Source organism: Sciurus carolinensis, chromosome 3 (assembly GCF_902686445.1).
Source record: "Sciurus carolinensis chromosome 3, mSciCar1.2, whole genome shotgun sequence".
NCBI lineage: Eukaryota > Metazoa > Chordata > Mammalia > Rodentia > Sciuridae > Sciurus > Sciurus carolinensis.
Genome location: NC_062215.1, coordinates 169,655,070 through 169,935,220, shown reverse-complemented (window position 1 = coordinate 169,935,220; position 280,151 = coordinate 169,655,070). Strand labels below are relative to the sequence as shown.

Here is a 280,151-nt window from a genome sequence, read left to right as displayed (position 1 = left end):
GTTGTTTGTTGTTTTTTAGCTTTTACACTATAATTGTATTTGTAAGATATTCTATAGGAAACAAAGAAACATACCTTGTGTGCATATTTACATGAGATCTTTACCAAGTTGGCCATCAAGTAAATATGCCTAGGATAAACTGCAGCATACCATGAACTTGGAATGCACTGAGTCCTAACAGATACTAAACTTTAGAGCCTCTAGGAATATAGAGACTGTAATCTAAATATAGCTAAGGATGAACTTGAGGTGAATGGAAATATATTTCCTACTACTACAGAGTTCTACAAATTGTTAATTAGTTCCTAAAATTATCTTTTGAAGTTCCACATTAAATAACCCAGATTTATTACTTTTCTTAAAAATAGGTAGATTCGGCAACACAATCCTGCACCATCTTATGAGTAGAGTGACAGGTACCCTCTTCAAAAGGAGTATGGGATTTCTCCAGACACCACCTTCCCTCATTTACTTTTCCTTTCAACCCCAAAGTGTAGCTGAATTTGAATCACCAGCCCTGTCCTAAAGCCCTCAAGATACAGAGAAGGAAATGCATCCTGGGAAAATAAAGCATATTCGTCCTGTGGCCCAATATGGCCGTATAAGAGCACCCGAAGCTCAGCAGCACACAAGCAGCATTTGTGCCGTTCACGTGTCTGGAGCTCAGCTGGGCTCCTCTGGGGCGGCTGGGCTGTATTCTGCCTCACTCACTCTCCTGGCACCAGCAGATCAGCTAGGCAGCTTCTTCTCATGGCAGTGACAGAAATGGAAAAGGGCGAGGGGAACCCACAGCCTCCTTGGTGTCTAGGTTCATCCCTGGACACCATTCCAATGGCCTTTTTCAAGCAAGTAAGGGAAGTTGCATGACTGCACTGCATTCAGGGAGAAATGGTGCTGTCCTTGAGTGGGGACAGATTTCAAAGTCACAGCATGGAAAGGGTGGGGGTGAGGTAAATGACACACCAGAGACCCCATCTCCCACTGAAGAGGCAAGCAGGTACCCCTTGTGCAGCCTCCATGGAGCCAGCTTTACCCACTCACCCTTTGTCTCTGCCCAGAGCCGTCTGATTTGGAGCTGAGTCTAATTTCATCACGCAGCACTCCTGTGCCCAACACAGCAGCGCCGGGCCCCGGGGACAGTCCCCTTCCCATTCGGTGCCCTTCATCATCTGCTTGATGATAAAGTCCTATTATCTTACCTGTGAGAAACAGCAACTGCTCAAAGCCTTTTCTAATAAAATTCCAGGTTTTGAAAAAGCTACATATAGATTGATGGTGATAATGATAGATAGATACATAAATAGATTTCTTTTTTCTATTTATTTATTTTTGGTGCTGGGGATTGAACCCAGGGCCTTGCTGGTGCTAGATCGCTGAGCTACACCCCAAGTCCTGAGAGAGCTCTGTGAAAGCTTGAACGGCAATACAGAACTGGACTGCAAATCACTCTGGGGTGAGTTTTAAGTTCTCAAAACAATCTGGTCCTTAATAATTCTCAGTCTAATTGCATCATATATAATAATATGGAGATATTTTTCCATTAGGGAACAATATTGTTCCTGTATTAGGGAAGCAAGAGCATTCTACAAATTAGGCAGCATTATTTACTTTAGGTTGCAGAAAATCTCAGCAGGCTTCCCTTTACTTTCAGAATTATGTTTTTCCTTGCTCTCTGCTCCTAAGATTTGATGCTTTTAAGAAACACTCATAAGCTAATAAGCCATTGAATCTCTAATGAATGGACAAAGGAGAAGCAAACCTTAACAAATTAATTTTAACATGCTAATTTGGAATATCATCTATATTAATATATGACCATTGGGATTCACTAATTCCTTACAGCAGAAGCTCCAGTCAAACACGTAGAAGCTCATGCAATTCTGTGGTAGTCCCACTTACCCAGCTTGCAATGCCCAGAACTGACCCTTGTAGTTTAGCTTTCCAGAAGGACTATGGTCATCCAGACATAATCTATCTTCCACAGCAGCAAAAAAAAGAAACACAAAGGTGGACATAAGAAACCACACACTGCAACATTTCAAAAGGTCCAAATCTCCCCAAACCACCCTAGTCTTGCGGTATCCTTCTTCCTCATTGACATGCAAGCATAGTGTGCACACACATACGCGCGCGCGCGCACACACACACACACACACACACACACACAGAGCATGAGGTTCAAATACTTTCAATTTTTGAACTATTGAACTATGATCCCTTCTCAGGTTTTCTTGTGGGGAAAAATGCTCTGGAAGAGAAAAGATAAATGGAAATTTCTGTGTCTTTCTTCCACTCCTTCTAAGTCTAGACTATGTTATTTTTCTTTTCCTAAAACTTTAGCAAGAACATGTGTTGACAGCTTTGCTAGTTCAAGTCTTTTCACGGTAGCCAGGTAGTTGGGTTAGACTATGACACCTCCTTGGCCAAACTGCTCATCTGTGGGTGCAGCGAGTACTTCCTGATGGTCCTGACCCTTCCATGAGGACGGTGAAGTGAACGGGATATACAGAGTTCATCTCATAACGGGATATCAAAGAATGTCATAAATAGCATTTCCCTCATGAATGTCAACATATCCAGCAGGGCTGAGAAACAGCATGCACAGGGAAAACGTTTTGTTATATACTCTCATGGATTTAATGTAACTTAAACCAGGCAACCGAAAGTTTGGATTTTCCGTTTGTAGATAGACAGGATATAGGAGAGAACCAGAAGTTAAAAGAAATGAAGACATTATTTTTTCCAGGTTTAAAATTTATTGGGAAAAAAAGTATAAAACAAATTGGTCCCTGTTTTTTTTCTTTAAAAAAAATTTTATACATGTATATAGGGTAATAATGTCTGTCTCATTCTACCATCCTGCCCATCCCACCCCACCCCTTCCAAGTTCCTTCATTCTTCCCTACCCAACCCCCCCACACACAGGATGGATCAGCATAACTTATCAGAGAAAACATTCATCTTTTAGTTTTTTGGGATTGGCTTATATCACTTAGCAAGATTTTCTCTAGTTCCATCCATTTACCTGCAGATGCCATCTTTCCTTTCTTCTTTAAGACTGAGTAATATTCCATTATGTATATGTACCACATTTTCTTTATCCATTCATCTATTGAAGGGCATCTAGGTTGGTTCCACAGTTAGCTATTGTGAATTAAAGTGCTATAAACATTGATGTGGTTGTGTCACTGTAGTATGCTGATTTTAAGTCCTTTGGGTATGTACTAAGGAGTGGTATAGCTAGGTCAAACGGTGATTCCATTCCAAGTTTTCTGAGGAATCTCCATATTGCTTTTCAAAGTGGATGCACCAATCTGCAGTTCCACAAACAATGTACGAGTGTACCTTTCCCCCAAATCTTCACCAACACTAATTATTGCTTGTATTCTTGATAATTGCCATTCTGACTAGAGTGTGATGAAATCTTAGAGTAGTTTTGATTTGCATTTCTCTAATTGTAAGAGATGTGAATACTTTTTCTTAAGTTTGTTGATTGATTGTATTTCTTCTTCTGTGAAGTGTCTGTTCAGTTCCTTAGTCCATTTACTGAAAACATTATTTCAAGGTCACACACTTATGGAGTGGCAGAACTTCTGCCATGGCTTGTAGTCGAGTAGGGCATGGAAAGACCTTGGACCACCACAAGGCCACTGAGTCCTGGATTAAATACTACAGTCACAAACTTTTTAAAGTCTTCCTCCAAGTGCCTGTAAATTCATGTGAGGAATAAAATCAAAGTGACCTTCCTCACGAAATGGTTGATTCTGCCATAGCACACATAATCTGCCTTGTTTCTCTGACATGGTCTCTGAACATCATTTTAAAATATTTGGGAAAGCAGTAAAACTTCTAGGCGATATTTTTCTACAAGAACTCTTAAGGGCAAATTGGTGCTAAGTGGCACAGAATCAAAGAGCTGGATAAGTGCATGCTTTGGATGTGAGGTGTTCCTGCAAAACACATGTGTTCACCCACGAATAGTCACAGGTGAAACTGTTCAATTCTGAGAGTGGTCACCTAATCAGTCCATCCTACTCTGAATGGATAGACTGGCTGGTGACTACAGGCAGGTAGGGCCTGACCAGAAGAGGTGGGTCACTGGACCTGTGACATGAGATGGATCATCTAGCCTGTAGCCTGGGACCCTCTCTCCCTTTGCTTCTTGAGCTGCCATCATCTGAGTGGTGTCCCTGTGACATGCCTACCATGTCCCTTCTACCATGATGTTGGTTAGCACATGGGCCCAGAGCAATGAAGGCGGCTGACCACAGACTAGACTCTGAAACTGTGAACCAAAATGAATGTTTCCCTCTCCAAGTTGTCCTTGTGATTTTGGTCACAGCAACAAAGAGTCAACTAACACCACAAATTTTCAGTGTCTTGGTTTTGGATAATTCCAGAGTGATTCCAAATATATGATGTCTAACTTCCTCATATATCTGTGAGAGAGACGGGGAGAGGTTGAGAAGGCGTGAGAGCAACAGGCAGGCCCAGAAAGGCTTCCACACGGTGCACGTGGCGCCTCAGATTAAGAGTTCTGCAGCTGTGAGGCTACCCAGGGATGCTGGTGACTAGGGTCGCTGGAGACCAAGCTCTCTGGGACATGGTTGCAGTAAAACTTTCACCACTGTCTCTTCTACCTTTCCTCTTCCATTAAGGATTTAAAAAGTAGTTTTGCAATGAGTGAATAATTAATACAAAATTCTCTGAATTTGAGAGATTTTGAAATTAAAGAGCTTTGTCCTAAGTTTTGATCTAATTGGAAGCCTACTGTAAAATCTAAGCATATCCTCTCTATATCTAACAATGACTTGAATTGCTTATAAACTTCTTTATACTATATGAAAACAGTAGCTAGACTTATTAGTAAGTAAGAGACATACCATCATATATAAGTGTATGTACATATAATTATGCAGTCCCTTTGTCTTAATTATGGGTTAGCTCAGTGATTGCTTCTAATAAAGATGAGGATGTCGTCTCCAAACAAAACATAGTGCTCTGTTCAGATGAGAGTTCCCCAAAGGTCCTTACACAAAAACTTGGTGCCCAGAGTGGTACTATTAGGAGATACTGTAAACTTTTAGTTGGTGGGGTTAGGGAGAGACTCTAAGGTTCTTGGAGACATTTCCTAGAATGGGATAGTCGGACCCTAGACTGTCCTCTCTCTGTGTGTGTTTGTTTCCTGACTTGACTCACGAGCACTCATTTTCATAATACTCTCTCCATGATGAGCATACCTCACCAGGGGCCCAAACCTATAGGGCTACCCCATCTTGAAACTGAAGTTCCAGAATAATGAACAAACATCAATCTTTCTTTACTTCATAAGTAGCCTCCATCAGATATTTAGTCACTGTGTTTCAAAGCTGAGTACCACAGCTACAATCTTGACCAAAAAACAAACAAAAAAACAAACAAAAAAAAATTTCTCTGTTTTTCTTTGATGAAATAAGCTGTAGGTATTTTGGAGAGGGCCAGGTGGCAAGGAACTGAGAACAGTTTCCAACCAATAGCCATCAAGGAATTGAGGGCCTTAGTCCAACAGCCTGAAAGGAACGAATCCTACCAACAGCCATAGTTTGAAAGCAGATCTGATAACCACAGGCAAGTTTTCGAATGAGACCCCAGTCTTTGATGACATCTTGTTCGTAGCACTGTGATAGATCCTGAGTCTGGGGTACCCAGCCAAGCTAGGATTGGATTCCTGTCTTACAATAGGAATAATACATGTTGCTATTTTAATACAGTACCTGGGGTATAATTTGTTACAAAGCAATAAATAACTAATACACCTACTCTTAAACACAAGGGACATATCAACTTCCTCTTGTCATTAAATAGTTTTCATTCTTTAATACTCCTGAAAATAAAAACAAAATTAGCGAAATAGAATAATGGGTTAAAAAAAAATGTAGAGATACACGTATAATGCAGAAATTTTTAAAAGCCTTAAGATGGATACAGGCAATGACAGTGAATTGCTGCTAAACTTTGTTGTTAATTCAGTATTTGAACACTCAGACACAAGTTGAATGTTAGGGAAAATTGCCCTTTACTTATTAGTGAATCTATAATGTAAATATTTCCTGCAAAAACTGAATTTCAAAACTAAAACTATCTCTGACATTCTTGGAAAACTAAAAAAAAAAAAAATCTTCCTCAAGTCCATTATAACAATCTAGAATTTCTATCTCTCCTTAAAATTAAAATAAAGTTGGTTCTATAGCTTGGTTATTTTGAACTGTGCTGCTGTAAACATTGATGTGGCTGCAACACTGTAATATGCTCATTGTAAATCTTTTGCATACATATCAAAGAGTGGGATAGCCAGCATATGGTGGTTCTATTCCTATTTTTGTGAGGAATCTTCCTACTGCTTTCCAGAGTGGATGCACTAATTTGCATTCCCATCAACAACATATGAGTATACATTCCCTCACATCCTCACCACCATTTATTATTATTTATATCTTTGATAATTGCCATTTTGACTGGAGTGAAATGAATCACAATGTAGATTTGATTTGCTAGAGATGTTGAACATTTTTTCATATATTTGTTGATCATGTGTATTTCTGCTTTTTTAAAAATATTTTTTCAGTTGGCATTGGACCTTTATTTTTATTTATTTATATGCAGTGCTGAGAATTGAGCCCAGAGTCTCGCACGTGCTAGGCAAGCGCTCTGCCACTGAACCACAACCCCAACCCTGTATTTCCTCCTTTTGACAATTGTCTGTTTAGTTCTTTTGCACATTTATTGATTGGGTTTTTGGTTGGGAGGGGGGTTGGTGTTAAGTTTTTTGAGTTATTTGTACATTCTGAATATTAATGTCCTACCTGAGGAGCAGGTGGCAAAGATCTTCTCCCATTCTGTAGGTTCTCTCCTCACACTCCTAATTGTTTCCTTTGCCATGCAGAAGCTTTTTAATTTGATGCCATTCCAAATATTGATACTTCATTTTCTTTCTTGTGCTTAGGAGACTTGTTAAGAAAATCAAATCCTATACCAATATACTGGATTATTGGGCCTACATTTTCTTCTAGAAGAATTCTGATCTAATTCCTAGGTCTTTGAACCACTTTGAGTTTGCAAACCCACCTAGGTGCCTTTCAACAGATGAATGGATAAGGAAAATGTGGCATTTATGCACAACAGAGTATTACTCAGTCATAAAGAAGAATGGAATTATGGCATTTACCAGTAAATGGAAGGAACTGGACACTCTCATGCTAAGTGAAATAAGCCAGTCCCCAAAAGTCAGAGGTTGAATGTTTTTCTCATATGCAAATCTAATCCAAATAAAAAAGGGGTATCATCGAAACAGAGGAGATATAAGTAGAGTAGATTAAGAAGGGTGAGCAGGAAGAAAGAGGGATAGAAAAAGTGAAGAACAGTAGAATGAATCTGAACTTTTGTATGTACATATGCAAATGAATATACCACAGTGAATACCAACATCAAGTATATCCACAAAACACTAATTTAAAAAAATGTTTAAATCTACAAATAAATTGCAGAAAGATCAGTAGAGTAGAGGCAGGGGAACAGGGCAGGAAGGACAGAGGGAGCAAGTGCTGTGGACTGAATTAGAACAAATTATATTCCATGCTTTTGTAATCATGTCAAACTTTATCATGTGTATCACATAATATACATGTATTTTAATGTATATTATATATATGTAACTAAAAAGAATCAACAAAAACCAAAATAAAATAAGGACATATATTTTTAAAAATCTCTATGGTTAATGACCTACATAAATCAGATAGACAAACCTACAAATAAGCATTTCGAAAATTCTTACCCGGTGATTCAGTACGTGTTTCCAGGGCCAGCTTTCTGGTAGCTCGTGAAGGACAAATGTATGCATCAATCTCAATATTGTTTTCAGTGTCCTCATGGTAGCTTACATTTGTCCATAAAAGGAAAGAGATATGTGGAAGATGAACTATGGAAAGCAAAGTTCAGAGGCAGAAAGAGATTAGCTCCTTCATAATATCTCGGAGTCACTAATTTAAATTGAATCTGGAACATGTTCCCTATACAGACCTTCTTCTACTTTCCAAAACAAAAGAAAAATCATCTGCATTATTTTTGCAATTTTGAATTGGGATTTGTGTGTCCTAAACCAAATGCATCTCGATTGATACACCTCTTTCAGGAGAAAATAATTGAAGTTCTATTCAGTTTTTAGGAAGCAATTGAAAGGTATTGTTATGGTTTGGATGTGAGGTGGCCCCCAAAAGTTCACATGCGAGACAATGCAAGGTTTAGAGGAGAAATGATTGGGTTATGAGAGCCTTAACCCATCAGTGAATTAACCACCTGGGGGATTGAGTAGTAATTGAAGGCAGGTAGTGTGTGGCTGGAGGAGGTGGGGCATTGGGTCTGTGACTTTGGAGTATATATTTGTATTTGGCAAGTGGAGATCTCTCTCTCTCTCTCTCCCCCCCTGTCTCTCTCTCTTTCTCTCTCTCTCTCTCTCTCTCTCTCTTTCTCTCTGCTTTCTGATCATCATGTGAGCTGCTTCCCTCCATCATACTCTTCCACCATGATGTCCTGCCTCACCTTGAGCCCCAAGAAATGGAACCAGCTTTCTATGGACTGAGACCTCTGAAACTGTGAGCCCCTAAATAAACTTTTCCTCCCCTACAATTGTTCTCTGTCAGGCCTTTCAGTCACCACAGTGAAAAAGCTGACTAAACAGAAATCCTGTCTCAAATCACATTTTGAAAGATCTGAGTGTGCAGCTAGCCTCAGTGACTGAGTGCTTGCCCAGCATGCTTGAGTGTGGCGGGCAAGACCCGGGGCCCAGGGTTACGCCACATGCATCTAAGATGGCGACTGGCAGAGAGCCAAAGGGCGTGCTGAATGCGCCTTGAGAAAAACAGGAAGCGTTTCCCATTGGCTGTATGATAATTAGCTCAGCTGCCTAGCGCGTGGACAGATGTATCTTACATGTGCGCTTGAGCTCGTGATCGCTTGACCTTGAATAGGATTGGATGGACATATCTGGTTCCAATTGCTTATGCATGAGACTGCTTATATATTGAGGGTGTGATCCGAAAAAAGCGGAAGCTGCTTCATGAACTTCTGAAGAGTACGTGTCGTTTGTCCTGCTGGTCGGCGGCAAGCAGCAAGTGGTGGCCTGTACGGGGAATCGGTGAGCGCTCAGGTAAGTAATAAAGAAGAAAACTTTCACTAGCACCGTCAACTAGCAGGCTTCCCTATTTGAGGAAACGGTTGCCTTAAAGTTTTAACGGAAGATTCCCCTAGAGAGGGAATGTAACGGAAGATTCCCCTGGTGAGGGAATGTAATGAAAGGCTGTTCCAAGAGACAGCAAAGGACGTCCTGTAGTAAACAAATATGTGTAAGGTGCTATTTGTGTTACCTTTTCTTGTTTAGTTTCTGTTTGTTGTTGTTGTGGTGATATGGACATTAGTTCGTTTCTGTCTGACTTCCAAAAGACCAAAATTTCAAGAACGGTTAAGAGAAGGGGAAAAGATATTAGAAACTGTATAAGAAGAACAATCAAGTCGAGCTTCTGAAAGAGAAAGTAGGTGTTCAGACTCAGAACAGGGATGTGACTCTGAAGAACAGAGCTATCTAAGACAGAGCTAGAAAAGAAATTCTCTCAGTGGCATTTAACTCTTACCGCGCCACAGCCTCCAGCGTATAATCCAGGTCACCACTCTTTTCCAAGTTGTAGGGGTGCATGTGCCGGCTGCACAGGGGCGGCCCCCAGACAGTGGGCTGATGTAGAATCTCGATCAGTGTTCCCAATATTCCCGGTATTTGAAGATCAAAACAATCAGAGATATCAGCAAATATTAGATATAAAATTAGTAAAACAGTTAAAAGAGGCAGTTATGTACTATGGAGTACACATTGCATTTACCATTTCTTTATTAGAGAATGTTGCAAGTCAAAATCTTACTCCGACTGATTGGGGTAATTTAGCAAAGGCAAGTTTATCTGGGGGACAATATCTCATGTGGAAGGTGGCTAACCAGGAGTTATGTTCTGATACTGCCCGACGTAATACAGTTGCGGGCAATCCTCAATGGAATCTAAACATGCTGACAGGCCAAGGACCATATGAAGGGCAAGGTAATCAGATTAATTTCCACCCCAGTGTGTATCAACAAATTAACCTCAACTTTTAATCTATCATTATATGGATGATATTTTGCTAAGGAAAAACCTGTCTTAGAGCAATGTTATAATTCCTTACTAAAGTCACTGGAAAGATGGGGCTTACATATTGCCATTGATAAAGTACAAATGACAGACACCAAAAACTTCCTGGGATCTATCATAAATGCAACTATGGTTAAACCCATAAAAATTACTGTTCAGGTGGACAAACTTAGAACTTTAAATGATTTTCAAAAACTTTTGGGTGATATTAATTGGATTAGACCTTACCTTCATTTACCCACCTCAAGTTTGGGCCCCCTGTTTGATATTCTTAAAGGTGATTCTGACCCCCTTTCTAAGTGGGTGCTTACCCCTAAGGCTCGAACAGCTCTCAAGCTTGTTGAAGCAGCTATGGAAAAGGCTCATCTTGATCATATTGACCTAGCTAAGCCTTTATCATTCATTGTCTTGGCCACAAATAAATTACCCACAGGAGTGTTTTGGCAAAAGGGTCCTATTCTATGGGTTCACATGAATTATGCCCCTAACAAGGTCTTATCTTGGTTTACTGAACCTGTGGCAGAATTAATCCTTAGGGCGTTAAAAGTATCCCTTTCCACCTTTGGATCACATCCCTCAACAATCACTACTCCATATACTACTGATCAGATACAATATCTTATTAATAATTCAAATTCATGGGCTATAGTCTTTACTAGTACTTCTGCTGTGTTTGACAATCATTTGCCATCTGATTCTCTTCTCCAATTTTGGAGTCAACATCCTATAATTTTCCCTAAAGTCACCCAAAAAGAACCTATTATAAAGCTACCCTTATATTTACTGATGGATCAAAAAATGGTACGGGTGCTATTACTATAGATAATGTTACAGAAACATTGCTGTTTAATACTCTATCTGCACAACAAACAGAACTATTAGTAGCTATAGAAGTATTCAAAACCCACCATGAGTCTTTTAACCTATTCTCTGATAGCAAATATGTTGTTAATGCTGTTCAAAATTTAGAATTAACTGGTCTGATTTCCCTCACCTCCACTATTACTAAATATTTACAATGTTTACAAAAACTTATCTGGGACAGAAAAGATCCTTTTTTTATTGGGCATGTTCAGGCTCATACTGGACTTCCAGGTCCTCTAAGTTTACACAATGATTTAACAGACATGGCCACCAGAGACCCACATATCTTTGATGCACTTGAAAATGCAAAAAATTTTCATTCAAAGTTTCATGTAAATGCTTCCACTCTACGTACACACTATAAAATTACTAAGGCAACAGCTCGGGACATAGTCAAGTCTTGTGCTAAATGTGCTACACTTATTCCTAACCCCTCCTTAGGAGTAAATCCCAAAGGGCTTCAGCCCAATCATATTTGGAAAATGGATGTAACTCATTATTCAGAATTTGGAATTCAACATGTCACAGGAATTCCCTATAATCCTACTGGACAAAGCATTGTTGAGCGTGCCCATTTAACGCTCAAAAACACGCTTTATAAACAAAAAGGGGGAATAGGGGCATCATACAGATCCCCAAAAGACAAATTATCTGTTGCCTTGTTCATCTTAAATTTTTAAAATTTCGATTCTGAGGGCCAATCGACTGCTGACCATCATTCAGAGTCTAATAAAAAACAACTACCTCAAGTGCTCTGGAAGGACATTCTTTTTTTTCTTTTTTTTGTGGTGCTGGGGATCGAACCCAGGGCCTTGTGCTTGCAAGGTGAGCACTCTACCAACTGAGCTATATCCCCAGCCCTGGAAGGACATTCTATCAGGACAATGGAAAGGCCCGGATCCGGTATTAATCTGGACCCGAGGGTCTGTTTGTTTTCCCACAGGACGCACAATTGCCAATTTGGGTGCGGGAGAGATTGGTCAAGGCCTCAAGAGACCCAAAAACAGGAAGAAGATGAGGAGGCTTCTCCCGCTGATGGTGTTGGCAATTTCTCACCAAGTTAATGGAGGAGACTCGCGTGGACTATGGGGGATAGTAAAGACGTGGCCCTATCCTGTACCCCTTACCAACTCTTCTGTTCTACATCTTCCTATTTTTACAACAATTGGCCACATTTCTCCAGTCTGCTGTCCAATGGGGAAAAGAATGGTTTGGGTTTTGTCCGTGGGAGGTCGATTGTGTGTTGTATCTGTTCGGTGCATACAGTGTTTATACAAAACGCGTACACATCGGCGCAGAGAAACAGCCATTATTCGCCAAGCTCTCGTTGCAATTGATGCTGGCTCATCCCCCCAAGTCTGGTTAAATATGTTGGACTGGTAGTCAAAGACGGGTAAGATTCGTGGGGAGCTCATACTGACCTAAGACAGGAAATGAGGGCTAGAGCCTCATTGTCCGATGACGGGTAAGGATGTGGCTCTGTCCTGGACAACCTAAGACAGGCACGGTCTCTTTTATAAACAGACAGGGAGAGATGTGGCGGGCGAGACCCGGGGCCCAGGGTTACACCACATGCATCCAAGAAGGCAACTGGCAGAGAGCCAAAGGGCGTGCTGAATGCACCTTGAGAAAAACAGGAAGCGTTTACCTTTGGCTGTATGATAATTAGCTCAGCCGCCTGGCGCGTGGACAGATGTATCTCACAGGTGTGCTTGAGCTCGTGATCGCTTGACCTTGAATAGGATTGGATGGACATATCTGGTTCCAATTGCTTATGCATGAGACTGCTTATATATTGAGGGTGTGATTCAAATAAAGCGGAAGCTGCTTCATGAACTTCTGAAGAGTGCGTGTCATTTGTCCCGCTGGTCGGCGGCAAGCGGCACTTGAGGCCCTGGATTTAATCCCCAGCATCACAAATAAAGTAAGCAAGTAAATAAATATATAAAACCTAAACATTGGGACTACTCACAAAGCTACAAGCATATGGAAGTAGACATACATTATAACAGACTGAAAAATACCACTCCTCTCCCAAAAATTTTTATACACCTATATTCTAATCCCTGGATCCTGAGAATGCTACCTTACATGGCTAAAAAAAAAAAAAAAAAATTACAGATATGACTAAATTAGAGATTTTGAGATGGAAATAATTCTGGGTCATCTGGGAAGGTCTTAATTGCCATCAAAAGTCTTATAAAAGAGAGGCAGCTAGAGATTTCAGACAGATGTGGAAGAGGAAAAAGTAATGAGGAGATGGAGCAGGAGGAGATTTGAACTTGCAACCGTGCTGGCCCATATGCTGGGATAAGGGGCATGAAGAGAGCAAACAAGAACTATAGTTCCAGAGCTGGGAAAGACAGGAGAGGGCAGCCAGCCCCTCAGTTTAACCGAGTGACAGGGACTGCACACGTCAGACTTCCAAAACTGAAAGAGAATGAATGTTTGCTGGTTTTATCTAGAACTAGAAGCCACATTGTGTCTCAGGTTCAACAGCCACAGGAAGCTAATGTACATATGAAAACAAGTTTCCAAATGAGTGCTGTTTGGAAGGCGTGATTTCACCACACCTGGGGACTCACACAACACGCTACTCTTCAGAATGGCATCAAGTGACACTCCTTCTATCCAGAGTGGTTACCCATCCCAAGGTTGGACCAAGACACTAATAATTCCTTCCGAGCAAATGTTGGACTTGTTGCTAAATTAAAATATCAGTGGAAAAAAAATAAACCACAGAGTAGAAGCAATCAAATGTTGGTATATATTATTCCAAATTCTTGGAAATATTTCCATATGTGATAGGAATATCTGCCTCACAGTAGTGGATCAGAACTGATGATCTCTCCAAAGTCATCTTTCTGTATATTCATCCCTGATTGTTTTGTTTGTGGCAATGAGATACGTCAATTTTATAGTGCTTTTTATTTTTATTTTTGCATTGTTAACTGTCTAAACCATGCCCTAAGTTGCTCTTTTAGTTTTCAAAGTCCATGTTACAGCTATAATTCTTAAATGATTGAATTCTGAAAGTCAGGAGTATGTCCTTCCACCTCTCTATTTTTTCAATTGAACTATAACTTCATTTATTTATCTCAAAGATAATACCAAATTCTAATTTCTGACCTCCAAAACATAGAACAAAATAAACGGGCCACCCCCAATTTCATAGGAGACCGGTCAAGTCCCTGCTGTGACATCCTCTGTTAACAATAATTCACTCTAATGACATGCACCATGATTGTAACTAAAAATCAATCCTGTAATTCTTTTTATGATGTATTTCTCCCTTAACTAGAGTAGACCCCAGGAGAGAAAGGTAGATGTATGTACCAACATTGTCTGGCTCATAATAAGAATCTGTCGAATGACTGGATACAATAAATATGTTGTTGCTTCTGTTTATTGAGCTCACTAAACTGTATGCCCATTATTTTTGTACTAATTTTTTCATAAGATAAGAAATCTGTATGGCATATGTCTCCCTTAAGAATATTCCAGTTTTAATACATTAACTCAAACATTTTATTGCCATTCCTTAATTATTGCAAAAAGGATGAACTCAGAAATATTGGGACTACATATTAAGCACGTTATCATTAAAACATTATATGATGTAGTATTACAGTTTGGATATGAGGTGTTCCCCCAAAATCTCCTGTGTTGTTAATGCAGGAATGTTCAGAAGTGAATATGATTAGATTATAAAAGCTATAATCTCATCGGTGGATAAATCCATTTGGTAATTTAATAATCTATAATTAATAATTTGCAAGGACTAACTAGGTGGTAACCATAGGCAGGTGGGATGTGGCCGAAGGAGGTGGGTCTCTTGGGGCGTGCCCCTTGGGAATTGTATCTTACCTCCCTGGATCCTCCCTCACCCTGCTTCCTGGCTGCCATGAAGTAAATAGTTTTCTTAGGTCCTGCCCTTTGGCTATTATGTTCTGCCTCACTTCAGACCCAGAGCAATGGAGTTGGCCCATCGCAGACTGAACCTTTGAAATCATGAGGTAAAATAAACTGTTTCTCCTCTAAATTGTTCTGCTAAAGTATTTTGCTCACAGCAATGAAAATCTGACTAACATATCTAGAGATTACAGCATGATTATCCAGCACTGGGAGTATTAGATATATAAATTCAAGATAGCAGTGTTTCTCTCAAATGACTTATGACTTTATTAAACAATAAAACATGAGAATGATGACTTTTTCTTCATATATTTTAATGGAAGAAATTATTTTATCTGGCTTTAAGATACATAAAGTAAACATGCAAATTAAAATATCTTCAGATTGTTAGAGTGAAAATCTGACCATAAAAGAACATATTCCATCAATCACTTTACCATATGTGTACATAGGATGAAAAATGATACATGTTGGAGAAAATCCAAATAAAAATTACATCATCCCATCCCTGGAGACTGAAATTATGGAAGGTAATAGAAAATTTATTGTAAAGTTAACAACGTGAAGAGTGCTTCAGTTGGCCAGCTCAAGGGGCACTACCTGTTCCCACACAAAAACAGAATTTTGTTTACTGCTCAAGAAAGGTATTATAGAAGAAGATGGCTTTGGGTGATTTGAATGATGATTGGAAGTGAGACCAGCAGAGAATTCTAAGTCAGGGAAATGACTTTGAACCAGGATGCAGAAGTAGGAGATCCAGCATACTGAAGTTAATGAAGAGGCCTACCAGATGACACATCTTGGTGAGAATGTGCAGCATGAGCTAATGAGATAATAACTTCTATCCTCTTCCAGATGCTGAAAGCTATTTTTCCTCTTCCTACCCCAGGGAATATGTAAATTCTTTTAACCTTTCAGGACAAAGTTCCACTCATGTTACCAAGGGATGAGGCTGGAATTATTCTACAACTAGGACAGGAAATGGAACTTTACTCACACCTTCAAAAGCAAAATTCCACAAGGGAAATGATGCTTAATGAGCTTTTAATTTTTTTCCATTGAGTCTATAAATCAGTTATAATCAATGTGGAGATAAGTAACAACTTTGCAAAGTTGATTTTTTTCTAATCAATTAATATTGCATAGCTTTCCAAATATGTAGATCTCATTAAAAAATTATTTTTTCCTTTGATGACTTATAAAGCTCTTATCATATTTATCCATGGATACTCAAGTTTTCTTATGCTCTTTTAAATGGTATCTTTAAAGTTTTATCTTTGTTTCTGTGACATATATATTAATTTATGTATTTATTTATATTCATACCTATACATAAAACTGACTTTCATATAGCTTGTGTACCCAGAAAACTTGACAATCTCTCTTTTTAATTTAACAATTTGGTAATTTAGCAAGTAGTATACTGTTTTGAATCTTCCACCTACCCAGTCAAATTATCTGTCAACAATAACAATTTCTATTCTTCCAGATTCTTACAGAATCATTTCATTTTACTTAGTGTGGTTATTTGCCTTAATATGCCACATAGATTGTTCAACAAAATAGAATGAAACCAGGACTAGTGGTTGTGGTAAGTTGTTTTACTTACTTAAATATAGTTTCCTCTTTTTAGATTAGAGTACTTACACTTTTCTCTTAGTTTGCAAAGAGCTTTTGTGTCTGAATTTTATCAAATGCTTTTCCTGTATGGCTAAAGAGATTATGTAATTTTCTTCATTTATTCTGTGGCAAATGTATGTTTTCATTTTCAACTACTATAGCAACTTTGTTTTCCTACCATAAATTCAGCCTGGACTCAAGTTCTTCTGTATTTGTTAATATTTTGTTAGAATTTTTCACCTATGTTCCTAAGTGAAATTGAACTATGATTTTTGTTCTCCCATACCATCATTTTTGGGTGTAGTATGAAAGTTTTGTCAGCCTTATAAAATGAGTTAGAGTACATAGCTTCTTTTTCAATTCTTTGGAAAATCTAGGACAGTTTTATAATTATTTCCTTTTTGAATATTAGATTGAACTGCCCAGAAGAGTCAGTTGAACCTGGAATGTTTTTTCAATAATTTATTTAATCAAGCTACTATATAATTTTAAGACAAATATACTCAGTTTTAATAAGCTTAATTTTTCCAGGAATTTTTCCATATCTTCTAAATTTTCCAAATTTTGTCACAAGTTTTCTTACTAAATTATTGATTTCTGCTGGGTCATTATCAATTTTTCATTAGCTATATCTGCTAATAATCTACTATGACTTATTACCCTAATATTGATAGTGTTTCTTCTCTTCTTCCAACTTGATCATTTTCTCCAGAGATTTGCCAAACAGCTATTAACCTTTGGACAATTTAGGAGACCCTTTATAAATCTGAAAACACATGGGAACTTTAAATTTATGTTTCCCCCATGGATTTGTATCTTTTCTGTATGATGAAAGTGAATTCACAAGGAAAACTACCAAATTCTGTGAAATAAATCAGACAACTACATAAATGGAGTGTTGGTCCATGTTCATGGATCAGAAGATTCAATATTGTCAAGAGGTCACCTCTTCCCATTTAATCTGTAGTTTCCACTCAATCCTAACCAAAGCCCCAACAATTTGTTTGCTGGATTCTGGCAAACTATTTCTAAAGTGGAGATGCAAAAGCAAAAATTCAGAGTCCTAATAGCTAATATGGTAGAAAGGAGAAGAACAACTTCAGGGGACTGATATTACTCAACTTTAAGATTTATTGTAAAAATACAGTAATCAAGATCATATTGGATTGCTGAACGAGTATACCACACATCCAGAAATCAGATTCCCTGCTATTTACTGAATGTAGTGTTAGAGATAAGGTGAGAGCATGTTTAGAATCATCAGAAACTGTCAAACCACCTTCCACTGTTATATACCAATTGAGTTTACACAAAATCCTGCACCAAAATGTTTATTGCAGATCTACTTTTATTTCTCAAACTTGGAATCAATCAAGATGTCCTTGATGAATGTAGGTGAATGCATAAATAAACTGTGATTCATCCAAACAATGGAATAATATTTGGTGCTAAAAAGAAATAAACTATCAAGCCATGGAAAGACACAGGGGAAACTTAAATGTATTTCATTAAGTGAAATAAACCAATCAGAAAAAGTCTCCAATTAAATAACATTTTAGAAAAGGAACAACTTCAGAGATAATAAAAAGATCAGCTGCTACTGACAACAGAGCATAGAGAATTTTATAACAAGGAAACTATTTTTTATGATACTCCAATGGTGGATGGATCTCTTTATACACACCTTTGTCAAAACCCAAGAAGCGTACAACACAAAGTGAAACCAGAAATGAACTATGGACTTACCAACTCATTACCTATAGCAAATGTGCCATTCTGGTGTGGGATGTCAAGAGTGGGGGGTGGGGCTGTGTGGACTGGAAGATTAGAAGAATTCTCTACAGTACCTGCTCAGTTTTGCTGTGAACTTAATATTGTCCTAAAATTGTTAAGTATATTTTAAAAATAATGTGTATTCTGCAATGATCTTTACATGTATGGATCTTTCCTTATTGTGGGCAAATATTCTTTATTCTTACCTTCTGTCTATAGTTAATAAAATCACCACAAGCACATACTTCATATCACTACCTCAGTTATTCTTACCATCAATTATATATCCCACCATGACTGGAAACAGAGGTCCACCATGACGCTTTTTGTAAGTCTGTGCTATTCCCCATATCTTTCAAAGAAACCCACTCCTCCCATCTATCACTTTCAATACTTCTTTAAGGGTGGCTTTCCTGCAACTGGTTCCCTGAAGGCCTGACAGAACTGTGACTCCTTGTATGTGTTTATGGATTACCACAATACTCTTACATTACTTATCTCCTTGAGGATAGAAATTTTCTATTCCAGGACCTACAGTGATTACTCCAAATACTATATATCAAAAAAGTTTGCCACATAAATGAATAAAAATTGTGTGAAATTATAATGGGAAAATGGAGACATTTGGCCAGACTGCTTCTACCTAAATTCTTTCTCCTCTACAAGTTGACTTCTGGTTTTTTTCTTCTTATGGCTTTTGCCACTTGCACTTCTCTTGCTTAGATAGAGGCCAACCTGTTTCTAACTTGGATAACCATCTTGGTCCTGCTTTTCTAGATTCATGCCCGTCCTTTTGTGTTAATTATGGTACATACGTGCCACTCCTCCCACCAGGACATGAAGTCTTGGTCTGGGCTGGCCTCATAACTTACTTTGACCAATGGAATGCAGTGCATTAATTCCAGGACAAAACCTAAATGGCATGGCAATGTCCTTCTCCACCCTCTTGTAAAGCAACTGCCATCTAGCTGGTTTATAGATTTAAACTAGTGAGTGATGGAAAGTCATATGGAGAGCAGGGTCACAGGAACTGTACTGGGGCACCTCAGCATATGGGTGAGTCTCCTAGATGCTCTATCCACAACAGAACTCCTACTTGAACCACCACATGAAGGATCCCAGGCAACCATGTGAGGAAGAAGAAGTTCCCAGCTGATCCCAACCAAAGTCAGGATCAGAGTTAATACTAACAAATCATTTTTATCTTAGCCTACAGAGTTCCAGAGTGGTTTGTTCCATCGCAATACCAATCTGAAATATGATATAGCTATTTGAAGTCAAAAGGAATTTAGTTTTATAAAACCATTGGAATATCAAGATGAATTCCCACTTTGGGAGTCCCTACTAGACTGCTGAGTCTAAAGATGACATCTCAAAACTGTGATTCAGGTGTCAGGGAGGTCCTGCAGCTGCTATCACGGTCACTGCTGCAGCTGCCCTGTGAAACTCCAAGCTGGGGGCTGCGCCCTAGATCTCAAGCCTGGCCTCCACCACTGCCCCAAGAAACCCACGTTCCTTCCTACCTGACTTTCCAGAAGCCCCACACTTGCAAGCCAGCCAGCACAGCAGGTGCCTTCCAAAATGCTCTGCTATGAGAATGCTTCTAACTGCAAACGTCCAGAATTCAAATTCCAGGGAGCTTGAGATGGGGAGGTTTTGCCTTTGCAACCTCAGGCTAGAAGGGGAATGGAATAGCTAATGAGGGAAGTCTAGCATCCACCACCTCTACCAATAGATTCCACATTTATTCATCATGGCCCACAGTCATGGAATGTGGAGTAATGCCATCTTGGCTCCATGCGTATCAGATGTGTGACCTTGTTCAAACTACTTAACCAGTGTGAACATCGGTTTCCTCATTCATAAAAATAGATATACTTATATTGAATTTGGAGAGTTTTTCAAGAATTTGGGGCACATTTCAAAAGTTTCTGGTAAAATATCTGGTACATTGTTAGTACTCAACTATGAAGAAGTTCTAATAATGGAGGAAAGCACAGTAAATTAAAACCCACAATACGCAGAGGGTAATATCTGATCAGATAAGAGGGACCCATATCACACTAGGAAAGAATAATGCATCCTAAAGAAGATAGTTTCTTCTGTCCAATGCCCACGTCAGCAAATACCTTTTGTTTCTCTCACGTTGGGGCTACTTGTTTTAGGGCGCAAAGGAACGGCTTCGGAAGGGAGTCTTTCCCCCGCCGAGAACCGGGAACCTTGCCCGCGCATGCGCAACCAGCCGGTGCGCCGCGGCCCGCGGACAGTTCTCCATACACAGACTGTGTTTGACTTGGAATCTTCACTTTTTTACTCCATTTGACTGATTTAACAGGGTTCAAGAGCAGCATTCATAAATTTCCAGAGGAATGTTGAAATACAGAACTATAGGAGGTTTCAAGATGGCGGACTAGGGGGGCGGCTGCATTTCATGTTGCTCTAGGACTCAGGATTCAAAAGAGGAGATAGTGAGAGACTTGGGACCAACTCAAAGCCGCCGGGTGAGTCTCTCCTGTTGGGGAGGTGTTTCAGATGGGGCGGTAGCCCCGGAACGCAGGGAATTTGTGAAGTGGAGTTGCTCAGCGAGACGCCCCTCTCCCCCTGCTGGAGCGGTGAACACACAACTGGGATCATCATAGAGGAGGTGGCTCAGCACAGCGCTTGGACTCGGAGCAACCACTGGGGCTCCGGGCGGCTGCCAGAGGAGGAGCTGCGTGGCGAGCTGTTTGAACTCAGAAAGACCGCTCCTGAACACCAGTGGCCTGCCTGGAGAAGGAGCGCGGCGGGTCACTTGGTCTAGGAGTGACTGCATCAGAGCCACAGGCAGTTGCCAGAGGAGGAGCTGCATGGCGAGCTGTTTGAAATCAGAACAACTGCTCCTGAACACCGGGGGGTTGCCCAGAGGAAGAGGAGAAGTGCGGCGGGTCGCTTGGTCTAGGAATGACTGCATCAGAGCCACAGGCGGTTGCCAGAGGAGGAGGCGAGTGGTGAGTTGATTGAACTAAAAGCAACCGCTCCTGAACACCGGTGGCCTGCCTGGAGGAGGAGCGTGGTGGATCACTTGGTCTCGGAATCACCGCTCCTGAACACCCGGGGGGCTACCCCGAGGAGGAGGAGGAGGAACAGGGCGAGTCACTTGGACGTGGAGTGACTGCCTAGGGCTATCGGCGGTTGGCGGGAGCAGGAGACGCGAAGTGAATTGCTTGGACTCCTAGTGACTGCGTCAGAAACCCGGCCGCTGTCCGGAGGAGGAGGTCTGTGGCGGGTCTCTGGGTATCGGAGCTATTGTACGGGGCTCCAGGTGGCGGCTCAGAGGAGGGTCCGCATAGCCAGGCGATTAGGTGCAGAGCAGGGTCCCAGGAGCTAGGTGGCTTCTTGCTGGAAGAGCCGCACAGAGACACGCCTAGGGGCGGAGTGAAGTTTCCAGGACTGCGGGCAGATTCTCTGGGAGAGGCAGCCTAAGGAGACTCGCCTGTGAAGGGTGAGGCTCCCAGGCCCAGGAGGTAGGTCCAGGCCCCTGGGAACGTTGCAGAGGAAGACAGCCCAGCCCAGGCGGTAGTTGTAGATTGAGGGGAACCTCTAGGAGGGGAACTGATCAGCAAGACGTCCCCACCGAGTGAGTCTTCCCTGCCGGGTGAGGTTTTCCCACAGGGACGGTAAAACCAGAGACACAGGCACAAACAGGACTTGCCTCAGCCCGCAGCCTAGTTCCCCTTTGGATGACCATTGGTCAACAAGTGGAGGTACCTCTGCCCACTAGCAGGGAATATACGCCACCTGAGGGTCACCACCCCTAGAGAGGCAGCTTCTTCGTGGAGCTCCGCATTATCAACTTCCTCCAAGACTGCAGGCTACTGAAGGATAAGAGGGGATATACTAGCAATCTTCAGGGACATTATAAGTCGATAGAGGAAATCTGCAATATCTTAATGACCCACTGATTCCTGAACATTATGAGAAAACAAGGGAAGAAAATGCCCCAAACAAATCTAGATGTTACATCAATAAAATCCAACGACAGCATGGCAGAAGAAATGACAGAAAGGGAGTTCAGAATGTACATAATTAAAATGATTAGGGAAGCAAACGATGAGATGAAAGAGCAAATGCAGGCATTGAATGATGAGATGAAAGAGCAAATGCAGGCATTGAATGATAGCACCAATCGACAGTTAAAAGAGCAAATACAGGAAGCAAAAGATCATTTCAATAAAGAGTTAGAGATATTGAAAAAAAACCAAACAAATCCTTGAAATGAAGGAAACAAAAACCAAATTAAGAACTCCATAGAAAGCATAACCAATAGGATAGAACACCTGGAAGACAGAACTTCAGACATTGAAGACAAAATATATAATCTCGAAAGCAAAGTTGAAAAAACAGAGAAGATGGTAAGAAATCATGAACAGAATCTGCAAGAACTATGGGATATCATGAAAAGGCCAAATTTGAGAATTATTGGGATTGAGGAAGGCTTAGAGAAACAAACCAAAGGAATGAATAATCTATTCAATGAAATAATATCAGAAAATTTCCCAAATCTGAAGAATGAAATGGAAAATCAAGTCCAAGAGGCTTATAGGACACCAAATACACAAAATTACAACAGACCCACACCAAGGCACATTATAATGAAAATACCTAACATACAAAATAAAATCAGAATTTTAAAGGCTGTGAGAGAAAAGAACCAAATTACATTCAGGGGGAAACCAATACGGATATCAGCAGATTTTTCAATCCAGACCCTAAAAGCTAGAAGGGCCTGGAACAACATTTTTCAAGCTCTGAAAGAAAATGGATGCCAACCAAGAATCTTATACCCAGCAAAACTTACCTTCAAATTTGACGATGAAATAAAATCATTCCATGATAAACAAAAGCTAAAAGAATTTACAAAAAGAAAGCCAGCATTACAGAACATTCTCAGCAAAATATTCCATGAAGAAGAGATAAAAAACAAAGAAGCATATCAGCAAAGGGAGGAATTACCCTAAAGGAACTGTCAAATAAAGGAGGAACCAAGATGTGTCAAAAAATAAATAAATAAATAAATAAAATTTTAAATATGAACCAAATGACTGGGAATACAAATCATATCTCAATAATAACCCTGAATGTTAATGGCCTGAATTCATCAATCAAAAGACAAAGACTGGCAGATTGAATTAAAAAGAAAGATCCAACAATATGTTGCCTGCAAGAGACTCACCTCATAGAAAGAGATACCCATAAACTAAAGGTGAAAGGATGGGGAAAAACATACCATGCACATGGACTCAGCAAAAAAGCTGGAGTATCCATCCTCATTTCAGATAATGTGGACTTCAAGCCAATGTTAGTCAGAAGGGATAAAGAAGGACATTTTATACTGCTTAAGGGAAGCATAAATCAGCAAGATATAACAATCATAAACATCTATGCCCCAAACAGTGGCTCATCCATGTATGTTAAACAAATCCTTCTCAATTTTAGAAACCAAATAGACCATAACAATAATACCAGGTGATTTTAACACGCCTCTCTCACCACTGGACAGATCTTTCAAACAAAAATTGAACAAAGAAACCATAGATCTCAATAACACAATCAATAATTTAGACTTAACAGACATTTATAGAATATACCATCCAACCAAGAGCAAATACACTTTCTTCTCAGCAGCACATGGATCCTTCTCTAAAATAGACTATATATTATGCCACAAAGCTAATGTCAGCAAATACAAGAAGATAGAGACACTACCTTGTATTCTATCAGATCATAATGGATTGAAGTTAGAAATAAATGAAAGAGTAAAAAACAGAAACTACTCCAACACCTGGAGATTAAACAATATGCTATTATATGATGAATGGATAACAGAAGATATTAGGAAGGAAATTAAAAAATTCTTAGAGGTAAATGAGAACAAAGAAACATCATATCAAAATCTCTGGGACACTATGAAAGCAGTACTTAGAGGAAGATTTATTTCATGGAGCACATTTAATAAAAGAAGTAAAACTCAAAAAATTAACGACCTAACACTACAGCTCAAAGCCCTAGAAAAGGAAGAACAGACCAACACCAAAAGTAGTAGAAGACAGGAAATAGTTAAACTCAGAGCTGAAATCAACGAAATTGAAACAAAAGAAACAATACAAAAAATTGACAAAATAAATAGTTGGTTCTTCGAAAAAATAAACAAAATTGATAAACCTTTAGCCACACTAACAAAGAGAAGACGAGAGAAAACCCAAATCACTAAAATTCGGAATGAACAAGGAAATATCACAACAGACACGACTGAAATACAAAACATAATTAGAAGCTATTTTGAAAATCTATACTCCAACAAAATAGAAAATTTTGAAGACATCAACAGGTTTCTAGAGACATGTGAATTGCCTAAACTGAACGAGGAGGACATACACAATTTAAATAGACCAATTTCAAGTAATGAAATAGAAGAAGTCATCAAAAGCCTACCAACAAAGAAAAGTCCAGGACCAGATGGATTCTCAGCCAAGATCTACAAAACCTTTAAGGAAGAGCTCATTCCAATACTTCTCAAAGTATTCCATGAAATAGAAGAGGAGGGAACTCTCCCAAACTCATTCTATGAAGCCAATATTACCCTGATACCTAAACCAGACAGAGACACATCGAGGAAAGAAAATTTCAGACCAATATCCTTAATGAACATCGACGCAAAAATTCTCAACAAAATTTTAGCAAATCGCATACAAAAACATATTAAAAAGATAGTGCAGCATGATCAAGTGGGTTTCATCCCAGGGATGCAAGGTTGGTTCAACATCAGGAAATCAATAAATGTCATTCACCATATCAATAGACTTAAAGTCAAGAATCACATGATTATTTGGATAGATGCAGAAAAAGCATTTGATAAAATACAGCACCCCTTCATGCTCAAAACACTAGAAAACATAGGGAGAGTGGGAACATTCCTTAACATTGTAAAGGCCATCTGTGCTAAGCCCATGGCTAATATCATTCTAAATGGTGAAAAACTGAAAGCATTCCCTCTAAAACTGGAACAAGGCAGGGATGCCCTCTTTCACCACTTCTATTCAATATCATCCTTGAAACTCTAGCCAGAGCAATTAGACAGACCAAAGAAATTAAAGGGATACGAATAGGAAAAGAAGAACTCAAACTATCCCTATTTGCTGATGATATGATTGTATACTTAGAGGAACCAGGAAATTCCACCAGAAAACTTTTAGATCTCATAAGTGAATTCAGTAAAGTAGCGGGACATAAGATCAATGCACATAAATCTAAGGCATTTTTATACATAAGTGATGAATCTTCAGAAAGAGAAATCAGGAAAACTACCCCATTCACAATAGCTTCGAAAAAAATAAAATACTTGGGAATCAATCTCACAAAAGAGGTGAAAGACCTCTACAATGAGAACTACAGAACACTAAAGAAAGAAATTCAAGAAAACCTTAGAAGATGGAAAGATCTCCCATGTCTTGGATAGGAAGAATTAATATTGTCAGAATGGCCATACTACCAAAAGTGCTCTACAGATTCAATGCAATTCCAATTAAAATCCCAATGATGTACCTTACAGAAATAGAGCAAGCAATTATGAAATTCATCTGGAAGAATAAAAAACCCAGAATAGCTAAAGCAATCCTTGGCAGAAAGAGTGAAGCAGGGGGTATCGCAATACCAGATCTTCAACTCTACTACAAAGCAATAGTAACAAAAACAGCATGGTATTGGTACCAAAATAGAAAGGTGGATCAATGGTACAGAATAGAGGACATGGACACAAACCCAAATAAATACAATTTTCTCATACTAGACAAACGGGCCAAAAATATGCAATGGAGAAAAGATAGCCTCTTCAACAAATGGTGCTGGGAGAATTGGAAATCCATATGCAACAGAATGAAACTAAACCCATATCTCTCACCATGCACAAAACTAAACTCAAAATGGATTAAGGATCTCGGAATCAGACCAGAGACCTTGCATCTTATAGAAGAAAAAGTAGGTCCAGAGCTTCAACATGTCGGCTTAGGACCAGACTTTCTCAACAGGACTCCCATAGCACAAGGAATAAAAGCAAGAATTAATAACTGGGATAGATTCAAACAAAAAAGCTTTCTCTCAGCAAAGGAAACTATCAGCAATGCGAAGAAAGAGCCTACAGAGTGGGAGAAAATCTTTGCCAATCATACTTCAGATAGAGCGCTAATCTCCAGAATCTATAAAGAACTCAAAAAACTCTACACCAAGAATGCAAATAATCCAGTTGACAAATGGGCTAAGGAAATGAATAGACACTTCACAGAAGAAGATATACAAGCAATCAACAAACATATGGAAAAATGTTCAACATCTCTAGTAATAAGAGAAATGCAAATCAAAACCACCCTAAGATTCCATCTCACCCCAATTAGAATGGTGAGTATCAAGAATACAAGCAACAACAGGTGTTGGCGAGGATGTGGGGAGAAAGGTACACTCTTACATTGCTGGTGGGGCTGCAAATTAGTGCAGCCACTCTGGAAAGCAGTGTGGAGACTCCTCAGAAAACTTGGAATGGAACCACCGTTTGACCCAGCTATCCCACTCCTTGGCCTATACCCAAAGGACTTAAAATCAGCATATTACAGAGATACAGCCACATCAATGTTCATAGCTGCTCAGTTCACAATAGCCAGATTGTGGAACCAACCTAGATGTCCTTCAATTGATGAATGGATAAAGAAAATGTGGTATATATATATACAATGGAATATTACTCAGCCATAAAGAATGATAAAATTATGGCATTTGCAGGCAAATGGATGAAACTGGAGAATATCATGCTAAGTGAGATAAGCCAATCTCAAAAAACCAATGGACGAATGATATCGCTAATAAGTGGATGATGACACATAATGGGGGGTGGGAGGGGTTAGTGTTAGGGTTAGAGTTAGGGTTAGGGAGGGGGGCAATAATGGAGGAAGGAAGGACTGTATAGAGGGAAAAGAGGGGTGGGAGGGGTGGGGGGGAAGGGGAAAAAAAGTAACAGAATGAATCAAACAACATTACCCTATGTAAATTTATGATTACACAAATGGTATGCCTTTATGCCATGTGCAAACAGAGAAACAACATGTATCTATCCCATTTGTTTACAAAAAAAAAAAATTTAATTAAAAAAAAAAAGAAGAAGATGGTTTCTGCTCTGAATCTAGAAATATGCAAAGGCCAAAAATTAAGGAAAAGGGAATTCCAAATACTGATGTCTCTCCCTGGTCCCATCTGTGAATCTATAGGTAGGATCCTGATTCCTGTGGCTCTGTAGTAAATTTCTAGAACACTATCACTAGTGTTTCTGGATTGGTGATAAATTGGGATAATCACAGGATTTGAGTAACTGGGTAGTATTCCTACTTTTGCCTTGAAGCAGTCTTATTGCTACCTAGTGGATCTGAGGTGCAGTTCTGAGCTTCTAGGTTTTCATTTGTTTTATACACAAAACACCAACAGTTAACTCAAAGTAAAGCAAAACAAGAATAAATAGCTTAAATGATTTCCATGCTACTTCCAGCTTTGACAGTCTCTGAAATGCCTCAGCATCTATACATTAGACACTCCAAATGTGAATCCAACCAGAAAATTCACAAAAAGAAAATTAATTAAAACCTATTAAGTAGAATCACCTACTAACCACAAGTAAATTCATCAAAGTGGTGAACATTGGTTGAATAAATGTTGAAGCAAATGAAAGCAGAAAAGGGTAATAAAATCCTGCTGCTTTATGGAATATTTTACTGAGCTTCGCAAATCATACTCATGTGCTTTTAAGTTTCTCCAATGCAAGCATTTCTTTAGCAGAAGATGGGCTGTGTGGCAGCGTGGCAGCAAGGCCTCTTGTTACTGTCAGCTGGAACTTTAGGCACACAATAACACTAACAGTCCTCCCTGAAAAACTACAAAGAGTACTCTGATTTTATCAGAATTTTTTAAACTAGTTGCATAATAACTCTCCTATTTCATTTAAGATTTCTATAAAAATAGCTATTTTACTTCTTTTTTTTTCCCCCCCTTAGCAAATAAACAAACAAGGGAAAAGGGGACAATATCCTTGATTAGCTCAGAACAGAGCACACTTTAAAGCCTACACATGAGAAGCTATTAGAAAATAAAGCAATTAAAAACCCTAATCTAGTTGTATTAATAAATTCTAATGATCATGTGGGGAAGAACAAAACCCACTAGCTTTTATCTGAATAGACATCCTCAAGACCAATCAATCTGCCAATTCTGCTCAGGGCTTCAGAGGAACATGCTGTTTCTGCCGCTTTTCCTCCTCTGGGTGATACTGTGGTGTTTCTATTTCACTTCTCTTTACCACAGCAAGAGCAGAAGCAGACCGAATAGATGCACAGGAAATGGGTTAGTGCGAAGAGGAGTGCACACCAAAACCACATGCCTGAGAACAAGGTGGTAACAACTGACATAGACCTTTTTTTTTTTTAAAGAAAAATTTCCTGGAAATTAAATCATCTATTTATGTCAATTAGACCTACCATAAATGTCTTCTGTGACTGTCTTCCACTACCTAATTAGGTTATGGAATTAATGCTTTGCATAACTTTTATTAAACTTTAGAAGCATTATGCTTCTTCTGAAGCTCCTATTAGAAAAAAATGCATCTCCTCTCTCTTTTGGAAAATAATCACTTGATATTTGTAAAATATATATTTAGTGTAACATCCTATTAACTCTATGAAGAAAACTGCAAATAATGTTATGACTTCTCAACAGTCAGGAACTTGAAATATTAGAGACAACAAATTTTATATGTATGTATATCCTATATATATATATATATGATGCATCTAAATGATATGAATTGGACCTCAAAATCAATAAGAGAAAGACTGTTAACACAATTTAAAATGGGCAAAAAAAAAATATTTGAATGGGTTTATCTAGATTTCTTTCATTCCTTTCTTAGTTTCTCTTTCAGGAATTTTCCTGTTTTGTTTTTTTTTTTTTTTTTTAACATCTATTGGTAAAAGAGCTTTGTAATCTTTGTATATTAGAGATATTGGTCTTGGTCTTTTTTTATTCTTATTACAAATATTTGCCAAATTATATCACTTGCCTTTAGACTTTTTTTTTTTTTTTTTTGAACCCAGGGCCTTGTGCTTGAGAGGCGAGCACTCTACCAACTGAGCTATATCCCCAGTCCCACCTTTAGACTTTTTTATTATATTTTTTACCATAATGAAGATTTAAGTTTTATGCATGTAAAAATTACTATTTTTTCTTCTGTACCATCTAAGGCATCCTTCTTGCTTAAGACAACATCTGCACATTAACACCACGTGTGCATATGCACACACACACACACACACACACTCAAGAACTCTAATAAACCCAAAACCAGTTTCTTAAGACTAATTAGTGGATAATCCCCCTTGAAAGCCCAATTGAGAAACAAAGGAAGGAAGTAAAATAACTCCAGATTAAGAATGAGAAAAGCAATTCAACCACTGATTAAGGGAAGATTTTAAGAGCCTTTAGATAAAAAGGAACAAATTAAATGTCAATAAGAGGAAATAGAATGTGGGACTCCTGGCTCCGTCTCTCTAACAAGTCAATGTCATGATGGAGAAGGGGAGGGAACCGTTTTACATGAGATAGGACGACCAAGTCGACTCACTGTCTATGAGGAAACTGTTCACTGATCAGGTCAGTTATAAAGGAAGGCATTGGCTGTGGTATATTCACATACGTTCATAGGAAAGTCGGGTCAGATTCATTCCACTGTCTTTCCTTTTCCCATTCCTCTGCCCTGCCCTTCATTGCCCCTGCCTTTCATTGCCCTTTGTCTGATCTTTCTATTTTTTTTTAATCCCCCCTTATTTTGGGATTAGCTTCTGCATATAAAAGAAAACATTCAACAGTGAGTCTCACCATCACCTATATCCACAAGACACGAATTTAAAGAAAACTATAAGTAAATAGCAGAAAGAATGTTGAAATAGAGGGAAGAAGGAGGGGAGGAAAAGGGAAAGTACAGGGAACTGAATTAGAACATATTATATTCCCTGCTTTTATGATTATGTCAATGTGAATCCTAATATTAAGTATAACTAAAAAGAACCAATAAAATATTCAGAACAAAAAGAGAGAAGGCATTTTGGGGACAATGAGAAATTTGAATGTGGACTAGGTAATAAAAGATTAAAGAATTGTTGAGTTTATTTTTTTAAGTGATATTACATTTATGTGGGAGAAGGGAGAATGTTCTTTTGGAGATAAATTCCAAACTATTTAGAGATGAAAGGTTATGACACAATTTAAGTATTTCAAATTATGGGTATACATTGTATTCTTTTTTGTATTCTTTTAACACTTTGTAGGCATGTTTAAAATCTTTGTAATAAAACTAAAAAGAATGTATGATAGAAGGAACACATATAATTTAATGCTACATGAAATTCTAAGGCAAATGTTTCTGAAATCTAGAAAAAAATGGGGGATATTATTAGTAAAATATGAATTATTAAGAAATAAAATAAGTAGAAACCTTGCATAGACCAATTACCATAGAAGAGATTTGAAACTGATTATAGATCTCCCATTTAAAATGTGCCACAACCAGATGGCTCAACAGCTGGATTCTATCCAACCTTTAGAGAATAAATAATCTCCGTGTTATTTAAATTGTCATAGGCCATGGAAAGAGGCAGAAGGCTCTCCAATCCAATTTAGTAAGCTAGAAAAATATCCCCAGCAAAATGTAGTAAAGCTAATTCCTAAAAAAGAAAAGAACCATCTCACCCATGTGTAGAGATGCAAACTTCTTGGTGAAATATTAGAATGTGGATTCACTTTCAGGTTGCTGTCTTTAGAAATTAAAATAATCATATTACCATTTTGTTACATATCGAGGTGTCTCTCTGAGAATGATGGATGTCTGGAGTAACCCACATACTGCTGAAGAGGAGGAGAAAATCAAAATGCCAAGGAAAGAAATGCACAAGGTTGACTTATGCATGGGAGAAATTGAAATATCATATATTTACTAGTTTTGCCTTCTTCAGATTGAGCCCCAGTTTGCCTTTCTGCATAATTTTCACAGATGCAGAAAAAGAGATCCCAGGACATTATTTCCCTAAGACCAGACATTGAATTAAAGCCAAAATTGGACAGAAAAGAGGAGATTGGTTTCCAGTTAAAAATCTTCTTTCCTGTCAGCCATTTACCTCCCTTTGAGCTTCGCCCCCAAGGATTCTGGTGGATCAGTGGCGATAAAATGCTGTACTGGTAGTATCTGGGCAAAATCCCACAGCCTGGCAGAGTTTCACATGCAAATTGTATTACTTTAAGTGTAATTTTCTTCCAAGGTCTGTCTTCTAACACAGTAACAGATACATATCATATTTGATCCATTTGTCCATAAACAACCTGGAAGCACTCAGCTTTGTCAAATGGTTTCAGCTCTGGTAAGAACTAAAGGATCCTCATTCATACACTCCCCTTTGCACCATATTTTTCTTGTCACTCTTTAACATTCCTTTGGCAAGGTGAAAAAAAAATGTACCTTATGAAATGGTATTCAGCCAAATTAAAAGAAAACCCTAAATGTAAATCCCATTGTTTGCATTTTTATTAAAAAACAAAGAAGAGTGTGTGTCAAAGTACTTTTCTTATATTTTTGTTTACCATCAGATAGTTTAATTTCTTGTTGCTGAATAAGACAAGTTTTAAACTTTAAATAAACTTTTAATAACAAAATAAAATTTACTCACCCCAATTGCAGTAACACGCTATCTGAGTAAGTCACTTCCTTCTGCGGAGCTCTTTTCTTCTTGTAAAAACAGAATACATATACTTTTCTCTCAATAGGGAGTCATAAAGGAAGGCTCACTATATCAGAAAATCATTGGACTTTGGACATTTGTATTCCTATCTCAATGCCTACCTTTTTTTTTTTTACTAATTAACAAATGTCCCTCCTTCTAATGTGCATGCTATTATATTCTCTCTCAGCTTTCTCTTACATACATGGGGGCAATATTTCATGTCCATCTCCTTTTAGGATGGGTGAGTTGTGAGTCGTGTGAAATAGTGTGCTGGGTGAGTTACACAACACTGAAGCAACTTACAGCAGTTGAGCCTTGAGGCACGCTGATGCAGAGGTGGACTGGTCTTGGTGTCACTTAGGAAAGGTTGCTCAATGCCACAGAATTACTGTAAAGAGAGTTCATCCTACTTCCTACTGTCTCTGAGTATCAAGACTTGAACTCACAATCAGGACTGAAACCTGAATTTCACACCATTATGCCTCTAGGTCTTTTGGAAAATAGAGAACAATTTTCATTTCTATACTTCTTGCTGCAATGAAAAAAATTCGTGAAACATTCCCTGGACAATGTCCTATGGAAGGATGATGAGCAAGGACTATTGAAAATTTTGTTCTTCTAGTCTAATGGACCTTTAGACTGTAAGGGCTTTCTGTGTCTTAAGAAAGCCATTTATGCTTTCGTATAAGGAGGAATTGTATCTGAGGTGGAAGGAAGGAAGGAAGGAAGGAAGGAAGGAAGGAAGGAAGGAAGGAAGGAAGGAAGGAAGGAAGGGTGGGTGGGTGGTAATATGATCTGGACCTGAAATGTCCCAAAGAACAGGTACTAAAGGCAACATTAGGAGACCAGGCCAAGTGGGAGAAGGGGCAGTCACTGGGATCCTTGAAGGGGATACTGGGACTCTGACCCCTGCTCTTGCTCTCTTTACTTCCCAAGCACCAGGAGCTGAGCATTTTGCTCTGCCCTGTGTCCTGCCATGGTGTACTCCCTCACCTCAGGCCCCAAGTTATGGGGCCAAATGACCATGGACTGAAACCTCTGAACCCATGAGCCAAAATAAATTTTTCCTCCTTATAAATGAACGATCTCAGGTATTTTGAGACTAACATGAAAAGGGGAAGAGAAAAAGAAGGCGAGTGGGTCCAGAGAAAGAAAACTAGAACACTCCATGTTATGGAGACATTTTCAGTCTTCTAAGAGAGCCATAATAATATAACACAGGATCTGGGAGACGCCATCTCTGAAGTCTTACCCCAGCTCCCCACTGCTCATCCCCACTTAATGCTTGGTAAGTAACTTACTTTATCTGAAATTAAGCTTTCTGGAGACAGGGACTATTTGCTTAGCTCTGTGTCCTCTGGAACAGGGATAATGGCCCACAGTTGATATTCCATAAGTGTCTGTTGAATAGAGTTATTTCTTTCCATCTGAATGTCTTGACCCAGCTCAAAGGAAGAAGAGAATTAGGACATGACAAAATTTGATTGTAGTCTATGCCTTTTGTATACCAAAGAAGACCAAATAATAATACAAGCATGATTTGAGGTCACTGATCAAAATTTGGTACAACTGATTTCAACAATGTCTGTTCTGTGAATCTGGAGAGTTTCCTTAAAGGTCCACTAGAATTTTAGATAAACCTACAACATAGGATAAGGAGGCTGAATGACCTCATTTTACAATATATTAAAATTCAAGTGAAATTATGTATGTAAAACTTTATCTCAAGCTACAACACACTAACCCAAAACCTAACCCTAACCCTATGAAGTCTATGTGCTGGGCACTTTTTAAGAAATTTACACTGATTTGCATAACACACTGAGCAACCTAGCCACATAGTTAACTATTATTTCTCCAATCTTCAGATAAGGAAACGGAGGCTTACAGAAGTTTGTTAACTTGCTTGAGGTAGAAGTAAATTTGGGATACAGAAACAGTTGGACTACAGAAAATGCAATTTGAATCACTACTCTACAATTTTCCTAGTCCTCAAATTCATGTTTTATAAACTGGATGTTCTTTGGGAATTGGCAACCGGAATGATTGTATTTCTACATGGTACCTCTTAAAATGAAAATGTCCTGGTGTAGAAAGCAGAATGAAACACAGTGAGATGATTCTGAATAGTTCGAGGTGGGTTGAAGTCCAAGCAGAAATGTTAGCCAAGCAAGCTCATATCATTTTCACAGATTTGCTTTTATAAAGCATCTTAGCCAAGTCTCTTCATAAAATTGAGAGATGGGAATCACCAAAGAGAGTGTCAAATTAGCAGATCTAAAGTCCTGGATGCATCAGAGAATGTGCATGCATTAACTGTGCAGGGTGTGTGTGCATGTGTGTGACTGGGATCCTCAGTTCTCTCCCCATAGCATCCAGGAGGCTTCCCTGAAACCTACATAACTGTAGGGCTGAGGAGAGCCCTAGGAATTCCCTGGGGGCAAGACATTGTGGCCCCTATGCAACATCTGCCAAAGTCCACCTTCCTTTTCAAGGTGATCCATGGACTTAACATCATACAGGGTGTGGAGGGAGCAAATAGGCTTTCATCAAATCCTCTCACAGCAGGTTCTTGGTCACCTGAAACTGGAGGAAGTGAATTGGCAGTCACAGAGAAAGTACAAGTGATTTTCTGGTACTTGACGTGGTTGAGGAATGGGTCCTGTGGTTACTCAGTGTTTGGATCTTTGAGTTGCTCTGCCCTAGACTCACACTATGATGCAGTTTTGAATACTAGTCTTCCCTTCCAGTGCTCCTTTGTCTCCTCCATTCTGTCTTCCTGCCTCAGATGTGCTCAGCTCCGATCGCAGAAGTCCATGTGAGCCCTATAGGAGTCACCCTTAAACCCATATTTACTGAGTGCCTACTATGTGCCAGCATTCTGAAATCAGAGATGAAAATTAGGTACCCTTTCCTGAAATGCTAAGGTTTAATGTGTTATCTCAAGAGAAATATGCACATAAAGGCCTCACACAGGAGCACCTGTTAGAGGGTGTGGTTCAAGGAAATTGTTCCCACAGAGATCTCCTCAAGTCATCATAGAGGCAACCACCTACTTGCTGACCCTCAAAGGTGAGCTTCCTGTACTGAGAACCAATGGGAAGGTACATATACAAAGCAGAATCCAGTATTTGTTATATAGGGTGTCTTGGAACCAGATGATCTTGCAGATACTTCCAAAACCTTCCAGAATTCCTGCCAAGCATGATTTCTACAATATGCTGAAATGAAGCCAAACCAGGATTTCTACTAATTGAATCCTAGGCAACAGGGAGCTGACCCAATGCATTTAGCAGTCGTTTTAGAACTCTATAACCCAAATGTGAACTTGGGTTAAAACTGCACGTTACCGACTTTAGAAAAAAATGGCAGGGTCACAAAGCCATAAAAAGATGTTTAAAAACTCAGAATACTTGGATAAGCTATCCTAGATCCCCCAAGACTACTCTCCCAGGGGTTAGCATCGCTCTTCTACCCACCCACATTGAGTTGGAAAACCACCCTGCATGTGACTCAGGCTGAGAAATCTTAGAAGACTTTAATCAGATAGCTAGAGACAAAGAGCAGGCCAGATGGATGTTTGGTAAGAGTAGGAAAAGAAAAACAGCACAAATATGAAGTCCACTCTCCAAACCTGACCCACCCTGTCCAGTAACCCCACAACTCAGCTTTGTCTTCTCTCTCTAATACCAATCTCTTACTGCACATTACCTGATATGCTGCAGTTTAGATAGCATTAGTATGTGACACTGTCTTGTTCATTTCTTGTATTCGTTTATTCATACATGGGGGCACTTGCTGTCTCCCTCCACTCTCAAACACCTTATCAGTCCCAAACAGCCCTAAGGAGAGACTGGTAAGTTACCAACCTTATCTTCAGTTTCTAGAACAGTGTAAAGCTGGTATACAGTAAGCGCTTAATGAATACTGGTTGGGGACTAGAATGAATGCGGAAGCGTATCCACAATCTTATTCCTTCAGTAGGGACTTTGGGCAAAAGAGACTTTAAAAAGCTGGCTTAGGAGAAGATACCCATATCCTGTCCACCAGACCCTTAATAAGCTCTGATCCCTTTTCAGGGGTAGGAGACCTGAGCTCTGGCCCGCCTGTTCTCCTGCCTGAAAACAGGGGTCTAATCAGCAAATGCAAACTCAGCCAGAGCTCCAACGTCCAAGCACCCTCCAAATGGGGGTGGTAGAGGTGGGCAGTCCCCCCCGGAGCCCGGCAGCAGCCGCCGGGCGCCCTCCCCCGCCGCCTGCGGTCCCCGGAGTGGCAGCCCCGGCAGGCCAGCTGAGGCCGGTGGGCGGCGCGGGCTGGAGCCGCCCCGCGCGCGTCCTGCTCCAGATGCGCCGCTGCCGGGCCGGGGCAGCCCGCCGAGTCGGCTGTGCGCGCCCAGCCCAGAGGAGCGCAGAGTTTGGAAAGTCGTCTGGAAGCTTCAGCGGAGGGAAAGGGGTGGGAAGAGAGGGGGTGCATGAGAGAAAAACCCGCCTCTCGTGAGTTGAGCGAGGAAGCGGGGGAAAAGCTCCGAGTTCCGCTTCCTGAACGGCGGGTGGGTAGCGAAGGCTGGCGCGGGCGAGACCAGAGGGACCCGCGCTCCGGGACCGCGGCGCGATCGGCGCGGCCGGCGATGGCCAGTGAGCGGACCCGCAGGTTCACCCGGAGCCTGCTGAGACCTGGGCAGGCGGCGGAGCTCCGGCACAGCGCTGCGTCCGCCGCCGCGGTGGCCGTTAGCAGCCGGCAGCAGCAGCGGGTGAGTGCGGCGCGTGCTCCGCGCCTTCTCGCGCGCTCGGGGCTGTCAGGGGGCTCCAGCCGGCCTCGGCGAGAGCTCGGCGCGCCCCTGCCCTGCAGCTCGCCGGTCGTCGCCCCCGCACTCCTCCCCCGCCACCTCTGCGGGCGCCCCTGGCGCCACCTCCGCGAGGCAGTGCCGCCGATGCAAGAGGACCCGGGGCGCTCTGGGGGACGCGGGGCACTGAGAGGAGCAGCTGCGTGGGCAGCAGAAATGCAGCGTGGGAGAGGAAGCGCCCAGGTTTTGAGGAGGCGGGAAGGCATCCACTTGAGCTTTAGGCGATGGGGTGCCAAGGACCCTGACTCGTGGGGGGTGGGGATCTACAGGACTAAACCCCTGAGCCCACGGGTTTGCGCGTCCCTCTGGCCCCTGTCGACTAGTGAGCACAGTGGGAAGGTCGTGCATGGTCTGGGCTCCTGGCCCCGCTGGAACTAGAACCTTCTCCCGAACCTTTACACTAGCGTGGAAATGAATGTACTTGGCTCAGCGCTCCTGCCACAGGGTAAAACCCCACAAAACTCTTTATACTGCTCCAGAAAGGGCAGGGGGATAGGCTGGGGAGACGTGGATCATGAAGTGTCCAAGTGGCTTCTGGTATTTTCCTGGGAGGTTTCGCGGGGTTCTCCCTCAGCGGTGCGTTACGGGTTACTTCCTTATTGAAATGCCTTCTGAGTACCGGGTGATTTCCGCGGGAAGTTCTTGGGGCAGCAGCCAGTGTCTGGTGCCCAAATCCTATACGTACAGCTCCAGATGTTCATAAATTCCAGTAGGTGTCACAATCTGGAATAGAAGTGGCAAAGGGGGAGGGGCTGGAGAGTCGACTCTGGTGGGAAAGGGAAGTAGGAAAAGCCTCACATCAAGACCCCGGCTCTGCGGCAGAGCTCGCAGCTTGACTTTGCTGGACCGGAATCCTCGTTGTGGGTTTCATTTTCCTTTTTGCCAGTAAATATCATTAGGAATTAAACGGCGCTTTTTAAGAGTGTCAAAGACAGTGTTGCTCTTGCCAGTCACCAATGAGGAGGGAGCCAAAGGCTGGCCAGAGCCAATTCCCACAGTGAGGACTATTCTCTAAAGCCAGAGGTCGGAAAGTTGAACAGAACGGAAGCAAATTGGCTGGCAGAGGAAGAGGCATCAGATGCCCAAGAAGGTGGGGGTGATTGGGGTGTGAAATGAGCTGGTGGCCGGGTTGCCGCCTTTTTCACCACTGGCTGCACCCTACAGCTACCTCAGATGACTGGACTGTTAGCCAGCCCCTTGTCAGGGACAGCCTGTGGTTCTGATATCAGTGTGCACATTTTCAGGGCAGGAAGGACAAACTGTCAAAAAGAACATTTGGTGGGGAAAAAAAAGGTAAAGATGTTAAGAAATCTTAAGACATGAGTAGAAAACAGTCGTTGCTTTTAAACCATCACTTGGGATGGCGATTTTGTCATTCTCTGCCATTTGCTTTACAATAACTTGATTTTTCAGTTGATTCCTTTTACAGATTTTCAGTTACGATCTGATAGAGAAATGTGGCCATAATAGCATTCAATCCAAATAAACAGCACACATTTATTTTTAATTTGTGCTTTATTTCTACGCGTGTTCTCGAATTTTTGTAGCACTGGAATTTCTATAACGAAAGTGTATCCCTTTACGCACACATACTCACAAACCCTTTCTCCAAAATTGTGTCAGATTTGAAATCCTAGCAGTACTTTGTCACAGTGAATAAGCTCAGTGTCTTAAAGAGCAGTGGGGGAGGGGGATTCACTGGCAAAGGTGCTTCCCTGCCTCCCTTGCTTCACTTCAGCACCTTGGCCAACACTCCCGAAGGCGCTCTCGCCAAGACTTTTCAAGGGATCTTACACATCTAGGCAAGCAGTGTTGGCAGCGATTTTGGCAGCGGGACATGCGCTTTGCATTTCTGCCTATCAGTTAGATCTTGAAGGGAAGCAGGAAGGTGAGGAGTTCTCTTGAGTCAGCCCCCCGCCTTGGGGGAATGCTGAGGGGCAGAGTGCCTGTTTGGGACCTACCACCTTGACTCTGGACTATGTAGTAGAGAGTAATCCTGGCTTTCAATGATCCAGCCCCTTTAGGTTCTTAATATCTGTTCTTCAGGTCCTCAAATCCGGGTTGTCCAGGGAGAAAAAGAATAGAAGAAGGGCATTAGATGGTGGGTGGCTCACTTCTGCACAGGCTGCGAGAATTGCGTGTGTGCATAAACTGTCCTCTAGTAAAGATATTTGAAGGGCATTGAAAAGGCCTGCTGAGAAAATTGATCTTGCTACTGCGTATGTGTAAAGCCACATTTTAGGAACCCAGCTCCTCTGGAGTTTTAGAGATCGTTGTAGGGGTAGAACTCTGTCAGATCCAATAAGGAGATGAGGAGATTGTCAGATTAACAAGGTTGTTTTTGAACTCTGCAAATAGTGTTTGTGTGTGTGTGTGTGTGTGTGTGTGTGTGTCTTATTATTGATTGATTGATCTCTATTCACACATACACACATAGATCAAGAGACCTTCAAGATGTGCTTGGAACGTAGTGCTAAATGAAGTCAGGGAGCAGGGGACCCACCTTGAGGGCGGTAGTTGAGGGAGGGAGAGGTATACACCAAAGCAAACTTGATTTCAGTTTTGAACCAAGTCAATGGAGTAGGCTTAAGTGTCTGCAGACTCTCGATCAGGACCCTCCTTATTTTGTACCCCTCTCAAGAACAGTTATGAATAAAAGCCATACATTTTGAAAAGAGAAATGTATGCTTCTTTCAGTTATCCCCCGTTTTTTGTAGAAAGTAAATGAACAACAACTCTCGCAAAGACCAATTCATAGGATCAAGTCAAGTTTAAAGCATTTTTTGAAATCCCATTGCTGATTGTCTTACAAAACAAGCTTCCCTAATGTAAAACCTCAGCTCTAAAATGAATTGAAAATGTTTCTCCCTTGTCAGAACTTGAGTGTTTTGTTATTTTTGGTTGAATATGCATGCCATGTTAGCCTCATAATGGTAAATGCCACTAATTAGAAATTCTGTCTTGATAAGAAACTTTCTTTCTAAAAAAATAGTGTGTACTTTAGCCTGAGTTGATTTATTTATGTAGCTCTCTGTCTCTCTCTGTCTCTCTCTCTCTCTCTCTCTCTCTCTCTCTTTCTCTTCGGTACTGGGGATTGGTTGAACCCAGGACACTAGCATTGGACACGACCAGTCCTTTTGATTTTATTTTTGAGACAGGATCCCACTAAGTTCCCAGGTCAGCCTTGAACTTGTGATCCGCCTGCCTCAGCCTCCCAAATAACTGGAATTACAGACATTGTATCACCACTGCTCGCTTTTATTAACCATTTCTAAAAGAGGAAGCATCCTGCCAGAAGTGATTGGAGTTAACCGATATGTTTTCTTCCTGCCCACCACTCAGAAAGGGTAAGGGGTAAAGAGAGGAGTATATTTTATTTCAGCAATTACAAAAATTCCATTTCCTTGCTTTGATGCCTCCAGCTCTTCTACCCCCTTATGTCCCTTTGACTAAGAAACAGAGCCTTTGACCTCCCAAAGAGCTTTGATTGAGAAGAAATGAATATGTAAACATGTTAACATGAGCATGAGGAATTCCTAGAAGGAAGAAATTCCTCCCCTCTGAACTCCCTGACATTTAAATAGTTGAGAGTAGGAGGGGTTTTTAGAAAATGAGTGAGTGGGGGACTGGAATTTCCCAAAAATCATGTCAGAAGTAAGTGAGAAGCTGGGGAAAGTAATACTGAATGAAAGAAAAGCACTTGTTTTACTGTAGATGTTCAGAATTGAAAGCAATATGCAAAGTTAAGGCCTGTTTGGCATTCACTGCAGTCTCTTTTCTTTCCGTTGACAAGGTTTTTTGTGATAAGGGTGTTTATGCTTTAGCAGAAATCCAACACTTGTATTGTCATGTGAGAAAATTCCCTGTCTTTTTTGCTTGGTAAAGACATCAAAACAAACTTAGTTTACAAAATCAAGTGTGAATGGTATTGGTTGTATCTGCTAATGTTTTTGACTTCTCAAGGACATTGAAGAAATAACTTTGAAAATAAACAGTAATAACATTGGTTCTAGAAGTTTCCATGATGGAACAAGAAAAATTAAAGAATGAGTCCACATGTGTGGTTTGGGTTCTCTTTCCCTCCTCAACCACTTTCTTGAAGGCCTAGTATAGAAAAAGAAGAGTGATAAATATATTATGGTAAAATGTGCATTGAGAACCTATAAAATGCCTCACACAATGTTGTGTTTTATTTACTTTTCAGATAAAGTTGTTGTTGCAAGTTATACAGGAAGTCATTGAGACACACAGGGTTAAATATGTTGCTCAAAGGTCAGGTAACTGACATGGGACCTTTATGCATCCTGAATAGTAGCCCTGCAGGGTTACTATTCCAGCAAACCTCCCTCAGCTTTGCAATTTACTAGCTGCTTCATGGCATCTCCAAATTGGAGGACACAGAATTGGCATTGGTTGATTTTGCCCTTTGGTCTACCTAAGATGTCGCTGTACCCAAGGAACAGGAAATTGTTCTTCCCACTAGTGTTTCAGAGTAACTGCCAACATCCATTCAGTGTTCCTGAGGTTAGTAGCAACCATGCAGTTTTTCCAAGTACTGCCCCGGGCTACTGGAAGCTCAGTTGCTAAATCCTTAGCAATGTGAATGCACTGAGTCATCTTGTCTTGTCTGTCTGGCAAAGCCTCAAGCAAACTGTGACAGGGAATAGGGTTAATCCAGCTTCTAAGATCACTTGCTTCTCCATTCTCAGTTTGTCACTCCTACTCCATCACGTGCCTCAGATTTCCAAATGCATCCTGTATCCTGGAGCACATATTTCCGTTCATCTAGGTTGTGTTGGGAGTTTTTTCATATTTCACATTCTATCTTATTTAAAGGAAGGATTCGAAGTGGTTCACAAAGGTGCATGTAAGACGAGCGACAAAACATAGTAAGCAAGGAGGCCAAAAGCAATAGTAGCAAAAAAAAAAAAAATCAGTTTTAGGAAATTTGGATGTAGTCAGGTCTAGGTCAATGAAATAGAATCAGTAAATAAAATGCACAACCATTAAGTCCCATTGCCTTGATAAAGGTGCTTCTTGTGCCCAAGTAAAAAGGAAAAGACTTCAAGACTTAAGATATCCATAAAGAAAGAGAATAATTTGCTTTTAATATAGTCAACGTTAATTTCTGTGACTGGTCGAGACACAAGACAGGTTATTTTCCCTGTGATTTTTCATAACAGGAAGTGTGATGCAGTGACAGACTCTCACCATGCAGGGTGAAGTCCAAGAACCAGGAGTGTTGGCATCTCTTGGGAACTAGTTAGAAATGCAGAGTCCCAGGGCCCACACCAGACGTAGCAGTTGTATATTGTGACATGATCCTCTGGTTACTCATAAATACAATAAATTTTGAGAAACACATTAAGCTACATCTTTGGCCACATGTTTGCACTATATGATCTGTTAAAGACATATCTTTTCATTGAATGAAGGTCAAATGCTATGTGGTTCATTATGGAACTCTGAATATTTTGCTTAAGGCAAAATATGAAGTTTAGACCACCTAAGAATGAAAGTGGGATGTGGTTAATTTCTCAATGACTTTAGGGAAACCTCTTGCTTATTCCTCTTATATTTTCTTCTCCACCTAGCACCTTAATTATAGAGTGAGATTAATTTAAGCATCTATGTTAAGAAAAATATTTCATCCCAAACATTAAATAGTTGTGTTCTAAATCAGCAAAAGTTCCCACCCTGGGTTGTAGGGTGAAAGTTCACACTAAAGCCATGTTGCAGAGTGAGGAGAGTGTTATTCCCCTTACTACTTGATTTAAAACTACCATCCCAGACCATGTGTTATATGGACTCAATGTTTGTGTCCTCCCCAAATTCATCTGTTGAAGCTTTAACCCTCAATGTGATGGTACTTGAAGATGAGGCCTTTGGAAGATAATTAGGGTAAATTAGATCTTGGGAGTGGGACTTTTGTAAGAAGAGTGATTTTCAAAGAAGTGGGGTAGAGATTGCCCTCTCTCAGCTATACAAGAATGCAGTGAGAAGATGCCATCTGTAAGCCAGGAAGACAGCTTTCCCAGGGACCCCTTGACCTGAGATTTCCAGCCTCCAGAACTATGAGAAATAAATGTTATTTGAACCACTTATATTGTGTTGGTTGCCTAAACCGACTGACACATCATGCAGTAATGATGATTCCTTGTTGCTTTGTAAGATCTGTATTGCTACCTTATTGACCCTTGGGATTTGATAATAACCGGGCATATCAGAAAAACTCATTGTTGGAATTGGAAAATCATGAAGACATTTTTCTATTTCATAGTCATTGAGTCCCAGAAGAAAATTATTTCTCTTGTTCACACTTGAATACCAGAAAGATGGGATTCCATGGAGTTAAATTTATGTTTTCCTCATAAGCTGTAATGTGGTCCATGATCTGGGTGACTGGCGGTTCTTCACCACCATCTTGGATACTCTTTTCTTGACTATCCAAGTTACAGTTGCAAAATACACTCCAACCAATTTGACCACATGGGATTCTAGTGAATGGGAGTTGGTATAGGAAAAGGCAGAGCCTGAGTCTGGAGACTAGAATTCCAAACCCAGTTCTGGGATCCTGATGAAATTACCTCTTTTTGGAGACTCAGATAGGGAAACCCCAGTCTGTGAAATTGGGGGAATCACATGACTGGGTCCTTGTATTTGCCTTTTTGTTTCTGTTTTTGTTTTTGTTTTTCCCCAGAGTTCTCACAGCCCATCTTCCTCACCCCTCAAGTTATTAAATGCCACTCCTCAGGAAGGTCATCCAGGATCAACAGGTGGAAATACCCCCTGCCCATCAGCTCCTGCCTCAGTCCCCTCTGTCCCTTTACTCTGCTTTGTTTCTTCATAGCTCTCACAGCTACCTAAAGCAATCTTTCTGAACTTGTCTGTTTTGCTACATTTATGTTCCGTTTACCATAGGAGAACAGTTTTCTTGAGGGGAAGCCTCTTTCTCATTGCGAATGGGGTTGCTAAGGAAAGTCAGGAGAGTGGGCTGGATGACATGTTCTTTGATTCATCCTTTCCACAGTCTATGGTACAGCTTAGTAAAGCTGGACACACTGTCACCCAGAACATGGGTGACATGTTCTGGGCATGCCCTGTGTGCCAAGTATTTTACTGGTGCAATCTCTTTTAATCCTTACCACAACTCTATGGCAATGGGTTTTCATTCCTAGTTTATAGATGAGGAAAGAAACTTAGAGACCAGGAACCTGCCCCAGATCAAACAACTAGTCAATATCCAGGGCCCCAGGCAGGCAGTCCAACTCCACTTCGGGTTCCTCCTGATCTCTGTTTAGCAGCCTTCCAGTCCTACCTGGCAGCAAGGGGCTCAATAAACATGCAGTCAAACATTTCTGTGCAAGAGCAGTGAGCGAAGGAAACTCAGAGTACCAGCCATAGAAAGAGTTTCTAAGAGATTCTTCACAAGAGAGGAGCTGTGCTACTTTTGCTCTGCTTAACAATTTTTCATTCACGATATTCTGGCAATGAAGGGTATTGGGAGTGACAGCCACTTGGGACACGATGTGAGTGCTCAGTCATTTCCCAAGGACATGACCGGTGTGGAGTGGGTTAAGCTTTGTAAAAAAAGCTCCTTCAACTCTGAAAGGGGCATCATTTGATTCTTCTCCTGCAGAAATGCATTTTGGGCAAGATTAGCCTGAAGTGGTTGGGTTGCAATATCACATCAGTTTCATTGTCTCTTGTGTCTTGATTTGAATGTTCACATTCGCAAATAAGAGAATTTTTTTTTCATTGAAGTGAGATTTGTATGCTTTTTATGATTCACTGCAGCATCAGTGGGCTGGAAATAAATGCTTGGGTTTACTGGACTCGACACGGTGACCTATATTCAATGGTATAGAAATAATAAAAGTTAATCAACTTGACTGAGTTAGTGGCAATAGAGAAAAACATTCGCCTTGGAAAACATTAGTATTTTGCAACAGGATTGTGGAAATGTCTGCCTCTGAGGTTAGAAGAATTAATGGACCCCATCCATCAAAAGTACCTTTAATTTGTACTACTCAAATGTGAAAATACTCAATTTTTCTAATTCGGTTTTAGCATACCTCTCTCCTGACACAGAATTTAGGAAATCAGACTGCTTTTTAATATAAATCAAAAACCAAAATGGCAGAGTTTAACAAAGGATCTGAAAGGGAGTCTGTTTGTAAAGGTTAAACCATTTATGATTAGCACAATGAGCTTTTCTTCATATAATGATTTTAGTAATTACAAATTTAAATGACTAATTAAGGCTGTCAAAATGACCAATGACTTTTTGGCCTTTCAAATCACACATTCTATAAAAAGAACACAGGCATGAACATTTGACTTGGCAAACAAGCAAATAAAAATTTTAACAAAACTTACTGTTCAATGAAATTCGATAATTAAATTATTCTGGAACACCCATTGTTTACTTGATAAGCTCTTCAAAATCCTTTTGTCATAGCTCTTTAGAATGTGAAAAAGGAAATTGAATGCAGCTGAGAAACCTTCAAAAATTGAAAGTGATGTTGGAGCTCAGTCACTTTTTTGAAGAAGAAAATGCAAATATGGAGAACTAATACTTAAAGGTACTTACTTTCATGCTGTTTAAAGTATTAGCTTATTTAAACATCAGCCATTTTTCAAAAGAAAATTTAATTTTCAAGTGAGAAAATGCATTTAAGTTTGCTCTACAACATATCTACATGGACAACTAGAAATTTGTCCTGTGTGTGAGAAACTGCTAGTAATAAAATTTATTGGCATACCAACATGCAGAGATAAGATTCATTCATTCAGGACCCTTCCCAGAGTCAATAGGGAATGTTCACTCATTAACTTCAATTTTTGAAGTTAAAAGCTATTATGTGGCTGACTTTCCAATCAATTTGGAAAATGTATCTTTTTATCACTAGAAAGCAGTGGTTTCCAGGCAGTATAACCTTGACCAAGTCTTTAACCTCCTTTGGGTTGGTTTGTTGCTAAAACAACATCTTTAGACTCCAGACTTTGATAGATGCTTTTGAGTCCTAAAATTTCAAGGGATTTCTTACTCTTTGGAGAGGGTATCAAAGAGGACTAAAATGGAACTTTTTTCTACTTGTATAGCACCATTACTGATTCTGATTCTGATGTCAGCAACTGGAAGAATTTGGTTTAAATGACCGCTAACAAATTTCTGTGTCAGTAATGAAATACAAAAGTGGTTACTTTCAGTTGTAAGGAAGGCAATGTCTGTTTGCACATCTCCAGGAAGGAGCCAGGGGAAGGGACCTGGCAGACAAGTAACCAGTAGTGGCAAGTTTGGGCCAGTCAGGTTCTTCCAACCTTGGGAAGCCAGAGACAAGCACACAGCCCCCTTCCCTCTTCCTCATCCTGAAGAGAAGGGTGAGATCCATCTCTTTTCAGAGAGCATCCTTTCCAGCCCCCACGCACAGGATCTTTGTCGTTCCAGTTCTCTGGCTTAAGGACTGTGCCAAGCTCCTCTGGGCACCACATGGCTGGAATAGAGGCAAGCAGAGGGAGAGTGTGAACTCCAATCCTCCTAGCCATTGAAAGAGCACCGAAGCACCAAGAACTTTCTTTTGGCAGCTGTCTCTGACTTTTTTAAATTAATTAATTAATTTATTTATTTATTTATTTATCTTTGCCTCTCTTACCTCCTTCTCCCTTTCTCACCTGAGAAAGGTAACATGATCTGACCCAGACCAGATATGATTTCATATTTGGAAAGAGAGCAGTTTCTTCCTTTAGCCTGGTGCTCAGAGAGTCCTCCTAGCAACCTGGTACCTAACAAAATACAGGATATTTTATTCCACAGTTAGCAATCAACCTTAAATCCACAAAGTGTCATGGTGATTGGCTTAAATGCATTCCTAGTTTAAACCTGTTCCTGAGCTTTTATCCTGTTAGGATAAAAGAGCATATAAATGGGAGGCTAGTGTGCCAGAGATAGCTTTTTGTAATCTCACTGGTTGTCAGTCTGATCTCTGGTAATCTGTTGAAATGACATTTGTCTGTCCACTATTTAATAAGATTTGTCTGTGTTACCTTTCCTGGACCAGGAGGATTCAATGTGGTTTTCCCCTCAAGTTTCCAAAACTCTGAGTCTTCCAGGCCAGAATTGTGGTTATGGTCTTCATATTCCCAGGAAAGCAAAATTCTGGTACAAAATAGGTGCTAACTAAACACTTCTCAAATGGAAGAAAGAAAGTACATATTAGGCATGTAAAAGGAAATCTAAGTGACTGGTTTGCAATAAAGAAATTCTTAGGTATGTTCCAGAGGAAATATCTTAGTGTCCAAGTACAAGTGTATTGCATCTCCTCAAAACTGGCAAGTGGAACTGAAGTAAATTGAAGAAAATTCAAGATTCTTGCAAAAGGTTAGAAAATAAAATGTTGATCATGTACATCAGCATGCCTTTGTACTTGTGAATATGTAAGGCTGGGCTAAGCAGGAGTGGTTTCCCCAACACCAGCTCCTTCCCTGATAGACAGCACACAGCCCACACTGCTGGATGCTGTATCAGTCTTTCCCATGGATGCTGTCAGCAGACACGAGGCTGAGGCTACATAAAACTGATCAGGGTACAGAAAATGATTGATGAAAACGCAGGAAGCGTGGGCCAAAGAGTTTTGAGAGCAGTTTATTCCTGCTTCCATGATGGAGAAAAAAGTTTAATAAATCACCAGATCTGTGTGATTTTATCAGTGAATGTCAATGCTATTTTAGTCTTTGAAAACTTGCCTTTCATCCTCAAGGTTAGAGAGTTTTCCTAACACTGGTTTAGAGTGTTGTAATGACTGTGCTCTATTTTTTAAGTTCTGCTTTCATGGAACAATCTCTTTTTATGTCTATACTTTGCCAAACTTTTCTAGTTTTATTAAGTTAATAACTCAAGATACAGAAAATAATGAAGGAAAAACTCGTAATCACCCACAATCTCACCTCTCACTGCTAAAAAGCTTTTAGTGTGTTTAGCAGAAGAATCTGTCTTATCATCCTGTGACATACAATTGAACTAATATTGACTACTTTATTTTTTTTAGTATGTGTTTTAGTGATTTAAGCTAAATTTTTTTGTTGGTAATTTTTGCACTGGAATTTTTGTGTAACAACGTGGCATGAAATTTATGCTGGGAATAAGGAAAGAGAAATTATGTGACTTTTCTTGATATCCCACAGTCAGTTAGACCTAAAGAAGAACTTAATGTAAAATAGGTAAGAGAACTATGTCACAGGGTGGCTTAAGTAGATGGGGTAGTGTCACAGCAAGGCCATTGAGTACCTCAAGCCCAGTGCCTGTTCTCCTTCAGCCAGTGCAGCATCTGCAACAGTAAGTATAATTTTGGGTCACAACATGGAAGTCTGAAATCCTACTGATATTTCTATGGGCTCTCCAGAGCACTGAATTTAAGGGAGCTTAACCGGTGAACATCTACCTAACTTGGCATCCGTGCCTGGTTCACTTCTTGACCATCTGAGGTCACTGTTACCTGTTGTTTGCTGAGACTCTGTACAAGTGTCTCCAAACAGATGACCTACATTTGACAGCCAGTTGACTATGTCAGCCTCCAATTCATGAGTGCAAGGAGGTCCCAGATGTGCCCTTTGCCTGAGCCACTCCTGGAGACTGACCTTGCTCTTTAGTGATGTGACCTCTGATGATGTAAATGACTGCACATAAACTCTCAGTTCCCTAAGAAGTGATCAGAACTTGATTGAGTCTGGGCTGCTCTGATTTTCTATGCATGTGAACACTGTTGTAGGATTTAATTGCACCGCAACAAATTACTACGGATTTAGTGTTTAAACAACACTGATGTGATAAGCCTGGGATAGGTCTCATCATGTTAAAATTAAGGTGTCATTAAGACCGTGTCCTTTTCTGGAGACTCTAGAGGAAAATCTGTTTTGTGCTCATCAGAGTTGTCTCAAAATTCAGATGGTGGAGACCTCAGGGTGGAGATCCCCATGTTCTTGCTGGATGCCAACTGAGGTCCATTGTCAGTCGCTAGAGGCTACCAAACTCCTCAGCTGTGGCTCCTGTGCTCCATCTTCAAAGTCAGCAATGATGGTCAGGGTTTTTGCCTGTTCGCTCTCTGATCCTTTCTTCTGCCTTCCCTTCACATCACCAAGGACTCATGTGATTGAATTAAGCCCCTGGATAATCTAGGATAAATTTCCCATGTTCAGGTTCTTAATCACATTTGCCAACTTCCCTTTTCCAGGGAAATGGGCATATTCACATGTTCTGGAGATGTGGCGTGGACATCTTTGTGGGACCTACTGCAAAAATTCTAGAAAAATGTTAGAAAATAAAATATCAGTCATGTGTATCAGCATCCTTTCTACTTGTGAATACATAAGACTGGGCCAAGCAGGTATGGTTTCTCCAATGCCAGCTCCTTCCCTAGTGGATGCTGGGCAGCACTAATAATTTTGAAAAATTATTCAAAGGAGCAAATCGTCACTAAGCATTGCCTTCTGATCCTAAGACAAAGTGGAGGAAAGAGTCTTTGTAGGAGAAGACCTGAGTTCAGTTCCTAAACTTGACGTTTTACTTGTTTCTCTCTAAATCAGTGAATCCAGTTTTTCTCCTTATAAAATCAGTAGACACAGATATTCTCGAAAGGATCAAATTATAATTAGGTCAAAAGTTTTTAAAAGTACGTTTGTGTTCACTGTTACTGTTGTCATCTGGCCAGGGAGGGGATGGCTCAACTGCCTCTGTATCCATGTGCCTAGGAATGAGCATCCTGGAATAAGCCCCCTTAACTCAGTCGATGATGGGCTATCATCAAAGATGACTGTAGTGGAACCTGATCCAGGTATTCAGGGGAACATGAGCCCATGAGGTCTCTATAGAGCCTCCTCTCTGACCAGCTCTCCTCATTTTGTTTATATAAGAGCTTTGGTCTGTGGTTGAGTTCAGACTCACAAGACCCTGAACTTCCTTCATATCCATCCAGGGATAACACATTTTCTTGCCTCATAAATCTTTCTTTTCTTTTTTCTTGAGTTTTATATCTCAGTTGATCCAATAAATCTCAATTTGAAACTATACTTAATTCTTTCTGCTCTCTGCTACCACTCATGGGATCATATTCCAAGAATTGGGCATGACCCCCTCCTAAATGTTTCAAACATTTCCCTGACTTTAGTGATCTAGGTAAGTGGCTCAAGATTTCTTCCCTGGATGGTCTTCCCTGGTTGGCTCCTTTCCAGCCTTCTAACTCGCCTCCTTGTCTCTGGTCTCCCCACACGGTGATCCCACATTCACCTACGTTGTCTAATGCACACACCGGCCTATCACCAAGCAGGCCTGCCGGAACACTGTTGATGCTCTTGGTTACCACCTCCATATTTATGATTCTTTTAAACCTTCTAACCATTTCATGACATTTTTGAAAGGAAAATGCATTGCAATATTTTAATATGGCATTATCTTTCTTCTCCTTACTTGGATGCTTTAAATATTACCTAGCTTTGGAAACAAGAGCCCAGGCATTCAGATTCAATGCGGTTGAAAAAAATGAAACAGGTTCTGAGACTTCTTAAAAGGACCCATTTTAATTACTGCCTTTCAATGAAATGCTATAACTCTGAGGGGAAAAATGTGTTTTAGGACTGTGATTTCTTTGGTTTTAGAAGCACGCAACCTATCATTTCTAATTGGAATTTTTAGCTCTTGAACATTTCTACCATTTCTAAATATTTTTTTTTCTAGTTGTGGTGAGTCATATTAAGTTGCACATTAATTTTTTTATGAATTATCTAGTTTACTGGGGAAAATAGACATATTAAATTGCCCTATTGCTAGTATTGAAAATCTTCGATCTAATACTCCTTAGTTCCAACATTCCCTTGCTGCCCGTTACAGGCCCAGGCCCACCTCTTGAGCACCTGCGTGCCACATGCGCCTTTAAACCATCACCCTCTCGGTTCCCCCTTCTCCTACCCAGAACGCTCCTCCCACCTGAATACATCCTCCTCCCATGCTGTCCCCCATCATCTCCAGGAATCCTAGACCAGAGCCCAGGTAGCTTGGATTACATTGGCTCCCTCCTTCCTATGACAAATATCCTTTGAAGTATGAAATACACCATATATGAGCATAGGGAACATGTATTTGACTGTAAGGAATGAACCTGAGTCTTTTGATCATGAAACACACAGGACTAACACCTTCGAGAACTTCATCCAGACCCGCTTCCTCTTTCCTGTGCAGAACTGCTCATCAAATGTGCTCAGCTTCCCCTCCTCTTCTTTTCCTTTTCCTTTTTTATTTTGAAAGATGTCCACATTTACAGCACCATTGGAGAAATAGTACAAAGACTGTCAAACCCTTCTGCCGGCATCATCAAATGTTAGCATTTTGCTACTCTTAGAATCAGTTCTTCTTTCTTTGTCTTTCTCCTCTCTCTCTCTCTCTGTCTCTGTCTCTCCATACACATATCCAAACACAGACAATATTGTTTTTATGACACACTTGAAAATAAATTGTGTACATGATGCCCTTTTACCTCTTAATGCTTCAGATACGGTAATGATGTCTGTCTCATTCCACTATTTTTCATACCCCCCCTTATTTCCCTCTACTAATCTAAAGTTTCTCCATTCTTCCCTCACCCCCCACCATCCACTCCCCCTTATATATCATCATCCACTCATCAGGGAAAACATTTGGTCTTTGGTTTTTTGGGATTGACTTATTTCACTTAGCATAATATTCTCCAATTCCATCCATTTATCTGCAAATGCCATAATATTCTTCTTCTTTATGGCTGAATAATATTCCATTGTATATATATACCACAGTTCTTTTATCCATTCATCTGTTGAAGGGCATCTAGTTTGGTCATTTTTTAAAGTAATTTTTTATACAACTATAATATAATAATCAACATGAAGAAATTAACCTTAGTATAATAATATTATAAAGTCCATAGACATTAAAATTTTGCCAACTGACCCACTAATTTTTTCTCCTGGCCTCTTTACCTTTTTTTTTTTTTTCCATGTGTGACTATTTCTCAGCTTTATTTGACCTTAGAATTTCAAAACCACAATCCTTATGAGATGGCCCTCTATTGCTTTTAGATTGAAGTGTCCCCCCAGGTAAGATTCAGGTAGTAAAACTGATTTTCTCAAGAAAGTCACAGAAGTTATGTGCACCACCATTAGTGCACCATGTCAGGAGGAACGTGTAGGTTGACACCATTACTGGTCACTAGGCACGGGGTATCTGCAGGTTTCTTGTCTGTGAAGTTTGTAGGTTCCCTCTGGTAACTCATGAACCCCTTGTGAGGGAGCCTTCCAAGCGCCCCTGCTTCCCTTCATTCTTTGCCATTAGTTTCAGCATCCAGTGGTGATAGTCTCCTGAGTCAGGTAACCATGTGGGTGGACACTTGTGTCTTTCCGATTAGTTTTCAGTTTCTGCTTTTATAAACAATGTTTCTATGAATATCCTTTTCAAAATCTCCTAGTAAACAAGCACACAGACGTCTCTAGGGCACACGCTTCTTCAACTTTAAAAATACTCCCAGATTTTTTACTTTTGGTCTTGGTTTCTCAAAACTACTAAGCCACTTTTCACTCTGATGATTAGTGTCAAAGTCTTTCATTTCTGCCAGTTCCTGGACAGTAAACTTCTCCGTCTTCCTCATTTTTACCAATTTGGTGACTCTAGGATGGCATCCTGTCAGTTTTCATTTGTATTTTTCCCTGTTAATCATGAAGTGGAGCATCTTTTGTATGTTGTTGGCTATTCTATTTTCTTTCACCGCTGACTATTAAGCCTCGGGAGAGAGCTTGACACTCATATGGCAAGTGTGTCAAAAATAAATGATCAGATGATTAATAGAAGTTGGGTTTTAGGAGGAAATTTGTTAAATTTATTCAAATTGCCTTTTGAAGTTTTGTTAGCATGTTTGCAAAACCATGTTTGTAATTAGGAACGGTATCTTTCCATCATCAAGTTTGTGGGCTTTATTTTTCAGTACTTAAGGGTCCAAAATAAAATTTTTTTATAATGAGATTCATAGCAATAAATGCAAGCAGGTGTCTCCATTTGAGAAAATCCTGAGTATTCCAATTTTTGCCCAAGTTGAGAGACAAAGGGGTTATTTAGACTATACAGTTTCCTGGCCCCAAGCATTTCTTGTGGAAATGTTGCCTTATTTAAATCAAAACTGAATTACACACTATATTCCATTGAAGTTGTGTACGGCAACCATCCAGAAAGACAGACTGTCATTGCAGTCTCAGGATTTTTTCTAGGGACAAATTCTAGTAGTAGTACTTAGTTTTTTATAGTAGTAATTTTTTCATTCTTTTTGACATTAAGATTAAATTAATAGTTTAATTCTACGCTTTTACGAAAATACAAGGTCATGGGAGTGAGTTAAACAGAAGACTCATCTTCCTATCACAGGGTTGCTATGGAAAAGGATCCTGACTTGAAGTTGGTTTGGGTCCTGGGTAGCAAAGCTAAACCTCCCCAGGAGAGGTGAAAGGGCACCAGCAAGGCAGAACAGACAGCTCATATGTGATCCAGTAAGCCAAGTGGAGTAACTGGCTCAAGATCGCACCTTTTACATTGAAGATCAATGACTGAAACTCTGAACTGTCTTAGCCTCCGTGTTGTGAGAAGCTGTGCATGCTGGGTGCATGCGGAGACACTCATGTGTGTGTGCCTGGACATTAGAACATTATGAAATTTAGGGCATAATGGGGAAAATTCATAATGGTAGAAGCAAAGTATAATGTTATTAAGTATAAAATTCAACGTGGTTTGTTTTCTTTTCTCACTCACTAAATGGAAAACCAGCAGGGCTAGGAGGATGTAACTCAGTAGTACAGCACTTGGCCTAGCATGTGGGAAACACTGAGTTTGATCCCAGCACTGCAATATATTAATAAATGAAAAGTGATTTCTCCAAAAGTCTGTAATATGTAACTTATTGAAGTGAAAATATTTAAGACTTCGTAGAATCGCTCAAATTATTTAATGTGTGGGTCCCATTTTTGTGTTTCGTGGTAAACTGCAAACGGACTCATTGCTGTGAGCTTTGTTACAGAAACATAACCGTCTATCTGTGGGGGTACTGGGAATACTGAGGAACACTGACATTCAAATTTGTAGGTCTTACAGAAGAACTGGGAGAGAAATAAAACCAGCAAACAGCAACAGCTACAACAGCAAAAACCCCATGACTCTTTCTTCTATCTTCTGTCTCAAACCGAGTTAGGAAATAAAACTTCAAATTCATAAAAGCGAAAACCCCTAATATGTGTGATGGTTATGGGAACACAGTACAAGTACTTCATGGACAGTGCTCCCCACAACCAAATAAAGCCCTGGCCCCTGAACAGTGTGGGGGGTCTTTGTGGACAAATCCTTTCCTGAATTTCTTTTTCCCAGATTTCTCCCTCTTCCTTAATGACACATTTTATTAGATAAAAAAAAAAATAGGTTTAAATAAACAGGAAGGACAACTGTTTAGGAGGAAACAGTCATAGACAGAAATCCTGTAATGGGTAGCCCCATAGTTTGGGTGAGGAAGCTGAAGTACCTGCTTGGCTCTTGAAAAAGAGAGATTTGCAAACTGATTACTTTGCTACTATTAAGCCAAGTGCCTGTTACCTGCCAGGTTCTCTGACACAGGTTCACCTGGACACAGGATGCATTGGTTTTTCTTTGCTTTGTAATCAAACAGATGATTAGAATGTTGCTGGGATGTGGATTCAACTTATCACATCATTTCCAAGAACACATGGTTTGATAAGGGACTTACTGTTGAACCAGACAATGACTGTCCCTGTCCCATTGGTGACTCTGCCTGAGGCAAAGCTCTCCAACTCCCCCTGCCTTCAGCAAACTCCCTCAATCATCTCCCAGATCTCCTCCGAAGTGCAGTTCCTGAAACCGAATGCTGACTTTTTATATCCTTGCAGATGTTCCGAAAACGAATGGACATAAACAATATCTGTCACGCATGCATTCCATCACATTTAAAGAGTCACTTTTGCACAAGTGCAAGTGGTCTATGTGCTTGCAGGAAATTCAAGATTCTTGGGAATATAAACCAAATCCATTTTCCTTACTAAGATTAAGTATTCTAACATATGCCCATAATTAGATTTCTAAAGGTGAAGATTGTTCTAAAGGGTGCCAAGTATTGTTTCATTTATTTCATGTTGAGATGCTTGCAATATAGTTTTAGAAAATTGCATCATCTCATGATTGCCATTAAGTTGACAAATCGTCCCTTAGAATCTTAAAATAGCTACCTCTCCTCAGAGAACAGAAATACCCCACAATACATCAACAGCAATCAGTATAGTTTTTGTTCTCCTGAGGAGTATAAGAAAGTGTGATGTTTCTTAGGGAGCAATCATTTAAAAATTGTAGGGAAATTTGCTTTTTGAATATTTTAAGTTTCTAGGTTGAGTTGTTTGGCAGTAGGTTCTTTGCTGCACGTTTAGCTCATTGTTTCTCTACCGCTTCACCAATGTGTTCACCATATTTCATCTTGGTCTTTGCTGTGACTCATCTGTTCTGCTCTGTAGACTGTATTGTCAACAGATGAATATTAATGTGTACATCATTCTCATCGAAATGTTAAGGACATACAGTAAAAATTGTTATGATTCCTCTTTTAAAAATGCTATAGACTTTAATATCTATTTCAAGAAGAAATGATCCACTTATGAATCATTAATGTGAATATTCTAGAATGAGATAGGAACATAGCATTAAGCTGGGGGCAGTTCTCAAATCGTGAAATGTCATAGAGGCAAGAGCTCGGTGTTGATGAGCAGGTATGTGTTGGGTCTGCATCTCTGACTCTGAGCTGGATCCGTAAGGAAAGAATGCTCATGAACAACATCTGGACCACAAATATGTTTGTAATTGACACCCGTGTATTAAGGGATTCAGCTTTGTCAATTGGTCACATAGCTTTTCGGAAGGCATGGGAACTTGCCTCGCTTATTCTCAGACTTTGGCTGCTGCTCTTTTGCTTAATAATCATGAAATTATTAGGCCATGCTTTGTAGGATGAGGACTGGACATTAAAAACTTTCAATCGTTTTCATCACTGTTGTATGCTAACCTGATACCAAAGCTACCAAAGCCAGAGCTAAGGGCAATATTTGCAAAGAAATTTCCATTGATGAGGGAGAAACTGTTCTGCTTTGGAATGGAAGATTTGGTGTTCAAGGCCAGGAGAAGTAGTGTTTAACAGAGAAATAGTAGGCATTGAACAGCTGGAACCTAATGGAAGACAAAAGGAAGCAAATGCCAAGACTATAAAAAATGGGTATAAAGAAGAGAAGCAGGCAAGGAGCATAGGACCGTGAAGTGGGATTGGTTTGTGAATTTGTACCTTAGCCAAGGAAAAAAAAAAAAATCAACCACACTCACTTGAGCTTTGAAGTTGCTATACCCAAATTTATAGTTGTCTTCTTTTAGTTAACCATGAGAGTGTTACAGATCTTGGGAATCCAGACCCTGTATTAGCCGGGCAGCATGGTGTTTCTCTTTATCTGTTCAGGAAACAATCACATCATGTGGTCGGAGTGACAGCTTTGACTCACTCAAAATCCCACACATACTAGTGGGAGTCCTGAAGGTCTAGAACCTGATGACCAAATGTGAGCAGATTGATCTCTACTGCAGCCTAACCGTGGGACTGTTTTCCCTCTTACTTAATTGCCAAAGCGTTCTAAGCAAGTGAAAGAGAAAGGCTTAGAAAACCTACGTCCATTCAAAAAGATGGTTGCTGTGGCCTTAGAGCTGTGTAGACATTAATACAACATCTTGGAATCTTGGAAAGGCCTAGAATTTTCCCACTTCCAACAGTAACTTGGTGCCTTTCTATGAAACTCACTGCTTGCTCTCTCCTAGAGAGAGTGGGATGTTATGTGCTCATCAAGTCAGCACCTTCATTCAGTCCTGCAAGGAATGGCAGCTCACTCCACACCAACCCTGGGTAAGTGGTTCCCCCTTCCAGCTGTTAAGAAACAGGGATGAACCACTTACCCATGATATTCAGAGCAGAATAGAGGAGACTAATGCTTTATTGAGAATAACCATTATAAAAATGTTTCTTAATACACTGTATTTTTCCTTTAAAACCTGTGAATAGTGCATTTGAAAGCAGGTTGTCATGTGGGTATAGTGGTCCTGAAAGCTTACTTCTTGTTATTGAAAAATCCAGTCAAACAGGAGTTATGGGATACCTTGGGGCCAGCCTGCCATGACTGAATTCATGCTATTCCAACAGAGTAACTGATATGGAGGGACAAGGAATGGGCACTGGGAACCAGACGGTGGCCTCTCTGTTCTCTCTCGGCAGGGATAACGAAGAACAGATGCAATTATAAATAGAATTATAGCCCAAACCAGGATTACTTGGATAACTCAGTCAACACAAGGTTTTGTGTGATTGAATTTTCTAGATGATTTCATCAGTGATTAACCTAACTTCATTAGTGAAGGGCTAAAAGGGGAGCCAGCTTAAACAGAAAGGCCTGTCCAACATTTCCTTTTTGCTTATTTTCATTTTTCCCTTAATAGTAGGCATATCTCCAGTTATTGGCTTTTTTGGCTAGACAGTTCTATCCGCTGTCAGAGCAGAAAAGATTAATCAAAAGAAAATGGACAAGCTGGAGAGGTATTCATGCTGAATAATTAAATTATCTGAGATGTTTACCCAAATGGCATACCAGGTCAATTGATCAATCAGTCTCTCATCACTTCTGCTTTCATTTCTCTCCATAGAACAGGCAGTTCTTTCCATGGATTGTGGGATTTCTTCCTGTAGCTAAGCTGTCTTCAAACATAAGCGTCAGAGGATGCATTTCCTCCTAAACCAATCTTGTGACTTATGGGCAGTGCACAACATTTGAAAGTGCATTTAGAGGACCCTGAGGAAGACTGAATGTCCCCCTACACCCTTGCCATTTTCAGAAAAAAAAAAAGAAAGAAATTATTGAATACTATACTGACTAAGGAATCCTTTCAGAAGTTTCTCTTGCTTTAATTTTAGGCAGTCTTATTTGAACTTGAGCTTGGAAAACTTAAGGTAAAAGGATTTGCTATTTGGGAAAGAATGTGCATTTAGATAATATCATGCCCTAGTTTTGAACAAGATATCTGTCTTCTTACTGATATAAAAACATCACATATTCCTGTTTTGGTTATAAGCTTTTAAGCAAAAAAAAATTATAATACATTATTAAAAGTGACTGTTTTGAGCATAAAATATAAGTTTTGTATATGATGTAAAAGTCTGGATTAAAAACAGAAGATTTTGATATTTACCAACTATTTAATTATTCACTTTTAGTTGCATATTTGATATAGAAGAGGTCATAGTAAGACATTTAAAAAGTAAATTATAATGCTAGTGACAAACCTGTTGACCAGACCTCTTAAAGCCAACTGACTCTAGATGAAGCAGCCATAGCTGATCAAAACACCCACGAAATAATGCAGAAATAATTTGCCAAGAATTTTAGCACATGTTATCTCATTGAAGTCTTGGAAAGACTCTGTGATCGGAAAAACTGAATCGTAGAGTCTTGGAGTGAAATTTCTAGTTCTTACTTGAGCTGACTTTTTTTTTTTTTTTTTCACTAGTGAAATCCCATTTCATTCAGTTGCTATTTTGAGTCTCCTCCACCTTTCCCGTACCTACCAAATGTAAAATCTTTGGAAGAAAACACAGTTGCTGTGATCAGGATAAGCGTCTTCTCAGAGTTGAAGGAATGAAATAGAAACACAAAGTAATGAGGAGGCTTGAAAACAAGAAATGGTTCACCTACCCATTCAGAGACTGACTGGGTGCACACTGGAACAGGGCTTCTTCAGTGCTTTGGAAAAGGCCTGGAAAAAGCTGCCACTCTTGACCCATTCCTTAAGCCCCATTCCTGAAATCCAGCCTCTCTGCCCAGGCTACTGCTGGCCTGGCTCTGCCAGCCCTGGGGCCACAGGGTTGGTAGACAGTGGGATGGAGCATGTTCTGCCTCAAGATTAGCCCACAGATTGTTTGAAATGAGATAAGCCAGGCGTAGAAGACAAATACCACGTGTTCTCTCTCATATATGGCAGTGAAGAAAAAGTTGATCTTAAAGTGTAAGAGAGTAGAAGAGGCTAGGAACAGCACGGGGGGGGGATGGAGTGAGCTTTGGTAATGGGGACACTCAGGAGGAATGAGTTCTGGTGATGTGCAGCACAGTCAGGTGTCTCTAGGTTAGAATAAACTACTGTACATGTTAAGAACTAGTGAGAGGGGCTCCAGGGAGCCAAACATTAAGAAAGAAAAGGAGATGGAAATGCCAATCACCCTGTATTATCATTCTATACTATACACGTGTATTGGATTATCACACTGTGCCCCATAAATATGTGCATTATTACATGCTTATTAAAACAAAAAAAAATTTTTTTAAAGATTAGTTTCCTGACTGAAGTTCAAGAACATATGAGGAAAAGGAATGTTATGGAAAAGTTCCAAAATAAATCAATATTCAAAAGTTGAATTTCATCTTGATTATGTGGAAATAGGAAGGCAATCTGGGAAAGAGTTTCTTGAAAGCAGAGTAAAACCCTGGCATCGCAGAAGATGTTGATGTGATCCCATAAAAATTCAGACAGACAAACTACAATGTTATATTATTCTAAGAATAATGAACCATGTTTGGGCTGTTTCCCTGGGTCTATGGGGACAATACAATGAAAAATGTTTTATGGGATTTTTTTTTTTCATTTATTGGCTCTATTAGAAAGTTTTTTCAAAGACCACTATTACAAAATTTGTAACATGTATTAAATTCAGCAAATCACAAATGATCATAAAATGGTCACTTCCAAACTGCACCCCCACGCTCTCTGCCCACATCCTTTATTTGTCTGTAAGGAGTACAGACAGATGATTGGAGGTCAGTCACAGATTACGTGGAAGCCATATGCAGAGTTTGGGGCTCCTCATGTTGGAGTGTATGTTAGAATCTTGAAGAGGTAAAGGAAAAAATAGTGTCTGTGAAAGAAAAGTCATGGTTAATAGACATTTCAAAATAAAATCTTAGAAACCAATCAAATGCATCAATAATTAACCACAATAAATTTCAGCTGGCTAATCTTATCAGTTACAAAACAGTATACCCAGTGTATACTAATACAGACAACTTAGTGTATTATAACATCTTTTTACTTTTAAAATACTCCTATATTTGTAAGAAAATTTCTTCCTCTTAAATTGGATTTTTTCAGCAACTAAGCTCTTTCACAACACAGAAACATCTAAAATATTCCTATAAAAAAGTTTCATTATCTCCAAAAGATACATAAGAAGATGTCTTAGGCTTCCATGATGTCTAGTACCCTTGTAAGTAGATGATATTATCAAAATTCCCAGGGTCAAAATGTCAGTTTAAAAATCCACATTCAATTTGGGGATTTCTGATCTAGCCAAAGGTATTTTCTTTCCAGTGAACTTCGAGGACATATTTCTTTGTCTTTTGTTTTTCTTTAATAACATTTATATTTGGACTTCTGGTCAATTTTGATTATTAAAATTGTGACTGTTGTTCAAGTGGTAGTGTACTAAAATACACAGAAAAGAGAAAGAAGAAAAATATGGAAGACCCTTAAAAACACTTGAATGCTCTCCATTTTTTGAGCTACTTACCTGTTTTTCATCACTTACTATCTCACCTTTCTCTCCCTCTTGCACACACACAGCCTGCAACTGAGCTGGATTTTCTATCTCTGTTTTATTACACAGCCAGTGATTTGGGGGAGCTGATGTGTGAATTGATCAGAACTAAAGGAAATTGTAAATACCAGGTGGGTAGGATGCTACCATTCGCACCTGCTGTTTAGTAACACCAAGATGCAGACAGACTAAGTTGCCCCAAATCACAGAGAGAAACCCAGAGGGTCTCTTATCTGGATCATTTGAGAATCCAGCTTGATGGATGAACATATCCCGAGTTTCCCCTTCTCCTTGACTGCAATGATTTGATTTGATCATTCTGATATCATATCAGAATCATGAACTTTTCTCCTCATGACCTTACCTGTTAAAAAAATGCAGGATAATGGTGGGGTTTAATTCAATCTGGGGAGCCATTTATGAGAAGTCATACTTCAGATTACTTGGAACCTCAGCATGCCCTTCCTAGCCGCATGTTTAAATACTCAAGCACCAACGAATGTGCCTTGGAGTATTGAGGCACATTTGTATTTAGGGATTTTGAGGATGCTTGTTTTCCATCTGGTAAGTCATTATTTTCCTTTAGGGTATAGGGTACTGGAAACTCTTAGATTTGCAATAATAAAACTGAATAAATAAATAAAGGTGGTTTGATTTTAATAAAGAAACAACCCACATAGTCTTCTTGATATGTGAGTTAACTCCAAGTATTGATTCGGACTGAATTATCATTTAACTCTGCTGCAGATAGTCAGGAAAACTTCAGAAAGTTTTGAAATACAAGCAAGGCTTATGTGTGACCTGGAGCAACTAACACAGACTTTGCAAGGTTCAATCTTTTCTCTGTACAAATGGGGATGATAATCACACCTCATTTATAGAGTTTTTCTGGTGATGTTTTAAAAACAAGTAATGTTTAGCATTTTATCTGTTATATAGTGTTCATCATTGTTAAACATTAGTAGTAGTATTAGAGTTATAAGCATAAAATGAGATAATCCTTCATAAACTATAAGTATTCTGTCAACTCTCAGCAGATGTAAATATCTCCTTCTGCCTCTGATACAAAAGCCAACTTCTGTTGACATTATAATTTTTTTGAAGACTGAGTATAAAACTGAAAAAAAAACAGATGTTATTATACACATAGATTAAAGGATTGGGAATTGTCTTACTCATTCTTTCTTATTTTGAAAATAAAGAGGAGGCAGATGGAATTTCATATGAAATTATTAGTGAAATAAAATGAATTTTGAAGCATCTTTTGAATGATTTATGTATTCTCCCTAATTGTCCTGCATGCCTGCACATTTTTTTCCAAATCTCCTTATTTAACAAAGAAATAACTCAGGATATTTTGAGCCTTTGATTTGTGGAAAGGGATCATATCTGATTACACTCCATTGCAGTCTGGTCCAGAGCAAAAGTTAAGAAACCCGGGCAGAAAGCCTGCAGCCCCTGGCTCTCAGTGTAACCCCCGGCCTCTGAGTCTGGGCCTCTCCTTTCCAGTTGCTGATGTTCTTCAAATTCTAAATGAAAGCGGCCTCCTTCTGAGAAATCTAGAGCCGTGCTATGCATGACAGTGAATTGTTACTGATAGCAATATCATGCAAAGCCATTTTTGAGGCCTACCCCCCACTGAATGGATTTAAGAGGCAGTTTGTTTTCCCTCTCAGTTCACCTGAGCTAGTTTCCATTCAGTGCATATCTGCACTGACCTTACCCTACTGAATATTCTCAGTGGGCAGGTCCAAAAGAGCAGCTCAGGTCCTGTGCTGAACTGGAGATGGAACCCAGGGTCTCAAGCATGCTTGGCAAGCACGCTACCACTGAGCCACACGCCCAACCCAACTCTGCCATATTACTCTGCTCACTCTGTAGCTGAGAGCAGCTAGACCTTTCTGCCAGAACATTTAGGTGCCTGTGGCAATTTGCATATATCATGACCTGTCTGCCGATTGCCAAATATGCACACAAACCCTTTTATATCTTTTGGCACACACATTTTTCTTTTATTTCACTGTACCAAGCTCTGGACTTGACTAGTTGAGTTTTTTGCTAAAGTCCAGAGTCTTCTCTTTAATGCTTTAAAATATGAGCGAAACGAATGCATTTCCATTTTAAAGGTCTTACCTGCAATGAAATTTTCAACACAAACATTTGAGAAGGCCACACATGACCTAGAGTCATAAACACAGCCTACAGGTTTGGTGGGCGGCTTCCATCTCAGTATTTAACACCTTTAAAGAATCGTTATTTGATTTTTGTTTGTTCTTTTAGCTAACTTGATTTTCCAGCCTCTTTTTTCTCTGGCTTAAAGGGAGTCACTTTAAGAAGCTGGCACTTCTAGTGTGAATACCTCTAGCAGGTTGCTTTGTGTGATGGACATGAGCTTCTATTTCATTTTTCTTCCCAGGAGCAAGAAAAGAAAATATGACTCAAATATTTTCCACTTCCATGTAAAGCCATAAGATTTTTCTGGCAGCTACTACAGCATTACTTTTTTTTTTCTTTTTCATTTTGTAATAATCACCAGTGGCGTGAAACTGTCTTTGAACTGATCATTTGGCAAGACACCCTTGCTGTGAAGGAACTTTGACTATGTGCCTCTGCTATGATAGATACCATATCAATATTTTCCATCACTACTTTTGCTTTGTCAGAAAATGCACGCCCCGCTGTGTGAATCAGAGGATGTTGTACTCAGCCTTGCTTCTAAAACTCGAGATCATTCACCCTTTTCCCTTCCATGTAGTTGACTCATCAGTCCCATTTTTTGTGCTTGCTTGATTTGGAGGAGCGAGGGGGGTGGAATCAGTTGTGCTTGCTGTGCTGGGTGACTTCTTAGCTGGTCCCTTTAACAGGCTAAATGCTTCTTTGGAAAAAGTTTTGCAGGATCTAGTGCTGTGGAGGTTCTGTTTCTGATTCTGCATTAGTTAAAGTCTATCTTTAAAAGCACTTCTGTTTTCTTTTTAGTTGTTATTTCTCAAGTTGTAATCAGTATTCCCAACTCTAATTCATTTTTTAAAAAATGTTAATCCCAAATGGTATGAAGTGTCTGATTTGATCAAAAGATGAAGGGCTGGAGCTTCTGAAACTGGTCTTCCTTTTGCTATCCTGGAGCCCCTTCCTTTCTTCAGTTTCCTTTCTTTGAAAGAAACTGATGTCAGGAATGCATACCAGTGCCAGTAGCTTTATCTGAGTGTTTTCTAGGTGCATCTTATCTCTAGTTAGACAATATAAGGTTCTGTCCCCTGGCTTGGTAGACTGATGGCATCAACCTCCCCAGCCTTCACGCTTCCCTGTATCCAGGCAGGTGCCTTTGCATGCTGAGTTTGGGCTTGGTGTGATGCCTCTACTTCCTCTCTTGCTCTTTTGCTATTTTTGTGAGAAAATGCCTGGGCTCATGCTGGAGAATGAGACTTAGGGGGAAGAGCTGAGTCTGCCTGGCTCATCTAGCCAAGGCACTGGAGACTCTCAGTGCTGCCTGGCTGACCTACAGATGCATAAGGGAATCTCCATCCAGTGCCACAACTGCCTGGCCAGCAATTAAGCTCCTTGCCAATTTAAAAAAAAAAAAAAAGTTTCCTTTTTCTTAAGCCACTGAGTGTTTAAAGTGATTTGTTACTCAGCAACAACTAACTGATACAGCTGTTAGAGGAATCTCGTGACTTAGCCAAACAGGAGGGCAATTCAGAGCTTTCTCGGTGTCTATTAAATCATTTTCACATAGCTGGAAGGAGCTAAGCATGTCTCTAAGTGTGGCTTGACCTAAGCATAGTATTGGGTCAGAATGAAAATTTTTAGCAGTTTTTTAAATGACTGGTATAAATTTGTTGCCTGTCGGAAAGTTTAAAACAAACAAACAAAAAGCCTTAGGGCTTGTTTTCTCATTCCATTCATCTATATTTATTCTCTCAAATGTTCTGTTAACCTCACCAAGAGTCACCCAGGGGAATTAAGATTTTCAGGGAGACAGTAGGGAAGATTAAACTGACCTTTCACATGAAGGATAATTGCAAAAGTAGTCTCCTATTTGATTGAAGCAAATTAGTAGATAGAATGGGCATTTTGTACTCTTGTGGTTTAAAATCTCAAAGAGGAAATCCCTGAGCATTTTTTCTCTTAGAAATTCAATAGTGAGTCTTGTAGTAGTCAGACAGCTTCCCTAATTTTGATCTTATAGAGCTTAATATCAGATACTTTTAAATATTTTGATTCAGAGATTGGTGTTTTACTTTAGGCATATTGAATACTATATCTAAAAATCTGAAACTCTGTTTTGGTTGAAAACTTCCTATGGATACAAAGTTTTCACAACTTTGTCATCCTTGACCCCTCATTATGAGTTGACCTGGTTTTCACGCTTTTTTCCCTAGAGGGCGCCATATCCTCACTTCATGATGGTCTTTCCAGTGCTGGGCGGCGAAAGGGGTTACAGTGCATGAGGGAAATATTTTGATAAACTCATCAGTAGTGGAGCCTTCCTTAGAGCATGATAAATGCATAACTTAATGTAAATACTTTAAGATTTAAGGCAAACGAGACGATGAGGTCTAGTGGTTATGGTTAGCTGTTCAGTTCATTTCAAGTCCTTGGTCTCACCAATTCAAAGCAGCCTGTGGATCAGAAGGCGCAGGCAGGGAGAACTGGGAGCACCAGAAGAGATTCAGTGGACTGGTGCTCTCGGTAGAGCATGTCAACCATGTGCCCCATCTGACTTCATTTTTTCTGATTTGTAAAGTTAGAGAGCCAGTCTTGACTCTTGTCACACCTCCACTAGCTCAGGGACTTGTCCTCTTTGGGACGTAACAGCGGTGCTGCAGTCTGGAGATGGAGTGATACTAGTACTCCCAATGGCTCATTCAAAGGAAACTCGGGTAGTCCCCAGTGAAATTTTGGGCAGCCCACAGAAGATGTCTTAAATTTTGAGAAAAAAAGAATCCAATTGACTTTTGAAAAGCATAGAAATTAATAAATATGTTTTGCTGAATCATCTTAAAACATGAATATTGTCACAAAGTCAACATAATTGTTGGCATAAGACATCCTCTGAGTAAAACGTGTCAACCACCCAAGATCCAGCAACATAGCAAGGAGTCTCCACTCAAATGTGTGTTGAGTGAATGCCAAATGAATAATTCCATTTGGGGTGTGACTTTTATTTCTAGAATATTCTTTATTATATTGAGTCAGAATTGATCCCCATTAACTTCCAGCAATTCAAGTCTACTCCTTTAGAGGATATTGAACACATTGTATTTGCTACGAATAAAAGTTTCTTTACTTTTATTTTTCCCACCCCACTACAAAAATAGTAGTAGAGTCTCTCAGAGAACAAGATGCATATTGCTATGCACGTTCATAATTAGGTGTAATTCTTTTTTTTTTTTTTTTCTTTTGGTACTAGGGGTTGAACTCAGGGGTACTCCTTTTCGACTGAGCCACATCTTCAGCCCTTTTTATTTTTTAGACAGGGTCTTGCTAAGTTGCAAGGTTGGCCTTGAACTTGTGATGCTCCTGACTCAGCATCCTGAGTCGCTGGGATCCAGGCATGCACCACCACATCAGGCAAAGCGTAATTCTTTTCACATACAATTTGTAAGTGTTTGAAACAATTGTTATGCCTTAATCAGTCTTTTCAAAGCTAATCATCCTTCTTCAGAACTTCCTTATGCGTGTGTTTTAATGTCATTATTTCCCTCACAACAGGTCTTTAGTTTTCTCTTTGCTTCCTACTCTGTCACCAGGAACTCAACACAGTATTCAAAATTTCATCAGTGACAAGATAGAAGACTCACCCTCTCCTTTATTCTAAACACTGTTTTTGTGCTAATACGACATAACATTGGATTCCTCACCACATACTGGTTTCTATTGATACTGAAGTCTTTTTCACATATGCTCTGTTAAATCACACCTTTCCTTTACGCCTTGTGATTTGGTTTTACTTGGAGTGCATCTTCTTAGACATGGCTTGCCTGAGGGGACAGTCTGGGTTCTCGTTGGGCCAACCTTCTAATTCGGCATCTAGCTTCATGTTATCTACAACCATACTGGCCCCACGGCTTGGTCACACGACTCATTCATACAAATGCTTAGCAGATCAGAGAGCCACACTGCTCACTGCTAGAAGCCACCCTCCAAGAGGGGTCACAGAAACCACTTGGAGGTCTGATCATATGCCTTCATGAAATTCAGAAAATCTTTCTATCTCAGAACAAGGAAAAAGAAGACAAGATGACTGTGGCCGGATTTGGTCTCAGATATCTCCTCTGGTATCTTTTCCTTTCCCATAGTGGACAAACCTCCTATTCATCTTCACTCTGCTGGAGATGAACATTAAGCAAGCAAAAAAGATTACAGAACCTACTCACACTCCTTTTATAAATTCCGGAACGTGTGCATTCCCAAGTCTCCTAGCCCATCCCACACATCCTCAGAGCCTCAGGTTGTTCTCTCAAAACACTGTAATTCCCTGGGCTCAACCAGGGCTACCAGTGCTCTGAAAACTGGGGCCTTACAAGCCTCACTTTGCCCTTTTCTAGAACTGATCGTAAACATGAAGAAGATGGGAGAAACAGTACTGGCAACCTCTTCTACTTGGAGCACAGTATCACTCTTTTTGATTCTTAGAGGTTTTGGGGTTCTTTTGTAGAAGCTGAACAACTCTGGTGGAAGGTAATAAAAACTCTATCTCATGAAAAAAAAGGTGTTTTTTTTTTTTTTTTCCTAAAAAGAACACGAGATCTGCTTTCACAATTCACTTCCAAATCGACTGTAATATATCTAATGACCTCTTTTCTAAAATTAGTTTCATGAAGGGCTTGATTGATTTCAGACTCTTTATACATTTAATTTAATGTTCATTCTCCATTGTATTATTGCCCAGCATGAGTAAAAACGATCATACTTCTGATTAGGGAAATAAAACAAGGCCTTTTGGGGCCAAGTGCAGATCTACCTTATCCCTGGGCTGGGAAACCAGGCCACACATGAACTGAATTGCTGATGGGCAGAATCTAATGACTCTTTTAATGCAAAAATTGATTCTGGAGGCAGGAAGCTACTGGGAGAGGCTGCTCTGAACCTGCATCAGCACATGCTCAGCACTCTTGATTCTGTCTTAGAACAGGTGCTCTCCTGACTGCCACGCCAACACGTGGCTTTATGCTCAGAGCACAGGTTTCGGGGGTCAGAAAGAGATCTGTTCAAACAGGAGACCCCATGTACTAATGCTAACTGTGCAGCCCTGGCAAATTACTTAACCTCTCTGAACTAAAGCTCTCTCCTTAAAATAAGAATACCGACGTTTCCTAAGGCTCCTGCACCAAATGGTCACAACTAGGTAGCTTACAACAATTGGAATTTCCTCTCCCACAGGAAATGTACTCATTCAGCCTGGAATCTGAAATCAAGTCCGTAGGCCTGACTCTCTCTGAAGGTTCTAGGGACAGATTCTCCCTTGCTTCTTCCAGCAGCATTTCTTGGTTAGTAGTGGCATGGCTGGACTCTGCCACCATCCTCATGTGACATCTCTTCTTCCTCTTCATTCTGTGTTTCCCCTCTTTGTCACTGGATAAGCCAAGATGACCTCATCTTGAGATCCTTAACTCATCTCCAAAGACCTCTTTTTTCAAATTAAGTCATATTCATGTATTCCAGAGATTGAGATGTGGGTCTGTCTTTTGGGAGGCCATTATTCAACCCAGGGACAATTGTTTATATCACAGACTAAACGAGAAAATGCTAAGTGTATAAGACATTCTCAAGCAATGTTAGTCATCTCATTGGCTGATGGTTAAATATCTTTTCGGTTTTGTCATTTTACTGTTTATGTGTGGTAGACCTAACTGCAAATGAACATTGAGCTCTGTTATGATTGGAGCTGATGGGCATATAACTCCAATCACTTTGAACATTTTAAGCCGAGAAAAGATGCCTCTCTCCCAAAGCAGTTTGGGAGTCATTGACCTTATTTTATCAGTGTAAATAAACATAGGTTCTAGAACTTTAAGAAGACAATATGCTTTTTTAGTTTTAGCAGACAGGAAGGCCATTAGAGATCAAGGATGTTAATGAAGTACCAACCGTGTCGTTCTGGAACATTTAGAACAAAGACCTTCATTTAAAACTACAGTAAGTGTATTTCTGTGTTTAGATTTGTGTGTTTTGAACAAAAAGTTTCATTTGTTTAAACATGATGTCAGTAACCTCAAGAATGAGCTCTATATTAGGATTCTGGATCTCTTCTCTGGTCCTCATTGAGTCTGCCACACTGCTAGGGATGACTCTGCTCCTAAGATTCAACCTGTTGTTGGAAGATGAGACAAGCCCCCCACATACACACCATCAGGGAGCTGGGCCTGTCCTTGGAGATGTTTACCCCAAAGGTTGACTCAAAAATGAAACCTTTCTAAACTCCTTCCCATTCTCAAAGGGGGATGAAATTTGTCCTTCTGACCACTTTTCTGGGTCATTTGTCCATACTTGTCCAGATCAGGACCAAACTGATAGGGTCAGACCTATTCTGCAGTAGATTTGAAGCATCCGAGGACATCCCAGGCCCTCCTTGGAGCTGTGGGCAACCAGAGGCCACCTACTGGTGTCCTTCCTTCTGCATAAGTGACCGTGAGTGTCCACCTGAGTGTGACCAACTCCTTGAATCTTAGTATGGCTGTTGTCACGCTGCGGTGAGCAGAAATTCTGTACTTTCATCAGATAAAGAGAGCTGAACATTTGGACAAATCCCAGCTACCAAGGTCCATAAGGGACCCCAAGAAGCAGAAGCAGTTTCCTTCTTCTCACTCGCTGAGAAACTTTTGTGTTGTTACTGGTCTGTGGCCGCTTCTATTGAACATACCATGTAGGAATGGAAACATGAAGAAGCGCCACTTTGATTAAATGATTTCGAGGATGGCAGCTTGTTCATTCCTATGGGGCTAAATGGAAAAATAGGAACTGTTTGCACTCAGTGTCTCCTCACAGTGGACACCAGGGGGCACGGCTTATGTAAACAAGTGTCAGCATCTGGTCAAGAAGGTCAGATGCCTTCTTGGGTCAAACAGCCTTCAAAGTAGGAAGCACTGTTCCTCACTTCTCTCAAATGCCATTTTATTATCCTTCATGACATAGCTCAGATATCTTAGCCTGTAAGAGGCTGTACCTAAGCCCAATGGCTGAATTATTCACCCTTTTGTATCTGCTTTGGTCTGAATGTTTGCATCCCCTCAAAATTCCTGTGGTTGAAATCCTAGGCCTAGGGGCTGGTATCAGGAAGTGAGGCTTGGGGGGACATGATTAGGTCATGAGCACAGAGTCCTCGTGAGGGGAATTCGTGTGCTTACAAAGTAGGCCCACAGGAACTCATTATCCCCTCTGCCACCGGTCTCCACAAGGCACTGTCTGTGAACCCAAAAGCAGGACCCTCCCCAGACACCAAACCTTTCTGACCTTGGAGTTCCCGCCTCTAGAAACATGAGAAATAACTTATTTTATGGTTTGTAAGTCACCCATTTTGTGGTGTTTGCTACAGCAGCCCACATGAACTAAGATACTGTCCTTCCAGGGTACCTTGAGGAAAACTCTCATCAGGACTCTGTTGTAGACCACTGTGTCCCTTTTTCCACTCATGACTCACTGAGTCCCTCACAACTACTCCTGACTCCTTTACGCTTCTTGGTAGATAGGGATGTCCTGAAATACTGGATCACGTCTGTTACTCCTACTATCATTAGCCAACCAATAACTTCAAGACGAGAGCCCATGGCCCCTAACCGTCCTCAACATGAAATAGCACTAAACCTCCTCAGGATGTTAACTCTGCAGTGCACACGCTATTAGTGAACTTAACAACAACTTCTAGTAATTGGTTTTCTTTCTAGCAATAGCTTGAGCACCTGGAACTTTCTCTAAGGGAAAGATATGCAAGGCACTGTGGAATGTTCCGAACTTCTGTTGACCTTTAGCAGGATTGATGTCTTGCTTTCCAGGAGCTGTGGACCCAAAACACTCAAAACAATAGTTATATCTTCCCTTATTAAAAGACTCACCACTAGATCTTCCTGACATAGAAAACACAATTCCACAAAAGACTCTCATAAACAAAATACATATATCTAGACACTAGGGACATCTCAGAGGGCATGATTATTTCTTGTGCTAGAGGTGAACGAATGAGCCATTCAAAAGCAAGCAGTGAGACTGGAGTTGATTTTCCATGGTGTGTAAAGCCAGGGTGTGTGTATGAGAGAGACAGAAGAGTGGTTCCAATGTTGTTTTACAGATGATGGGACCCAACCAGCATGACTTTGGAAGGCTTGGCGTGAATCTATTCCTTGGAGCCAGCTGTATTTTTACATAAAAGTTATATGAATTTGAAAGTCACATTTTTTTTTTTGCCCTGTAGTGCACTGTAGTCTTCAAACTAAAGGTCACTTGCCAATCCAACAGTGCTTTGTGTTATCAAGCAGGATGCAATTTGAAGAACCCTCAGAGGGATCCTGTTGCCTTACACGTAATAAAACTTTCAACCCATAGCTGAGCTTTGCCAAGCACTTGGCATGCAATAAAATAAGTTTTAATATTTACTGTTGTGGACTGTCAGGTTGCAACTCTCTAGTTGGGGACTTGGGAAAAGTTGCTTCTTTGGGCTTAATTTTTCTTATCTGAAGTTACAGGTATTCCAACAGTCAACGCTCAGTTTAGACTAAAGAGTACCCGCACGCCACCACCACCACCCTTATGGTGTTTATAGATACTGATGTCCCAAGAGAGCATAGTATTTTATTTGCTCTTTAAAGGTCTCTATCTCTGCTCATGGATCTCTATTTAACCCCTCGGGTAGTGCCTGACACAGACCAATATTTAGCAAATAGTAGTCATCAAATGGAGAAAGAAAGGATGAGCACTAGAGAGGGAGGAAGGACACCTGGCACACTGGCATCTTATTAAGCAGAACTTTTCTCCCTGGAATGACAGGGATGAACCTACCCTAAGAGAGGTACTCAAAAGAAGTTCAATACTGTGAGTGGGGGTTTCAAGAGCAAGTCCTTTATCAGAGAAAAGAGTTCATCTAAGAACTATAGTTGTCCTTTTAACACATACAAAGAAAGCTCAAAGGAGGGACGGGCAGGGTCCCCTCTGTTGGAGGACTTGAGTGTCTGCAGTGGACCCCCAGGGTTGAGAGAGAACAGGAGAGGAGAAGGGAAAAAGTAGGATCTTAAGATGAACCTTGCAAGAGAGCGCTGGGGCCGTGGAAATTGCCAGGTTGGAAGAGGCTTTATTTTTGTTTATTTATACATGGGAGAAGGTTTGGTGCTGCTGGAGGGAGTGGTCAAGGGGAGAGCGGTGTCTGCTGGAGCGAGGCCCTGGCAAGATGAGAGCCCAGGGCTGGGGCAACCGGGAGATCTTCCCTTACATCTGACACCGAGGAGTGCGTGGGGGGATGTATGTCAATATTTTGAAAGTGCAGCAATCATACAAATAACACCCAGGTGTTGAGCCAAGAAAACCCAGATGCCTCTGAGACAGTTCGGTCATGCTCCTTTGCTACTTGTTCATTCATTTTTCCTTCAGCTGCAACGCTGACTCACAGACAAGCGGCAGCAGAGGCACACTTCGCAGGAAATACACACAAACCCCTTGTAGTTGGCATAATTCTAAGTGGAAATTGGAAGTAGATTTCCATTTCTCTAGCTCCTGGAACCCCAGGCTGCTTGAGATTGAAGGCGATGAGTCCTATCACAGGGTGGTGGCCTCAGGAGTTGGAACATGGGAGCATGTTTGACAGTCACTAGATCATCAGCGGGTGCAGAGCTTCACAGCTTTTGGAACCTGCATTGGGAAAAATGCAGACAAGAGGCGGCTGGGACGGGACATCTTTGTGTGACAGCTTGTGTTCCTAGCTCCATGCCCACGCACCACATCCTGCTTGCCCTCCCTTTGGTTCTTCACTCCAGTGTGGCTACCAGCCTCCCCTCTGGGCGTCTGCTTCAGATCTAGCATTCTCTGTGGCTTTGGAGCCCATGGCGGGTCTGGCAGTGGCTGTCTTGTTGGATTCTGCTCAGGTCCTCCTCAGCTTGTTAGTAGCTCTGGACCTCAAGTCTTGTGCTCGCCATTCCTCAGATTTCCCAGCTACGGCATCCAACACTGGCATTTGCATACGGACCCAACACAGACTGCTCTAATCGTCCCCTCCTGCCACCATGGATCAACTAGCACAGGTGAGCTGTGCTCCTTGCCTTAGGTGATGGCCATGAAGAGGAAGGCAGCCAGAATCACAGTGGCAGCTAAGGGAAAAAGGCACAGCTTTGAAAAGCAGCAGGACAGTTGGTAGGCAGAACTGGTTGAAGAAACAAGGCCCAGAGGCAACGTGGACGTGGACAGAGAGCAGAGTATCTGGATGGAAATACAGAAATGGGCATTTGAGGAATAGGGTGAACTTCGAAGCTAGAGCTGAGGCTCTGGGGTTGCCAGGTGGAGGGCAACCAAGTTCTCAGGAGTCCACATGAACCTGTCCTTTCCTTCCCCTACTCTTGATATGAAACCAGCATGGCTAGAAGGGCTTCAGATCCAGTTCCTGGTCCTCATTCCAGCATCTGTCCAAACTGCAGACCCTCCTCTGCTTCTTCCTGCTCATCCCATCTGTGCTGGGAATCTGCCTTATTGTCTCCTCTGATGTCTGGTGACTATGTCCCCTCTTGCCCTGAAACACAGTCTCCCTGCAAGCCACCAAACCTTGTAGGGAGACAAATTCAAAAGCTGATCAGGGCTTCTTTTCACTTGGAGATTGGACCCCTTGACAGTTAAGCCCTGGTGTTGCTAATATTTGACACTATCATGCCAACATCTGGCTAAGTTATTTCACGAGTACCTTATTTGATTTTCACAGTCATTATAGGGGTTAGACATTTCGAAGGTGACCATGTGTCCCATTTTATTTACGAATAACCCTATTTATGCCTTAGCATAAGTTTTAATGGAATCTTCTCTCACTTTCAAAGGGTTCTGGTTTGAATGGCCCATTATAGGGTCACCTGTCACTATATCTACTTTCCTTGCTTTACAGAAGGGTCCTTTCATTAGCCCCTCCATCAACAGCTCCGCAGGACCTTGTGGTTCACCCAAGGGAGTTAACTAGGCTGACTGTTCTGGACACTTCCTGATTAGAGGAAGAAGCAGACAGAATAAAGTTGACGATTGTTCCATCTCCAAGTTGAAGAAATAGGTTTGGTGGAACCTCCTGCCACTACCTCATAGCTAAAATCTTCTCCAGCTCTTTTTTTTTTTCTTTCTTTTTTTTTTTTTTTTTTTTTGGTACTAGGGATTGAAACCAGGGGCACAACCACGGAGCCACATCCCCAGCCCTTTCTTATATCTTATCTAGAGACAGGGTCTCACTGAGTTGCTTAGGGCCTTGCTAAACTGCTAAGGCTGGCTTTGGACTCTCCATCCTCCTGCATCGGCCTCCACAGCCTCTGGGATGACAGGCATCCGCCACTGTGCCCAGCTCTTCCCCAGCTCTTAGCACACTTGATACTCTGTCCTCTGTGCTCATGCAGCTTGTTATTCACTGCAGCCTTTTAAAAATTGTCAGGAAGTAGGACAGCAGGGATGGAGAGGGGTTGGGGACAGGATGCTGTTGGACAGGAGGGTACCTTCTAATATTCTATGCATAGTAGAAAAAAATAGAGTTGCCAATAATTGATTGTAGATTTTAAAATAGCCAGCAGAGAGGATTTTGAATGTTCATATACAAGGAAGTGATACATGTCTGAGTGATACATGTCAATTACCCTAATCATACACATTCTATTCACCTATTGAAATGTCCCACTGCACTCCGTAACATAGAGGAGGAAAAGATTGGTGCTCACAGTTTCAAAGGTCTCAGTTCTTAGATGGCCAACTCCATAGCTCTGGGTCTAAGGTGAGGCAGAACATCATGGCAAAAGGGTGTGGAGGAGGAAAGCAGCTCAGAACATGGCCACCAGGAAGCACAGCGAGAGTTCCCTTCACCAGTGACCAAACATAAACCCCAAAGGCATGTCCTGAATGACCCACTTCCTCCAGCCACACCCTGCCTGCCTACAGTTACCACCCAGTTAATCCATATCCAGGGATTAATCTACTGATTAGGTACACCCATCCTATAATCATTTCACCTCTGAATGTTTTTGTATCATCTCACACATGAGCTTTAGGGGGACACCTCATATCTAAACCATAGCAATTACTATATGTCAACTTAAAATAAAAATGCAAAGAAGGCAAAATTACATCAGGAGCATTCTATCCTCACAGTAGAATTGTAGTTCGTATTTTTAAAAATGTTCTAACAAACACAAGACACAGTACATAATGCATTGGCATTATGCCCTCCCTCCACACTCTGTGGTAGTGTGTATACGTAGGGAAACGTGGTCATACAGGCAGCTCCTCCTATCTTCTGCTCTACTCTGAAGTCTGCACGTCTGTCTGAATCTCCAGGTTAGATAGAGCTAAGGGAACCTAGATCTAGAAGGAACCTGAGACCATCGGTTCTGACCTTCAGTTTTATGGGCAAACCTCAATCCAGAGAAAGAGGTGACAGAGCCCTGCCGTCAGAGCCCCAGCCTGTCCACTGCTGTTCCCACCACATGGAGCCTCGCAGCTGTCCTCTTGCAGAACTTCTCGTCAGCAGCAGAAACCGAAAGCAAGAGGAACCAACCTTCAAGAATTCACATCCTGCAGCTTAGCTTTTAAAGAGAAGCTGAACATGATGTTATCGAGTTAATTTTTTGAGTATCACCCTGTTCCTCCTGCTCCTGTTGGAGGCAAAACTTGATGTGTCTTCATTCCATTTCAAAAGCCCAGAGCTGGGTGCTTTGTAGCAACCCTCCAAGGATCCGGTGGGCTGTCCCCTGGGTCCTGCCAGAGCACAAGGAGCTGAGCTATGCCAGATTGACATCCTCCTTTTCCTCTCTTCAGTTGATTTGGAGAGAACAGTTGTAAATGACTTTAAAGACTGCCATTTTTGTGTTTGGAAAGCAACTCGTAATTATAGTAAACTAGATTTGAGTTGGAATGTTTAGGAGGTGGGTGGTTAGTTCCTGCCACGATTCAAAGTAGAAAAAACCAAACATGAGAAATAAAGCAGAACAAGGACTGAAAGTACAGTCAGTGGTGTGTTTATCTGTATCATCTGAGAACATTTTTCACATGATGTTATAACTTTTGAAAATAACATCATTTATCCAATTTAATCCCTAAACTTTTAAAAATTAAAAGCAGTCACTGGTAGAAACTTATCTAACCGGTTTCACAGATCTTGCTGTCCCTAAACTAGGGTCACCAGGCATCATGTGTCAGGCTGCGAGTGCTCATTATTGTATAGAGCTGGTGACACTGTCACTCACAATGACCTTCACCTCGTTTACGGCTCCCAACACAGATGAGTCCCAGATACTGGGGGTATTGATTTCTTCTCTCTCTTTTGTTGGACTGTCATTGGTGCCTTCCTTTTGTGGGTGGGTACCTTAAGTGAACTGGGGACGAGGAGCCCCTAACACTCCCTACCACCCACCACCCTGACCTTGCCATCCATTGTCGAGTTTGCCTTTTTTTATTGATTTACTGTTTACATGACCACATTGGCTTTGAGTCTTGACCTGAAGGACTGTTATTTGCTCTCTTTGGCATTTACTTAAAATAATGGTGATATTCATAAAAAGTAGTGGCATTAGTAATAGCTAGTGAAAGAGTGAGAGCATCTACTCTTTATGCCAATGCTTTATACTAAGTGTCTTTGTTACTGCTCTGCAAAGGAGTTTATGCTACTCTCATTGGACCGCTGAGGAAAACAGACTCAGAGAATTAAAGTGATGAAACAGAGCTAGGGTTCAAACTCAGACCTCTAGTTCCAGAGCCCAGGTGCACTGCTCTGAATCACTTCCTGGGTACCAAGCTGGAATAAGGTACCCTCAGCCCCACCCCCAGAAGCAGTCCCAGCTTCTTTCCAAAGGCGTAATGGCATACCTGCCTGCAGCCGGGACTTCTCCAGTTCTCAGGGACTGCTTCCTGTTCCCCCAGACCGGGCAGGTGAGAATCACATTGCTTCTCACCAAAAGCTGCTGCACATTTAGCTGGCAAGCTCTTCAGAACCTGTGCAAGGAGATGATACAAACAATGAGGGTCTGAGCACCTCTTCCCCATCGCTCCCACCCGCTTCATGGAACGAATCATGTGCCATGTCTTTCTGGCTCTGCAGAAGTTGTTTCTGTTCTTTCCCAGACTTGGCTGTGATCAGAATAGTTGAGGTTGCAAAATGAGAGACCTGGAGATAAGTGAGGAATTGCTATGTTATTTCACATTTCTTTACCCATGGGAAAGGACGGCAGAGGGGTTATGGAACTCATGTCACATTGCCATGAGAGCTGACTTCAAAGCTCAGGGAGCCGCATCCAACACCCCCAGCCCCCCACCCCCCAGGGAGCTGGATAGGGAAGACGCAGGAAATCAGAAATACCACTTATGGAGGAAGTGGGGAGAAGCCAAGCCCTGCCTGAAAATCCTGAGTTCTCTTTTCCAGTGTGGCTACCCCACTGAGCACTTACCCTGCTTCTGGAACTGTACTGAGCCCGTTGGGTGGGCATTAGGTCTCCGCGAGCACTCATTCATTTGACAGATGTGAAAACTGAGGCTGAAACTTTTTGCCCAGAGTTACAAGGTCAATAAGGGCTCAAGAGGGATTTGACTTTGGGCATCTGCTCCCTGATTTTCTTGCCTGTGCTGCCCTATGCAAACTTCTATTACAAATAAGATTTATGATGAGCTGAGGAGAGCTCAGTCAAACAGACACCTGAGAAATGTAAGACATGATATTAATGGAACATTTAAATTATCCATGCACTCTGCAGGAAGCGCAATTAGAGAGCAATGAAGAGTAATTTTCTGATGCCTCTAAATGTACCAACAAAAGAATAATCTACCTTGGTGCTGCACCAGGGCCAGAGGTAGGAAAGCGAAGATAAAGGAGGGCTTGGTGACACGCAGCCGCACTTTTAAAACAAAAGAACAGTGAGCTCGTTTCTAATGTAATTTATGGTACAGCTCAGTAAATGTCAGCATGGGGGAAAGACACCTGTAAAGAGGAGGCCCTTGCAATTAAGTGAAAATGGATAGAGAGAAACTGAAGGAAAAGAGCTGCAGATCACAGATACGGGAAAAGAGGTCAAGGATCATCACAACCCCCAGTTCTTGAGTAGGAGTGGCTACTGGAGAGGCGAAGAGGCGAGATGCCAGGGGGTACTGGGAGTTCGTCGCTTGGCTGGGCTGTTTTCCACTTTTCAGTTAAGAAGGCCCTGAAGGACTTCCTCCCAGCCATCCCATCCAGTTTCTGTCCGAGGGGACATACCCATCCGGAAATGGACAAGGGAGAATATGCTCACTAATCCCCGCCCTGGAAAATGGCCAAATTCTGTGACCTGGTTTTACTTGACTTGGGACTAAATCCCCATTTGTCTTTAATCTCTGGGGTTTCTCCTCCTTTGGGCCACTCTTTGGGGGAACAATTGCTGTATCTCTGAGAAATTTACAGAGAAGCCCCACGTGGTTGAGAGGATGATGGTGGTGATGTTAGTGTGGACGACAGTCTGACCTTAATGACCCACCAGTCAATTCATGCATCCCACAAATCTTTAGTGAGCTCCCCATAAATCCTGTGCTATAGCTTAAGTAGGCAGATGGAGGTTTCTGACCCTCTGCCTGGGTCTCCAGGCATTTCCCCAGCACAGGAATCAGCAGGGAATGCCGCACCTGGTGCAGAAGGCAGGCTCAGCAGAGGTCCTGCAGCCGCGGAGCACCCACCAGGGCGATGGTCACTCCCAGACCCTCACATTGTCCCTGGAAGGCAAGCAGCTGGTTCCACCGAAGCAGTGACACGTCCAAGCTGTCATCATCCCACTCTCCAGGGCTTTTTTCCTGGGGGCACTTTGGCATTAACCAACATCTTATATCACACAGGATCAACAAGGAATCACCAAGGGAGCCGATCAGGTTTCTGTATTCCACACATGTGCTTCGACAGCCAATTGGAATACTTGGGTTCTTTCTGCCACTGAATGTCTTTGCACAGTAAACATTTTGCACTTTTCCAAAAACTCTCTCATTGGATTCATTCCATTTAAAGATACTTTAAATCCCCATCAAAATGCAACATTTGATCACCCCCAAGTGATCTAAGATTGCCAGCTGCCTTCAAAAATTGTCACCCAAGGAAACACCACAGATTTTCCTGTGAGGGACGGATCAGTGTTCAGTGGGTGTTTTCCAGGCTTGCCTCTGAACCTTGCTGTATACCAGAGATTTTTCTGGTATAAATCTATCACCGGAAAATAGAAGGCTTGTTTGATACAAATTTGACATGAATGTTATAAGCCCAAATTCTGGAGCCAGACTGGCTAACTTCAAATTCTGACTCTGCTACTTACTGTAGCTGTGATTCTAGGAGGAAGCCCTTCACAACTCTGTGCCTCAGTTTCTCCAGCTGTAACATGGGGTGATCATAGATAGCACTGCCTCACAGAAGGAGGTGTAAGCTAATCACCGTGTTAGTATTAACCAGAACTATGCCCAGCACTCAGAAGTACTATGCACAGGCTTGCTTTTTTAATATTCTCATCATTGTTATTATTATATGTGGAGGACCCACTACCAAGTAGGCAGGCACAAGATACCTGATGAACAAAGTTGGCACAATCTTGGGTCTTTAAAAATCAGATCAATTAGAATGTTACAGCTTGGGGGTTGGAAAGAAAACCCCTGGGGACTGAGTTGAGAACTATGCAGCAAGGCCTGTCAGAGAAGCTGCTCCAGGGCAGTGTCATGTTCAAACTAAGCCCATGGCTAAGAGTGAGGAGACCAAGCATCTGTTATTCCCATTCGCACAGGAAAGATGGCATTTGTTTATTAATTGATTGTTCTGGGCCTTTTCAGTTGTTCTCCTTCTACCAACACTCTGCAAGTATAAAGGATTTATTCCCATTTTACATTAGGTGCTGTTGAGGCTCAGAGAGGTTGAGGGCCTTGCTCAAGAACACACAGCTTACCTATGTCAGAGCCTTTACTGCAAAATGGTTGTGGTCCTAGCATACTCTAACTCAGAGGCCCATTGTGAGCTCTTCCACTGTGCTCTGCTGGCTGTTTTTTCCACTCTGTTGCCCTTAGGACAAGGAGCTAGTTGGACTTGAACCTTGTTGCTCATTAAATGTTGATGGGATATATCTGACTTTCTCTGTAAATTAGCCAAAATATAGGGAGGGGTCTCCTTAGCTGACTTGGGAACAGAGAGAGATGGCCATTTGCAGCTCCTCCCTGACTTGGTCAGACTGGCAGCTGAGGCATGAGCTCCAGGGATGACCAGCATGCCTGCTGCAGACTCAGTTTCAGGATGTGGAAGCCAGACTGGCAGGCAGGCCTGATCCAGGCCCGACCCCACTGACCAAGGTTGAAGTCATCGGGGTTTCTTGCTGCGGTGCTCCTGCACTGGTCTCTGAAGGCACTGCCCACTGTGGCTAGCAGCTGTCAGGTGCTCCAGTGTCCTGTCTGTGCCATGGAGGGGGCAGGAGGAAGTTCTCTGAGAGCTTTCACACATCCAGCACCTGCTTGGTCACGCTGGCCGCGAGGAGGTGGCGCCCTGCGCTCTCTCCCTGCTGCCCGTGGGAGCTGTACCTGACTCCTTGATTTTTGATGTTTGGTTATCGATCACTGTGATCATCTTCACTTTTCATCTTTCAGAAACACCCAGGAATTCTCATCCACTGAAGGGACCCGCAGTACTTTATTCTGCTCTGTGGTCGTTTCATTTGGTCTTGGGGAGGAGGAAGGTAAACAGATGTGCTCCATCTGCTGCCTTCAACTAGAAGCCGGGGCCTCCAGAGGCTGCATGTGGGGAGGGAAGTCCGAAGGCAGGGGAGGCAGCTTCAGGAGGAGGCACTTCCCATGAGGCTCCCAGCCTCTGTGCTTGGGAAGAGGGAGGAAAGTGGGGTGAATACACCCCAAGGCTCCTGGAAAGCTTTCTTAAGAAGTGGAGGTTCGAGGTTTGCTCACTTGAGACTCCCTGGTTGGAATACGGTTTCCCAGGCAAGGTCTTTGTATCAGTTTGTTATAATAAAACACTACATTCTGGGTGGCTTAAGCAACAGGAATTAATTTTCTCAGGATTCTGGAGGCTGGAAGTTCAAGATCAATGTGCCTTTGGGGTTGGCTACTGGTGAGGATTGTGTGCAGCTGCATTCTCCCTGTCTCCTGTGGTCTCTTCATTGTGTGCATGTGGAGACAGAGAGAGAGAGACCTGGTGCTTCCTCATCTTCTAAGAACAATAACAATAGAGGATTAGGAACAATAACAATAGAGGATATGACCTCATTTGACCTCATATTAGTGCTTTAAAGATCTCATCTCCAAATATGATCATGTTGGGGACCAGGACTTCCAGCACACACAGATCAATCCATACAATCTTCCACTCTCAAAATCTCAGCCTCTCCACAAATTTCTCTTTATAAGTAAGTTCTAACTGTGACCCTACTAAAGTCTTGAAATACTAATCAGCGACTCGCAGTGTGTGAAGCAATGAAGTACCCGATATAGGGTTATGCAAAAAGTGTTTCAGTCTGGTCTTGATGGGCTTTGCTTCTCAAAAAAGATGTTATACTTGCAGGACATGGTAATGGTGCACACTGTAATCCCAGTGACTCTGGAGGCTGAGGCAGGAGAATTGCCATTTGAGGCCAGCCTCAGCAACTTAGCAAGACCCTTGGCAACTTAGTGAGACCCTGTCTCAAAATAAAATATAAAAAAGGCCTGGGGATGTGACTCAGTGGTAAAGGACCCCTGGGTTCAAACTTCAGTACAGAAAAAAAAGTCCGTAAACTCATCTTGCTTCTTTCAAGACATACTTTCCTTATCAGCACGAGGTTTACGTGTCCTTGACACCCTATAGAATGTGACAGAGGACTTCCTGCCAGAGGTTAGTGGAGACTCAGAGGTGCCAGGTTTTTGGAGAGGGAAGAACAAGGGCTTTGCCTCCGTTTGCCCAGCCACAGTCCAATTCAAGATGTTCGGGATAGAACTAGATATATTGCAAGATAGATTCAATAGGTAGATGGAGATATACAGCTCTTACATAATTTAACAAAGCTGGGAAGGTCCAACACTTTCAATGGGCATTATTTATTGAAATTAAACACGTGTTCCTGGCCCATTGTGAAAAGACCTTTGGATGCACTGCCCCAGTGGTGGAAAGATCTGCATTTAGAGTTAAGTAATTCGTGGGCCAAAAAATAATAGGCAGCTGCTCTAAAAGCTACATTCATCAGTCAGGATTTGTTGACAAGAGATAAACAGCCTACATCTGGGTGTGTAGAGCCCAGAGACAGGAGCAAGAGCCCTCCTTCCTGGTATTCAGCACTGTTTTGGAGATTTAAAAAATTTCGGTCTTTTCATTCTTTCTCCTTTTTTCTTCCCTTTCTCCTCCCTTTATTATCTGAAATTCCACACTTTTCTCTTCCTCACCAATGTCCCTTTTTAATAGCTTCTCCCCACCCCCAGCCTTCCTTCATTCCCTGTGTACACCAAGGATCCTCTGTGTCTACACAACATGGCCATTTCTATTCCCAACATGAAAGGTTTTCACTGCATGCATGGATTTAAGAGTTCATGAGTGTTGACTGAACTTACGTATATGAAATAACACATAATAATCCGTATTTAGTAGCCCAGAATAAAATCTATTACCCAACACTTCTCTGGAAAATTTTACATTCATCCTTGTTAATCATAATATTTTCTCATCTAGAACGGGGGGTTAAAAATCTTGTCTCTAGCATTTTTCATTGAACCAGTGTCTGAGTGAATCATGAAATAAGACCCATTTAGGGAAAGGAGGCAAATGAGAGTGAAGGAGGGTTTCACAAAGTGACCGATTGGTAAGGCCAAATTAATTTGGAGGCCAAATTAATGATTCATTCATTAATAAATCTGACAAAACCAGCAGATTCCTGCCGAAGAGTTTGTGCCAAATCTTCTAAAATCTCTTATACATCAACACACACGCACTAAATATGAGGGAAAGTCTCTGGTTGGATTTCTATCTTCTCCCCACACTAGTCCTCCCCCAGCTTAATTTACCTCGTAAACCTTAGCCTTAGAACCCAGTCCCTTCCTTGGACCTTTGCAAAATGTGGGAGAACACATCCGACTCTGATTTCCTGCTTTCCACCCTTTTTGTGTCTTGTCTGTTGGGTCACGGGTGTGCATGGAATTCCAGAACACTCATCCTTGAACACTCCCTTCCCTTGATAATACAGGCTACCAGAGAGGGAGAAGGAGGGAGAAAGCGAGTATTGAGTCTCTAGGCAGCCTGTGAATAATAGGGGTGATTTCCTCAGAGAGAAAGAGGGGATCGATGAAGACAGGCCTCTAATAGCTAGAAAGCATCTCATTTGTTTCCCTAAAGACTTTGACATCTGCCAAAACATCTGACTCCAAAAGCCACCCCGGAGAGCTGGCGGGATTTAGAGAGAGGTGGTAGCTGGGAGGGAGTCATGGGCTGCAGACCATGTCTTCCCTGACAGGCCGTGGTGTGTTTCTGCCTCCCTCTCCAGTTTGCAACTGGAGTGGGTAGCCTGTCTGAGCCTTTCCTGTCACCCCTTGCTCATCCAAGCCCTGCGGTCAGGAGCAGGTGATCAGAACCAGGTGATCAGAGGGGATTGGAGAGTGATCTGTCATCAGGCATGGGAGTGGGTGGACAGGCTGGGCACTGACCTACATCCAGAGAGTCTGGAGGACGATTCTATTTGAAATGGTACCTGCATAAACATGGAATTCTGTTCTTTACTTTGTCTCTGGTGGACACACTTGCATACAGATATTCAACACACATTAGCTGGACAGGCTAAATTGTAGCCTCTCTTCAGTAAATGCTCCAGTTGTTTGGAGTAAAAATGGTTTAGATTAGCACCCGGGCACTCTGACAAAGGTCCTGAGGAAGTTAGGGACTTGCCAGCACCATTAGCATTTTTTTCTTCTTTTTCCAACAGCACTAAAATATGTTTGCTCAAACAGAAAGAGATGAAAAACTCCTGAGCATCCAGTACTTCTTAAAAGGGGAGAGGGAGAGAAACACGTTTTACTTCTTCCGCAAACACACCAATTAAAAGGATGCTGTGTTGTGACAGATTACTGAGCAATTAATGCCTAATTGATCATTCTCTGTGAAAGCAACTTTACTAGGGCTGGGTGGCCATACCTTACGGCAAAACAAACCTTGGCCAAAGTTCCTGCACCACCTCAACACCCAGGAGCACAAAACCAAAGAAAACCTGTTTTTTTTTTTTTTTTTCTTTTTTTTTAAATCTCTAAGAGTTACACGGAAAGAACCATTTCGGCAGAAAAGATTCCAGCATTGCAAATCCTACTGGGGATTTCATACTTTCCTCATTTGTAAGCAAAATCCATTTTCCTTGAGATATTTTTAGTGTGAGTATCCTCTGCTGTCCTATTCTCTTTCAGTATACCATTAGATCTTGAGGCCATTCCAGACGGGTCACGTGATTTCTGAGCATCTCTCTTTGGTTCCCTGATAAGTCACTAGTCTTGCAAAAGTCAGGGAATACTAGACTCTGAACTATCAGAGACCTCAAAGTCCTTCCCGAGGCTCGAATTCTTATTGACAGGATGTTAAAATGCTTTACAGCTGCTTTTTCTAAGGGGCTAGCTTGGCGCACACTCCGAGTGACCTCAGGAATAGAGATATTTTCAGCCCTGCACGCCGCCTATGTAAATATGAAAATGTATTAGGCTGCAGAACTGCATGGGTGGGAACAGAACAACTGTGCTATTGAAAGGAAATCACAGAGTGAGAGTGGTGTCTCCCGCGTGGGTTCAGTTAACTTGCGCGTACTCTTTATAAATCATCTTGATTCAGAGTACTCTGCATTTCAGATGAGCCGATTTCATCTCTGGAACTTATGAACTATGAAAAGTAAAACTCCAATCACTTAATGAGGTGTCCAGCAAAATTTCCTCCAGGAAGTGTTTGCATTTAAAAAAACAATCCTTTCTGTTCTTTATATGATGCTTATCTGCCTTGGGGCAGAGGGGAGGGATGTCAGCATGGAGTGGAATTTTCAGTTGTTTCATTTGAAGGGGTGATTTATTATTTGTGTGTCTGGGTGGGAAAGATACAGTCATGCAAACCCCTGAGACAGGAATCGAAGAGGATCATTGTAAGGAACAGAAAACATGCTCTCAAAATGAGTTGAGACATACACTCTGGGCGACGAGCTCTGATATTCTTGAGTGTGTTCAGTTTCCGTGGATCAGATCTTTCCCATCTCTGCATCCAAGCTATTTGGCCGTGATCAGATGATCAGAGCTGGAGGAAGTGATTGGAGGGTGAGCTGGCTGCAGCTGAAGTGGAGGCTGTTTTCAGGGACAAGGAGCCACTGTTTTTCAAACATAGCATCAACATAGAAGTTATTCTGTAGGCTCCAGGATGCAGCGATGGGCTGCACAGCCAGCATTGTTCTGCTTCAAGCTTTTCGCTCTGTGGTCCAGAGGAGCTGTCCACACATTTGTAGACGACGCCAGGAGGAAACATCCCACGAAACTGTGCCTCTGGAAAGTGACGATGAAATGAGTAGACCCAGAACCCTCATCATAATGGTATGGTATCCCCGGCAAAGCAGGCTCCCTTGATTGAACTGTTATTATGGACACATTGCAATTTAGGATTTTTTTTTTTTTTTTTTTTTTTTTTTTTTTTTTTGGTGGTGTTCAGCTTTAGACCAAGACAAGCATAGCCTAGAGTTTGCTACTTTGTCATACAGTTTGGGGAAAATTCTCCCACAAAACTATATCTCCCATTCAGAAAGCTGATTTCTTTCTCTTAAATCTGTCATAAAAAATGTGAAGTTTGTAACTCTATAAGAAATTCTTTTCTGCCTAACATTGTGTATGTTGTTAACTTTTCTGCAGGAAAAGAAAATTATGAGTTTGAGTTTGGTTTCATTAAGTGAATTGTATTTTTAGAATTTGTACTTTGAAAGAAGAGCCCAGAATAGATTTTTACTATCTCCTAACCAATCAACTTTTGTAGCTAGATGCAGGTAGTTTGATCTCTAACTTCAAGATAGCGTGGGCTTTTATTTCTGTTTCTACGATGGAAATGCCTTTCCAGAATGCTTAACTGAGGCATAAAATCAGAATGAAGTCTTGAGGGCTTTGTGGAATGCATGGTGTTTTAATTAGAAAGCTGTTTCTTGCCACTTGTCAAATTACATTTTTGCCTGTGCTTTAATTGTAGCAGACAGTGTTGCTCCTCTTTGTGCGTCTCTGGGTCAGCAGGACTGGAGTACAGGACAGAGTCCTTCCTTCCTTTAGGTGTAGGGAGAGATCTGCTTAGTCACTGAAATCTCACTAGGACACAGGTGTTGTGCTTAAGTTTCCAAAATTGGGAAAGTGTTGAAGTCCAGGTGGCTGCAGCAGTCAACTTTTCTCTCCTAGATTTCAATGTTCAGACATCAAGGATGTAGTAAATAATGAATGAAAAATACCTGTTACAGTAACAGTGTTTAAATGACACTCATTTTGCTTGGGCTATGCCACTGTTACCAAACTGTAACATTTTATATCCACTCTGTCAGCAAATCAATATTGATTTTTCAAAAGCTATGTTGCTTTTGAATTTGGGGCTATGATTATCTCTGAGCAGAAACACTAAGTAGAAATGATGCCATATTCATAACTCCTGTGAGTTTTCATAAGTTAAATTTTGAAAAGATGTAAGATAATTCCAAGGTCAAAGAGAACTTGTCTGACCAAGTATAACTTGTTAGTAATATTCACATTCTTTAGCTATGTGGACTGTTTATGTATATCATTCATTATAGCAATTATTTTTTTTTCTAATTTTACTAGTTAGGCCATGGAATTTTACAGCTAGAAGTATGCAAAAGATGTAATTCAAAATAACCAAGAATTTTTCAAATTTATCTAATAATGCCTTTTTTCAAAATAGTTTTTCAAAGATCCTTTTGATTTATACAGTTCACTGACATTAACTAGATAGATGAAGAATTTGGTATAGATAATGAACATGTACTGTATATTTCAAAAAAGGTAGAAGAGAGGATTTTTAACATCCCCACTACAAAGAGATGATTAGTGTTTGAGAGAAATATGCCTACCTTGATGTGAACATTATGCAACATGTACAAATATCGAAACCTCACAGGGGAGCACATAAATGTGTACGATTTCTATGTTAGAAAGTTTAAATTTGTTTAAAAGAATGTGCAGAAGTTCTTCTCTGAGATTTCTGAAAGAAAGCAGGCATTCAGAAAGGTCGAATACCTTATTGCTATCCCATACGCAGTGCCAGCACCTATGTCACACTTGGATCAATGATTCCAAAAGCCAGTCTACTGGCCACTCTGTTCATGTCTTAAAGGAAATGAGGTTAAAACTGATAAACTGACATTTATAAGAAAATCTTGGACACTCAAAGTAAAATGGGCTCATCAGAGTCACTGTGCACCTTGAGCATTACCTCTGGGCGGCTAATCGTCTTCTCCTTCTGACTTTCAGCTTCCAACTTTGATCCTTTTGTTCTGGATGGGTTTGGTTTTGGTTTCTCACCTTCCCATTTCTCATGAGTCACCACGTTCTGTATATTGATTTTTCTGTAAGGTCACAGACTCTGGAGCCAGGGCATCTAGTTTGGAATCCCAGCTTCGTCACACATCTCCTGTGTGACCTTGAGCCTGCTGTTTTCACACCTCTGGGCCTCTTTTCCTTACTGTACAATGGGGAGCGTAGTCCCAACAAGCCCGAGCTGTTGTGTGGGTGTAATAAATATGTGCTGAGTGCTTAGAACAGTGCTTAGCCAGGCTTGTAAGATGTCCTGTGCAGTGGCGAGCCACATCCCAACTGAAGGAGTGACATATGAGGAAAGATCAAGGAGGTGAGAGAGCAAACCATGTCACTTCCAGCAGGGAAAATGTCTTAGCAGAAGGCCAGCCCAGGTGAAAGAGCCGAAGAGGGGCAGAAGCCTGGGCTGGCTGAGCAGTGAGCAGGCCTCTGGCTAAGTGACCAAGGAGAGGTGAGGGAGGTGATGGAAGGCCCCACCAGCTGTCAAAGAGATGTGGGCTTTTCCCAAGAGTGGGAGAGGAAGCCACTGGAGGGACCAGGCACAGAAGGTAGAGCATGGAGCCAGCATGTCAGGGTTTGAGTCCTACTCTGCCACTCCTGAGCTGTGTGCTTTTGACAAATGACTTGTCCCTCTGGACCTTCATTTCTTCATTGATAAGACATAGCAAGTGACAGAACCTTCCAGGTAAAGTTATTGTAGAAATTCAGTGAGTTAATACTTGCAAAGAGCTTAGAAGAGTGGCTAGTGAATAATATGCCACATTAACTATGTGCTCAAGAGTTTGTAGGGCCTCGAGCAGCAGAGTCCCAGGAACTGTGACTATGAAAGGTCAAAAGTTGAAGCAGGAGACTATGGGTAAGGAAGCTATTGCAACGCTCCTAGCAAAAGACATTGAAGGCTCTCCTTAGGGTTGTGAGAAGTGGTTGGATTCTGGATATATTCAGTGGAAGAACCAATAGGTTTGCTTGAGAGTTGAGTATAGTGTGACAATAAGGAAGGAGTCAGGGTTGACGGTGCTGATTTGTCCTGAATGTCCAGAGGACCAATCTTTCCTTCAGGTATGGAAGAGCACAGGAAAGGGAGCTTTGGAGAGAATCTAAGTTCATTGCAAGAATGTTGAGTTTGAAATGTCTGTTAGGTCTATACATGGAGATGCCAAGGAGGAAGTTGCATATGAGTCTGGAGTTTCAAGCAACTGCGTAAGGAAGAGTAAAACCTGGCACAGTGTAAATGCCAACAAATGATTGATGAATGAATAAATGATCTCGCTCTTCTAACCTCCTGTAATAGTTAGTGCGTAAATATTTTTGACAGTGGATCGTGTGTTGTCTAACATATCTTCAGCTGTGCAACTGAACTTTTAATGTTTATGTATTTTACTATTCGTATATTTTTTATCATCTCAGAGTAGATGGAAAATAGGCTTTTTACCCCAGAGGTGGGACCCCAGAGGTGGGCAGCACAGTGCCTTTCACAGATGGATGTTGAATTGATAGACCTATTGATTATCTGGCTTTTAAAGCATGAAAAGCCCAGTTGATAAATCTACTCTTTTTTTTTAATATGCAATATTTATTTCCAGAGAGAGAGGCTTCAGAAATTAAAGCTCATAGATATAAGCCTTGGCAGAGGAGCAATAGTACATTTTAGGGACCTTGTCCTTGTGTCAAGGGGATGGAGGCATGGTCAAATCACGTTTCATACCAGGGAAGGCTCTGTAGCTACTAAAATAATAATTATGATAATAACCTGCACTGCTATAGGTTTTCAATCTGCCAATTTTGATTCCCAAAGTCTCATGTAAATTAACTCATTGCACTTATATATTTATCCATCTTTCCATTCATACCATAAAAATAGCCTCAGCTTTGGCCCAAGTTTAAGAAAATACAGTTAGGAAAGAGATCAGAAAAATACAATTTCTATATTCTAAGTCCTCGATTTAAGTTTGAAATGAGAAGGCGTTTGGGCCTGTAATTGGCAGAAGACAATCTTAGGGCGACATGTAATACCAGAACTCAGAGCCAGAGGAAGGTACCTGAGGAACAAGATCATTCTAGAAAGTCCTGAAGAAAGCTGGCACACCTCTGAGTGAGGCTGGAAGGATGTGATCTTCTGTCCTGGCGGACACTGCTCTCTTAACTCTTTCTGCAAGTAGTTAAACAGAGGGAGCTGTCAAAGTGAACACAAAGGTGTGACTTTTGGTGCCCTGCCTGAGGTTTGAGGTTTTGGCACTCAGATCCTCACTATGGAAGGCTGGACCAAGAGTCTGATTTCCATCGTCCAGGTTCTGAGTCTTTGTTCAGAGATAAGCTTTGGGCGGCCATGATTATACTTCACCTAGGCAGTCCAAAATGGAGAGACTTGTTACATATCAAAATTAACTCTGGTAGCCCTTTATAAATCCCAACATCTGAGAGCATTGCAGTGGCCTCTTAAAACACAGTCGAGATGAACTGGGAAAAATGAAGAAATCCCCCTAAAGTGTTCATTTATCTCTCAAACAAGTTTTTTTTTTTTTTTCCCTGATGAGAGAATTAACAGAAATATGTTTATGAATTCTTTTTCTTACTCCCCTTACATCACATTTTGTCTATATCACATTATTGACTAACGTATGGAGACCTACTTTCTGGTTGATGCCTGTGCTGTCTTATATCATTTATTCATCACAACTCCAGAAGTTGACTTTGTTTTTAAATCTTTCTCCTCCTCCCAAAATGAAAAGAGTACTTCTATCTTCTGGCACTTTGGAGGGGCAGCAAGAGGAGACTGGAAAGCAATTGCCAGGCAGAGTGCTTCTCTCACTGGCTGCATGAGCCATCCCCACACAACAGATTCACAAGTCTCCATTCAAAAGTGAATTTTTTTTTTTTTTTTAATCCATGAGCATTTTGAGGCTTCTCTGAGATAGTAGAAACCAGAAACTTTAATTTCAGGCATAGCAAGGATTTAGTATATAGTGCAAGCTGGACATGATTTTTGTCTTTAATTTGGGTCAGAGACAGAGGGAAATAACAATTACCTAGATTTGTGGTGAGTTCAGGAGGTGAGATCTCCATGATCGAAGATGTGTGCTTACAGGATAGACTTTTCAGAGCCAGGCAATTCGAGTTATTTCCCAAGACCTGCATGACAAGTCATCCTTTGGTGCTTTAGAAATTTCTGGGTCTAGTGCTTTAAGAAGTATGTAATGTATAGGTCAAATTCTACCTGCAGCCATACAGCCCATAAATAGGAATTTGAATATGGCATAAAACAAAATCAAAATATGAGGTATAAGGAGGAGAGGAAGGAGAAGAAGAAGGAAGAAGTTGCAGAAGAGAAAGAGCAGGGGAGAAGATACAGAGACCATCCATGTGTGGCCCACCAAGCCTAAAATATTTACAGTCTGACCACTGACAGAAACGTTTGCCAACCCTTGTCTGGTGAACAGTGTGACCTCAATCACAAAGGAATCTCCTGTTTTTAACTTTGCACTCTCCAGTGTATTTTTGTTATTGTCCCTAAATAGAGCCAAAAGAACTAGGATTTTTCTCCTGGGTGCTTGTTGTTTACATAAGACTCTGAGAATTGTTGAAGAATGAATTCTAGATTTGGAATCAGAAGACCTAGGGTCAGAGTTTCAAGTCTAGCACTTAATAAAAGTCCAGATGATCTGGATATGCTGTTTCATTTCTCCAAATTTGCTAAATGGGAATGATTATCTGCTCTATTTGAAGCACAAGAATATTTACTTTCATGGAATCACACCCCAAATGATTATTATCCAGCCATGAAGTCTTGCACAGCAGGCAGATTTACAGTTCCAGAGGTCCACAGTAGTCCACTGTGCCAAAGAGAATTCATGACCCATGGCCAACTCACTCAGCAACATACAGAGGCCTTTTGCTTAGGATTTTACTGTAGTTGTTCCACATAAATCCTAAAAGGGTGGCACAGAGAGTGTGGCTGAACAGCAGGTGCCCGGGAGGGCATCAGCAAGCTTCTACTTGAGTTACTTTTTTTTCCTTTCATTTATTTACATATATATTTTCCATTTTTCATATAATTTTACACAGAAGTGAAATTTATTGTGATATATTGATATACACATATAGTATAATTTGGTCAGTTGTACTTGACCTTCAAAAAGTCTCCACATTTGGTTCCCTTCTTGAGTGGTAGATGCAGAGATTCTTTCTTCCGGCTCAAATACTTTGAAAACGTGGGATAAGAAAGGAAGCTAAATGAAGGAAATGATTATTTATATTAAAAAAAGAACAATAATTCCACACATTTAGAACATACATTTGCTTACATATGTGTTCAGTGAATAAAATTGGGACCAGAGAGGGAAACACAATGGGAATTACTTCAAAGGAAATAAAACAACCTCTCTTCTTACCACTCCAATAAATATTTTAATCTAATGAATCTTTATCAAAGGAATTTTTAGCATGCTTTTTCCTGGTTTTGTCTTTTTGAATGGGTGTATGAGGAAGAAAAATCTCTAGGTCCTGAGTTGATGTTCTAATTTCACTTTAGTGAGAATGAATCTTGAATATACTAACATAAGTTTCCTTAGGGAAAAAAATGTCCTTGTAAGGGAGAGTGATTTAAATGGTCCACTATGGACAAGTGGAACAGGGAGCTTTAAAAGCCCAGAGAATCTTTGGCAGTTATTTTTCCATGTGAACTCATTTTCAACTGAATCCCAAAGCCACACACACACAAAAAAATACACAGGTGAATTAAATGTCTTCTCCATGGATGGAAGAATTAATTGAATGTGATTGAAAGTTTAGTAATTTAGCAACACACATATTTGAGGCAAAGCCTTACAAAACTCAAATAACTTCTGGTGTGATTTCATTCAAATAATCTTGCATATGTATAGTTCTCCGAATTACACCAAATCTGGAGATAATAAGGAACAAGGGGAAAATGCTTTATATTCGAAACCAACACAGTGCTAAGGAAAAGCAGAAAATCAGGTGTGTACGCTAGGGAATGATATACAGAAACTTAAACCAAAATCAATGCACCATATCTATGTATAGATTCAGGTATAAAATAATATGTATTGAATATAGAGAATATCATACCTTAGTGGATATAAGTGTTTTAGGGAAAGCCATCGTGTAAAGGTTAAAAAGATGCTATTGCCATGCAGAAGTATTTAGTCACTTGGCTAGAAAATGTATAAATGCTAATCACTGGTGATGAAAGGACCCTTAATTTTTAAAATATAATCAAATATAGAAAAAAGAATCTGGTTTTCTTGGTTTTTCTTAATTTCTTTTCTTTCTTGATGAGTGATTTTTAGACTTATTCTCAAACACCAGACTTTGATCTGATTAAAGATAAGGTGCATCTTTTGACAAATCAAATGTCAATGAAGCATTTCCATTATATGTCAGCAAGTTTTTTTCTGCAAAATCATTTTATATTTTCAGTTATTTTTATGGAAGTAAATTGCTTAGGGGCTAAAACACCTGGAATTCATGCTGTAGTTTGGCCTATGGGTTGAAGGGTTGGTTCTCAGCTTGTGGCACTATTGACAGGTGGTAGAAGCTAGTAAAAGAAAGTGAGGTCATTTAGGTGTGCTCTTGGAGAAAATATTGGAATACTGACCCCTTCCTGTCCCCTTGTTTGCTTCCTGTCTACTGTGAGGGCAGCAGCTTGCTTTACTGTGTACTCTTACCATGATGTACCACGTCACCAGAGGCCCAACAGCCGTGAGACAACCAGCCATGGACTGAATCCTCCTAAACTTGTGACTTGACATTAACTTTTTCTCCTTCTACATTGATTATCTCAGCTATTTTGTCACAGTGATAGAAAGCTGAGTTTATTTCTCAAAGTCTACTTTATTCTTCTGCAATTTGTTTTATTTTTTTAAAGATCACCTACAACAAATTCAATATGCATCTGGTGAGTTTGACACATTGTCTAAACATCAGAAATTCAGTAGACAGCTGAGAGAGAACTGCATCTTGCATTGAGCAGGCACAGCTGGCAATAGGCAGGAGATGGCTTGCTTCAAGAAATGTTCATTCTGATAGATGAGATAGCACTCAAACAAATGTGAAATTGTAATCATGACAAGGACTTTGGTAGTGAGAATGATGTTGTGTCTGATGGCTGCTCCTTTGAGCATCAACCTCATCAAAACAGTCAGAGAAGTCATCCCCTAAGGAAGTGACAATGGAACTGAGACCTGGAAAATAAATAGATGCTGAGAAGAAAAAGAAGAAAACTGTGCACTAAGAAACCACATGAGAAAATGCCTTTTGCCTTTCCTGGTTTTCACGGTGTTGCCAAGGGTCAAGGACTGGAGTGCCTGAGTTGAATCCCTTGCCAAAGCGCCTGCTGTCTGATTGGTCTCTGGGTCACTTAATTAAATTCTCTGCCCTGGATTCCCTGTCCCTGTCTATAAAATGGGAATAAGGAGGGTACCTGTCTATATTGGGTTCCTCTCTCTGCTGTGATAATTTACTAAAAAGTCATTTTAAACAGCACGTGTGTTATCTTGCAGTTAAAACACACCCATTCACTATCTGGCATTTCTGGAGCAGAAATCTGAAACAAATCTCCTTGTGCTAAAACTGGCAGAGCCGCCTTTCTTCTTGGGGGCTCTAGGGAAGAACCTCTTCCCTTGTATTTTCCATCTTCTAGAGGCTGACTTTGTGGCCCTATTGCAACTTAAAGCCAGCAGCGTGGTCTCCTGACTCTCCTTCCTGCCTCCCTCTGTCTCTCATCAGGATCCTTGTGATCACACTGGGCCCAGCTGGGTAATCCAGACCCTCTCCCATGTCCAGCTAAGGAGACTTCCTTCCTCCCACAGCCTCAATTCCTCCTTGCCACATAAATGGCGTTTTCACAGCTTCTGGGCATCAGGATGCCCTCATCCTTAGGGGATTGCTCTCTGCTTACCATGCTGTCTCGCAGGGTTATTTTAGAGATCCAGTGGGTGAACACCAGTAAGACCTGAAATGACGTCTGGCCCTTAGTAAGAACTCACTCAGCTTTAGCTGCTTTGACTGTATGAAACCAGGAAAAGTTCACAAATTTAATGCATTATTTTAGGAAAATAATTGAACTGCTGAAAGGAAACTTAATTTGTGCTTCAGAGAATATGAAAGCAATGGAAATTCAAGGTTAGCTTATTTATCAGAGTACTGTGAGATGTAATGAATAGATTATTCACACAGTTTTTTTAGAGACACACAAGGTAGTTTCTCTTCTGTGTTATCTGCCAATGGTCAGTGTTCTCAAATCTAACTTGTTAACTTCTAATTGTTTTCCTTTTATTAAGGGAATATTGCATTCTTCCTGTTTTCAAATTATGCGAAATTCAGAAATGATAAGGAACAATGAAAGAATACAAAAAACCATAAAAGAAATATTTAACGTTTAAAACCACTGCAATAATGAAGAAAGGTAGAAAATCATAAGAATTTTAAATTCCATATGTACAATTGAAATTACTAATGCAGAGCTAGAGAACAGACTGTATCTCATTTGAAATTTTTAAGTTATTTCACTGTCATCTAATGTGAGTAGTTTTTCTGATTACCAGCTTATAACAATTAAGAAACAAAATTACAGAATCTCCATTGCCCTACAAATAAGCATTCAATAAAAGATTCAATGGATGGATGAAAGTATACCTTGTCTTATGGGTCACAAAGGTATAAAATGGGAAGGAACCTGTGAGATGGAAAGAATCATCAGCATACCGACCATGGTCCCTGAGTATGATCAGTGACTTCCTTTACCTTCTTTCACTTTAGGAGAATCAATTGAGGGTCCATGGATTAGCTTAAAATTCACCTTGTGGGATGGAGAAAGTGAAGGTGGAGAGGCCTCAGGCCCATAGCTCTGTAGTGAGCATTCCCAGAGATTCACAGCCTCTTCTTTTTTTTTGTTGCCACACCCACCACTGGAGGAAATTGATATTTTTATTCCCCAGAACATGGAGGAAGAAATTGAAGCATATAGATGGATCTGACCAACTGAAATGTAAGTCAGCCACATAAACTTTCTAGGAGCCGTAGTTTAAAACGTGAAAATAATACAGATGAAATTAATTTTAATGGTATATTTTACTTAGCCCCATGTGTTTAAAATATTATTCTTTGGGCATGTGAATAATATAAAAATTATGAAGATATTTCACATTCTTTTCCTCATACCAAGTTTTTAAAACACAATGTATATTTAGACTTGTAAATTTCAATTTGGATGCTAAATATCTGTTGCGAATTTTTGCTTTATTTTTAGATTTCATAAAATTTACTACTGAAAGAGTAAATTCACAGGCCTGCGTTTTTTTTTTTCCAAAACTAGTTAAGTATTTTCTAATAAGTGAATGAAATAGCAGTTCTTAATATTAAATCAAAATTAGTAAAGCATGAAATAAGTTAGTGTTGATTTCTTCATTGCACCCAACGCATTTCAGCACTCACTGCTGAGTTTCAAGCTAACGTGGCTGAGCCACTCAGAGCAGGTAGAGCGGTCACTGGCCTGTCCAGATACACTCACCCAGTAAGGACTCCAGTCACCATCTGAACCCAGAGCCATTGCTGCTGACCACTCTGCCACACTGTCTCTCCACACCATGCAGTGGTGTGTCCTGTGCCATGAGCGTACCCTCTATTGCCCTCCTGTGGGGGTGTTTTTCTTTGATTGAAACAAAACTAGACACAACAAGAAAAAATGGGTCATTTAACTTCTTTAAATTATGTAGAGAGATAGTTAAGACATCCATTAAGGGGAAGGTGTCTTTTTTTTTTTCTCCCTAGAAAATTCTTCCCAAGGGATACATGGTATCTTTATCAAGTTGGGAAATGAGCCAAAATAAAATACAGTAAGAGAAAGGAAGGAAAGCAAAGAGGGGGGAAAAGGGTTACTCAGACTAGAGACAGAGGCAGGAACTCCCTCTGTGTAGCCCTTGGCCAACAGGTATCTACAGCCTTCTTGCAGCCCATCCACGCCCACCTCCTCCAGGCACGCGCCTCCCCCTTACTACAGGGCCACCAGGCCCACCCCACCTGGCTTCTCTCCTGCAGCTCTGACATTGCCACGTCCACTTCTGTACTCTGCCCCCCTCTTTTTCCTTCCTCAGGGCTGACCCCACCCACCTTTCCCACTGCACCTGCCTGGGGTGTCTAGGATTTCTTACAGTGACATTCTTCTGCTCAGTGTCCATTATTGCAAGGTATTTGATGTTTTCCTTAAAAAATAAGACCTTTCAATACAGACTATATAGAATAACAAAATGTTAGAAATGTGAGATTATAGACTCTCATTACCTCCTTGGAAGGTGAAGGCCAGGGCCAAAGAAATCCATGTGTCTGTAGCCTTCATAACATTTGATGTCAGAACAAGAATATTTGCTCTTCCCTTCTCTTCATTCCAGAGATAATGGACTGTGGTTCCATAGCCTGAAACTACCTAGATACTAGCAGCAAAATGCAGTAGCAATAATAATTTCAACAGCATAACCAATCCTATCCGATTTCTGACTATTTTGAGGGATAAATTCATTGGGGAATAAAAGCTAATTCTATCGTTCCATAAATAAGGGACTCTTGCTCCTAACAAATCCCTTGAGTTTTCTTTAAGGATTAAATACAAAGATAATGAGTTCAAGTTAATCTACAGAGTGTACCAATGAGAAAAGCAGATGCATCAGAGATACAGAAAGCAACTGTGGAGATCCCATGGGTCTCAGATGACAAAGAGAAAAAAAAGAGAGAGAGAAATCACTTTGTAATCTCTTCGTAGTAAATGGCTTGCATAATTCTGTTTGGGGAGCAGACTTGTATCTTTATTTTCTTACAAAGCTCTGAGTTCCATAGTGCTTCAACAGAGACAGAGTGGTATAATGACATGGCCTGGCTTTTGCCATTTGAGAAATATGGGACTTTGGAATAATTCCCTGAATTCTCCGAACCCCACTCTCCTGATAGTGATTCCTCACGGTACTGTCGGTGATGTGTATGGACAGCGAGGAAAAGCACTTCCCACGACGCCTACATCACTGAGGGACTGTGCTTTCTTTTCAACTGTAAAATGAGAAATGCCTGCTGTCCTCCTGTATGATAGAACTTATTGACTACCGTACATAGACACGTACTCTTTATTTTTTCAGTTTAGTTCTAAGGAGACATTTTGGTATGCACACTATTCTCCACTGACAAGGAAACTAGAACATTTAGTAAGATACTCATCAGGCAAATGAGTTATTCCAAAAGGGGACTCAGGACCAGCGATATTTCCCAGATGAAGGTTATTAGAAGAAATCAGTGGACCAAAAAGCAGAGTTGGAGCTCAGGGGCAAGGAGAGATGCAGATAAGGAGACAGACTCGCTGAGCATAGAGAGTACAACCAAAGTACCTGTGGTTACCAAAGGGCATGGTCCAAGGCTGGCTTTAAACCCAGACCCCTTTCGTACCACCCTTAAGCAGTGTGGCACTTCAGTCTGCATCAGTCATCAGCACCGGTTACTGTCTCCTAGAAGATGTCTGTTCTCTCAGGGTGGTTGCTCTATCTTGTCCCATTGGGTTCACACTGTTGAACAAAGAATCATGATGGGCTTTGAGTTAAAGATTGCATGCATCCACTTCTTTCTTTTGTCTCTGAAACCTGAGTGAAGCATGGCAGGTCTGTAATTTACAGCCAGAGTGGTGTCACATCTTCAGGGGCTGATGTGATGGGCACTGGAGACTGTCATCCTGCCCTACAGATAGGAACCAGTGGGCACCTTGGAATGCAAATTTACAAAGAAGTGAGAGATAAATGTTTGATAACACATATGCACCATGATAACAGAAAGAAACTATGAACAAAATACAGCTTATTACAAGACAGTAAGAACCTTTGGAATCACCCAGAGTCACCTTCTGATACTTTCTAACCCATCCTTAGGGAAAAGGTATTTTGCTATTACTGGGTTTAAGGTCATTAAAGATCATCAGGACATCAGATGACTTCCTTAAAGATGGAAACTGAATGAAGAAACACAGTTATAAGGTGATGTTATCAAAGAGTAAGTTCAAAAGTCTGAGAGTAAATCTGTCACTACCATTGAGAAGACTGCTACTGCTTCACACAATTCAATTTTCTGAAACTGCCTGCAAAAGCAGAGAGCCCAGTGGCAAAAAGTCCACCAGGAAGTAAAGAAATCACAACTGAACAGCTTTGCCTGGGGTCCACTAAGGACGCTGTGCTCCTCTCCAGCCCTGATCGCTTGGGTTTGGGAAGCCCCACTTGGAGTTTGCATTCGGCCTCTGTTTGAGGATTTTGTGGGTAGTTGTAGATGTGTGTGCATGTGTGTGCATGTGTGTGTATGTCTGCTGTAACTCTTGCAATTAGCTACATGTTCGAACCTTGCGTTGCCTTTAATCGCTCAGTCTAACCTATCTGCATAGGCACCAGGCTTGTTCTGTGCGCATGCTCTGTAACTATGAAGTCGGATGAAGATTTGATGACATCCCATCATTAGCCTGGTAACCATATCTTTCAGTGGAGCCCCAAGTATATGGAAAAGATGTGGACTGAACCTGTTGTTTTAGGTCTTTGAGACGGTAAAGCCAGTGAAAACAAAAGTCTTGGTTCATAATGCTTAAATCTTAATGCTGAAATCGTAGCATTTAAACTCTCAACTTTTATCAGTAAATAGGGAATTAGTAAGGTTTTATAGAGAATGCCAGATATCCAGTAGCAAATGGATTAAAAGAAGCAATGGCAGAGACCACATAAGTGAAAGGTTAGGAACAGCAGCTGGGGAGGTTGCAGGAGGTGAGAACTGTTGGGAAGAGATGAGGCCCAGCTTCATACAGTCTTCCTAGCAGAGAGAGGCTCCTTAGCCCAGCACCTGCCCTGCCTTGGAGTGTTCTATGCTGAGATTTGTATCCCTTGTGGTTTTAGAAATCAAATCTTAAACAATTCTTACTTCCTAGAGGCCATGTTCTGATGCTCTTTTTAGAATAGCACATGGGAATTATTTTTGTCAGAAAAATATTAAACATATTTTCTATGCTTCATGCCATTTTATGTGCATAATCGCATCCTCATTTAACATTGTTTAATGTTCCCACTAGATTTGAGTTTCTCAATTAAAAATTCATCTAGTGATTTCCATTTAGATGTGTTCCCCTAAATATTTATTAATGACAGCAGTTGCTAAATTTTAGAAACCAACAAAAAAGGCTCTCAAGTTTCTTTGGTTTTTAAAATATTTTTAAATTATAAAAGGAGATATTATGTGAAAAATGAAAATACCACATGTCAATGTAAAGTAAAAACATTTTCGTTATTTTCCTCCAACCTTTTCCATGTAGTCCTACCCTCCTCTCAGATCCATACAAATAACCATTATCGGCACCTACATGTATAGTTTTTCTTTTTTTTTTTTTTAACAAAAGGAACTTACATGACCCTCAGCATACAGCCCACCAAGAGAAGGCCTTTTTAATCCCACATTAAATATGATCATGGTGCAGTGATCTGGACACAGAGCCACTTTGAGGTTTAACTTCTGACTGTAATTTGGGAAGGAGGCCTGTTATAATCACTGATATGCTTTCTGTCATAGTCTCCAAGTAGAGTGGCAACTTCAAATATCCAATTGTAAAATAATACTTGTGGAATGTCCTATCCAATGCCAACATGAAATGAAGTTTTTACTTACCAGGAGATCAGAAACCATACAAAGAAACACTTCTTAACCCTGAATAAGATTAGTGGATAAGCTGAACTTTCTGGTGTTCTGAGCCCAGTGGACTCTTGGTTGTTTTAGCACCAACAATATTTTAGAACTAAGGAGTTTTCAAAGACTTATGCAGTTCCTGCCTCCTTTGTCACAAATATGGTTGACTGGGAGCCTTTATATTTTTTACCTGAAAATCTGCTTCGGGATGAGCTACTTCACTTTATAACCATGGGCTACCTGCACAGAAGGACTACCCGTGTTTGTTCACAGCCTCAATAAAATATAATTGGCCATAAACCCAGTTAGTGGTAAAATCTAGTTCCAAAGAAAATTTGCTGTGTGGCCCATTATACTCTATGTCACACTTAGCATTTTTCTCCATCTTTAAAAGGTGAGTTATTCTTCTCTGGCTCAGGAATGCTGAGTGATAAATACTCAGACGTAGACTGTGTGATCAGCTTTATGATGCACCTATCAGAAGCAGTAGTCTAACCGACTTCCAGACAGAGGAAGTAAAAACTGAAGATTTCAAAAAGTACTGCAAAATCTCTCTTTTGTTGCCCTGAGAATTGCATTCAAGGAGTTTATAATTACATTAAAGTAGAAATTCAGACTTGTATAAATCTTAACTGTTTCTGAAATATTTAGTGGTATTTATTTTATAGATTTAAAACAGCATGTGTTACCAAATAAGTCTCTTTCTATGGTAAGAAAAGAATATTAGGGCCATGTCCGGGGGCAGGGGCATCATCTGTCTGTACTACTCTAGTTGCTCACATAATTATTAAGCACCTGGAAGATGCAGACCCTCTCAGAAATGACCTTTAAGACAATTTGAAGGAAAAGAGAACTGAGAGTGGATGATGCTTAGGCCAAGCACTTGAAAATCTTTGCCAAATATCTGAAGGAGTCAGAGAGTCTGTTGTTATTTCTAAGGGGCAATGTTAATCAATTAGTTCAATTCTGCCATAGATAGTAAGTAATTATTTTCACTGGAAGCCACCATGGTATGATTAATAATACATTCCAGTTTCCAAAAGTAGCATTTCACTTGGCACCTAAACATGGCTCTTTGAAAAGGTCTTTTTGTATATAAGACACATGGTTAAAGTAAAATTTACTTCCCTAAAAGTAATCTTGTGAGACAAAAACTACAGAATTTTATATGATGCTTTCTGGTTCTTACAATAGAAATGAATACAATTCAAGTTTCTGTTTTAAGCATGTTCGAATAAATCTCAAAAACAGTGTATTAGGCTTTAGATTTAATGTAAATGTGTTCTATAAAAGTTTTAGAGAAGTCAGTTAAGTCCTTAGTAATTATAGAGCATCTGCTATATTCAAGTTCAGAAATTAAGTTCTCTGAAGAAAGATAATTAAGCGCCTAGCTGTGTATCTAAGAAAATATCAGAGCAAAGGGGTATTTGTCCTGTAGTAAGTGAATAAAATCTAAAGAGAAATCTGGTAATTTCCACAAGAGAAGCATAAAGAAAGTACCAGGAAGTTTTAATGGAGGACAAAGAAGACAAGAACCCATCCCTCTAAGAAGGGTTAGGTTATGAATTACATGCAGAGTCAGACAGAGATGAGGACAGTAAAGTCTGTTGCAGACAGTCTTGGGTGTAACCATCAACCTCACTATGGAAGGGTGCAGAAGAGGGCCTGTCATCAGGCATTCAGTCAGCTGGCATTGTGTCCTATAAGACAGGCTCTACTCTCTATGACAGAACATGAAATTGTCCACTTTCAGGATTATCACCCAGCCTTCTTGAAATTTGCACCTGTTTCTGAAGTTAAAGCTCTTGCCATTGAATAAGCCATTTATTCCATATACTTACAAGATTGAATGATTATGTTTTAGGGAGAAAGTGTATTATCAGATGAGAAAAGTAATTGTTTTCTAAAATCAATCTTAATAAAGACTAATATTTTGCAGACAATTCAAAAATTGCTTCAGTAAGAGTCCTTGCCCCCTGCTGTAAGTTTCTCTTTCATCTGATGCAGTGATGTTGGCCTGGACCTCCACGGAGACGCGTTCTGGCCGTGGACATTCACTCTGGAAGCCTCACAGGCAGCAGTCGCCCTGTGTCTCCACCCTTAGCCATTGTGGATCCTTTTCTCCTAGTCCTGTGTCCTTGGAATGTGAGCGCTTATCCTTGCATTTCTGGAAGTACAGTGGCAAAGACAGAAAGGGGGAGGGAGTCCTGGGTTTTGGAGGGCATGTTGCCAAAAGGGAAAATTTAAACTTTAACTTACTGACCATATTCATGGCGAGTAATAACCTTCTCTTAGAAACACTTAAAGACCGTGACTCAGGCCTATGGAAAAGTCATGATTTTGTTCCTGGCCCCGCGGTTCTTGTACCTTTAAAAAGCCCTCAATAAAAAGTCATTGAATAGGCCATTATTCCGTACACTTAAAAACTTGAATGATTAGGTGTGGGGGAAGTGTGCGTTATCCGATGCAGGATATAATTGCTTTCTAAAATCAATGGATGACTTCAGCTGTCGTAATGTGGAAACCCTATGTGGACTTAGTGGCATAGCAGAGAAAATGGCAATGCTGATTTGGTGGGAAGCTTTCTGGGTAAATCCTTTAATAAATAATCACCTCTGACATTAATAGAAGAAATGCCAGTACTATTGTGTCATTGCTAGACTCTGTGAGGTAGGGCAGAATCCTCTCCTGACCATCTTTCGAAATATAAGTAGTGTGAGTCTGGTGGTATCAGTTGCAAAGAGGTTTCTTTTTGAAGACCAGACCATAGTTAAGAACCATATGCATTTAGGTAATGAACAGCACATTAAATTTTGACGGGTTATCCAATGTCTTTTATTGTTATAGCAGTTTATCTTAAGAGTTTTTCTTATTCACATTAAATTCTATGGCACATTTTTATTATACCTTTCTAAACACACATGGTCTTCTTAATGTCACCAAGGAAAGCTCACACAAGAGACTTCACTTGATCTAACTCTCTGCATCTTGTATTTTAGTCCTCCTTTCAACATAAAGAATTTAAGTAAATATATTGAAAATGTAATAAATGGAAAAACCTCTTTTTACAAAAATGAACTTCAGGCCACATTGAAAAAGCATGATGGTTTAAGGCCAAACTGTTTTCATATTACTGAAACTCCTCTAGTCAGATTCCACACACACACACACACACACATCCCAGAGGCCCCTGGCTTTCTTGAACCTTCTCTGTCCTCTTTTGCTTTGCTCAGCAAGGGACATGATTATTCCATGGTGTCCCATAATTGTTTATGTATGGCTTCAGGCTTACCAGGCATTTCAAACACGTGGTGTTGGGGGAAAGAAGAGAGAGAGATACCTTCTAGAACCAAATAATTCTTTCTGGAATCAGGACAAGTAGGAGTGACTGTATTTCCTCCCTGAAGGCCAACCTTATTAACTTATACCAAGAGGATCAAATTCAAGCTTGGATGTGTGGTCATTGTTTATTGTTAATAGTATACAAAATAATTTGAGAAAATGTGCTTGAACAACATCCCTAGTAATAAGGGAAATGCAAATCAAAACTACCCTAAGATTTCATCTCACCCCAATTAGAATGGCGATTATCAAGAACACAAGCAACAATAGGTGTTGGCGAGGATGTGGTGAAAAAGGAACACTCATACATTGCTGGTGGGGTTGCAAATTAGTGCAGCCACTCTGGAAAGCAGTGTGGAGATTCCTCAGAAAGCTTGGAATGGAACACCATTTGACCCAGCTATCCCACTCCTTGGCCTATACCCAAAGGACTTAAAATCAGCATACTACAGAGATACAGCCACATCAATGTTCATTGCTGCTCAATTCACCATAGCCAGATTGTGGAACCAACCTAGATGCCCTTCAGTTGATGAATGGATAAAGAAACTGTGGCATATTTATACAATGGAATATTACTCCGCAATGAAGAATGATAAAATTATGGCATTTGTAGGCAAATGGACGAAATTGGAGAATATCATGCTAAGTGAGATAAGCCAATCTCAAAAAACTAAAGGACGAATGATCTCGCTGATAAGCGGATGAGGACATATAATGGGGGTTGGGAGGGGTTAGTATTAGGTTTAGGGTTAGGTTTAGAGTTAGGCTAAGGAGAGCGGTAAGAATGAAGGAAAGAAGGACTGTATAGAGGGAAAAGAGGGGTGGGAGGGGTGGGGGGGAAGGGAAAAAAATAAACATCATTACCCTATGTAAATGTAAAAAATAAAATAAAAAAAAAAGGAATTGCAGGATCTGGACACTCAAAAAAAAAAAAAAAACCAATTAAACAGAAAGATACTTGACAAGAGACTGGTCAGGTGCTTTGAGAGGTGACTCACTGTCTGACCTCAGCCACGATAGCATGGAAGCCATGATGTGGACATGGTGGAATAGCAGAGAAAATGGCATTAGTGATTTGGTTGGACACTTCCTGGGTTAACCCATCACTCAACAATCTCCTTGGATGTCAGTAAGAGAAAGGCTGATACAACTGTACAGTTGCTAGACTCTGAGCTATGGCAGAATCCTCTCTTGACCATCTTTCAAAGTGTAAAAAAAATGCAACAATAGCATATCTGCGAATAGCCCATAAAGTCATTGGATTACTTGGAGGACTTTTGTAGTCCTCCATCATTATTCACATCTTGTAAGCAAGGCTAGGACTCTATATGAAAAAAAGAATAGTATCACCTTAGCTTTCCAAAGATAAATGCAGAGAAGTAAAAACATTTGATAAAACTTCATGATCTCTCTCTCATTAACCTTGTAGGGTGTTAGAGCTAAGTGTCTTTGAGATTATTTATAATGTCAATTTATTTTATTGAATGAGGACAGTGACCAAGTACTGAGCTCCTTATTAATGTGTGTTATTTCTAAAACTGCACGTGCAAATCATTTTAAATTGATAGGTGAATACCTTCATAGTATCTTGAGCAATATTGCATGTTACACTCTACCTTTCTTCTATTCTTTGTATAAAATTATTGCTTGAAATGAGAACTTTACACTCCCTTTGAGAGGGAGTGTCTATTACTTAGAAGTTTTGCTCAGCACTGTTCTCATCACTTACATGTAGAGATGACAAACCACGCCATTAATTACCGCCTGGTTTCTTCTGTGAACTGATTCTACCTTAAATAGTTTTTTTTTAATATTAAAGATGAAATTTAGTTTAGTTTAATGCTTTTTATGGTTTAATCAATACAAGAAAGATTCTCTGTGCCATGCATTGAAGGTGGGGACATTCCAGTTAGATGTATGGGAATAGAAACACACTTTTATCACCACATTCAAATTATCAACGTTATTTTCATTTGAAGAATGCTCTGAGTAAATTATTGATGTACTATAGACCTTATTGACTGCAAATATACAAACAATAGAAATCTTTGGGTCTGTTGTCCTGTGAAAGACAAACAAACAAAAATCTCCAAACATTTACATATTGCCAATAAATTCAAATATTTAAAGATACTTTGGACAGAAAAAAATATAACCGAGACACAAAGTTGAGTCCCTGGCTGCCTGATTGTCATTCCCTTACAAATTGTTTTAGAGTTTCATGTTAATTTGGTGTTCAAACTTCAGGGAAGCAGCAAGAACTACACTGCTTCCAACACAATACAATTTATTTGGCTGATATGAGTGGGAAATGATTTTGATGTTTCTGTAAATGCAGGGCCAAAGATTCTATTTTGACTTCCAGACACCTGCAATCTGGCTCCTAATTCAGAAAGATTTCCACAGGTATAATCGAATAATTGCAAATCAGACTATCCTGTCTTGACTGTAAAATAATACAAAGAGAATGTGGTCATAAATAACTGACACTTAATTTAATTTTCAGCAATATAATGCTGAAGTGGAAGTATAAGATGTGACTAGCAATGCATCAAAAGCAACAAATATGTCCCCAAATCTGTTTACAAACCAGATATACCACCAGCTACTCCTGGAAGGAGGGGTGCAGTGTGGACTCAGGTGTTCCATGTTATCTCCCTAACTGGGTCAGGAATCATCTTCCCTGCTTATTCAGTGCTTACTGTACACCGTGACAGTTTGTCCGTAGCTCATCCTATTAACCTGAGATTTCACAAGGCCCAACAAATCCAAAGCCACATATCTAAATAATTCCCCCTTTTGTCTGGTTCAAATAAATCACTTTAAGTATTTATTTAAGTCATGTACTTCCCTGATGGATGTATCTTGGTCATTTGCTGTCAAAAGTCCCTCCAGAGAGAGATGGGTGGTTTGGTTCGTGCATAAAGGAATGGGCTGTAATGGAGAATGGTGCAGACATCTTGCCCTGAAGTCTGCCCGCCAGCCACCATGCTGCTGTCTCCGGGTTTTAGCACCCAGGCCACCTGTCATCTGCCCCATTTCTTCTCATAAACCCCTGCAATTCCTGACCATCCCAGAGAAGATGCTGCTGTCATCCCATGTGCTAAAATATTTTTAATTCGGTCTCATTGGGTCCCTCACTGTGTATGCTACTTACAGACACCATTTCCAAAATAGCATGACACAGAATTATAAATGTTCCATAAGAAAATGCTTCTGTGCACAAATAAGTGTGGGAAATAGTGCCTAGTCCACACTCCTTGGGAGTTTCATGCTGCATGTGGGAAATTCATGTCTCTGAGGAGTTCTTTGGTGAGGCCAGTTTAGCTTTGCCCAATCCTGCATTTCTAGTTAGTTGACATTGTACATCTCTCATCTGTAGTTGTGACTAGCACATTGGGAAGCTCTAGAACACACTAGAGGAAACACTACTCAGGAAAAGAGAAGATGCTAACCAAGATTTCTGAGCTGGGAAGGACATGGCCAAGCCTGTCTTTAGGAAGGACAATTGCCACAATGAGAGGGATGATTAAAAGAAAACATACCATCACTAGGAATTAGAAGGAAAGGCAATGAGAATTTTGTTGATTTGGTGTACTTATTGTTTGTAATTTTATTTTTGTCTTTTTGTTTCTGTTTTTAGAAGAATATTTTAAAGAAAAGATGATGGGATTTTTATTTTGTTGATTTTCTAGTGCTTTCGAATGCAAACCTTCCATCTCAACCCTTGTGAACCATCTCCTCTAATGCAGGTAAAGGCTTGCCTGACTATCCTAAATTCTTAGCACAAGGTCTGCACTCATACATGAAGGAAATGAACCTGTGGTTGCAAAGTCTGGGGGAACAAAGAGCAAGGGAGGGTGTTAGCCCCTCAGGCTGAAGACAGCGCTCAACGGTGGGCCTTAGCGATTCAGCACAGGAAGGAACATGCTCCCCCAAAGGAAAACAATGACAAAGAAAATAATGTGGAGAATACAGGGCCACTGTCTGTGGTGTAGATCACAACTGTAGGTTGCCTTATTGTCGTTCCTCCTAAGTCAGGCTCAAGTTGAGACAGACAACCGTTGAGGTGGGATCCGGGCACGTTGTTTGATAGACCCTGGAAGCTGAGGCTAAGAGGAGATGCTGCCTTGCAGGAAAATCAGTGCACAGTTGCCCCAATAAGAGGACAAGATTAAGGGCTGGGGATGTAGCTCGGTTGGTAGAGCGCTCGCCTCGCAAACACAAGGCCCTGGGTTCAATCCCCAGCACCAGAAAAAAAAAAAAAAAAACACAAAGAGGACAAGATTAGGTATCATGCCTTCCTTAACCCTGCGCTTTCCTCTGCCAGATGAGAAGTTCAGGCTTTCCTATAGAGGGGACCTTAGTAGTGGCCCCATAAAATCAGTCCCAAGACCAAAGCGGGGCAAAATAGAACATCAGGCCTTTTTGAAAGGGCAGTTGCCTAGTGTTAGCGTCTGCTCTGAAGCTACATTCGAGGCAAAAGTAAGGTATTTTAAAAACAGTGTGAACATTGAGATTTAACCAGGCTAATATGGGGAAATTTAGCGGGTGTGCGAACAGTGCCAGAATTCTTCTCGATGCTCTGTCTGCCGATCCCATCAAATGTGTGTCATCTAGTGAGAGCTTCTTAAGTGCAGTCAAGCAGCGGACAGGGAGTGGGGACAGGGAGCATCTTTGGGGGAATACCACCTGCAATAAGTGTGGAGAGAAGGGCTCTGACTGGAAATTGTCTTGCCATTAAAAATAAGAAGCAAAAGCTTATTTTCTCCATTCAGTCATTGATTTCTCTGAAAATGGATGATGGAAGTTGTTTTATTTAAAAACACAAATCTAGAATATTAAGGATGAAAAAGACTTTAAGACAAAGAGGTCCAGAGAGGTTATTGTTTTGTCCAAGATCACTCAACCCTTCAGGAAATAGACTGATTCTTGAATGCAGGGCCCTGACCACCTTCCGGTGCTCTTCTCACTGGGCACACAGATGACTCCGTCTAAATGAAAAAATAAGTGACTTATCAATGACCAGCTCCACTCAGGTAGTTAGGGTGCTGAAACAGAAGAAGGGAACACAATTCAAAACCAGTCTCTGCAAATATGTCTCTTAATACCAGCCAAAGCAAGAGGGACAGCAGTTTTAAATGCTGCTAAAGATCTTTTGATGCAATCGAGGTGACAGATCTCCTTCCCAATCTATGACATCCTTGCAAAAGAGAGCAAAGCCAGATTAAATGTCTCTTCGTCAGTGTACTTTAATACCTTTCAATGTCCTTGGAAATTTGTGGAAAGGCCAAGAGGAAGACAGAAAAAGAAAGTGCAATGCCCCCTTTTTTTTTTTTTTCTGTTCACAGCATCAGATTGGTAATTATAATGTTGGTATTTGCCACATGCCAGTAAAAAATCCAGCACAGTTGAGACATAAAGACCATACTGTTTATTGATCTGGGAATTTATAATCCTGCTTAGGCAGAAAAGTAACCATGGAAAGAAAAAAAAAAAGGCATATGATATTGGTTAAAATGTGGCTTTCTTAACTTCCTTGGCATTTGAGCCTTTTGTGTGGGATGAAGGCAGATGACAGAAATAGGATAATTGGAACCTTTTGTAGTTGTGCACAGTGGGGTTTTAAAATGAAATGACCAGTGTTGCAAGAAACAGTGAACACAAAGAGGTCTGTGGTGGAAGGGGCAAGTGTGTGGGGGAGAGGGGCTACTTATCCATATTCAAACCACTGCCTTCCATCTTGGCATGTCCTGCCCCTTTGACTGCCACTTTCGAAGCAGCTGGAACCCTTTTTGTGGACCTGATTTCAGCTCTTCCTAATACTTGATGCATAAACATCTAGGACCATAGTGTACCCCAAAATACACAACGTAGGAGCCCAGCTCAAGACCACCTCCTCAAAGGAATTGCCACATAATGAAAGTTGGAGCTAACATCCATTGAGCGTTGCTCCACTGCAGGCATCGTGCTGAGTGCTTTAGGCCCGTTCTCTTTTAAGCCTCACGACATTTATGAGGTGGGTATCATGGCTATCTTCAGTTTACGGGGTAACTTGTGCAGAAGCTCCCAGCAAGTATGTAAGAAGGCCAGGAATCAAATGCAAGCCAGCCGACTCAAATGCAAGATCAGCCTAGTGATCTTCCTTCCATTGGCCATCACCACTGCTTTTAAAATACTTTGCTTTTGCCTCAAATGTAGCTTCAGAGCAGACGCTAACACGAGGCAACTGCCCTTTCAACTTTAGCCTCAAAACATGTGTCTTCATCTCCAATTCCTGGGGCTTCACCTAAGTGTCCAGCTTGCCTCTTCCAAAGTAACATTCTCGTTTATTGAAGATTATAATGGCTTCATATATTTTCCAGATAAGCAATAGCTGCATTTTAATTAAAAAAGTGCTCAGAACAGAAACAGAAACCTAGACCTATAGACTAATGTGAATAGTAAGATTTCTAAGGCACATGGAGAAGTGAGAGAGGGAGCTGCCTGGAAGGACAGTAGGCAGGGCTGAGGTTCTTCCAGGCCAGTCTTCTCAGCTTTCTAGAGGTTCATGAAGAGCCTGGTCCGACATCCATCATCATCCACTGGCCCTGACAGCCATCATTGGAGAAATCTAGATTTAAACCTGGGCTGGGAGGTTGGGGATTTTGGCTTCCTTTCTCTTCAGGGAACTTCTGATGATGTCTGAAGCCATTGTTTGCTATCACATTTGGGGCAGAATGGAATGGTTTGAGCATGGAGCAGGGGTGCTACTGGCATTTATGAATGATCTGTTGCGAAATATCAATAATGCTGCATTTTAGAAAACTTGATTCAAACAAAAAATGAGACAAGCATGACCAGTACATGGGTCAGCTTTGTGCTACTGTGACTGAAACACCTGACAAGAACAAGTTAGAGGAGGGAAGTTTATTGTGACTCAGAACCAGAGGTTCAATCCATGATGGGCCAAGTTCATTGCTCTGGGCCCAGGATAAGGCAGAACATCTTGGCAGAAGGACATGAGGGAGGACAATTGCTCCTTTCATGGCTGACCAAGAAGCAGAAAGAGAAGCGGGGAAGGAAATGCAGGGCAGATGGACCCTTCCAGGGTATTCCCACCTTGATCCGCCCTCCAGCCACACTGTCTGCCTCGAGTTACCACCTGTCAGTCCATTCAAGCAAGGATGAACTGATGGTTATAGCTCTCATAATTTAATCATTTCACCTCTAAATATTCCCCAAAGTGAGAGGAGTTTGGGGGGGACACTTCATATTCAAACCATAACAACCAGACATATAAAAGCCCAAGCAGAGAAATGGCCCCTGAGGAGGAAAAGAAACAGAATCAAAGGTGGGTGGGGCAGATAGGAGGGAGGCTGGGAGCAGACATGAGACCCAGGGTTGAATGACTGAGTGACTCCAGAGTTTTCTCCTTAGTCTCCTACATGTGCAGCATGCCCCAAATGGCCACTTGACTGAATATGCATTAGGAAAAGAGAATATTCAATTTTATAAATTAAACCTCCATCCAGCATAAAAAAAAATGATTTGTATTGTACTGGGAGATGGTGCCTCAGAGGGTGTTATTAAATGATTTCTCTCAGAAAACTCCCAGGAGAACTGACTTCTCAGTCATTGTTTCCCACGGTTTCTCTGTATGGCATCTCCAATGAGCATCACCTGGATGCTCATTATAAAGCCAGGTTACTTAGCGCCCATCAGACTCACTGAAGTCTTGGATAGGGCCCAGGATCCTTATTTTTCACGACTTTCCGTGCGATTCTTAGACACAAGGGCTGGGGAGATAGCTCAGTTGGTAGGGTGCTTGCCTTGCAAGCACAAGGCCCTGGGTTCGATCCCCAGCACCCTCCCCCCCAAAAAAAAGTAGTGATTCTTAGACACACTGTATTACTTTTTCTTGGTGGTGTTACAATAATGACTTTCACAGCCATATCATTGTGCAGTCCCCAAATCACGTCATAGTACCTGTGTGAGATCATTTTTAATCTTGGCCAACATATGCTGTTTTCTGCTTCTGAATTCTACAACCAATATTCTTCATTTTTCACTTAACTTCTGCCCTCTTGTATTTCTGTGGATTGTTTATGTGTGCCATTGTCTCCCCATAAGAACTGTAGGACATGCTCTGTCCCAAACCTCTCTTTGCCACTGACATCTGGTAGGAAGCAGGCACAGGAAGTGCCGGGCCAACCTCTGCACATTTCTCTCGGTCTCCTGAGCAGATTAGATGGTACGACTGTCCTCTTTAGAGCTCTCCAGTCCTGCTTTCCTGGCTGTATCAGTACTTCTTGTTTGCCTGGTAAGGTGAAGAACAAATAGCAAAAGGTTAATTTGTCCTTTAATTGGGAACCTTAAGTTATGGAACATCAAAAGATCAAGAATTTACTGCAGTCTGCACAGCTAAATAAAGGAAATCCAACAGTTACTGATCTCCGAGGTACAAAGAAACTCTTGCTTGAGAAACCAAGATCTGTGGTTATTCTCTTTCCACAATGTAAAGTATTAATTCCTAAATTCAAATGCTACAGTTTTTCTGCTCCTGGCAGAGGCCTTAAAAGATGCAAATGCATTATGAGACCATTGAAGAAGTAGTTTGGGGGGGACTGGGTTGCATAGCTTACGCCCACTCTCACGGTCTGATCCACTCGCAAGCGATTGTTGGTCAGAATAGCTGGTGGCAGCCGTGCTCACAGTTTGGCATTTACTTAGCAATTTATTTCTCAGCGAATTTGTGTAGGGACGAATGCTTTATGGCCCTCTATTTGTAAAAACAAATCCCTCTTCAAAAAAAGAAAACAGAAAAAGATATGCATAATGTTGATATTCTACAAATGAACCAATTTTCCATTAGAACTTCACAGATTTAAAAGATCTTGGTTTCTTCATAAAACCTGCGTTAAATGTGATTTTTCTGCATAATTATTAAACAGTGGGTGACATTCATACTGAAAGCAAGGTAATTAGCAGCTGGAATGACTAGAGGAGAGCACTTTTAGGTGCTTATTTTATTTTAAAGAAAATAACTCTGGTTTGTAGATGACTTCACCAGCAGTGGGAAGCTGGGATGGGGCCCAAGCCAACCAGCAAGGAGGATCCCTCCGTGTATATGGCAAGCTGCTGTTGGGCAGTTGTCTGTACGTGTCGGTTGACCATAGCATTGATTCAGAGTTCCTCAGACCCAGCTGGGGCTGCGTTTGCATGTCTTCACCTGAGCATTTATGGCCCAATCATCTGCCTAAACCCAGAAAGCTTTTCAGTCTCCTTTAAAAGTAAAGGCACGATATTACAATGAAAAATGCATTACCTTTGATCTATTTATTTATTTATTTATTTGGGGGATGGTACCAAGGATCAAACTCAGGGTCACTCAACCACTGGGTCATATCCCCAGCCCTATTTTGTATTTTACTTAGAGACAAGGTCTCACTGAGTTACTTAGTGCCTCACTTTTGCTGAGGCTGGCTTTGAACTTGCAATCCTCCTGCCTCGGCCTCCCCAGCAGCTTGGATTACAGGTATGACCCAGTGCGTTTAATATTTTAATGGGAAAACAAGACTGCATTCTAGATGAAGAATTTACTGCATGACTTTTTAACAAGCACCAGCAATCCAAATGTACAAACTAGCAAGAAATGAATGTAGGAGCCCTGTGACACCCATTTTTGTTGTTGCCATTGTCATCATTCTTATGCCTTGACTTCTAAGGATGGAGACAAGGAGTGTGCATTGGGGCGGGGTCTCCATAAGAATGAGTGTAGTGTATATATACAATGGAATATTACTCAGCCTTAAAGAAGAATGAAATTCTGGCATTTACTGGTAAATGGATGGAGTTAGAGAATATCATGCTAAGTGAAATAAGCCAAACCCAAAAAGCCCAAGACTGAATGTTTTCTCTGATATGCGGATGCTAATTCACAATAGGTGGGGTCATAGGGAAGAATAGAGGTACTTTAGATTAGTCAGAGGGGTGTGAAGGGAGGAGAGGGGTATGGGGATAGGAAAGACAGTGGAGTGAAACAGTCATTATTACCTCATGTACATGTATGACTGCATGACTGATGTGATCCTACAATACGCACAATCAGAAGAATGAGAGATTACACTCCATTTATGTATGATCTATCAAAATGTATAAATGCATTCTACTGTCATGTACAACTAATTAGAACAAATGAAAAAAAAGAGAGAAAGAAAAAAGAAAAGAATGAGTGTTTGTCCCTTAGCGGTGCCCCATTTTCAGTAACAGGAAAGACCAAAACTGGAAATGTCTTAGATACACGTGATTCTTAAAGACAGTTGATATTTGTATATATTTGATCACCATTTACCCTTTATCATAAGGCATCAAAAACTTCAAGATGAAAGATTCTTAAATACCCAACAGGAAATTAAGAAAAGAAGAAACCCTAAAGTCAACATTCTTCATTTTTGAAATAGCACATTAAGATACTCCTTGGTAAGGTAAATGAGTGTATCCAGACTACAGTGTTTTTTCTGGAGACAGAGGGCTATGACCAATGATAAGTCAACTACAGAAAAAGAGGACCTCCTTTTCACTTGCTATTAGATTCTAAGATGGACTCACTGAACTCTATAAGAAAGAGTTCCTTACCTGTCCAATCCCCTTTCATCAAATCCTGATGAGGAATTTTCAGCTCTTTAATCCTATGGAAATTTAATAATATAAACAAATACCATTGCAACTTATTACATGTCTGAAGGGCTATGGTTGAAATACTGTCATGCATAAAGATAATGTATGCCTGAACACATGCATACACCCACAGCTAACACACACCACATACACACACTACATCCACATACCCTCCACACATGTAAGACACACATCACACCACACACACACACAGACTGCAGTCTGCTCTGTTGTTGGCATGTTTATATTCTCCCTCAAAGTGATCCATATTGTATGGAACTCTATTTTTTATGAAGTTTCTTAATATTTTATACTAAAATCAATGCTATTTGGATTAGAAGTCTACTAACAGGAGAAAAAAAAAGCCTTGTGTTCTACAGATATTGCCCACTGAAATTTTTACGAGTATAAACGTGAGGTTTTGTTGTGTTCACTTAAACCTTCCTAGAGAAACCTCTTCCCTCTTTGGTAACTCGGAGCTGTTGGGTTGACTTGACCTTTCTCACAGGAAGTAGTGAGCCCCAGTGCTACCAACCTGAAGAGCCCTTCTGCCTGGGACCAGGCTCAAGAGAGGCCACAGTGAAGAAGGAAGTAGTTACTGGCTATTCTGCTTCCTTTAACCAAGGTACAAGGTGGTGAGAGGGGCCTGCAGATGCTCTCTCCAGCCAGAGCAAGGCTATGCAGCAAATTAAACTCACTGGCTACAAGAGAGAACTGGATTAGAAATAGGAGAAGAAAAATAAGAGTTTCCTGTACTTTTCCCAACAGTAAGGCCATAATCACAGCAAGTGCTGAAAGACTCGAGATGCACTGTAATAAAGAAAAGATGGAATGAAGGGTGGTAAATAAAGCAAGTGGAAATGAATAGGAAGTGCCTTACCAGTTGTGCAAATGAGGATGGATTTCAGGAACCAAGCATGGCATCATGCATTCTTGTCCCAATCTCAACCACCAAGCTTCCAGTTGACTCTGAATTCCTAATGGTTCTTTGGGGGCCATTTTTATGGAGTGGATTTAGATGCATTGTCAGTGAAAGCCAAGTTTCTGCCCCTGTTTCTTAGGTTCACTGATGATGTCACACTTTAAAATGTAACATAATTGAACATTTTTAAAAGGATATTTTTTGTAGCTTATGTTTGTAATGCATTGCCTTTGTTTTCTGCATTTAGTTATGATTATGTGTCCACCATTATTTGTCTTCCTCTCTTCCAACTTTGTTTGGTTTTGGTTCTGTTATACCCGTTCTATTTATCACCTTTATTTCAGTTACTTTTTTCCCGTAAATGATCTATAAACCGAATTTGTGTTTCCTCCCACTCATAACTTAACTCCACAGCAACTGGATCCCACCTCACAGCCCAGTGGAAACCACATGTAAAGGCCAAGGGTTTTCCTCACCTGCACCACCTTCTCAGGACAGTCATGATGTTAAAATTGCTTTTAAAAGATAAACACGCATCTACAACTAAAAATATTTTTTTTTAAATAGCAAACACAAAGTTCAGAATATGTCTAAAGTAGACAGCATTCTAAAGATGTCCCCTCAATACTTCCTGATTCTTCAATCAAATGACAATCTTAGTACTGCTGTTGCAGGTCTTTACAGATATAAATTAAGACCACTCAACAATGACTCTTAAAGTATATAAATTTTTATGACTTGTCCAGGTGGAACCAGTCTCATCACATGAAGCTTAAAACCCAGGCTTCTTCTGGCTAGGATATCAAAATGCAGGAGAAAAGCTGGATTCGACAGATGAAGCAGAAGTCAGAGATTCATAGTGTGAGCGGGGTTTGACAGGCTATTTCAGGCCTAGAAGGAACCAGTGGCTGATAATGACCCCCTGAGTCCTACAACCACAAGGAATGGGTTTTCCCAATACTCATTTGTGAACCTGGCACCGGAATGTCCCATGGAGCCTTGAGAAGGGCCACCTCCCTGCGCGATGCCTGGACCTCAGCCTGGTGAGGCTGCAGTCAGAGCCTTGCAGGAAGGTGCTGTGGGGGTTGGTTTAGGCCTCTACATGTGCAAAATTCTGTTACAACAGCAATACAAATCTAATACAGATTGTAAAAACATTTTTCCTGAGTTTCTGATATCTTAGCATTTAAATTCCGGTTTCTTCTAACACATGATTAAGTCTGCCCATCTTAGCTAACATCCAAACATCTATTGACAATTGCTTTCTCTGACTGAACACCATAGGGCCAGATTTTGAATACATATATCAGAATGTGTGAGCTTGTGTATTTTGTACACACATGTATATGCACATAAATGTGTGTTTGTGTGTGCATAAATGCACACTGATATAACACCAAGCAAATACCAATCCTTTTCCATAAATGTTAGTTTACATATGTGCACATATAGGAATCTCCCATTATATGTGCCCATATACATACTCTTAGTCCCCAATTCAATAGACTAACACATATTTCGCATTCTATAAGCCCTATGCTAACTGTTCCATTCTACATATCAAAAACAGGCAGAGAGAGGTCAAGTAACTTACTGGAGGTCATCTAAGTTCTCTGTGGAGCCAAGACAGCAAGGTCCTTGGTTCTCAGCTCTCTCTTATGCTAAATCTCTTTAGGCCTTCTCAGGTCCTCCATCCATCTCTGCCCAAATGCACCACCTTCCTAAAACAACCCTCCCCAGGACCTCTGGGCTCTGCACTGCCCTGTAGTCACGCCCTATCCCCAGTTATCTCTAAGCCATCTCAGTGTTTCCTCAATTGCTTTCCGTCATGTGTAAAAGAATTTCAAGACTGTGTTCTCAGTTCTCCAAAAGTTCAGTTTATTTTTAGACCATTAAATTTAACTCTCTCCCTGTCTTTCCCCTCCATATCTCCAGTCCTTAGGTAACTGTTTTCTTTATTACCTGTTTTTAAAATTTGTATTGGGGATCAAACCCAGGGCCTTGTGCCTGCTAAGCAAGCATTCTACCACTGTGTCCTGGATTTTTTAAAGTTTTTCCAGGCTCCTTCTCACATGAGTGGTCTCCTCTGTCAGACATACACTTCTTAGTACTAGGAAGGATGCTATGCATTTCTCAGAAGGTCCAGCAAAGCCTTGAAGACAGCACTTAATAAATTCTGATCGTTTATTACTATCAGATTTCTTTCCCAATGAACTGAGCCGTGTCTCCTTGTGGTTGAGCCAACTGATCTCTGACGTGTCTTTGTTGCTGGTTTATTACAAACATAGTTTTTAACCTAAGCAGAGAAGGAATTTGTTGGGAATGATGTGGGGTGACTTGGTGGAGAAACAGGGGAGGAAGAAGCCCAGAAGATGACCCCAGCCATGCCATTCATGGGCATTGTCCCTCCTGTGCAGTGACCACAAGTCAGGCCTCTCTGACGTCTTCATAGGCTGTCTGGTGATGCCTCTTTTTGCCACTATCTGGGGAAATGGAGAAATGAGTCCCTCTCACATTGCAGAAGTTGGGGAGTGGGAGGGGCTTCAGAATAAAAAACCGTGTCACCTAAAGAGGAATAGATTAGAAAGAGAGGAAGTCACTGAAGGGTTTTTCAAGATTATTAAGTGCTGTGTTATGAGGTGATGTGCCTGTCTTCTAAAGTGGGGAGTCAGGGACTTAGGGTTCCAGCACCAAGAGGGTACATAGATGGGCTTCAGAAGTTTGGAGCTCCCCCTGAGTGTGTGCAGGTTATAAACACGTTGTTTCTGATGCGCAGTTATATCGTATTTGTTAGATTTGCAAATGAGACCATGGTTCAAAAGAGTTTAAAGTGCTATGTTCCAGTCATTAAAATAAAAACAGATCTGACACCAGAAAATCAGGTGACCCAGAGGCAGGCTTCCATAACATCATAAGGAAAGAAATGGCATCTGAAAGTCTGCAGATACTGTCTTGTACCTGCTCACCCAGTGGAGGTGGAGGGGTTCCTTAGAGGGTGTGATCTGTTTTAGAACCAAAGACACACAGTAGAATTTCTAAATATCCAATGACCATGGATCAGAAGGGGCTGTGCTTGATTGAATCCTTGATTACCTGATTTAGTCAACAACTCCACAAGGATATAGTTTACCTGCATGGTTGTCATTTGTACAGCAACTTGCTATTTTTCTAACAGTTTTCAAAGGAAACCTCCTCAGTTTCCATGCTTACCCAAGGGATCCTGGAACTGTCTTGTCACCTGTGTGGCATGCATCACTGCGTGACAAGGTATGGGATGTACAAGTGGCCCAAACCCAGGTACATACATGTGCTTCAACTAAATCTAATTCCAGTTTGGGAAAAGGAAATAGCCTAGTCCTATGGCCAGCAAATATCTCTCATCTCACTCACCTTAGAAAAAACTGAACACATTCTCTATTTATTTGTAAATTATATAGTTCTAGGTACCAGCACTGGTTTAATCACTGAGAACACAGTCAGTGAGGCAGAAGAAACCTCCATTCTTGCCCAACAGAGTCCAATGGAGGAAGATAGACCACAAGTAAGATAAATGAGTAAATGGTATGGTCGTGTTATATGCTAGTAAACGCTATGGAGAAAACAGAACAGGAGAGAGCATGAAGGTGAACTTAAGGGCAGAGTCTCGCTTTTTAAATAGCTGCAGAAAAGGGAGTGAAGACCTAAAGATAAGGGAGGGCATTAACTGTTCAGCTCTTGGTAACCATTTGACATATCAGACTTAAGGCAGCCATGTGTGTGTTGAATTCAACCATAGTAAAGCATAATTTATTTAGGCAACCAATAAAAATAGATAATACAAATATCTTCTGCTTCTATCCTAAAGGATGATCCTGGGAGACCACTCACGTAGTCTACACTTGCACATGCAACTGCTTTAAATGGAATTTTCTATCCACAGTTCTGCGGTTACAGTTACCTCTTGGATCTGGCCATCATTACAAAGTGTGGACAGCTGCTTTATGGCAGATATGAAGCCAGTAGTAAATTGACTCACTCCTGACTTGGTCCCACGGAGTGATTTTCCGTCATATGGTCTGTGTAGCTCTGAGCAATCCTCTTCCACGCCCAGGGTCCCTTTGTGTCTCTGTCTTGCTTCAGCGCAGGTGTGGGGGAGAACTTAGGCACCAGAGCAGAGCTGCTCACAGGAAGTGGTCACTTGTTGGTTTTCTTTTCCTTTCTGTTGAGTTCTATTCATGTAACATGAGCATTTCCCTTTTTACCGAAGCAGAAAGATTTGCTCACTGTGGTGAAGCTGCAGAAAGAAAGATTTAACTACTTCGATATTTTAAAAATATTCCCTGACTCAAATGACAGAAACACAATGAGCTTCCGAGGTAAGGTTTTCAAACGGGAGCCCAGTGAACTCTGGAAGAAGAGACGGACACTGAGGAGAATCAATCAAGGAGAAATCCACAGATTTAGTTCTGTAGGTATCTGAATATCGACGTTTTGCTTTTCTTCTTTCCTTCAATACTGTCTCTTTTAAAAGGTGGTTTTCTAACATGGACTATTGGCAAAGTCCTGTAAAAAAATATTCACTTTGGTTCATAAATATCCACTTTTATTGGCATCATTATTTTTTTCAAAGTCATACTGCTTTCAAACTATCTGCACTTCTTCTGAAAATATGGGTAGAGGATTTAAATTTTGGAATATTTGGAATTCATCTAAGGTTATCCTAATATTAGAGTACGACTTGTTATTTCTGGGACAGTTATTCTTTTTAGTAAAGAAAAGCTCACCCATGTGTAAAGTAGGACCCCAGTTGATGACTTAGACATAGTTGTAGTTTTTAAATGTCGCAGCTCTATTTTTATTCTTTACCACCACTTTACCTTAAAATTCTTAGCGACGACAATCCAAAACATGAAAGAAAAAGTAAAGAAGCATTTGGTGGATGAGCCAAGTTTATAAAAGGTGATTCATTTTAAAGATCAAAAGGATTTGGTTTGTTTTTACTGTTGAACATGTTTCTGCCCTATTGTTGTTTATAAATACAATGAGTGCTCTGGAGAATGGGTACTTATCATAGAATTCTGGATTCCTGTCTGTAAGAACTACGGACAGACGCACGTCACAGCAGATTGCTGACTGCTTCAGTGACTCCCAGGAGATGTGGGTATCCCAGTATCCACAGGTTGCTTTCCATCTTTTCATCAATACTTAGTTTTAACAAAGTGAGCCACAGAGTCGTATGCTAACATAGACTTCTGGGCCAAGTCCTGTACAAAACAGGACACTCGGGGTGGCTCCTAAATAGCCTCTTTAACTTGCACCATTATTCTGTGGGGTGCGTGTTTTATTTGTTGTTGTTTTTTTTGGTTTTTTGGGGTTTTTTTGTTTTTTGTTTTTTTTTTGCAGGGATCTGGGGGCTGCTATTCTTTGCGGATTTTTAGCAACACCCTCACCTCTATCTACTGAATGCTGAAGGCATCCTGCCCCCAGTTGTGACAAACAAAAATGTCTCCAAACATTACCAGATGTTCACTGGGCAGGGAGAGTGACTTCCTGGTTGAAAATCTGTGTTCTAGGAATTAAAAAAAAAAAATATTTTACTTAATATAAATATTTATAATCTACAGGTAGAAGAGGTTTTTAAAAATTGCATATAAATACATATATAGCTACTTATCTGAATTGTCATTTATGACTATGAACAATCAAATCGAAGAATAGTCACTCATCCCTTCATATGCCAAAATCATGTCAAGTGTATGTGGCTTTCTGTATACTTGGTGGCACTTTAACAGGAACAGAATTCATTAGAGGTTTCTCTTACGGGGTTGGTGTATGTTGTTATTTGTTCAGATTCTGTCTCAGTGCTGCCTGTTTGCCATTGGTGATACACACAACCAAGCTACCAGCTCGGTTTTTGCACCCAGCATTTACTAATCAGACTATGCAGAGTCCTGGACTTAACTTTTGCTCCCCATTGATCAGAAGTAGGAGCCGGGTGGTATCCTCTCAGCTGACTCTTAAGAGCCTCTTCAATTGCTTACCATCATTCGGTTAAAGAGTATAATTGTTTCAAATATTTGTTTGGTTTGAGATTATTTTAACCTTTAGGCCAGTTCTAAAAACTCAATTTCCATGCTGCATTTCTCTCAGGGAATTTGAAAGTACAGTGGGTTATGACACCCCAAGATTTACTTCTTGTTTCCACTAAAAGAGACAACACACAGGAGAAGAACGTGTCTATCTTACACTCACCACACTTACAGGGTTGGCACGAGGACAGCCTCCAGTGTCCCAGCATATAATGAAGCTAATCACTCTATGAATTATCTTAATTGAATTTGAACATATTGCTACCGAGTACTATGGGAAAAGCAGCCAGTAAGACGCCGTGTTTTCCCAGAGCATTCAGTAGCGATGCATTCAAATTTAATTAAGATCATTCATACAGCGATTAGCTCTTTTCTGTGGAAGGCACTGGGGACTTTCCTGCTACAGTTGCCTGCTTTTTGTCGCCCTAAGATAGGCATATCTGCTTTCACAGGTTGCCTCTGCTAGTGTGAGTAGGGGATTGTTCTGTCCATCTTCAAGCATTATCCTAAGGTGTGGTTCACCTTAGAGAATCAGGGAAATGAAACAAGTCACTAGAGGGCTAGATTTGACAGAGCTCTCACAGGGTCATGATGTCTACCGCTCACCCATCTGTCAGCCTTTGGACAGGTTACATACATCATCCTGAGCTTCAGTTTGCCCTCTTGCAAAATGTTCGTAATAGCACCTCTCTATTCTTCAAACTGCTGATTAGGATTTGATTTGATAACATGCTTTCTGAACATGGCCTGAACACTTTAAAAAAATTAAAAGTGTTATGTTGTATTGTTAAACTATGTAAAATAGTTCCATCTCCAAGGGAAGGAGGCCATCAGCCTAGTTTGGTTGTCTTTTCAGTGACTGCAACAATTAAAGCCACCGGCCTATGAGTGACGCTTCTCATCTTGATTTTTTGGTAACAGAACTCCTCAGTAGACACACTTCTAGATTACACTGAGCTTTGTCCCAGATCCTCCTATGCGTCTGTGGGGTTGGCGTCGAAAACAAAATGTTTTTCCATCCCTGCCTTGGCGTCAGCTGAAGCCCACACAAAGCCTGATTGCTCTTCCTTCAGTACATGCACCTAGGCTTCCCTCGATTGGCTGCGGACCCTTGTCAATATGTAGGAGAGGAGAAGCAATTCATGTGAAAAAATTCCCTGGCAGATGAATGCAAGTCCTAAAGTTAAGTTAGAGAATTAAACAATAATTTCTTTAAAAACTTTCAAATATAAGAAAAAGTAACAATTGCTAGAGATGGTTTTCCTAGAGTATATGTCTCTGTAATGAGCAAGTGGATTTTGAACTAAGACATTTTTTGCTCTAAGGCCAATTTAGAAGTTCTTTGATTTCATAGGAATCTAGAATGGTTATCCAGAACTCTGACTTCCTAACAAGTATGCCACCCAAATCTTATACCTTCCTGATCCAAGTCGACAGTTTTGTGTATTCTGCTTTTTGCAAATGCTCTTTGAAGCTGTATAATTTACTCTGTTGAATTTTTTAATTGTTTTGGAGGTTTCCTTGTTATTCCAATTTTCAAAGGTATTGAACAAGAAACACCTTCACATATTTTAATCCATTTATCACAGACAACGCACAGGTTAGAAAGTACCATTGTGTTAAGAGAACAATTCAAGGAAAATGAAACTTACTTGTTGGATCATCAAGTGAATTACTTCCCTTAATCTTTGAAAATGTGTGCAGTGTTCTGTAGTTGAAGACTTTCTTTTTAACTGCCTATTTTTATTATTTGTTTCTAGAATTATGTGACATAGGAAATTAGTAAAAAGATAATTTCCTTCCTAAATTTCATGTTCTAATTTGGGAAAGATTAAATACATGATTAAGTCGAGTTATATTAGTTACCTGTACAGTCAGAAAAAAATGCTGAATTTTTAAAAATAAATGATTTGTTGTTTTTAAGTTGTTACTTGGGTAATGGATCATTAGTCATCAAGATTTCAAAGTATTTGGAAAACTTTGGATATGTATGAAAATGTGTCTTCTTTTAATCGTAACCTATTATCACTTTAATAGGAAGTTGAAAACTGTAGACAGAGGACCTGATCGGAATGGTTTTGACATATCTCCTACATACATCATGTGTATTATACCATGCTGTTGTCTTTCACAGTTTTTTATCTTTTACTCTTCTATCTTAATATGAAGTTAGCTTCTTTCTTGTCACTCTTTGTTGCGTATAAACATTTTGTAATGAGCTAGTTTGCAGAAGAGAGGCACAGGATGGGATGGCAGGTCCCAGGGCAGTGGTTTCAGGAAGATGAGAACAAATTGAGGTTGAAACAGGTATCAGGAATGAAATTTATAAATGGGCAGGTGGAGGAAATGGAGGATTATGCATGGACACGAGATCCAGCCTCGGAATCCCAGTGGACACACATGCGGGACTCTGGGGGTGGGCCCTGTCATGAGGGAACAGCCAGCTCAGGAGCCAGTCTGCTGCAACATGGACCTGGAAAGGTGCCTGTAGTTTAACCAAAAATGACCTTAACTTTGCTCAAGGTGGACTGTCAACAGAGGGAGGGGCTAAACCAGGCGAGAGCCAACGATCTGAGTGTGGGTGTGGACCATCTGCTAGGGAACCGGGAGTCACAGTGGACAGGAAGTGAGGTCAGACGCCAACAACTCTATACTTCCTGGTGGTGGCAGCTGTACAAAACTTTCTGATTTTAAAGATTCTCTTAACTGGTGGCAATTTTCAGGGCGGATGCTGACACAAACGTTACTGGCATTCACTAAGTGTTTTCTAAATCCACTTTTTAGATTCCTTTTCTTCATCTTCTTTACCTGTTCATAAATATTTTCTGTCCTCTGCCCCTACCACTTTATTTTCTGAGATGCCCTGTAACTTCCTGCCAGTCCTTGGACTCCCCTCACTGTGAAACAAAGGGAGCAAGAACAGTTCCCCAAACTACAGCTCTATTCCAGAATCTTCCCAAAACTCTTTTTAATTTGCTCTAATTAGTTATATGTGACAGTAGAATTCACTTTGACACACTATACACAAATGGAGTATAATTTCTCATTCTGCTGGTTGTACAAGATGTACCCGTTGTGTATTCATATATGTACACAGGGTAACAGCGTCAGATTCATGCTACTATTCTTCCTAACCCCATTCCCCTCCCCTCCTTTCACTCCCCCTACCCAATCCAAAGTAACTCTCTTCTTCCCTAGCCCTCCACGCCTTATGGTGAATTAGCATCCGCATATCAGAGAAAACATTCTACCTTTGGTTTGGGGGCATTGACTTATTTCCCTTAGCATGATATTCTCTAGCTCCATACCACAAATGCCATAATTATATTCTTCTTTAAGGCTGTGTAATATTCCATTGTGTATATACACCATATTTTCTTTATCCATTCATCTGTTGAAGGGCACCTGGCTTCCCAAAAGCCTTTTTGTTTCTTGTTTCTGCAAGGCAAGGATTTTGTTGATAAAGTAGAGTCAAGTGAACCATGGGTTTAAGGATGAGCTAGTTTAAAATATGAATTCTTCCATCAACTTGCTGGCCAAGTCTTTCAAGTCCTCAGAATCTAAGTTCCCTCATCTATTAAAAAAAAAAAAAGCAAAGAAAAGAAAAAAAAATGATGCTCTCTTTCAGGATTAATGTAGGTTTTCAGTGAGAGGAGATATTAAATACATATCATGGCCTTTGCCATTTCATAATGGCAATAGTAGAAAAATAATATCAGCATTTATGGGCTACATTGTTTAAAGTTATAGGATCCATTGGTACTATGTTAATACGTTTTTGGTGTGGCTAAGTCATCTCGATAAGCAAACGTTTATTTCTGTAATATTACAAACTGAGCACGGGTGACTCGCGAGCTGGAAACGGCAGAATGAAGGAAAGTGTTCTGGGGAGGCTTACAGAGGCCTGCTCCATCGTGTACTGCAGGGATCTGCCAGCACTTCCAACACAGCGTGGCATTGCCCATGAGGGCCAGATTGTAGCATATGACACTGTCAGCAAAGAAAGCAAATGTGGTCATAAACCCATGTTTTGACTTCCAGATGTTCTGATGGAGAATGACAAATTGAATGAGTTAATGTTCATAGAAAATTAGAGACCAAGGCTTCGCTTAGTGTATCTCCTTGGAAAGTGACCAAGTAACCTAAGTTCCTCCTTCCCAGGATGCACAGAGCAAGATGACATGGGGATGGGTTAGTAATGAGCGAGTTTATTAACCCTACATTCTTGCCTTGCAAAGACAAGAGTCATTGGCTGCACGAGGTCTGTTAAGACCATTCAAATCCAAATAAACATAAATTGAGGAAATGATAGTCTTCTATTATAAGTGTTGCTCCATGTTTTATGAAGTGTTAGAATCTTTAGTTGCAAGCATTGAAATCCTGCTCCAGTAAACCAGCACATCCGGAGAAGAGAGCAGAAAGCAGGATGTAGGAAAAGACTTGGAAAAGAATTAGGCTCGCACTGGGAGCCACCAGGGCAGTTGGAATCAGGCACATCTTGGTGACTGGAGGCAAGTGACAGTCTTGTGGAAATGCCACAAACCCAGAAAAGAACCAATTCCATTTCTCCCCTCAAGAGCCAGAGTTTTGGAAGGAAGGATTCAATAGGCCTTGCTGGGGTTCCATGCTTTGAACATAGAAAAGCATGACCTTTTTTTTTAATAATCAGGACTGGTCCTTTGGGAATGGGGAGAGAAGTCCTCAGAAGGAAATTAAGATGCTAGTACTAAAAGAAGGCATAGTGGGTGTTGCACAGGCTGAAACACCAAAGTGTCCACTCTGCATGTCCACCTTCAAGTGGTCGCAGATAAGGAAGAGGATAAAGGAACGACTGTTATCATGATGAGACTTATTGAAAATATAAGATGCATGTTGACAAAACTATTTACATTTGTATGTGACATGTGCACATGTGTACATACAAACACATCACACACACACACACACACACACACACACACACCCGACTTGACCTATGGGTCAAAGTTTACATGTTAAAGTACTAAAATAGTGCCGGAGTTTAAGCTGGTGGCAGCTTTCATCACAGACTTCATATAAATTAATCTAAAGTCCCCTGCAGTTTGCTCTTAGGCATTAATTTCCCTGGTGTCAGGCAGCCTTGTAATTGGGTTGTGATGTATTTTTAATGATATTTATTATCTTTCAAGTGTTCCTAGAAAACTAAATGAGACATGTAATTTAATTTAATTTAGATCTTCTTGGATATTTTCTACTTCTTTACAAGTACCGATATTATACAGAAAAGCCGCTATTTTATTTTTTATTTTCATAAGCTTTACAAAATGAATTTTGACATGATCCTAAGACATATAGAGGGTTATATATCCCTAAAAAGCAAACAAGGTTGCAAAAGACCTAATTCAGTTTGAAAGTATATTTTACATCATGGATAAAGCTTATAAGGCTCTTTTGTTTGGGGTTTCTTAATGAAATCAAGGGTTAACAAAACAGATAATTCTGATTTTTCTAACTGTAACATTTGTACTGAATATAATGAATTGATCATCCCTTATATTGCAAAGGACTTAACACTTCACTAAGTTTAACTTGCTTTATTTCACTGAAATGGACAACCAGTTACTACTGGTTGATTTCTTCTGCAATCTGTGTCTTTGTTGCCAAGGAAACCATTTCCAAACAGCCTAATCAGAGTTTGCCCAGCTGTACAGTTCTCAACCTTGATTTAGCAAGTGTTTTTCCATTCTTATTACACGGTGCAATTCAAGACAGAGAGAAGGGGAAAGGGTCAGCTTGCGATGGCTTGTTCCTTACCTAATCATTTCCTTTTAGTAAGAAAAGCTGGTCTTGTTTTCTGAAGCTCAGATGTTTGAGAGGTGGTCCGGTGGAACTCTCTCTGATGAGAAGCTGAATTAAATCTGACACAGGACCTCAGGCTGACAGCTGTGGCCATGAATCCAGCTGTGTGAACTCTCTGCAATCTCCTCATTTGTTGTAAGCACAAATTGTGTGCAAGTTGCTTCTCCTCCATTTACATTGAGGCCAAAGGGTCCTGGCTTATGTTAGGGTCTGAAGATCATTTAGATCTTTTATTTGTGTCATTTAGATCTTTTATTTCTCCTAAGAAGTTTATTCCATTATCTTTATAGTCCTGAAGTTAGTTAACAGCTGTGTTATTCCTAAATTGTTGTGGAGGTCTGAAGGTTAACTTTTTTGTTAGGGTCTCTCTGAGGACCCTATGGATCATCACTGTGAGCTATTTGTTTGTCTCTATGCCAAGATGTGAAGAGAATTTTTAAATAATTGACATGTTGTCCTCTAATAGAGCCTACTCTATGGGTGCTATTTTTGTTTTTGTGTGTGTGTGTGTGTGTGTGTCATTAACCAAGGATTAATAGGATTGCACACTGAAGAAGGCATTCGGATATAGAATTAATTCTGTTACTAATATTCAAAGCAGAATAAAGATTCAGATATCTAGCAATGACAAGAGCTTTTGAAAAATAGTGAGGGAATCCCAAATAGCATCATGATGTGCCCTGCATCTCACAGAAGGCTCATACAACTTCTTAAAGGTGTGTGTGGAGGGGGTATTCTTTTCATAATGTTTCTTGAAGAGATCAGATTTTCTGAAATGGAGTACCAAATATAACTCATTCAGATCAACAGGTCTGGAGTAACCCCAATAGTGAATGATAAAGGCTTGATTCCCTAATTACGCTTAAATCTTAGAACCCAAATAGGCAACCCCCAAAGAGGAGGGATTTGCTCTGGAAATGGTTCTCTCTTCTTGATTCCATCAATCTCTTTCCCAAGCAGCTCCCCAGGGCCTATGGTCTCTATTGTATCTGTGCAAGTTTGCACTACAGGAAGAAGTTCCAAGCATCTACAACATTGTTTGCTCTCTAGATATTTCTATTTGCAAATCTAACAAGTTTAATACCAAACCCATCCTGCATTTAATCCCTTTCTTTTGACCTGAAAGTATAAATACATAAAATAATTTTCTAGGCCATTTCTCAAGGAAAGCAAAAGGTAGAATTTCAGAGTCATCTTCCGTGACTGCTGCACATCATTAGATGGATTGATTTCCTTTTTCCTCTGGGGGACCCCACAGCCTGGTTTGATTTAGGAAATACAGAAGAGAAGCTTGCTCCTTTCCTATTTCAGTACTTTTCCTTATATTATTACCTCTTTTAAATCTCTGTTCGAATCATTCATTGTCTGAGTTTTCTGTTAAGGAAATTTGGATAATATAAAATCATGTAGGACATCCCTGGTACATGAAGAATTTAGGGTGGTTGTATGATTGCTTGGTTGGTTTTCTTTGATTTAGGTATAAGTTTTGGGGTAAAGCCACGTGGATAATTTTCAATCATTTTCAAAACAAAAGAAAATCTGTGTTTGGCATTTTGTGATTCATGCTTCTTTTTCTTGATCTTTACAACACCATGCCCCATATTCCCACTCAAACGAACACAGGCTAAGATGGGACCACTTGCCAAGTCACATCGCTGGTAGGGAAAAGACTCTGAACTTCCCCCTGGAGTTTCTGGCTTCTAATTCTTCACAATGACCATTACATATAGCTGTCTAAATAACATATTAGGTGTCGGTGGTTCCCTATCAAGCCAAAAATACTTCTGTCATTAAGTTGTTAATTGTGCTTCTCTGTTTTGCTGACATTAGCTTCTAGAACCTCATTCCTAGTCTGTAATTATGTTCCCTGATCTCCTTTCCCCAGCGTTTTCCCTGATCTCCTTTCCCCAGTGTTTTGTGTATCTTTTTTTAATTACTTGAAACTGTTAGTGGTCAGATTTCTATGTGAAGCCCCACTGCGATATTTCTAGGATTCCTCTCTGGTGGATTTTCAAAGGGCAAACAATTTTAAAATCAAATACCTCCCCAGTGTTTCAGTGAAGCCATGATAGTTTTGAGAAATCGAGTTCATTTTTTTTTCCACCATGATGAAAGCAAAATATGTTCCTAATAGAAAATTTGGAGAATGCAGAAAAGTCAAAATAGTAAAATCCTAAATATCACAGTCCTATCCAAAGACAATAACTAATAATATTTGGATCTGTATCTCTCATCTTTTTAAAATTTCCAATAATTTTCAATACCATGTTCAGTTTTTCTGTTGTACAATATTTATTCACATTTTTATGAAACAATAATACATATAAAATTTTGCTTCTTTTCCTAAACTTCACAAACCCAGTTTTAATGGACATGTCTTGTTTCGTAGGGTCGATGTGCCTTAATTTCATAATCATTCCTTACCCTCGATGACTTATTATCTCCCTTTTTTTCTGTGGCTAGTCCCTTCCTGCATGTCTACCACTTAAGGTTGTAGATGGGTGTTCTGGAATCAGGCTGTCATGTCACCACGTGTGTGAATCTAGAGTCATCCTCAAGATGACCTGGAGCTTCTCTTCTAAGATGATCCCTTTCCCTGTGGCTCCTTTTGTAGCTGTCTTGATCATGGACCCCACCTTCCTTAGGTTTTCCCCCCCAAAAGAAAACAATCACTTGCAAAACTTTGTGAGTTCACAAACTTTACTGGAGAAGTGAAGAATTCAGCAAATTCATGACAGGTACTGCATAATTATTTATTGATTTACTTCAACCCTTTTCCTAGGCTTAATGTCCTTCACAAAGCTCGTTGCTATATTAAGCCTTTCTTTACTGCACATGCGTTTCTGAAAATTGTAAACCACTCTTCTTGAAAAGCAATTCAAATGTCTTCACTCGTTGGGTACAGCCCCCACCAGCCTGCCTACCTTTCTTATCCCTCTTGGGTGAAGGTGAACATGCTTTCTCCATCTTATTACAAAGGTAATGCTACAAAGTCATCCTTGCACATGTCTGAGATTAAACATTCATACACATACATGGTTTTACATATATTTATGTGTATATACATATATGCATATATATGTACATATATACATATATACATACAAATATATACATATATACAAATACATATACATTTAATATATGTAAATATATACACAATTATGTATATGTATTTTGTATATATGTATATGGGATGTACATACATATATAAGTATATATATGTTTATTATTTGTTTATTTTAGATAGAGCCCTAAAAAGGAATTACTGGATCTGGATGCCAAGATATATACTTAACTTCCCAATACCTATTTATTGCCTACTCACTCTTTGCATATTTTAAATTCACAACAGAGGTCCTTTCAGTCCACGACTAGTGAACATTTAAAATCTACAGCCTTAAACTATTTAACCCTTAGGAAGTGAGTATGCTTTTCTAAGAAGTACCCTCATTTTATCCAGTGAAAGAGCTCCTTACTAAGCCATTTTACAGATGCAGAAACTAGGACAAGAATTTTAATTACTATGCCCAAAGTTACCTAGTCTAATCTAGCAATGCAGGACTAGAACCCTGGGAATTCTGGCTCTAGAGTACATGGTACACTCCTAGGCTATAAGCTGGGTAGTCTGGTTTCCTTTTTCTTAGGCTGTACTCTTATTCTGGAGGAAGGTCCATGTTGGTAATTTAATAGTGTGATTTTTAGGGCCACACACTTCAAATATGTGTTTTCTTTTCTTTGGTGTCACCCAATTGGTGTTTTCCCTAATTGATTTTGAACTGTAATAATGAAACTGATTCAGATGATTGTGATGGAACACTGTGTGCTTGAGATCAGGATCTGTAGTTAAAGTGTGGACAGTCTACTTGCTAAACAGTCTTGGCAGCCTGGACTCTACCAAGATGGCAGCGTCCCCACTCCAGGGCTTAGGTACTGGTAGGCCTTCATGAGAAGTTGTGGAACGAGGGGAAGAAAGCATTTGTTTTTGTGACAGGGGCCCATTCTTCTGCTGTGAAGTTGCTTTGGAAGAGAGCTGAGGGTTTGGGGAACTAGATCAAACAAATCTCTTAATACTATATAAGAAGAATAGGGCCTATTACTACTGTGGGGCAACATCACCCTGCTGCATAATAACCGGTCCTGGTGGTTGCCTTTTCCCATGCATAGTGACTTTAAAATAGCTAATGAAATTCATTACTCATTTGAGAGAAAGAGAGTAAGAGTAAAAAGCACTATAAAATCCAATCCAATTCAGGGTAATCTTGGCACATACCTTATCCCAGTTGGTGCATTTCCAAAAGAAACACACACATTAAATTCAGGAGGGACAACCCAACCCTTGTTAAAGCTGTAAATCAATGCTGCTCAGTTCCCAGTTTCACTCAATGTCTCTGCAAGGAACAGGAGTGAGAAATGAACTGATCCCACCATCCCTGTATGCATCTGTATCTCTGACTAAAACTCTGAGCAGATAGCCCCCTTGCTCTAGAGAAAACTGCTGATGGAATAGTCTGGTTTCTCAGCATCACGGAAGCATAAAGCTTTCATGGCAAGCGTTGTCCAATCCCAGGCTCTAGGTGCCATGGACTTGTTAAATTCATTATCTCCCAAATTCTGATACATTGAATATCTTGACACATTGAATAATAAAATCCCTGAGAAGATAGCATTTCACTAATCTACCCCACCACAGGCCAAAATTTATGATGTAGATCCTGCTGGATTTGTGATCCTTTGTCAACATAAACTCAATGCAATATTCTAAATAGGAAAGACCTAATCAATATCATTCACTAATTGACTAATATGACATTGCCTGAAATGAAGACATACAAATATGCCCTCCCACAAGGCCTTGCTTTGTATTGGGAATATCAAGAACAGTTTAGGACTTAGTTTCTCTATGATTATGTCAATAACCTTGGACTTGAGAGCTCTGGTTTGCCTCTTGCACTAATTTGAATAGATGAACTTTAGGTAAAGTTTGGGTTCCAGTGAGAAACTGTCTTTGAAAGACCTTCTGGTCTCCACCTTCTTAATTAATGCTCAAGTTTGAGGCTAACAAGATAAAATTATTTAAAAGATAACGAGAACTGAATTGTAGAAGGCCACTCGAAACAGCCTTATGTCATTTCCCTTTAAGCCTGTGAGTTGCAACACATACGAGAGTCACACTCTCTTGCTCACACTGGTGTGAGGAAGGGGGAAGAAGACAAGTGTTGTCAGCCATGCCCTGGACTGTTCAGTGAGTACTGAAGGGCACTGTACACCTAAGCTAAAGAAACTGGCGAGACAAGGGCTTCCTGATAGGGCTTTACTATGCATTTTGTTCCATTTGATACGTTTCATACATACACATTCAACTTGAGGAAGGAAATAAAAAAAAAAAAAAGAGGTTACAGAAGAAGTGAAGTGTTTTAAACTTGAAGACCCATAAGGGCCGTTAGTGGTATAAACGTGGGATACTGCAGGGTCAGAGGTAATGATGAGCAAGTGCTCCTGAGCCTGCAGCTGAACTGGAGTGAAATACCACCTAAAGACATTCAAAGTCAATTTAAAATCAAATAAAGCCAAACAAAATAAATGCTGGTGCCCAACCAAACATCTGGGGCCTGCATTTGCCTCTTTAAGCCATCAATTTGTGATCCTTGGAATTAACTTTTGTCTGGGAAATAAGGATTTGGAATTTAAAATAAGTCTAAATAAAATAAGAATGTCAAAATGTAGGGATTCTCAAAAGGTTTTTTAAAAATTTCCCAGTCTTGCCATGTGTTTAATATTTTCTACCTCAAAATGCTCAACACTGCACAGAACTTTCACTAAACAGACTGTGTTGGCAATTGGATTGCTTCTTTTCTTCAGATGTCCTACAGACTTCTGTGTTTTTATTTGCTAAATATAGCCATTTCACTAGAAGAGCCCTCCCAGCGAGAGTATGCACCTTGCCCTGGGCTTACCTAAGCATGTACGGGTTTTCTTTTAATGCAGAATGTGCATGTTTTATTTTGTTTTGTTTTGCTTTTATATTTGGAAAAAGCATCAAAATAAGTATTGAGTGCTACTTTGAGGAGTCTATTAGCAGTTTTTAAAACATCATGAAAGCTTTGGAGAGTTTAGTAACAGACAGCTTCCAAAGAAGGCCTCCGTCAAAGCCAAACCTGTGTGCTTTGCAGCTCAGGGATGTGAAAAAGGAATAATTTTTCCACTTATGAGATCACTTTAGTATCCAGACTTCCTGGTGACCCCTCAAGATTCTAGGACCCCCTACACACACTTGTTAATTTGCATAAAGACTTCATGAAAGGGTTCAGGTACTCAGGTTGTAGATTTGGTTTTCTGATTTGTAACGTTTTGTTCTCTTTTGATTTCGGAGGGATTCATTTTCTCTCCTGGGTGTTGCGTAGTTTGGAGGATGAACATCAGTCCTATAGTGAGGCAGTCACATATCCTTCTAGCATATTTTTTAGCACTCTGGGAGGCTTTTCCGAGGGAAGTACATTTCCTCTCGGGTTCAGGATTTTAATGCAGTTTGGTGTCTGGCTATTTTTCCTGACTCATGCGTTTTCACGAGTGTGTCCATGATGGTTGCGTTGTTCAGTTCTATTGAAGTCTGACCCAGCTTCTCTCTGTGGAGACAAAGAGGCTCAGAGCCAAGCAATTAATCCTGACACAGGATCCGTGCTTCAGTGACAACTACGACAGGCTGTGATGCTTTGATTGTCAGCAGGATGCCAACATTTTTAAATTGACCCAAGTAGAACTTACAAGGAAGTACCTAATTCAGCAAAAACGATGGTTATCATCATAGTACTGTAGCAGGCCCCCGAAGACCTTTCTTCACATTGACAAAGATCAAGTTTACAGAAACATCTGTGCTATGGATGTGCCAGGCAGGTCACCGTGAGCTCTAGGGAATCAGTTCCAACAGCTCAAATTACTGAAGAGATGTTAGGTATTTCGGGATCTTCTCAAATTATTTCAGATCTGGAAATAATAATCATGTGGCTTTGTCCTAAATGCCTGGAGCCTCTGTGACTGAATTGGAAGTGTGAGATCAAAAGCCTGTGTGACGACTAAGAAATGAAATCAAAGGCGACATGGAGAAGAAGCGAAGTGATATGTGTAAGTGGTTAACATAGTATTTTCTTTTCCACAGCAGGAAAAACCTAGGCTTCTGGAGCCATTGGATTATGAAACTGTCATTGAAGAACTTGAAAAGACCCATCGGAATGACCCTCTTCAAGACCTCTTGTTCTTCCCCAGTGACGACTTCTCAGTAAGTCTTCCCAATTCAGGAGGGTCCTATAAATTGGGTCATCATCTTTGCACATAGATTCAGAGTCCCCTCTTCCTGTGGCCAATGCACAGGGCGTTGCTGAAATACCAGTCCTCACCTGACAGTAAAATGTACCCAAGGGCGTTCTCAAGATGGCAGAATGGAGGCTTAGCCAGGCAGGGGCTGGGAGCAGTGCAAGGTGCTACCTGGCTCCGGCCAATCCAGTTGCTCCCCACGGCCCTCCCTGCATGTACAGAGCTCTTCCTCTCTCACATTTATAAGAACTCCCAAGCAACTGAGGCCAGCCGGTGGCAAAGGCGAGAATGTGTTGACCCAAAGGTGCAATTCTTAAAAATCGCCTTTCATCTAGGTTGACCTTTAATAAGGAGATGCTGAGGTATGGAGGCAAAGCAAGATAGGCAAGAATATCTTCACCGAAGGTAGTCTGAGATACACCCCTGTAGGACGTGCATAATGCCATCCAGAATGCGCAGGTGGCTAGCAGAGAGGATGAATGCCAAGGAAAATAATTTTGGAGATAAACACAATAAAGTTATGGTGAGCACTTTTATGTCCCAGGCATTCAAAACTGATGTTCATGGTCACCTGAAGCATTTGTAAATTATTTGTAAATACCTAAGTATGCAAACAGGGATCCCCATTGTGGTTGGTAACCTTTCCTGTTTTTCCCTAAAAGAAACTTGAGCATCTTAAAGCAGGTGTCAAGAGAGCTCAAGGGTCACACTGCAAAGCAGGCATTGCCTGTGGAAACCTCTTGGGGTGGGCGTAGACCTCAGTTCCCACACTTTACTCAAACAAGCTCAAACTTCAGTTGCATCTCTCACCTTTAGGGGAGATCTGGTTTCTGCTTCTTAAAGATTAATTTTTTCAAGTTCCTTCATGGATGCATGAAAAAGAAAGTATATAGAATTTACCACTTCTGTTCCAAGTATGAAGAATAATGGAAGAAAGGAAGGAGATTTGCACATAAGAAAAAGAATCCTTCCAGTCTCTTTTCAAAATTTTTAAGTAGCTTCCTCCTCAGGTTGGCGTATTTTGAGAAAGTGTATCTCGTACATTAATCTCATTTCCGTGGTAGGATCAGGCCACTGGGGCTTGAACTGCAAACATGGGGTTGAATCACCCTTTTTGTTTTTTTTTTAATTCCACATCCTCATTTTCATTTTTCAGACTTAAGGTAGACCTACCAAAAGCCTCTTTTCTGTAAAACACTGAAAATCATGAAACTAGGAGCATCTTTTCAAGACTCCCAGCTCGAAAAGAGAGTAGTCAAGTGTAGATGGATGAAACATTTGCACTACACTTGAATTCGATTTTGGCATCTTTCCATGCTCATTCAAATTAGGGATTGTCTCTGGATACTTTTTGACCTTTGCCATCCTTAATGGTGTAAATGGGCATATAATAAACATACTTATTTCCCCAATGCGAACATTCCAATAGATACACTGAACTATTTTATTCTGTGCCTGCTTAAAACTTTCTGTAACTCCCCACTGCCTTCAAGGTGAAGTGCAGAGTCGGTGACCTCTCAAGAGCTAGACCTTAGTCCTTTCTCGAGGTCACAATCTTCCCCATGCCCAGCCCATGCCAGCCCATCCTATATAGTCACTCTCACTCCCAACTTGAGTAAAATACCAGCACAACTCCAAAACTGCCATTCTAGAATCCACCTCTGTTTCTTTTCTTCATTCATTCAAGAAACATAAAATGTATAACATGGAATGTTGGGTATCATTCTAGCAATGTAGACAGAAATCACCTGGCTCTAAGGGAGCTTTCCTCTTGGTGGGAGGAGTCAGGAAAATAAGTAAAAAGATTAATTAGCAACATGATTCAGATAAAGACCAATTCTAGAATAAACCTAGGCAGGGTGATGAAAACTGAATAGGAGAAGAGCATGGACTGAGGGTGCCAAGGACAGTCCCTCTGATGAGATGACAACTGAGCAGAGCCACATTCTGCAGGCAGACCACCCATGCTAAACACTGGGAAGGACTGTCTCGGGCTGTGGGAATGCTGGTGTAATGGTCTGGAGGGCTGTAGATGGAGGATCGAGATGGCTGGACAGAGAGAGTAGTCAGAAACAAGGTCAGGCAAGAACAAGAGCAGGCATTTGTGTCTTATTCTAAAGGCAAGTGTCAAGTCACTAGAGTTAAGAAGGAGAAAAAAATGGCCTGATGTGTCATATCAACAGACCATTTGGTCTGTGTGAAGAACATACAACAGGGCAGAGAGGAAGCCCTGAGTCCAGCTGGGAGATTAGCTCCTCATTAGTAGATGCCCAAGAGAAGAGATATTTGATGCTACGTAATTCTTATTATCAAAAATGTTACATGTGACTTTCTGTAGTAAGGCATTCTGCTGTCATACACAACTAATTAGAACAAATTAAAAAATTTTTTTAAATTAAAAAATAAAAGAAAATGTCATAGCCTACAAATGGCTAAATTGTAATTTGCATTAAGCAACTGACAAATTAAGGAGAGTGTTGAATATTTGTACAAAACTGTCATTTTAAAATAATATTCAAATATATTGTTTTCCCTCTTTCTTGCCCTACAGAGTACAGTTTGGTAATCTAAGACCAGTGGGTAGCCTCTGCCTATTTTTGCATGTCTCATCAACTAAGAATAATTTTTATGTTTTTAAACAGTTGAAAAAAAGACATTTCGTTATATGTGAAAAATAATCATTACATTCACATATCCATAAACAAAGTTTTATTTGAATATGGATGCCCAGATAAAATTTACCAGGTGTTCATGATGCAAAGGCTGTGCTGTGACAGGGTTACTGTGACTTTAGCAGAGACACACAACCCTAAAAGATTTACTCTCTGACTCTTTGCAGAAAAAGATGGTCCATCCATGTTATGCAGTACAACTGCATTTATTTGGGGATTTTTCCCTCACCCTCTTTGTGAAGTGTGGACACTTCTCTTAAGTTCCCTCTGGCATTATCTGCTCCATCCACAGCCTACATCACATTGTAGGTGTGTTGATCACCCAAAGCAAGTTCCATGCACCTAGCAAATACCTCATTTCCTCGGTTCTTTCTTGAGCAATGGGATGCACTCTCCTCTTAGCTAGTGGGAGGTGGCATCTGAATGACCACACAAATCCCAGGGCATTGCATGCTGGGAGGGGAGAGCGCTGCCCACTCCCACATCCCTCCAGAGATCGCTAGTCTGGTTTCTGCCCTATGGGTTGGAGAATCCAGCTCACTTCCGTTTCCAGGTTTCCAAGCACCCACACTTGCAGTGGTGTGACTCATTCCTCAGTTTGTTTAATCAATATTTATTCAGCACCCGTGAGGTGCTGAATATGGAATAGCACTTCCTAGAAGAAGGGGGCTGACAGGAGAAGCAGGAGCTCCAGGCTTTGAGAGCCTGGGCCCTAACACCGGTGAAGGATAAAGTTAGTGAAAATGCTATGCTTAAGAAATGCCAAGAAACAGGGGCTGCAGATGGCACATGTTGCACCAAAAAAGAGATCATCCTTTTACCAAGGCAGCACTTGGTTCTTACATATTGAGCACAGACATCAGAAGCTCCCATCACAGTTTCCTGCCTAGTCTTCCTGCTTTCTCAAAACCTTGCCTTACTGTGATTCATTCATAGTCAGTACTCAAAGGAACCTTTCAGAAACACATATCAGATAATGTCATGCCTCTCCTGAAATCTTCCCAGCAGCTTCCCATTGCCCTACAAGTCAAATCCAGCTTCTGTGGTGGTCCCTGTCATCTGACTCCTGATGAACCATGAGCCCCCATCAGCTAGCCCTGCCCCGGGGTGGAACAGAATACCTGCAATTCTTTCTGTTCCCTACCCTTGCCAGCTCTGGCCCTCTAGAGTCTGTACACTCCCCACGTGGCTGCATCCTGTGTTCCATGCATGACTCAGTCCAATGGTGCTTCTTCTGGCCCGCGTAGCCCCACTTGCCCTGAGTTACTCCATCACGTCACCAAACTTGATTCTCTTTGTAGCACCTGTCACTACTTTGAAGGTCTCGGTTTGCTTGCTCACTCTTCTGTTACTTGTTTCTCACCACTAGATAGTAACTTCAGCAGGACAGGGACATCTTGTCTTGATCATTGTGAGAGTCCCAGTAACTAACTCTAACCCTATCCCTAACTTCAAACCTAACCCTAACCTTTGCAGTAGCACTTGTCTTAGAACAGGTGGAAAACTTATATTTTTTCATGAATTGCCTTTCATAAACATAGGTCATTACTTTCAAACCTAACTTTGATTCTTAGAGTATCTTGAGGACCAAAATGTCATTCCAAAATGACACTCTTGCAAATGAAGAGAATAAAGGAATTGGCTTTGTTTCATGATGAGAAAATGATTGTTAATGTGTTGCTCACCTCTCTGACACAATTCAGTACTGCCCCTTAAAAATCAGTTCTGAGAACATTATGATCTGCTCTTCCATCTCCTTCCATCTAGCACTGTGCCTGCACACAGCTAGCATCAGCTTCCTGGCTCTGTGCTTCCATGTACTTACTCACTTGCTATCTGTTCACTTGCTTTCTGTAACTAGGCAAGGAAGAAATCAGTTCATGTCTGTATGCCAAGGACAACACAACTGTCTGGTTCATGCGTATTCGGTAGAGATGATTGAGTATCGAGTTTACACTATTCTTCAGGTTAAGTGGTTGAAGTAGAAGCAATTTTCCTTTTCCTTGGCACACCAGGTAGAAGCTCTTTGTGGCGTGGGTGCTCTGGGACCAGCCGTCGGAACTCTTCACCACCTCCATCATAATGATTCTCTGGGAATAAGCAGTGCATATGCATGAATAATCCATTCATTCCAAAATCATGTACTACTTCAGCCATTGTCGTTGCTACACTTGTTCTTCTCATCTTTCTTTTAGTGGTAACAGAAACTTAGTCAAAAAAAAAAAAGCAAAAGCACTTAAGCACTTAGTCATCAAAGTGTGACTCAGTGAAGCTATTGAGGAGAGTAAGGAAATCAAGCAAGAGCTAATGAAGAGTTTCAAGGACACAGTGAATCATATCGTTGAATGATTCAGTTTGAGAAGACACTGATACAAAATAGCACAGCAGACCATGAGAAAGTCAGAAACATGTTTCTTGCTGAGCAAAAGATGAATCATTTCTGGGAGGTACAAAACCTTAAGTAAAAATAAAAATGCACAAGAAATTGATGTAAAATTAATCAATCAATTAATTAATTAAAAGAAAGAAAGAAAAGAAAGATCAGAGGTCTAAAAGTTGGAACTACTGCACACATTGTATTGTTTTTTGATGCTTACCATACCCTTCCAATTGAGCTTCGTGGACACCCTTAGGTGAGCTAAGTGAATATATCAGGAACACCGATATGAACAAGAATAGGGCTTATCCTTGAACAGTTGAACTTGCAACACTGGGCAGTGCCATTTTCAAAGTCAAAACTCTATGTCACATGACTGAAATAAGCTGGCAAGGGAGTTACAGTGTCTCCTCAAAGCACTCTCACATCAACAGTTCAGATTCAGTGTTCTAGGGCTCTCCAATGGATCCTCCAATTGTCGTTTGCTTACTATTAAAACTGAATGAATGACAGATTTCATACTATACCAGTGGCTTGCTCTTTTCATAGTATATTTTTAGCCATAAAAAGCGACCGATATTTGGGGACTTCCAGATCTAACCACATGGGTCATTCTAGGAGAGGAAACAGAAAGACCTTAATATGTTTTAAATTGCAAAGCAGAAAGGTCCTGAGTTTTCATTGTTTTCTTCTAAGACACACTTAACATTTTATAGGAATCTCAACCTCTTTTTAATCTGTGGCTTCTAGGCCTGAAAAGCATGCTTTAAATGGTTCATAATGTTCCTGCAAGAACACCGTAATTGCAATTTGAAAGCTAAGTAATAGTCTTTGTTGAATTAGATTCCAAGTTATAATACTCCTCTCATTTACAAGCTAATAAAGCTAAGATTAGAAAGGGCTCTTGACCAAGGATTTAAAGCAATGTTGAGGACAGAAATCAAACATACGCACCTGGATTTTTGACTTTCTGTCTAAAGAGCATGCTTTCAGCTTCATATAAAAATAAGGTATACAACTTAGGGGAAATATTAACTCCCCAAAGCCCACAATGAATGCCATTAGAAAATTACTAATATAGTAAAGCAGTTTTAGCTGCTAACTTCATTTTAGTGAGACTATGCAGACACTCTGCCCTGTGCTTGATTGCCCTAAGAATGTACATCCACAGAAAGACTTGTACACAAATATTCAGAGATTCATAGCCCCAAATGGAAATAGCCCAAATGTCCATCAACTGATGAATGGATAAACAAAATGTGTCATATCCATACAAAGGAATATCATCATTCAGCCATCAACAGGAATGAAATTTTGATACATGCTACTACTTGCAGGAACCTTAAATGCATTATGCTGAATAAAAGAAGCCAGTTCAGAAGACCACATATGTTACGATTCCTTATACATAAAATATCCAGAATAGGCAAATCTATACAGACAGAAAGCAGATTAGTGGTTTCCAGGGAAGAAGGAAAGGGAAAAGATGGAGCCAACTGCTGGTGGATATGGGGTTTCTTTGGGGGGGAGTGATAAAAATGTTCTAAAATTAACTAGTGAAAGATGGTTGTATAATTCTGAATATACTCAAAGCTACCAAATTCTACACTGTAAAAGGGTGAATTTTATGGCAGCTATCAATTATATCTCAATAATGCTCTTATTTAAAAATGAATCTATAGTTCAATTCTAGACTTTGCATATGATGTAGGCCGTAATGATAGAGTTTAAGGAAGAGAAAATGTGTGTTGGATGAGCTATATGAAAACTAAGATATGGAAATAATAAAGAAAGAAATCAAGTTTCTGAGAAATGGAAGAGTCTGGGCAGAGGTCCTCTGAAGGCTGGAGTCCAACATGGAAGAAGGCACACAGGTAGCCATATGCAGAGAGGCATGGAGGGCAGCCATATTGAGAGAGGCATGGAGGGCAGACTGTGAAGGTCTGTGCCCTATCTTGGTCCATGGCTCTTCCTGGCCCTCCTGGTGCAACGTACAACTTTATGTTTTTGGGCACTTTGCTCCTGCTAATGCTCACATTTTTCCATACATAAAATATATATTATGTGTCAATCAAAAACAATTTTGCTTAAGGAGATGAAAATGTTAATTACACTGATTTGCTCACTACACACTGTGTACATGTATCAAATCAGATTATAATCCATAACTTTCTTCAACTAAAATATTTTTTTTCAAAAAAGAGTGTTTTGTACTTACCTCCTTAGAGGTGGTTAGACATTTTGAAACCTAGAAAATGAGTCACACACAAAAAAAATAACTGAAATGTATTGCTCAGTAGGCCAGTACAAAAGTAAAACTCCTCGAACACCTTCCTTACTAACATTTTTAAAATACTGTGATGCTATATACTAAATGTCAACCAGAGGTTTTATTTAAAAAACAAAGTCCTCAGGTTTGACTTGGCTGGTTCATGACAATTATCCAACATGGATAATTGCTTGTTGATTATGCATTTTCCATAGTTTTCAAAAAAAACAGAGTGGTCTTCCCTGTAGAGCACAATGAAGGTACTAAAGAGATATTCTCATTTATTTAAAAAATAAGCAAAATAAAATCACATTAACATATTTCTGAATATGACAAAAATGTTCTTTAAGCAATTAATACAGTGTCTTCTCTAATAGAATAAAAGGCAGTACCAGTATCAGTAATCTTATAAATTTGGATAAAGTTCACTTTTAAAGCACTTGCCAAACTTAGGCCAGAATTCCTGAACTGGAAGTTAACAGTTTCCTTCATGAAGCTGTTGACTTCTCTCATTAGGATTGATTGATTGCCTTGAACACATCATTTCTGTCCTCTTTTTGAGCAGCTGGAACTTGCAATAATGTCAGAGGCAACTTTCTCAGGCCCAGGATAGGAAAAGCATCCTGTTTTAAACTTTGACAGTGGCCTTTGGCCAATTGAGATAAGTCTCCTCTGTGCTTGAAATGAAGTCTTCCCTGGTCACTTTAGCCAGGAGAAGGGTGGCTGTAACGAAACCACAAAGACTACCCACAATAGTGTAGAAGGAACCAGAAAGTGACCCGGCTGCAGTTAAAGGGTCTGAGCATTTGGGCTTGCAATTGCAAACACCAGTCTGCATGCAACGTTTCATGAGAGTTTTTATTTCCAAATGTCTGATCTGTGGACAATTGGCTCCTTATGAAACTCTTACCACCAAAAGGGGAACTTGGCTGAGAGCCAGTGCGGCCTCAGATCTGTTTCATGCTGTTGAACTATACTAATTGTCGACCAGAGGTTTTATAAAAGAGAACAGGAAGTCTGTTGTGGCCAAGGCTTTTTGTAGTTGTCTGAAAGCATCTATTTCTCAGAAAAGAAATTCTTTGTAACCATATTAATATCCTTAACAAATATGATCTTTATACTTCTTATTTGAGCAGTTCATTTTTGCTTCAATAGAAAGACATTAAAGAAATCTAAAATAACAGTGCAACTGTGCACACATCAAGTTGAAACTTGATGAAGGCCTTTTGCTTTTTCAGTCAGATGCTCCAGGATTATAACCAACTACAACTGAAATCAATAGCATGTTCTTGGCATGCAGTATACACGTGTTCCTTTTCTTAGGCCTTATGTACTTTGTAGAAGGTACCTATATGTAAATTAACATTCCAAATTTATCACATGGTTTTCTGGGGTTGTAAAACATCATTTTGTGACTGAAGTCATCAGGAATCACTTAAGGTGTGACGCAGTTTTTGTAACTCCACCTGCATGAATTTCCAGTCTTGTATATTGCACATGAGCATTCACTTAGTCATCACGGGTCTGTGTTTGCTATATGACATAACTAACCCAGTAGCCATATGCCTACTGTTTCCAGAAACCTGAGACCACTCTCCTGAAACTTACTATTTAAAAAAGGAAAGTGACTTAAACCAGCAAGCATTCACTAAGCCACAGAGCCATGAGCTTGGGACAACAGGTTTACAGTGTAGCTTAAAATCTTAATATGGAGTCCTGTTACTGTACTCTCCAGTCATTTTTTTGAAGTCAAAGGATGCAGTGGAATACTCTAGGGGGAAATTAGAAAGAGGAAACCTTGGTGCTTTGTTTTGTGTAGAAATTTTATCATAATGACTATAATATAAAATTTTTTTTGAATTAGAGAAAAAGAATCTCTAATGTTTCCAGTAGATTGTAAAATGTCATATTATCTGGAAAACAAGCAAGTAACACTCTTTATGCATGAATTATCTGTCTAAACAAGAAACAAAGTTACCCCCAGGTAATTGAAATCCAACAATAATCCCAAAGCTCAATTTAGTCATGGCTCTTAATCTTTTCCAAATTTTCAATAGAGTTTACTTACTGTTTATCTCCTAACAGAGTGAATAACATAAAAAAAAAAACAGCTTGAAAGGGGAAATGAATTCAAAATGTGAATTGTAAATAATAACTCAGTTGGCTCTATCACATTCTACCTGGGAAATAACTACTACCTAATCCATCCTCATATCTCTGCTGGCTCCCCATGCCTAGAATAGTTTGGATTGGTTGCCACAGCCCTTTCAAACTATTCATCCTGGGACAAATGCAGTGGCCCAGGGACTCAGTCTACAACTGTTTTAAGAAGAGAGTTTATTGGACTGAGTGTGGTGTGGCACACACCTGTAATTCCAGCCCCTCAGGAGGCTGAGGCAGGAGGATCTTGAATTCAAAGCCAGCCTCAGCAACTTAGAGAGGCCCTAAGCAACTCAGTGAGACCCTGTCTCTAAATAAAACACTTTTTTAAAAGGGCTGGGGATGTGGTTCAATGGTTGAGTGCTCCTGCGTTCAACTAAGTACCAAAAAAAAAAAAAATTAATATTTCCCTTTACTCCATGATATATCTGGAACATTGTTTTCTCATTATTTTTTTGTCCATTAATCTTGTTAGATTCACATGACTTTGTTCCTCTTTCACAATGTCAAAACCCATGCTGTCCCCACCTGCATAAGCATGCACACACACGCACACACACACACACACACACACACACATTGTACACAATCATGCATAAAAACATACACAAACTAGCAAGCTCACATACTACACAAACTAACACTTACGCTGACATAACACACACCACACTCAGGCACACATTACTCCATACAGACACATGCCACACTTGCACAGCACACACACTCATGTGCTCACACTGAATACACATATACATATTCATGTTCTATAAATTCAGCAAATAATCACATAAGTACCAAACTTGGCCCTTAGGTTATAACAGTGAACAAAACAAACAGAATTTCTTGCCTTCATGCCCAGGAATGAAGCAAAGGGAATTCTGAAGAAAATATGAGTCTGGGATTGGGAATGGTGGGAACAGTGCTGTCCCTGATGGCAGAGCTCCCCGCAGTGTCCGTGACCTCGGAAGACTGACCTCGTGGGACCTCTGTCCAGAACTAACCATGTCCAAAACTAAGCATGAATTTGAAATCTCATCTGTACCAACAATCAATCCAGAATGATGCCCTTCATCTGGACCACTTTAAGTGAACTTTAGTTCATGCTTTAGAAACCCCGATGGCTCACTTGGGACTTAGGGAATATGCAGCACTAAGGACTTCAGTCATTATACTGTGGATATTCACAGACACATTCTCTCAGCATCTGTTTAACCCTGAAGATGTAACCGGGAGGAAGCTGATGGCCAGTGAAGCAAAACTACCATTTTAGGGCAAACCCTACTCCTTCCCAGCTTGAGGGTGGTGAGTACACTTAAATAGGAAATAACCCAAAAATTCCATTGTAGGTATTTTAAGAAGTACTTTATATTTCAGCTTATGTATATCCATTTAATAGGATGTTAGTTGTTTAGAATAAAAAAAATATTATGCTAATTTCAACAAAAATAAAGACACTCAAAACATGACCTATTTTCTCCAAGGCCCAGATTTTCTGAACACTTACCACCCTCCACCCAACTGTGGCTGTGGGCACACTTGTACACACCCACAGCTCCTAAAAGGGCTGCATTTACCTCGTTGATATTTGAGAGATTATTTAAAGTAGCATTAAAATAGCACTAACTTGGCAAGTTTTCACCTCTATTAATCTTAGCCTAAAGAGAATGACAGTGAGAAATAAAAGATTACAATAGAAATAAGCTAAAAGTGAAATATGCGGTTGCCCAAATTTTTGTTTTCTGCAGGAAGGGAAAAAGAGCTTAAGTGATGAGCCCACTGTGGAGATGGAAAGGGGGCTCAGACCTCCTTTCCTAGAGAGGAAGCTGGGAAGAACTGCCCAAGCGTCTCCCTTGTCCTCTCTGCACTAAGCGAGGTCTAGAACAGCTCCCCTCGGGTGTTCGCAGCACAGTGCGCCACTCAGGACCTTTGAAGATGAGGGTTTAATTTCTTCTCATTGTTCCTCTCAGGCAGCCACAGTTTCTTGGGATATCCGAACATTGTACTCAACGGTACCCGAAGATGCCGAGCACAAAGCAGAAAATTTGCTGGTGAAAGAGGTAAATGTGATGTTTCCAGCATGTTGTGTCATAAAACTGTTGCCTTCCGCCAGGGAATACTGAGTGCCGCTTACGTACGTACCACCTCCCGCTCCTCTTCGGGAAGGACTACACATAGTCCCTCTCAGTAGCCTTTCAGCTGTCACCTGGCAGTAGTTTTCCAGCTTCCTGTTACCCATGTTTTATTATCAGGGTGACTGTTCAAGTTTTAGATTTTCTTTTCTTTCTTTCTTTTTTTCCTTCAGTTGAAATCTGAGTATATTTAATAGGAAGATTTCATTTTCTTTTACTTATTTGCAATGCATGGTAAGAAAGACCATATTACATGAGAATTTGGGATAATGGAGTTTTCTATTTTAAGGGATATTTTCTTTTAAGTTCTAACCATGGAAATAGTTAACTATAACTATTTCCATTAATAGAAATAGCTAATGGTAGATCCCCGTGGACAACTTTAAGGGGGTATTGATATAGCATCTCTGTGTATTCAATTGGAGTATAAGAGGCCTATAAATCGGCTTCTTCAATTTGTACCCAGACTCCGGGCCACTTTAGGGCAGGGATTGGACCAGGACACTGCAACTTTAAGCAGACATTTATTGAATGAATAAACGAATCCAGCCCTCCCTTTACAGAAAAGGCAGTGATAAAATCTAGACATCACTAGTCAAACTGCAAATAGTAGGGTCTAAATGTTGTCTTTAATTCTGAGAAAACAGTGTGTGCCGATTAATAATTAATTAAAGTCCCATACAATAGTAACACCATGCACAGTTGTGAAACAGAGTGGACTCAATACAAGCTGAACTTAGTGTACCTGTTAAGAGTGATCTGATTCTTTAGTCATACACATTTTATGTCATACTATTCAGTCTAGATCATCATTTGACATGAATTCACATTTTGTTGTTGTTGTTTGTTGAATTCCCTTATTTCATATTTATTTCCAAAGTTCACATTGAATTACAAGACCTTCTAAGGAGATGGGAAAAAAAGGGGTAAATTCAGATACTACCAGGATATCTGAGCATACTATCTTTACATTTACTGATAAAAATAATATACGATGTCAGGACCATAATATTTTTGTTCTCGAGGAAGTTATTATCTAATAGTACATCATCATTTTTTTTAATGTTGACAGATAACTTTCTGTACTAGAAAGTCAGAATCACTGAGACAAACTCTACAAAAGTCCAGTGGTGTATTTGTGTTAACTTTGGCAGCATTTGAAATTTTCATGATATCAAATTCCCAGCTAAGAATGTGTAACCTGGTCTTCTTGCATGTTGTTTACTAAAATATTGCACTTTCTTCTTGAAGACCCTTAACTTCATTGTTGAATTTATTTCCTAGTACCTGATAGTTTTGTTCCAAGTCAGAAATTTTTTAAATCCATTTTCTTTTCCAACAATTAATTGATGAGATTTTTTAAAAAGCTATTGATTTCTAATAAGAATAACCAGTTATTAAATTCTTATCCTAATACTTACTTTATTTTCAGATATGTAAGATCTCATCTGTAATTAAATTTTCTTCTTTTCTACTAAGTGTATTGTTTCTTCAATTTTTGTCTTACTCTGTTATCTTATATCCCTAAAACACTGTTGAATAATAATGTTAGTATTGCATTTCCTATCTTCATCTTTATTTTACTGGGAAAACTATTACCTTTGCTGCTTTATGAAACACAGTGTTGCATTGGTTTCTGATGTCTGAAATGTGTTTTAGGAAGTGTCCTTCTTAGTTTCTTTTGAGTGTTCATAAAGACTTGCCACACTCTTGTCACACACACGTTTGGTCAATTAAAAGGACAGCTTTTCTGCTTTAAGTTAGTACTATAATAGAACTAATGAGTTTTTCTCTGCATTATTATTTGCATTTCTAGTATAAACTTTTTTGTTCAAGTTGTATTATTAACCTATAGTGCTGTTGCATTCAAATTGCTACTATTTTATTTCAAATTTTTGCATTTATATTCAGGAGTGACACTTGGTTCTAGCTTGCTTTATTTTTCTGGAGCGATATTAGCTTTAAAAAATAATTAGGGACACACTAACCTTTTTCTGTATTATGGAATAGAAGAACAAATGCCACAAAACACTATCTAGAAGATTAAAGTGTATATTTAATAGAAGACTCAAGTGTTATTTAATAGATGGTAAAGAAGGCCCTGCAAAGCCTTTGAGGAAAAGTGAACAACTCAACAAATCCCACTCTGTATCCATTTGGAAGAAAATTAAGTTAGGTCTGTATCTCATGTGACATAAAAAATAAACCCTTGATGAATAAAAATATCTACATTTTAAAAGCAAAAGTTATATAAATGTAGGGAAATATTTTTAAATGGAAAGTTAGGGGAAATAAACAGACTTAACAAATGAAAATTTTAAATTTTCATATGATGAATGTTATTATAAAGTCAGAAAGAATATTTAATTGAAGAAAATATAACCCATGGCATCTTTTGTGTAACACACTGAATATTCAAAACTCTACAAACTAATATAAAGACAAATAACTCAAGTATATATGATCAAAAAGTATGGACAGGAAGTTCAAAACAACAAAAAAATGCAATTGGCATGGCCAAAAGGCACACACTAGTAAAATACAAATAAAAACAAAATTACATGCAATATCTGAAAGGAGAAAAATTTTAAGATGAATATAATTTAGTGGTGGTGGGAATATAGTGAAAGAAATGCTCTCACATAATGTTCAAAATAGATGAGATATAGTTCATAAATATCCTTTCAGTAGCACATATAAATGTACACATGCATATTATAAAAACAAACAGGCTTGTGTACTGCCACTTTGGACGATTTGGAATGCCAATGAATAGGGGTGGGATTGAAAAATTGTTACACATCTGTATTTGGTAACAATATATAGCCAATAGAAAGTATATATACATATATGTACACATACATACATATGTATGTGTATACATATGTTCATATGCATATATGTATGTGTGAACATATGTATACACATGTATCTGAATATATACTTAAATACCTTAATTTGGATGTCCATGATCTATTGTCAATATAAAAAATGAGTCACAGAATGCATAGTATGATATTAAAGTTATTAAATGTGTAGTATGATATTAAAGTTACTAAACCTATAAGCATGTATGCAAATATGTTTATATAAGCCTAGAATAAGGGGAAAATATACAGACATCAAACTCATGCATTGGCTACTCACAGGTTTGGGATGATAAGGGGAAGGGGAGAGATTGATTTATAGTCTATATAATTCTATCTTGCGGTGTTAAAAATGAGTGAATTTTGTAATAATAATGTTTTGGAAAAAATCTTTTAGAATAGACTTCAAATGTTGCCAGAATTGAAATCAAGCCAAATCTATTTCCTAAATTTGTCTCTAAAAATTAAAATCCAATAATTCTTTATGTCATTAGTCCTCAAAGAGACTACTTCAGATCCATTTCTTTTCATTGTTTTAGTTTGATAATAAAAATGTCATATGGAGTCATTAAATATCATGTACACTTTGCTTTGATTCTACTTGCTGCGCTTGTTTGACAGGCATAGAAATCAGTTAAATTCATCTAATCATCAATTCCCAATCATTTTTAATGTAACTACTATGGACTTATAAGTGTTTCCATAACTTCAGAGACTTGTCAGTTCATGGTGCTTTCACCTTTTTGTGGGTGAATGGGGTACTTTTGTCTTTCCAGTTTTGCAGCAATTTCCTTTTGGTTGTGAAATATGCTCTCACATGAACCAGGGCTCTTAGCTCTCTGCTGTGGGTCTCCAGTGCCGAAGGCTTCAGAGGCTTTGGACTGGTTGCTGGCCTCAGTCCTCCTCCTCAGGTAATTGGCAAGCATCCATTTGAGGTAGGGTCAGTCAGCGCCAACCTTAATCCTAGAACCAACTCAAAACCCCCACCAGCAATCTCTGGAGGCAACCACAGGTTCCAGTTTAACTACTTTCCAGGGGAAAAAGACTTCCTGAAATCTGAACCCATCCACAGGATTATTCTAGGGTTCTTAGAGGTATTTAGTTTAGTATGTTTCCAAAACTTCTGCTCCATATGTTCACGTGTCCAAAAGGACCCCCTTGAGAACTCCACCTTCAGCTGAGAACAGGTTGACCACAGTATTTGCTATTCTCTTGTTATCTCCTGGAGAGAAATTTCTTACCTTAATTTTTGTTCCTTAATTTCCTTTCAACTCCTTGCAGCCTCCTTTTCTCACTTCCACCCTCAGCTTCTCACTTCTCCTAAGAAGTGCTCCAAAGAGAACTCTTACCCCAGACCCCCAGGATCTTCCAAGCTCATACGTTGCAAAGTTCAGGTTAGAGCAGTTGGCTTTCTTCCGCAACACAAATGAACCTTAGTGTCCTGATCTCAATCACATGGATCCGCGGCAGATAAAAAGGAGGAGGAAGTCTGAGAAGAAACTCTTGTATTCCCTGCTAATTTTTCTGTGTCAACTATCAATGAAAATGCTTCAAAAACTCTCATGCTTTTGCTTGGTTTCAAGGATGGAGATGAAGTGTGATCTGAACTTTATAGGATGGGTGGAAGAAAAACCCTAATTACGAGTATCCCTCCATGGTAATATGGAATATCAGTTGTCAGGCCTGAAGATAAGAGATTAAAAAGAAAGTGATCACCAGACAATTGGTTTAAGGTGGAGAATTAGTTTAAGGGTGAGAAATGGTTTAAGATGGAGAATTACGCTGTCAGAAAGTCTTGATCCCCATTGCTAATGACAGAAAACCTTATGGACTACTTGTTTTGTGCCAGATATGCTTCTAAGCCATTTACATGCAGTATTTACAAACAAATATGGCATCATTATTGTCATTGCCTTTTAATCATGAGAAAACTGTGACCTAGCAAAGTGAAGAAATTTGTCTAGCCAAGATCAAATAGCTGGGAATAGACAGATCTGTATCTGGGACACAGACCACATAGTCCAAGGCCCTGGGTCTTGACCACAATGCTAACTACCAATATGGTGCTCTGCATTAATGACCCTCTGGAAGGAACACCTCTCTCAGCCTTTGCCCTAATGACAGCACCATGGTTTTTGCCAGGTGATTCTGAAGCACATTGTCAGTGGACTACAGCCCAAGAACATTGCCTGAATTTTTAAAACCATATAAAGCAAGGATTGAAATGAATTCATAAACTTTTGTAAGGTTTTTGTGGAAACACGTGTTTGCTTTACCACGCTGCTGTACTAAATGACCTTTCTATGCAACCCTGTGCTAAATTGCCGAGCAGCTCCCTACAAGGTGGCAAGGACAAATTTCATAGTTGCTAGGCAGCAAATTGGCAAGAACCTAGTTTAAACACATCGAGCTCAATAAAAATTTTGAGTTCTCTCTCATATCATTACTTTGACAATTCTCAGCCTCTTGTGAAAGGCAGTAGACATTCTTTTCTCTTTTTCATCTTGAATGACTTCATATATTTAATGGCCGTTAAATAAGATGAAGTTCCTCTTTTTTCTGTTTTATCTGTTACTCCCCTCCCTGCCTACTAAAGGGAAGGTTAAGTATTTCCCAAACAAAAGCCCAGGCATATTTCACATCCTCCAAAGCACTTCACAGCTCTGTTAACATCAAGCCATAGTTGAGCAGCCTTGCACATATAGAAGTATTTTCGAGCACTCTAATGAGGGTATCACTAGCTCATGTTACAGCCTATAAACAGGCTGTAAGTGGTTAACTAACTTGCCCAAGTTTACAAGGAGCCCAGATTAAATCTGCTGTTTCTGACCCCACAGTAGATGTTCTTACCCACATTATTGTCTCTGATCCTTTAATAAACTATGCAAAACCATATGCTTGATAACCTGGCTTGGTGAAAACATTTCCACTTTCTGACTCAGTCTCTCCATTTTTATATTGGACAATTCATAATTCTAATGTTATGATTCTCAAAACAGCAATAGTGAGAAAAACTTAGAAAATGGACAACTTGGGCATACTGTCCTTATCCGATCCTCCTAAGTGACTTAACATCAACAGCTATAACCATTTAAAGAACGAAATCAAAAACTTCCGGGATTAGATAAAACCAACTCCCACTGGGGGAAAGGGCAATTAAAGGAATCTATAAATAGGATGCAGACTTCCTGAGCAAAACTTGAACAGCAGAGTTTCCATTTTAATGCACACAGAGGCATAATATAAAGCTGGAAGCTTAGCCCACCAATAAAAACTAAGCCCTGGCGTTAGTTTCTTAACAAAAGAAGATGAGGGAGCAGAGACTTGAGAGATACAGGGCTCAAGAGGAAACAGCAGCCCAGGGACCACTGCAGCTGAGTGGCTGAGAAATTCCCACGAAGCACTAAGGTAGCAAGTTGCCCCAACAACAAAGCCCTCTCCATTTAATGGAAGCCAGGGCTTCTGCAGGAGGATAACCATGGAGTGAGCAGGTAGCAATGAAGCCAAGAATTCAAGCCTCACTTTGGTCATGGCATAGAACACTTGGGAACTGATGAGGCACGGAACAACCTGAAAAGTGGAGGCAAATTCCTGTATCTCTGCCTGTGTCTGTGTACATGCATGTGTGTGTGCACGCGCACACACACACAATGATTATGTACACACACTGATTTTACACACACACACACACACACGATTATGTCCTGTTTCTATTCAGACTCCTAGATTACTGTGACAAGGAAAAGTTTTCAAATTATAACTAGGAGCTCCAAACCAGAAATGGTGGAATTCTCTGAAAAATAAAAAATTATGAAATCAGAATCCAAGCCTAAATAAAAATATATACATAAATCAGATTTAAGGCAGAGTAAATGTTGAAATCTTTAAGCTTCCGTAGAATCAGGGCAGCAGGGCACTTCACAGAGGGAGCAGGCTCTACAGGAGTCTCAGCCTCAATCTCTCTCTCTCTCTCTCTCTCTCTCTCTCTCTCTGTTGCTCTCTCTTCTTCCCTCCCTCCCTCTCATTCTCAGCGACTAATTAGCAAATATCCATTTCGAGGCTATTTCAGAAGGGGAGATGATACGAAACATTTCCCACATTTATTTGACCACAGAGAGAAAGACTGTTCGTTTTTCCCCAATGCTTCAGAAACACTGTGGAGAAATGCTGATATAAATCTGATCCACGAAGCTCGTTAGGAAGTAGGGGCATAATACAGTTCAAATAAAATAGAATCAGCAATTAGTTAAACCTCTGCACGTATATCTTTGGAACAGATGCTGATGAAGAAAAATGGGATATTAAATCCCCCGAGAGATCCAATAAATTGCTTGTTTCTTTTGGTGGCTAAACAAAATCTTCTTGTTAGTGAGTGATGTCTGTCTTTGTCCATGGAGGTCTTACAGTACTGGGACAAAATTCCAGACAAACCTCAGCAATGTTTGCTTTGTGGACTTTTATACCTAATTATAAGAATAAAAAAACTTTGATTTTAAAGTTTGAAGTAAATAATAATGATTGTAAATGTCAGGGTAACACTTTGTTAGCCCCTAAATCTCTCCTCTCTATCCTCTACCTAGCTGTCCCATTACTCTTTCCCTTGTGCTAGGGGTAAATGTAGATTCAGTGACATAAGCAAGTTGCCCTTTAAGGTATATTAAGAATTTACTATTTCCAATGCACTTGGGTAGAATTAATTACCCTATCTTACAAAGGGTTGAATTCTTTACATAGAAGTCCCCCTCCCACTGACTTACTGCCACTGTGGGTCAAATACGAGAAGTTTAAGTCTATGTAGTAAAGGGCATCAACCACCAGAGGGAAGATTGGCAGGGCTCCTTACTCAATATTTATCACCTCGTAAGCAGGTGATACCAGGGTACATGGCACTGTCCTGCCCTTGAAGGGCACGCTGCCGGGGACCAGATTTTCACAACACAGTCTGACACATGCCCCCGGTATTAGTAAGGTAAAGAACAAAGTCAGCTTCACCTACTGGGAAAAAAGTAACTAAAAGCAGACCAAAGTGTGGAATGGTTGACTTCAGGGGTGAAGAAACCCAAAAAGCTGGACGGTTAGGGGACTATTAATAGCCAGCCAGGTGATTACAAAGAACTGCACTAACAAATGGCACGTGATTGTGGTGACAGTGAAGAGTCACTGAGGAGATGGAACTGGAAAATCTGGGGACTGAAAAAGAAAGTTTTAGAGAGAAATGTATTGACAATGACTCCTACACTTTCGGCTTGGAGGTGAGCTAGATGGTTACCTCCAATTAAGGTGTCCGGGGCTGGGATGTGGCTCCGTGGTAGAGCGCTTGACTGGCATGTGTGAGATACTGGGTTTGATCCTCAGCAACACATAAAAATACATAAAATAAAATAAAGGTCTACAAAAATAAGGTGTCCAGAAAAGGGCCATTTTTTAATCTTTAAATTATGTACCAAAATATGATTTAACTTATTGAAAAACAAAATTTTACACACAAGAAAAAACAAGATGAAATGAGTGATCAGATATTGAAAATGAATGATTTGCCTCTTTCTCTTCCTCTTTCACCATTTGAGTTCATGCAAATGCGTTCAACTAGTTTAGGGGGAAAATGTAAATATTCAAAGAAGAAGCCACAAGTGACTTCATGGGAGTGAAGGAGATGTGAATCGCTGGAGTCCTAGACAGAGGGAAGAAAGTGACAGGGGAGGGGAGCTGGCCACCATTTAAAACAAATTCAGCACTTTTCATTTTTGTTACCTGGAAAAAAAAAAAAACTATATTTACCTAGAATGAAATTTATCTTGTCTCAAGGAAACTCAGGGTATTTCTTTTCTTACTTACATTGGTAAAATAATTTTATATGCTTCATTTTGAATTTTGGACTGCATATTATGTACACTGATAATGAAACTGTTCTTTCAATCAAAATGCCTTTGGTGTAGTTTATACAGAGTTTTGGATCTCTTATGTAAAATAATGTACAAAGATACCTCTAAAGAATAACGTCTTCTAATAGATGCTTCGAGGAGTTGGGATGCATGTATAAATATAAATGAAGTAAAAATGAACACTGTTTCTTAATTTTCAAACACTGGTTAGCAAATGAATGATTTCAGTGCCATCATGTTAGACTGGAGCTCAGAAAGCCTGACATCTCTCCCTCTACAACTGACTTCCATGATTTGAAACCAGGGCCACATGAACTACAGAGAATGTGGACAAAAATGAAAGTGTAAAAAGTTTCCAAAATTTAAAAAGAAGCCACATCCTTTCTTAATAAAAATAGTGTCAATAAAAATATTTTAGTTTTTGTGAGTTTTTTTTTTTTTAAGAATGAGACTCAATTCACTCATGAAGGTCATGTTGAACATTAAGCACCTTTTCATTTTGTGTGTACTTATTTTTGATCCATTATTTCTAATAATTTTGTCTTTTTTATATGTTCTTTTTAGTTGTATATGACAGTAGAGTATATTTTGATATATTTATACAAACATGGAATGTATCTTATTATATTTAGGATCCCAGTCTTGGTGTTGTACATAATGTGAAGATTAACTGTGGTGAATTCACATATTTGTACATAGGAAAGTTATGTCAGATTCTTTCCATTGTCTTTCCTGTTCCTGTCCCCTCTGCTTTTCCCTTCGTTCCCTTTTATCTAATCACTGAACTTCTACTCTTCCTCGTTGTGTGTTAGCATCCACATATCAGAGAAAGCATTCAACCTTTGGTTTGAGGGGATTAGCTTATTTCACTTAGCATGATAGTCTCCAGATCCAACCATTTACCAGCAAATATCAGAAACTCATTCTTTTTATGGCTGAGTGATATTCCATTGTGTAAATATACCACATTCTCTATATCCTTTCATCTGTTGAAGGACACGTAGATTGGTTCCACAGTTTATCTATTGTGAATTGAGCTGCTATGAACACTGATGTGGCTGCTCCACTGTACTATGCTGATTTAAACTCCTTTGGATATATACTGAAGAGTGGTATATCTGAGTCAAATGGTGGTTCCATTTCTAGTTTTTGTAGGAATCTCCATACTGCTTTCCTGAGTGGTTGCACCAATTTTCAGTCCCACCAGAAATGTATGAGTGTACCTTTTCCCCACATCCTTACCAACGTTTTTTGTTACTTATATTCTTGATCGTTGCCACTCTGAATGGAGTGAGATGGAATCTCAGTGTAGTTTTAATTTGCACTTTTCTAATTATTAGAGATGTTGAACATTTTTTATATATTTATTGACCATTCCTATTTCTTCTTCTGTGAAGTATCTGTTCAATTCCTTTGCCCCTTTATTGATCAGGTTATCTGGCTTTTAGTATTAAGTTTTTTTTTTAGTTCTTTATATATCCTGGAGATTAATGCTCCTATCTGCATGCAGGCGGCAAAGATTTTCTCCCATTCTGTAGACACTCTATTCACGTTCTTGATTATTTCCTTTGCTGTGAAGAAACTTTTTAGTTTGATATCATCCCGTTTACTGATTTTTGTTTTTAATTCTTGCACTTTAGGAGTCTTTTTGAAGAATCTGGTTCCTAATCCAAAATGATGGTGTATTGAGCCCACATTTCCTTTTAGTAGGTGCAGGGTCTCTGGTCTAATGCCTAGGCTTTGATCCACTTTGAGTTGAGTTTTGTGCATATTAAGAGATAGGGGTTAAATTTCATTCTACTACATATAGATTTCCAGTTTTCCCAGCACCATTAAAAGGCTGTCTTTTCTCCAATGTATGTTTATGGCACCTTTGTTCAGTATGAGATAACTGTATTTATGTGGGTTTGTCTCTGTGTCTTCTATTTCATTGGTCTCCGTGTCTTTTTTGGTGCCAATACCATGCTATTTTTGTTACTCTAGCTCTGTAGCATAATTTAAAATCTGGTATTGTGATGCCTCCTGCTTCACTTTTCTCACTAAGTATTGCTTTGGCTCTTCTGGGCCTCTTATTTTTCCAAATGAATTTCATGATTTCTTTTTATATTTCTATAAAGAATATCATTGAATTCTAAACGGAGAAAAACTGAAAGCATTCCCTCTAAAAACTGGAACAAAATAGGGATGCCCTTTTTCATCATTTCTATTCAGCTACATGGTTGAATAGTCCTTGAATCTCTGGATAGACCAATTAGGAAAAACAAAGAATTAAAGGAATACAAATAGGAAAACAAGAGCTCAAGCTATCCCTACTTGCCAATGACATGATTCTATATTTAGAAGACTCAAAAATCTCCACCAGAAAACTTCTAGAATTCATTAATGAATTCAGCAAAATAGCAGGATATAAAATTGACACCCATAAATCAATTACATTCCTGTACCCCAAGGATGAATCAACTAAAAGAGAAATTAAGGAAACTATCCTATTCACAATAATCTCAAAAAATATAAATAAAATATCTGGGAAACAATCTAACAAAATAGGTGAAATACCCCTACAATGAAAATATAGAACACTAAGAAAAATTGAAGAAGACCTTAGAAGATGGAAAGATCTCCCATGTTCTTAGAGAGGCAGAATTAATATTGCCAAAATGTCCATACTACCAAAAGTGCTATACATATTTAATGAAATCCCTATTAAAATTTCATTTTGTATATACTTTAAAAAGATAAATGTACAAGTAAAGCCATGTTTATCTCATGACCTTAAAACTTAATGGAAAAATCACAATATCAGAATCCGTTGTTTTTCCACATCTGGCCCAGTCTTCTTTGTAAGTGATAACTGTATTCCGGTCATGGTCTGAACAAAGTAGATTTTTTTACATTAAATGTTTAATACTCAAGGTAGTCTACATTAAAAAAAAAAAAAAAAAAAAAAAGATTAAGGTAGCTTCGAATGCATTTTTCTGTTGGCATTAGGATGAAATGTACCTGGAAATACACCGTTGGAAACAAAGTGGTAATGTGTGGCACATTAACAACCCTGGCAAAATTCATTTTCTATTCACCAAAATCCCTAGAATAATAGTCTTGTTTCCAAATATGAAAAGCCATTCCAATTCTAAATTGGCTTCCCCTTCTCCACAATAAAAAACATCTAAAATGTTTGGCAGTGGGTGAACACAGATGTAAAAGTCAGAGACCTTGGAGTTTAAGAATAAAACACAACCCATTTTAAATTTCAACTGAAAATTTCAATTACACTGAATTATAACCCAGGTTTTATGTCTTACTGATTAGATCATAATATTGCCAAGGTTTTTTAGTACCATCCACTATTGGTGTCCTGAGTAATCACTGGTGGGATTCAACTGGAAATTAGAGTATATGTTCCTGGGTCCTGCACAGGTGTGGTCGATGAAAGGCTAATTTATGCAGTTACCTTAGCAGAACACATTTTGAAAAGAGAAAACAAATATTTTGGTTCACTTTCAACAAAGATCCTGAGTGACACCTTACCCTACCCTGAAGTTCAAAGCAATTAGGAAGTTTTGTTGATGTTGTTTTTATTGTGGGGGGAGCTAGTACTGGGAATTGAACTGAGGGCACTTGACCACTGAGCCACATCCCAGTCCCATTCTGTATTGGATTTACAGACAGGGTCTTACTGAGTTGCTTAGCCCCTGGCTTTTGCTGAGACTGGCTTTGAACTCATAATCCTCCTGCCTCAGTCCCCCAAGCCACTGGGATTACAGGCATGTGCCACCACGCCTGGCACAAAAAGGTTTAAAATGCTTTTCTCTTATGGCAGGCACCTGATGTGACAATTCTGGTTGACATTGTTCATGCATACCTATGGACATATGCTGTTTTGTAAATCAGCATCAAAACCCATTGATAAGATTGTACCATGATATCTGAAGCTGAGTCATGTTTGCAATTATTCATGTTGTCCAAACTTGTTATTTTTTCTCTTCTGACAAGAGCATAGAATAAGTTTTAAGAACTCACTTTTTCCAACCTGTTTTTTTTTTTTATTGTAAACAAATGGGATACATGTTGTTTCTCTGTTTGTACATGGCGTAAAGGCATACCATTTGTGTAATCATAAATTTACATAGGGTAATGTTGTTTGATTCATTCTGTTATTTTTTTCCCTTCCCCCCACCCCTCCCACCCCTCTTTTCCCTCTATACAGTTCTTCCTTCCTCCATTCTTGCCCCCCTCCCTAACCCTAACTCTAACCCTAACACTAACCCTCCCACCCCCTGTTATGTGTCATCATCCACTATTAGCGATATCATTTGTCCTTTGGTTTTTTGAGATTGGCTTATCTCACTTAGCATGATATTCTCCAGTTTCATCCATTTGCCTGCAAATGCCATAATTTTATCATTCTTTATGGCTGAGTAATATTCCATTGTATATATATACCACATTTTCTTTATCCATTCATCAATTGAAGGACATCTAGGTTGGTTCCACAATCTGGCTATTGTGAACTGAGCAGCTATGAACATTGATGTGGCTGTATCTCTGTAATATGCTGATTGTAAGTTCTTTGGGTATAGGCCAAAGGAGTGGGATAGCTGGGTCAAATGGTGGTTCCATTCCAAGTTTTCTAAGGAGTCTCCACACTGCTTTCCAAAGTGGCTGCACTAATTTGCAGCCCCACCAGCAATGTAAGAGTGTACCTTTCTCCCCACATCCTCGCCAACACCTGTTTTTGCTTGTATTCTTGATAATCACCATTCTAACTGGGGTGAGATGGAATCTTAGGGTGGTTTTGATTTGCATTTCTCTTATTACTAAAGATGTTGAACATTTTTCCATATGTTTGTTGATTGCTTGTAGATCTTCCAACCTGTTTTTATGATGTAGAATTATTGCATTTTACAGGAACAGATCATCTGATCCAATTTAAGGGAAAAATGTTTTCTGTGCTTTTCTCCTTTTCTCTACATTGTTCATGTAGTGGGTGACCATTTGTCCTGGTTTGCAGAAACCATCTCTTGTACTAACTGTTGGAATGGACAGTAGTGTTTGTGTTCCCTCTGAAATGTCTCAGGGTGGTCGAAAAATTATTCAGCTGTCCTTCAATGCACAATTTGCCTAAATTCACTTAATTTCATGGTGCTTCATTTTCAGCATTTTTATACAATAGCCATAATTACTTCTAAACTTCATAAAGAATGGCATGAGTATGAAAATTATCACCATTATTTTACAAATACAGAATTAATCCCAGTGGGGACAAAGGGCCAAAATGGACACCTTTTGTGGTTGCATTAATCTTTCTAGCAAGAAACTAGTATATAATTAAATAAACCTCTACAGCCAGAAAAAAAATAATTTTGCATCTAAAAAGCCATCTGTTACCTGCTTATTACTCTACAGCCAGAATCTAATAATCAGCCTCTGTAAGAGAAGGACACATTGTTTTGCCAACTCCAAATTGCTATTTGAGGGATAGAACATGATTTGAATTGATTCTCATGATTCTCAGAAGAGAAAAGGAAAAAAATGAAATATTTTCCTTACAGTACTTTAAGGCACATTTTATGACTGTCTGCTCTTTTCTAAAGTATTTAGATTTTCAGAACTGTCAAAGTATCATGCTTAGTCATTTCTAAAGGACATAAAAAGATCATTCATTCAACAAATATAAATGGAATGTTCAGTAGACACAGCCCCTTGCTGGAGTGTGCATGTTCTTTTAAAAGGCTGGCCTATGTGAATCACTGGGATCCAGGTGTGAAGCCAGGCTCCAGGGCTCTTGGTTCATGGTCAGACCCTGTAACGAGGACCAGCCACCTTATTGCTCTTGGGGAAGGATAGAGTCCACCTGAGACACAGGTGACTCCTTCAGAGTCACCCACTCCTTACGATGCAGATTTTCCCCGCCAGCCTGAGATTTTGGCTCCCTGGATCTCAGGTGGCACCCAGGAACCTGAAATTTTTATTAGTGCTTTGTAGCTGTGCATGACATTGGGGTTTAGTATGACATAATTTTACAAGCATGAAATATAATTTGCTCCAATGCAGTCCCCAGTACTTCCCCTTTCCCTGCCCTGAACTGTTCCCTTTCCTGTATTCTACTAATCTTTTCTTGATTTACTTATAGTCTTTATAAATTAGTACATTATGGATACACATAAAGGTGAAATTCACTGTGGAAAAGTTTAGTCAGGTTCATTGACTAGTCCTCCCTGTTCTTGACCCTCCTGCCTCCCTCTCAACACCCTTCCTCTACTCCACTGATCTGTTTTCATGGGATTCCCCCCTCATTTTCCCCCCTCATTTTGTTCTAGCTTCTGCATATGAGAGAAAACATTTGACCCTTGACTTTCTGGGTCTGGCTTATTTCACTAGCATAATGAGGAACCTAAATTTTAATGACCAGCCTCAGAGGATTCATGGCCAGTAGGACACATTATCCTCATGGCACATACGCCTTTGGCCACGTTGGCACTGGCCCTCATTTTCTGTCTAAACACCTAGAGGCACAATAACAGTGAAATGCACGTCAGAGAGGGTTCACTGTTCGGATTTGAAGTGGAAGTATACTGTGACCATCTCCATCTGAAAGGGATCCCGTGTGAAACACACGCTGTGGGCTAGGAAGTCAGTAAGAGAAAACTGGGGCCATTGACTGACTTAACAAGCAGAGTGACTGAATTTGCAGCAGATCATTTCAGCTTAGTCTCTGGACAAAAAGGAGCTGTAGTCATAATTATAGTAGTTTTTAATGATCTTCTTAGAGTGACTGTGTGGGCTGGCACAAAGAATAGAGAATAATTTTCTATGCATAACATTTCCAAAATGCCATAACTCTGCAGGAAAAATGGTTATGCTTGTGAAACGCACTGGCTTTCTCAGAAGCAGAGAAATCACAGATTTAGAAGGGTTCTTAAGAGTCATCCAGCCCAACCCTGAATCTTACCTACCCACCACCAGATACATGAAATGTAGCAAATAAATTCGGAAGTAATTTGATTAAAATGAGTTTTTGATAATGAAACCTAATGTATTTCTCCAAAATCCTACTTTTATAAGTTAAGGAAAACAAGTTGTTATTAGCAATTGTTGTAAATGTGAATTATGGATGGAATCAAACTTGCTGGGAAAGTCTATTGAGTGCTTGCTGTATGCTAGGTTCTTTACAGGAATTATCTATTTGAGCCTAGTGAAGCTGGTATTAGTTAGACAGTTGAGGAAATTAGAAGTACTAAGTTATTCAGTTGAGATGCCATAGCTAACAAGCAGCAGAACCAAAATTCAAAACCAGATCTGACTCACAACCATAAACAAAAGCACCATCAAAACATACATACAGAATGATGGTCCAGATGTATTTTTAAAAATATATGAGCCAGGGATTGTGGCACACGCCTGTAATCCCAGCAACTTGACAGACTGAGACAGAAGGATCACAAGGTCAAGGCCAGCCTGGGCAACTTAGTGAGATCTCGTCTCAAAAATAGAAAGGACTGGGGATATGGCTCAATGGTAAAGTACCCATGGGTTCAATCCCCAGTGCCAAGGGGGGAAAAAAGCTTGCAATCATCAAACAATTCACAAATCAGCTGAATAGACTTTTAGAGTCAGGCAAATCTAGATTGAAATCCTCCTTCTACCACATGTCAGAAGCTGAACATCCCTTGCTTCTGTGATCTTTAATGGGAACAATGTAATCTCATCAAGTGCTTTTTATGATGTATAAAGTACCTAGTAGTATGATATCTGACAAATATACACAATGGGAGGGATGGAAGGAAGGGAGGGAGGGAAGAAGGAAGGAAGGAAGGAAGGAAGAAAGGAAGGAAGGAAGGAAGGAAGGAAGAGGGATAGTTCTTTACTAATATAAGAAAGTGCCATATTCGTTTTTGTTCAGCAAATCTGAGGATTAACATATCCAGATTCAGTTAAGCCTATGACCTATTGTGAATGGCATGAATAATGCACATGAGTATACACACTTACCATGGTTAAGCAGAGGCCTACCCATAGCAGGAATAGGCAATGAGTGAATCGTGATTTACTGCATCTGTGTTCCACTAAAAACTGCAGATCAGGGATTTTGCAGACAGAAATTATGTGCCAGTAACCTCGAATTCCATTCAGTATTCTAAATGCTCAATGGCTAAATCTGAGATCCAAATAAATAAAATGATTTTACCAAGATCACACTAGTTCTGGAACAAGAATAAAGCTTTGTAACTTCTGGGTCATGTTCCATCCACATGCATTTAGCTCATAAAGCATCTATACTGATTTGGCAGGGGTTTTCTTTAATATATATTTTTTTTAGTTGTAGGTAGACACAATCCCTTTTTTCAGTCTTATTTTTATGCGGTGCTGAGGATCAAACCCAGGGCCCTAGGAGTGCTAGGTGAGCGCTCTACCACTGAGCCACAACCCCAGTCCCTGCAGGAGTTTTTTAATAGAAGAATCTTAGACTACTTTAAGCAACCTATCCCAAGAAAATTTTCCAAACTGGGTGATACTGGGGAAGGACGAGAAGGCTATATGCAAAAAGATATAATCTGAGGCGGGTTTTTGTTGTTGTTATTGATTCTCTTACAGTGGTACAAGATTTGAAGTAGTCATTAAAAAAACCAAAAGGCTCTTTGTCTTGTCCTTTAAGTCTTTGCTCAGACATCACATTTTCTGTAAGACCTACCCTAACCATTCTATTTAAATCAGCCCCCTTGCCCCAAATCTCCCACCCCACTTCCCCTGCTGTATTTTCCCCAAGAGGCTACAATTTTCTGAACCGTGGCACAGTTCACTGGTGTTTGCTGAATTCTGGAGAGCGTGAATTTTTGTCTCCTGTTCCCCACTGCATTCCCATCACCCAGAACAACTCTAGGTACATGATGAGGGCTCTGTAATGCTCATGGAACAAATGAAGAGATGAGTAACCTCAAGACAAGGAGACTAGGTTAGTGAATGAGGGTGTGAATTTTATACTCTACTGATTTGAAGAAAAATTTAGGAAGCAAATGTAAAGCTCTTGAGAATATGCTAAGTGACCGAAAAACAATATTCACAGAGACATATACACTTAAAGGTAACTAGGTAAAACGATGCACCAGAAAAAAAGATCATAAAAGGTTGCCATAGGGAATGGGCTTCATGCTTTTTGTTTTCCATTTTAAAATGTATTTCATTTCATTTGAACAAGGTGAAGAGAAATAACAGTAGGGGAGGGATGAGAACTATGGTCAGGGAAGTTCAAGCTCCCTTGCTTGGGCCCCTCTGCTCCTTGTCTGAATTCTGGACACCTTTGTCTAAAATGAAGATACAACATTTTAGCCCAGGAGCTGAAGAAGGCGCAGTTTTCCTCCTATTTCCAGAAACGTGTGCTTTGCAGGATGGGCAAGTTAATACATTCGATTTTCTCTAAGGACCCTGCTTGGCTCACATCCCCTGTCTTTGTAGACCCTGGATTTCCTTTCCCTCCCTCTGCATGCTCATCTGTCTTGTTGCTGTATTTTTATTGGGGGGAGAGGAGGAAGTGTTCTTGTTCTTTTTTCATTTGTTCATTTATTTATTTAATTTTTGAAACTGATCAATGACAACATCCTGATCAGAGCGTGATGCTAGGTGCGGCTGTGCCCTGTGATGTGTCAGGCAGACACGGCTTCCTCCTCCAACATTTATCATTTATGCCGACAGCAGGCAGGATCCTTTCTACCAGCTTTTTGAAATACGCAGCCCATCATCTCTGCGATCACCCCACGGAGCAGTGCACCCCGGAATGCCTGGCTCACGTCTGTCCCCACCAGTGTCCCCTGCTCTCCCTCCCCTCCCTGGCCTCTGGTAACCACCATCGTCCTCCCCACCTCTATGAGACCCACTTGTGTTCAAAGCCTCCATTTGCCCCATACTCATGCCACTCTCCTCCTACGCCTACCTTTGTCCTCAGTCCCCAGTTTGTGCGTGGGCACGTCCCTAAACAAGAAAAGCTGTGGTGCGGAGAGAATTCAAGGGCAGAAAAATCAAGGCTTCCTAACACCATCCTCTTCCTGCCTTTTCCGGGCATCTGGAGCTGCATGCCGGGGAACCCATACTGCCTACCACTGTCCGCCACTGTCCACAGTCCCAGAGGGCCACTCCTCCCCTCCTCTTGACTCTGTGAAGGCGGTGTGCATGACAGAGACCATCCTAGGACTTCATTCCTCAGAGCGCAAAGAATTTATTATCTTCCACTAGGGGAAGAATGCCCTATGTCCTCATGGAGAGCCATTTAACCCCCAGAATCATGTGATGCTAGAATTGAAAGGAGTCTTAAAAGCCATTTGGTGAAATCTCCATTATAAATCCCTGGTCCTTACAGCAATAAATTATTTGCTATCCATAAGTACCACCAAATCAGCCAGTGTTTACCATCCTAGGATGGTTACTTTGTGCTATTGGCTTGGGTTTTGAAACAGTGTTCAGTTATCTTTTATTCACATCTGCTATAAAATCTGTGACTCATCATGGAGAAGGCTGTGGCTCAGAAGGCAAGAGGGCAACTGGAAAACTCATTTCAGGTTGACACAGGGCACTGATGCAAAAAAGGAAAAGATCAGTTACTGAAGCAAGAATAAGAAGAAATCAGGCTAAAAGTATGACAGAAGAACAGCACATCAATAGCAACATCCGTCACTACGGAGAACCGGTAGATAGTGGCAGGGTTGCCAAGGAAGTAGGGAGACTGATGCTCCAGTGTTAGCAACGTATCCGGAGTGAGTCAATGGTGATTGCATTAGGGTTTCCCTGATGGAGTAAAATAGAATAAATATGTTAAATGATTCCTCTTCCATGTGTCTGGAAAAGGATAAATTTCCATTTCATTGGAAAACGTAAAGTGATTATAGAGAGCAAGCCCCTTATCTACCTTTAAAAGGCCAAAGATTTATACAATCTGAAGAGAAACCAGTGTTCCTTACCTACCTTAAAATCACTAGCAGCCACCATAATGCCACCTGGGGATTAGAACTGTCTTGATGGTCCATTGTGCCAAATAGCTGATTTTTTTTTAATGCTAATTTTTTAATTGTCTTTTTTTCCTTTTCAGGCTTGTAAATTTTATAGCTCCCAGTGGTACGTGGTAAACTACAAATATGAACAATATTCTGGAGACATTCGACAACTACCCCGGTAAGAGCTTGTTATAAGGACTGTTAAAAGGAAATTTCCACAGGGGTGACATCATCTAGTTTTACCTCTTTGAAAATTTGCTTGGTCCTCTGCAAAGGGACTGCAGGGGAGGCAGCAGAAGAGACAGAGGCTAGTTGTTTTGGAATTATCTTACTCTGGAGAGCAAAGCAATGTTCCTCCAAAACAGTGAATCTTTTTTCCCAACACTGGACATTGACTTCTACCAAATTTCTAGATGTTCTTCTGGACTCAGTCCTTCCCGATGGGTAACTCTGGGGGCTCCCTGTTGGGAAGGTCCTGCCACACCCTGGGCCTTCCTGAGTAATTATGACATTCAAAACCTCTGAGTATTAGTCACATGCTTTTTGTAGATACCATTGAAAAGCAATTTTTGACACCAAGACTTCCTCTTTCTGAGAATAGTTCTGAGAAGTGGTTACAACTTGGAAAGCATGTTCAACCAATTGGAAGACTCTGCATCAAGTGAGAGGAGCCATCATAGCAGCATTGAGCTCCCTCTGGAGTGAAAGACTTCCCACTGTCACTTCCATGGCTTTGTTCCCAAACACCATTTATCTCTTCTTACATTCACCATGTAATAAAGAAAAGGAGGAGGTAAAACAATTCACATTTATAGTAGTCTTCCTCTACTGAAATCACAGAGAAAGCTTGTCCACTAGGAGCAGGTCCAGACCATCCTGGTGAGCTGGGATTCTCATAGAGCATGCAGATTCTTCTCATGAAAAGAAATGAGAAAGTAACCAAAATGTTCTCGAGAATTTCCCTTACTTTAACTGAAGGAAGTGGAAGTCGATACCAAAAAGGGGAAGAATAAGGTTGCCACGAGTAAGACATGTTAATTAGCTATATATATTCAAAATGAAAATAAAAGGTTCTGGAATACAGTCCTGTAGCATACACCTGAGAATAATCAAGACCATAACACTGAACAGTAGAATTATATTTTTACCCGATTTCACAAAGCTAAACACTCCCCCCTAAAGACTGTACATATTTAGGTCAGTGGAAACAGATTAATTTACTTGTGCTTTCCAAGGCTGTTAGAGGTAAATCATTTTCATACTTCCTGGATTAGAATTTTCATATGTCTGCTACTAATTTAAATTGATCATTTCTTTTTATGGGTTGCTGAGGCTGCAAAATACAAATGTGCAATCATTAAAAAGTGAAAAAAGAGGTGGATGTACTTTAAATTTTAAAATGTATTATTTTTGTCTTTTAAGAACCCTACTTCTTCAAAAAAAATGTTCATAAGAAGATACTGGAAGGATACATTATTTCTAGCTAAAAGCAAAACACAAAAGGTAAAATGTAAACATAAATAAAAATTAACACTGAACTTGGAGTTCCCAGGCGATCAGAGCAGCATAAATACCTATGTCACTAGGTAAAGTACAGAGACCTATGACACAATAATTTTTTTTTCCACAGTTGATTTGATAGAAATAAGAAAATTTTCTAAACTTATATTTTTTGACTGAAGGACAAATAAAGTGTGGCCAGTTTAGCTGGGCTGAATTAGGACAGAATGATTTTGTAAAGAACAAAAGATATTTCTCAAGTGCCTACAGAGGGTGAGTTAGAATGTGCTAGACGCCAGAAGTCTGTTATCTCATTTAATAACCACAGGCTAGAAACTGTCATCCCCATTTTATAGAGGAAACTCAGGCACTGAGAGATGCCACCCTTCTTACGGGGGTGAGAGAGGAAATTTGAGTGAAAAACTGAGAAATGAGACTGCCAATAAATTATAACTCAGTTGGAACCAACTCAGAGGGTAAGATCCCTGACTGGCCTTGATCCTGGATCTCAAAGGCTCTTAAGAGATCACAGAATGCTCTTGGGGCTGGGGGAATTCAAAGTCAAGATCCTGAGGTGCTAACTTTCCCGTGATCTTTAAAACACACAGCAGTGATTGCACAGTAGCCCCTAGACTGACGGGAGAGGGTGACTGGTTGCCCTCAAGCCTCAAGGTGGTGTGAACACTGTCTGCCACCCAGGTCCCGAGCTGTGCCCTGCGCAGCTGACCTCACCTGCTCCCGCTGTCCTTGCTCCCCATGTCCAGACCACAGCCTTCCGCTCCTCGGTGCTCCTCGGTGCTCGGAGCTTGGTCCTCCTCAGGACCCGCCTGCTTCCCTCTGCTGGAATGATGCTTCCCTAGAGCGGCTCACAACCGGCTGCTTCTCACGCTCAACCTGAGGGACGCCTCCCAGGAGAGTCCCCAGTTCCGCCCTCACTAATCTTGATCTCTTCCACTTCTACCCAATCAATCACTCTCTCCTCTCTGATTCTTTTTTTTTTTTTCCATTATTTATTTTAAGTCGACAGATAGCATTGTGCATTTTTGTCATGTGCAACGTGATGTTCTGAAGTCCACAGACACTGGACTGGTCAAATCCGGCTAATTAAAAAATCCCCTGGTGTTGTCATGGCTGTTGCAGTGAGAACACTGCACATCTCTCCTGCCTCTCCAAGAACGGGATGTGTGATCATTGACTGTGGTCACCCTGCTGTGCAATGGATCTCTTGAAACTCTTTGATTTTTCTAACAACCATTTTCACTCAGGGAAATTGTGCTTACTTATGTCTAATTTATTCAGGACTCCCTCCTCCCCTGGAGCTTCTTCGGTTTAGGGACTTGTTTTCTAATATGTGACTGGCATTCTTGTGGTTCTTCTAGCTACCAGGTACTAACTAGATCCGCAAACTTAGAACTGGGACAAGCTGGCACTCCAAGGACATGCCCACATCAACCCTAACTTGAACTCACTGGCATATAATTTTTTTTAAATGAAAAATGAGGTCATCATGGGCACAAAGAGGGGCCACTGGAGTTGGTTGTTCGCTCTTGACCTCCTTCACATTGTCTCTTATCTTCTGAGTTACTTTTGAACAGTTAAAGTGAAGCTAAGGGGAATGCTTAAAGCAAATTTTATTTTATAAAAGAGTGTGTAGATGTAAATTGTAGCATCACATAAGTGAGACTATCTAAGCAATAAATGTAACTTTTAGGAAATTCTTGAAAATATTTTTTGACATTTGCATGAAGTTTTGACTATTGGCAGTATAAAAAGGAGGAATGTTCAGAAGATATCCTTTTTGGTCACTCTATCATTCTGTCGACACTTTAAAAGTGTCATGCAAATTTTCAAACATAGGAAAATTTGAAAGGTGTGTGCAAAGAAGAACCCTATTCTCACCATTGAGAATGTCTTTTAAATTTTGCTATCTTTCATAACATTACTTATCTGTCCATTCATCCATCCATCCATCCGTCTCTCTAGCCGCCCAGCAATTCCACCTTCTTTTTTGATCATTTTAGATTTTAAAAATCAGCACAGTGCCTCTCTAAGCACTTTAGAATGTGTATCATCAGGTAGAGATTCAGTGTGTGCAGTTTATTGTGGGGGTTTTCAAGTAAAATTGACATCTGAGGAAACGTGCAAATTTTAAGTGAGCCATTTCACATCTTTTGACCAACAATTCGCCTGCAACTCACACCTCTTTTGAGATACAGATTCCCATCACCCCCAGGGAATTAGCCATGCCTCTTCCTGCTCAGTACTCTCCTCTACCCTAGAGAGACAACCAGTACCAAGACCATGACACTAGAATAATGCCATGTATATTCTTGTGCTTCTGGTTTCTTTTACTCAGCACAGTGCGCTTGAGTGATGTCCCTATTGTCGCATGCATATGTAGCTCCTTTTCCTTTCTGAGTAACTCTCTTCATCCGGATCCACTGTGATTTTGTATAGTCATTCTCTGTTGATGGGCACTTCTTTATTGTTTTGTCCTGTGTTACTCACAAGCACTTTGGATGCATAGGTTTTTGTGAATCTTTGCCACACGTTATAGAGTATCCCCACTGTCATTTCCACTTCTCAAGTGAGAGATCTGTGCATACCCCTCAAGAGTACTGAGCCTTATCCATTGATGTTCACAAAAACCTTCCTTTGTTCCCTTGTCCTTCACTCATTTGAAAAGCTGTTCCTTCTCTTCCTTGTTCATAAGCGTGTAGTAGAAATCAACACTAATGAGACATTGAGCAATACTGCAGTCCATAGTTATCAAGAACAAACACCCACAAAATCATTCTTGTGTGAGAAAGGGAAGGAAGGACATGCCATGCTGGCCAGGAGGGCAGAATAAGAAGTTCAGAAATGAACAGCTTCATGTTGTGTCTTAAGGCAGATGGATGGCAAACAGAGCCAGTGTTGACATCCCACATTCGAGTTTGTCTCTGCTGCCACCTCCTCAGCTCTCCCTCCTCGTTCCTCTGCCGTGCACTGGGGATGTCTCCTCAGTCCTCCCTTTAAGATTGGGCCACCGTTTTCATAATCCTGGACTGCTGGTGTTTCATCCTCTGCAGAAGAAATTCTGCAGGTCCTTCCTCTGAAATCAACTGTTTGAACCTGCCCTGAACTGCAGGTGACATGTCATCACTCACAGGAGGGGGAGAGAAGGAAAGGTTGTATTTAAGGGCTTTGTCAATCAAACGCAGAGGTGAAAGGAGCTGTTCTTCACTCAAGAAGTGTCAGATGATAATAAGGATATATTTTTGATGGAGTGGGAAGAATTTCCCAGTGTCCAGAAATAACACTGTAGAGCTTCTACTTGCTCTGCCTTCTCAGAAAGCTGAGCCCGATTAAAAGGGATGGAACAAGTTAACATCACACAGGTACCCCAGATCCTTTTGGGGGAAAATGTCTTCATTGATGCTTAAGGTGCTTATTAAACATGGTGTAAACTTATATTTTCTAAACACAGGACTGAGTTCAGAGATAAATATCCTAATCCCATCTCTTCCACTGTGTGTTTTATATAAATAACTGTTACAGTTATTTATTTTTATCCCTATAAAATGGTAAGATTAATCAAGACTATAGAACCTAGCATCAGCACAAATGTCTAATTGCACACAAATGTAATTTACTAAAAAAGCAGTAGTCTGTTTAATGCACATTTAAACTCCAGTATATATTTGGGAACATCTTTGGACTTGTAAATAAATCATGGTTGAGGAGGATCATATTATGCATTAATGCCTTTGAAATGCCCATACATGTCTTCTCTATTAAAAATATTTATTGAATGCCAGACCTTGAAGTGGGGCTGACCATGAAGTACACATTTCCCACCACACTTCTTTCAAGCCCTTTACTGTTAAATAAAACTGTTGCCATTTGCAACTACTTATCTGTAGGTCTTGGGGTTTTATCCAGATCACAGCTAAAACCGAATAGGATGGAAATCAGAAATAGGACCGATGCAACACTCCAGACGCCAACCTTATCACTCAATCTTCTCAGAAGAGCTTTACTGCTCTTATTGTCTGAGTTGCCAATAAACCTCATTAATATGAATTTATCAGGTAAAGTCACAATAGTAAAATACTTTTAAGACTCCATTTAACATGTCAGAGGTACTTTTTTTAGATTTTGATCACCAAAAATACATTCTACAGCTATTAAAAAAATCACCAAAATACCTACCACCCAATAGAGTGTGAAATTATATCATTTCAGATTATTTTGTTTCTGATATTCTTGCTCACCTTGCCTTTTCATTGGTTAAACCAGCAAATGGGTTTTGAGCATCTAGAGCAATAGGAAAGAACCCAGCTGAGGAAGATGTGGGTGGGCATTCATTAGAGTTCCTGCCTTTAAGAAAGATATAATCTGATGAAGGCTTAGGACAGGGCGCAGCTAACAGGGGCAGGTGAGCACAGTTGAGAGATTAATGCACAGTGTCCACAGGAAGAGAGCCCTAATTATGCAGAGTCCAGGATGCCTTCATGGAAATGATCTTAGGGCACAAGCTTTTGCCAGGTTACAATGACAAAGTACTCAGGCTTAAAAATGAATGAAATCCTGGCCCATGCTATGATATGGATGAACCTTGAGGACCTCATATTAAGTGAATAAACCAGACATAGAAAGACAAGTACATGATTCCACTTGTATGAGGTGCTTAGAATAGTCAAATGCATGGCAGAGAAGGTAGAAGAGTGGCAGTAAGCAGGGTTGTGGGAGGGGAAGAGGTGGAGAATTGTTTTTAATGGGTACAGAATTTCAGAATGGGGGCTGGGGATATGGCTCAGTTGGTAGAGTGCTCACCCCGGAAGCACAAGGCCCTGGGTTCAATCCCCAGCACCACAAAAAAAAAAAAAAAAAAAATAGAATTTCAGAATGGGAGGACAGAAAGGACTGGGGATGGCTGCCCACCCCCATATGAATCTGCTTAATGTCACTCAACCATACAATTAAGCCAGGTTAAAATGGTAACACTTGTGTGTATTTCACCAGTTTTCAAAAACCCTTTAACAGGCATGGAGGGTGGTTCTGACTTTAGACTTTGCCCTGTGGACACAAGGACAATGTTCTTTTTGTGCCGTCACATCCCCTGCTGTAAACTGGGAATATACATTTTCATGTCCCTCAGAAGGAGGCTGAGGGAATATTTTGAAGCCATTACTTAGCACCCTGTGTGAACACTCAGCAGGGAAAATGTATGCATACTTAGTTATCAAGGGTCCTTGGTCATTTTCCTTCCTCTCTGGATACCTTCAGCATAGGAAACATGTGAGATGGGAATATCAGTTAGCCTCTGGTCTTTTCTTCTTCCAATAGTCAGATTCAGAGATTGTTCCTATGTAAGGTAAATCATTTCAGAGAAAATGCAAACATCCCATGAAATTCCTACATATAGAAGTTTTTGTAATAGAGGTGCTAAAGAGCTGGATACCTGCCAGGTGCAGGTCCCTGTCATCCCAGCAGATCTGGAGGTTGAGGTAGAAGGATCAGGAGTTCAAAGCCAACCTCAGCAACTTAGTGAGGTTCTAAGCAACTCAGCAAGGTCCTCTCTCTAAATAAAATATTTAAAAGGGTTGTGAATGTGGCTCAGTGATTAAGGCCCCTCTGTTCAATCTCTGGTAAAAAAGAAAGCTGGGTATCAGGAATGTGTGAGCCTTTGAAGGGATTTTCTGGTTTCCTTCCAACACTTCCTTGTGAGATGGAGTCAAGCCAGTGAAAGCCTATCGTTCTGACCTACTTATAAAACCAGCTGTGCCCTTGTGCTCCTTTGGGCAGATCACAATGCCATGGCTGAGGAGGCATTTCTGAGCTGCCCTGGGAATGCACAAAGGAAGCACAGCTGCCACTAGGTCCCTTCCAGTGGCCTTCTGAGAAGCCCTCAGGTAGAGAAACCACACAGCTCAATAGCCTGGCACAGGCTGTGTCTCGGGAACAGGGTCCCTCAGAGCTGAAGCTCTTCAGATGCCTCCCTGTAGCCTTGATCACGTCATTTAGGTGAGCCAAGGAAGGGAATGGAAATACACTACTCAATATTTCACTTCAGAATATGGAAGAAGGAAACTTCCAAACCTTTAACAGCATCTTTCTTGCTTTCTTTTAATTCTAAAAGATACGTGTAAATCTGTATGAATAGTTCACTCCATGGCTTAAATTATTCGTTTACTGGAGATAAGATGGAATGGCATGGAGAAAGTTACTACCTCTAAGGGAAATGGGGCCCCCACAGTTTTCAAGATTCTAAATTTTAAAAATTTCTAAGTGTTGGCATAGTTTAGTTGTTACCTTGGGAACAGCTGAACATGAAAGCCCTGTCTTAAATGACATATCAGAATCTTTTCTTTTCTTTTTTAAACATATCAGAGCAGAATACAAACCAGAGAAACTTCCTTCACATTCCTTTGAGGTTGACCATGAAGACGCTGATAAGGATGAAGTAAGTGAGCCGTTGAAAGTGAAATGTTTAAACATGAGGGCTATTAGTTCCTGTCTTGCTTTGGAGATTTCACCTTCTGGCCAGTTCTTCCTGAGCAGCAGTAGCTGTTTGGGTTGGGGCTTTTAGTCGGAATGAATCATGTTTGTTTTGACATTGAACATGATTTTGCAGATGAGTCAAAGACAGGAAAAGGAGTCTGGTTTTTAAGTGCAGTGTCTGAGCCCTGGGATGCGCAGCGCCATGCTAATGATGCCTTTATGCAGGATACCACTTCCCACTCCTCCTCCAAAGGCGGTGGGGGAGCCGGAGGATCGGGAGTTTTCAAGTCTGGCTGGCTCTACAAGGGGAATTTTAACAGCACCGTCAACAATACCGTTACTGTTCGGGTAAGGGACACCAAGACTCATCTTCATTTCTGTCACCTTTCTTGATACACCCTCTTTTGGTCACAGCACAGAGGAGATCATTTGCATTGAGTTTACGTTTCATATCATATTTTATTTATGAGGAAGTAGGATGCTTTTCTCTAGAACAATGCCCTTCTGATGGAATTAGAATATTTCTAACCTCCATGAGTAAATAGCTCATTACAATTTGACTTTTTCTGTCTTTTATTTAGTCATTCAAAAAGCGCTACTTCCAGCTGACTCAGTTGCCTGATAATTCCTACATTATGAACTTTTACAAAGATGAAAAAATATCCAAAGAACCCAAAGGCTGCATCTTTCTGGATTCCTGTACAGGTGTAGTACAGGTGAGTGGAAATCCCTTTTTCCCCTTGGGGGTTATTTTCACTGCAAAATGCATTTGGCAAATATTTTTGAATTATATAGTGTGAACCCAAAAGTGTTCTAGACTCCAGTTATTCAGTGAAAAACAAAGCGGCCTACATCTCTGCCGCCACAAAACTTACTTGCAAAGAAAAACAGGAAAGAAGGAAAGAAATAAACAGAATGGAATCAGCTGGTAAGTGTTTTCAATAAAGAAAATAAACAAGGTCACAGAGAAGAGAGATTTGAGTGGTGAGACTGGAAAGGAATATTAATGCTCAAGACCTCAAGACGTGAGAAAAGCATTTTTGAAGAGAGACCATATGATCCATGGACTAAAGAATGAGCAGGGACAGCAGGTGCAAAGGTCCTGAGAGGAGCTAGCTGGTATAAGCTGAACTATCTATTCAAGAGAAAGAGGAGAAGGACCCCTGAGTGGCTTCAGTGTGAGAACCATGGAGCTAAGGAAATTCAGTAAGATGATATGTAAAACACAGAGCTCAAAGCATAAACAACTTCATAAAGGTCATCTTGAGGTAACCATGTAAATTCACAGTGTGCACCCACATCCTCTTTCCTCCATGAGGAGGTTTCCTCCAAAGGCAAGAATTACATTGATTCCCAAGGTTTAGATTTCAGAAACAGCTAGTGCTTTTAACAGATAATGCTGTTCTTCAAGTTCTTGACCTTCGAATAATTGTTCTTAGTATTAAAATTGGCATGAACCACTGTGGTGAAGGAAAAAAGAATTATTCTGTAGACCTCTCCCATTCCATGGACATTGGAGGCCTAGGCATTCGAAACATTTATTCTTTCTGCTCTGAGGCATTTTCTAAACTTATTTCTTCTTAGTTAAAAACGGAAGCACTCGAGTGTTTTAGCAATCTCCCCTCAAATTTCACAATAAGGCTCCGGTTGCTTGAGGTGAAGGACTTTGCTTCTGGTCACAAGCCACTAGAGCTGCGCTTTCTGTTATCAGCAAGCCTCAGGCACTCACTGGGTACCTTGCAGCTGAGATGACATCTTGGACAACTACTGGGGTCACTTAGATATGTGGATGCCAAAGAGAGCTCTCTCCAGCCTCTTAGTCCTGGCCTAATTCTGGACAGTTCATCTGTTAAAAAATCTGGAATTCCTCCAGAAAGTAATAAGACTGAACTTTAAAAGGAAAGAATTAATTAAGTGTAGCTGAGCACTCCACTAGAAGTGAAAGCTAATTGCATTTTAATGCAGATGCCAGCTTTCCATATGGAAAGGGCAATAAGGATCTTAATGGAGGGTGGAGATAATTGTCTATTCTTGGGCATAAAGGAGACTCTTTGGTCCTAGCAATATGAAGTAATTCCTTAGCAATAGTTTAGAGATCAATAACTACCTTTTATAAACATTGAGCTGAAATTTTTAAATATATTCTCTCCCATTTGTACTTCAAAATCTGCTTTGTCAAGTGAGTCATCGTTTTTTTTAAAAAAATGTAGAATTGTTGTCTTTTTTTACTGATTAAGTTTGCAGAGATACAGTGTATATGCAGCGTCTTTCTTCAAAGAAGCATAGAACTGGGCTGGGGTGCAGCTCAGTGGTAGAGCGCTTTGCTAGCACGTGTCAGGCACTGGGTTCCATCCTCAGCATCGCATTAAAATAAATAAATAAAAGTAGGGTATTGTGCCCATCTGCAACTAAATAAGACAAATTAATAAAAATATTTTTTTTTAATTTAAAAAAAAATCATAGAACTGTGTTAGACATGCACCTTAGTGCTCTGGTCTGATTTTCTGCTCTAGGCACTTCCTCCCATCATCTCTTACTCAGACTGTGTTTCAGTCTCCACTTAACCTGTTAAGTCCCATAGTCCTACAGATAGGACACCTACAAAATCCTTTTAAAAATGGTTTTTATAGATATCATGTATATAGGTCTAAGCATCACCTTGGAAAGAGTCTTATAGGGGAAACCCAAGCTTGGGATTGGTGCAGGTCAGAATTCAAATCCTAGTTTTACCATTTACTCCCTGAAGACTTTATTTAAATAAGTGACTGGACTTTTTGATCTCAAATTTCTCATCCATGAAACTAGAATAAATGTGCTAATCTGGGAGACATTCAGCCTTCAGTCTTTTCCCTCTAATTTTCTTTTTAATTACAAAGTTCGCAACTTTGAGAGATAGACATGCCATGTGGTAAAGGCCCCCTGGTAAATATTAATTCACCTTCTGGAAACTTCTACCTAAGTGTGCCAATGAATCCATTTCTTTTCTTGCTTCTTCATTCTTTCTCTCATTCAACAGCTTGTCTAGTGCCTGTGACATGTTCAGAACTCTTGTTTAAGGATGGGGAATTCAATTTTCTTTCAAAGTCAAAATCCAAGAAGGACAGAACCACCTACTCACCACTATCCCCTATCCAAGAACTATAATAGAGGTATACCTGGCAGAGTCTACGGAGTGTTCTGGCAGCACAGAACAGTGGTGAACTCTTTTAGGGAAGTTGCAACTCTGCACAGAAAGGTGGGTCTGTCTGTAGATTTTTCACGTGTCTTTGAAGGGATGAGCTACGTGTCCCTGCACTTATGAACTTGACGAAGAACCTTTAACCAGTTCCCCTTACATCCTTTATGCAGGCAGGGACTTCCAGGTTCTTGAGATCACATGGGGAGACAGACATCTATGTTACTGGTCACCTGGGATGTGGGTCCCAGTTCCTACATATTTACTTACAGCTCTTTCTGCCTTGTAAATTTGTTCATCTGGAAAGATTTCAAGTGAGATAGTACAAAGTTTAACCATTACTCTTGTAAGTTCTATTGTAAGGGCACAAAATGTGCCCAGAGATGACTCACATACACACAAAAGCAGAGAACAAATAAATAACTAGAATGAGTCAGACCTATTTGGTTAGGAATTATTGCCAGTTTCCCTTGAATAAAACAAACAAAAAGAAGAAGAACGAAGTCTTTACCTCAGACAGCATATGTATGTACGCACATACGTACATTTATCCTACGTAAACCACAAGGGTAAAAGGAATATTACAAAGATACACTCAGGGGCAGTTTTAAGCCTTGAGTTTTTAACACAGGATTCATCTCAGAAAATATATATATTGGGAAATTTGCTATGTGCAAAATGCTGTGAAAAAGACCAATATGAAAACAGATGTAATGCCTGTCTTCAGAGAGCTTCCAGTCTATGGGAAGGGTGCCCAGAAAAACAAACAAACAAAAAAAAGTGGCATATGCAAATAAGATATGAGTGACATCCCTCAGATAATAAGTCCCAATAGCATATGTAAGAATGAAATCAAGTTTGTCACTGCATGATGCTATATTGTTACATACATATGGCGTGTTCTAGTTCTTCATATCTGTTTACTGACACTCCGTTAATACTATGAGTTCAATAAGAGAAAGTGCTTTTTAAAATTTTTTTTCAGTGCTATGTGACTGGCACAGAAAAAGCTCTCAATAAATTTTTGTTGCATGAGTGGACAAATAAAGCTACAGAGAATGAAAAGAATGGCAAGGAAAGGAGTCACCCACACCAGTAACCTGAATTTGATGTTGTATGTTTCTTTTAAAAACTCCTCTATCGTTCCAGAAAAATTCTGTAGAAGGTGCTTGAAACATAATTGGCACAGTGGAATATGTCGCTTGGATAATTTCCCCTTTGCCATCCAGTCTTCTGCTGGCTTTCGTGGTTTTCTCGGAGATGTGGAACTCTTCCATGTGGACACTGTGGAAGTGAACTAATATGCTTGGATTCGTTAAGCACATTGTGTGTCAGCAGAGCGTGCTCACAGTTTCTTTTTATTTATGAAGTCATGTAGGCGAACGGCAGCCAACTTGACTGGACAAAGTCGCTGCACTGACTACTTTGGCTACTTTGCACTGGACACTGATTTAAGGGAAATAGAGTAAAATTTGGGGATTAAGAGGAAGACCATGATTACTTCTTGATTACCATCCCAATGACTTATCAATTGCACTTTAAGATTATTAAAACATCCCACTCATTGTTTTTATTTTTCACGTTTCTGTGATTTTTTGATCTTTTTCCTTCCTTTTATGCTGCTGCCTTTGAGATTACAGTGTGAGACAGAAACCCAGTCATCTTAAGTATTCCCAGCATAAGTGCAAGTAGTTTCTCTCAAAAAAGATAATTTTACGTTTTGAGAAATTGCCAGCAGAATGCCTTTTCCACTTATAAATGCCTTCTTTGAGAAGCACAAACTTGTTATACTTCACCTGAATTTTTAAAAGATACTTATAATATTGAAGTTGGTAACCATACTCAAAGTTCATTTGAAGGACAGAATGCAATTTAGAAAATCAACTTTTATTTATAAAGTGTTTTATTTCTAAAAATTCCATTGGTTTTGGCCTCTGTGTTTGAAAGAAAGTTGCAGCTCTATGCACGCTTTCTTCTGAACCAACGTGAACATTTACTGAGCTTTGCATCTCCCTCCCAAATTTTTTGTGGCATCAGAGTAATCAAGCAGATTTTTTTCATACATTTGTTTCCAGGACAACAATAAAATTTACTTACATGTCACCATACTCAGGTACTTAACAATATCTTAGCAAAAGTTCTGTCCAAAATTCTGGCCATTTCTCCTTCTTTTCAGAGAATCTACTTCTATTCCTGTTGTTCATGGCCTCCTGTCATAGTTTGACCAATTCTTTCTCCATTCCTTCCTACTGGAATTTTAGTTCCTAAGAATGGGAACTTTCTGTCCCATTCATAAAATACGACTTGTTTTGAACCCATTTACTAAACCCTTCTGTGTGTCCTCACTGTCACAAGATATAGTGGTAAACAAACTGACCCAGCCTTATGGAGGTAGCTTTGAAGGAGACAAGCAAACAAAGAAAATTGAATAAGCATATAATCGGAATTAATATGAGTGTTCAGAAGGACAAGAACCTTTGTCCCCTTGTCCAAAGCTGGGAAATTGAGGAAGGTTTTTAGTTTAGGTGTGAAGAGTGAATTCGAGTCAGGAAAGTACATAGGGGAAACACCAGGCTCTCTGGGTTTAGGGGATTTTCAGGGAGGGGGAACTTTTTCAGATCCTGTGGTAATAAGAAGTACGTATCAGAAGCACATTCAGGGAACCAGATCACGGCTTTCTGGATTAGTCACGAAAGGCAAACAGAGATGTCAAGCTACAGAGCTCCTGGAGACGGGTGGGAAAGCCAGAACCAGGGGCAGAACTGAGCTGTCATTGCCGGGGGATGCCCTTCGAAGCCACTGGACTGAGACAGAAGGCAGGACAAGGTAGAGCGGGGACGGTCTTTAGAAGTCATGAAGAGAAGGAAGAGCCAGCAGCACAGAGTGGACAGTGGTGACTGAGGGGGTGGAAACAAAGCCAGAAGAGAATGTGGTCATGGGGGGCAGGGAAAGGGGCACTTCAAGGAGGAGGAGGTAGCCACCAGGCCACTTCTGTTTAAGATCAAGAAAGACAGGAAGAAAGAAATGCCACTTGGTTTTCTGTGGCAGCATAGAGTTTGTCAGTGACTTGGCAGGTGCCTCTGGATGTGATGAGGTCAGACGCCCAACAGCAGTGAGTCACAGACAGAACCCAAGCTGAACGTGGAGGCAGAAGCTCAAAGCAGTTCTTTGAAGGTTGGAACGTAGTCACCCTCATGCCTGAAGATGAAACCTTTGAGTCAACATACCCACCCAATCCACAACACCTGAATGAAATGTTTCTTAGTACAAATATACTGAGAAGAAACCAAATTATGTGGGACTCTCTGAAATTCTGTCCCGTCTTGAAGGTTTTCTTTGTTGCTCACCTGTACAGAAAGACTTTGAAATCCCAACCACACAGAAAATGTCTCTCACTCCCTAAGACTTCTCATTTGGGCCTTTCTTTCTTTTATACCACAGAATAACCGACTAAGAAAATATGCCTTCGAATTGAAAATGAATGATCTGACCTATTTTGTGCTGGCTGCCGAAACAGAGTCGGACATGGATGAGTGGATTCACACCCTCAACCGCATCCTGCAGATCAGCCCTGAGGGGCCCCTGCAAGGAAGGAGGAGCACAGAGCTCACAGACCTGGGGCTGGGTGAGCGCTCAGGAAACCATCTTCCTTCCTCTGACCTGTGATTTCGGTTCATTGAAAGCAGGAGCGGAGGTGGTAGCTGTCAGTTCTAGCTCACACATCCCTGAGCTGTTTGCACTACTAATAAATCACCTCTAAATCATTGCTTTCCCTGAGAATGTGGTCACCTCTTATAGGTATGATTTTGAGTTGACTGGAAATGATTTGAGGCTGTCATCCAGAAAATAATGTTGGGAGTGATTTGTCAGCAGCATCAAGAAGTATACCCAGGTCTGATGGAAGGTTACCTTATAGGAGGCAGTTTATGTGTTTTCTTAGTAAATGTTATTCTCTGAAAGGGAAAATAAGCTTTACTTCCTCTTAGTTAAAATGTATCTTTCATTTATGGTTTTTCAACCCTATTGAGATGAGCTTATATGTGAAAGTTTCAACACTATATGTGGTAATAAGAAATTTGTTTAAGATAAAAAAAAATTTCTTCTGCCCAGCCTAATTCCCTCATAAGATTCTAATGCATTGTAGGCAAAGAGAAGAAAACAAGAAAGAGGAAAGAAAGGGGAAAAGGATAGACAGCAAACTCACAGCTGTGTGAGAGGCAAGTTTCTGACCCACAGAGTCAGTTACTGCTCCCAAGAGAAAATGATTTTGAGACATTTCACAAAGCACCTCAGTAGATTAAAAAACAAATCCTCTGTAAAGTCTAGTAGTCTTAAGTATCACATGCTATAAATTGAAAGCCTCATGAGATAATAAGGAAGAAAATTATTGGTGATTTTAACACAGCTTCTCTACGTCAGAGTATTACTTACTTAATAATAATTAGAGTACTAATGTTTACAGGGTCCCACAGAGCTAAAGTAACTGAAGCTAGAAGATAGGTTCCAGACTGATGTATTGAGAATGAGAATTATCAAGAATATATACAAAAATATATACACACATATACAAAAAGAAAATATATACATATATAAGAAAACTCTAGTATGCATTGTTGAAGCAAGTCAAGATCACTCCAAGGAAGGGTGCATGTAGCATCTTAAGGAAAGTTCTTACCAGCATAGGAAGGCATCTTGACAAGAATCCCAGAGTGATCTTCAAGGAGTCTGATTTCCAGCCCCTGATGGCATAACAGGATAGCTACTGGAGACAGGACAAAATGAAGGCTTAACTCACCAAGGCCTCTCTAAGTTCTTGAGTCTAACCCAGTTTCATAGGTCACAGGTGTAAAAAGGTATGATTTGGGAATGCTATTTAAAACCCTGTCTCGGTGTATCTTTTCAAGATCCGCTGGATAATTCTGCAACCTGTGAATGTACACCAGAGGAAACAGAGTCTTCAGAGAACAGCCTACACCCAGACTTCCAAAAAGTAATAAAGTTATCCTTGTGATTGCTACTTATTATTTATGACTTTCACAGGAAAAATGGAAATGCTTTCTTTTAAGATTTAGACTAAGGAAGGCATTCAGAACTTTTCATTAATCTAAGTGTTCGCTTAAAGGGAACGCGGCTCTCAAAAACAAAAGCATGTTTTTACAAGACTTATCTTGTATTATTGGATGACATTAAAACAGTGATAACACAGGGATGCTTGTTAACCTTGGGGATGTGGCTGGGGATGCCGCTGGACACTTGGATGCCAAGGACTAACGTGATTTTTCTCCATAGTACCTCACAGAAACTGAAGAGTCTGTCAAAACAACCCGGAACCTAGAAAGGCTGAGTCTGTTCTCCCTGGATCCGGATATAGATGTAAGTTGGAATTCTTTCTGAGCATAACCCTGACCTCTTGATGCAAAAACTGGGGATTTGAATGTAGAATTTTTTTTTTTTTAATGATGAGTAGTAAATACAACTTTGGGCAATTTTTTCAGACCTTAAAACTTCAAAAAAAGGATCTTTTAGAACCTGAGTATGTGATCAAACCCTTCGAAGAGAAAGCTGCCAAGAGGATCATGATCATTTGTAAAGCTCTCAACTTAAATCTTCAGGGATGTGTTACAGAGAATGAAAATGATCCAATAACAAATGTAAGTTTCTCTCTGTTACATCATATGCCAGTCAGCCAACATTACCCACCCCTAGTCAAGATGTTTCTACTCCCCTAATTCAGGCACTGATTTCATATTTAGTGCGCTAGGGAACGTGACTAAGGGTATTTCCCACCTTACAAAAGTATCGAAGTTGTGGAGTGGAATGTCCATGTGCAGCCGTAGAACTTTTCCTTTAACATAAAGAAGAAGCATCAAAGGGATGGTGCTTTGGGGATTCTTTCCATGAAATCAGCACTGTACTTCAGAGTTTCCCAAGGTGGTGTTTGTATCCTCTTAGTGGTACTTGAGATGCCTTTTAAACTGATATTTTAATTTTTTATATATTTATTAATTTTTTTATATATTTATTTTATATATTTATTTTCATTTAGATTTCAGAGATTAAAAAAACAAAGCTAGTAAATCAACTCTGGGATTTCACAGTATTTTTCGTTAGAATAAGGCTAACTAGCAAATCAGGTTAAATAGTATTAGATAAATATTAAATAAATAATAGTGCAGATGGTGCATGCAAGCAGCAAAATTTATGAAGGTGCTTCACTGATATTTGGAGACAACATAGTGCTCCTTAAATCCATATACAATCCTGCTTCTATGAAGCGAACCCTCTTGAGAATTTTTATTAATATTCCAGTGGACAATTCTAGACCAACTGTCAGTGTACATGTGGGAAGGCAGCTCTTTATGAGTATAAACACTATTGAATGTTCAAGTGTAAAGAAGAAAACAAAAATTGCTTGTGATCCTACCATCAGTATTCGTCAGAGTTTACATTTTGGTATATTTCCTTTCATTCTTTTTCATACATTCTGTTCTGATTTCTAATAACTCATTACTCGACTGTCATCTTTCACCCCGAAGAAGAAAACGTACCTCCAGATCCTGATACTAGCACAAGTACTTTAGGAGGCAGGAAGAGCAGTGAGCGTTCATTGGAAAGTGGGTGTGCTCCTTCCCATGGCTTCCTCTGTTCACGATCCAGTGGACCTAGCCTTAGTTGTGCCAGAGAGTGGTTGGCAGATAGAATTAACTCTTTCCAGAAATTTTTCTTCGACACCTACTCACCCTGTGTCTTTAGCCCCTCAGCAGTGCTGTTGGGGCCTCCTATCCCTGGTGAGGCAGCAGCATAGGTTAGGTGCTATAGACCTCCCACGCGAGATGTGCAACCCTTCAATCAGACGGCCTGGCTTGCTGACTTAGGAGTCGTGCTACCCTGGGCAAGTTGCTCACCCTCAGCTTTCTCTGTGTAAACGGGGTTGACAACAGTAACGTGGACATTAAATGAGGTAATATATGGAGAGTCCATAGTACTTGGTGCACAGGAAGCACTAAATAACAATAAAAGATTTATTGTTATGTAAATGTATAGAAAATGACTTTGAAATTTACAAAACTATGCACACAAGACAGTGATATTTTCACGTTACATGTAAGACTCTTGATGAATAAGCTAAATTGAAATTATATCACCAGTAAAAATCTAGCCCCAAAATGAAGTTTCTTCGTGATTTATAACTTTAACTGTGTGCTAGGCATGATTAAAAATGACAGTCATTGAAGTCAAGTTTATTCATTCTTCAAAAAATACTAGGTGATCCTACCATGAGCCAGACTTATTCTAACTACTGGGAGGACAACAGTGAAGAAGATAAACAAGGTTCCCAGTCTCTTGAAGATCAGATTCTTTTTTAGAAAGGATAGAGAGTCAAAAGAAACAAATCAAGAAGTCATGTGCCCTGTGCAAAGTTTTTTATGTATCTATATGGAGAGGTGTGATGCAGAGGACTGGGAGCAGGGACTCCCGTAGATAGGTGGTCATGGAAGCCTCTCTGGGGAAGTGGCACCTGAACAGAGGTCTCCAGGTAGAAAGGGATTAAAAGGCAGGTTGGGGAGAACATTCTAGGCAGGAGAAAGAACAAGCGTAAGTGCCCTGAGACACGTAGGTCTTAGCAGGTTCAAGGAACTGAAAGCAGATGGGGTGGTGGAGACTAACCAAGATGAAAGGGGAGGAACAGTAAGAAATAGGTGTAGGTAAAGTCAGTTTAGGGTCTCATAAGCCAGAGTGGAAAATTCAGATTTATCCTAAACAAGAGTGGATTTATAGCACTTTAAAATGGTGTGGTCTGATTTGCACTTTTAAAAGACCCCATCAGAAGAATGGGTTGGAGGAAATAGGAGTTGTTCAAAGAGACCAGTGTGAAGACCACTACCAATGCTTATTGTGTGCCGGACTGAGGGCCGGCAAGGAAGGAGTGAAATGGGCACATTTGACGGGTATCTTGTAGACTGAACTGGCGGATTTTCCTGCTGTATTGGATATGCAGGATTAGGGAAAGGGCCATCACAAGGGCAAGCCCTGGTTTTTGCTTTGGACATTTCTAAGCCTGATGGCACTACTTCCTAAGATAACAAGACTAGAGTAAGAACTGATGTAGAGGATATGGGTCAAAGACGCCATGATGGCCTAATAAACAGTCATATAGAGATGGGTGTCAGGCAGATTTAAGGGCAGGTTTGGAACTCAGGACTGGTTACGAATGGAGATATAAATTTGAAAGTCTAGTCCAGGTAGTGACCTGGGGGGAACTTCTAGGGATTTCTGTGTACATAGAGAAGGAACCAGGGACGAAAAATTTAAAGGATGAACAGGAAAGTGGTCAAAGAAAACTAAGAAGGAGTAGTTATCAGAATAAGATAAACCATGGAAGAGGGGGTCTAGGCCAAGAAAGAATGAGTCAGTGATACAGAATGGTCCCAAAGTTGGGCTGCCTGAAGTCAAAGAGAAGTCTAATTAAATAATGGCATAAAATAGGGATGGGGGGACAGTAGTAAGTGCAATTTATTTCCATGTAGTAAAACATGTTAGGTGAAATAATCAGACCTTCATGTAGGATTTTTAAAATCCTAGAAAACTTGGTCCTTGAAATTATTTGGAAATTTCAAGAAAATTTAACCCCAATCATAATGTCACCTACTCACTATTTTAAATAAAAATAGATGGTTTTTTTGACTCAGCACATCTTTAGGTACAATTTCAAAATCCCATTTAGAAACTAAAAATCAAAGCTAATGGACTTTTCTTTCCAGTGCCAAGGGCATATGACTCCTTCCACGTGGATTCCTTTATACGATAAGACTCCTATTCAGAAGCTAAGTGTTTGTATTCAGGCCAGACTCACCAGGCAAGGATGAGACCCAAGTTAAGAGAATGGTTTTATTATGCCCTTTCCTATCTGCCAGGCCAAAAGGTTAAGCTGATTTAGACCGTTTTATATGTTTGTTTTTCATTCATGTTACAGTTGATACAAATGTTAAAAAAAAATAGGAAATTACTTTTATCAAAATTTCACTGTGCTAGTAAACAGTGACACAGAAAACAATAATGAAACAGTCTCACTCTAAAAACACATTTGTCATTTAATGACATTGTTTTTAAAATCTTTGTATACATATTAAACATTCTTTTATTAATGTAACTCTTTTAAAACTCATTGCTCTCATTTTAATGAGCATGTTTTAAATTAATTGAAACATTTCTCCATCTTGCTGAAGAGCCAACTACTATATTTAATGAATGAGCATCTAAAGACTCCCTGAAAGAACATGATCATGAAGAGGAAACAATATTTGACATCATGTAATTTTGTAGACAGTAAATCGAAAACCAAATTCAAGTTGATGATTTTATGGTGTAAAATATTTCTTTGAAAATAGGAATTGGTTCCAAAAATCTGGACTAATAAAACTGCTTCACAGCAGAGCTGCATTTAAAATTCTAGGATCTTGAATTTTTAAGAAGAGCAAAGAATTCTAAAACCAAGCAACCTATGACTTAATTTTTTAGGTTTTAAAGGTGCTTTGTTAAACAAAACTGCATTGAAAAGCCAGTGATTCAGAAAGTAAAATTTGACATTTATATTGAAAAAGTGAATTGGGAGAAAAAAATGAATCATCGCATGAACTTTAATTTCTGATGGGTTATCAAAGTAGGTGATTTATTTCCATTCACTAAAAGAAATGAAAATCAAAATGCAACAATTTAGGAAAAATAATAAGGATTTTATTCTTTGACCTTTAAAGTGTTTTGAGTTCTTAGCTACCTGAGTTACTTTAATTTTTTTATTCATCTCTTAGAATAGTACCACTACCACAAACCAAGGGGATTTTTAAAATTAAATTAAATTAGCAAAATATAAAGCATTTACTTTGTAATTATTTTTAAACAATTTGTTGAATTTTACTTTATATGTGCATATATTTTTCTAACAGTAAGGGAACTGGAAAGTACTGCTATTATTTAGGAATCGGTACAGTATCTCTGTTATTAACTACTCATGTTACTAGATTTCAAAGGACAAAAGATACTCATTAAGCATTTAACAAGGTCCCCAGCATGAGTATGTATTTAAAAATAAGTAAATATATTAATAACAATGAAATCCAGATATCTTACTATTGAAGGATATAAGTATAGATGTGGAAAATAGGAAGGTTAAAAGGAACCCCAGAGTATTTGAATTAGAAATGAATGTATTAGTTTTTAACAAATATTCATAGACAAATGGAGATGAAGAAATAGAGAAGTAGTCAAGTATTGTTAATTGTGTGTGTGCTTGTGTGTGTGTATGTATTACCTTCACGTAATGAGAGGGCCCAGGAGTAATAATATCCCAGTGACAAAGAGCACAAGCACCAGATCTTGGTTTCTAAATGTCACCCTCATAAAAAAGAACAAGATACTGAGAAATATCTTGGGCAAAAGTATTGGATGAGTCTGGAATATTTTGTTGGGTAAAAAGGTCCTAAAAATCTTAAGTGGACCTGCCAAAATTCTTAGTAGCTACTTTGAAGGGGTATCTGTAACCAAATCTGGGGCAATTTGAACACCACTATAAATAATGATCATAAGAGATTAAAACTTGTTGAATAAAATATTAATCTATGAGTCTATACTTATATAAATAAATAAATGAATAAAAATGAGGAAGAAGGAAAAGCTCATCTTTACATTACTGAGCACATGTAGAAAGAAAGATGGCACTGGAAAATCACCATTGGTAGCCACATGGTGGCTGTTGGTTCCTTGTTGGTTCATGGTGGCTGTTGGTGGCTGTTGTAAGAGTTACCAGTGGAGGATGAGACAGGTGGATAAATGGTTTGATGAGACATTGGGAGTAATCTCAGAATATATTTCCACAAATGTCAATCATTTAATGAGGGGAAAATGGTGACTTTACAAAGAAGAAAACTAGCAGATATCAGCATAACCAGAAGATCAAGGTTGGCACTACATGCATTTGATTCAATAAACTTTCAAAATAAGGGGGAAAATTGTCAATATCTGGGTTTTTTTGTTTTGTTTTGCTGTGTTTTTTGGTACTGGGGATTGAACTCAGGGTCACTTGGCCACTGAGCCACATCCCAAGCCCTATTTTGTATTTTACTTAGAGACAGTATCTCACTGAGTTGCTTAGCTGTTGCTTTAAACTCACTATCCTCCTGTCTCAGTCTCCAAAGTCACTGGGATTACAGGCATGCACCACCTCACCCAGCTCAATGACTATTTTTAAAAACTCAGGATGGGATTTGCCCCACCTAAAGATCAGAGCTACGGCTTCCAGGATTATCCAAGATGGCCACTCTGGCTTCCAAATGTGTTGGCAAATGGGGAGCTGCAGCTCAGGGTGTGGCCGTGGTCAGCAGGAGGTCCTGGAGACAGGATGCGGTTGGTCAGGCAGGAGTCCTGGACGACGGGTGTGTTTGGTGTGGTTGTGGGATCCTGGAGGCCAGGTGCAGTCGGTCTGGGGTCCCGGTGATAGGGCGCAGTCAGTTGGTCTGGGGGTCCTGGTGGCAGGGAGCAGTCAGTCGATGTGAGGGCCCCAGAGGCAGGGAGTGATCGGTCGGGCTGAGGGATCCTGGAGATGGGGCTCAGTCAGGCCAGGGGTCCTACAGGTCTGACTGTTGTCTCAAAATGGCAACAGCCGCGTGTAATTAAACCTGCAGGTACTGTAACAGTGAATTTCCAGGCAACAGCAGGCAGCTGGCGCTCCACTGGTGGTTGGTGATCAGTTTGCTGACTGTTGTCGGATGATCGGGAGGTGAACCTCGAGCGTTGGGTGATGGATAGGTGTAAGGCAGGCGATGGACAGGCGAGAGGCAGGCAAATGGCGGATGATAGACGCCTGACAGTGAGCAATCTGCACTCAAAAAACGCGTCGATATGCTGGCAGACTGCAGGTGATCACAGCAGACAAACGGGGTAAACAGCAGGGGATCGATAAGCAGCAAAAACTGCCTCACCAAGAAACAGATATCCTCTGCTTGAAACCGGAGTTACGGAGCGACAAGGAACGCAGCCTCCCTCTAGTCAGCCATCTTGGTTCTATTTTTAAAAACTCAACTAAGATTACTCCTTTGAGGAAACTTTCTGCCTTCTCTGACAACAGGCTCCTTTACAACCTGAGACTCACCTAATTACTTATCACACTGAATTTTAATATATAGTTTGTTAACCAGTGTGTGGGATGTGCCTGGAACAGCAGTAAGCAGATAGTAGATGCTTAATAAAGGTTGGTGTGTTAGTTGACTTTTCATCACTGTGACCAAAATACCTGACAAGAACAACTCGGAGGAGGAAATGCTTATTTGGGATCATGGTTTCAGAGCTTCAGTCTGTAGCTGGTCCCCTCCATCACTCTGGGCCCGAGATGAGGCCAAATATCATGGTAGAAAGGCATGGCAGAGGAAAGCACTTGACAGGAAACAGAGACAGTATAGGAACCAGGGATGAAATATAATCCCCAAGGGCTGAGCCCCCAGGACCTACTTCCTCTAGCCAAGTCCCACCTACCTATAGTTATCACCCAGTAATCCATTGAAATTACTAATAAATCAAATGGGATGATAATCTAATCATTTTGTTTCTGAACATTGCTCCATTGCCTAACATGAGCTTTTTTTGCAGGGAGGGGGCACATATTCAAACCATAAGAGCTAGCTATTATTATCAATCTATCAAGCTGTTATAAAAACCTGTGAGAAGTGGTTGGACTAGTGAAATGTTTCTCAATGCAGTCAACCTTCCAGGATTCCATTACAGATTACCAAAGCCTGGAGTAACTGAGGCAACAGGTATTTCCTGACCGTGTAGGAAAAACGACTGAAAGGATTTGTAAGGCAAACCATGCATTGTAGTTCCGTATGTGGCAGAGAACAATAGGTGGGAAAACTAGAGTGGAGAGATGAGTGAAAACCAGTCCTGGGTCTTAGGCGGCAGCTGGAAGCAAGGACCCTGGGTACTTCTCTCTGAGCAAAGGGGACCTTGCTGTCTGCATGTGTTTTATCTACTGCTTTGTTAATGGATGTGCCAGAGAGGCTGTTGCCTGGGTGATGATTTTCTGTCAAAACCATCTGTTCTTCCTTTTTCATGCAGATTGAGCCTTTCTTTGTGAGTGTGGCACTTTATGACCTCAGAGACAGCAGAAAGATTTCTGCTGATTTTCACGTGGATCTAAACCATGCTATTGTCAGACAGATGCTCTCAGGGGCTTCCCTGGCTTTGGAAAATGGGAACATCGACACAGTCACTCCAAGACAATCAGAAGAACCTCATGTCAAGGGATTTCCAGAGGAATGGCTAAAATTTCCAAAACAGGTTGCACTTTTGTTTACTTGGGACAGAAAATTCTTGTTCTATGGTTCTTACCATTAGATCACATGAGATGGGCAATTTCCCGAATAAAAATATCCAAAAGCTGTCTCTTTTTTTAAATGGCATTTTGCAGATGTCTTTGGCTCAAATTTCTTAAATGTTTATTAGCTGCTTTCTTTGTTCATAGGCTATATTTTCTGTAAGTGATCCGCATTCTGAAATCGTTTTGGTGGCCAAAATCGAAAAAGTTCTGATGGGAAACATCACAAGCGGAGCTGAACCCTATATTAAGAATCCAGACTCCAACAAGGTAATGCGTCATTTTCTCATATGCAGTTAATTATATTATTGTCAGGAAAGAAGTCATACTGCCTTGCTGAATTATCAAGTTGATAAATTTTATGACTTTAAATACCCACTTTTCAATGACATTAACAATCACCAGGAAAATTTTAATATGTCTTTGATTTACATCTTTTGGGCTCAGTAGTTTCTGACTTCTGAGAATTTATGGGTAAAGCAAATTTAAATGTGGATAAAGTTTAGTCCCAAGGATCAAAGTGTTAACAATAATGAAAAATTACAAGTAATCTGAGCAACAGCAAGTGAATATAGTTTGCTAAGACATCAGCAATGCAGATGACAAACCAGGTGAAAAAGTAAGATAGACAATTGTACATCAAATTATGCCAACACCTAAGTGAAACAGGAAAGAGAAAAGGAAATGCTGAAAGTGATTTGTGTGGTGGACCTACAAGTGATATTTTTCTACTTTCTTCTTTTCTATTACCATATTTCTTAAAATAATTAAATGTTACTATTTAATAAAAAAAAACAAATATCAAACATCTATTTTCCATGCAAAGGAAAGATACTAAGAATTGAATTTGAACAAGCGCAACAATAAGGGCAGAGTTTAATGTGTTTGTGAGAATCCCTTAACCCAGGGTTTGGCAAATTAAGGTGTTCGGGCTAACTCCAGTCTGCCATTTGCTTTTTAAAATAAAGTTTTATTGAAACACAGTCACATTTACTTATGGACAGCCTGTGGCTGCTTCTCTGCCATAGCAACAGAGTCAGGAAGTTGTAATAGAAACCATGTTGCTAGTGAAACCCTTTACAGAACAAGTCTTCTGGCATCTATTGTATGAATCAAAGAAGACATAGTACAGCCTGAGAATCTAAATCTGATACACTTTCCATTCAACATTTTAATGTCTTTTAAGTCAAAACAAGAAGAAGAAAAGAGTTGGTATTCTAAGACAAGAGTACTTTCTATATTTGGAATTTCCTCCCTTTGGAATTCCTGAACTAAAAAGGAAGAAAAATGTTCTACAATAGCCTGAACACAGAGGATATCATCTGGGTCTTTTTAAAGTAGAATCCGTGGATCAGGAAGACAAAAGTCCACTCAGTTTCAATATAAGATAATATGAAATATTTAGTATTATCATACATATACATTTTGTAAAGTGTCATTCCTAAAAAAAATATTTTTATTTCTTGTATTTCTTTTTTTCTCAGTTTGCACAAAAGATACTAAAATCCAACAGGCAGTTCTGCAGCAAATTGGGGAAATACCGCATGCCATTTGCTTGGGCAGTGAGGTAGGTTCATAATTGCAGCCAACAGAAGTTCATTTATAGTCTGCATTAGAAGCTTCTGTTTTAAACACCTTTGTTTTTCCTGTTATTTTTAATGTACCCACACCTACAAGAATGCTAATATAGTCATTTTCATAAACATTTCCAGCTTCCCAGAGATACATCTTACAAGATAGCTTATCAAGACAGCTCATAACAGAAGGTCCTGATGTGTGTACAAGAGTGGGCATGACCAGTTGTGCTGTGAATTATTTGCAGTTGTCAGATCAAAGTCATAACTTGTTTATTATGTATATTTGGTTTAACAAACCCTTAATCTTATGTCAGCCCTGAGTCTGATACACATACAATTCAGAGGGATGCACTAATTTCCTAAATTGCTGCACGGTTTCATCTGTGTATAGAGCTGAAGTCTGTATCTGGATGTCTCAAAGCTCTCTTTGACTTTTGGTAAAGATTAGCATAGCCAAATTCATCTGTACTAATTGATTCTGATAGAAATTTTGAGTCCTGTGGACACGGTCGATGGAATCATCCACCTGGACACATCCTCCACGTGAAGAACAAAACCTGCTGTTCAGATCTGCTCTAACATCAATTACCATTGCCCTCCTCCATCTCTTTACATAGCTATTAGTATAAGAATTTCTCAAAGGAGGAACAATCTGGCACAGACTAGCAAGGATAAAAAGGTAAAGGTCAACGATGTACAAACTGAATGAACTAAAAGAGGTTAATTAGAGCTACAAAACATGACAGCCTTTTAAGTATTCATTTGAAAGTCAGTAACAGTTGTACAATGGCAGTAAATTTAAAATTCAGAAGGAAAGGAAAACCTGTTGTTATGGCATTTGTGGGTCATACAGTTGATCTAAATTGGTGAGTGTATCAAGGCGAAACCTCATCAATATTTGTCATCGTTGTGAGGTCATTATTTAAAATTGGGGCTCTCTAGGTGAAGGGAGAAAAATGTCTAAGTGTGAGCTGCAGTAAACTAAGATAGACCCATGCAATCTCCAAGAACTAATTTTCCCTAAAGCAACCTGCTAGCAAGGGAGGAAGAGACTAGACTCAGGAGCCTGACTCAGATCAGCACTTATAGTCGCTCCAGACACGTTTCCTCTCGAGGCTTGGCGTCTCCATCTACAGAATGGAAATGGTGGGCACTGCACATGGTCTCAGATGCTCAAGTGTTTGGCAGAAAGTCGATCATGAGTATTACTTCACCTCTTCTTTACTATCCTTCCTTCCAAGGACAGCTAATGCCAGGGTATTCCACATAAAAAGATATTATTTAAATGCATTGATCCCTTCATGATACACTCAATTTTTTTTTATTTCTCATGAGCTTCTTAAGAAAGGATAACTAGTTATAATTCACCAATCAAACATTTTCATATTGCTAAATGTTCTCCAATCCCACCCATTGGGGCAAGTAGAGGCAAAGTCTCCCTTGGCAAAGTGAAATATTGCAAGCTGATAATCATGGACACATTTTCATTTTAAAGATCCAGCATTGTTCCGAGATTTTAGAAGCAAGCATTTAGAGCTAGACAGAGCCGGACTCAAAATCCCAGCCCTATTCTGTGTAAGCCAAGTAAACTTAGCCAAATTACTTATGGTCTGTCTTTACTTCCATTGTTCAGTTTTTCAATCTGCAAAAAAGATTGCAGATGAGTAATTTACTGTTGCAAGACTTAATGAGCCTAGATATGTACTCAATAAAGAGGAGTTGTGATTATATGACATGACTCCAGTGTTTTTATTAAAGGTCACCCGTGGATATCACATTCACCTCGTAAGTCACTGTTCTGGTAAATCTGGGTCAGTGAAGAATAATGTGGAGGAAGGAAGTAAAAATATTATATATTATTGAAAGAAGCTGAGAAGTTGGGAGAAGCATCAATCCTACTTTGAAACTATCTGGTAAAATAAAGTCGTAAGGAAGACAGAAGTTTCTGGGGAGGCTGACCATATTGCCAACTGTTGAAGTAATTAGTCCTGGGAAAGGAAAGCCAGCAAAACCACAAGCTCATGTTATATTAATGCTAATGAGTGGTTGGGTTGTAGGTTGGGAAACAGTGTAAACCACCAGTCTGAGTATAAAAATATGATTTATGTTTTTATAACCTCTGTGAACTGAGAAAAATGATTAGGAATATCATTTTAAAGATTGTATGTCAGTTTTATACACTGTTGGTGGGAATATAAATTAGTGCAGCTACCATGTAAATCAGTATGGAACTTCCTCAAAAGACTAGGAATGGAAGCAACATATGACTCAGCTGTACCACTTCTCAGTATTTAGCCTAAAAATTTAAAGTCATCATTCTACAGTGATACATGCATATGCATGTCAAGGGCAGTGCAATTCATAAGAGCCAAGTTATGGACCCAGACTAGGTGTCAACAGATGAATGGATAAAGAAAATGTGGTGTATATATACCCAGTGGAGTTTTACTCAGCCATAAAGAAGAATAAAAATATGTCATTTGCAGGAAAGTAGATGTAACTGGAAAGCATCATGTTAAATGAAATAAACCAGACTTAGAAAGTCAAGGGTTATATGTTATCTCTCGTGTGTGAAAGATGGAGAAAGAAAAGGAAAAAAGAGATCTGGTGAAAATAGAAAGGAGATCCAGTAGGTTTGAGGAAGTGACTTTGGCAAGGGAGGAGAAAAGGGTAAGGGGATGTACTGGGGAATTAAATAGACCAAATTATGTTATGTGCTTGAACAAATATGCCACAGTGTATCATTGTTATGCACTAATAAAATGTTAAAATTAAAATAATTATTCAACCTAAACAATGAGCATTTGTTAGACAACTTGGATTATCTAACCGCAAAAATGTGCAAGGTCCAGCCAAAAAAGATTTTAATTGCACCTTCACAATGTGAAACTATTTCACATAGATGTTGACAGGATCAGTAGCAGCCTGGTGTTATTCATGTTGTTTTGACATGAGCTAACTTCCTGACATATTCAATATCTTATTGATGCTGCTGACTCTCTGGCTAATTTCCCTTTCTATTATATTTTCTAGAATGCAGTTTACTTCACAGTATGGTTTTGAGTGTACTCTGAAATATTTTGGTCTTAAAAATCAACTGTCATTAAGAGTACGATTGACAAAGTTGCTTAAGACCATATTTTCACCCAGATGTAATCTTCCCACATGCCACAGTACACACAGATGCTCAGCACTGTAAACAGCGTTTTATTTGGAATCATTCTGGTGGGTGTTCTTATACTTGGCACCAACTATACTACCATTTTGTGGCAGAAGGTTGGTCCTTGGAGTCAGTATGGCGATGCACACATAATACTACGCTGGATGTTTTACACTCACTATTAAGGAAAAGTTGACCTTCACAAGTGTGTCTTGTTGTAAATGGAACTCTGTCTACACCCAGTGGCCCCTGGATCGGTGGTGCCTAAATCCATGCCAAGACTCTTTTATGATTTCTTTTCTTCTGTCTCAGTTCAAATTCCAAATAGACTAACAGGCACTTCTGAATTTTCTTTAAAATTGATCAAGAGTAAAATAAAAATACATTCTGTATCTGCACATTTAAGGAAGGTACCCAGTGTAGCTCTTACCTAAGGCTCCCAGGCTGACAAAATTGCCAACAGACATTTGTCCAGCCTCTATTTGAATCTTTCCAGTGTCAAAGATCAAGCACATCCGACTGTGACTCCTTATGTCTGTCTTTTTTAGCTCTTTAGAGAGTTCATTTTTGAAAATAATTTTAAACTGCCTAACAACCACTTTTATATTTTGTCTTCCATAGACACACACACACACACACACACACACATTCTTTCTATGCTTCCCAACTAATCATGCTGCTAATGAATGAAGCTATCAGGACTCCACCTAAGCTTCTTTTCCTTCAGCTAAACACACGTTCTCTTCAACCATACACAAGGTATCCCGATCCTAAGACTGTCACAATGTACTAATCATTGCTCAACTGTAGCAGTTGAAACTAGGCACCTGTCCCAGCCTTCCTGAAACCACCATCTGTGTAAATGAGTCAGTTCTTTCATCTCTTGCCAGTTAGTGTATTTAGTGATCAATGGCAGGTCGTATGTCACTGTGAACAAAATTTCTCCCCGTGCTGTACCTTCCATTCCCTACATATGCAAGCAATTTCCACAACAGAGTGTGGATAAGAGCAAAACTGAGTTACACAACTCACATACATAAAAGTAGTTGAAGTTCATTTTCTAAATTATGACTAGTTCATTTAAGACAGTGTTACACAAACACAGTTTAACTTCCCTTCATGTCTGTTTGAAATACATAATGCTGGTTTCAACATTTCCCACACTTGACAAAGGGCCTGTATAAAATGAAAATAACTTTAAATATTTTCATTCTCTCTTCCCAATGCGATTTGATGAAAAGACTTCTATTTTCCCTCAGTCTCTACTTACCAGAGAACAATTCGAAAGAATCTAAAAATATCATTCCAATCAATTCCTGGTCCATTTTCTGTTACTTTACAGTGAAGCCCTGTGACCTAATATCCATTTAAATGGCCATTTCAGTCTGTGTATTGAAATATTTGGTTAATTTAAAGAAAGATAAAAATATCCTGGTGAAGACTATCAAGTTAAAAGAAGTAAAAATTCAGTATTTCTGTAACATTGAAGAAGAAGCCATTATGTATGGGTGTAATTTTTTTTTTTTTGGTCAACATACTATGTGATAAAGTATGAAGTGTGATAGAGAAAACACTGATGCTAAGCATACCATGCTCCTGAAGCAAGCCCTGTCCGACACTGTATTCTCTGCACAAAAGCAATTTGTGCATTTTAACAAAGTCTCTGTGTTTCTAATGGAATGGGTCAAGGAAAATAAACAGTGGTTCAGGTCACCTTGCTCTCATTTAACACAAAAATCTGATTTGGGTTGCCTCCATTGTATCGGTCTTCAGAGGTAAGTCAATGGCCCTTTTATCTCCACAAAAATGTCTCCAGTTTTCACCTTCTACACCCAAATACAACCCTACTCCTATCCTGCTACGTGAAAATTCTAATGATTCCACCCAAAGTGAAGTGGCCCTGTCTGTCCCAGGTTTAGGATGCCATGAGGAAATAAAAAAAAAAAAAAAGAATAGCACTGCTTTCTACTGTCATGTACAACTAATTAGAACAAATAAAATAAAATAATTAAAAAAAAATACCATGTCTCACTCCACTAACATTCCAAAGTTCTGATAGAAGTTACTACATGTGAGATAACATAAAAAAGTTGTAACATGGACTCCTATCACTTTAGACATGAGTTGAAAATAAGAAGCTAAACATAACAAAATACAATGTAAATGAAACTTTTGTCTAAATTTTCTTTTTTTTTTTAACTTTGCAGTTTCTTCCATTGCAAATCAAGTCTTTCTTTACTCACCTTGAAATCCCAACTCTATAAACAATAACCAAATGCCAACCTAAATAAATACTGTTTTCTTTCAGATCTGTATTTAAGGACAACCAGGGAAATGTGGACAGAGACTCAAGATTTTCACCTTTGTATAGACAAGAAAGTAGCAAGATTTCAACAGAGGACCTCCTTAAACTGGTGTCTGATTATAGAAGGTATGATTTTTCGGTTGCTCTTGAAATTAACATTAGCCAGCCATATTGCCATCATTGATTTGTTCTCTCACCAAAATGGTTACCTGAGTCTCAAATGTGCAAACTTGTCCAGAGACAGATGCTTTTCAGATGATTTCGTGTATGTCCAAAATGGTGCCCAGGTGTCAGTTTGCCAGAATTTTATGGAAAGATAGTGAAATGTTGAGCTGTGTCAGTGATCTCTAGTTGTATAATGAACCACCCAAAATTTAATGACTTGACATAACATCACATATTTTATTCCTGAGTCCAAAGGTTGAGTTCTGCTGGGCAGGAAAGCTTGTCTTTTCCATACATGGCATGGACTTGGAGAGGTCAGCTGGGGTCAGAGGATCCACTTTCAAGGTGGCTGGTGCTGACTGTTGCCTGGGAGCTCAGCTGTGCGTGTGGCTCTAGTCCTTGGTTCTTCTTCCATGGGAGCCTGTCATGAGACACTTGGACTTCCTCATGGCATGTTGCTTGGTTCTAAGAACAAGTATCCTCAGAGACAGGAAATGACCACTGCCAATTTAAGTCCCAGGCCTTAAAATTGTCACAGCGCCACTTCTGCCATACTTTACTGTCAAACTGTCACAGAGTCTAGGTTCAAAGGAAGGTAGCACAGACACCTCTTGGTAGGAGGAATGTTAAGGAGTTTTAGGACCATATTTTAAAACCCCACAGAACAATGATATTGTTATAAATATAATCGATCTTAATATTTCTGTCACTCAAATACTTTTAGAAAAGATAACTGAAAGTATTGCTCAGAGAAGGATATTATAAAAGTCACAACATTTTTCAAGGGAATACCCATACCCCCAAAATCTGAAGATAACGTCTTTCTTTAAGCTACTTATCTCAAGCTGTTAGCCCCCTGAACCTCACACTATTCTCATACCCTTCCTAAATATTACCTCTGCCTCGCCCACTTAAGAATCAGCAATCTCCTATCAATTAATTTTGTTTATCCTCAACAAAAATAATAAGAGGTTATGAAACAAGCTTGATTTTTTTTTTTTTGTAGCATCAGTAGGTGATATATTTCTATTTAACGGAGGGGGACGTTTACTCAATGTTCTTTTTTATTCTGGAAAAACATAAACCTTAGAAAGCTAAATAAAGGTGAGAACTGAAATCTTGGAGGAGGCCCTGAACCAGTCTGACTTCTTTGCCATCCTGTGAGGGCCCTCCTGACCCTCTGCTCACCAAACTTCCTGGCCAGAACCAAACTGTGGTCTTTGCATGACTACCCAGCCACCACGTGAAACTTTAGAGTGTTTTTCCTCTTTGCCCTTTTGCCAGTGCAATGAAGCATGAAAGGTAGTGATACCAAGATGGCAAAGGAACAGGCAAAATGTTTTGGGGTACTCTCATATAAACAAGAGGAAACCACATTCTCACATACCCCATGTTATCAGTGAATAACAAGGAGAGTTATTTATTGCTGTGGCGGGAAGGGGGGCAGTCCTGACACACAATGCAGACTTGACATTAAATTATCCCATCGAAGCCTCACAATTTATGAAGGCACTTATTCTCAATGGTAAACCGATAAATGTTGAACAACAGACTTTCTAGGGGAAACAACTGATTTGTACCAATGTCCAATTCCTCTGGTATAAATTTCCCTGCCATTGTTGACTTCAAGCTACCCCTGGGACGTCACTGAACATGGGGTTAGGAGGAGATGTCCACACCATTAAATAGCATCTCTGCCATACAGCCCCTTAAGGGCGCAGATGATCTTATCATGTACTACAGTCATTAGGAAGTGACAAGTTTTGAATATCTACCGCCTTGTGTTTAGTATAACTGATTAATGTTAATATGGTTTAATTTTAGTACTGGCTATATTTAACAACTGGCAGGCAAAATTCCTAAAAAATTTTTACTGTCTGCTCTTCCAAGCTGGGAAGGGCTGGCTCTGACTCAATACTGTAATTATTCCACATTTCAAAGTAGATTTCCTGAGGGGCACAATGCTTGCAATTGTCATCAGTAAGGTCTATACTACTGTGAAGGAAGGTTGGTGAGCCAGTGTTAGGAGAGGGAGGGAGTAGACATGGGCAGAGGCAGGTGGAGAAGGAAGACATGTTCTCAGAAGTCCCAAGTCAGGGAAGTCCTGCTTGGTGTGGGTGAAGCGAACGCAGGCTCTCAGCAACTGTGGCAGAGCAGCCTTGTTCTCAGACTTGACTCTCAGAATGAAAGAGAGTTGCTTACGCAGATTCAGATGACTTACTATTGTACTTCTTCGGACATTTTTATGTGTGATCTGAAGTTAAGAAAAAATAAATTTGAAGTACTCTTCAGAATGTGCATGGCTTTACTCCCAATGGTTTTTTAGATTTGCCATAGTACATAAATTCTAGTTTCCAAAGTTCAACTAGCTAAAAGAAATCATGGCAATATTATTTAGGATCTACCATTGTTGACCTTCTCAAAGCTCAGAATTATAGTAGATTGCTTTTTTCCTTGAAATTGAAAATAATACTGTGTGTGTGTGTGTGTGTGTGTGTGTGCGCGCGCGCGTGTGTTTCTGTGCTGGTGTGTTTTCACAGAGCTGACCGAATAAGCAAAATGCAGACCATCCCTGGAAGCCTGGACATTACTGTTGACAACATTCCTTTGGAGCACCCAAGTATGATGATGACATCATGGTTCAGTTGTAGAGTTTTAAATATTCAGTGGGGGGCGGGGGGGTGGTGTTTGTTTTGTAGGTTGGTTGGCTGATTATTTAACTGGCCGCTTACCAGATTTTGAGGGCTTTTGTTTTTTCCAAAATGAAAACTCATTATGGAAATACAAATCATTATGCTATAGAAATGTGGGGTTTCTGATTTTCCATTAAGGCAGACAATGACTATCACAAGGCCAGGCTATGTTCTGAGTAGCATAACATTTATCTGGTATGTAAATCTGGGTTTAATACCCCCACAAGATATTAAATTATATCATTTAATCTTAAAAACCGTGGAGGGTTGCAAATGAGGAAAGTCAGGCTCGGATAGGAATAAATTGGTAACCCACAGGAGAAGATTTATATTCTATCCAGTGCCTCTTCCTCAGAATAGAGGCAGGTTCTGCAATGCTGTACTACCAAAGGGTTCCTCTCAACACCATGTGCGGTCACCAAGTAACCCGGCAGTGAGTGCAATTGAAATATTGTTAGACTCTGCTACTACTCAGAATCTATGTTTTTCAGAATATAATGTTTAAAAATCCTGTTTAGGTCAGTAAAAATTAGAATTTCTGGGGTTGCTATTAGCCTACAAATGAGTTTTAGAATTTAAAATAAATTAAGGCTTCCTATACTGAACCACAACCAGAGAGGGTTATTACCACAGGATATCTGGATTGCCATGAGCACTATTAAGTTTTCCATTCTTGTAATTTTCCACAAATCATCTTCACATGAAACATAATGAACATTCTCATATAAGCCCTGACTCCAAATCACTTTCATATTGATTGGTATGAGAAAACAGAGGATAAACTAGCCATTTCTTCTTGATTTGGGAAACAGGGCTATTATGACCTACAGTTAAGAAAAACAACAAATGAAGAAACTAAATATTCTTTCACAAAGAATTGTGGGAAATTAGAGAAATTTGAGCATACAATAAAAATGTTGTAATCGAGTTTTGGAAAAAATTGTAACCTGATTCCCAAGTAGACACCCCTAATCATTGAGCTTTATCTGAACACAGGAAGACTCCCTTCCAGGAAAGGGGGAAGGTCTTAGTACCACAACTTTAGCTCCCAAATTATTTAGTGACAGAAATTTTGATTTAGAAGTTCCTAATGGTCTTTTAGCTCTTAGTTCTTAGACCATTCCTACAAAGTTACATTTTAAAAGTTTGTAAAAATTGAAGCAAAAAATAAAATATCTCATAACAAATAATGTAGAGAGAGACCTTCAGGCCCTTGATGCGGAATTATCCCACAGGGAGAAATTAGTATTAATCCACCTTGTGCTAGCAGTAACAAACCCATTAGAAAAGGTTTTGCTCCGTCATGTACCTATTTCTCTTTATTTTACAGTAGTATAGCAAAGCTCAGTGGGTTACTCCTAAAAATATCTAGCTAGTATATTCAGAGGGTCATTATCTAAAATTTACTTTTTAAATAAAATATGACAAAAAAATAGTTATACATCCATCTAAAAGATTTACCAGTTTTTAGACTTGAGTGTTGATATGAAATATGTAACTCGTTTATCTGTCCTGGCCACATTCTACAAATTTTTCATGCTAGCGTCACTTAATATCCATTCTGGAGTTTTTGTTTGAGTGGGTTCATTTTAAAATATGTTAAATATTGTTCCCTGAAACAGAACTATATTAAATGACAAACTCTTATTTTCTGATTTTTTAAGACTGTGTAACATCGTCCTTTATCCCTGTCAAGCCTTTCAACGTGATGGCTGAGTCAGAACCCACAGTGGAGGTGGAAGAATTTATTTATGACTCAACAAAGCATTGCCGTCCTTATAGAGTATACAAAAATCAAATTTACATTTACCCCAAACACCTCAAGTATGACAGCCAGAAATGCTTTAACAAGGTATGACCCTGCTTTCTGAGATGTCATCTCTCTTCACCACATTTACTCCATACAAGACGGTTTCTTGAGGAGGCAACTACAGATTGCAATAGGAAACCATCTGGAGAAAATGCTTAGTAAGGGGCAGTGAGAGGTTCATCTTAGAAATGTTTAAATTTGCACGGTTTTGTAATAGATTAATAATCCCTTCTGAGATCAGTCCTACACAAATTTGATCTAGACTTTTCTTTTGGTTTCATTTCTTACAATGCTCTCAAAATAGCATGCCTGCCCCTTTCAATGTGAACTCTTTCTTTTAAAATCTTTCCAGATTCTTTTGCTATTTCTGAGTACTGTGGATCATGTCACAGGAAAATGCTGGGTAGTCTACATTTTTCAGATTTAATTAGAAGCTACTTATTTTAGGCACTTAGATTGTTTTGGGGTGTTATTTAAGAGGAAATTGCAATTTCCATTTTCCTCACTGTAATTTCAGGCACGAAATATAACCGTGTGCATTGAATTCAAAAATTCTGATGGAGAGGGAGCCAAGCCTGTGAAGGTAAGCCAACTCAGTCAGGGGACACAGCTTCAAGGGGCTGGGGGAGGTGCCTCTATTCTTAGTGCCATTGAGGGGTTTTTTCTGAGTGTGGTTGAAAGAAGAGCATTTTAATACATTTGTTTTAGATTTTCTGAAATACCCCCAATTTAATAGCCATTGTTAACTCAATCTTTTAGAAATGCCAATCTTGTAGCTCTCTTAGCTTTTCACGATTTGGTATAAAGGAAACCGTTTTAACGTGAAATAAATGCAAAGATTCCCATCTGGCAGAATCTGCCCTTTTCAAAGATTAGCCCAGCTCCGGACTCAGAGAGCTTTATTTAAAATGGCACAGCTTGGCTGGCTTCCCAGTGGTCTGTGCTTCACCCTGGCCTGATAGCCAATACCGTGGGGCCCAAGGATGCTCACATTGAAGGGCAAGCCTGTGACCAAGGGCTGTGGGACTGGAAAGTGGCTCTGGAAAGTCAATCCTGGTTGTTGATCACATGATTTAATAAGATCAAATAGAACTGTAAAGTTTATGTGAACTGTTTGTTTTAAACTTAAAACTGCAACTAGATGACATTTTTTTTTTCTTTTAGAATTTCTTTTGATATATACTATTTTTATCTTAGGGGCTTCACACAACATAAAGTAACCTATGAATTATGGAGGGAAAATTTATTTTTAGTGGGCCTGCTGCCAGATCTTACCCATGTCAGTGAATCAGTGGAATGAGAACAAAGCTGACTTCTTACTAACCCCACCATTATTTGTGATAAGCTTTTAAAACACTTTGTCAGGTACAAATCATATCCTCTGATTTACGCTACCAAGAAGGTTGGTAGCATTGTTCAGAAGAAGGATGATCAATCTGAGAATGACTGAGTCATTCAGAATAAAGAGAAAGAGTTCTTCAAAGCAACCTTGAACCATGTCAGTAGCCACAGTAACAAGCTCACATTAGAAGAGAAAAATTAAGGTGAAATATAATTGTCTAGCCAACAAAGACAGTGACCAGGCAGCAAACACACCAGGCCTGTGGGCAGGAAAATTCTAGGAAAGAAGAACAGTGGCAGGTGTGTGGGTTCCCTGCTTCAGTGCATTCTAAGCACCATATAGAGGTACAGCAAGGCCACCATCAGACTCCACAAGAGGAGCTGAGCTTTGGGCTCAAGGGGCCAGATCTATCCTGCCAGCTGGCATGCCCAGGGTTGGAGTCCAACGAAGCCTATGATCATCCAGGACCTTAACCTGAACCACAGCTGGTTCTAGGGGCCCCTTTTAGAAGCCACTCTGCAGGAATCTGATTTGAACAAGTTAGCACTGACCTCATGGTCACCAAACGCCAGATAGGATTGAGAATGTGACTCAGTGGTAGAGTGCTCGCCTAGCACATGCAAGACTCCAGGTTCAGCCCCTAGTACTGCAGGGGAAAAAAAAAAAAAAGTGGGACAGTAAATTGGTCCAAGTATTTGATCCTCATGAAATATCTATAAAATGAATGCCAGCTTTCTTCATTTCATTCACCATCTCATTGTATAATAAATGCAGCCTAGTGCACCAAAGAGATTCAAAGGTAACCAGATGCTAGGTGAGCTTGGCAGGTTATCGCAAAGTGTGTCTTTGTCCTGGGATTGGTAACTAAAGAGTTGTGAATTTTTTTTTTCCTTAGGCATAATTTCAGACACTTATTTTTTTTTCAACTCATAACTTTTTAAACAGTGTATTTATGGAAAACCTGGAGGGCCCCTCTTTACCTCAGCTGCCTACACTGCAGTTCTGCACCATTCCCAGAATCCAGATTTCTCTGATGAGGTAAGAACCAAGCCTCCACGGCCCCTAGCAGCTCCAAAAAAGGATGGATGAGTGGGTCAGATAACCCTGTCTCTAGACCACAGCGAGACCAAGGACCTGCCTTGGCAGGGATATACTCACCAAGATTTATAACCTACTTAATGGACAGTTGCTTCTGCAGTAAGTTGAAAACACATGTGTTTCAGCCTAGAAATGACCTTTAAAAATGTGATGTTTTCATTGTTATCATTCTTTTCAAGGGAGACTAATTTTTTTTCTTTTATTTCATCAGTCAGTATAATAAAAATTATGTTAGATATCTTTGCCAGTCATTGGCAGCTTTTCGTATAATGGAAAGAACAAAGGACCAGAGTAGGAGCCAGCAGCGTTGCTTATGACCTGCATGACCTTGGATCCCCCCATTTCAGTATGGCAAGAAACCGCCCTGCCATGACTAACTCAAGACTGTGGCTGTATGCCAAGGCAAGGCCACGTTCCCCACACACAGCACCTCACTTCATCCTGACAGCTGGTCTAAGAAGTAGGCACTACTGTTACCTTCCTGTTTTATGGATGAGGAAACTGAGGCTCAGAGGAGTCAAGTAACTTTGTCAAGGGCAAACAATAATGTGACAGTCAGAATTCAAACCAGGCCACATGGATCCAGATATAACTTCACTACTCTGCATAACATGTATAGAAAATGTCATTGGATCAACAGTAATTACAATACACAGGTTAACTTCTGTTTTAAATGGCTACAGACAAATGAATTTCAGGAATTAAATTGAATTTCCCACCATAAAGCATAGGTCTGAATCACTGTAACCTGCTAATATAATACTTGGGATTCAAAATATCACACCTCATACATGGTGGTTCCTATTTTGATGCTATAAAACATTGCTGACATTTAGTGGCTTAAAACAGCATGCAGTTGTTATTCTCTAGTTCTGGAGGTCAGAGATATGAAATGGTGCCACAGGGCTGAACTGGAGGTATCAGCAGGGTTTCAGGCCTCCTGAAAGTTCCAGAGAACTCTTTCCCTACCTTTCCAACTGCTGGAGGCTGCCGACACTCCTTGGCTTGAGACTCCTTTCTGGCTCTCTCATCATTGACTTCTGCTTCTGTCCTCAGTCTCCTCTGACTCTGACTCTCCTGCCTTCTTCCTGAAAGGACCTTTGTCATTATACAGTGCTTCCCTGGAAAATCCAGGATAATCTCCCCATCTCGTGTGCCTCCACTTAATCACATCTGCAAAATCCCTTTTAGCACATAAGACCATGCTCACAGATTCTGGATTTTAGAACATGGAGGATATCTTTGGGAAGCCATTTTTCTGTCCACCATATCTTGTTGCACGCTAATCATTTTTAAGCTAATTAAAGGAACATCAGCAAGACAACACACATGACCTTATCTTCTATCTCCATGCCCATTTAATGCTCTTAATTTTCTTCCACAAATTCAGGACAGAGGGCAAGAAAAGTTAAGGGAAACAGCTATTATCACATTATAGAATATTTATTGTATTCATTGGCCCTTTGACAGAGCTCATATGAAAGGTGCATTCTCTGTAGATAAATGAGGTCTGTGTTTTTTTTTTAATTACTGTTCTGACTGTTGTTAACTCTAGCTTTTAATCTTCCTCATTCAAATGTTTTCTGTTTTCACATGAGAGCAGGTATATAATAAACAACTTGGTGATCTCTACAGTACAGATTTAAAACCAATTTCTTTATTATGGCAAAAAATTGTTATTGCATTCTTTCAAGGCATGATTATAATAAAATGTATTTGCAGTATTTCTTAAGTGAAGAATATTTTCATTAACATTTAATTAAATGAAATTCTTGAGTGTTTGTTGCTTCTCGTGTTCTTAATATTGCCTAAAAAAGAAAATGTCTTTCATTTCAATAATTGTTTATTATTGCATATTTTGAAATGTACATTGGCTTTTCTAAAGAGGTGAGCATACTGATATAAAGCCTATGTAAGCTTGTGAACCATCCAAATCCAGGGATTCTCCAGATTTCATCATGTGTCAGAATTACCTGGCAAACATGCACAGTTTACTCCAGATTTTGGTATTCAGTATGTCTGGGTGGGGCCTAAAAATTTGGATTTCTAAACTAGTTTCCATGTGACTAATTCTGATGTTCAAGGGACCACACTTTGAAAACTTCTGTTCTAAATATTTTCTAGAACAGCGTGACAATTAATTTAGCTAGATGGACAGGCCATCTAATAAAGACACTGATAGATAGTTGACATGGCTCCTGCCTTACTGCTTGATTTGACAATTCTGTGAATGACCTATTTACTGATAGGAAGCTGAATGCAGCTTGCCTGAACAGATCTTGGAATTTCAGTGTTAAGTGGTCATCAGAAGATGTGGGCCCTGTTCTGGAAGATCCTCAAGCTGACTATACTACCCTCTTAGCCACCCGGAACCCGTCGTCTCTGGCCTTGGTTTCCACCTCTGTACAGTCTTCTTCACAAGCCCTTTGGGAGGGGGGTGTTAAATAACAACAGTCTCTGAAGGGCACTATAAAATATAGAGAATTATTTCAAAGCATTTCTTCCCAGAAATATGGAGCAACCTATCTTGATGTGATATTTTACATCTGTTTATGTTTATTCAGAAGCATTTATACAGCTTCAGCATGACCACGTCATAAGATGGCTCATTACTTAGTTGCCACAATAACACATTTCATATGTTTTTGTGATTGTTTTAAAGGAATAGATTCCATACTTAAGTCACACCATTTGCTACTGCCCTGTCTCTCAACAATGTGCACTTGAATTGCCTGGGGGTGGGAGGGTAGGATTACCAGGGTAGGGGGTGTTAGAATGCAGGTTCTGAGTCAGTACATCTGGGGGGGAGTCTGAAATTCTGCAGCTCTAGTAAGCTTCCAAGTGACGTTTGTGTAACGAGTCCAGCTGCACACGAAGCAGGGACTTACTGCTTACTCAGTTTGTCTCTAAGGTTTTACAGGTGTGTATATGCGTGTGCTTATGCATGTGTGTGTTTAATCCATATGCTAGTAGCATAAATTAGCTAATGAGGAACACTAGAGTGTCTACATTATCATCATTCACTACCATAAAGAAGTAAAAATAGCTACACTTCTGCTAACAGCATGGGTATCTATTGAGAATTAAATCAGTATATCCAATACTGTGAAACATGGACCTAGATTTCAGTTAAAATGTTTTAAAAGGCTGTTCTTTGCCTTGTTCTGACCCTGTACAAATCATTTTAATCTCAGTCCAACTAGGATGTCTTTCATTGCAGGTGAAAATTGAGCTACCAACACAGCTCCATGAGAAACACCATATCTTGTTTTCTTTTTATCACGTCACATGTGATATCAATGCCAAAGCTAATGCCAAAAAGAAAGAGGCTCTGGAAACATCAGGTAACTGACAGAAGCCATCCAAGTGGCTTTGCATGTCATCTGTTTGATTTAAGCTGGAGAGTATTTTAAAAAGCTCTGAGTAATTGAATTTTTTAGTGAAGTTTAGGTTCATAAGTGATAAATAGCTTTATTTTCCCATCTTACCATGGAGGTGTATGTTCCAAATTTTTCTCTTTGTTGTTTTCTTGCACAGTGGGCTATGCCTGGCTTCCCCTGATGAAACACGATCAGATAGCTTCTCAAGAGTATAATATCCCAATAGCAACGAGTCTGCCTCCTGATTACTTAAGCATTCAAGATACTGCAAGTGGAAAGGTATTGAGTAATGTATAATTTAAGAGAAAATAAAAACACTTCAGCTAAATGGCATGAAGTTATCTTCTTTCTCTGCTAGGAAAATGAAAACCATAGTTTATTCGCCCATTATATTTATGAACAAAATATACCTGCAGTGTTCCAAAGCTCTTGTTTAGTTTATTACTAGAAGTGAACTATTAAAAGTGATTCCTTCAACCTGGCACAGTGCACGCCTTCAATCCCAGCAACTTGGGAGGCCGAGGCAGAAAGATTGCAGGTTCAAGGCCAGCCTCAGGAACTTAGCCAGAGCCTGTCCCAAAAAAGAAAAAGGACTGGGGATGTAGCTTAGTGATAGAGTGTCCCTGGGTTCAATCCCCAGTACCAATAAATAAATAATTAAATCAGTATTTTAAAAAGAGATTTGAGGACATGTTTTTAAAAATAAAATAAACAGGGGTGGGGGGAAGGAAAAAAAAATAATCAAACATCATTGCCTTATGTAAACGTATGATTACACAATAATAAAAAAATAAATAAATAAATAAATAAAATAAAATAAACACAGTCCCCTTATATCCTATCGGTCTCATCTGCCAATATTGTCTAATACATTTGCATCTTTTCCGTATCCATAGTAACGTACAAGTAATGGATCAGGATGATCAATTAGCATAAGTTAAATAGCCTACTTTTTCTCTTAGAGGGTCACAGTGACAATAACAAACCCTTGTTTGCAGCATGGAGGGAGTGACATCAAGTGGGTCGATGGCGGCAAACCACTTTTCAAGGTGTCGACGTTCGTGTTATCCACTGTGAATACTCAGGTGGGTACATGGTCCTGCAGTGTCGGATCCTCTCTAGCCTGCCAGCTCATGAGATGAGACCCGTCATTCCATGAGCTGTCAGAGGTGGGTGGCTGAATACTGCCAAGAAGGACGTTTGGGGCACAGTCGTATGTCTCAGGATAGACAGAACGCCCCAACCCCATACGTCCAGCTGCCACGAAACTTGAGACCAGACACCGGGAGAGCATTTAGCAGGATGATCTCCTCCACGGACAGCACCCCATGCAGATGAAAGAGTACTCTCTCCTGTGTATGGAAGGGAAATTGGTAGAATACTACAGAAGAAGCAGGAGTGGGAAGAATAAACAAAGGGCATTTACGGAGAGAGAAGGCGCACAGCCATGGAAGTCACTCTCCAGCCCTTGTCCTGTGGGCAAGGACAACAAAGCCCGCGAGACTGGGATGGGAGAGCACCTGGGCTTTGCAGCGCAGGGGGAGCCTCCGTAGACCACAAGGCCCAGCAGAGGTGGAAGCTTTGTCACTCTGGCTTTGTGACACAGTACATCCAGATCTCAGCCCTGCAGAAGTGCTCACCTCACACCACATTGAGTGTTTGCACACAGTTCCTGCATCATCAGAAATAAACATCTTTTGCTGTTGCAGGATCCGCACGTGAACGCATTTTTCCAACAGTGCCAAAAACGAGAGAAAGACATGTCTCAGTCACCTACCTCAAATTTCATCCGCTCTTGTAAGGTAAGGCAATGTGCAAGCAGCTCCAGTGGTCTCCAAGGTAAAACAGACCAGAGACCCTCACACTCTCCACTGCGGAGCACACTCAGGTGACTAGCACTGAGGGTTTTAAAATATATTGATTCAGAGAGTAGATAACTTTATTTCATAATTTCTAAGAAGTTCTGTCTGAATGAAACAAAGCAAAAATCATTGTTATCCAAAACTCAAATGACTGAAAAATCAGAATGGATATGTTGTAGTTGATTAAATGAGAGTCCTTGCAACATTATCTTCATGCACCTATGCCAGGCTCAGGGAAGAAAGCAGCCAGGTAAAGGTGAGTTATCATGTTCATATTCAAGTCTGAAAACAGCAGAACATGTGCTATTTTTTTTATTTATTTATATACTAAATTTGACTAAAATTACATATATAAGTATATATTTATCAGGTATGACATGATTTGAAATAAGTACACATTGTGCAATAACTAAATCAAGTACATGTATGACCTCACACACTCACCATATTTTGTGGTGAGAAAATGTAAAATCTACTCTGTTAGAGATGTTCAAACATAAAATAAATTATTGACTATTGTCACCATGCTGTGCAATAGATCTTGAACTTACTCCTCGGGTCTAATGGAAATTTTGTGGAATTTCACCAGCATCTTCCCAATCTGACCCCGCAAGTCCCCAATATCCACTCTTCCACTCTCTCTTTCTATGTGTTCAACTTTTTTAGATTCCACATGTAACTGAGACCATGGAGCATTTTTATTTCTGTGTGTTTGACTTATTTCACATTATTTTATAATGTCCACCAAGTTTACCCATGTTGTTGCAAATAACTGGATTTCCTCTTTCTTAGGGCTGTTTAGTATTCCATTGTGTTTATATACCACATTTTCTTTATTTGTCTGTTGATGGACACTTAGTTTGATTCCATGTCCCGCCTACTATGAATAATGCTTAATGAACCTGGGAGAGCAGATGTCTCTTCAACATTCTGATTCAATTTTCTTTGAATATCTAGTGGGATTGCTGGATCGTATAGTAGTTTTGCTTTGAACTTTTTGGGACCTGCATGCTGTTTGCCTTGATGGCTGTCAAATTTGCATTCCTACCAGCATGTAACAGGGTTCCCTATTCCACAGCCTCACCCATACTTGTTATCTTTCATCTTTTTAATAACAGCATTCTAACCATAATGAGGATATTTCATTGTGGTTTTAACTTGCCTTTCTCTGATGATTAATGATGTAAAGCACTTTTTCATATACCTGTTGACAATTTGTATGCCTTCTTTTGAGAACTGTCTTTACAGATCCTCAGTCCATTTTTTAATTGTGTTGTGTGTTTACTTGCCATTAAGGTATTTTGTGTTCATTATATACTTTAGATATTCAACCTCATCAGATATATATTTGAAGATATTCTATTCCCTTCAGTAGGTTGTCTCGTCACTGTGATGATTGTATCACAGGCTGGGAAGAAGTTTTTAGTTAAATGTATGTTCACTTTGTCACCAGTACTTTTGAAGTCATGTCCAAAAACTCATCACCTAGATCAGTGTTGCAGAAGTTTTTGAGACATTTTAGAGTTTCATGTCTTACATTTAAGCCTTTGATCCAGAACATGCTTTAACATTTAATCTATGTTTTTTCTGCCAAAATTATTACAGAATTTATTGAATGTGGAAAAGATTCAAGCAATCATGAGTTTTCTACCTATAATTTTGAATCAGCTCTTCAAAGTTCTGGTACAGAATGAGGAAGATGAAATTTGTACAACGGTCACCAGGTATCCATAGCAAAACCTTGGGAGAAAAGATGTCCTAACCTGTGGTTACACAAAACCTTGATAACTTGGTTTTAGCTGCATAATGTTTACACTTCATTTGAACACATCTCAAATTTAAGTATTTCTCACTCTTGAATTCTTACCTTTTAACCACCTATTATGATCATTAAAGTGCTAGATTTCTTTCTCTTTTTCTTTGTGTTTTTAAACATTTTATTCTGAGATAATTTTAGAGTTGCATGTAATTAAAATAATTAAAAGACATGTGGAGAGAACCCCTCACCCAATTTCCCCCAATGGCAACATCTACCAGTGTGAACACATGTGTGAGTGTATGCACGCACGAACACACACACACACACACAAAGGTACACATTATGTAACCTTGTGGTATTGGTTCTGTCATTCAGCATAATTCTCTGAAGATTCATCCAGTTCGTTCACTTATCAATAATTTGTCCTTTTGATTAGTATTCCATGATATACAATATACCATAGTATGGTCAGCAGTTCACTTATTGAAAAGACATCTGAATTGTTTCTGGTTTAGGATATTATGACTAAACCATTGTAAAACTTCATGTACACATTTTATGTAAATGTAATTCTAATTCTTCAATTCTCTGAGACGAATGCCCAGGAGTGCAATGGCAGGGTGGTACGGTAATCGAGCCCTAAATATTTAAGAAACCGCCACCCCAAGAGTACCTGTATCATTTCATATTCTCACAATCACTTTTTTTAAAACATTACCTTTCTTATCTTTAACTATCCTCATTTTAAATTTGGTTATGTTATACTCTTCCAACATCACTAATCTGGCTACTGACAAAATCAGTTTTGCCTTTATAGAAATAATGTTTTGAATTAATAATTTAATCATATATTCCTACTGTTCATTTTTTTAAAAAATTAGTCTCAACATTCTGGCGATTTCTATTGGTAAATGTTTACAGCATCTTCCTTACTCATCGTCATCTTACTTCTCTTGTCCGGGGTGGGAATTTTTAGTTTCTAAAGTAGAACCCTGAAGTTCTGGTAATTTTAATATCTGTAATGGTTCCAGATCAGTCAGTTCTGGGTCCACATGAAAAGTTCCTAACTTTGCCTTCATCTAATTCCATTGAAATTCTAATATTTCTAAGCACTATAGCAATGGAACAACCATTAGTATTATGGTTAAAAAAAAAAATCCACTCACACCACTACTGCTACTTGAATCTCTGACCCATTCAAGGTAGGAAAAGAAACCCAATGTGTCTTAACCAAATTTCTTTTTCCTAAGTATATATTGTGCCTATAGGTTGGAAGCCAAGCTCTTTAAAATGGAGTATGATGACTTATCAGAGGTTAAAAGTCTTCAGTTTTAATTAGATCCTAAAAATGATTCCTTTTCCAAGAAAGCTATATCAGCAAATGCAGTCGAATAGACTGCAACAGGCTATTCGACCTGGGCAGAAAGTCTCCGGTGTGACACAGCAGCCACAAGGCACTCCTTATAGCTTGGTGTTTCCAGGTTCCGAATTTGAAATGGTTCACAGGTATTTGAGTGAGGACAGCAAGAGAAAAGTGTGAAACGGGTTCATTTCATTCTTCCAGTAAGGATTAACACCCAGTTTACCAAGCATCAAATGACAATGTAAAGGAGTGTTTTTCTGCCTTCTTGCAAAAGACCACTGATGAGCTTTGCTTTTCCAGGGTTCTGACCGACATCGTGGCCAAGTGCCATGAGGAACAGCTTGACCACTCTGTCCAGTCTTATATTAAGGTATGAAATCGCCACGGGGACATTGACCTTAGCCCTTGGTGCTGTGTGGCTTGTCTCAGTCCCCGTCTACAAGAAGTGCCAAGTTCTCTTCCCTTAGCGGATGGTGCCTGCCATTGTTAACTTCCCCGTAGCCGAACTCCATCTTTTTGCATTAATGAGCTGGCTGTATTGTTTACGTATACATGTATAACTCCTGTGTGTATGTGCAAACAAATATTTATATGGGGAGAGAGGAAAGAAAAAGGACAGAAGAGAAGGTGGAAGTGCCCTTCTCTTGGAGTCAACATTACAAATACATGAAATTCTCCTGTGCCCATAGGGAAGACTGTTCCTCAAGGTGTGTTTGATGCTGTGTTTCTTCTGTAATGTTTTCTTAGCTCTTTTTATTGTTTTCTCAGGCATTATTTCATTTTCCCAGTTACTGTATATTTGTACCTGCTTCTGGTATGTTAAGTCCTTTACCTTCTGGCATGAACCACGTGCCCATCCCATCAGTGTGCTCTGCTTCCTCAGTGTCCTGCGCCGTCAAGCGCTCACTCGGACATGTTTCTCCTCTCATTTCCGGTTGGCCTGTGAATTAGTGCCAGTGAACTTGTGATGATGTTTGCCCTTTCACACCTGCTACCTCGTGTCTTCTCCTCCCACACAAAGGAAGAACCCACCCCGAGATAAAACCTTAAATTGCTTTATAATGCGCAGAGGATCCACATTGCAATTTTTTTCGTGTGTATCAATTAAATCCTCTTGAGACATTGACTTTTTAATTAAGAAAATGTACTCTATGACGTATGTGGGCAGATAGACACTTAAGACATTCGAGATGTCCAGAAATGTTAACTAGAGAAGAACTCAGGTCTTTGGTGTTAGAAACTTGATCTTTAACATAATACTATTAATCGCTATTATTAATGCACCTATAAAAGGAAATAACTAGAAATCACATTCTGGAGTAAGTCCCTCTGTGATACCATCTGTAGGACTTGTTTTCACTACAGTTTTATGCTATATATTTTCTACCTGCCAGAAATGTTGGCTCTCTTCCCAAAACACAAAGGCATGAGCGTGTGCCCTTCCTGAAACCGGCGTGAATGCTGGCAGGACTCTGACCTCATGGTGATTTCCCTGCCTTATGATTTTACCTAATAAGACCCACGTTTCTTTGGTTTCTTTTTTTTTTTTTCTTTTTGGTACTGGGGATGGAACCTAGGGATATCCTACCAACTGAGCTCATCCCCACCCCTTTTTATCTTTTCCTCTGAAACAGGGTCTCACTAACCTGCCCAGACTGGCTTCCAACTTGCTATAGTCCTGCCTCGACCTCCTGAGTAGCTGAGATTATAGGCATGCACCCCTGTGCCGGGCTCAAACCCACATTTCAATTGCAAAAAGCCAGTTCCACATACAGACAGCTTTTTAGTTTATGCTGTGTTTAAGAGAGGATCTCAGATTACTCTTATAGGTATTGATGTGCGTACTGTTCAACAGAATCTGGAGAACTTTCACCTACTCAATATGTACCCCAATTTTCTATTTAAATCTCCAAAGAGACTAAAAAGCAAACAATCATCCCATGAACCTCTATATACACAAACAGCTTCATTTCAACACAGTGTTATTCTTCTTCATTCCAGTGAATAGTTGAAAAATCACATTGAGGACCCATTGGTGGTGTGGCTGTTTCTGTGACAGTCAAGGCCAATTCCTCTTAAGTTCCTCAGATCTCAGACTCTTCATCTGTGATGCTACTTATTTTATGCCTGGTCTTTATTTTTAATTAGAATATCTGAAATATCTTGACAAGACCATTTCACTGTATAATAAGGGAGATTCATTGCTTATTTAGTTGATTTTGAAGTGCTTCAAATCCAGAAATGTACTGATGTGGAATTTCAGATTAGGGTTCCCCTCTGTCACATAAGATGAGGGAGACCAGGTGAACATCCAGCTCTGTGACACTGTGACTGGACTCCCATCACACCACATTGTTGACAGCCTGACCTTGACCAAAGAGGCTGAATCTTACCCTGGGTGGGGAAAATTATTTAACATAGATAAATATTAAATAGGTAGATATTAAATCCCACAACAAGAATCAAAATGAAAACTGATGGGCTGTTTCCAAAAAATACTTGGAGGTCCTTGAAAGATATGTTATTCAGTGTAATTTTATCTTTATTCAGAAGTAAACAAAACACCATTTCAAGTTCAGTGGTGCTAAATGCTGCTACCTCACTCCATCTACAATATCCAGACTGCACACAAACGCCATGTCTGTTTCAAAGATGTGTGTTCAAAGTAATTCTAACTAAATGCCATGGTTTCTGGTGAATTTCTGGCACTGACAGGTTCTAGTAGACAAAATTTTAAGTTTCGGCTCTAGTGGAAAGCCCTTCTGGGTAAATAACTGTGCTTGGCATAGAGTTGCTGATGGCTCTACCCTGATCAGGCATAATCCCTAAGGGGAAAGCTGTATGCTCTTCATTTTAGCTAGTTTCATGCACCCCTTTGCTTTGTCTTTCTCCTTTGAGATGAGATTGCAAAACTCAGGCTCCACCATGGTGCTGATGGGCTACAAAGTTCAAAGAAATGGCTACAGATTCGGAAGTGCCCATGGCTCAACTTTGAGCCCTTCTCTTTCATACCTTCCCTCTGAATCATCGCAAAGTCTGAATTGTGACTATTATGAAGAAATAGCCTTCTTGAGGCAAACCCAACTCATAAAGTAAAATATTATAATACAGATAAAAACATTTTACTTTTGAAACAGATTTATGTCCATAAATTGGTCATGAATGTTCTTTAAAGATATGAAAAAAATATTGAAAATCAGCCCCAAAAATGGAAAAAAAAAATGCTTAGGAACCTCTCCACAGCTGTGTCTGAGCGTGGGATGGTAGAGCCTGGGCTTGTGGGGACCTCTCCCACCGGCCTCTGGAAGGCACCCGCTTCCCCACTTGGCTATTTGAGTGGGTGCTCTACCCTTTCAGGATGAAGAATTGCTACCATGACACCTGTTACCAGTGGAAGGAAGGAGAAGGGGAATGTGTCCTACATAGGTGGGTCAAAACCCTCCACGTTTCCTTGAACTCGCTAAATGGCTCTCTGGCTCTTTCTCTCCATTTCTACCAAAAAACTTTGAAGGAGAGCTTAGGTGAGCAAGGCCCTATCCTACAAAGCCCTGAGTAGGCACAGGTGTGTACCACTCTTACCAGTGGGCTTTCATGTATTTCATGACAAAATCTGGCATGAGCAGATAATTTTGAGCAATGAGTTATTCATCTGGCATAATTTTTGAGGCTTTGTGCTTTTTTTTTTTTTTTTTTTTTAAGTAATTAACTTTGTGTACTTTCTGGATTTTCTTCAGTTCGTGTTCAAGACCACCACGTGCAAGGAGAGAACGATACACGAGGAGCTGGTGAAAAATGTGATTGGTCTTTTGAAATCAAATGACTCAACAACAGTAAAGCATGTCCTGAAGGTAACTAGTCTTAAGATGGTTGATCAGTTGTTGGTACAAGGGGTGGATCTCCCTCTGGCCTGGAAGGTCATAACACTCACTAATTTTCATTGGTCATTTCTCTGCTGGTTCCTGACAGAAGATTCATAATGAAACTACAGCATATAAGAATAGTAAGTAAAGAAGGTCTATGTCAAGAGAAACAGAGAAAAGTAGATTGGACCCAAGTTAAGTGCTGGGAGCTAAAGGCAGAATCATTAACCATCAAAAATGATCTAGTAGGCTGGGGATGTAGCTCAGTTGGTTGAGTGCTTGCCTTGCAAGCACGAGGCCTTGGGTTCAATCCCCAGCACCGCAAAAAAAAAAAAAAAAAAAAAAAAAAAAAATCAAAAGTTCTATGTGTAACACAATAAAGCATTTTGAGGATTTTAGCCACTGTAAGAGGAAAAATACCTTGAAAAAGATCAACAATGCTGTGTGAATGTGCACACAGATGACCGAAAAGTGTAGCAGCAGCCACTTAGGTCTCAAAGAGTTAAAGCACATGCAGGAACCTGAAGGGATGGTGAGAAGCTTGTAAAACAGTAACACTAAATTATTATGGAATCCTGGGTTTAGGCCTAAGCTAAAATTAATTATCTATTGGGACTTGATGGATGAACCACTGATGGGAAATAGCTGAGAAAAGAAGTCGGGATCAATAAGCATCACCAGGAGTTCACTAAAATCAAATTATCCTGGGCAAAGCAGTTCATGTTTTTGAATTAGCCTATGAGTGCCTTCATTCCCTTGATTCACCCAGTGTACCCCAGGGGCCGGTCTTGCAGCAGGCATGCTCCAGACACTTGAGAGGTGTCGGGGACAGAATGAAAACTTCTGCCCTTAAGGAGCTTAAGTTCTACTGGGGAGTGAAAATAAAATTACACATGTAATTTAGCAATAAATTATATCACATATTAAAGGTGAGAAGTTGGATTGGAAAAGAAAATGTGGAACAGAAAGGAAGAGCTAGAGGTGAGAGGACAAAGGGTTTGACCAGGGCGGGCAGGTTGAAGGAGGGAGGGAGCTGGCAGGGGATCCTCCAGTGGAGCAGTGGAGGCAGAGGGAAGGACCTTTGATAGTCACAGGGCAGCAGCCCAGCACGTGGGGCTGAGGGAACTGGGAACAAAGAAAGGGGGCGGGGAGATGAAGACGGAGAAGCACAAGCTGTTGGGTAGGTTGGTATGTTCGAGGGCCATTGGGAGAGTGGCTCCATTTAGAGACGAATGCTGGAAAACTTGGCATGATGGTTAAAAAATACCATTCTGGGCAAGGTAGGAGATGGGAGATAGTCGCAGTGGGCTTTGGATTCATTCAATATCCCTGACCACAAGAATTTGACTCCCAATGTTCAAGTAGTCATTTCCTTCTCTTTTTACTAAGAACTGATCCTTCCTTAAGTCACAGCTGCCTCTCCTCCTCATCTCAGTCCTCTGGAGTTAGGACAGTGTGCTCAAAAATTTTCGACATTGTCTCACCCTAAAAGTGACTATAATTCAATGTCCACTCACAGTAGAGCCAGTAAGTAAATGGTGATTGTATATGTGATGTGGAGACAATGCATGACACCCCCTCCCCTGCATGCCTCGGAACACGCGCCCGTCCCCCAGGCTAAGAGCAGCTAAGAGAACTTGCTCATGGGAAACCTATCTCCCTTCAAGACCTGGAGAGGCCTAGGAGCCTCAGTCTCAAGAGGCTCCGGCTGGTTCCGGGGCCTGCTTAGACCTTTCCTATGTCCCCCCTCCAGAGGGCAGATCTTGTTGCCTGGGTGCAACTCGAGACCCCAGGAAGGAGCCCTTCGTAGCAGGAAGGAGAGCAGGCTCATGGACAGTTCTTGATATGCAGGCAGGAGAGCCACACATGGATACCGGGCCCCTCCAGGTGCAGAACAAAGCCCTGCATGAGACAAGAGGGAACAGCAAGGGCCCTGCTCTGCCCAGGTCCCACATTGGCTGTGGCAGTCCAGGGTGTTAACATTGGTCAAGGAATGAGGACCAAGTGTTTTATTTAGTTCTTTGTCAGCTTGACTTCTAACTTCTGTTTAAACATATAACTTATTTTACACTCACCTATAGTCCTGCAAATTTTAGGGATGGGCTTGCTGTGAAGTTATAGTTTTCTTAACTAAGTGAAACAAATAGAGCATCCTATGAATGAACAATAATTATTTATCAATTACATCAAGTAAACTAGTAACTTGTTTTGGTCTAAAGGTTATTTGAGACAATTGAGAAACCAAAATGTCTGACATGTACTTTTACCATTATATCTTTGAGAAAGATCATCCTGACATAATAGAAATATATTATTGCCCTGGTTCATTTAGTTTCAAAGAATACATGATTAAGATAATGGTGTTATAATCACATATTGTGAAGAAGAGAATTATCATTATTTTTCCACAGGACAATAAGCTGTTATTGTCTCTTCCTTTTCCTAACAGCATTCCTGGTTCTTCTTTGCAATTATCCTCAAATCAATGGCACAGCACTTGATTGACACAAATAAAATCCAGGTAAGGATCATGTGTAATACAGTCATGTAATGTCATCAACAATCACACTGATGAACAGGCTCTCATTAGTTCCATTTTTATTGGCTTTGTAATTGTTTTTTAAGTGGGGGAAGTGATTGTGTATGTTGGTACAGGCCCATTCAAAAGCAGATGCTAGAACAAAATTATAAGCACAAAAAAATTTATTGGGCAAAAATAACTATGAAGGAGAAAAGGACAGGAAAAAGAAATAGGAAGGTCTGATATGCATAAAAGAAAATGAAGAAGGAAGGAGGATTGGCTGGAAAGAGCCTTTCAATGAAAGTTTTGGCTGGGCCAAAGGGTAGTCTGAGAACACAGAATGCTCGTTAGAGGATCCTGCAGGTGGCCTATCTCCAGGACCTCCACAAGCTCAATCTTTGAATGGGGAGAGTGTGGCCTTGGTGTGTGCTTGCTTCAATTCCCAGCACTGAAAAAAAAAAAAAAAAAAAAAAAAAAAAAAAAAAAAATCTAAAACATCAAATTTCTATGTGTAACACAATAAAGCATGTTGAGGATTTTAGCCACTGTAAAGACAGTAGACTGTCTTGCAGGAACACCTGAGCCATGCATGGCCATGGCTTTCACAGTCTGCAGTTTGCATGGCACACTGCACACATGCATGGATCTGCTCTTGCTCAGCTCCCATGGGGTTCTTTTTTTCTGAAAGGAGACTTTGGGGGAGAAGGGAGGCTAATAGGATTAACTATGGCTCCTGTCATGGCAGCAGGTCTCCTTAGGGACTAACATGTACTCTTCCCCTACCTCCACTACAATCCCTTCTCAATCCCCTCAGCCTAGCTCAGGGCTCTGAAAGTCTTGGTAACTTACCTGGCAGGGGGACCCAAACCCTAATTCCAGAGTGCTCTCAGCCTCAGTATTCACAATCCGTTTGGGGCAGGTTGCCACACATAACAACTCACAATTCCAACTGGACGAGGAGGACCAAGATGCACCCAAAGGAATCACCAACATTCCACACTTATTTCTCTCAGCTCCCCTTTGGGTAAGACCAAGGGCAAGACTCCGACATTGCCCCTTCCCCTCCAGGAGGGTGAGTCAGAACAGAACAGCATTACGTGAGGGGGCATGGCGGGGATTAGTGAAGCTGTTCTGATTTACGCTCTTTGTGGGGGAGAAGCTATGTCAGAGCCTCCAAATTGCTTCCGCACTAGGATAGTACCACAGGCCTAGCCGTCAGTGTGATATTATTCCAAATGTCAATTTTGTCAGTTCCTGCTATACAGTTGTGACCAGTTAACTGGCTTTTCCCTGGATCTTTGAACCCAGTGGATCTACTGTTAACAGAACTCAAGTCAAGCTTCCATTTTTAATCCCTGTAAGTCGTCACTTTAACAGGGCAGACAAGGAGATGTGTTTGATGTCCATATACCATTTTCAACTTGGGTCCTGTTTCCAAAAGTCCTTGAAATGTATTATTATTCCCCTCTCTCCAGTGGATAGTAGCCTGAACAAATGACCGCAGCGTCTTCTGGGGGGAGAAAAAAAACTGGTAGAATCATTATAGCATATACTTAGTACAGTGTTGTGGGCTTCCCTTTGGGTTCCTGCCACATCATCACTTGATGTGTACCAGATAGGAATATTGACTCAGGCCCAGGAGAGAGAAAGGAATCACAACTATTTATTGGAGTGAGCATCTTAATCTGCCAGTTGTTTGTCTTCCCTACCTAATGGATGCAAATTGCCACCATTGCTGGTTGCTTTGTTTTGTCTGTAGGGTTTCTGCACATCACTAGCCAGTTCCACAAGTCACTGAGAGTCAGACTCCTTTGCTGTCCTCTGGCCTTGCTATGTATAATGACTACAGCCTCCGGGCTGCTGGAGATGAAGTACAACACAGGGCCTCTGCTATTATGGTGGCCCATGGTCCAGGGCTGTTGCTTCTCCCACCTGCAGCAGGGAAACACCACCGAACGCCTCAGTGATGTCTGTCTCCAGCACCTTCCCGATGGCCTTGTGCAGTGTGTCTCCTGGGCCTTCCTGGGGAACTTGACTCTGGTGGGTCTTCTGGTCTCAGTAATGACCATTCCCACATGTCCATTGCCCTCTGTCATTTTACTTTGTCCTCCATCCTCTCCCAGAGCAATTCAGACATTTCCACCTTCCCTTTCAGTAGCCCATTCCTTGATTCTGAGAGCCACCCTGGCGGACAGCTGCCTTTCTCTGAGGCCTTCTTTGATCCTGTGTCCTGGAAAAGCACTCGTTGCCACTGAATTCTAACTCACCCCTTTAACACTCTGGCCCCTGATGAAACCCCTTGGTGTCCAGTCTCACAGGGACTTCACTGGCTCCTGCACCTACATGCTAGCTCATTTTTAGAGCCCCTGTAGTGCATTCTCTTTCCCTCTTTATTCGTCCCAGGAAGTGCTCAGCGCTTGGCCTGATCACCAGGAGAGGAGGTGGATCAGCTCCCCAAGAGTTTGCCTACTTCCTAGCAGGGCAAGGCCTTTGCGCTGTCTCTCACATAGGAAAGTGCTGACTGTTAGTGGGGAGGGATAGGACACTGAGGGTTAAGGGCACTGTGCAGGGCCACCTCCTCAGGGTCCCCACCAGAGGCTCCACCCAGAGGCTTCCAGGCCCCAGACCTTTCCCACCATGGCCTTGACCTTAGCATAACAAATGTGTTGGCTGCACCTTTAATCACTTCTGCTGTTCCCAACCCTTCACCTTAAGTCCTATGTTGGCTTTTTGGCTACATCTGTTCTCCCACTTCCAGAGATAAGAGCCTTCCGCCTGGAAGGAAGAGAAAAATCTAACATGAAGATTAGAATGATTCCTATCTCTCTGTCATTAAGCCAGGCTGGGATCAGGAATCCTCACCATCTTAATCCCTTCCCTGTCACTAACTTGTTTCATGATAAAAATGATACTTAATGTCTGAAAACTGGTTTTCTCCTCTGTGAAAGAATGGATTGGGGGGAAGTTCTCCTCCAGCTATCACCACTGTGCATCTTCTCACATAAGTAGGTCACCAAGCACACCCATGAGCAGCCTAGGAGTAAACGATCACACACAGCCCTACTGTGTGGGCAGTCTACCTTCACTGACACAGGCTTGCTTCTCATTACAGGCTTCGCTGATAACCCCCATGCTCCAGGGTTCTTTCAGGGACCCAACACTTAAACAATTTTCTCATCATCTCTACTGATCACAGTAGGAAAAGACCTGAGGTCATCATTTTGCATAAAAGCAATCGTAGTAAACTTGTCCCAAGCTGCTATTTTCTCTTTTTTTTTTCTGTATAAATTATGAAATGAATGACTTCTTCCATCATCAGAGAAATTTCTGTCATCAATTTCAGGAGTAAATTTGGGAGATTTGAGGGAGTCGGGAAGTGCTGGTCCTCTGAGAGGCAGCATATGGTTAGGCCAATAGCGCCCCCTGCTCCTAGGACAAGGTGACTGCTGAACAGCTTCTCACACTCACCTGTCACACCAAGGGTCCACCGTACTGCTCAGGCTGTGGCTCCCCATCACTCTCCTTGTTCCTAACAGCTCCCAAATGCCTGGCATTCAGTCCTTGCCTCAAGGGTCTACTCCTCATGGCCTTGGCCATCTCAAAGCCCAGGTTCTCCTCCTTGTTCCAGCTCTGCAGCTCAGGAAGCCTGCTGTCGCCTCACTTCCTTCTCCTGTCCTGAGACAGGCTTCCACCATCCCTGGTGCAGGAATTCTTCCACCTCAAACCTTCCTGATGTTATTCCAGAGAACTGTTGAAAAGAATCCTCCTATAGTTTTCAGACCAAAAGTCTTTGGCTTAAGAATAGGGGTAGAGGGCTAGGGAGATAGCTCAGTTGGTAGAGTGCTTGCCTTGCAAGCATAAGGCCCTGGGTTCAATTCCCAGTACAACAACAACAAAAAAAAAAAATATAGACCACAAGAAACCTTTGAAAGGAAGGGATAAAGAAGGAAGAAGAAAGGCAATATCATAGCCCAAGGCATGAACACATGCCATGTGGAGAAAATGTAGGCATTGACATAATTAATGGATCTTGGAAAATAATAAAAGAAAAGAGGAAACTACCAATGTGCTTTGATTACTTAAAAAAGGGATTGTTGCTTTTATGCAGGTAAACCATCTATCCTTACTGCCCAAGGCACGTAAAGCAAAATGAAAATCCTCTGTGTGGTTGACTATGTTGGATTGATCTGTGTTTAATCTATTTGATTTAAAAAATAAATTTTAAATACATACAAAAAGTAACCTTGAGTATCTCAAAATTCCTTGATAGTGGATGCCTGTAAATTGACTTAAGAAAATAAAAGAAAGAAAGAAAAAGTCGGTCTAAACCGACTGCAGCATTCCACTATTACATCTCCATTTGATACGACTCTGCCTCAGTGATTTTTATTCTTGCAGCACAGAAGGTTAGGTGCTTGTGATTTAGAAACATAAACTGCTTTCTAATTCTAAATTCTGTGTTTCTGTGTTTAGTGAAAATGTGTCTGGGTGTAATTTTTAAAGGCAACTTGTAAAAATCAATGAGCCTTACTGATCTTATAGAAAGGAATCTATATAAATTCTAGACATGGAGACAACTCAGACATTTCCAACTTTCCCTCATGTACAGTAGTCCAAACCAGCCTCATAAAGTTTTATTCAGTGTTATATAATCTCACCACCAAGCCCTTCTGTGCCTGGTGTCACAAGCATCTTAACCTATGAGGCCTCACTGCCATCGCCTCACTGTGTGACACATACTGGGACCACGATGATAATACTAACTGAAGCTCATCCCTTACTAGGGAACGTGTCAAACCAATGTCTATACTCATCCTGTTCATTGATTTCTATTAGCTGTCTACTGGTGGACTCCTAGTTTTTTTAAAAAAAAAATGAGTTCAAAATTTAAAATCGAGTTAAATGGAGCTATTTGTTCAAAACATGTTAGGATAATATTCATTAAATTTTTAATAGTAGCTACTTCCTGAGAGGCAAGAAAAGGTAATTAGGATGTAAGAGATCTTTTAAAATGTTGGCATTTTATTTTGTACATTTCTTTATTGTTTGAATAGTTTGCAGTTAACATGTTATAATTTGATTTTTAATGAAAATGTGAAAATTTATTGACCAAAATAGAAAGCAACATTAAATGAAAATGGTAAAAATCATGACCTTGAAATATAAAAGTCTTCTATTTTATTATTGCCTTCAAGTTTGCAAAAGGGCTCTTTATTTGTCAATCTGTAAAATAAGCCTCTTGATTTCCTCCCCACTTAGTGTTTCCCATGCTACATTATGCATAATCCATTGTTTTCACAGCTTTCCCGGGCTCAAAGATTTCCTGAATCTTATCAAAATGAATTGGACAACCTTGTGATGGTCCTTTCCGACCACGTGATTTGGAAATACAAGGATGCACTTGAAGAAACTAAACGGGCAAACCACAGTGTTGCCAGATTTCTTAAGGTAGAGTTTCAAGATCACGTTTCTGCCCACACGCGGTGGCAACAGATGCGACACAGGCCGAATGTTCATGGATTCGCATCTCTGTGACCAAGAGTCAAAACTAACACAGAGAGATGCATGTTCTCATTTACACAATTTTCCTGCTTGAAATACTTCTTAATTTTTTTCCAATTCAGAGTCTCCTTGAAGAAATAGCAAGGTTGGATAAAAGTATCCATTTGAGTGCTGTCAAATCATGGTATTTCTAAATAATTTTAAAGAGAAAAATGAAATGTTTGCAGAAGCTGCATTGTGACACTTTTATTCTCTGGGACATTTCTGCCCTTGAAGTGGCATTGCGGATCTGTGATGGTTGTAACAATGATACCAAGTAGCCACTTTGGGAAAGCCTTTGGAAACTGATCACTTTGGGTGTATTACCTCAAAGCTTTACATGATGTAAAGATTACTCATTGATCATATGAAATGAAAAGTATCAATTTAAGTATGTAGCAACAATTTTCTGAACCTGGTTGTCTAGGGAGGTTTGTTATGTTTCTCTGGGTTATAGAGATTCATATTGAATTGGAAAGATAAAAATGCAAAATCAAAAAAAAAAAAAGCCAACATGCAGAATTATGGTACATCATGTAGCAGATAATGAACTTAATTAGAAAGACAATGTTTTTCACCTCTTCCTTCTCTTATCCACTTCTCTTATCCAGCAGATGACTACAATAACCTTGATGAAGCCACTTTAGTTGTTTCTTTATGTTAGATGCAAGCACATGCTGGGTGACTGAGAATTTATAAATAAATGCTAGTAATATAACATTGAGAGGCTGTGGTAGTAGATGAAAAATTAGCCTAGTTTGTCTGCTAGGCTTTAATTCAGTCTAAATTATTTTCTAATGTGTTAAAAATTACTCCAATTATACAGTATATTTTTTCTTACCCTGAATTTATTTTTTTAACGTTTTGCCTCTCATTTTTTCCTTTTTCTTTCCTTGCTTCCAGTGAGAGAAAAAGGTGGTCAGGGTTAAAGGGGAAGAGGGTAAAGGAGGAAAAAACATATTACTTTAGTTTTTTACCACATTTTAAGGCCTATGGGCATAAAATGTATTGATATACTGGTAGTTTATTTGAAGTGCTTCACAGAATAGGATATTTGGGGAAATCATTAATATTTCATTGCTATTAATATTTCATCAAAAAATTCTAAGTGATGTTTTATACACTTGGTAAATACAAGTTTGTAACTTTCTGATTTATATACTACATCTAGTATTTTAATTAGTTACCATATGTGGAAGAATGCTTAAGCATATTTTAGAGATCTTTAAAACATATTACAACCCATTTAGTTAAATGTTATTATGCTTCAAAATATATAATTATCTTTTCTAAAATTTTTGATGATTCCTCTAGTAAAATTGTTTGAAATTAGACTTTTATCTTTTTTAGCGCTGCTTTACGTTTATGGACCGAGGGTTTGTGTTTCGAATGGTGAACAATTACATCAGCATGTTCTCCTCCGGGGACCTCAAGGTAAGAACCATGGACAGGAGTCACTATTTGCTAAACATTAGCATTATAAATAAGGAAACTGGTCTCCATGTATACCTGCCTAAAAAATTAACCTCTTTTCTACATCAGAAAATGTTGTCTGTGCCAAGGAGAGGCAGCCTTTTAAGTGGTCCATCTACTGACTAAGTCTCCCCAGGTTCCAAGTTCTACCTTCATGAAGGACAGAGGAATGGAGGAAAGTGTTTGCATCCCATTTCTACTTCCTATGGGGGGTGGAGTGAGTGGCTCTTTCCCGTTGCAGTTCCCATAGTCCAGTTTGTCCTGGGCTGTGTTGGTTTTGCCACTGGAATTCCTACGTCCCTGGTCACCCTTACATTCTGGACAAAATGGACCACCCATTTAGGTCAACCACTCTACCAAATAGGGACATGAGTTGGGAGATGAGGAAGGAACTCAAAAGCAGGGGTTCTTTAAGTGTGGTTCCCTCATCAGTGAGGGAGCATCAGAGAAGCCCTGAAGTCTGTTTTAATGGAACATTCAGGTGATTCACGTTCAGAACCACTGAGCTATCATATGGCATATGCTGGAGGAAAACTAAGACTGAAATTGACAGATCAAGAATATTTCTTGACTTAACATCAGTTAAGTTTCTTCCAGTGGCAAGCAACAGAAATGGACTCCAATTTGATCAAAATGGAATATATTGGAAGGATATTGGAAGTAATGGCATTGAGTAAACAATTAGAGAACCAGGTATTGAAAAGAGCAAGGATCAGTATGCTTTCAGAGCATAGGAATGATCTTAGATGAGAAACCATTTGGTCAGGGCACTGCTGCTATTTACTAATGATAATGATGATGCTCCTGCTTCTGATATACGTTCTGTAGAGGAAACACGTGATCAGCCTGCATTGGCTCATACCTGTCTCTTAAGGAGGAAAGGTGGGTCACCTGAAATAATAATTTCCCATTAGCTTTTACTTATGCATTGGGAAGGAGGTAATTCACCAAGGAATTATTGTGGGGAAAAAAACAGCAGGTATAAAAAGACAAAAAGTAAATAATGACATTTTTAAGCCTTTTATGTCATGCTTAGGAGCCTGAACATTAGTTTCATGACAGTAAAGATTTACTTTTGATCTGGGGCATTACGTGATTATATGTAATTTGGTTTGAAAATTCAGTTTCTCTCTAAACATTTCTTGAAAGTGCATTCTTTATTTGTGCTCCTATTATGCATTAAATTTGCAGAGTGTTGGTTTAGATGAAATTGCAGTAGAACCAAATTATGTATTTTTCTGAAAACCAAAGAGAATGAGTGAAATTCTCAATGAAAAATAATTAACATGTGATATAGTTATGCTTCTGTTCACTGGGATATACAAAAGGTTAAGTGAAATACTGTCCTTGTTTAAAATGGTAGTATTTTAAATTATTCATTAATGTTGCCATAAACTATAATCCTAGGGCATCTGAATACATGGGATGTATTTTTGTGTGTGTGAACTGATATGAGAGAATATCATAATGGCAATCTAATTTAGTCTTAAAGAGTAGGTTTACAGGCTGGGATTGTGTCTCAGTGGTAGAGCAATTGCCTAGCATGTGTGAGGCACTGGGTTCGCTCCTCAGCACCATATAAAATAAATAAAATAAAGGTATTGTGTTCATCTACAACTAAACATATTTTTAAAAAAGAATGGCTAAGCATAAGAGCACTTATGAACATGTTAGAGGTCCTACTGATGCAGTTGTTCTTAACACATGGGCTGCAGGCATCTTAGACCACATCTGGACATCACTGTCACTATCCACATCCAACCACTGGTATTGGAAAACCAGACCTTTTTGAGAGGGCAAGGAAGAAAGCAGAATTAATTAATGGCCCCTAAGAAGTGACATACAATGTTTCACGCTCATTATAAGAGATCTGCACCACCCAGTTCCTTAACTTCCTTAGCTCTGGGTTTCAGTTGCTGATTATCAGAGTCTTTTTACAACATGAATGTAGTTTTTGAGAGAGCTGTGTTACTGTGGTGAAGCAGAATTTTTATCACAATGAACTTGTGATAAAATGACATAAGTTATAAGAAGCAGAAAACAGGGCTCAGGCCCTTGTCCTGTGGAAGCCAAATGTAAATTACAAGTGGGATCTTTCCTGAGGAACCCTGAGCAATATCCAAAGACAGGGAGCCTAATGCAAGTACCACTTCGGAGGGGTCAGAATCCTTTAAACGTAATCATTTGGTGGCCACACAATAGTAAGTTCTTCTTTTTAGGGATAAGATTCAAATGCAGATTTTGTTTCTTTCTGTTCACCTTCTCAGTGTATACATCATAGTCATTGAGTTTGCCTCTTTTTCAGACACTATGCCAATATAAATTTGATTTTCTACAAGAAGTGTGTCAACATGAGCATTTTATTCCCTTGTGTCTCCCCATAAGATCAGCAAACATTCCAGGTAATAATTCCCACACTTTTATTTATTTTGCCTTTGGTTATTTTTTTCCGGCCTTCTCAATCATAGTGTTATCTATGTTGTAACATGAATATCAGAGCCAGATAATCTGATGATTAAAATACAAAAGAAGTTGGTCCTATGTGGTTAAGGAATACAACTCTATTTCTCAATGTTTGTCTCAGTCCATTTTCACTAAAGTCTAACAAAATTTTAAACCTGGTGATTGTAACAAAGAATTTTAACCTATAATCTTGCTGTCTTTTACATTACTTGCTCCAAAAGAGAGCTTTCCGTTGATTTCAAGATATCAAAATTGCAGGAAGAAAGTTATACTTTATGAGTACAATTTCATTTAGGAGTATCAATTAATGTGTATATGACTATGTCAAAATGAACTTCAAAGAGTCCTACAAAGAAAAGTGGAACAGGAAGGAGAGGAGCAGGGAGGGAGGAAAGAGCTCAGCATCATAAACACTTGACTCTCCTAGGCCAGAGAGGGAGAGGGCGCCCAGCCCAGGGAAGGGGATCCTCACTTTCTGTTGACCACACTTAAGGCACTTACGGCACTTACAGAGAGTCTGCAGGAAATATTTCCTTTATTATTTTGTAGATTAAAAAGTGTGGGGTGGGGGGATCCTGATAGAAAATAAGTATTACCCATCTAGACACCAAGATGCAAAGAAAATACTAAAATAATTTAGGAACTTGAACTGCTTTATATCTAAGCAGTAATGAACCACTCACAAAGCACAGCTTTGCTATTCATGGAAGCAGAAGCAAAAATGGTAAAGAGCCTCATTAAGCCTACTATAGCTTGCACTTTTATTTTAGAGAGAAAATTACATTATCAAGCCTGTAACCATTTTAGCATTTTACTCTTAAATATAATCCATTTATATTACCCACATTCTTTTTCTAATGTATAAAAACACTTTCCAAAGAAAAAGGGGTAGAAATAATATTTTAGACCATAACATTTTTAGGTTTTTGTCTATTTGTTTTTGAGTTTTTTTACAAGTTAGGGCCAAGTTATTATTGGTTAACTAAGCTGATTTTTAGATGTACCAAATTTTTATTTGGTCATTTTATTTCCATTTGTTCACTATTAACCAATATCTCAAAAAAGGCCTGACAATTTCTTGGTAGGTCTGATACTATAAACAGTGAACATACAAGTGTATTTCAAAACAGGCTGTTTTTTTTAATAGAAAAATAGGAGCTCAATTGGAACTAATAAAATAATTCTGTTCAAGACATTTTCTCTTAGGGAAACAAATTAACAATCTAAGATATTCCTCCTGAAAAATGACAATATTGAAGAGACTCAGTTATGATTTAAAACAATATATTTTAATTTTCCAGTATAAATTACACAGTTAATGACTGTGTATAACAGTGTATTTGTGTGTATGTATAGATTAGTTATACATATATATATGTATATATGTGTATATATGAACTTTCTGTTCATTTTTATTAAATCTAGATCCTTTGACACCTTCAGAATCAACTCAAGAGCTACATGCCTCAGGTAAATAATGACATTTTATATTACAGTATCCAGTCATTTAGTAATGTTGATGAGTAAAGAGAATACAAATCTCCAGCTTTCAGGTACTAACAAATAGGCTTATATTTAATATCAGATCAAAATATTAAAAACATTTACTGAGCTTTTATCTTGTCATAATTTACTGTTTCCCTAACATAATTCTTTCATATTTTACTCTCCAGAAGTTGATATTTTTCAATTTCCCAAAACATTAGAAATCTTCTTAGTGTGAATAATAAATAAAATTCATACATTTTATATAAATATATTATACATGCTTATTCATTGTAACTGATTTTATATAATATCATACACTACATTATTAACTATAGTCACCATGCCGTACATTTGATGTCCACAATTTATTCATCTTATAGCTAAGTTTATATCCTTTAACCAAAATTCCATTTCTCTCAATCCCTACCTCCTGTAACTGTTTTTCTACTTTCTGTTTCTATGAGTTTAACTTTTTTAAGGATCTACATCTAAGGGAGATCATGCAGTGTATTTCCTTGTCTGGCTAAATTCACTCAGCATTATGTCCTCCAGCTCCGTCCCCATTACAAATGACAGAATGTTCCTTCCTTTTCTAAGACTGAATAATGCTACCTTGTATTTTCTTTATCCACCCATCTGCAGATGGACATGTAAGTTGCTTTCATATCTTGACTACCTTGAAGAACACTCAGACAAACATGGGGGTGCAGATATTTCTTCAAAATGCTGATTTCACATCAAAAAGACTAAAGATGCCAGGTGCTGGTGGAGGCATGTAAAGAAAAGGGAACCCCCTTGCTGGTGGTAGGAATGTAAATTAGTACAACCATGAAGGAAAACAGCATGAGATTCCTTAAAAAAATAAAAATAAGCCAGGTCCGGTGGCACAGACCTGTAACCCCAGCAGCTCAGGAGGCTGAATCAGGAAGATCTCAAGTTCAAATCCAGAAATGCAAATGGCAAGGCAACCTAAATGCCAGCTAGGGGACTTGAACTTAGCAAGGCCCTAAGCAACTTAATGAGACCCTCTCTCTAAATAAAATATTAAAAGGGCTATGAATGCAGTTCAGTTGTTAAGTACCCCTGGGTATGGTCTCTAGTACCCTTATACCAAATAAATAAATAAATAATCAATCCCCTTACTGACTATGTGTCCAAAGAAAATAAAATCAGCAGACCAAAGAGCCTTCTGTACTCCCATGTTTACTGCAGCAAGGAAATGGAAACAACCCGTGTCCACCAGTTGATGAGTGGATAAAGACAGTGGTTGGGCAGGTTGTCCTTTTCCTATTGGCCATGTGTATGTCTCCTTTAGGAAACTTCTATTTTTTTAATCAAGTTTTTTTTTTTTTTTGCTCTTGGGTCAGGTGAGCTCCTTCTTCATGCGCCCCTGCTCAGGTGTACGTTCTGTGTCGTCTCGCAATCTACGGTTGCCTTTTCACTTTGTTTCCTTTGCTTCTGAGAAACTTGTTCCCTGTGCTTTTGGGTCATGTTCATAAAATCATCATCCATACCAGCATCAAGAAGTTTTTTCCCTGTGTTTTCTCGCAGGAGGTGATACAACCACTATTAATAGTTGCAGTTATGAAACGTGAGGGACAATTCTGAATCCATCTGTTATTACTGGAAATTTTAACATTTTTTTCTCATAATTCATGCTTATAATTTTGCAGCCCCGGTTGGCTTTCCTCTCTCCTTGCCCCTCACATCTTTCAGCCAACTTGTCCTGATTGTACTTCTGCTGCTCGGTTCCTACTGCCCGGCCACGGCCCCATCTCCTCGCCTGTCCCTCCTCTGTGCTGTCTCTCCCCCCACATCTCCCTTCTGTCTACTTCATTTACATCCTGTCGCTATCTCACTAAGTCGACAGAGCAAAGTCTCATCAGGCCACTGAACTCTAAGCCAGGCTTTAGTGTCTTAACCTTTCCTATAGGAATGCAAATGGCAAAGAGACCTAAATACCAGCAAAGGGGTTTTTGAACTTAAGTTTCTCCGTTATCTAACCCCAACCCCTCTCTCAGGCCTCTTTTGGTGACTGTGCCAACTGAACCCCATATACCTGTGCCCCCTTAGTTCCTGTGCCTGCAGAATTTTATACCATCAAAAACCCTAACCCTTCTTCTCCCATCCACCTGTCTGACCTCTGCTGCCTCCACTGTACCTCCAAATTCCAAGAATCCTCAAGGCCCACCTCAGCATATCCATTTCTACATTTCCTGATCCTTAGAGACAGAAACAGTTTTTTTTTTTTTTTTCTCATGCATGTAAACATGCCACTTTAATGACATGGCGGGCTAGCTTGAGTTTGCATTTGTGATTCCGTGCACAGAACATTCCCTACCTCGCTGAAGGCCTCTGGATGACAGACACATCTCATCTCTGTGGCAAGATTATCCTGACTATTCCCCAATACCGCCTATCAGTGGCACGCATTGATAGTAGTTGCCTGATATATCATTTGCAATTATAGAGTGATTATTTGATTTTCAAAAACACATTTTGCTTTCTTTCCTAACGAAGATATGCCTGAATATTCAGTCACGAACGAATTTTGCCGCAAACACTTCTTAATTGGGATTCTGCTCCGAGAAGTTGGCTTTGCCCTGCAGGAAGACCAGGATATCAGGCACTTAGCTTTAGCTGTCTTAAAAAATCTAATGGCTAAGCATTCATTTGATGATCGATACAGAGAACCAGTAAGTGGTCTTCCTTTCTACTCTAAACACCATTTAATGGCTCACTGCATTAAATGCATATCAGGCCTATAAGCCTATTGATTTTTATGTGAATCATCTCTTCTGGCTACCTTTTCACCTAGAGAAAGCAAGCCCAGATAGCAAGTTTATATATGCCCCTGTATGGTATGCTTCTGGACAATATGCCAAGGATTTACCTGAAGGACCTATATCCTTTTACTGTCAATACATCTAATCAGGTAAGTTTGCATAACATTTCAAATGTCTGTATTAACAAAGATTTGTCCTTTTCCTATTTATGCCCTGGATAACTCAGTTCCACCTGTGAGTAAATCAGCAATTAAACAATTCGTGCCAGGTCTTCACATCAATGTCAGTTGTTCCAGACTGGCCACTTCAGGCTTCCACCTGGTCCCTCCCTTCAGCTAGGCGTTTCCACTTTCGTCTGTTCTCTGCATCATTTTGCATTTCTTCCCAGTTTCCACAGCTCCTGTGTTGCCTTCCTACCTGTCCTCAATGTACACCTTTCCCCCACTACTTTCCGCACTGTCTTTATGTTCCCTGGCTTCAGTGTAGCCAAGAGCCTTATTCAGAGTCACAGCCTGAGAGTGGCCTGTCACAGTCCCTCCCCCACTGAAACATCATTGTGGCTCCTCAACCACCCGCATGAGACCCGCTGCCTGGGTTAAGTCCAGATGAGCAACACACTGCTGAATCCCGAAGCAATGGAGTATATTCCCATCTAGACGGCCTCAGGCCTGTGGAAGAGTTTTGAGTAGGGGACCTTGTTCAAATCCCAGCAATACCAGTTACTATCAGTGTGACCTGCCATAAGTTATCCAGCTTCTTTAAGCCTCCATTTCCTAATTGTAAATAGGATAAAATACCTACCTCATGGATCCTTATGAGGATTAAATTGCACAATAAAAAAAATTGCTTATAAAGCACAAATCTCATCAGGCTACTGAACACACAACCTTATTTAAATACTTATTTAAAAGCTAGTTATTAATAATAACAACTTCCACATAAACTAACCCATGATAATAATGCCATATAATCTATAATGTAACCCATTTTGTCCATATCTAAAAGATTATTTCTACTACATCTTTAAAAAACTCACACAAGACAATCAAATTGTCTCTAAGAGTATGCTCACTGCCCACTTTGGTAGAAAACCTTTGTCGGAACATAAAAGATCAAATTAAATATCACTTAGCTGGAAGTATAATGGAGAAGAAGCATAGGGATTGACAATGTTGAAATATCTCAGTTGTTGCCATTAATCTCTTCTGTGCTCTGAAAACAGGGGTCTAGAGATGACCTGAGCACCAATGGAGGATTTCAAACTCAGACATCTATGAAACACGCAACCTCTGTGGATACATCATTTTCTAAGGATGTTCTAAATTCCATAGCAGGTACTCGAAACCTGAGAACACTTGTGTTTAATGCTCATCCATTCTTACATTGTACATCATTGTGTTTTGTACCCAATCCATAATTCATGCACATTGTTTCTATGGCATTTAAACAATCAAAGGCCCCTTTTACATAGTTCTTTGAATGCCATTCAGTGACTTCTACTTCTAAGTGTCATTTTTACTTGGCTTAAGGAACAATCTGATCAGCTGTTATCAAATTACTTCATTCTGGAAAGTCTTTAAGTTTTCATTGCAGACTCTTTTAAAACATAATAGCTCTTCAACTTCAAAGATTATTTTTAAGAACTATCTTGGAAATGTCATTTTTAATTTTTCATAAACTGTCAAAAGTTGAAAACTCTTTTCCCTAAATTCTCTTTATGAGCTTTTACTAAAACATTTTTAAAATGAGAGCTAGACTTCTTTAAAAAGCATTTTAAGAGATCAAAAGAATAAGCTTTATTTTATGTCTTTCCATTTATAATGGTTCAAATTTTCCTCAACAACCATTGTAATACGAATTAAAGTGTTGCATATCTCTAATGCCAGTCTAGACTCTGTTTCACAACACAGCAGCCACCTCAGACTCAACTGGTTTTGGTTCTTCGTTATTTTTTTTGTTTGGGTTTTTTTTTTTTTTTTCTGCTTTTACTTTTTCTTTTTCTTTTTCTTTTTTTTTTTTTATCTTTGTCTTTTTGTGCCCATCCATCTCATTCCCATGCGTGTGCTGTGGCTTATGTTTACAGCATTTTCATCAATAGCTATTTCTACAGTAAACCATGCTGACTCCAGAGCTTCCTTAGCAAGTCTTGACTCCAACCCAAGCACCACGGAGAAGAGTAGTGAGAAGACTGACAACTGTGAAAAGGTACCGCTCCCTCCCTGGCTTCTCAGCCAGCAGAACTAGGAGGCAGGGAGGCTTTCTCCTGCTCCATCCTTATTGGTTCTTTTCCTCCCAGATTCCAAGACCCTTGTCTTTGATTGGGTCAACGCTTCGATTTGACAAGTTAGATCAAGCAGAAACACGGAGTCTTCTTATGTGCTTTCTTCACATCATGAAAACAATTTCAGATGGTAAAGAGAACTCTTTCAAATTAGGTTAAAAAAAAAAAAAAGCAAAGAAAGAAAACTTGGTATTGCAAAGAGCTTCACACTCTGCACCTTTCCCTCTAGAAACTCTGATCGCCTACTGGCAGAGGGCACCCAGTCCAGAGGTGTCCGACTTCTTCAGCATCTTGGAGTAAGTTTTAGAGATCATTAGATAACACTTTCTTCTAGAACTTTCAAAATAGCTCACTGTTCCACCCTTCATTCCAAGAACCTTTTTGGTAAATTATCTATCAAGAATACTACACAGAATATTTAAAGAAAATATCAGATTTTTCTTTCAGTATACCAAGATGTGAATAGTTATTTATAAATAAGAGTATGAATAATTAGAATGCAACTTTTCTTTCCTTTCTAGTGTTTGTCTTCAAAATTTCAGATACCTTGGAAAACGCAATATAATAAGGTAATAATTTTAAATTCCAACAGGTTAATGTGATTTTTGTAAAAACATTATGGCATATATTAACATATCAAGTTACATTGGTAAATATATGTTAGAAATTATAATATGCAAATAAGGATTGTTAAGTTGACTTTATATTAGACATAGAAGTTCGAAGATTGCCCTTTCTTCATAGTAGTTCTAGGAATAAAGTTTTCTAAGGAGAAAAACATGAAACCACACATTTATCAGTAGATACTTCATTTCGTGTATCTTCTGAATGAATTAATCTTATCATTACATAGTAAAACTTAGAAAATACCTATTTAAGAAAATATTTCCAATAAACTAAAAACAATTGTCATTTTCTCATGAATGACAAAAAACATCCACAGCACCCCAGTTTCCTACTTCCAGGAGAAATTCAAATTTTACTTTCCACTTGTTCAAAGCATATCAAATTTTGTTAGTAATCACTTTGCCAGCTGTCATTGTGTTTTTTAAATAAGTTATAAACGTTGGATCATTATTAAAACTTCAGTTTTTCTTGCAGAAAAATTGCTGCTGCATTTAAATTTGTGCAGTCTACCCAGAACAACGGAACTCTCAAAGGATCCAATCCTTCCTGCCAGACATCAGGGCTCTTGTCCCAATGGTAACGTCACATTTGCTTGGTATTTAAAATTACTCATATGAGCGTATATGTGTATATTTTTGTATGTATGCATATGTGAGGGGTGGATACACACACATCTACGTTTTTCAGGCCAAATGTAGATCTATAAATTACTCTGTATATTTATATAAAGAAGCTACTCAGATGCCTCTTTGTCTGGCCCACTTAGTTCTTTTCACAACCAAAGAACTAAGGATTATGCCTTATTTGTGTGCACTTAGAGCACAATGCCTTGAATAGAATGAGCTTTAATGAGAATTTCAATTTAATTGGACCTGAAAGATACACATAATTCCAATGAATGCTTCTTTTAATGCTTGTTAATCTCCTAGTGACAAAGCAAAATTCGAGATCGTGTCTTCCTATTCTTTTCAGCACTTACAATATTTTAGCAACATTATTAAAGCCAGCATTGTTTTTTAACAGAGTCAAAGACAATAAGAAAGCATTCAAGGCCCATAAACTCCCTTAGACTCCCTAGCCATTAGACAGATTTTTCTAGCATATAGGACCTGCAGTCACCCTTCATTAGCACACCTGATGGGAGACATTTGCCCTGAAATTCTACCTCAGAGCTCCTCTAGGTCTAATAAATAAGAATTTCTTCCTAAAATTTCCCCAGTTTGATTTATTTTTCCCAGAGGTAGCATAATAATATATAATATGAATATTTTAGAAAGAGTGTTAGAAGGAAATGTGAGAAGGGGTAGCTTGTCAATAAATCATAGAATAAATTTTGCCACCATCCATGGGGACCTCTTGAAATTGCCCTCTGGTGAGAAAGTAGATTTTAAAAATGTATTGGGTGTGTTTGCAAATGGTGATAGATCGGTAAAGAATTGCTCTCCAGGCTCAATAATAATAGTAATCCATTTGATTACTGCAATTCTGTAGATGTTTGGTGGGCTAGATTTCAGGCTCCTCCTGAAACAACCGGACAGGGCCCTCCCCCTGCTGCCCCTCATCTAGAAAGGAGGGCTTCTTCTCTACAAGTTCAGAATGAAGTAGACTCCAAACCTGGAATGAGCCAGTCATGAAGGTTCAAGCCATAGAGCACCAAACAGATTATTCCTTGTAGAGTCAGAAACAACTAAGATTTCCTGGACTACTGAAAGCCAAAGTTAGGTCTCCTCGACCTTGACGCATCCAGACCCTTTCATTTAGCCAGAATCAAGTAGCCTTGAAGAGTATTACAGAGAAAGCCATAGCCTTTTGTGGGGCATTCACGGGTATCTGCCATTGTCTGCTTCCCTTATATAAGTGTTTATGAGTAGTTTGTATGACAGCTAATATCCCAAGAATTATCAGCCTGTTCCTTGGCCAAATCATACACTCAGAAGCAGCAAGTGTTCCTAATTCCACGAAGACATTGCCTGATTTTCCCATTTGAAAGTGTCGTGGGGCATTGGAGGAAAGGCTCTGTACACCACTGTCACCCCTTCAAGCCCAAGGATCCTCAGATGTCTACCTCCCCCACAACTGTCACATGTCAACTCCCTCACAATGGTCATGACCCAGCAGATGACAAGTATGAGGAAATTCCAAATACAAAAACCAGAAAGCAAGGGTTGTTTTAGAGGAGATTTTACCTCTTTAAAAACAATGTGATAACTCTAAGCTAATATAATCTTGTAGCTTCTGATGCCCACCACTTTGCCTTCCTTAGTCAACTCAACGTTCATGGAATCCCATGATTTTACTAAATAACAAGGAATGTGCTTGAACAGGTTTGAGCATCTGTTATTCTATGCACTATCAATCTGAATACTGTTTTGGATTAAATCCATTTCTACAAAAGTATTTAAAAGTCACTTTCATCATGTTGCTTTTAATTAATGTTTTTAATAGAAAGACTTCTTTTTTCTATATGTGACTCACTCTGAAATATTTGAATAAACATTTGGATATAACACCCCCACATGCTCTTAACCACTTTTCTCATTTCGTTTTCAGGATGCACACCACCTCTAGTCACGAAGGACATAAGCAGCACAGATCACAAACTTTACCTATAATTCGAGGCAAAAATGCACTTTCTAACCCTAAACTTTTACAGATGTTAGACAACACCATGACCAGTAAGTAAACCAAAAGTAATAGAAACAAAATGGTTGCTGGTTGTTCTCTAGGTACCTGGAAGAATAATGTTTGAGAAATGGAAGGGATTTTGTTGTGCCAGGAAATCCACATTTTAAGATCTGTGACGGCCTTGGAAATGTTTCTTGGAGAAAAGAAGTAGATGTAGTGCCCTTATGGGAAAGAAAGGGGGAAAGCAAGACTCTCAATATGATATGCTCAGGACAGCTTTCCTGGAAACAAGTGACTTTTTGTATTGTGAGGGTTGCAGAGGCCTCTCTCAACCAGGTCGTTAGTGATGATTCTGAAAGAAGAGGATGATACTGTTCATGTCTCAAGCAAGAAGCATGATTTCTTGAACGCAGAGATGCACACACTCCAGTGTCAATGAGGAGGAAACAGAGCTTGGTGTCTTGCAGCATGTAAACGGTAGCGATTATGGGCGTGCATCAACAGTGCTTTTATTAAAGCTGTATGTTTTAACCTGAGAATACACTTTGTGCTTTACTGAGGGGGCTATTTGTGCAGACCGTCCCATGAGACCATAGTTAATAGTGGGTCTGTTAGCCCAAAAGCATAAACCTTAAAACAGCCTGATTACCAAAGAAATACGACCCCATCAGGGGCTGAATCAATGGAAAAGAACTAAGAAAGGATGGAAACCCTGCAGCGGACATAGGCAAAGGGCACAAAAACTAAAGACTCCATCTGCTGTTTCTTAATTCAACCATTAAAGAAAATGAACAAACAAAAGCACTTTGATTTAATAAATTATTAATCGAGGTACCGATAAACACTGGATACACTGTCATGGGAGAAAATCCTTCATAAGGTACAAAGATTTGTCTTAGACCTGCACACGTTTTCATTTTGTATCTTGCAGGCAACTCCAATGAAATAGACATCGTGCACCACGTAGACACAGAGGCCAACGTGGCTACAGAGGTCTGCCTCACTATCCTCGACCTGCTCTCTCTCTTCACGCACGTTCACCAGGTGAACACACGCACAGCATTTTCTGCAGAATAATTAAATAGGAGGTAGAGAAGTCATTCAAGGTCAAGGTCATGTTTTTAAGATGATGTATGAAATCAATCAACCTTACAGAAATCAATCTACATGTGAGGGGAGAGCATATTAATGATGAGATTCAGATTTTATCACAAGCTGACCAATGCTTGCTTGCTATGCAGACTTTTGTCCAGTCATAGCCTTTCTTCCTAGTTTCTCTTGATTTGCTGTCAGGCAAGTGAGGCTAAATGAGAAAGTGACTTTATCTAGTTTTTCAACAGAAATGGGAAAGACAAATGGTGCTTTGTCATAGATTTACAACTAGATCAAAAAAAAAAAAACCTGATTTACTAATTTTGAGCATATTTCGTGTGCTTATTTGCCATTTGTATTTCTTGGATGAAATGAAATCACTATATACCTACTTAAACTGCTAAGGTTAACAAGACTGACCTTGCCAGGTTTTGGCAAAGATGTAGAGAAACCATAACTCTCATTCACTGATTGTGGGAATGCAAATGGAAAGCACACTTTGAAAAACAGTGTGGCAGTTTTGTAGAAAGTTATTCACATATCCATCATGTGACCAGCTATTCCAATGCTAGGTATCTCTCCCAGATCACCAGGATAAATAAAAGTGTGTGTCTACACAAAGATTTGCATTTGCTAGATACACCTAGCAGCTTTATTTTTAACGTTTTTAATTAGTGCATTATAGTTATAGTGGAGTTCATTTTGGCAGAATCCTATATGCATGGAATTTAATTTGCTCCATTCAGTCCCCAGTTCTTCCGCTTTCTCCACCTCCCTACCCCTCCTCTATTTTACTGGTTCTCCTTCTATTTGTTATTTTTTGAATTGGTGCTTTATAAATATACATAAAGATGGAATTCGCTGTGGTACCTTCATATACGTACGTAGCATAACTTGGTCAATTTCATTCCACAGTTTCTCCCTTTTCCAGTCCCTCCTCCCTCCCTCTCAACCACCTTCTTCTACTGTACTGATCTCCCTTCTATTTTCATTGGATCCCCTACCTTTTTTCTTTTTCTTTTTTCACTCTGGCTTCCATATGTAAGAGAAAAGATTCAACCCTTAACTTTCTGAGTCTGGCTCATTTCACTTTTCTTGATGTTCTCCATTTCTATCCGTTTACCAGCAAATGCCAAAATTCCACTGTTCTTCATGGCTGAGTAATCTCCATTTTGTATATATGCTGCATTTGCTTTATCCATTCATATGTCGAAGGGCACCTAGGTTGGTTCCATAGCGTAGTTATTGTGAATTGAGCTGCTATAAACTTTGATGTGGCTGTGTCCCTGTAATATGCTGATTTTAGTGCTTTTGGATTGGTGCCAAGGAGCAGGATCACTGGATCATGTGGTAATTCTATTCCTAGTCCTTTGAGGAATCTCCATCCTGCTTCCAAAGTGGTTGTACTAATTCTTAGTTCCAGCAACAGTGTACAAAGTGTACCTTTTCCCCCCACATCCTAGCCAACATTTATTGTTACTTGTATTCTTGATGATTGCCTTTCTAACTACAGTGAGATGAAATCTCAGCACAATTTTGATTTGCATTTCCCTCATTGCTAGGGATGTAGAACATGTTTTCATATATATGTGTTGGCCATTTGTATTTCTCTTTTGAAAATGTCTGTTTAGTGCTTTTGCCCATTTGTTGATTAGGTAATTGGGAGGGTATTAAGTTTTTTGAGTTCTTTATATAGTCTGGATATCAATGCCCTCTCTGCAGAGTAACTGACAAAGACTTTCTTCCTGTAGGTTTTCTCTTCATGCTCTTTATCGTTTCCTTTGCTGTGCAGAAGCTTTTTTAATTTGATGTCATCTTGGTTTTATTTCCTGAGCTTCAGGGGTCTCTTTAAGGAAGCTGGTGCTGGCACTAATAAGTTGGAGTGTTGAGCCTATGTTTTCTTCTCATGGTTGCAAACTTTCTGATCTAATTCCTGGGTCTTTGATTCACTTTGAGTTGGCTTTCATGCAGGGTGAAAGATAGGGATCTACATAAGAACCCAAATATATGTCAATAGGTGGACGATTTTTAAAAATTATGGTATATCCATACAATAGACTGCTGAACAAAAGCAATAAAAAGCAAGAAACTACTGATACAGGCTACAACATGGATTAAGCTTAAGAATCCAAACCAGAGAGAGAGAGAGAGAAAGAATATACTATATTATTCAATTTATATAAAATTTTAGAAAATGCAAATGATAGAAACAGAAGATTAGTGGTTGCTCAAGGATGTGGAGGAGGTGGGAGAAAGGGATTACCAAAAATAATGTTTTAAAACTTTTGAAAGTGATGTTCATTATCTTTACTGTGGTGACAATTTCAGAGTGTATACCAATGTCAAACTCATCCAATTGAACACTTTGAATATGTGCAGTTTATTGTATGCCAATTATACTTCCACAATGCTGTATTTGTAATATAACCACATGAGCTACAGACCCCGGCTAGCACATTAAGGATGGATCCAGAAGTTGAATCCGTTGAATAAACTTTCTACATCCTACAGCAAGATTTCATCCAGAAAACCTTGTTTTCAGGTGCTAAGAGTCTGTTCTGATTCTTTATTGCTCAGTGGAAATGTTGCTCAAATCTCGTGTTTGAAAGGCCTTCCCTGTGCCTAGCTACCTAGGACTCACCTTCTATCTCTTCCCTGATTGTGCCCCACCCACTATGCCAGCTATTCTGTTCCTTCTCCACCTTGAACTCAGAAGCTCTCCTGCAACTCAGGTCTTGTGCCAGCTGCTTCCCCGCTCCTGGGAAAGCCCTCCCAGCTGTCTGAGACAGGTTCTTTCAGCTCATATATCCATTCACCCATTAAAGACATCCATGCAGATCACCCTATCAAAGTAATCCCATCCCCAAAGCACTGACTTTCTATCAAACCATCCTGCTGTCTTACCTCACTCAGTCATATTTTTCCATCACTGCTTCGTAAGTTTCACTGAAAACATGAACCGTGTCTTTTTACTCAGTGTATTTTTTCCAGCACCCAGAACTGTGTCTGCCATATGGTAGGTTAACAGTAAATATTTTGAAGAAATCCAAGCGTTCTTTCACTTACACTAAATAACATCTGTGCTGAATTTCCAGAGACAACTCCAACAAGCTGACTGTCAAAATTCATTGATGAAAAGGGTCTTCGACACCTACATGCTCTTTTTCCAAGTCAACCAGTCAGCCACAGCACTGAAGCACGTGTTTGCCTCTTTGAGACTGTTCGTATGCAAGGTAAGCGTCCTCCAGGTGCCAGGGAACACTCAGTTAAGGACGATAACAAACACAGAATACTCCTTGCATCCCTCAGCATGGCAGGAAGAAGGTTTGCTTCCTTCTATTTTGGTTTTACTAGACATGGATTCCTGGTCTCAAAATGAGTTGATATTCTGCCTGCATGAATAGTAAAAGGAAATAGAATTGTATCCAGTCACCAGTTCTTTGGGTTCTCAGTGCTTGTAACAGATGCATTCCCTCAAGTGCCACATCAATGTCAAGTTCAAGACCCCACATTAAAGTAGATGCAGTCACTGCCGTCAAGGACACATCACTGACACCTGTGGTTTTAATAATGCCCAGTGAACAGAGGACATTTCAGAGCTCTCGCTTGTGTATTTTGGGTTGTCATCATTACTGATGTGGAGAATAATTACCTAGATTTTAACAAATAAAATCATATCCTTCGCACATGGAGTGAAAAAAAGGAGTAAGTTAAAAAAAATAGGGGTTTTGTTCTAGGGAGTCTAAAAATATGGGAAGAATCGGAGCTAAAGGAAGGACAGTGGCCCACTCTATCCGTTCTTGTTTCTCCAGTTTCCCTCGGCATTCTTTCAAGGACCTGCTGACCTCTGTGGATCGTTCTGCTATGAAGTCCTGAAATGCTGTAACCACAGGTCGCGGTCAACTCAGATGGAAGCTTCAGCACTTCTATACTTCTTCATGAGGAAGAATTTTGAATTTAACAAGCAGAAGTCTATCGTTCGGTCCCACCTACAGGTAAGCGCCACCAGTTTTCATTAAGGTCCTCGCTCAGGCCATTGATGGTGGATAGAGCACTTGCCTACCACGCACAAGGCTGGGTTCAGTGCCAACACACACACACACACACACACACACACACACACACGCACGCACGCGTGTGCGGGCGCGCGCACACGTGTTTCAGCAGTAACTGAAGCCTCCTGTCCCAAGGCAACCAGCTACCAACTCCTCCGCCAGATCCTCTGCAGAGCCCATTACCCTCCGTTCTGTTCTATAGGAGGAGCACAGGCAGGCAGAAATCAGCACAGCCCATATCTACACTGGTACCCTTGTGCTTTCCTTTCTTCTGCCAGGAAATAGAATCTCCTGGTATAGACACCTGAGCAAACCATTGCTAGTGATGGAAGACCAAACATGACAAATTCCAGATGCATAAATGTCTTTCTTTGAGGCATCCCCAGATTCCTGCCGCTTTCCACAGGAACTTATATTTGGAAGGAAATGCCCTGGATCACGTGGCCTTAGAAGATACCATAGTGAGGGCATTCGACCTACAGGAACTGACACATAAATCCAATCCAGTGAATTTCTTTAAAGGTACTATTTTGCATTTTGCTCCAGGGGGCTCATTTTTCTTTTGTCTTCCAGCTCATCAAAGCAGTAAGCCAGTTAATAGCTGATGCCGGGATTGGGGGTTCTCGGTTTCAACATTCCCTCGCCATCACCAATAACTTTGCCAACGGAGACAAGCAGATGAAAGTAAGAAGTGCTTTGTGGACTTCTTCTAAAGAATCCAGAATAAGCTGAAGAGGATTCTTTTTGTGAGATAGCAAAATCATAAACAAGTTAATTCTGCATTTTGTTTATTGAGACTTTGAGCATTTATATTGTATTTACTTCATGGAATTGATAGCTCTTATATTTTCAACACACAATTCATTAGATAGAATTTCCAAGATATATTGAAAAGTATATTACAAGAATATTTACCAGAAATATCGTGGTTCACTCAGAACCCCATTCTCGGGCAAATACAGCTTATCTTTCTGTTAGTACTAATAGAAAGACTTTTTCCTTCAATTATTATAGGGGTAGAGTCAACTTCCATCATGACTAGACTAGTACATTAAAATAATACTTTCAGATACTCCTCCCCTACTGCTTCTCCTTTGCCCCTTTCTTGATCTCTCGGTTCAGTCTTCTCTGTTCACTTTATTACAGATAGATCTCCCCGGGGGATTGTTCTCAGAAACCATGAGCACGTTGATAGTGCTCCTGAGTGGGAAGGGCACTCCTGTGATAATACCAGTTAAAGACCCAGCGCAGAATTTCTTTGATCCAATCTTGTATCATATGCCAATCACAGTGGCCTGGGGGATCAAAGAATATGATTGACCAGGCCAAACCCTGGTGCCAATGAATGAAATCAGATATTTTCAAATCACGTGAACCAGTCAGGGAGGACAGGATCTCAAGGGCTATCAGGATGCTATTCCAGAAGGAGGTAAGCTAGAAGACCAAAGAAGAGTCTCCTGCAATTCTCAGCTTCAAATGTGTGCTTATAACCACAATCACAACACATAGAATTTGCACACGTAGAATGCAAACATTTATGAACAACACACAGACTACGCCAAACCATGGCGCCAAGCCATAGCCCAGGGCATGACTTGAAGGAAGTTAACTTGGAAGCTCTAAACAGGTAATGACCCAGGTGCTCTCTTTTCCAAAGAACAGCAATTTCCCAGCAGAGGTGAAAGACCTGACTAAGCGTATCCGGACTGTTTTGATGGCGACGGCTCAGATGAAGGAACACGAGAAGGACCCTGAAATGCTGGTGGACCTCCAGTACAGCCTGGCAAATTCTTACGCAAGCACCCCGGAACTACGAAGGACCTGGCTGGAAAGCATGGCCAAGATTCACGCGAGGAATGGAGACCTGTCTGAGGTGACCCATGAAGGCCGGTTCCCTCACTGCCGGCAGTGTCCTGTTATCAGGACGACTCAATTTTCACGTACAACACGGATCATGAAATGTCACCATACATTTCCACCAACCTGTATATGACTCCACTATATTTGGTGTCTTAACAAGCTAGCGTGTAGGATTCAAGAATGCCCAGCTCCAAATAGATGACATCTAATAAGGGCCAGCTCAGTGGGGTAACCACGTATGAAATGCAATGCGGAGCTGAATGCTAACACCCTGAGGGGAGGAGGGAGGTGGTGAGGAGGTCTGGAAGTTAAGGGTCATAAAAATTAATGCTCCGTTTTAAAACTCCTCCCCTGCAATTGGATTTGAAGGGGGCAGCTTGCTACTACAGTGAGTGAGCTCAGGCAGAGGAACTCAGTCCTCATTGCTGCGAGTCCCCACTGGCCATGGAAGAATACAATTCTGGTCTGGGGGTAACTGACCTGTGACACCAGGTCACACTGTTTGGTCAAGTGCTAACTGTGAGGCTGTCATTTCAAAGGCAATAAAAATGAGAAGAAGGGCCATCACTGGAGGTAGAAAAACTTAGAAGGCAGATTATTTTTATTTTTCAATTTATGTCCAGTTACCACAGTTTATAATCTTAGTAAGAGAAGGGACCTGTGGATTTTTAAAAAGCCAGGCTTAGACCTTAAGGCAGGAAGGAAGTGTTGTAGGAAAACTGTTCAGGCCAGCTCCTTTACCTTTCAAACTCCTATCAGGAAAAACAAAACAAAAAAAAATTCCCAAATAGTCATTTTTATTCTTGATGGTGAAATTTTCAGAAATCCAATTGATTCTTACTGTCAATGCTGTCATTATGTAGTATTCTTCTACATAACATATTCTGATGTGGAATATGGAAGATTAGTCCTAGCAGGATGAAGAGTAAGATCCATCCTCGGAAACCTTGTTTTCTTTCTTGTCACAGGCTGCTATGTGTTACATCCATATCGCTGCCCTTATTGCAGAGTACCTGAAAAGAAAGGGTAAGATGGCCACGTGAAGGGGGATCCAAACACTTAAGAACGGAGCTAAAGATTAATTCATTAATTTGTATTATATTAACCTCAGTTACATTTTATTAACAGTCACTTTCACAGATATTTCTTATTATGATGCACTATAAAATTTTAACTATCTTTCCACTAGTGTACCTAATTTATGTACAGGAAGGCTAACTGAATGATCAGCTTATTCATCCAAAATGAGACAATTTCATTAATAATTTGTTGGGACTGGGGTTGTGGCTCAGTGGTAGTGCACTCACCTAGCAGCGTAAGGCCCTGGGTTCAATCCTCAGTACCACATAAAAATTTTTAAAAAATAAAGGTATCGTGTCCACCTACAACTAAAAGATATATTTTTAAAAAATAGTTTGTAGTTTCATAAGCTTGTATTAACAAAAACATGGTCTAACACCATCTTGCACTACCATAGGTTACTGGAAAATGGAAAAGATTTGCACACCATCCCTGCTCCCAGAGGATACCCACCCCTGCGATAGTAATCCATTACTAACAACTCCTGGTGGAGGAAGTGAGTGATCTAACTATGCTTATTCACCCCCATGCAGAGGAAATCAAGCTGCTGCCTCAATTTTATTTTATTGAAAACTTTTTCAATGTATTCTCAAAACAAAACATATCTCAGACCTGCAGGATTTACTCTGCAAAAATATTAAGCTACTACTGTTCAGAAATCCTATCCACAACTTAGAAGTTAGATTTCTGAAAAAAATTCTCAGCAAACAGAATTTTGAATTGAGTGTTAGCCAACATTTAGGATTATGAGTTATGGTCATATTTGGGTACCAATCTGCCTGCTGGTTGGCCATTGGAATTTTATTTAGAAATTGATAAATTCATTAATATTCAAGAGAAATCTATTTTAATTTGTAAATGTAATAAAAACTTGATTCCAAGTAAAAGACACAAAAACAGATATGTACATATACTATATATGTAGGAGTTCATAATCAGCATGTTCCAGTTCATTTTTTAAAAGCATAAACTGTCAATTTATAACATATAATTTGCAGCATGGATTTCCTTTAATTAAAGATATTCCATCTTTAATGTCTGATAAAATATAACAAAAGGTAAAGACATTACTTTTTTTAAAAAGTAGTTAGCACATTTAATCTGTATTCTCTTGGAAAAGTTTGTTCGAACCCAAAGTTTATGAACTAAAATCTATTTGATAACACTATCTTAGCTTGCAATCTTCAGTGGAAAAGCTCAATGTTACGAACACTAGAAATATATCTGAGAACGTTAATATCAAAATACCTAAACAAAATGTAAATGAACTTTAGTTGCAATATTTCAGAAATGCTTTATCCCTTAATCTTTTAAATATTTGTATATTTTCTAAAAGGTCACAGTAGATTTTGCATAAAACATATTTGAACCAAATGACCAAATGAACTGTGAGATAGTGAGGTGGCTTCTTTAAGGTCCTTGAAAAAGAGACCTGTCATCATAGCCCATATTCACCCTGAAATTCAGGCATCTTCTTGATTATTTCCATGCTTTCTATTTAGCCTCATGTACAGGCAAATTATTAAAAATAGTACATTTTTATTTAACATGCACTTCCTGCCCATCTATTTTTACATAATCAGAAACCATAAAGTTCCAGAAAAAAACGGCTTCAAATTATAACTAAAAATGAATTGGAGAAAACTGATGAAACCAGGTATCCGTTTGAGAAGTTATGGAAATTTATGTGCCTAAAACTTGGGTGCATATGTAATATGAAAACATTTTTAAATGCTCACCTCAGACCTATGGTGATATTAGAATATAATATACTCACTGGCAAAAAAGGCTAGATTTATTAGTAATCTTCAAGGAAAAGTGATCACTAGGGATGCACTGAAATGTATTCCTGTCCATCAGCTATCCGAAGCTCATGGACTTGTATGTGAAGTTTCTAATATGCCTTTAAGGTTGTGATGTTTCTGAGTCAGAGAAATAAAGTGTCCCCTCCCTACAATGTGCACACGATAAAGACACAGGGGACAACAGGCAACTGCATAAGTCACAGCTGCCTTAGGCTTATTAGTGATCATGGTCCTGCGAGAACTGTTTTGTGGTGTTTCCTTCTACCACCGTCAGTTCTCTTGTATTTTAATACATGCACAGTCATGAAAAGTAGGAAAGTCAAATTGTTAAAACCAAGGTTTGGATCATGATGATCATTACTAGCATGTTTGGGGAATGAACTTAGTTGCATGTCTTATGAGCTGATTGGTAACAATGGAATCATTTCCCAGCTATCACCCATAGCTGGGAAAGCACTTGCTCCATAGAAGGCTCTGTGCTAAGCCATGTGTGTCTTGGCCATGTCTCCGTTCGTCATCAGTGACACCTATGACTGGGTGCCTTTATCACTTCCTATTCGTGGATAAGAAAGGCAAGAGAAGCAAAGTAGCCAAACTGTAAGCATTGCAAGTGGGTTACTTTGCTTCTCTTGCCTTTCTTTGAAATCGATATTAAGGTCTCCATTTTAACAAGTGGGAACAGGCTCAGAGAAGCTAAATAAATCAGAACTGGTAGATGTAAGCAACTACATCTACCTACAAATTCTATGTTTTCTTCAAAACTCCATGCTAGTTCTTCATAGACAATGTGCCACCAGAAAATGATACAAAAATTATAAAGGAGAATCACTGGTTGACTGGCAGACAGTATTTATCAATGGTCACAATCTAACCATCTTGTCGATTATGTGAATTGTAAAATACTACCACTTGTAACATCCTGAAGAAAGCCATTGTCTTTTCCCAACAAGATTTGATTCAGATAATAATGTCTCCTTTTGCTTGTTTGTCCCAAGGCATGTTCTCAATGGGATGGCCAGCTTTTCTGAGCATTACACCAAATATTAAAGAAGAAGGGGCAATGAAAGAAGATTCAGGAATGCAAGATACTCCATACAATGAGGTTAGACTATCATGATCTAATGCATGGTAATTAAGTAAAAGTATGCTCTGAATTGAAATGTTAAGCAAATAGAGGGAAAGGAGCTTATTCAGAAGTCAGACAGCGTTGCTGTATATTTAGTATGCACTAAAAAGATTATTTACAAATGTAATTCATCAAAAGCCTCACGGGTTTCTTCAGAAAAACCTACAGATATGCAAACTGGTTATTTTTCATTAACAAATGAAATTACTAGGAATTACTTAACAATTTGGCAAAGAAAATAGAGTTCTCCCTCTCAAGTAATAAAATATTCCACATGCTAATTTTTTATCTTAATAATATATGGGTGAGAAGAAAGGATACAAAATGTAAATTTGGAGGTGGATTTTGATTAAATTTTACATGTGGTTCTATATTGATTTAGTATATATTGTAAAAAAACAGTAAATGCAAATGCATATTAAGCATTTCAAATAATGCTTCCAAACCTTTTCTTAAGACACTGTTGGAAACATTCCAACAATATTATGCATTTGTTTTAGAGCTTATGTAATTTGATTTAGTTGGACATTTATTAATTAATAACCACTACTCTATGTGAGACATTGAATTAAGGATTAAGAAATAAAGACAAATAAGGCACAATTCCTACACTTAAAGAATTTAGAATCTTGCTGAAGCATTCTTCAGGACAGGGAGTGGCCAGCCAGAAACAGATGCCCAAGAATGATAAATGTAGACATCATATCTGGTTGCGATGAAAAGAAGAACAATTTTTGACATGAAAGTGATCGGAACATGGATGAATAGGACATAAATAAAAGTTCTGGATATTTTCACATGGAATATTGACATTCAGTAGGACCCGAAGGTGTCAAATGAGAAGAAAATTCTCATAAGAGTAGCACAAAGACAGGCAAAAATGCAGAAAAGAGAAAGTATTCAGAGAACGGAGCAGAATAGTTCGGTATAGGCAAAGCGCAAAGTCAGTGTCTGCAGGTTGAGATATGAAGGGGGGCAGTGGAGCCTAAGAGTGGAGCTCCCGGAAGTCTAGGCTGGGGAGTTTGGACTGGACTCCCACAGAGGTTTATGGCGTTCCATTGCCAGATTCACCTCTTAGAAAGGAAGATTACCCCAGAGCAGCAGTTGGAGAGAGACTACACAGATTTGCTGGAAAACTACTGTAGGGATCTGGGCATGAAGGAAGAGTGGTGTGATCGAAGTCGGTGACAGGGACAACAGACAGAACTAGAAAGGACAGGAGGCATCCCATAGATTTAAATTAGCACATCAGGTGCACAAGTCAGGTGGTCACAGTGAGGGAAGGGAAGACTGCGAGATGACTCTGTGATGTTCTGCTGGGTTGTCAGCATCAATGACAGCCATCAGGAATCCCACTAGGAAAAATCTTGATAATGTAGTCATTTTGAAACCAAGAGTCAGGGATGAGCGCAACTTGAATCCCGTAAACTCTCATCCTGACTTGGGGGGAATTGCAGAACATCCTGGTGGAGCAGCTGTACATGTGTGTGGAGTTTCTCTGGAAGTCCGAGCGGTATGAACTCATTGCTGACGTCAACAAGCCCATCATTGCTGTCTTCGAGAAGCAACGAGACTTCAAGGTACGCATCTTAGAAGCTAGTGAAAACACCCTACCTGAAGTTGGTGAATGCCTTACCGTTTTCTAAAGTAAGAACGCCCCTCTTTTGATGCCAGCCTCGTCTTCATGAAACCCTTTGATTTGTGGTTTCAGAAATTGTCGGATCTGTACTATGACATTCACCGGTCATACCTAAAGGTGGCAGAGGTGGTGAACTCAGAGAAGCGGCTGTTTGGTCGCTACTACCGTGTGGCATTTTATGGGCAGGTAAGTTCACTAGAGGTGGCACGGTCTCTGAATTCTGTTGAATAGTGGGGTGTCATCTTCATAGGACCTCTGACTACATGTGCAGTGCATTGGGGGGTGGGGCGCTGGGTGTATCTGAGCGTTTCTCTGGATGGGAGCGTCTACATGCTTATCCACAGGCATGTACTAAACTGGGGGAAAAATGGACAGAGAAATCCTTAAGACTTAATACCAGTTAAGCTAAAAACAGTGATGTCCCACTTCTTGGATCTAAAGGATGCTGACTTGCCCAGCATTCTCTTCCTTCCACTTCACCCCAGAATACCTAACCACAAGTTTATGTCATAGATTAAAGTGAAATCAAATTGCAACAGGACTTAAGAAATGACCTTCAGAACATTCTAGGAAATAAAAGGCTCCCAGGGGCTCCACCCTGCCAAACCTTCGACTTCTCCATCACGTGATTTCTTCTCCCCTGCTCTCCTGTTACCAGTGTTGCCAAGCAGAACATCCTGTGGCCCTTTTGTTCTGTGTTGCAGGTCGATGTCCTTTGAAGGCTGTCTTTTCTCAATGTATTACACAAGTAATGACAAGAGGGAAAATACTCGCTAGCCATGGCATTGGCCTGAAAGTGAACGTATTACATATTAATGGTGCATACCTATCTCCTCATGGCAGGGCTTTAAGTGAGATAGACTCAGGCGCCATCCTGCTTCCTTTTGGGAAGGCTCACGACCTTCTTCTGTTTCAGCAGAGTATTTCAGACTGCTGACCTGCGGACACACGTGCCATCCCTGGCTTTCACAGTTGCAGTGACTCACACTTCGGGCTTTCCTCCCCCACACCCGCCGTGAAGGGCTTCTGCACATAATGTCTTTTTCTCTTCAGAATCCCTTAAGGGCAGGGCTGGAGCTAAATCCAGTGCGATTGTGTTAGATCATTTCCCATGGAAGTCTCCTGAAAAGCCTCTATTTTCCTCATCACCAAACTAACATCTGAGTTCATGAGAATGGATTGTCCCTACCTGGTGAGAAGTATCAATGAGTGGCCACTTAAGCAGCTCATCAGCTTCACCCTGGCTCTCTCCTTTCCCAACAGCATCAGGAGCGTGGAGACATGGAAATCTAGTGGCTGAGAACACAGTCCACAGGAAATAGCAAGATTCAGATATTTAGAGGGAGTCTTTGGAAAGAAATCTGAACTATCTGTAGTGCAATTGTCTATTGGAGGAGAGAGAAGCATGAGACTCTCAGGGAGAGGGGAGGGAAAGGTACCTAGGAAGCCATGAAGAAATTATGCAACGTGTGGCCTTGGTGAACCTTTAGCAAAAAAAATGGCGGAAAACCCTATCAGGAAGGGCAAATGGGAGTTGAGGAATTGAAGGGAAAAGACGGGGTTTCGAGGGAGATGGCCACAGGCTAACTGAGCAGTGGAGAAGTGGGACACAGGATGGGTGTTGGCCTAACCAAAGTACAACTACTGTCCTTCCTGGACATTGGCAATGAAAGAGTAGTGAACCACCTCTGAGATCCTGGTCATGAAAACCAGATTAGAATCTGATGGTTTCTCCAACAACTAAGATACAGGCTGTCCAACAGGTAGAAACAAATCGTGCTGCTTTCCAACTAGTTTTTAATGCAGATGTTTACTCTTTTCTTCTTTTGGTCTTGATTGTTCCAGGCCGTGGTAAGTTCGCCTCCTCTCTCTCCACATTTGCATGCTCTAATAATCCTCACACTTCCCTCTGTCTGGTTTTACTGAAACTTAACTTTTTTGTGCAAATTCATATCTGGCACAAAGGGTAAGATAACCCTGCTCCCATTCATTTTGGAGTCATCCCAAATTTCTTAAACTAAATTGTGTTTATTTTGGTTATCTGAATTACAAAAATGTATCCTTTCTTTTTCCATATATTCTCTATTTCCACAAAGATAGAGATTGTGTTCTAAAAGCATTACACACACACACACACACAAATATGAACCACATATTTTAAACAGATGTAGAGGAGACTTAGTATTGGAAGTGGCCTGCTTATTTCAGGCCATGAATTGCAACTAATTAAGATGAAGGTGGTTAGAATTTCAGAAACTGGAGTGATGGCTAAGGATGGGCACCTTCCCTAAAGTCCTGAAAGGACCTTTGCCTTTTTCCAAAGAGTATCTTGGACAGACGGGGCTCTCCTTGGTGGTAAGATCTGAGCATTGTCAGTGGTATCATTCCCAACACAGAAACTGAACAGGGAAATAAATCTTTACCTAATAAGTAAAGTCTCCAGAGATGTAGAGATAAGTGAGGTAAGAGACTTGAAAAACAAGCAAAGGCAGAAATAACCTTCCAGTGCCTAGAGATCTTGAGGAGAATTATCTTTGCATGATTTTGTGCCACACGAAGTCACCCATGAAGTCATTTTTCTACCTACAAAAATGACAGCTTCTCTGATTTGCCATATATTGTCCATTAAACTGAAAAAAAAGTTATTTCACTATCCACACATTGTCCCCAAACAGCTCCCTTATCTAGCACATACTTTTTTGTAATTCTTTAAATTCCTTCCAACCTCCATGCCATATGGGTATTTTCTACCTTCATTTATAAATTTGGGGCCATGAGTCCTTAACTCACCTACTAAAAGATACTTGAAATTCCCTGTACTAAATAGAGTGGGCCATGGGGAAGGACTGGGACAGCTACTTTCAAATGACCTAACTTTGTTCTTTTTTCAGATTCCTTAGTAATGCATGCTGATTGTGTGCCTGACTTGTTTTCTAAATGCTGCCAGTAATCTCAATTGTCTTTTACAAAAAATTTCATTCCAAGCTTAAAAGGCAAAGTGTTTTGTTAAATGTACAGACGTGAGTACATGCCTAACATAACTAAGCATGGCTCTCCAAGCTGAAACCCCAGCCCTCGAAATAAGGAGACCCAGTGGTGGCCGTCCTGAGAAGCAGAACTCAGAGCCTCAGTCTGCACTGCGCAGAGCGTATTCAAATGTTCATCCCAAGACACCAAATGATCAGAGTGACCTCCGGTATTCAACAGGAGCAGGAAGCTCACAGTCCTCCACACTTGATAAATAGGCACAAAATAGATTTGAACATCTTCTGAAATGTGTGCAGAATAAAGGTTCCAAAGGTCTGAGAGGAAATCTTGACTACTTGATTAGCATAATTGCTGTGGTCCGAAATAATTTCTTAACCACGATAGTATTTTATGCTCCTGTAAAACTCACCTTTTAACATCCATATGGATGTCTTACAATCACATTAAAAAGATTATGGGAATATAATATGCAATAGGCTCTTCACCCCCGAAAGGCCTTTGAGTATGTATTTTAGTGTCCCGTCTGGACGGGTGCTTTCCTTTTATCATATTGGCTATGGTATTTAATATTAATCATATCTGCAAGGAGCCAGGTGTTAGAAATCAAGTTGAAAAACTGTTCTTCCACAGCAGGGATTTTCAAAAATGCAAGTCTTGCATAGCATGAAGTTTCTGACACAGCACCTGGCATCATTGGCTATGGAAATTTTACACACAGCAGCCTACATAAAGTGTCCCCCCAAGTTCCATGAAGTAGACATTTCCAGAATAATAAAACAGCAGTGGCGATCAAACACCACTATAATCAGTGAACTTCTTAGGTCCTGGTGTTTAGCACAAAAGCAAGCAAGTAGCTACCCATTGCATAACTTAAAAGATCAGATGGCCCTGGAATTAATGAACTGGAAGACCTGGGGGAATTTTATTCTATGCACCAAAGAATTAAAATTCATGATTCTCAATCATGCCTGCTTGAGTGTAGATGCATCTCAGAATTTTAATAGAAAAAAAAATTAGGGAAGGAGCATGTATAGTGTGAAACACCCCAGCTCCACTTAGCATGTGATCTACCCTTCCAGCTCCTCGACTATATGAAGATCACTGAGCTTGACACACATGCGTGTATATGTAGTCCACACATATACACACACATAGAGTCAGACATCATAATTGAGTTCATAGGTATATGGAACCCTCTCTCTGCATCCCTATAGCTCCTCTTCTCAAAGCATTTAGCCTGTTATTCACATTTTCTGACCTTTCTTTTGTACACTAGGTTCCTCTTGGAATGCATTCTTCTGATCGTAAATTTTGGATCTGTCAATTGTAATAGCAGGGGTACTTACATATGCCATCCCAGTGATAATCCGGGGTCATTGAAAGATGCTGAAGTACCTTCAAAAACATCTGAGTCAATGATTTTCCTTGTCAGTTTGTTGAAGTACAGTATTTTTATCCTGATGTATTACCCTGAAGTTTCATTACCATGCATGCTAATGCTACTGACTCAAACTCCTTCTTTAACTCAAACGTGCTCTTTGCTAACCACAACAAATTAAGGTACTTACTGCAACATAAAATGACATTTTAAAAAATCAAACTAGGGTTGGAGTCGTGAGTCAGTTGTAGAGTGCTTGCCTGGCACGTGTGAGGCACTGGATTCAAGCCTCAGCACCAAATAAATAAATAAATAAATAGGTATTTTGTCCATCTACAACTAAAAAATATTTTTTAAAAAAATTGAACTAGCAATGGAATAGCAGAGACCACATTTCCTGGTGCTTGGTAAGGCAGTCAATTCATAACCTTGGAACCAAAGCAAAAAGGAATCTTCCCCTGGGCTGTCATCACCTGCCCATTTAGAAATTATTTATTCTATAGACAGGGCGGAAGTTGTAGCTCACTGGGCTCTGCCCTGATACTTTCCCTGGTGAAAGGTAAGCACACATCCCAAACATCACGTGGCTGCCATTTGTCTGGCTTCAAAAGCTCTTTACCCAAACCCTGGTAGACAACAGGTTAAATTCTTTATTCTGCCCCACTCCTTCTTAACCATTTTATAAAATAGTCTAATAGGTTCACATTCCTGTGTTCTTCAGGACAGTTCCAATCACTGCTTCTGTCTGATAGTCACTTACCAAAATATTGAAATGAGTATCAATAGACCTTTTGTAATAAGGGAAATTGTAGTTCCAATGCAAGAAAAGCCAAAGGTACATATTTTAAGCGCTTAATGCTGAGTGAAGCTGTTTCTCTGCATCTGTGTCAGAGCACAGATTGCTTCATGGATCTGGAATTGTTTCTTCATTGCTGTCCCTGTCCTTGTCACAGCCAACACTCACCAAAAACGGACTGTGCCAGACACCTTATTCGGGGCTTCCCAACAGAATGCTGAGTCTGCACTTTTCCTATCCTATAGACCAAGTATCTGTACTGAAAGAAAGTCACAGGTCATGATCCAGGTCACCAAGGTCATAATAACGGCCATAAATACCTACTTCCTACCACTCATTTTCTGCTAACTCCAGATTCAGAAATTTGTCAAAGGAAAAATTCACAGTGAAAATGTCTCTGTGTACTAGTTTCATGCTGTGGTGAAAAAAAAAAATCTTTTTCTAAAACTTGGAAGCATTTTCGTCTTTGAAATTGAAATTGTAAATGCTGCTTTCGCTGTGGCCCTGCAGGGATTCTGGTTGATGGCCTCAGAAGTCTTATTTCTCTGATGTGTCAGTCTGTCAATTTTAGCCACTAACCTTTGACCCGGAATCAGACAGAAGTCCACAAAGACAGCAGTGGAAAAACATAGCAGGCGGGAAGTCAGATGGGGGCAGGTCCTCATCACCCTGCAAAGCCCAGATGAATGGTAGGGAGCTGCTTTCCATGATTTCAGAAGCATCAGTGACCTTGTAGCACATGAGGATTGGATACTCATAATCTGATGTTTATTCAGTAAAGACCTCTTTACTAAAAACAGTGAGATCTTTTCTAGTTACCTCTGGAGCAAATATACCTTTGGGGGATGAATGTCCTAAGAATGATTTCATTCATCTCTTCAACAAACACAGAGTGACCCCCCTCCATTTTTAAAAGCCAGGAAGTACCCTAAACTCTGGGCATGCGTTTGTTGAACAAGACACATTTGCTGAAAGCCCAAAATCAATTAGGAAGATGGACAAGGATACAAGCAATTACCTGCTTGTCAAGGACAGTGCCGAGGAGGGACCCTGTGTCTTGACTTCTGCAAATGACAGCTGCAGCCCAGCCTCTTGTGATACAAAGTGTCCTTTTAGTGTCTATCTCATTTATATATGTGAGAATACAAGTATACAGCACCATACGAATTTAATAATGCAAATCCAGTAATTACTCTCAGATTGCCTCACATCAGCCATGAAAAAATACAGCATGGGGAGGTGTTGTTCATGTTTATTTTACATAAAATGAATACTTTTAGTCAGAAATGATTTTTTAAACATAACTACTTTTCTTTTTGAGCTCCAGTATCTACACCCAACCTCAAAAGCAGTTTCTTTGCAGGGAAATTCTGCAGTCAGAAGAAACCACATAATGTGGGCTCTTTGCTGTGAGTTTCTTCAGATATTCTGAGGCCACATGTATTCCACATAAAAAAATGTTTCTATCTCTTCAAAGAAGAGGAATCATAAATATTTCCTCACTCAGTTATCTGCAGATAATGGAATATTTCCTTCCCCCTGCTTCAAACCAAACCAAATAGTAGAGGCTAAACCCTGCTTGCTCCTATGGAATAAAAGTGATGGCCTGGTTGCTATTCTTAATCCTATAAGGTCACAACTTTTAAGAGTGGAAAAGTTATATTAGTAAAGTAAATCGAGTAGTTGCGTTACATATAGCTAGGTTGCATCAGGTCCCGTCATATAGATAGACATAAAGTTACTTTTTAGATAGCAGTAATTGGGAGCATACCACATGTTTCTGTCCCAACAGTTCAGAGTGTCATGATTCTTCAACTAAAACAATGTGGATGTATTTCAACCAATCTAGATGTTCTTCATGCCACACAGTGTTACTGTGCTAGTTTCAAAGACTTGGAGAAGACCTTATTAAAAACCATACCCAGTACTCTTAAAATAATGCCCCAAATTTTTGGTTTCTACCCCAGGCTGCCACAAGAGGGCATTCTTCCCCCAAAATATGTGCAAGCAGGTATTAACATTAATTTCTACAAATAGAAAAAATATATTTAATGAGGTTCTTTGACCTGGCTAGGGAATATTTACATTCATGTCAGTTTATAACGTGATTTTTGTCTTCATTTGGTTTTTTTCTAATTTTGAATTTGTAGGGTGTTAATCAATGGCTTGGATGGTAGCCAAAAGACTGGATATATTTTTTTAAGTAAATGACTGTTTGTTTTGCTTGTAATTTGCAACTGGAATTGCCTGATAAAATCATTGGTTCATTCTTCCATAGGGTTTTTTTGAAGAAGAAGAGGGTAAAGAGTATATTTATAAAGAGCCTAAGCTGACAGGTCTCTCTGAGATTTCCCAAAGACTACTCAAACTCTATGCAGACAAATTTGGAGCAGACAATGTGAAGATAATCCAGGATTCCAACAAGGTAGGGAAAATAAATATTTATGCAAGTTCTAAGACTCAACTTAGTTTTTTATTGTAATTTGTTTTTTAACTATATTGTTTTAATTTTCTATCTGACTCTGCAAAGTGAAGTATCAAAATTATTTGGGGTGTTTTGCTAGTGATTGGCCCATGATTCATATTCATATTCTCATTCTATCTATCTATCTATCTATCTATTTCTCTCTATCTCTATCTCTCTATCTCTTGGTCAAAAGCACCATAAAGTTTTGTCTGAGTAACTTCTGGTCATCTTCCAGGTAGCCTACTAAATCCTCTACTTCTCACATAGGTTATTTGTTCAAATAGCAAATTCAATGTTAAAGTGATTGCACCTGAAGGAGGGACTGGAGGAAACAACAGGTTGAAAATATTGATTCCATCAAAGAGACCTTCCTGGGCCATTCCGATTTTGAAAGCTGTGACAGGACTAGACTACAATTACCATTGTATTTGCCTGTGAAAATCTACTTAACCTCTTGCTTCAAAAAAAAAAAAAAAATGCCTATATCCTCTCATTAGATTATCAGAATCTTCTTCTATATTCTCATTCATCTAGCCATCCTCTAGTAATCATCTACTATGTTCCAGGGCCAAACTAGGAGCTGGGGTGTGCAGAGCCTCTTCCTCCCAGACCTCCCAGTTCCCATGGGGCCAAGAGGAAAAGGACTCATGTAAACAGTCACTAGAATGCAGTGAGGTGCCCCCAGGGAGACATGGTCCAGTAGCCACAGGGAGAACCCAGGGCAGAGGACTCTGAACTTTTGCCTGGACATTGCTTCCCAGAGGTAACCTTTGAATTGCAGGGTGAGCAGTGTTTCCTAGAAGCAGTGAAAATTTAGGAAGCTCAGCACATGCAATGAAATAAAGGAAGGAAAAGAGAATATGTGTTTAGAGAATGGCAAAGCTCTGAAAATCAAACTGGGTAAAGGAAAGCGGCAGGGAGGTTCCTGGTCTAGTCAGCAGATTCGCTGATTGACCTACTACATGATTGCAATGGTGTAGGGTTCTGTTGGGACATGGAAGAGTTTTTATTATTTTTTATTATTATTATTATTATTATTATTATTATTATTATCATTATTCTGCCTCTGCTGGCCGTTGGAGGGGTTTAGGCACAAGATCACTGCGTCTGGGTAGAAATTGTTCCAAATGTGCTCATTATTATTCTTAGCTTGAACAGTACAGTGTTCTTCCCTTTTAAGGCTAACAGAGGATTGCAGTAGTGACACTTTTGAGTGGAAGCATAGAGCTCTAGTAGGATGGAGAAAAATGCCCGCTGTGGTGTCAAAGTGACTTGGGTCTTCATTCCACCCAACCATACTCATCCACTGGTGATCGGAGACCAAGAAACTGCCCAGTCTGCACCTCCACTTTTAAACTGTAAAATGGTCACAATTCTTCCCCCTTAGAGTGTAATTATGAGTAGCATTACAAAAAAAGTTCACGAGGTTCCTCGAATCTCTGAAATTGGATACGGAGTGGATGGGTAGACCCGTGGAGAAAAATGGTAGATTTTAAATCCTTCAAGAAGTCATTAAAAAAGAGGCTGAGAATCATCCCTTCCAGCCTCAAAAGAGAGCTAAAGCAATTCTTGGGACCTCTAAACTATTCTCCTTGCTATTTGTCAAGCCCATTCACCAAAGCAACGTTAGTAAGGAAATGGAATAAAATGTCCTCTTGCAGGTAAGAGACATGAAAAATGTAAGAACTTGCAGTCATGTCACAGGTTAATCAGCTGATCCGCTAACCAGACAAGGAACCTCCCCCCACATTACAAGTCCAAAACCAATGGTCCCGCCTAGGTGCCTGGCTAAGTCACAGAGAAACAAAGAGATGCATCTCCACCTCCAGGAGACTTGCACTGCACTCACAGGTGCCTGAAGGTTTATCAAGAAGAGAAATAGAGGATTAAATAACACGCCCCGGCAGGCAGGTGAAGAGCCTTGGTTCTTAAACTGGCTCCAGTCTGCTGCTTCCACGGCAGGGTTGCTGGACCACGGCCAGCCCAGGTCCTTTTGGTCTCACCAGGTCTGAAGTGATAATTGACCATTCTCCTCCAAGGGAAGAGGGACAGCCTTCTCACGACGCCAGCTCAGGGAAAGAGCCTCCGGGCTTGCTTTCAAACGCACCTTGGGGCTCACCACTCTTTATTTGCCCCTCATGCGTTAACCCAGGTAAACCCCAAGGATTTGGACCCCAAATACGCCTACATCCAGGTGACTTATGTCACTCCGTTCTTTGAAGAAAAGGAAATAGAGGACCGGAAGACAGACTTTGAAATGCACCACAACATCAACCGCTTCGTCTTCGAGACGCCCTTTACGCTGTCGGGCAAGAAGCATGGTGGAGTGGCCGAGCAGTGCAAGCGGAGGACGGTGCTGACAAGTAAGTGCAGCTGACAAGTGCAGCAGCCCGAGCCACCGCCATGCGCATGCGCAGAGCGCCAGACGCTGCAATCCCTTCCTTAGGCTCCATCCTCGAACATAAGAGCTATTTTGGTCCTGCAGATAATCACCCAAAGTGTTCTGACTTGGGAATACTTACCAGGAAGACCAGATTCCCCCCTTAACTTTGTTAGAAGGAAGAGGCTTGAGAGGCAACCTGAGAATTGTCACTGGAGTTACTTTGCGCTGATCATTCTTCCCTCAGACCTTACAGTCTTGAGGGTCATGGTGTCAGCGTCCATGGGAAAGCCCAAGGCACTGGACTTTCCACTGCCCAGCTCCCTGCGTCTACACTCAGTTGCTTCAGGGTTAAGGACTCTCATCCTTGTGTGGTTTCAAATCACTGTGGGAATCAGAGTCTTCCTCTAAAACGTCGCAGGGCTTGATCGCCAGTCCCCTCCCAGCACTATCTAGATCTATTCTGTGATCCCCTCATTCTTTCATGTATTCAGCAGACACTTAATGAGTGCCTGCTAGGTGTTGGGTACTGTTTCCTGGCAATTGCTATCAACATGAATCTTGCCCTAAAGGTGCTCACAGTCAGGTAGGAGAAAGAACCAAGTAAAGCAAGAATTTCAGGTCCGCACGGCATGAAATAGGGATGGAAACAGCCCTAGGAGCTCCTGAAGGCAACTGAGGGAGAAGGTGAGCAAGCAGATTGGACAGGCTTTCCCAGCTGCCTTGGCAGGGGTGTGGTCCTGGGCTGTACAGTAGACATGTTACTAGCACCAGTGTCCAAACTACCAGGTGCATTCACATTAGGAAACTTGTCCAGGACTTCTGTAATTTAAAAAAAAAAAAAAAAAAAAAACTAGAAGAAAGTTGGTATATACTATGCAGTATTTATTTGAACATTCTTTGTTGTGGGCTAGTGTAGATCTTATTTGAAGTTGCAGTGAAAGCTATAATCTTTTCAGTGTTTAATACCCTAAAGATCTTACCTGTCCCCAAGCATGCATTCACATTAGTTGGTAAAGGGCAGAAGAGTATGCCTGGTGGGGCACCTGGGGCGAAAGGCATCTAGAAGAAGAACATAAACACCCACAGACAAGCAGATGGAATGAGCTATGAAACGACAAGATCCTCTAGATCTCCAGGAAACCCTGGACTCCCACTAACCCTTAAATCCCTTGGTGTGGCTTTTGTGCAGCAAGTCATTTGTTCCCCTATGTGAAGAAGAGGATCCAGGTCGTCAGCCAGTCGAGCACAGAATTGAATCCTATTGAAGTGGCAATTGATGAAATGTCCAGGAAGGTCTCCGAGCTTAACCAGCTTTGCACGATGGATGAGGTGGACATGATCAGACTGCAGCTCAAACTCCAAGGCAGTGTGAGCGTGAAGGTGAGTAGCATTGCCCAGAGCGGAGATGAACGCAGCCAGTGAAACTTGGTATAAAACACCCTGAAAATTGCTTTTACAAAAGACATAAGAGACATTTTTGCTATTTGTGATACAATCCAATATCTTTATCTGAGTCGTTAGAATTATGTCTAGTAGTAAATGCACATCAATTGTGCCAAACACCTATAGATACACCTACAAGTGGAACTGAGATCAGATTTCTTCTTCAACCCTCCCATCCTGCCTTCTCTGGATAAACTTTTTTCTGTATCTGCATCCTAATGAATGAATCAACTAATGAATAAACATGAACCTCTTTTACATATCTGTTATTAAGAGCCTTATAAAATTGTTCCCAAACAAATCCGGAAATAGAATGCTTACTCGTTCATAAAATGTGCATCAGTGCTTCTCTGGCTGTCAGGGTTGTGACAGGAGGCAGACAGAAAGCTCACCGTGGTCGATTGAGGGAAAAAGAATAAGCAAACTATCTGCAAAATGTGGGCAGCTTCCAAGAAACCAGCAAGGGCTGTGCAGGGGCTAGCGATACTCGGGGTGTTACCACCCCAAACCCAGAGCAGTGGTGGAAATGGCAAGCTCTTGAGGGTGGACAGGTGCGGCCTCTGCTAGAGGATTGCGAGAACACCTGACGCTCCATCCCAACTCGGCTCAGACCGGGGTGAGGAGAGTGAGCCCAGAGTGTAATCGGCAATCAAGGGAAGAGAATCCCTTCACACTGTGTCTTTAAAGATCAAAATGCCAACCATAGAAACGAAAGCTGTACCCCATTTGTGCACAATTAATCAAAATGCAGTCTGTAAGAATAAAAAAAAATAATTTTAAAAAATCAAAATGCCAAAATCCATAATGAACAAAGTACTAATTGTTCAAATGAAGGCGGGCAGGTAACAGAGCCCTGCTGAGCTGTCCTGGAGCCTGAGGCAAAGGAAAAAAAACAAGACGATGCTGATCCTCACCCTAAGCACACTCTCCTCCCCACCCCCACTTGTCTGGTCCCCACCTGCTAGCTCAACAAGAAAAATACCCAGAAGGCAAGGGATATCCATTGTCCTGCTGCAGATGAGGTGGCTTCCCTAGGCACATAGCTGAGTAGAGGAAGAGAGGATGGACCTGGAGAGGAAAAGGAGAACATGCCTTGCTGACTTCTGCATCTCTCTAGTGGCAACACCCAGGCTCCTGACGTCTGAGGTCCTCTCAAGTTCAGCAGTAGTGTGCTTGGGGTACCTGATCCTTCTGGAGCCCCATGCATATAGTATGCACTGAGGAATGAAGCCCTCCACTAGTGTGGCCTTGCTGCCCCGGGCTGTGCCGACAGAACCTGGCACTGTGTATTCATCCGGCGACTCTGACAGATGCTTCCTTGGACCCGTGATCTAAGAGACTGTCAAGCGGACACAGGGAAAGAGGGCTTTTTGTGGCGGGGCACCACCACAATCACTGTGCAATGGCTTTTTGGAACAGCTACGTGCCTGGTAGAAAAAAAAATTCAACTAGCTCATCAAGCATTTGATTTCAAAAATACTACATTGAAATACAGTGAATGTATTTCAGTTAATAGAAGCGATTGGTTCTCAAAGCTATTAGAACACCGATCGGACAGTGAGGACATGGCAAAATGTGAAAGAGCTGGCAAGTGAGGGAGTCTGAGAAGAGTGGTGGGAAGGACAGAGCTCAGACACACCCCTTAGTGACTTCCTGAGTGGTCAGATAGAACAGGAATTCAAATTAGTGGATCACAAGGCAGGGAGAGAGGATCAGGGTGCCACCTGAGGGGCACAAACAGTGGCCACTCCTTCCATCTGTGGAGAAGGGTCCATGGAGGAGGCGGGGTCAGCCTCAGCCAATGCTCTTTTCCTAGGTCAATGCTGGGCCAATGGCCTATGCACGAGCTTTTCTTGAAGAAACTAATGCAAAGAAATACCCTGACAACCAAGTCAAACTTTTGAAGGAAATATTCAGGTAAGATTCTCTTTGTTGGAATCGTCTCCCTTGAACTCCTTCTGACAGAGAGGCATGAATTCGCCCATCCATACCCATTCAAGGTGGCAGAGTCCATCAGCAGCCCAACTCTGAACCCAAAGTCCCTGGACTCAGGGTCGTTTCGTATGGATGGTTTTTAATCGGTTTCATGCTATCGCTAAAGGCAATTCGCAGATGCCTGTGGGCAGGCCCTCGATGTGAATGAGCGCCTCATCAAGGAGGACCAGCTGGAGTACCAGGAAGAGCTGCGGTCCCATTATAAGGACATGCTGAGAGAACTCTCCACGATCATGAATGAGCAGGTGAGTGCTCCCCGATGAATGGGCACTGTAAGCGGATAGAAAGTGTCCCCACCGGGCTGGAGAGGTTCTCTTTTCTTTTTCTGAAATCACTGTTATTTCCATCAGCATTGTGTTCTCTCCACATGCACAGCAGCTCAAAGCAGAGATTAGAGAAAGATCTATAGGGAAAGAATATGAGAACCCAGACGCTTTGCAGTTTTTAAAGATGTTTATCCAATCCATGTGAACTGTTGGTTTTCTATAATAAAGGGGTCTGATGTGATATAGAGGAGCATTGTGGGCAATTCCCATTAGAACTTGGTGCCACTCTCTGTCACCCCTGCTTGGGGACCTCACAACTGCCAGCATGTGGTCTGGAGTTCCACACTTCACCACTAGAGGTCTCTGCACCATGCCCAAAAAGAACCTCAGGACTAGCCATGACCTTTTACTTACAAGACTCCTTTGCGAGAGACTGGGCCTCCCGCAGATGTGCACAATTGGATAAAACTCAACCCTCACCCCACAACCCTTACCCACAAGTAAGTCGTCCATGATTTCAGACATTCATGCAGCATGTTCTGCAAGACTGCACAAAGTGTGGCTATTCCATAATGTGGGGTGCTAAAAACCAAGTCGTTCAAAACCAAGCACTAATTCCTTAGCCTGCTTCCAGCATCCAGCAACCCTCACACTCTACCTGGACGTGGCATTACCTGTGTTCTTTACAGAGAATGTGCAGCACAGAACTTGAACTAGTCACCCGATGATGATACCTCACACATAGTAGTCCCTCAATTAACATTAGTGATCCTTCCTTTCCATAAATGACCTAGCATTATTAACGCTACTTGCAAAACATGAAAAGGATTCAGTCTATCATGTGCCTTATATACTATTTTTCCTTCTTTCTATCTTCTCATAACCATATCTTTAACTCTGTACAATAGCTAAAGAAAGAAATGTTTGATTGACTTATGTAAAGAAAAATGAATCTCCCTGGACAGGATCCCTAACGGAAGTAGTATTGGTGTGGGCTTTTGGAGGGGTGATGGGAATTAAATTCTTGGGTGAGGCCTTGAAAGCATGGGGGAAATTATAAATCTGGGAGAGAAACAAAAAGAACAAACAAAGGCTGGAAAAGCTGGAAAAGATGAAGGAATGCTTGTCTCTGATTCTAGATCACGTCTGACTTTAAAACTGGCAAAAATGCTTTTCTCTTTTCTCCTGGCAGCTCTGTCGAGGTCCGTGTTTATACAGCTTCTGTTCCTCTGTGTCTAGTATTTCCCTCAGTACTGTGAGCAAAATTGGTATGTTTCTCTTTCCTTATGTCTCCCCTGTCCTTTGTGACCTGCTGATGTACCTATCTCCTATCCTAGCTGTGCATTTCAAACCCCCTTCCAAGTGGCTAGTGTTCTCCAAGGTTTTTATTTAATTAAAACAACTTCATTTCCATTTCAAGATCAGTCACTGTGGGGGTGGGGAGGGATTCTGGTGATAAAAACTGAAGTTAACCATTTAGTTTTTAAAAAGAAACTTCATATTCCACCAGATTCTAGAATGTGTTTCAGCCCATTTGTCTCCAAAACAAAGATGCACTACACCCCAGATGCCAAAACCAAAATCAAAGACCAGGTGACCAGGTGATTAAGGGGAGAGGAAGATAATTTCTTTTATAGGAAATCTTTGCTAAAAGAAGGAAAATTTGCCTCTGGGCTTCCTAGAAACTGACACAAAGAACCTTAGGGATTGCACAGGTCTTGCTGTTCAGTAAAAGAAATAGATCTGTCAGCAGGAAAGACAGACTTTCTCCTGGTCCTGAGCTTTGATGGGTCTTTGTCACATAAGTGGTTATATATGGGAGTGACTTCATATACCTATATGCTTGGGCACATATTCTGGAAACATGGAATATTTTCTATTTCCACAAATGGAAATAGAAAAATAGAATTATTTATGCAGTTCATTCCAAGAGTGTCCAGAAAAGCCTAAGTAAGAAGAATGTTCTGAAATCATCTAGTTAATTAAAGAACCTTCCATATAAGGGAAGAGATGGAGTAGGATAAAGAGGATGCTGGTGTGTAAAATGGAGATGCTGAGATGGAGGCATTTAAATCGATAGTGACAGGCAATAATTACTTTTATAGGCAGCCAGAATTTCACAGTGTTTTATAAACAGCCAAAAAAAAAAAAAAGTAATTCTTTTGGCTGGGGCCAAAACAACGCATGTAAGTACAGAGATGAAATATAAATATAAGATGCTCATTTGGAGTGTGTTTCAACATTCAGTGAGAATGACAGCAGAGTGAAGTTAACTGCAGTAATGAGCATCAAATATAAAGCACAGAGAAGGGAACAGACCCATTCTGTTACAGTGCCATGCGTGCAGGAGATGAAAGTGTATTGCTGAGAGAGCCCCGGATGCTCTTTGAACACATTATCAACCAAATTATTCATGCAGAGCCTTGTGTCACTGATCCTGAGAATTCATTGGTAGTATGGGAAACTCAGATGCCAAGTGCTCCCTGGGGGACCGAAGTAGCAATTCTCTCCTGGAAGAGGGGTAAAGCTGCAGATCCTGTCAAGGGTGGTCATGTGTAGAGTCATGGGAAAATCTTCATACCTAGGAATTCAAAATATTCCTTAAGTCTGTTGTGTTCAACGATACCTTTTAGAGGTGCCTGGGGTTTTTGCGGATGCTGTTATTGTTGTGTTTACATGTCATTATTTGAATAGGTCAGATTCTAAGAAAGTATCACGGAGACATATTAACATTATTTTCAAGCAAAATCAGGGCAAGTTTAATTTTTTTTTATATTTCCACTAATGCAAATATTTAAATGTGATTTCTGATCTACCCCAGCCCCTTTTGACAATATAAACTCTTAGATTAGAATGAAATTCTGGAGTTACTCAGATGCATTTGTAAGTTTCGTTCAAACATTTATTAATGTGATTCTACTTTAAATATCAACTCACTGAGTAGCTGGGAGGGAACAAATCCTTCAGATCTCCTTCAACAAATGTGTTTTTTTTTTTTTTTTTTTTTTTTTTCAAAATTGAGAGGTATACCCATGAGGAATAAAAATCACCGTTCTGAGTTTTAATTTTGTATTTGGGGACACACATGCTAACCTCTCTGTTATCCTTGTGCCGTGTTATGTCGCTGCGGTCTGAAGATTACGGGCAGGGACGACCCGGCAAAGCGCGGAGTGGAACGAGCTTGCACGCGTGTAACTAGCAAGGCGCCTTTGGCTCCGCCGCTGGTCTCCATCTCTCCGGGTGCTGAAGGCTAAGAGGAGGTCCGACGGCCTCCCGGAGGACTTTCAGAATCCGCAGCTCATCTCGGGGAAGAGAAGGATAGATTTAATTTATTTGAAGTTTTTACAGTGTTAATATTTTTGTTTACCTCGCTAGCTTGAGAATTTTGCCAGCCTCTGAATTTGCACATTTCCTATGATTTTTTTTTCCCATTGAGTGGTGTTGATCAAGCCAAGCTGAATATTTGCCATGATTCCAATGAATGTGTAGCTAAAAAGCAAACTCCGAGTTTGCTGTCGGTTAGTTTTTTTTGCTGTCGGTTACAACATGTTTAATACGTGGTCCTAGTACACATATTTTAAAGGTCAAAGTGAATGTTTTTGTAACATTTAAGCATATTTCAGATGTAAATAGAAGATTGTAAAATATATGGTTTTTACCAAATTTAAAAGAACGTTTTTAGTTATTACTTATGACAGTACTAAAATTATATGATTACCATTTCAGATACCATTATATTAAAATATTTGTGTATGTGTAAAAAAGTGTTGATAAATACTAATCTTTAAAGTTTGTGGAGTTCCTTTATTTGTAATATATGTGCTCTTAAAAACAATGGGATGTGAAATTATAGAAGTATTTTGTTGTTAATAGAAATAAAAAATACAGTTACTTTGCATTCAGTTTCCTCTTGATGGGTTGGGTGAGTCACTGCTAAAGTAGTTAATAGATGTCTGATGAATGGAATTCCATACACAATACTTATGATACCTTGCCAGAAGTCAGAAAAGGTCCTAAACCCAATGGGGACTTCCTCCAGAGATGAACTAAGTAAGTTAAGGGCTTCCAAACCTAGGAAAGTACTGGAATGATTTGAAGAAAACATAACGAATCAGAATCTTGAGGTAGACGTGAGGTTGGGGTAGCTTTCCAAGCTACTCACAAACACTCCTTTTATACACCCTACAAATTTGTGGTAGGATTCACTTTCTTGCCTCTTTTGAAGTCAGCATAAGCATGGACCCTGCTTTAGCCAGTGAAATGTGAGCCATGGGCCACATGCAACTCTAAGGAGGAAGCTTTGCAAGCCAGTTAGTGGACCTGACTGATCCCTTCCCCTGGTATGGTTATCTTTGTCCCAGGTTCTAACCATCTACACCATGGCCACCCTTACACTTCTGCTGAGGGTCCAGGTGGACCCCAGGCAGGCAACAATTCATGTTAAGCTGATTATGAACAGCAGACCACCTGCTTCAGAATCAGGTAGGACGCATGCGACCTATTGCCATCAAACCTTCTGCAATGGAACACCTCAGGAGTGAAGTCCAGCAGCCAGGCCTGCAGGATTCTCAGACATACTTAGGTAGGAAATGCCAGAGTCCGCTGTTAATTATTGACTCCAAAACATTCCTTTGCAGAAGACCAGACTTGGTAAGACCTGATTTTGAATTACCAAGATATTGAATCCTTATTCTATATTCTTTTTCATTTTTACACAAATTTCTTAAACTAATACTCTTAAAAATAAGCTCAATTTTTAAAAATCGTGATAAACCTCCAAGTTCTAAAGATGGAAAGACTGAAAATAAGACACAGGTATCAAATACACAATTAAGTGGATCTCATATAGGGATGTCAGGTGTGTCTCTGTATCCTCATCCTTCATAATCCCAATCCATACCTGCTGTCCATTCACAGATTAAAACACAGAATGCCCAAATCACAAAGAAATTAACATGCCCCTTCATTTTTCTTCAGTTATTTTATGCCCATTATCTGTACCTCAGTGCATCCCTATTCTGTGTCTGCAGTCATTCAGAAGTCAATACCAATAGGTCAATCAGCACATTTCTTTCATGATGACATACAACTCTCTGAGGGATACAGTTATGACAGCTTTGTACTGGAAATTCAACTTTCAGACCCCTGAATGTCGCTCAGTAGAAGGATTTCACTGTATTTTCAGGCTGATGATTTATCACCTTAATAATCAAACTCCAGAAAGCCAGAGTATATACATATTATAAAATTCCAACACTTCTATGAGTATCAGAAAATAAAAAGCACTTGAGAGCAAATATGGCAAAATGATCCTAAAGCAATCAGTAGTTGCTCCGATTACAAGTGGCCCCTATACCATACACTTGCATCGGTCGAGAATGATAATATATGATCTATATGTATATGCATATATATCATGCTGACAATATATTTTGTTTAGAAAATGATGAAGTACAGGCAAAATTAGCATTCCAACTCTGCAGGAAGCCCCATCCCTTTCTTTTAGCTTCAATCCTCTCTGCTTGTCTATGTGTACCCTCCACTAGAGTCACAACATGCTGTTAAAACACCTATCTTTCTCCTTCTTCCCACAGAAAGCTCTCTTTCCTTTTCCTCCAGCCACATAAATGGAACCCATACACATGAGGACCCAATTTAATTCATATGTGTGGTGGGTACTACGATACCACACCTAGAACCACCCAGTGGGACTGGGGCTCCCACCGCTTAGCTGCAGAGCTTATTCTAGCAGATGAAAACTAGTAGTGACTGAATCCCTCTTGGCCAAGACTAGTTGTTGGAAAGAGAGAGGGACATGTGGGTTCTTTGTGGAGTGGTGGATGGGTATGTCATATGTTGGTCATAAACTACAAAGTTCCCATCAGCAATCTCAGCAACTCTTTTTTTTTTTTTTTTTTTTTTTTTACATTATTCCAAAAGCAATGGGCACAGATGCAAGCTGATTCTCAAACAGTGTCCAAGGTCTGAGGACTACTAGGAGAGCTGTCTGTGAAAAATACCAATAAAAGAAGTTTGAAAACATTAAACAGTCTGTATTTTTAAGAAATTTTAAGAGGGTGAGGGGTAACTTCAGAAATGCCAAAACTGGCATCTGAGAGCCAATCTTCTGCACCTCAAACCCAGTGGTGACCACAGCTAGGAGATCCTTGATCTTCATATAAAACAGTCCCCTCCTGGCCATGAGTTCATTTGCCTGAGATGAAGCTTGATAAGGTTTGATGGACCTATGGGCACACGAGAGGATCTGCTCTGGCCTGAGGGCAGGTAAGCATGTTTGGATTCAGAACAGGAGTGTTAAAAGGTTCCGGGTGAATTATGGAGATGTCAGCAAAGAAAAAAAATGTCCCATGAAATCTCTTTACCTCCTTTCCCTTCTTGTTACCCCTGGATATTCCTGTCATGGAACACATGTCAGACATTCTGGGGGTTCAGAGAGGAATAGCTTGATGGAGAGATCATTAGACACAAGACCCAAGAAACACTAATAGCAAATATACAGAGTTGGTCTTAGTGTGATCAGAAGTGAGAAAGATTAAAGTATGATAGTAGGAAAATCATTTGGAGATGATAATGGTGTTTGAGCCTGAATGATTGAGCAAAGATTATAAAAAAAAACACTAGTGTTTTGAACACTTTAATACTGGTGTAGAGAATTCTCCAAGGAATCTGCTTGTAATTTTCTTACATCATTTGACATTAATGCTCTAGCTAGAACATCATTGTTTCTTGGATATATTTCTAATGTTTAAAGGATATTTACTTCTGAAGCGATAACATTTCTTGTATTTCATCAGAAGTAATACAAGAGTAACTTCTAACTGGGCAGTGGGTGGGATTTTTGTTTTGTATTACTTATTCGTTGTGAATCAGACAATGGTGTTTGTGGGATGTTTTGAAGGACTGTGACCCATGAACTGAGAAGGTTTGTTTCATAATACTTGCATGAAGTTTAACGCGTTCTTTTATATTTCTAAAGGACCTATCTTCTGCCTTGTGAATTTTCCTTTTAGATGAGCGATTTTTTGAAGAAATGAGGAATAATAGGAAAGTTCTAGAAATCAATTTAAATCCTAAAAGCAAAAATTAGAAATTTTCATTTTTTAACAAGAAAAAAATGTTTTAAACCTATAAATTTAGCCTAAAAGAATGGATCATTCTAAAAAAAAAAAAAAAGAAAGAAAGAAAAGAAAGGATCATTCTATGGAAACACTTCCAAGAAACAACCCAAGCCCATGGGAGAGGATTTTGGTGTCTCAATTCAAAACCATTCTTGGGACTGGGGAGATAGCTCAGATGGTAGAGTGCTTGCCTTGTAAGCACAAGGTCCTGGGTTCGATCCCCAGCACCCAAAAAAAAAAACAAAAAACATTCTTTCAGACTCTTCAAGTCAAAGTGGCCCATCATTGCAAAGCTTCAAATCTAGACACACACACACACACACACACACACACACACACCCCGCTTCAGAGCAAAAAGACTTTGACTGCCCAGGATACGTTGAAGTGACTAAAGAAATTGGGAAACATGGCCTCTCACTTTGCCTTTAACATTTAGAAGAGCTGAAAATACAAGTCTTTTCCAAAAATAAACCATTTCCATTGGGATTGTAAGTCCAAAAGTTGCAGATGATGGTGGAAAATCATCTTTATCCCTCCCTCAAAGGAGTCAGGTTCAGATATCATGGCTATGACCAAGTGCAACTGTGAATAGTAGAGAATGAACTATTTCTGAACCAGTCCTCACTGCCTTCTGTGCAGTAATGTGGACGCCGAGCTGTATAACAGACTGCTTCTTCCCCCATTCCCTTCCCTATCTGACTATTGCTCCTGCTTGGAATGAGTCAGAATCCCAAGAGGGTATGAATAGGTTCCACACCCCAGAAACGGGGGTTTCCTAACATCATACTTTTGGCACAAATGAAACAAGATGTTTTTAAAATGCACAAAACACAAACGAATCTAGCCCAACAACGCAAGTCAACACTTCCCTAACTCCAGGGCAAAGCCCTGGCCCTGGGGACCCCAAGGTTTCCCATCTGCAAAAGCTCTCACACAAAGAGGGATCTGTTTGTTTATGAGGGATGTCATGGTGACGTTATTTTACACCTCTCGTAATAGCCTTCATTTGGCCTTACTCATGCATGTATCATTAAAAGTTGGATTTTCAAATCAAGTTGTCAATCAATTATAGGATTCCTTAAATTTGAATAACAGGTTTCAACATTGCTTTTTTCCTCTCTCATCAGATGTGTTGTTTTTTGTTATTGTTGTTTTGTTTTACTTCTTATTTTTTTCAACAAAAACTGAATAAGAGAAACTTTGGCAAATTTCTAGAGAACTGCAAATTAGTTCTTTCTTTGAGAGGCCACAGAAATAGCTCCTGGCTGGAATTATGGGTAATTGTCCCATCCTTTCCCCTCTAGTGCAGCATTCATCTCCAGTGAAAACCGCTCCTGACCTTTGACCACTCATCTCTTTAATGGAATGAGCAGCTTCTTGGGTTTCCTGTGTATCATATCAGATGGCATGTTCCATCTGAAGTGTAAATATTAGCATATCTTCTCTTAAAAAATTAGCAGCCAACGCTTTTTATAGCCCTGTTTTTCAATAACCCCCCTTACATTTTCTGTCATATAGTATCTTGACATTAAAATGGGCAATTGACATGGAAGACTCCTATTGTCAAGAGTGGACAGAGACCTTCCCCTGATCTCACTCTGCTACAATGTTGCCCGACACACAAAAATGAAAGTGAAATACATGGAGGGAGACTGAAAGCGAAGGACTGAATCCAAGCATGTAACTCCTTGCAGGCAAAGATTACATTTTGGTTGCCTTTATTTTCTTTAATTGGCATGGGTAGGACTCCAGTCAAGGCTTGCTGAGGACATGGGTGACAGATGAATGAATCAATCAAAAATGAAGGACGTCACACTTCCTCAAGCAACTGCCTACTTCCTAATGACTCTTTAAGGTTTCCCTACTCGAGTAGGAAATATGACATTAGAACAACATGGTGGCATGGGACAGCACTCTGACTGGAGCAGGGGTGCCCAGATGCAAAATTCCAGCTCCACTGCCAATTACCTGGCTGACCTCAAGTGAGTTTCCTCAACATCTGTATCATGGCAATAATACGTACATAGATTTTACAACATTAAGAGGATTAAGTGAAATAAAGAACATCAAACCCTTAGTACAAGGCCTGGCAACAATAAAAACATCCAATACCTGTGAGTGGTAATGACGTAGATGGTACCAAAGAGAACCCAGGTGAGAAGCTGGGGTCAAAACTGTGTTGATCTGGGGCTGGGGAGATAGCTCAGCTGGTAGAGTGCTTGCCTCACGAGCACAAGGCCCTGAGTTCGATCCCCAGTACAAAAAAAAAAAAAAAAAATTGTATTAATCTAAAATGTATTAAGATAATGATAAGATAAATGAATAAGTCACGAATGCATCAGTTTAGGAAAAGGGTGACTCGTGTTCTTTTATTACATCATCACTGATGAACACCTAGGGTCAGTGGGAAGCCCCAAGGTGCGAGATCTCCAAGGCAGAAACACATCTCAGAGACTGCAGGCATCGTATGTGCCATATTGTAGGCACTCTGAGAATGTTGTTCAAAGTGCACAGTTATTACTTATTATCAGCATGTACCCCTGAGAAAAGATGATACCTGTTGGCTCACTGTTACAGTTTGGATCTGGGTTGTCCCCCAAAGGTTCTTGTTTTGAAGGCTTGTTCCCCAGTGCAGCAAGGCTCAGAGGTGGGGCTTTGGGAATGGGATGAGAGTATGGGGACTCTGACCTCATCAGTGGATTAATCCATCCACAGGTTTGCAACTTGACGGCATTATTGGGAGGTAGCATGTCCCTACCACTTTCTCATATTCCATATTCCCTCTCTCTCTCTCCCTCCCTCCCTTCCTCTCCTTCCTCTCTCTTTCCTTCCTGACCTACATGAAGTGAGAAGCTTTGTTCCACTGGATCCACCATGATGTTCTCACCACAGTGATGAGGCCAAGTGACTACAGTCCTCTAAAACTAAGGGCCAGAATCAATCTTTCCTCCTCTCATTTAATTTTCTCGGGTATCAGTGATGGAAAGCTAAATCACACACTTGGCTTTGAATAAAAGCTCTGAAATTTCCCACAAAAGATGAAAGTGAAATTAGAATAATCATTGACAAAGAAAATGAATACAGAAAATGCATACTTTCTAAGATCCAGCTGAATCCGATAGTTAATTTGTGTAAAGATGTTTCTTATTTTTAGCCAATGATGTCAAAAATAATTTGGCCCAGGATTTGCCTTCTTTCTTAGGAAGTCAACTTGATCTTCCTTAGTGAAAAAAATAAATTAGTACTATGTAAAATTTAATGGCATTGAAAAGTACCTAGAAACTGTGTAAAAAAATTTTTAAAAAATCATGTATTATCATGACATGCAGCATGTTTCAGAAGTTGAGATTGGAGACCCATTAAATTGTTTGATGCTTTCAGCAATCATTTCCTATCCTCACCCCCAAAATGGTTCAAACATAGAATTCATAGCTTTCAGAGCAATGCTGTGAAATATCTAAACAGAGATACATATACACATATTATTGTGAAAGAAATGTGAAGCGAAAGTCAAATGGAGAAGGTGAGGACTTCAGGAAATAGAGAAGAAACCTAAAATAAATATGTCATTACTAATTTATTCCAAAAACTAACATATGCACATGCAAACACACACACACTCACACACACACACACACACACACACACACACACAGACATACACACACATACATGAATAATATGATAACTCTGAGAGAGAGCAAAACTTCACATTCATCATAGTAAATGGAAAACAGAAGAAAGAAATTTACAGGAAAAAAATGACAAATTGCTCAAACCTAGTCACATTGCACTTTGGATTTTAGAGTAAAGAAACTGGAGTAACTAAATCGACATTGTAGTTCCTCACATACCCAATCTACTCAGCCTAATGCCAGAACTTCCAGCCAGGAAACTGTTTACCAGATCGCAGCAGAACCCAGGAACCACCCCTAAGGACACTGAGCTGCGTGGACGCTCCTTGTACACAAGTCTGATATCTGAGTTGCGCCCTCTTGTGGTGCTTCAGGAGATTTCAATGTATTTAGAGAACACCAAATGGAGAGGAAAAGCAAAAGAAAAAAGGGAGAAGGGGAGAGCAGAAGATAGAGGAGGCGCGAATCAGGTGAGCATCCAGTGTTTGCCCTGTGCCGAATAGTTTTACATACACAGTTTTTTAATCCTCTCAGCACCACAGTAAATAGTTACTCCTCTCTCCAGTTCCATAGATAAGGAAATGGGGATCCAGGGACGTGAAGGATATGTTCACAGGACTGGACGGTTCTCAGGTTGGGCTACCTGCCCGCTATTCTTCTGCCACTTACTAGTTTCTTGAACTTGGTGGAACACTAGCCAGAATCCGCAAGAGATCAAAGGACCTTCCTGCACTGGCCTCACATAGCCATTGGTCATTATGTCACCAACTATCCTTTCGCAAAGTGTCCCCAGTTTCCTGGAGAATGACAGTGCTTGATACCATGAGGTTAGAGATGCCATTGCCTGTACCTCTTACTCTAGAGCAAGTCACAATATTTTTCAACCTAAATGTTAGCATTTTAGACAATGAGAAATCCTTTCCAAGTAAATTTGAATGTTTGTGTTGTCTTTATTGTACAGCACTCCAGTTTAGGAAATCTACTGTAAGGACCAAATCTGTCACCAGACAGCTGCATAATGAGAACGTGGAGTGCAGTGCAGAAATAGACATTTTAAAAGGTATTTCACTCAAGCAGAGTCTAATAAAGCCTGTTCAAAAGCACTTTGACTTGTTTTATTTGAAAATAAAAATTATTTTTCCTCTTGGTGATGCATCTTTCTAGAAACTTATTCACAACATTTACCTCTGTTCCAAGAACTGCATACATTAAGCCCCAAGAAAACACATTTTCCTCCAATTTCCTTTTTCCTGGGGTTTTCTTGACCAATTCCAATTTCCACTCCAATCTCAATGCTACTTGTATTTTATTTTATAATTCTCATTTGAGATGTGTTCACATTCATTTCTGCAGCTGTTTTAGTTTGCCTCCTGATGATCTTAGGTTTTATGCTTACTTTTATCCGAGATGCTTCATAACTTCTGAAATTTGCCTTGGTGGCAGAGATGGCTACCTTCCTTCTCAGTAGCACAATCATGATTTTATGCAAGGGAAGAAGATACGAAGGCCAAGACTATGTTTCCTGGCCAACCTCTCTGTATCTCTGTGATTAAAATCTGACCAATAGCATGTACATGGAAGTATCAGGTGACATTCCTAGAAACTCTTTAAGAGCAGCACACAGTTGCCCTGACTGAGACTTTTTGCAGTTCCTCACTTCCTCCTTCCTGCCTGGAATGGGAGCCTGAATCCCTGCAGCCATCGTGGACAATGGGGCAAGACTGGTGGCCACATATTGGAGACAACAGAGCAGAAGGAAGGATGGGAGGTCCAAGATGATGACCAGAGTCACACCAGTCATAGATGCATGTTTTCTGGAGAGGAAAAGACATGAAGAACTCATCTCGTTTAAGCCAGTGTTGTGTCTAATGTGGTTACCACCATCATTATGCAATTTCAAATCAACACAATCTTTCTGGATTTCCCTGAAGATGTAGGGTCCCTTTCTTGTCACCTGTGGCATTTATATTTATCTGATACATTCAGACCAAGCAAAACTGTTGTAAGGTATTAAAAGTCTTTGGTTGAAGAGAAATTACATTGCAATTTTATATTATATTAATGTATATTAATGTAAATTAACATAATATTTAATAACATTAACTTTGAATCAAGCTTCTAGAATAGTTTTAAACTACAAGAGTTAGTAAATAAAACATTTTACACTTAATTATAGTGTTTATTGAAATGGTCATTGTCTCAAGTGTGAATGGAGGCGTATAAACTGAGAAACAGTTATCAAATACTTGATCATGGCTATGGACTTAGGGACTCTGGGTTGCAAGAACCAGCTTAGGAAAAACAGAAGTACTGGTATACTTAACAAAAATAGTTCAATGGTAGATCTGACTTCTAATATTACTTGTTCTTCAAAAATCTGTCTTCAGTTTGCAGTTCTGAATTTTTTTTAATTGGCTGCATTCTGAGGCAGACTCTATCTGGCTACAAACTCCACCACTACCAGACCTGAGACTAGTTTACCAGCTTAAAAACCTACTCAAAAGTATACACTTCCCAGATGTGATGTTAGAGTATCATTCAGTAAATATTCATTCTCTCACCTTCAATTTTCATGAAAACTTTTGATGTTGGAATTAGCCACGTGATTTGCATGGGCCAGTGGATTATTAGTAGACAGGACATAAGATGGAGCTGCAACTCTGTATGGGATTTCTCTCTTACACTTTGCTTTCATCATTAGAAGACGATGATTTGAGTTGAGTAGCTGTTAGCCTGGGGAGGATAGAAGACCGGTGGAGCAGAGCTGGGACCACACCCCACACCCAGCCAGACTTGAACAACCAAATCCCAGTCAATCTTAGAACGTATGAAAGAGAGATAAATACCTACTGTTGTCTGCAACCAGGGCAGTTTCTCATACAGCATACGTGACCAACAGCTAATCAATGACCATATTTCTCAGGCTTCAATGCCATTAGCTCCAGTCACTGGTTTTCTCAGTGTCTTCATCAGCATCACCTAAAAACAAAAGCAGAATCACCTAGAACCTGTTTAAAATGATCAGGTCCCAGCCAGATCTACAAAGCCGTAAACTCTGAAGGAGTTGCAAGCAATTTTTGTCTTAACAAGCCCTCCAAGTGATTCTGGTTCACTGTAAAATTTGAAACACATGGACCTAGATCATATACGCATTCTTAAACCAATTGCAGTGACTGAATAGCCTAGCCTGGTGCTTTGGTGTAGCTCAGCAACATCAAAATGATTTAATCTACTGGGGGAGAGCACACTTCTAACAAGTTCCCAGGTGATGCTAAGGCTGTTGCTCTGACTACATTTTCAGAACCACCATTCTAGGTTAAGGGTCTGACCAAAGTGGCTCCCCATTGGGAAATCAACATCCTATTGATAAAAGAGGGAAACAAAATAAGTAGGATTCTGGGCAAGGAACAAATATCAATCACTGATGTCCATCATTCTTATTGAGAGAATAATGTTCTAATGGGAGAGATCAAACAACCATCAACACTCTCCAACAATTCTGCAGGGACAGAGAAATATGAAGTGAAAAGAGAAATCTCATCCGTCATTCAGTTCATGAAATTGATTGAGACATGAACTGATTTTTTTGTCTCTTCAATTTTACCAAAATTCAATACAGATCTGAGGAATCAAATAAAAGACAGCAGTTTTTGCTCTAGAAAGCCATGTATCATTTTCAAATGTGATGTGAGTTGTCACACTAATCTTTCTTAGTACAATTCACTAAAGATAAATATAGTATTTAAGAAGACAGTGTCTAGGTATCACACAATTGAATCATTCTGATCCAGTCTGGTGAACCAAGACAGCAACCTATAGTTTTCAGGGATCCAAGATAAGGAATAGAACCACAGCCCCTGATTATTGACACATTATTTTTAATCTATTTTTGAAGTCTGGAAATCAAAGAATTTGAGACCTCGGAGGATCTTAGAGATCACCTAGCTCAGATATTGTGAGTCGCCTGACAACAGGCCATATTCCACCCTGAAACTTGTCTTATTCTTATGACACTTTTCTTCTCAATTAAAATTATCACCATACTTAAAATTTTTCAACTTTTCCTGATGATTTTGAAGATCTAGCAACACATGATGTGGATAAAAGTATTTGTTCCCTCGCAGGAAGTCAGAGGTGAGTGAACGCTACCCGGGAAGAGGCAAGTTACCCTTACCCACTACTTCACTCCTTCCAGGGCCCACCTGGGTCCTGCAGGCATTTGGCTTTGTCAACCTTCTCTCAACCAACTCCCTCAATGAGAATACCGAGGTCCCCAGTAGTGACCAACTTTAGTTCACATCATCCTGGTAGGGCAGACCAAGTTTATGTTGTCAGACTTTCATGGTTCCAAAATGTAATTTCTCCTGGAGGTGTTTATTCACCATGGAAAAGGGGATTGTGAAAGTTTGCAGTCAAATTCTGCTTAGTCAATATTGAGGTAGCAATAACATCAATGTATGAGTAATTTCAGCAACCTCAAGAATAAATCCATGCATGATGTAAGAAATGATAGAAAACAAGTTTAATGTGAAACAAATCTTATTTGAATTATTTACTCTAGATATTTTCAACTCCTCTGGCTTCAAAGTAATTTTTTCCTAAAAAGTGATGTATTACACCTTAGACCCATTA

General features: G+C 40.0%; 1 protein-coding gene and 1 long non-coding RNA gene across 13 annotated transcripts; one reads left to right on the top strand and one right to left on the bottom strand.

The window, feature by feature from the left end:
* Positions 1-36,699: 36,699 nt before the first annotated feature.
* Dock10 (dedicator of cytokinesis 10) lies at positions 36,700-268,261 on the top strand. Of its 11 annotated transcripts, none has more exons than XM_047543079.1 (58): positions 36,700-36,970; positions 134,177-134,293; positions 145,774-145,863; positions 165,762-165,844; positions 173,542-173,614; positions 173,878-174,000; positions 174,234-174,368; positions 180,269-180,452; positions 181,732-181,817; positions 182,117-182,200; positions 182,323-182,478; positions 189,935-190,156; positions 190,341-190,463; positions 191,678-191,760; positions 197,239-197,361; positions 199,941-200,020; positions 201,758-201,945; positions 202,421-202,486; positions 204,191-204,283; positions 207,564-207,687; positions 207,881-208,002; positions 208,722-208,808; positions 209,433-209,525; positions 211,191-211,309; positions 213,008-213,077; positions 216,442-216,555; positions 219,017-219,088; positions 224,390-224,536; positions 225,980-226,063; positions 228,408-228,504; positions 229,991-230,035; positions 232,574-232,749; positions 232,872-232,988; positions 234,062-234,173; positions 234,923-235,044; positions 235,136-235,250; positions 235,350-235,416; positions 235,642-235,689; positions 236,222-236,323; positions 238,298-238,422; positions 239,304-239,416; positions 242,560-242,697; positions 243,277-243,459; positions 244,093-244,203; positions 245,177-245,392; positions 246,348-246,405; positions 246,857-246,955; positions 249,260-249,366; positions 250,848-250,970; positions 251,102-251,215; positions 252,875-252,880; positions 258,470-258,616; positions 260,811-261,021; positions 262,231-262,421; positions 264,301-264,401; positions 264,586-264,724; positions 265,938-266,013; positions 267,883-268,261. In XM_047543079.1, the coding sequence occupies exons 1-58, from the start codon at positions 36,848-36,850 to the stop codon at positions 267,942-267,944; spliced, it is 6,585 nt and encodes a 2,194-aa protein (XP_047399035.1). In that variant the 5' UTR covers positions 36,700-36,847; the 3' UTR covers positions 267,945-268,261. The 11 variants fall into 11 exon arrangements, with proteins under 11 accessions (XP_047399035.1, XP_047399034.1, XP_047399036.1 ...); XM_047543078.1 differs by having other exon boundaries at positions 134,174-134,293; XM_047543077.1 differs by lacking the exon at positions 36,700-36,970 and adding an exon at positions 85,266-85,497 and having other exon boundaries at positions 134,174-134,293; positions 234,950-235,044.
* LOC124979017 (uncharacterized) lies at positions 108,337-116,805 on the bottom strand. Of its 2 annotated transcripts, XR_007107608.1 has the most exons (4): positions 116,706-116,805; positions 115,070-115,269; positions 111,725-111,829; positions 108,337-108,524 (listed from the first exon to the last, which is right to left on the bottom strand). It is a non-coding gene; the product is annotated as an uncharacterized LOC124979017 (long non-coding RNA). The 2 variants fall into 2 exon arrangements; XR_007107607.1 differs by lacking the exon at positions 108,337-108,524 and having other exon boundaries at positions 111,448-111,829.
* Positions 268,262-280,151: the final 11,890 nt, after the last annotated feature.

What these genes read in the sequence shown, in the direction of transcription:
- Dock10 (XM_047543072.1), top strand. Translation starts at nt 85,336, where the DNA reads ATGGGCTGCACAGCCAGCATTGTTCTGCTTCAAGCTTTTCGCTCTGTG. An exon ending in TACACCCAGACTTCCAAAAA is followed by an intron (nt 181,818 to 182,116) that starts GTAATAAAGTTA and finishes TTTTCTCCATAG; the next exon opens with TACCTCACAGAAACTGAAGA. An exon ending in ATGATCGATACAGAGAACCA is followed by an intron (nt 232,750 to 232,871) that starts GTAAGTGGTCTT and finishes CTTTTCACCTAG; the next exon opens with AGAAAGCAAGCCCAGATAGC.